The 256559-nt window shown below is 45.2% G+C and overlaps 1 protein-coding gene across 1 annotated transcript; it reads right to left on the bottom strand.

Annotated features, from left to right (window-relative positions):
• Positions 1 to 83107: 83107 nt before the first annotated feature.
• Positions 83108 to 206619, bottom strand: CCDC85C (coiled-coil domain containing 85C). Its single transcript, XM_069735411.1, has 6 exons — positions 205604 to 206619; positions 113437 to 113513; positions 102032 to 102136; positions 95282 to 95377; positions 87912 to 88010; positions 83108 to 83833 (listed from the first exon to the last, which is right to left on the bottom strand). Exons 1-6 carry the CDS (start codon positions 206310 to 206312, stop codon positions 83744 to 83746), a joined length of 1176 nt encoding a protein of 391 aa, XP_069591512.1. The 5' UTR covers positions 206313 to 206619; the 3' UTR covers positions 83108 to 83743.
• Positions 206620 to 256559: the final 49940 nt, after the last annotated feature.

Genomic DNA, 256559 nt, shown 5'->3' with positions numbered 1-256559 from the left:
TCACGAAACCCGACCCCTGTGTGGGGTCGGCCATGCGGTACGCGACTTTCGCGCCAAAGTCGCGTTTCAATGACGCTAAAAGCGCCATTTCTCAGCCAATGAAGGTGGACGCAGAGTGTGGGCAGCGTGATGACATAGGTCCTGGTCCCCACCATCTTAGAGAAGGGCATTGCAGTGATTGGCTTGCTGTCTGCGGCGTCACAGGGGCTATAAAGAGGCGTTCCCGCCGACCGCCATCTTACTGCTGCTGATCTCAGCCTAGGGAGAGGTTTCCTGCCGCTTCGTCAGAAGCAGGGATAGCATTAGGCAGGGTCCATTAACCACCAAACCGCTTGTGCTGTAGCGATTTCCACTGTCCAACACCACCTTTTGTTTGCAGGGACAGTGGAAGCTACATTTTTTTTTTTCCTCAGCGCTGTAGCTCATTGGGCTGCCCTAGAAGGCTCCCTGATAGCTGCATTGCTGTGTGTACGCCGCTGTGCAAACCAACTGCTTTTTTCAAAGCACAAATCCTGTTGTTCCTTCCTTTCTGCACAGCTATCTTTTTTGTTTGTCCACACTTTTGATGTAATTTGTGCAGCAGTCCACTCCTTCTTATTGCTGCCTGCCATACCTGGCTGAGATTACTGCAGGGAGATAGTAATTGTAGGACAGTCCCTTTTTTTTTTTTTTTTTTTTTTAATTCTCCCTAAAAAAAAAAAATAGTGGGAGATTAAGATTGGCATGTCTGCTAGAGTGCCAGTCCTGTGTGTGCCATCTCTCTTGAATAGTGTGCCAGAGAAAGCCTAGTGTTTTTTTTTTTTAAAATTTGGTATCTAAATTCTCCCTGAAAAAAAAAAAAAAAAAACAGTGGGAGATTAATATTGGCCTTTCTGCTTGTCTGCCAGTCCTGAGTGTGCCATCTCTCTTAAATAGTGGGCCATAGAAAACCCTTTTTTTTTTTTTTTCTTTTTTTTTTTAAATTTGGTATCTAAATTCTCCCTGAAAAAATAAAAAAAAAGTGGGAGATTAATATTGGCCTTTCTGTTATGAACTGGTGATTCAGAACCACAATGGACCTGGTGGTTAAGAGCACACAAAGTGACCAGATCGTTACTAATAACATAGGACGAGCTCTGAGACGTGGGAACTCTGCTGACTGCAATCCCTAATCCTATCACACCACACTAGAGGTAGCCGTGGAGCGCTCCTGACCAGACCTAGGCGCCTCGGGCACAGCCTGAGAAACTAGCTAGCCCTGAAGATAGAAAAATAAGCCTACCTTGCCTCAGAGAAATTCCCCAAAGGAAAAGGCAGCCCCCCACATATAATGACTGTGAGTAAAGATGAAAATACAAACAGAGATGAAATAGATTTCGGCAAAGTGAGGCCCGACTTACTGAATAGACCGAGGATAGTAAAGATAGCTTTGCGGTCAGCACAAAAACCTACAAACAACCACGCAGAGGGCGCAAAAAGACCCTCCGCACCGACTAACGGTACGGAGGTGCTTCCTCTGCATCCCAGAGCTTCCAGCAAGCAAGACAAACCAAAATAGCAAGCTGGACAGAGAAAATAGCAAACCAAGAAACACAAGCAGAACTTAGCTTATGCAGGCCACAAGGACGATCCAGGAGAGAGCAAGACCAATGCTGGAACATTGACTGGAGGCCAGGAACAAAGAACTAGGTGGAGTTAAATAGAGCAGCACCTAACGACTTAACCTCGTCACCTGAGGAAGGAAACTCAGAAGCCGCAGCCCCACTCACATCCACCAGAGGAAGCTTATGGACAGAACCAGCCGAAGTACCACTCATGACCACAGGAGGGAGCTTGACCACAGAATTCACAACAGTACCCCCCCTTGAGGAGGGGTCACCGAACCCTCACCAGAGCCCCCAGGCCGACCAGGATGAGCCAAATGAAAGGCACGAACCAGATCGGCAGCATGAACATCAGGCAAAGACCCAGGAATTATCTTCCTGACCATAACCCTTCCACTTAACCAGATACTGGAGTTTCCGTCTCGAAATACGAGAATCCAAAATCTTCTCCACTATATACTCCAACTCCCCCTCAACCAAAACCGGGGCAGGAGGATCAACGGATGGAACCACAGGTGCCACGTATCTCCTCAACAATGACCTATGGAATACATTATGGATGGAAAAAGAAGCTGGAAGGGTCAAACGAAAAGACACAGGATTAAGAACCTCAGAAATCCTATACGGACCAATGAAACGAGGCTTAAACTTAGGAGAGGAAACTTTCATAGGAATATAACGAGACGACAACCAAACCAAATCCCCAACACGAAGTCGGGGACCCACACAGCGCCTGCGGTTAGCGAAACGTTGAGCCTTCTCCTGGGACAATGTCAAATTGTCCACTACATGAGTCCAAATCTGCTGCAACCTATCCACCTCGGTATCCACACCAGGACAGTCCGAAGACTCAACCTACCCTGAAGAGAAACGAGGATGGAAACCAGAATTGCAGAAAAACGGCGAAACCAAAGTAGCCGAGCTGGCCCGATTATTAAGGGCGAACTCAGCCAAAGGCAAAAAGGACACCCAATCATCCTGATCAGCAGAAACAAAACATCTCAGATATGTTTCCAAGGTCAGATTGGTTCGTTCAGTTTGGCCATTTGTCTGAGGATGGAAAGCCGAGGAAAAAGACAAATCAATGCCCATCCTAGCACAAAAGGCTCGCCAAAACCTCGAAACAAACTGGGAACCTCTGTCAGAAACGATGTTCTCTGGAATGCCATGTAAACGAACCACATGTTGGAAAAACAATGGCACCAAATCAGAGGAGGAAGGCAATTTAGACAAGGGTACCAAATGGACCATCTTAGAGAAGCGATCACAAACCACCCAAATGACCGACATCTTTTGAGAGACGGGGAGATCCGAAATAAAATCCATAGAGATGTATCCAGGGCCTCTTCGGGACCGGCAAGGGCAAAAGCAACCCACTGGCACGAGAACAGCAGGGCTTAGCCCGAGCACAAATCCCACAGGACTGCACAAACGAACGCACATCCCGCGACAGAGACGGCCACCAAAAGGATCTAGCCACCAAATCTCTGGTACCAAAGATTCCAGGATGACCAGCCAACACCGAACAATGAACCTCAGAGATAACTCTACTCGTCCATTTATCAGGGACAAACAGCCTTTCTGCTGGGCAACGGTCAGGTCTATTAGCCTGAAATTTTTGCAGCACCCGCCGCAAATCAGGGGAGATGGCAGACAAAATTACCCCCTCTTTGAGAATACCCGCCGGCTCAGGCAAACCCGGAGAGTCGGGCACAAAACTCCTAGAAAGGGCATCCGCCTTCACATTCTTAGAGCCCGGAAGGTACGAAATCACAAAGTCAAAACGGGAGAAAAACAGCGACCAACGAGCCTGTCTAGGATTCAATTGTTTGGCATACTCGAGATAAGTCAAGTTCTTGTGATCAGTCAAGACCACCCCGCGATGCTTAGCTCCTTCAAGCCAATGACGCCACTCCTCGAATGCCCACTTCATGGCCAGCAACTCTCGATTGCCAACATCATAATTACGCTCAGCAGGCGAAAACTTCCTGGAAAAGAAGGCACATGGTTTCATCACCGAGCCATCAGAACTTCTTTGCGACAAAACAGCCCCTGCTCCAATCTCAGAAGCATCAACCTCGACCTGGAACGGGAGCGAAACATCTGGCTGGCACAACACAGGGGCAGAAGAAAAACGACGCTTCAACTCCTGAAAAGCTTCCACAGCAGCAGAAGACCAATTGACCACATCAGCACCCTTCTTGGTTAAATCAGTCAATGGTTTAGCAATACTAGAAAAATTATTGATGAAGCGACGATGAAAATTAGCAAAGCCCAGGAACTTTTGCAGACTCTTCAGAGATGTTGACTGAGTCCACTCATAAATGGCCTGAACTTTTAACAGGATCCATCTCGATAGTAGAAGGGGAAAAGATGAAACCCAAAAATGAAACCTTCTGAACACCAAAGAGACACTTTGACCCCTTCACAAACAAAGAATTAGCATGCAGGACCTGGAACACCATTCTAACCTGCTTCACATGAGACTCCCAATCATCCGAGAAGACCAAAATATCATCCAAGTATACAATCAGGAATTTATCCAGGTACTCTCGGAAGGTGTCATGCATAAAGGACTGAAATACTGATGGAGCATTGGAAAGCCTGAATGGCATAACCAGGTACTCAAAATGGCCCTCGGGAGTATTAAATGCTGTTTTCCATTCATCGCCCTGTTTAATACGCACAAGATTATACGCACCACGAAGATCTATCTTGGTGAACCAACTAGCCCCCTTAATCCGAGCAAACAAATCAGACAGCAGCGGCAAGGGGTACTGAAATTTGAATGTGATTTTATTTAGAAGGCGGTAATCAATACAAGGTCTCAACGAACCATCCTTCTTGGCCACAAAAAAGAACCCTGCTCCCAATGGCGACGACGACGGGCGAATATGACCCTTCTCCAAGGATTCCTTTACGTAACTCCGCATAGCGGCGTGCTCAGGCACAGACAAATTAAATAGTCGACCTTTAGGAAACTTACTACCAGGAATCAAATCGATAGCATAATCGCAATCCCTATGCGGAGGTAGGGCACTGGACTTGGGCTCATCAAATACATCCCAGTAATCCGACAAGAACTCTGGGACCTCAGAAGGGGTGGATGACGAAATAGACAGAAATGGAACATCACCATGTACCCCCTGACAACCCCAGCTGGACACAGACATAGATTTCCAATCCAATACTGGGTTATGGACTTGTAGCCATGGCAACCCCAACACGACCACATCATGCAGATTATGCAACACCAAAAAGCGAATAACCTCCTGATGTGCAGGAGCCATGCACATGGTCAGTTGGGTCCAGTACTGAGGCTTATTCTTGGCCAAAGGCGTAGCATCAATTCCTCTCAGTGGAATAGGATACTGCAAGGGCTCCAAGAAAAAGCCACAGCGCCTAGCATACTCCAAGTCCATCAAACTCAGGGCAGCGCCTGAATCCACAAATGCCATGACAGAATAGGATGACAAAGAGCAGATCAAAGTAACAGACAAAAGAAATTTCGACTGTACCGTACCAATGGTGGCAGACCCAGCGAAACGCCCGGTGCGCTTAGGACAATCGGAGATAGCATGAGTGGAATCACCACAGTAAAAACACAGCCCATTCCGACGTCTGTGTTCAGCTCTGGTCAAAGTCCTATCACATTGCATAGGCTCAGGTCTATGCTCAGATAATACCGCCAAATGGTGCACAGTTTTACGCTCACGTAAGCGTCGATCGATCTGAATGGCCAAAGACATAGACTCATTCAGACCAGCAGGCATAGGAAATCCCACCATGACATCCTTAAGGGCTTCAGAGAGACCCTTTCTGAAAATTGCTGCCAGCGCACATTCATTCCATTGAGTGAGCACAGACCACTTCCTAAACTTCTGACAATATATCTCTACCTCATCCTGACCCTGACACAGAGCCAGCAAATTTTTCTCTGCCTGATCCACTGAATTAGGTTCATCATAAAGCAATCCGAGCGCCAGAAAAAACGCATCAATATCACATAATGCAGGATCTCCTGGCGCAAGGGAAAATGCCCAGTCTTGAGGGTCGCCACGTAATAAAGAAATAATGATCTTAACTTGTTGAACTGGGTCACCAGAGGAGCTGGGTTTCAAAGCCAGAAATAGTTTACAATTATTTTTAAAATTCAGAAACTTAGCTCTATCTCCAGAAAATAACTCAGGAATAGGAATTTTAGGTTCTAACATAGGATTCTGAACCACTAAATCTTGAATGTTCTGTACACTTATAGTGAGATTATCCATCAAAGAGGACAGACCTTGAATGCCCATGTCCACACCCGTGTTCTGAACCACCCAGATGTAAAGGGGAAAAGAAAGACAAAACACAGTGCAAAGAATAAAAAATGGTCTCAGAGCTTCTCTTTTCCCTCTATTGAGAAGCATTAGTACTTTGGGCCTCCAGTACTGTTATGAACTGGTGATTCAGAACCACAATGGACCTGGTGGTTAAGAGCACGCAAAGTGACCAGATAGTTACTAATAACATAGGACGAGCTCTGAGACGTGGGAACTCTGCTGACCGCAATCCCTAATCCTATCACACCACACTAGAGGTAGCCGTGGAGCGTTCCTGACCAGACCTAGGCGCCTCGGGCACAGCCTGAGAAACTAGCTAGCCCTGAAGAAAGAAAAATAAGCCTACCTTGCCTCAGAGAAATTCCCCAAAGGAAAAGGCAGCCCCCCACATATAATGACTGTGAGTAAAGATGAAAATACAAACACAGAGATTAAATAGATTTCAGCAAAGTGAGGCCCGACTTACTGAATAGACCGAGGATGGTAAAGATAGCTTTGCGGTCAGCACAAAAACCTACAAACAACCACGCAGAGGGCGCAAAAAGACCCTCCGCACCGACTAACGGTACGGAGGTGCTTCCTCTGCGTCCCAGAGCTTCCAGCAAGCAAGACAAACCAAAATAGCAGGCTGGACAGAAAAAATGGCAAACCAAGAAACACAAGCAGAACTTAGCTTATGCAGGCCACAAGGACGATCCAGGAGAGAGCAAGACCAATACTGGAACATTGACTGGAGGCCAGGAACAAAGAACTAGGTGGAGTTAGGTGCTGCTCTATTTAACGACTTAACCTCGTCACCTGAGGAAGGAAACTCAGAAGCCGCAGCCCCACTCACATCCACCAGAGGAAGCTTATGGACAGAACCAGCCGAAGTACCACTCATGACCACAGGAGGGAGCTTGACCACAGAATTCACAACACCTTTCTGCTTGTCTGCCAGTCCTGAGTGTGCCATCTCTCTTAAATAGTGGGCCATAGAAAGCCTAGTGTTTTTGTTTTTTTTTAAATTTGGTATCTAAATTCTCCCTGAAAAAAAAAAAAAAACAGTGGGAGATTAATATTGGCCTTTCTGCTTGTCTGCCAGTCCTGAATGTGCCATCTCTCTTAAATAGTGGGCCATTGAAAGCCTAGTGTTTTTTTTTTTTTTAAATTTGGTATCTAAATTCTCCCTGAAAAAAAAAAAAAAGTGGGAGATTAATATTGGCCTTTGTGCTTAAGTGACAGTCCTGCGTGTGTGGCATCTCTCTCATTTGGTGCCACAGAAAACAGAGTGTGTCACATCGTGGCTGATTTTCCTTGCGGTCTCACCCACCTATAAAGGGATATCTAAATCATACACAAGTTAGAGTTCACCTTGTAAGTTGTTTGACAGTAACAAATACCGTTAGTTTGATGACGTTTTTAAAACAATGAGGAAGTCTGGTGGAAGAGGTCGTGGCCGTGGGCGTTCATTGCCAGCTGGTAATGATGGTAGTGGTAGTGGAGCATCGGGTGGTCGTGGGAAAAACAATATAGCACGTAAGTCTCGAGCTGTGGAGCCAGGTTCGTCGTCTGGCTACACAAGGCCTCGATTGCTCCCTTTTCTGGGAGTAGGAAAACCGCTTTTAAAGCCGGAGCAGCAAGAGCAAGTTTTGGCTTACCTTGCTGACTCTTCGGAAACTGGTAAATGTAAAAGCAACGCGTCGTTAGTGGATGTTCACGGTCAGGGACAAGTCGCTTCCTTGTCCTCTTCAGCAAAAACAGCAACAGAGAAGGATGCAGCAGGTGACACAACGGGTTACTCCATGGAGCTCTTTACACATACCGTCCCTGGCTTAGAAAGTGAAACAGTTAACAGGCCATGGCCATTACAAGTTGAATCTGACATGGAGTGCACTGATGGACAGCCACAGCCAGACTACTATGCTGGTCCTTTGACTCAGACCAGAACATTGCCCTCGCAGGGTACTGATCCAGAATCGGACCCTGATGAGACTATGTTGCCCCGTCACGAACGCTATACCACCGACTTACACGGTGACACAGACGAAGTTGCACACGAGCTAGAAGAGGAGGTTATAGATGACCCAGTTGTTGACCCCGATTGGCAGCCATTGGGGGAACAGGGTGCAGGCGGCAGTAGTTCTGAAGCGGAGGAGGAAGGGCCGCAGCAGGCATCAACATCGCAACAGGTTCCATCTGCCGGGCCCGTAGATGGCCCAAAACGCGTGGCAAAGCCAAAACCTGTTGGAGGACAGCGTGGCCATCCGGTTAAAGCTCAGTCTGCAATGCCTGAAAAGGGATCCGATGCTAAAAAGAGTGCAGTCTGGCATTTTTTTAAACAACATCCAATTGATCAGCGCAAAGTCATCTGTCAAAAATGTTCAACTACCTTAAGCAGAGGTCAGAATCTGAAAAGTCTAAATACAAGTTGCATGCATAGACATTTAACCACCATGCATTTGCAAGCCTGGACTAACTACCAAACATCCCTTAATGTTGTAGCACCTTCGGCCAATGAAGATAGTCAGCAACGCTACATCCCTTCCGTCAGTGTAAGGCCACCATTTTCCGCACCACCTGCAGTATCTGTGCAGGTTTCTTTGCCAGGCCAAAGCAGTCAGGGTCAGGGAATCACCAGTTTCGTAGTAGGAAACACTGCATCTAGGGCACCGGCGGCAACAATACCGTCTCCAACCGTCTCTCAGTCTGCCATGTCCACCGGCACCCTCGCTAGTTCCACGATCTCCAGCTCTCCAGTCCAGCTCACCCTACATGAGACTCTGGTTAGAAAAAGGAAGTACTTAGCCTCGCATCCGCGTACACAGGGTTTGAACGCCCACATAGCTAGACTAATCTCGTTAGAGATGATGCCCTACCGGTTAGTTGAAAGCGAAGCTTTCAAAGCCCTGATGGACCACGCTGTACCACGCTACGAGCTACCCAGTCGACACTTTTTTTCGCGAAAAGCCATCCCAGCGCATCGTCCATGCACTCAGGCAATCTGTGAGTACAAAGGTGCACCTGACAACAGATGCATGGACCACTAGGCATGGCCAGGGACGTTACGTGTCCATCACGGCACACTGGGTGAATGTGGTGGATGCAGGGTCCACAGGGGACAGCAATTTTGGGATAGTTCTGCCTAGCCCATGGTCTAGGAAACAGTTGGCTGTAGCCGTTCGCACACCCTCCTCGTCCTCCTGCAGAAGCGAGAGCTCGTCCACAGACCGCAGTCGCCCAACCACTCCATCCGCAGCTGTCACTGTTGCACACCAGTTGTCCCATTATGGGGCAGCTACTGGCAAGCGTCAGCAGGCTGTATTGGCTATGAAGTGTTTGGGCGACAACAGACACACCGCGGAAGTTCTGTCCGAGTTCTTGCAGAAAGAAACGCAGTCGTGGCTTGGCACTGTAGATCTTGAGGCAGGCAAGGTAGTGAGTGATAACGGAAGGAATTTCATGGCTGCCATCTCCCTTTCCCAACTGAAACACATTCCTTGCCTGGCTCACACCTTAAACCTGGTGGTGCAGTGCTTCCTGAAAAGTTATCCGGGGTTATCCGACCTGCTCCTCCAAGTGCGCGGACTTTGCTCGCATATCCGCCGTTCGCCCGTACACTCCAGCCGTATGCAGACCTATCAGCGGTCTTCGATCCTTCCCCAGCATCGCCTAATCATAGACGTTGCAACAAGGTGGAACTCAACACTGCACATGCTTCAGAGACTGTGTGAACAGAGGCAGTGCTGTTATGTATTTGTGGGAGGATACACATACACGGGCAGGCAGTAGGATGGCAGACATGGAGTTGTCAGGTGTGCAGTGGTCGAAGATACAAGACGTGTCAAGTCCTTCAGTGTTTTGAGGAATGCACACGGCTGGTTAGTGCAGACAACGCCATAAGCATGAGCATCCCCCTAATGCGTCTGCTGATGCAAAGTTTGACGCACATAAAGGAGCAGGCGTCTGCAGCAGAGGAAGAGGAAAGCCTTGATGACAGTCAGCCATTGTCTGGTCAGGACAGTGTACAGGACGCGGTAGCGGGCGAACAGGAGGAGGATGATGGGGATGAGTATTTTTTTAATGAGGAAGCTTTTCCGGGGCCACTGGAAATTGGTGGCGTGGCAAGGCCGGGTTCTGGTTTTTTGAGGGACACAAGTGACGTAGATTTGCCTGAAACAGCCCCTCAACCCAGCACAACCGCAGATTTGACAACTGGAACTTTGGCCCACATGGCGGATTATGCCTTACGTATCCTCAAAAGGGACACACGCATTACAAAAATGATGAACGATAACGATTACTGGTTGGCCTGCCTCCTTGATCCTCGCTAACAAGGCAAATTGCAAAATATTATGCCACATGAGAACTTGGAACTAATATTAGCAACCAAACAATCAACTCTTGTTGACCGTTTGCTTCAGGCATTCCCAGCACACAGCGCCCGTGATCGTTCTCACACGAGCTGCAGGGGGCAGCAGACCAGAGGTGTTAGAGGTGCAGAAATCAGAAGTGGCATTGGACATAGGGGTTTTCTGACCAGGTTGTGGAGTGATTTTGCTATGACCGCAGACAGGACAGGTACTGCAGCATCAATTCAAAGTGACAGGAGACAACATTTGTCCAGTATGGTTACTAACTATTTTTCATCCCTTATCGATGTTCTCCCTCAACCGTCATTCCCATTTGATTACTGGGCATCCAAATTAGACACCTGGCCAGAATTGGCAGAATATGCATTGCAGGAGCTTGCTTGCCCGGCAGCTAGTGTCCTAACAGAAAGAGTATTCAGTGCTGCAGGTTCAATATTAACCGAAAAAAGGACTTGTCTGGCTACGCAAAATGTGGATGATCTAACCTTCATTAAAATGAACCACAACTGGATTTCGAATTCTTTTGCCCCACCTTGCCCGGCTGACACCTAGCTTTCCTATGAAAAGGTCTTGCTTGTGGACTACTCTGACTGACTTTTCCAATCGCGTAATTTGCAGTAGCTGATTGTCCAGCATACGACATGTTTACACCTCCCTAAATGGCCAAACTCCCCCCACGGGGCCGTGGTCTCACCACTTGGCGCAAGCACCCGTGAGAGTGCCGTTTGTCTGAAGAGGTGGGTGTGCCCCCTTTTGGTCGACGGCACTGCCACTGGGTCCCTCATAGTACAATAAAGTGTCTCTGGCGGTGGTGGTGCGCACCCAACGTCAGACACACTGTTGTAACATGAGGGTCCCTGGGCCTGTACCGCCGGCCACAAGAGAGTCCCCCCCCCCTGCTCAAACATTGCTCTACCACTTGCACAATTATCTCTCACAGTTCCACCAATGTTTAGTCTATGCGCTGACATCATTCAATGCCTGGCACTGACAATACCATTGTGTTGGCATGTATGATGGTACTTAACATAGTCAGGGGCAGTGTCCTATATTTACACCAGTAATTAGCGCCAAATTACTAGGTGTAAAACTCAGTAGAGGAGCCCACCCCTGTTCCTAAGTATTCCACCCTTTTGTGTTTTGGTTTTGTTGTAATGCGAGACATTAACATCTATTTATTTTTTTGGAGTACTAACTGGCAGACACTCATTACAATCGGCCTCCGCTGACAACACCAATGCTGCCTGCGTACCCCTGCAAGGGAATTGCAAGTGCCTACAGCCAAATTTTGTTATGTTAGGCCTACTACGCCTGTCTGCGGTCCCTCCTTCCACTAGTCCTCCAGTGACCTGTCCACTGCTGCCCGTGTACCCCTGGAACCAATGTAAAAGTGCCTACAGACAAATTTTGTTATGTTAGGCCTACTACGCCTGTCTGCGGTCCCTCCTTCCACTAGTCCTCCACTGACCAGACCACTGCTGCCCGTGTACCCCTGGAACCAATTTAAAAGTGCCTACAGACAAATTTTGCTATGTTAGGCCTACTACGCCTGTCTGCGGTCCCTCCTTCCACTAGTCCTCCACTGACCAGACCGCTGCTGCCCGTGTACCACTGGAACCAATTTAAAAGTGCCTACAGCCAAATTTTGTTATGTTAGGCCTACTACGCCTGTCTGCGGTCCCTCCTTCCACTAGTCCTCCAGTGACCTGTCCACTGCTGCCCGTGTACCCCTGGAACCAATGTAAAAGTGCCTACAGACAAATTTTGTTATGTTAGGCCTACTACGCCTGTCTGCGGTCCCTCCTTCCACTAGTCCTCCAGTGACCTGTCTACTGCTGCCCGTGTACCCCTGGAACCAATTTTAAAGTGCCTACAGCCAAATTTTGTTATGTTAGGCCTACTACGCCTGTCTGCGGTTCCTCCTTCCACTAGTCCTCCAGTGACCTGTCCACTGCTGCCCGTGTACCCCTGGAACCATTGTAAAAGTGCCTACAGCCAAATTTTATTATGTTAGGCCTACTACGCCTGTCTGCGGTCCCTCCTTCCACTAGTCCTCCAGTGACCTGTCCACTGCTGCCCGTGTACCCCTGGAACCTATTTTAAATTGCATAGAGCATCCTTTTTTTAATAGTAGGCATACAAACTCTGTCTGTGGTCCATAATTGAAATTGTCCTCCACTGAACAGATCAATGCTGCCTGTGTACCCCTGTAACCTTTTTTAAACTGCATTGAGCCAAATGTTGTGTTTAAGGCCTACTACCTGTGTCTGTCTGCGCCACTCAATACATCTGTCCTTTTAAAAAAGCTGAGCGTCAATAGTCTGGTTTTCAGCCTATAGGAATTTGAAAACTGCATTGGGGCTACTACTACTACTTCGCTAGGGCCTACTAACGGTGTCTGCCGCTCCAAGGTGTTCCCCAGGTTTCCTCTCCATAGCTTAGAGCTTCTAGCTCTCGTTTAGTAGTTGTTGAAAACAACACTGCATTCGGCCTACAAGTTGGGTCTGGGGTGTAGAGACGGTGTCTTCCGCTCCAAGGTGTTCCCCAGGTTGCCTCTCCATTGCTTCAATCTTAAAGCTCTTGTTTAGTAGTTGTTGAAAACAACACTGCATTCGGCCTACAAGTTGGGTCTGGGGTGTAGAGACGGTGTGTTCCACTCCAAGGTGTTCCCCAGGTTGCCTCTCCATTGCTTCGATCTTCTGGCTCTTCTTAAGTAGTTGTTGAAAACTACACTGCATTCGGCCTACAAGTTGGGTCTGGGGTGTAGAGACGGTGTCTTCCGCTACAAGGTGTTCCCCAAGTTGCCTCTCCATTGCTTCAATCTTAAAGCTCTTGTTTAGTAGTTGTTGAAAACAACACTGCATTCGGCCTACAAGTTGGGTCTGGGGTGTAGAGACGGTGTGTTCCACTCCAAGGTGTTCCCCAGGTTGCCTCTCCATTGCTTCGATCTTCTGGCTCTTCTTAAGAAGTAGTTGAAAACAACACTGCATTCGGCCTACAAGTTGGGTCTGGGGTGTAGAGACGGCGTGTTCCACTCCAAGGTGTTCCCCAGGTTGCCTCTCCATTGCTTCAATCTTAAAGCTCTTGTTTAGTAGTTGTTGAAAACAACACTGCATTTGGCCTACAAGTTGGGTCTGGGGTGTAGAGACGGTGTCTTCCGCTCCAAGGTGTTCCCCAGGTTGCCTCTCCATTGCTTCAATCTTAAAGCTCTTGTTTAGTAGTTGTTGAAAACAACACTGCATTCGGCCTACAAGTTGGGTCTGGATTGTAGAAACGGTGTCTTCCGCTCCAAGGTGTTCTCCAGGTTTCCTCTCCATTGCTTCAATCTTAAAGCTCTTGTTTAGTAGTTGTTGAAAACAACACTGCTTTCGGCCTACAAGTTGGGTCTGGGGTGTAGAGACGGTGTCTTCCACTCCAAGGTGTTCCCCAGGTTGCCTCTCCATTGCTTCGATCTTCTGGCTCTTCATAAAGGGACACTGTCACCTGAATTTGGAGGGAACAATCTTCAGCCATGGAGGCGGGGTTTTGGGGTTTTTGATTCACCCTTTCCTTACCCACTGGCTGCATGCTGGCTGCAATATTGGATTGAAGTTCATTCTCTGTCCTCCGTAGTACATGCCTGCACAAGGTAATCTTGCCTTGCGCAGGCGTGTACTATGGAGGACAGAGAATGAACTTCAATCCAATATTGCAGCCAGCATGCAGCCAGCGGGTAAGGAAAGGGTAAATCAAACACCTGAAAACCCCGCCTCCATGGCTGAAGATTGTTCCCTCCAAATTCAGGTGACAGTGTCCCTTTAAGTAGTTGTTAAAAACAACACTGCATTCGGCCTACAAGTTGGGTCTGGATTGTAGAAACGGTGTCTTCCGCTCCAAGGTGTTCTCCAGGTTTCCTCTCCATTGCTTCAATCTTAAAGCTCTTTTTTAGTAGTTGTTGAAAACAACACTGCATTCGGCCTACAAGTTGGGTCTGGGGTGTAGAGACGGTGTCTTCCGCTCCAAGGTGTTCCCCAGGTTGCCTCTCCATTGCTTCAATCTTAAAGCTCTTGTTTAGTAGTTGTTGAAAACAACACTGCATCCGGCCTACAAGTTGGGTCTGGGGTGTAGAGACGGTGTCTTCCACTCCAAGGTGTTCCCCAGGTTTCCTCTCCATTGCTTCGATCTTCTGGCTCTCGTTTAGTAGTTGTTGAAAACAACACTGCATTAGGCCTACTAGTTGGGTTGGGGCCTTCTATCTGTGTCTGCCGCTCCTTGCTGTTCTCCTACATTGAACAAAGCTTTGCCGCCGGTTTACTACTGTTGCCAATTTTGAACTGCATGTAGAATACTTACTGATTTGGGCCTACTCTCTGTGTCAGCCTCTCATTCCAGTTGTCCTCCACTGAACAAAACAATGCCCCCTGGTTAGTCCTGTTACCAATTTTTAACTGCATTTAGCCCACTTTATTCTTTGGGCCCATATCTGTTTCCCCCTCATCCTGCCCATTGCCCAGCCAGTGATAGATGAGTCTGCTGGTACATTGACCCATAATGCAACATTCCCCGTGCACGCTACACTGCAAGATTGTGACCTTGCTGAAAGTCAGGTCCCCCTTCCCGCATACCATACCACCTTACACGGGGACAAAGAGGAAGGTGCAGATGAAGGTGCAGGTTCCTTCATCAGGTGGGGGGAGGAATACTCGTTGGCGACGTCACTGGCACAGGGCCCCTCATAGTACGCAAAAGTGTTGCTGCCGGTGGGAGGCGCCCCAGCCGTGCAAACACACCGCTGTACTTTGAGGGGCCCTGTGCCAGTGCCAACGAGTGGGCCCCCCCTGCTTGCTCAGGATCACAGCACTTGCAAAGTTGAAATACTTGCCTCTCCCTGCTCCACTGCCGTGACGTGGTCCAGATTTACTGGGCCCACTAATTACTTGAACCAGCCCTACCCCCCCACAACTTTAGCCAAATGACCCCCAATTTCAAATGCCTTACAATTATTATAAGCTAAATTAAGATTGACAAGCTTCAGTAACAAGAATGGATGTATTTGCCATTAAAATGGGCTCTGTACATGTTTTCCTGGCCTCTACTCACTGCCGACTATGCTCCCCCATTGACTTGCATTGGGTTTCGTGTTTCGGTCGATCCCCGACTTTTCGCGATAATCGGCCGATTCCACTCGACTCGACTTTTGAGATAGTCGGGTTTCGCGAAACCCGACTCGACTCTAATAAGGTCAAGGTCGCTCAACCCTAGTCGGCGGCAGTGTCTGGTATTGAGTTGCGAGACTTGTGCGAGTTTCTTACAAGTGTGATCCTGGTCTTAAAGTCAGTATTTGCAGGACTTGCAGTTCCCTAAAATTTTCTAATTAGGACTTATGTGGACTCCAAAGCCCCGACGTTGCTCATCCAAACTGCCAATTAAATATATGTGTGGATTCAACACGTAGCAGATTTGCCCTGGTTTTTTTGAGATTGGCACTAGAGTTAACACTTGTTAATGAAAAGGATGAATCCCATGCTAAATAAGAAATAAAATTACATGCTTCTGGGTGTAAAGGGAACCTGACACCTTGGAAAATATTTAAAGGGACTCTGTCACCTGAATTTGGAGGGAACAATTTTCAGCCATAGGGGCGAGGTTTTCGGGTGTTTGATTCACCCTTTCCTTACCCGCTGGCTGCATGCTGGCTGCAATATTGGATTGAAGTTCATTCTCTGTCCTCCATAGTACATGCCTGCGCAAGGCAAGATTGCCTTGTGCAGGCATGTACTACGGAGGACAGAGAATGAACTTCAATCCAATATTGCAGCCAGCAGGTAAGGAAAGGGTGAATCAAACACCTGAAAACCCCGCCCCTATGGCTGAAAATTGTTCCCTCCAAATTCAGGTGACAGAGTCCCTTTAACCTGCAGGTAAATGGCGATACAATGCTGCCCTCCATCTTTACTGAAAGTGCAGCTACTGGGAGAAAATGAATTTATTTCCTCCCTGGAGCCACCAGCTTTTAATTGTAGGAACGTAGATTATATATTGGACGCAGCAATAGATGTATATCACTAAAGGTCTAAAGTGAATTAAAGGGAACCTGTCACCCCGTTTTTTGAGATTGAGCTATAAATACTGTTAAATAGGGCCTGCGCTGTGTGTTCCTATAGTGTATGTAGTGTACCCCGATTCCCCACCTATGCTGAGAAATAACTTACCAAAGTCGCCGTTTTCGCCTGTCAATCAGGCTGGTCAGGTGGGGAGGGCGTGGTGACATCGCTGGTTCTTCCTCAGCTTTACGTTGGTGGCGTAGTGGCGTAGTGGTGAACAAGCAGCGCGCGATCTGCGCTGTCATCCCTTTCGTCGGTGGGGGCGGCCATCTTCCTGGGGCCGCGCGTGCGCAGATCGAGTGCTCTGCTGCACGGGGCTTCAGGAAAATGGCCGCGGGATGCCGCGCGTGCGCATTAGAGATCGCGGCGGCCATTTTCCCAAAGCCGAGATGCAAACTCTCTAATGCGCACGCGCGGCATCCCGCGGCCATTTTCCTGAAGCCCCGTGCAGCAGAGCACTCGATCTGCGCACGCGCGGCCCCAGGAAGATGGCCGCCCCCACCGACGAAAGGGATGACAGCGCAGATCGCGCGCTGCTTGTTCACCACTACGCCACTACGCCACCAACGTAAAGCTGAGGAAGAACCAGCGATGTCACCACGCCCTCCCGACCTGACCAGCCTGATTGACAGGCGAAAACGGCGACTTTGGTAAGTTATTTCTCAGCATAGGTGGGGAATCGGGGTACACTACATACACTATAGGAACACACAGCGCAGGCCCTATTTAACAGTATTTATAGCTCAATCTCAAAAAACGGGGTGACAGGTTCCCTTTAAATAGTCAAAGGTGATATATATCTGCTGTATCAAAGGGAATGGCAGACCCATTCGGAAATGGTGCAAACCCAAAAGAGGAGAACATCGAACAAGGGTCAAGAAATAGTAGGACAAGAAATTATGGCTAAAATACCTTTATTAGCGAGGGTAAAAATGTAGCACTGCAAATAAAACGAGGTGTCGATACGGACAAAAAAAATATAGCAATTGATAATAATATAGATTACAATTATTACAAAAAATGATAAAAAATTAGTCAATATTGAAACCAAATACCCCAGGTACTATCTACAAAAAGATAGATATATCGCGCATAAGAAAAAAAAAAGAGGGAAGGACCAATCTTGTACTGTCAGTGTAACAGAAAAGAATATATATATATATATATATATATATATATATATATATATATATATGAAGGGAACACTTAAACAACTGAATATAACTCCAAGTAAGTCAAACTTCTGTGAAATGAAACTGTCCACTTAGGAAGCAACACTGTTTGACAATCAATTTCACATGCTGTTGTGCAAATGGAATAGACAACAGATGGAATGTATTGGCAATTATCAAGACACACTCAATAAAGGAGTGGTTCTGCAGGTGGGGACCACAGACCACATCTCAGTACCAATTCTTTCTGGATAATATTTTGGTCACTTTTGAATGTTGGTTGTGCTTTCGCACTAGTGGTAGCATGAGACGGAGTCTACAACCCACACCAGTGGCTCAGGTAGTACTGCTCATCCAAGATGGCACATCAATGCGAGCTGTGGCAAGGTGGTTTGCTGTGTCTATCAGCGTAGTGTCCAGAGGCTGGAGGTGCTACCAGGAGACAGGCCAGTACACCGGGAGATGAGGGGGCCGTAGAAGGACAACAACCCAGCAACAGGACCGCTACCTCAGCCTTTGTGCAAGGAGGAGCACTTCCAGAGCCCTGCAAAATTACCTCCAGCAGGCCATAAATCTTCATGCGTCTGCACAAACTGTTAGAAACCGACTCTATGAAGATGGTCTGAGTGCCCAATGTCCACAGATTGGGGTTGTGCTCACAGCCCAACACCATGCAGGACAATTGGCATTTGCCACAGAACACCAGAATTGGCAAATTCGCCACTGACGCCCTGTACTCTTCACAGATGAAAGCAGGCTCACACTGAGCACATGTGACAGACGTGACAGAGTCTGGAGACGCCGTTGAGCGCAATCTGCTGCCTGCAACATCCTTCAGCATGACCAGTTTGGCAGTGGGTCAGTAATGGTGGGGGGTGGCATTTCTTTGGTGGGCCGCACAGCCCTCCATGTGCTCGCCAGAGGTAGCCTGACTGCCATTAGGTACCGAGATGAAATCCTCAGACCCCTTGTGACACCATATGCTGGTGCGGTTGGCCCTGGGTTCCTCCTAATGCAGGGCAATGCCAGACCTCACTGGAATGTGTCAGCAGTTCCTGCAAGATGAAGGCATTGAAGCTATGGACTGGCCCGTCCGTTCCCCAGACCTGAATCCGATTGAACACATCTGGGACATAATGTCTCGCACCATCCACCAACGTTTCATTGCACCACAGACTGTCCAGGAGTTGGCGGATTCTTTAGTCCAGGTCTGGGAGGAGATCTCTTGGTAGACCATCTGCCGCCTCATCATGAGCATGCCCAGGCGTTGTAGGGAGGTCATACAGGCACGTGGAGGCCACACACACAACTGCACATCATTTCCTTGTCTTGAGGCATTTCCACTGAAGTTGGATATGCCTTTAATTTGATTTTCCACTTTGATTTTGAGTATCATTCCAAAGCCAGACCTCCATGGTATATTAGTTGTGATTTACGTTGATCATTTTTATGTTTTATTGTTCTCAACACATTCCACTATTATATGTAATGAATAAAGATTTGCAACTGAATTACTTCATACAGCAATATTTAGGATGTGGTATTTGTGTTCCCTTTATTTTTTTGAGCTATATATATATATATATATATACATATATATATATATATATATACAGTGGGGCAAAAAAGTATTTAGTCAGTCAGCAATAGTGCAAGTTCCACCACTTAAAAAGATGAGAGGCGTCTGTAATTTACATCATAGGTAGACCTCAACTATGGGAGACAAACTGAGAAAAAAAAATCCAGAAAATCACATTGTCTGTTTTTTTAACATTTTATTTGCATATTATGGTGGAAAATAAGTATTTGGTCAGAAACAAAATTTCATCTCAATGCTTTGTAATATATCCTTTGTTGGCAATGACAGAGGTCAAACGTTTTCTGTAAGTCTTCACAAGGTTGCCACACACTGTTGTTGGTATGTTGGCCCATTCCTCCATGCAGATCTCCTCTAGAGCAGTGATGTTTTGGGCTTTTCACTTGGCAACACGGACTTTCAACTCCCTCCAAAGGTTTTCTATAGGGTTGAGATCTGGAGACTGGCTAGGCCACTCCAGGACCTTGAAATGCTTCTTACGAAGCCACTCCTTCGTTGCCCTGGCGGTGTGCTTTGGATCATTGTCATGTTGAAAGACACAGCCACGTTTCATCTTCAATGCCCTTGCTGATGGAAGGAGGTTTGCACTCAAAATCTCACGCTACATGGCCCCATTCATTCTTTCATGTACCCCGATCAGTCGTCCTGGCCCCTTTGCAGAGAAACAGCCCCAAAGCATGATGTTTCCACCACCATGCTTTACAATAGGTATGGTGTTTGATGTATGCAACTCAGTATTCTTTTTCCTCCAAACACGACAAGTTGTGTTTCTACCAAACAGTTCCAGTTTGGTTTCATCAGACCATAGGACATTCTCCCAAAACTCCTCTGGATCATCCAAATGCCCTCTAGCAAACTTCAGACGGGCCCGGACATGTACTGGCTTAAGCAGTGGGACACGTCTGGCACTGTAGGATCTGAGTCCATGGTGGTGTAGTGTGTTACTTATGGTAGGCCTTGTTACATTGGTCCCAGCTCTCTGCAGTTCATTCACTAGGTCCCCCCGCGTGGTTCTGGGATTTTTGCTCTCCGTTCTTGTGATCATTCTGACCCCATGGGGTGGGATTTTGCGTGGAGCCCCAGATCGAGGGAGATTATCAGTGGTCTTGTATGTCTTCCATTTTCTAATTATTGCTCCCACTGTTGATTTCTTCACTCCAAGCTGGTTGGCTATTGCAGATTCAGTCTTCCCAGCCTGGTGCAGGGCTACAATTTTGTTTCTGGTGTCCTTTGACAGCTCTTTGGTCTTCACCATAGTGGAGTTTGGAGTCAGACTGTTTGAGGGTGTGCACAGGTGTCTTTTTATACTGATAACAAGTTTAAACAGGTGCCATTACTACAGGTAATGAGTGGAGGAAAGAGGAGACTCTTAAAGAAGAAGTTACAGGTCTGTGAGAGCCAGAAATCTTGATTGTTTGTTTCTGACCAAATACTTATTTTCCACCATAATATGCAAATAAAATGTTAAAAAAACAGACAATGTGATTTTCTGGATTTTTTTATCTCAGTTTGTCTCCCATAGTTGAGGTCTACCTATGATGTAAATTACAGACGCCTCTCATCTTTTTAAGTGGTGGAACTTGCACTATTGCTGACTGACTAAATACTTTTTTGCCCCACTGTATATATATATATATATATATATATATTGTAGGGATTTCACTCACTCAGGTGCGATGGCTGACACTCAGGAGGCACGTTCTTTTAAAGTTCACTGGGTTTATTGCTTCATAAACCATATGGCAAAACAACAGAAAACAAATAGCCTTTGGTTCAGGAAAAGAAAAACAAGTGTCCAGTTCATCCGGCTCAGTCCTGAAGCCTCAACACACTCAGGAGGGATTCACCTCCACACATATCTGCTGTGTAAAGTATTAGCCAGTCTTATATAGAGCTAACCACACCCAGTATCCCATCACATGATTAGCCATGTGGTCGGACATCACCACAGGTCCTGAAACACATATATATACATGGTTATGTGCAACAAAGAAATACTCCGGGCTACATCACAGCGACAAGCCACCTATGTGACACATACCTCCCGTCGACTACACACCCTTTAGCCATGCTACATACCTCCCCCCTCTGCCTAAAGCCGTGGGGCTTGGCACTTTCCCCCACTAAACAAGGGATTCTTGATAGGGCATCCGCATTACCGTGCAGCTTTCCGGCCCTATGTTCCACATGGAAACAAGTCCTGCAGGGCTAAGAACCAACGGGTGACCCTAGCATTTCTACGCTTTGTTTCCCTCATCCATCTAAGTGGGGCATTGTCAGATATTAGTCTGAATTTACGACCCAGCAGATAGTACCGTAACGTGTCAACCGCCCACTATATGGCCAAACACTCCTCTACGACTGAGTAATTCCTTTCAGACGAGGACAGCTTCCTACTCAGAGAATAGGATGCTCCTCCCCATGTAGCTCCTGGGAAAGGACTGCTCCTACCCCAACATCTGAGGCATCTGTCTGAAGATAAATTCTTTCTTGAAATCTGGGGCCATCAGAACAGGTTGCTTACATAGAGCCACCTTCAATTCTTGGAAGGCTGACTCTGCCTCTTCGGACCATTTAGCCATCACTGATTTTGTCCCCTTTAGCAAATCAGTCAGAGGCGCAGCCACTGTGGCGAAGTTCGGGATGAACCTCCTGTAGTATCCCACGATTTCCAGAAAGGCTTTAACTTGCTTTTTGGAGAGTGGCTTTGGCCATTTTTGGATTGCCTCCACTTTCCTGATTTGGGGCTTTATTTCTCCACGACCCACTATATAGGCTAGGTATTTAGCTTCTTCCTTACCCAAGGCACACTTCTTCGGGTTTATTGTAAACCCCGCCTCTCTTAGAGCATCAAACACCGCTTGGACTTTTTCCAGATGACTCTCCCAGTCCGGGCTAAAGATGACGATATCATCCAGGTACGCAGCAGCGTATGGCTTATGGGGTGCAAGGACTCTATCCATAGCTCTCTGGAATGTCACCGGAGCTCCCTGTAGGCCAAACGGCATCCGGACACACTGGAAGCATCCATCTGGTGTAGAAATCGCCATCTTCTCCTTGGCTTCCTGTGCCATGGGGATCTGCCAATACCCCTTCATCAAATCCAAGGTGGTTATATATCCGGTGTGCCCAAGCCTTTCGATGAGCTCATCAACGCGGGGCATGGGATAAGCATTGAACTTGGAGACCTCATTCAGCTTCCGATAGTCGTTGCAAAACCTCCACTCTCCATCAGGTTTTGGGACCAGGACGATTGGGCTCGACCAACCGCTCTTGGATTCCTCAATTACTCCAAGCTTCAACATACGCTCCACCTCCTTGGAGATTACTTCTCGACGAGCCTCAGGAATACGATAGGGCTTCACGTTCACCCGCACATGTGGCTCTGTTAGAACCTCGTGTTCCATGACCTTCGTGTATCCTGGCAACTCTGAAAACAGGTCCCTGTTTTTCTGGAGTAACTCCCGACACTGCTGTTTCTGGGTCTTTGATAGCATCTCCGCTATAGTAACCGCTCCAACCTCACCTTCTAGGTTGCTTAACAATGATGGAGTTAGTCGGCTCTCTATCTTGCCATGGCTTGATGAGGTTGACAGGGTAAACTTGGAATGGTTTCCGTCTTCCCGGTTGGTGAATTTTATAATTTACCTCACCAAGTTTCTGGACGACCTCATATGGCCCTTGCCATTTGGCCAAGAACTTGCTTTCCACCGTCGGAACTAACACAAGAACTCGGTCTCCCGTATTGAACTGCCTCACTCTTGCAGACCGGTTGTAGACCCTGGCCTGAGCTTCTTGTGCCTGGAGGAGGTGTTCTTTCACAATAGACATCACCTTTGCAATCCTCTGCTGCATCAGGACCACATGCTCAATGACGCTTCTGTGGGGCGTGACTTCGGCTTCCCAGGTTTCCTTGGCTATATCCAGGAGTCCTCGCGGATGTCGGCCATATAGAAGCTCAAACGGTGAGAACCCTGTGGAGGCATGTGGAACTTCACGAATGGAAAACATCAGATAGGGCAAGAGACAATCCCAGTCTCTACCATCTTTCTCTATAGCTTTTCTCAGCATGCTCTTCAGTGTCTTGTTAAATCTCTCAACAAGGCCATCTGACTGGGGATGGTATACCGAGGTCCTCAACTGGGAGATTTTCAGGGCTTTGCATAACTCTCTCATCACCTTTTTCATGAAAGGTGTCCCCTGGTCAGTCAGGATCTCCTTCGGCAGACCTGTCCGGGAAAAGACATGGACCAACTCGCGGGCTATACTCTTCGAGGAAGAATTTCTCAAGGGAATTGCCTCAAGATAGCGTGTGGCATAGTCCAGGATGACTAGTATATACTGATGGCCCCGGGCTGATTTAACTAAGGGACTGACCAAGTCCATGGCAATTCTCTCGAACGGCACCTCAATAATGGGCAGTGGCACAATGGGGTTCCGGAAATGAGGAATGGGAGCAGTTAGCTGACATGTAGGGCAGGCCCTTCAATAGTTCACTATTTCCCAGTGACACCCAGGCCAATAGAACCTCTGCACAACCCGTTCCTGCATTTTTTCCACCCCTAGGTGTCCACCCAAGATGTGTGAATGGGCCATGTCCAACAACTTCCGTCTATATGGACCCGGCACTACCAACTGCTCTACCAACTCCTCCCTTATTTTCGTGACCCGGTACAACAACTCCCCACTCATCAGAAAATGGGGAAAACTTGTGTCTGCCCCGACTCCTGTACCACCCCGTTAATAACTGTGACATTATTAAAGGCTTCCCTCAGAGTGGGGTCCCTATGTTGGGCAGTCCCAACATTTTCACCAGTTACCCCTAACTCCAGAATGTCAGATGTAGGGGACACTTCCTCCTCATCCCCAACCAGAACACAAAAAGGAAACCTGTCTGCCTCTGGGCGTGGCGACACCCTTCCAGGGTTCACTGGTTCCCTACTATTGCTAGGGAGCTCAGAACCTTTTCCCCACAAATCCCAAAACAAACAGAAATCCCGGCCAATAATTATAGGGTGCAACAAGTCCTGAACGACGCCGACTATGTGGGACTCAGTGCCACATGCCGTTTCAATGTCCACCCTGGCCATAGGGTAGTCCTTTGCATCACCATGTATGCACTGCACTCCGACCTTCTTTCCCAGGAGCAGGTGGAGAGGAAAAATGGCCCTCACCAGGGTCACTAGGCTCCCCGAGTCTAACAGTGCCGTTACTGCTCGACCGTTCACCTTTACGGGACACGCTTGAGGTCCCTCTTTGGGCAGAGTTCACACTGCAGGCTGGATACGCATAGTATGAACAACGGCGTCCCATGCTGCAGTCCATCTGCTCAGTGGTCTGGGAACAACGGGCAGCTATATGTCCTGGCCTGTGGCACCTCCAACAAATAATATCACCCGTAGGGACCTTGGGCACCACCTCCCCCGCCCTTTGTGACCTTGGATGCGCCACCCCTTTTTGGGACTCAGCTCCCTTCTGAGACCCCCAGTACGGCATGGGCTGCCTCCCGAAGGAGCCTCTCAACCAGTCCGATCACCTCGTCGGCATTCTGGGGATCACCCTGGGCAACCCAAGACTGTATAGGCCTCGGGAGGGAATGGACAAACCGATCCATCATCACCCGTTCTACCATCTGTGCAGGTGTAGATGACTCTGGCTGCAGCCATTTCTGGACCAGGTGCAACAGATCAAACATTTGAGAACGAGGTGGTTTGTCCCGGTGATAGGCCCAGCAGTGAACTCGCTGTGCCCTGACAGTCAGTGTCACCCCCAAACGTGCGAGAATCTCGGCTTTCAATTTGTGATACTCTTTGGCATCCTGCAAGGTCAAGTCATAGTACGCCTTCTGGGGTTCTCCCGTCAGGTATGGCGCCAATACCTCTGCCCACTGCTCTGGCGGAAGTTTTTCCCTCTCAGCGACCCTCTCAAACACCGTCAGGAAGGCCTCAACATCATCCCTGGGGGTCATTTTCTGCAATGCGCGTCTTACCGTCTTCCGGACGTAAGTGTCATCAGCCAGACCTGGGGTTGGGGCGCTCGTCTTGCCCTGGATGGCGGTTGCCAAAAGCTGCATCTGCTGCTGGCTCTGTTGTATCAGCTGCCATTGCTCCTGCTGGCTCTGCCGTTGCTCCTGCTGGCTCTGTTGTATCTGCTGCATCAACAGCCTGTTGGTCTCTTGCTGCCTTTGCTCCTGCTGGCTCTGCAACTGGACCAAGTGTTTCAGCAGGACCTCCATTTTCCCCGGCAAGGCTTGCTGGCTTGCAACAGACTTCACCCAGGACATTAAACAATAGACTTACGTCTCTGCTGGGAACACTGCCCGCACATCTACCACCAATTGTAGGGATTTCACTCACTCAGGTGCGACGGCTGACACTCTGGAGGCACGTTCCTTTAACCCCTTAGTGACAGAGCCAATTTGGTACTTAATGACCGAGCCAATTTTTGCAATTCTGACCACTGTCACTTTATGAGGTTATAACTCTGGAACGCTTCAACGGATCCCGCTGATTCTGAGATTATTTTTTCATGACATATTGTACTTCATGTTAGTGGTAACATTTCTTTGATATTACTTGCGATTATTTATGAAAAAAACGGAAATATGGCGAAAATTTTAAAAATTTTGAAATTTTCAAACTTTGTATTTTTATGCCCTTAAATCAGAGAGAAATGTCACAAAAAAATAGTTAATAAATAACATTTTCCACATGTCTACTTTACATCAGTACAATTTTGCAAACAAAATTTTTTTTGGTTAGGGAGTTATAAGGGTTAAAAGTTGACCAACAATTTCTCATTTTTACAACACCTTTTTTTTTAGGGACCACATCACATTTGAAGTCATTTTGAGGGGTCTATATGATAGAAAATAATGAAGTGTGACACCATTCTAAAAACTACACCCCTCAAGGTTCTCAAAACCACATTCAAGAAGTTTATTAACCCTTTACGTGCTTCACAGGAACTGAAACAATGTGGAAGGAAAAAATGAACATTTAACTTTTTTTTGCAAACATTTTAATTCAGAACCATTTTTTTTATTTTCACAAGTGTAAAAACAGAAATGTAACCATAAATTTTGTTATGCAATTTCTCCTGAATACGCCAATACCCCATATGTGGGGGTAATCCACTGTTTGGGCGCACCGCAGAACTTGGAAGTGAAGGAGCGCCGTTTGACTTTTTCAATGCAGAATTGGCTGGAATTGAGATCGGACGCCATGTCACGTTTAGAGAGCCCCTGATGTGCCTAAACAGTGGAAACCCCCCACAAGTGACACCATTTTGGAAACTAGACCCCTTAAGAAACTTATCTGGATGTGTGGTGAGCACTTTGAACCCCCATGTGCTTCACAGAAGTTTATAACGTTGAGCCGTGAAAATAAAAAATCGCATTTTTTCTACAAAAATGATCTTTTTGCCCTCAAATTTTTATTTTCACAAGGGTAACAGGAGAAATTAGACCACAAAAGTTGTAGTGCAATTTCTCCTGAGTACGTCGATACCCAATATGTGGGGGTAAACCACTGTTTGGGCGCACCGCAGAGCTTGGAAGAGAAGGAGTGCCGTTTTACTTTTTCAATGTAGAATTGGCAGGAATTGAGATTGGACGCCATGTCGCGTTTGGAGAGCCCCTGATGTGCCTAAACAGTGGAAACCCCCCACAAGTGACACCATTTTGGAAACTAGACCCCTTAAGGAACTTATCTAGATGTGTAGTGAGCACTTTGAACCCCCATGTGCTTCACAGAAGTTTATAACGTTGATCCGTGAAAATAAAAAAATTGCATTTTTTCTACAAAAATGATCTTTTTGCCCCCAAGTTTTTATTTTCACAAGAGTAACAGGAGAAATTGGACCCCAAAAGTTGTTGTCCAATTTATCCCGAGTATGTTGATGCTCCATATGTGGGGGTAAACCACTGTTTGGGTGCACGGCAGAGCTCGGAAGGGAAGGAGCGCTGTTTTCGAATGCAGACATAGATAGAATGGTCTGTGGGCGTTATGTTGCGTTTGCAGAGCCCCTGATGTACCTAAACAGTAGTAACCCCCACAAGTGACCCCATTTTGGAAACTAGACCCCCCAAGGAACTTATCTAGATGTGTGGTGAGAACTTTGAATGCCCAGGTGCTTCACAGAAGTTTAGAATGAAGAGTCGTGAAAATAAAAAAATATTTTTTTTTCGACAAAAGTTTTTTCCCCCAAGTTTTTATTTTCACAAGGGTAACAAGAGAAATTGGACCCCAAAAGTTGTTGTCCAATTTATCCCAAGTACGCTGATGCCCCATATGTGGGGGTAACCCACTGTTTGGGCGCACGGCAGAGCTCAGAAGGGAGGGAGCACCATTTGACTTTTTGAGCGCAAAATTGGCTGTCGTGTTTGGAGACCCCCTGATGTACCTAAACAGTGGAAACCCCTCAATTCTAGCTCCAACCCTAACCCCAACACACCCCTAACCCTAATCCCAACCCGATCCATAATCCTAATCACTAACCCTAACGATAATCACAACCGTTACCCCAAAACAACGCTAATGTCAACCCTAACCTTAACCCTAATCAAAACCCTAAATCCAACACACCCCTAATCCAAATCTCAACCCTAACCTCAAACCTAACCCTAATCCCAATACACCCCTAATCACAACCCTAACCTTAACCCTAATCCCAAACCTAACCCTAATCCCAAGCGTAACCCTAATGCCAACCCTAACCCTAATACCAACTCTAATCCAAACCCTAACCCCAAATCTAACCCTAACTTTAGCCCCAACCTTAGCCCTAACTTTAGCCCTAACCCTAGCCCTAAGCTACTTTCACACTTGCGTCGTTTGGCATCCGTTGCAATCCGTCGTTTTGGACAAAAAACGGATCCTCCAAATGTGCCCACAGGATGCGTTTTTTTGCCCATAAACTTGTATTGCCGACGGATCGTGACGGATGGCCACACGTCGCGTCCGTCGTGCACTGGATCAGTTGTGTTTTGGCGGACCGTCGGCACAAAAAACGTTCAATGTAACGTTTTTTTGTACGTCGCGTCCGCCATTTCTGACCGTGCATGCGTGGCCGTAACTCCGCCCCCTCCTCCCCAGGACATAGATTGGGCAGCGGATGCGTTGAAAAACTACATCCGCTGCCCACGTTGTGCACAATTTTCACAACGTGCGTCGGTATGTCGGGCCGACACATTGAGACGGCCCCATACCGACGTAAGTGGGAAAGAACCCTAACCCTGAATTTAGCCCCAACCCTAACCCTAAATTTAGCCCCAACCCTAACTCTAGCCCTAACCCTAACCCTAACCTTAGCCCTAACTAGTGTTGAGTATTCCGATACCGCAAGTATCGGGTATCGGCCGATACTTGCGGTATCGGAATTCCGATACCGAGATCCGATACTTTTGTGGTATCGGGTATCGGTATCGGTTCCATAGGTGTTATGAAAGGTAATTCAGTACCACAATGGACATAGAGGTCAGCGCACATACAGTGACCTGGCAATAACCCAAAAAACAAGAACGAGCTCTGAGACGTGGGAACTCTATTGACCGCAATCCCTAATCCTCTCCAACCACACTAAAGGCAGCCGTGGATTGCGCCTAACGCTCCCTATGCAACTCGGCACGGCCTGAGAAACTAGCTAGCCTGAAGATAGAAAATAAGCCTACCTTGCCTCAGAGAAATACCCCAAAGGAAAAGGCAGCCCCCACATATAATGACTGTGAGTTAAGATGAAAAGACACGTAGAGATGAAATAGATTTAGCAAAGTGAGGCCCAACTTTCTGAACAGAGCGAGGATAGGAAAGGTAACTTTGCGGTCAACACAAAACCCTACAAAAACCACGCAAAGGGGGCAAAAAGACCCTCCGTACCGAACTAACGGCACGGAGGTACACCCTCTGCGTCCCAGAGCTTCCAGCAAGCAGAAAAAAACAAATTGACAAGCTGGACAGAAAAAAACAGCAAACAAATAGCAAAGAGGAACTTAGCTATGCAGAGCAGCAGGCCACAGGAACAATCCAGGAGGAAACAGGTCCAATACTAGAACATTGACTGGAGGCCAGGATCAAAGCACTAGGTGGAGTTAAATAGAGCAGCACCTAACGACTTCACCACATCACCTGAGGAAGGAAACTCAGAAGCCGCAGTACCACTTTCCTCCACCAACGGAAGCTCACAGAGAGAACCAGCCGAAGTACCACTTGTGACCACAGGAGGGAGCTCTGCCACAGAATTCACAACAGTACCCCCCCCTTGAGGAGGGGTCACCGAACCCTCACCAGAGCCCCCAGGATGACCAGGATGAGGCACGAACAAGATCGGGAGCATGGACATCAGAGGCAAAGACCCAGGAATTATCTTCCTCAGCATAACCCTTCCACTTAACCAGATACTGGAGTTTCCGCCTTGAAACACGAGAATCCAAAATCTTCTCCACAATATACTCCAACTCCCCCTCCACCAAAACCGGGGCAGGAGGATCAACAGATGGAACCATAGGTGCCACGTATCTCCGCAACAATGACCTATGGAATACGTTATGTATGGAAAAAGAATCTGGAAGGGTCAGCCGAAAAGACACAGGATTAAGAACCTCAGAAATCCTATACGGACCAATAAAACGAGGTTTAAACTTAGGAGAGGAAACCTTCATAGGAATATGACGAGAAGATAACCAAACCAAGTCCCCAACCCGAAGTCGGGGACCCACACAGCGTCTGCGATTAGCGAAACGTTGAGCCTTCTCCTGGGACAAAGTCAAATTGTCCACTACATGAGTCCAAATCTGCTGCAACCTGTCCACCACAGTATCCACACCAGGACAGTCCGAAGACTCAACCTGCCCTGAAGAGAAACGAGGATGGAACCCAGAGTTGCAGAAAAACGGTGAAACCAAGGTAGCCGAGCTGGCCCGATTATTAAGGGCGAACTCAGCCAAAGGCAAAAAGGACACCCAGTCATCCTGATCAGCAGAAACAAAGCATCTCAGATATGTTTCCAAGGTCTGATTGGTTCGTTCAGTCTGGCCATTAGTCTGAGGATGGAAAGCCGAGGAAAAAGACAAGTCAATGCCCATCCTACCACAAAAGGCTCGCCAAAACCTCGAAACAAACTGGGAACCTCTGTCAGAAACGATATTCTCTGGAATGCCATGTAAACGAACCACATGCTGGAAAAACAATGGCACCAAATCAAAGGAGGAAGGCAATTTAGACAAGGGTACCAAATGGACCATCTTAGAGAAGCGATCACAGACCACCCAAATGACTGACATCTTTTGAGAGACGGGAAGATCTGAAATAAAATCCATAGAGATATGTGTCCAAGGCCTCTTCGGGACCGGCAAGGGCAAAAGCAACCCACTGGCACGAGAACAGCAGGGCTTAGCCCGAGCACAAATCCCACAGGATTGCACAAAAGTACGCACATCCCGCGACAGAGATGGCCACCAAAAGGATCTAGCCACTAACTCTCTGGTACCAAAGATTCCAGGATGACCAGCCAACACCGAACAATGAACCTCAGAGATAACTTTATTCGTCCACCTATCAGGGACAAACAGTTTCTCCGCTGGGCAACGATCAGGTTTATTAGCCTGAAATTTTTGCAGCACCCGCCGCAAATCAGGGGAGATGGCAGACACAATTACTCCCTCTTTGAGGATACCCGCCGGCTCAGATACACCCGGAGAGTCGGGCACAAAACTCCTAGACAGAGCATCCGCCTTCACATTTTTAGAGCCCGGAAGGTATGAAATCACAAAGTCAAAACGGGCAAAAAACAACGACCAACGAGCTTGTCTAGGATTCAACCGCTTGGCGGACTCGAGATAAGTCAAGTTCTTATGATCAGTCAAGACCACCACGCGATGCTTAGCTCCTTCAAGCCAATGACGCCACTCCTCGAATGCCCACTTCATGGCCAGCAACTCTCGATTGCCAACATCATAATTTCGCTCAGCAGGCGAAAACTTCCTGGAAAAGAAGGCGCATGGTTTCATCACCGAGCAATCAGAACTTCTCTGCGACAAAACAGCCCCTGCTCCAATCTCAGAAGCATCAACCTCGACCTGGAACGGAAGCGAAACATCTGGTTGACACAACACAGGGGCAGAAGAAAAACGACGCTTCAACTCTTGAAAAGCTTCCACCGCAGCAGAAGACCAATTGACCAAATCAACACCTTTCTTGGTCAAATCGGTCAATGGTTTAGCAATACTAGAAAAATTGCAGATGAAGCGACGATAAAAATTAGCAAAGCCCAGGAACTTTTGCAGACTTTTCAGAGATGTCGGCTGAGTCCAATTATGGATGGCTTGGACCTTAACAGGGTCCATCTCGATAGTAGAAGGGGAAAAGATGAACCCCAAAAATGAAACCTTCTGAACACCAAAGAGACACTTTGATCCCTTCACAAACAAAGAATTAGCACGCAGGACCTGAAACACCGTTCTGACCTGCTTCACATGAGACTCCCAATCATCCGAGAAGATCAAAATGTCATCTAAGTACACAATCAGGAATTTATCCAGGTACTCTCGGAAGATGTCATGCATAAAGGACTGAAACACTGATGGAGCATTGGCAAGTCCGAATGGCATTACTAGATACTCAAAATGGCCCTCGGGCGTATTAAATGCAGTTTTCCACTCATCGCCTCGCTTAATACGCACAAGATTATAGATTATACGCACCACGAAGATCTATCTTGGTGAACCAACTAGCCCCCTTAATCCGAGCAAACAAATCAGATAACAATGGCAAGGGGTACTGAAATTTAACCGTGATCTTATTTAGAAGGCGGTAATCTATACAAGGTCTCAGTGAACCATCCTTCTTGGCTACAAAAAAGAACCCTGCTCCTAATGGCGACGATGACAGGCGAATATGCCCCTTCTCCAAAGACTCCTTCACATAACTGCGCATAGCGGCGTGCTCAGGCACAGATAAATTAAACAGTCGACCTTTTGGGAATTTACTACCAGGAATCAAATCGATAGCACAATCACAATCCCTATGCGGAGGTAGGGTATCGGACTTGGGCTCATCAAATAAATCCCGGTAATCAGACAAGAACTCAGGAACCTCAGAAGGGGTGGATGACGAAATAGTCAGAAATGGGACATCACCATGTACCCCCTGACAACCCCAGCTGGACACAGACATGGATTTCCAATCTAATACTGGATTATGGACTTGTAGCCATGGCAACCCCAACACGACCACATCATGCAGATTATGCAACACCAGAAAGCGAATAACCTCCTGATGTGCAGGAGCCATGCACATGGTCAGCTGGGTCCAGTACTGAGGCTTATTCTTGGCCAAAGGCGTAGCATCAATTCCTCTCAATGGAATAGGACACTGCAAGGGCTCCAAGAAAAACCCACAACGCCTAGCATACTCCAAGTCCATCAAATTCAGAGCAGCGCCTGAGTCCACAAATGCCATGACAGAATACGATGACAAAGAGCAGATCAAGGTAACGGACAGAAGAAATTTTGACTGTACCGTACCAATGGTGGCAGACCTAGCAAACCGCTTAGTGCGCTTAGGACAATCAGAGATAGCATGAGTGGAATCACCACAGTAGAAACACAGCCCATTCAGATGTCTGTGTTCTTTCTGTTCAACTCTGGTCAAAGTCCTATCGCACTGCATAGGCTCAGGTTTAAGCTCAGGTAATACCGCCAAATGTTGCACAGATTTACGCTCGCGCAAGCGTCGACCGAACTGAATGGCCAAAGACATAGACTCATTCAGACCAGCAGGCATAGGAAATCCCACCATGACATCCTTAAGGGCTTCAGAGAGACCTTTTCTGAAAATAGCTGCGAGCGCACCTTCATTCCACTGAGTGAGTACGGACCACTTTCTAAATTTCTGACAATATACCTCTATTTCATCCTTACCCTGACACAGAGCCAGCAAATTCTTCTCTGCCTGATCCACAGAATTAGGCTCATCATACAGCAATCCGAGCGCCAGGAAAAATGCATCGATATTACTTAATGCAGGATCTCCTGACGCAAGAGAAAATGCCCAGTCCTGAGGGTCGCCACGCAAAAAAGAAATAACGATCCTAACTTGTTGAACTGGGTCACCAGAGGAGCGAGGTTTCAAAGCCAGAAATAGTTTACAGTTATTTTTGAAACTCAGAAATTTAGTTCTATCTCCAAAAAACAAATCAGGAATAGGAATTCTCGGTTCTAACATAGAATTCTGAACCACAAAGTCTTGAATACTTTGTACTGTTGCCGTGAGCTGATCCACACATGAAGACAGACCTTTAATGTCCATTGCTACACCTGTGTCCTGAACCACCCAAATGTCTAGGGGAAAAAAAAGGCAAAACACAGTGCAAAGAAAAAAAAATGGTCTCAGAACTTCTTTTTTCCCTCTATTGGGAATCATTAGTACTTTTGGCCTCCAGTACTGTTATGAAAGGTAATTCAGTACCACAATGGACATAGAGGTCAGCGCACATACAGTGACCTGGCAATAACCCAAAAAACAAGAACGAGCTCTGAGACGTGGGAACTCTGTTGACCGCAATCCCTAATCCTCTCCAACACACTAAAGGCAGCCGTGGATTGCGCCTAACGCTCCCTATGCAACTCGGCACGGCCTGAGAAACTAGCTAGCCTGAAGATAGAAAATAAGCCTACCTTGCCTCAGAGAAATACCCCAAAGGAAAAGGAAGCCCCCACATATAATGACTGTGAGTTAAGATGAAAAGACAAACGTAGAGATGAAATAGATTTAGCAAAGTGAGGCCCAACTTTCTGAACAGAGCGAGGATAGGAAAGGTAACTTTGCGGTCAACACAAAACCCTACAAAAACCACGCAAAGGGGGCAAAAAGACCCTCCGTACCGAACTAACGGCACATAGGTACACGCTCTGCGTCCCAGAGCTTCCAGCAAGCAGAAAAAAACAAATTGACAAGCTGGACAGAAAAAAACAGCAAACAAATAGCGAAGAGGAACTTAGCTATGCAGAGCAGCAGGCCACAGGAACGATCCAGGAGGAAACAGGTCCAATACTAGAACATTGACTGGAGGCCAGGATCAAAGCACTAGGTGGAGTTAAATAGAGCAGCACCTAACGACTTCACCACATCACCTGAGGAAGGAAACTCAGAAGCCGCAGTACCACTTTCCTCCACCAACGGAAGCTCACAGAGAGAACTAGCCGAAGTACCACTTGTGACCACAGGAGGGAGCTCTGCCACAGAATTCACAACACATAGGGATGTGTAAAATAAAGAATTAAAATAAAAAATATTGATATATTCACCTCTCCGGCGGCCCCTGGACATCACGCTGGTAACCGGCAGGCTTCTGTGTTTAAAATGAGCGCCTTTAGGACCTGCGAATGACGTAGCGGCTTCTGATTGGTCGCGTGCCGCTCATGTGACCGCCACGCGACCAATCAGAAGCCGCGACGTCATTCTCATTCACTAAACTCCTAATTCTAAGAATTAAGGACCTGCGAATGACGTCGCGGCTTCTGATTGGTCGCGTGGCGGTCACATTTTTTATTTTAATTCTTTATTTTACACATCCCTATGGATCCCAGGGCCTGAAGGAGAGTTTCCTCTCCTACAGACCCTGGGAACCATCAGAATACCTTCCGATACTTGGTGTCCCATTGACTTGTATTGGTATCGGATATCGGTATCGGCGATATCCGATATTTTTCAGGTATCGGCCGATACTATCCGATACCGATACTTTCAAGTATCTGACGGTATCGCTCAACACTAGCCCTAACCCTAGCCTTAACCCTAATTTTAGCCCCAACTGCTCTTCTCCTGTTCGGCCGGCAGATGGCGATAGATGGCGGGCGCACTGCGCATGCGCCCGCCATTTTCTTTTCCCCGGCAGCCAGGAGGAGCAGCAGGAGGATCCAGGGACACCGGTAAGTATAATAGGGTCCCCGAATCCCCCTATTTCTCTGTCCTCTGATGTGCGATCACATCAGAGGACAGAGAATTACACTTTGATTTTTTTTTTTTTGCGGTCGCCGGTAAACAGTTAATTACCGGCGATCGCAAAACAGGGGTCGGTAAAACCGACCCCGATCATGTTCTTTGGGGCCTCGGCTACCCCCGGTAGCCGAGACCCCAAAGATTCTCCCGGTGCCGGCCGGCGGGCGCACTGCGCATGCGCCCACCATTTTGAAGATGGCGGCGCCCACCGGGAGCCACGAGGAGCACCGGGGGAGATACGTGAGTATCGGGGGGCTATCTGGGACCCCTTTTCTCTGTCCTCTGATGTGCGATCACATCGGAGGACAGAGAAATTAAAAAGAGATCGCGGTTTTTTTTTTTCGGTCGTCGGTAAACGGTTAATTACCGGCGATCGCAAATGCGGGGTCGGTAAAAAAAAAACCACGAATCATGTTCTCTGGGGTCTCGGCTACCCCCGGCAGCCGAGACCCCGGAGAAAATCCGACTCTGGGGGGCGCTATTTACTTTTTCCACAGCGCCGTTAAAAGGCGTATCGGCGGTCGCTAAGGGGTTAAAGTTCACTGGGTTTATTGTTTCATATGACAAAACAACAGAAAACAAATAGCCTTTGGTTCAGGAAAAGAAAAACAAGTGTCCAGTTCATCCAGCTCAGTCCTGAAGCCTCAACACACTCAGGAGGGATTCACCTCCACACATATCTGCTGTGTAAAGCTTTAGCCTGTCTTATATAGAGCTAACCACACCCAGTATCCCATCACATGATTAGCCATGTGGTTTGACATCACCACAGGTCCTGAAACACACATCTATACATGGCTATGTGTAATAAAGAAACACTCCGGGCTATATCACAGCGACAAGCCACCTATGTGACACATACCTCCCGTCGACTACACACCATTTAGCCATGCTACAATATATATATATATATATATATATATATATATATATATATATATATATATATATATATACACACACACATAGTAAAAAGTGCAAGAAGTGTGAGTGTGAACACAGCAAAAAATTGATTAATTAAAAAATTATATACATATATTAAAAATTTGTCGCACAGTAAAGTGCATGTGCGAAGTGACAACAGGAAACAACTGTGATATATCATTTAAGACCAAGTGCAATCAAATCATGAAAAATTGATTATAAATAAAGCTACACATAATGTATATAAAATAATGTGCATGTGCAGAAAATAGAAAAATTGGGGAGGAAAGGAGGGGGTAGGAAGGAGAATATTGTCTGGTCACAGAATGACGATCTAAATATGTGCAAAGAAGTGATAGAACACATGTGCCATAGAGACTCCTAAATATATATAATATAAAGGAAATATAGCTGTATATGGGAAGAATTAAGACATAAAATGGCGAATGAACAAGTGGTATTAAGCTAGATGCATAGGCAAAAAACAATAGAATACCAGGGTGCATTAGAATCACCGTGTATGGCACACCCTGACGCACGTTTCGGAAGCATGTCCTTCGTCATGAAGTGTAAAATCAAAGTGTAATAACGTGCACAGAGCGGGTGAAGATCACTATCCACACTCCCCAACACTTTGATCAACAGCTTGTGTTTCAATGCATCCGTGCAGAGCGAGCTGTCAACTAAAGTGCCCGGGCGTACTGTGATTAGAGCCGCCGCTCGCTGTACGGAGCAGTGACTGTAGCCACTCGGGGAACGTTCCAGTGACTGAAAGCCACAGACTTCCGGGAAGGAAAAAGTGAATTTCTATGCCTGGCACATGGTTTACTTGCAGATTAACCCCATATCTGCAAGTCAATATAATATTCCAAGGTCACAGGTTCCTTTAAATCCACAGCACATGTCAAACCTTCCTCAAAACATGAGATTTATGGAAATCTCATCTTCTTAATACAGTACTGCAATGCAGATTTTCTGCATGCACCTCCTTGCAGAAAGTCTGCAGCAAATATCCAAAAGTGCCAGCATATCCTTCCAGTCCTAAAAATTCTGGCAACCAGAACATCAATGATACCAGTTACCATATTACAATTTTATTTATTTATTTTTACCGTCCCTCGACAGCTTTTTTCAGGGTGAACATATAAGAAGATAAGACTCTTACTTTTTCATGTTCTTCTTGCTCTTACTACATTTTAAGTGTCTAGCATACAAGTGTGAAGATCAGAATTAATTCCAGAATTGAACCAGAAGGGAACTGAAGGTAACAGGATACAGTCACTGTTTCTGTTTGTGCTCACTCTCACCCCTATAGTCCTTCACTTTCTGCTAACCCCCCTAATACCTACACCAAGTAAGGAACTGTTCATCTCTTCAATCCTCCCTATCCATTTCACCTCCTCCTCAGAACTGTTCCTCAACATAAAATCCTCTGTCTCCAAACACAGACTCTCTCCTCCCATCTGCTAACACTTTCTCTGCTCCTCACTGCCGGTGATATTGCTCCAAATCCTGGTCCTCCCCGACACATTCCCACAGTCATTTCTACCTCCCATCCACGCCCTATCACAAATTTCCGTAACCTCTCTAACCTTATACCCATTCACCTAGCCCCCGCTTCCCCAGTCCCACTAAGGGGAGCCCTATGTAATGCTCGCTCTGTCTGCAACAATCTTTCCTACATCCATGATCTTTTCATTACTAACAAACTTTCCTTCCTCGCCATCACCAAAACTTGGCTCACCCCCTCTGACACAGCCTCTCCTGCTGCACTCTCGTATGGTGGATTCCACCTTTCCTAGACTCCCCGCCCCAGCAGCAAGCATGGTGGAGGGGTTGGTTTTCACCTGTCAGATAACTGCTCCTAAACTCCAGTCACCACTTGGCTACTTGATTTCCTCTCCGCTAACATCCCAACTATCATCTTGGGCGACTTCAAAATCCCTGTTGACACTTCCCTCTCAGCTGCCACTAAACTTCTTCTGCAGCTACTCACAAAGATGGCCACTCTCTGGACCTCATCTTCACCCGCCTCTGCTCCCTATCTAACCTCTTTAACTCACCTCTTCCTCTTTATGAACACAACCTATTTACATTCTCTTCTCTGTAGGTTGATAATCCCCCACCCCACAAACTGGCACACCCTTGCAGAAATCTTAAACACCTCAATCTACACTCTTTGATTCCCTTCTCCCTCTTACAGACATAAGTTCCCTACACAAAATGGATGCCGCTCTATATAACACCGCAATAGCTGTAGCTCTGGAATCGGTTGCCCCTCTCACAGATACCAAAGCTCACAAAATCAACAGACAGCCCTGGCACACCAGCCTGACCAAAGAACTAAGACGGGCTTCCAGGGTTGCTCAGCGGGGATGGAAAAGATCCCACTCCAACGAGGACTTCATCGCATTCAAGCAGTCCCTCACTACTTTCAAGGACCCACTCGCTGTAGCAAAACAAACCTACTTCTCATCTCTCTCATATCCTCCCTGTTATGGCTGGCAATCAGGCAACACAGCGTGCAGTAATCAGCGCACATACAGAGATCTGGCAATAACCAAAAACAATAGGACGAGCTCTGAGACGTGGAATCTCTGTAGACTGCAGTACCTGATCTATCCTCACACAACTATAAGCAGCAGTGGATTGCGCCTATCACTACCTATGCAACTCGGCACTGCCTGAGGAGCTGACTAGCCTGAAGATAGAAATACAAGCCTGACTTACCTCAGAGAAATACCCCAAAGGAATAGGCAGCCCCCCACATATAATGACTGTTAGCAAGATGAAAAGACAAACGCAGGAATGAAATAGATTCAGCAAAGTGAGGCCCGATATTCTAGACAGAGCGAGGATAGCAAAGAGAACTATGCAGTCTACAAAAAACCCTAAAACGAAAACCACGCAAAGGGGCAAAAAGACCCACCGTGCCGAACTAACAGCACGGCGGAGCACCCCTTTGCTTCTCAGAGCTTCCAGCAAAAGAAAATAGCAAGCTGGACAGAAAAAACAGAAAACAAACTAGAAGCACTTATCTAGCAGAGCAGCAGGCCCAAGGAAAGATGCAGTAGCTCAGATCCAACACTGGAACATTGACAAGGAGCAAGGAAGACAGACTCAGGTGGAGCTAAATAGCAAGGCAGCCAACGAGCTCACCAAAACACCTGAGGGAGGAAGCCCAGAGACTGCAATACCACTTGTGACCACAGAAGTGAACTCAGCCACAGAATTCACAACAGTACCCCCCCCTTGAGGAGGGGTCACCGAACCCTCACCAGAACCCCCAGGCCGACCAGGATGAGCCACATGAAAGGCACGAACAAGATCTGGGGCATGGACATCAGAGGCAAAAACCCAGGAATTATCTTCCTGAGCATAACCCTTCCATTTGACCAGATACTGGAGTTTCCGTCTAGAGACACGAGAATCCAAAATCTTCTCCACAATATACTCCAATTCCCCCTCCACCAAAACAGGGGCAGGAGGCTCCACAGATGGAACCATAGGTGCCACGTATCTCCTCAACAACGACCTATGGAATACATTATGTATGGAAAAGGAGTCTGGGAGGGTCAGACGAAAAGACACCAGATTGAGAATCTCAGAAATCCTATACGGACCAATAAAACGAGGTTTAAATTTAGGAGAGGAAACCTTCATAGGAATATGACGAGAAGATAACCAAACCAGATCCCCAACACGAAGTCGGGGTCCCACACGGCGTCTGCGATTAGCGAAAAGCTGAGCCTTCTCCTGGGACAAGGTCAAATTGTCCACTACCTGAGTCCAGATCTGCTGCAACCTGTCCACCACAGAATCCACACCAGGACAGTCCGAAGACTCAACCTGTCCTGAAGAGAAACGAGGATGGAACCCAGAATTGCAGAAAAATGGAGAGACCAAGGTAGCCGAGCTGGCCCGATTATTAAGGGCGAACTCAGCCAACGGCAAAAATGACACCCAATCATCCTGGTCAGCGGAAACAAAACATCTCAGATATGTTTCCAAGGTCTGATTGGTTCGTTCGGTCTGGCCATTAGTCTGAGGATGGAAGGCCGAGGAAAAAGATAGGTCAATGCCCATCCTACCACAAAAGGCTCGCCAGAACCTCGAGACAAACTGGGAACCTCTGTCAGAAACAATATTCTCAGGAATGCCATGTAAACGAACCACATGCTGGAAGAACAAAGGCACCAAATCAGAGGAGGAAGGCAATTTAACCAAGGGCACCAGATGGACCATTTTAGAAAAGCGATCACAGACCACCCAAATGACCGACATTTTTTGAGAAACGGGAAGGTCAGAAATGAAATCCATCGAAATATGTGTCCAAGGCCTCTTCGGGACCGGCAAGGGCAAAAGCAACCCACTGGCACGTGAACAGCAGGGCTTAGCCCTAGCACAAATTCCACAGGACTGCACAAAAGCACGCACATCCCGTGACAGAGATGGCCACCAGAAGGATCTAGCAACCAACTCCCTGGTACCAAAGATTCCTGGATGACCGGCCAGCACCGAACAATGAAGTTCAGAGATAACTTTACTAGTCCACCTATCAGGGACGAACAGTTTCTCGGCCGGACAACGATCAGGTTTATTAGCCTGAAATTTCTGCAACACTCTCCGCAAATCAGGGGAGATGGCAGACACAATGACTCCTTCCTTGAGGATACTCGCCGGCTCAGATAACCCCGGAGAGTCGGGCACAAAACGCCTAGACAGAGCATCCGCCTTCACATTTTTAGAGCCCGGAAGGTATGAAATCACAAAATCAAAACGAGCAAAAAATAACGACCAACGGGCCTGTCTAGGATTCAAGCGCTTGGCAGACTCAAGATAAGTAAGGTTCTTATGATCAGTCAAAACCACCACGCGATGCCTAGCACCCTCAAGCCAATGACGCCACTCCTCGAATGCCCACTTCATGGCCAGCAACTCTCGGTTGCCCACATCATAATTACGCTCAGCAGCAGAAAATTTCCTGGAAAAGAAAGCACATGGTTTGAACACTGAGCAACCAGAACCTCTCTGTGACAAAACCGCCTCTGCACCAATCTCAGAAGCATCAACCTCGACCTGGAACGGAAGAGAAACATCAGGTTGACACAACACAGGGGCACAGCAAAAACGACGCTTCAACTCCTGAAAAGCTTCCACGGCAGCAGAAGACCAATTAACCAAATCAGCACCCTTCTTGGTCAAATCGGTCAATGGTCTGGCAATGCTAGAAAAATTACAGATGAAGCGACGATAAAAATTAGCAAAGCCCAGGAATTTCTGCAGACTTTTTAGAGATGTCGGCTGAGTCCAATCCTGGATGGCCTGAACCTTAACCGGATCCATCTCGATAGTAGAAGGGGAAAAGATGAACCCCAAAAATGAAACTTTCTGCACACCGAAGAGACACTTTGATCCCTTCACGAACAAGGAATTAGCACGCAGTACCTGGAAAACCATTCTGACTTGCTTCACATGAGACTCCCAATCATCTGAGAAGATCAAAATGTCATCCAAGTAAACAATCAAGAATTTATCCAGATACTCACGGAAAATGTCATGCATAAAAGACTGAAAAACAGATGGAGCATTGGCAAGTCCGAACGGCATCACCAGATACTCAAAATGACCCTCGGGCGTATTAAATGCCGTTTTCCATTCATCTCCCTGCCTGATTCTCACCAGATTATACGCACCACGAAGATCAATCTTAGTAAACCAACTAGCCCCCTTAATCCGAGCAAACAAGTCAGAAATCAATAGCAAGGGATACTGAAACTTAACAGTGATCTTATTAAGAAGGCGGTAATCAATACACGGTCTTAGCGAACCATCCTTCTTGGCTACAAAAAAGAACCCTGCTCCCAATGGTGACGACGATGGGCGAATATGTCCCTTCTCCAGGGACTCCTTCACATAACTGCGCATAGCGGTGTGTTCAGGTACGGACAAATTAAATAAACGACCCTTAGGGAATTTACTACCAGGAATCAAATTGATAGCACAATCACAATTCCTATGCGGAGGTAGGGCATCAGACTTGGACTCTTCAAATACATCCTGAAAGTCCGACAAGAACTCTGGGATGTCAGAAGGAATGGATGACGAAATAGACAAAAATGGAACATCACCATGTACTCCCTGACAACCCCAGCTGGTTACCGACATAGAGTTCCAATCCAATACTGGATTATGGGTTTGTAGCCATGGCAACCCCAACACGACCACATCATGCAAATTATGCAGTACCAGAAAGCGAATAACTTCCTGATGTGCAGGAGCCATGCACATGGTCAGCTGGGCCCAGTACTGAGGCTTATTCTTGGCCAAAGGTGTAGCATCAATTCCTCTCAACGGAATAGGACACCGCAAAGGCTCCAAGAAAAATCCACAACGTTTAGCATAATCCAAATCCATCAGATTCAGGGCAGCGCCTGAATCCACAAACGCCATGACAGAATATGATGACAAAGAGCATATTAAGGTAATGGACAAAAGGAATTTGGACTGTACAGTACCAATAACGGCAGAGCTATCGAACCGCCTAGTGCGTTTAGAACAATTAGAAATAGCATGAGTAGAATCACCACAATAGAAACACAGTCTGTTCAGACGTCTGTGTTCGTGCCGTTCTACTTTAGTCATAGTCCTGTCGCACTGCATAGGCTCAGGCTTACTCTCAGACAATACCGCCAGATGGTGCACAGATTTACGCTCGCGCAAGCGACGACCGATCTGAATGGCCAAGGACATAGACTCATTCAAACCAGCAGGCATAGGAAATCCCACCATTACATCCTTAAGAGCTTCAGAGAGACCCTTTCTGAACAAAGCCGCTAGTGCAGATTCATTCCACAGAGTGAGTACTGACCATTTCCTAAATTTCTGACAATATACTTCTACATCATCCTGACCCTGGCATAAAGCCAGCAGATTTTTCTCAGCTTGATCCACTGAATTAGGCTCATCGTAAAGCAATCCCAGCGCCTGGAAAAATGCATCAACATTACTCAATGCAGAATCTCCTGGTGCAAGAGAAAACGCCCAGTCCTGTGGGTCGCCGCGCAAAAAAGAAATAATAATCAAAACCTGTTGAATAGGATTACCAGAAGAATGAGGTTTCAAGGCCAAAAATAGCTTACAATTATTTCTGAAGCTCAGGAACTTAGTTCTGTCACCAAAAAACAAATCAGGAATCGGAATTCTTGGTTCTAGCATCGATTTCTGATCAATAGTATCTTGAATCTTTTGTATATTTACAACGAGATTATCCATTGAGGAGCACAGAGCCTGAATATCCATGTCCACAGCTGTGTCCTGAAGCACTCTAATGTCTAGGGGAAAAAAAAGACTGAAGACAGAGCTAAGAAAAAAAAATGATGTCAGGATTTCTTTTTTCCCTCTATTGGGAATCATTGGTCTGGCTCCTTGTACTGTTATGGCTGGCAATCAGGCAACACAGCGTGCAGTAATCAGCGCACATACAGAGATCTGGCAATAACCAAAAACAATAGGACGAGCTCTGAGACGTGGAATCTCTGTAGACTGCAGTACCTGATCTATCCTCACACAACTATAAGCAGCAGTGGATTGCGCCTATCACTACCTATGCAACTCGGCACTGCCTGAGGAGCTGACTAGCCTGAAGATAGAAATACAAGCCTGACTTACCTCAGAGAAATACCCCAAAGGAATAGGCAGCCCCCCACATATAATGACTGTTAGCAAGATGAAAAGACAAACGCAGGAATGAAATAGATTCAGCAAAGTGAGGCCCGATATTCTAGACAGAGCGAGGATAGCAAAGAGAACTATGCAGTCTACAAAAAACCCTAAAACGAAAACCACGCAAAGGGGCAAAAAGACCCACCGTGCCGAACTAACAGCACGGCGGAGCACCCCTTTGCTTCTCAGAGCTTCCAGCAAAAGAAAATAGCAAGCTGGACAGAAAAAACAGAAAACAAACTAGAAGCACTTATCTAGCAGAGCAGCAGGCCCAAGGAAAGATGCAGTAGCTCAGATCCAACACTGGAACATTGACAAGGAGCAAGGAAGACAGACTCAGGTGGAGCTAAATAGCAAGGCAGCCAACGAGCTCACCAAAACACCTGAGGGAGGAAGCCCAGAGACTGCAATACCACTTGTGACCACAGAAGTGAACTCAGCCACAGAATTCACAACACCTCCCTGTCTCACAACCCTAAACAGTTAAGCTATGTGCAAACGTTGCGGATTCTCTGCGGATTCGCAGCATTTTTTGGGGTGCAGAAACGCTGCACATCCGCAATTGATTTACAGTACAATGTAAATCAATGAGAAAAATAAAAGCTGTGCACACGTTGCGGAAAATCCGCTGCGGAAACGCTGCTGTTTAAAAGAAGTAGCATGTCACTTCTTTTTTGCAAATCTGCAGCGTACTTTGTACCCGTTACATTATAGAAATCTGCAAGGGTAAAAAACGCAGCAAATCCACAAAAAAACCGCAGAAAAAACGCTGCGGATCCGCACAAAAAATGCAACAAATCCGCAGCTGCGTTTTCTGCCAGGAGAGGCAGAATCCGCACCAGAAATTCCTAAGACTAATCCGCAACGTGTGCTCATAGCCTTATTCAACACTTTTAATTCTCTCTGTCCCCCAGCACCTCCTCCATCTCCGCTGAAGACTTTGCCTCATTTTTCAAGCAGAAGATTGATAACATCAGAGACGGTTTTTGTTCGACAACCCCCAGGGCCTTTCCTCCTAACTACTCGGCCCTCCTCCAAAACCAACTTCACCATTACAGAACATCGACTCTCCACTCTACTCTCAAGATCACATCTCACCACCTGTGCGCTTGACCCGATCCCCAACCCACTTAATCCCAAACCTCACCACAGTCTTCATCCTAACCCATCTCTTCAAACTATCACTAACAACTGGTGCTTTCCTGTTATGATAAGGTAATTCAGTACCACAATGGACATAGAAGTTAGAGCACATACAGTGACCTGACAATAACCCAAAAACATAGAACGAGCTCTGAGACGTGGGAACTCTGCTGACCGCAATCCCTAATCCTCTCCAACCACACTAGAGGCAGCCGTGGATTGCGCCTAACGCTCCCTATGCAACTCGGCACAGCCTGAGAAACTAGCTAGCCTGAAGATAGAAAATAAGCCTACCTTGCCTCAGAGAAATACCCCAAAGGAAACGGCAGCCCCCACATATAATGACTGTGAGTTAAGATGAAAAGACAAACATAGAGATTAAATAGATTTAGCAAAGTGAGGCCCGACTTTCTGAACAGAGCGAGGATAGGAAAGGTAACTTTGCGGTCAACACAAAACCCTACAAACAACCACGCAAAGGGGCAAAAAGACCCTCCGTACCGAACTAACGGCACAGAGGTACACCCTCTGCGTCCCAGAGCTTCCAGCAAGCGAGAAAAAACAAATAAGCAAGCTGGACAGAAAAAAACAGCAAACAAAATAGCAAAGCGGAACTTAGCTATGCAGAGCAGCAGGCCACAGGAACGATCCAGGAGGAAACAGGTCCAATACTAGAACATTGACTGGAGGCCAGGATCAAAGCACTAGGTGGAGTTAAATAGAGCAGCACCTAACGACTTCACCACATCACCTGAGGAAGGAAACTCAGAAGCCGCAGTACCACTCTCCTCCACCAACGGAAGCTCACAGAGAGAATCAGCCGAAGTACCACTTGTGACCACAGGAGGGAGCTCTGCCACAGAATTCACAACAGTACCCCCCCCTTGAGGAGGGGTCACCGAACCCTCACCAGAGCCCACAGGATGACCAGGATGAGCCATATGAAAGGCACGAACAAGATCGGGAGCATGGACATCAGAGGCAAAGACCCAGGAATTATCTTCCTGAGCATAACCCTTCCACTTAACCAGATACTGGAGTTTCCGTCTTGAAACACGAGAATCCAAAATCTTCTCCACAATATACTCCAACTACCCCTCCACCAAAACCGGGGCAGGAGGATCAACAGATGGAACCATAGGTGCCACGTATCTCCGCAACAATGACCTATGGAATACGTTATGAATGGAAAAAGAATCTGGAAGGGTCAGACGAAAAGACACAGGATTAAGAACCTCAGAAATCCTATACGGACCAATGAAACGAGGTTTAAACTTAGGAGAGGAAACCTTCATAGGAATATGACGAGAAGATAACCAAACCAAATCCCCAACACGAAGTCGGGTACCCACACAGCGTCTGCGATTAGCGAAACGTTGAGCCTTCTCCTGGGACAAGGTCAAATTGTCCACTACATGAGTCCAAATCTGCTGCAACCTGTCCACCACAGTATCCACACCAGGACAGTCCGAAGACTCAACCTGCCCTGAAGAGAAACGAGGATGGAACCCAGAGTTGCAGAAAAACGGCGAAACCAAGGTAGCCGAGCTGGCCCGATTATTAAGGGCGAACTCAGCCAAAGGCAAAAAGGACATCCAGTCATCCTGATCAGCAGAAACAAAGCATCTCAGATATGTTTCCAAGGTCTGATTGGTTCGTTCGGTCTGGCCATTAGTCTGAGGATGGAAAGCTGAGGAAAAAGACAAGTCAATGCCCATCCTAGCACAAAAGGCTCGCCAAAACCTCGAAACAAACTGGGAACCTCTGTCAGAAACAATATTCTCTGGAATGCCATGTAAATGAACCACATGCTGGAAGAACAATGGCACCAAATCAGAGGAGGAAGGTAATTTAGACAAGGGTACCAAATGGACCATCTTAGAGAAGCGATCACAAACCACCCAAATGACTGACATTTTTTGAGAGACGGGAAGATCTGAAATAAAATCCATAGAGATATGTGTCCAAGGCCTCTTCGGGACTGGCAAGGGCAAAAGCAACCCACTGGCATGAGAACAGCAGGGCTTAGCCCGAGCACAAATCCCACAGGACTGCACAAAAGAACGCACATCCCGCGACAGAGATGGCCACCAAAAGGATCTAGCCACTAACTCTCTGGTACCAAAGATTCCAGGATGACCAGCCAACACCGAACAATGAACCTCAGAGATAACTTTATTCGTCCACCTATCAGGGAGAAACAGTTTCTCCGCTGGGCAACAATCAAGTTTATTAGCCTGAAATTTTTGCAGCACCCGCCGCAAATCAGGGGAGATGGCAGACACAATTACTCCCTCTTTGAGAATACCCGCCGGCTCAGATAAACCCGGAGAGTCGGGCACAAAACTCCTAGACAGAGCATCCGCCTTCACATTTTTAGAGCCCGGAAGGTACGAAATCACAAAGTCAGAACGGGCAAAAAACAGCGACCAACGAGCCTGTCTAGGATTCAACCGCTTGGCAGACTCGAGATAAGTCAAGTTCTTATGGTCAGTCAAGACCACCACGCGATGCTTAGCTCCTTCAAGCCAATGACGCCACTCCTCGAATGCCCACTTCATGGCCAGCAACTCTCGATTGCCAACATCATAATTTCGCTCAGCAGGCGAAAACTTCCTGGAAAAGAAGGCGCATGGTTTCATCACCGAGCAATCAGAACTTCTCTGCAACAAAACAGCCCCTGCTCCAATCTCAGAAGCATCAACCTCGACCTGGAATGGAAGCGAAACATCTGGTTGACACAACACAGGGGCAGAAGAAAAACGACGCTTCAACTCTTGAAAAGCTTCCACAGCAGCAGAAGACCAATTGACCACATCAGCACCCTTCTTGGTCAAATCGGTCAATGGTTTAGCAATACTAGAAAAATTGCAGATGAAGTGACGATAAAAATTAGCAAAGCCCAGGAACTTTTGCAGACTTTTCAGAGATGTCGGCTGGGTCCAATCATGGATGGCTTGGACCTTAACAGGGTCCATCTCGATAGTAGAAGGGGAAAAGATGAACCCCAAAAATGAAACCTTCTGAACACCAAAGAGACACTTTGATCCCTTCACAAACAAAGAATTAGCACGCAGGACCTGAAACACCGTTCTGACCTGCTTCACATGAGACTCCCAATCATCCGAGAAGATCAAAATGTCATCCAAGTACACAATCAGGAATTTATCCAGGTACTCTCGGAAGATGTCATGCATAAAGGACTGAAACACTGATGGAGCATTGGCAAGTCCGAATGGCATTACTAGATACTCAAAATGGCCCTCGGGCATATTAAATGCAGTTTTCCATTCATCGCCTCGCTTAATACGCACAAGATTATACGCACCACGAAGATCTATCTTGGTGAACCAACTAGCCCCCTTAATCCGAGCAAACAAATCAGATAACAACGGCAAGGGGTACTGAAATTTAACCGTGATCTTATTTAGAAGGCGGTAATCTATACAAGGTCTCAGCGAACCATCCTTCTTGGCCACAAAAAAGAACCCTGCTCCTAATGGCGACGATGACGGGCAAATATGCCCCTTCTCCAAGGACTCCTTCACGTAACTCCGCATAGCGGCGTGCTCAGGCACAGATAAATTAAACAGTCGACCCTTTGGGAATTTACTACCAGGAATCAAATCGATAGCACAATCACAATCCCTATGCGGAGGTAGGGTATCGGACTTGGGCTCATCAAATACATCCCGGTAATCAGACAAAAACTCTGGAACCTCAGAAGGGGTGGATGACGAAATAGACAGAAATGGGACATTACCATGTACCCCCTGACAACCCCAGCTGGACACAGACATGGATTTCCAATCTAATACTGGATTATGGACTTGTAGCCATGGCAACCCCAACACGACCACATCATGCAGATTATGCAACACCAGAAAGCGAATAACCTCCTGATGTGCAGGAGCCATGCACATGGTCAGCTGGGTCCAGTACTGAGGCTTATTCTTGGCCAGAGGTGTAGCATCAATTCCTCTCAATGGAATAGGACACTGCAAGGGCTCCAAGAAAAACCCACAACGCCTAGCATACTCCAAGTCCATCAAATTCAGGGCAGCACCTGAATCCACAAATGCCATGACAGAATAAGATGACAAAGAGCAGATCAAGGTAACGGACAAAAGAAATTTTGACTGTACCGTACCAATGGTGGCAGACCTAGCGAACCGCTTAGTGCGCTTAGGACAATCAGAGATAGCATGAGTGGAATCACCACAGTAGAAACACAGCCCATTCAGACGTCTGTGTTCTTTCTGTTCAACTCTGGTCAAAGTCCTATCGCACTGCATAGGCTCAGGTTAATGCTCAGATAATACCGCCAAATGGTGCACAGATTTACGCTCACGCAAGCGTCGACCGATCTGAATGGCCAAACACATAGACTCATTCAGACCAGCAGGTATAGGAAATCCCACCATGACATCCTTAAGGGCTTCAGAGAGACCCTTTCTGAAAATAGCTGCGAGCGCACCTTCATTCCATTGAGTACGGACCACTTTCTAAATTTCTGACAATATACCTCTATCTCATCCTGACCCTGACACAGAGCCAGCAAATTTTTCTCTGCCTGATCCACTGAATTAGGTTCATCGTACAGCAATCCGAGCGCCAGGAAAAACGCATCGATATTACTTAATGCAGGATCTCCTGACGCAAGAGAAAATGCCCAGTCCTGAGGGTCGCCACGTAAAAAAGAAATAATGATCCTAACTTGTTGAACTGGGTCACCAGAGGAGCGAGGTTTCAAAGCCAGAAATAGTTTACAATTATTTTTGAAACTCAGAAATTTAGTTCTCCAAAAAACAAATCAGGAATAGGAGTTCTTGGTTCTAACATAGAATTCTGAACCACAAAGTCTTGAATATTTTGTACTCTTGCCGTGAGCTGATCCACACATGAAGACAGACCTTTAATGTCCATCGCTACACCTGTGTCCTGAACCACCCAAATATCTAGGGGGAAAAAAAAGGCAAAACACAGTGCAGAGAAAAAAAAATGGTCTCAGAACTTCTTTTTTCCCTCTATTGAGAATCATTAGTACTTTGGGCCTCCAGTACTGTTATGATAAGGTAATTCAGTACCACAATGGGCATAGAAGTCAGAGCACATACAGTGACCTGACAATAACCCAAAAACATAGAATGAGCTCTGAGACGTGGGAACTCTGCTGACCGCAATCCCTAATCCTCTCCAACCACACTAGAGGCAGCCGTGGATTGCGCCTAACGCTCCCTATGCAACTCGGCACAGCCTGAGAACTAGCTAGCCTGAAGATAGAAAATAAGCCTACCTTGCCTCAGAGAAATACCCCAAAGGAAAAGGCAGCCCCCACATATAATGACTGTGAGTTAAGATGAAAAGACAAACGTAGAGATTAAATAGATTTAGCAAAGTGAGGCCCGACTTTCTGAACAGAGCGAGGATAGGAAAGGTAACTTTGCAGTCAACACAAAACCCTACAAACAACCACGCAAAGGGGCAAAAAGACCCTCCGTACCGAACTAACGGCACGGAGGTACACCCTCTGCGTCCCAGAGCTTCCAGCAAGCAAGAAAAAACAAATAAGCAAGCTGGACAGAAAAAAACAGCAAACAAAATAGCAAAGCGGAACTTAGCTATGTAGAGCAACAGGCCACAGGAACGATCCAGGAGGAAACAGGTCCAATACTAGAACATTGACTGGAGGCCAGGATCAAAGCACTAGGTGGAGTTAAATAGAGCAGCACCTAACGACTTCACCACATCACCTGAGGAAGGAAACTCAGAAGCCGCAGTACCACTCTCCACCAACGGAAGTTCACAGAGAGAATCAGCCGAAGTACCACTTGTGACCACAGGAGGGAGCTCTGCCACAGAATTCACAACACTTTCCCCTGTATCTTTAAACATGCCTCGATCACCCCTATCCTCAAAAAGCCCTCTCTTGACCCATCCTCTGTGTCTAACTATTGCTCTATATCACTTCTCCCCTATGCCTCAAAACTACTGGAACAATACATCCATCTGGAACTGTCTGCCCACCTCTCTTCTTGCTCCCTCTTCGACCGCTTACAATCTGGCTTCTGGGCACATGACTCCACTGAAACTGGCCTAACTAAGGTCACCAATGACCTATTAAGCGCCAAGTGTCACTACTCTGTCCTCCTCCTCCTGGACCTGTCCTCTGCCTTTGGCCAGTCTCACACATCCAGATAATTCCGGTACTGGAGTTATCCGTGTCCGTGTGCTCACGTGGCACATGTGCGGCAGCCGTGTGCCGCCTGAGGACCACACGGACCGTGCAGGAGAGACTGCGCTGTCCCTTGCGTGTGGTGCTGAAGTCGGCATTCATCCCTTCTGTCCTGCCCAGCTGAAAGCAGCGCTCGCAGGAGAAAAGGGATGAAAAATCAAGTTTTTTTTGTTAAAAATAAAGTTTGGGGTCACCTCCTGCCTCTCACCCCCCTTGCGCCCGTCCGCTTGCAGAGAAATACTCACCCAGCTCCTGCGATGTCTGCTCTCAGCGCCGGCAGCTTGTCCTGTGTGAGCGGTCACGTGGTACCGTTCATTACAGTGATGAATACGCATATTCATCACTGCAATGAGCGGTACCACGTGACCGCTCACACAGGACGAGCTGTCGGCTCTGAGAGAAGGCATCGTGGGAGCTGGGTGAGTATTTCTCTGCAAGCAGGCGGGCGCACGGGGGGTGGGGAGGGGTGGGAGGTGAGAGGTGACCCCAAACTTTAATTTAAACAAAAAAAACTTGATCTTTCATCCCTTTTCTCCTGCGAGCGCTGATTTCAGCCGAGCAGGACAGAAGGGATGAATGGCGGCTTCAGCACCACACACAGGGGACGGCACTTATTGTAGCGCTGTTCCGTGTGGTCCTCAGTCGGCCCACGGATAGCATCCGTGTGCGGTACGTGTTTACACGGACCCATTAACTTTAATGGGCCCGTGTGATCCGTGCGCTCCCACAAACACTGACATGTCTCCGTGTTTTGCAAACGGACACATGGTCCGTGTAAAAACGCTGACATGTGTAGAGACACATTTATTTTAATGTGTCTACGTGAGTCAGTGTCTCCGGCACGTGAGGAAACTGTCACCACACGTACCGGAGCCACTGATGTGTGAAACCGGCCTTTGACACAGTGGACAATTCCCTATTACTACAGACCCTCTCTTGGCATCACAGACTTGGCCCTATCTTGGATCTCGTAATACCTAACAGACTGGACATTTATCGTCTCCCACTCACACACCACCTCCTCACCTTGCCCCCTATCTGTCGGATTCCTGCAAGGTTCAGTCTTAGGGCCCCTGCTCTTCTGCATTTACTCCTTCGGCCTCGGACAGCTCATAGAATCTTACGGCTTTCAGTATTACCTCTATGCTGATGACACATAGATCTACATCTCTGGACCAGATATCATCTCCCTACTAACCAGTATCCCACAATGTCTGTCTGCTATTTCATCCTCCGCTAGATTTCTAAAACTTAATATGGACAAAGCAGAATTCATCATCTTTCCCCCATCTGACTCGACCCCCCAACGGACCTATCCATTAAAGTAAATGGCTACCCACCCTCCCCAGTGTCACAAGCTTGCTGCCTCACTGGGGTAATCCTTGACACTTATCTCTCCTTCAAACCACATATCCAAGCCATTTCCACTACCTACTGACTAGAACTCAAAAATATTTCTCGGATCCGTTCATTCTTCAACCAAGAATCTGCAAAAACCCTAGTACATGCCCTCATCATCTCCCGCCTTGACTACTGCAACCTCCTGCTCTGTGGCCTCCCCTCTAACACTCTCATACCATTCCAATCTATTCTAAACTGCTGCCCTACTAATCCATCTGTCCCCCCCAGCTATTCCCCGGCCTCTCCCCCCTCTGTCAATCCCTGCACTGGCTCCCCATTACCCAGAGACTACAGAACAAAAGCCTAACCATGGCATACAAAGCCATCCACAACCTGTCTCCTCCATACATCTGTGACTTTCTAATCCGGTACTTACCTACATGCAACCTCCGATCCTCACAAGATCTCCTTCTCTACTCCCCTCTTATCTTCTCTTCCCACAATTGCATACAAGATTTCTCCCGCGCATCACCCCACTCTGGAACTCTCTACCACAACATATTAGACTCTCGCCTACCATCGAAACCTTCAAAAAGAACCTGAAGACCTACCTCTTCCAACAAGCCTACAACCTGTAGTAATCACCGGTCGACTAAGCCACTGCACAATCACCTCTACCCTCGCCTACTGTATCCTCACCCATCTCTTGTAGATTGTGAACCCTCACGGGCAGGGTCCTCTCTCATCCTGTACCATTGTGACTTGTTTAAGATTCCTGTACTTATTTTTATTATGTATACCCCTCCTCACATGTAAAGGGCCATGGAATAAATGGTGCTATAATAATAAATAATAATAATGTTCTGGGCTAAGCTCTACCCTTTGGGGGTCTGATGATTCCTGCAGATAAGTGGGCACTAATTCATTCTAGGCCTTTTTTGAGATGCACTTTCCCAATGCTTTCATGTGTTTTCTATGGGTAGAGAGGAGTAAGATGCTGCCAAACTCATCTGGCAGTGGCTTATCTGCCGGCAGAATTGAATTAGTAAACCTCGGCACCCCCCTATCCGTATTTTCCCCCATATCACACTGAAAGAGCATTGTAAAACACCACATAGCTTGCGCAATCTTCTGAAATCAGGTTCTGAAGATATTAATGTGTATGGAGGGCCACATTACAAGTCTTGGTGTGCGGGGTCCACTTTTAAGACTTCCATTTTTAGAGGGGAATCTCAGTGCCAGGGAAATACAGCCATAGTTGCCCAATCCATTTTAGTTCTAATTCCAAATCAATTTTTTTATGATTAGACTGTCAACTCCTTATATCACCAGACAAGGAGGGACCAAATCCAAATTCTCGCTGGTCTGTTGCCCATCATCTTCTAGATATTACAGTCCTCAACCCTGTTCTTCTGCGTGGCTAGAACTATGTAGGTGCTGTCACTCCATGAGTCGATGAAAATGGGTTCTGAACCAGGAAGTCTTCAGCGAGATTTCTCTACAATGATGAAAACAATTTATAGATCTGTTTGCTAATGGAGTTAATGGAAAATGCAAGCCAGGCTTTCATGGAGCACACCGGAACCATGGGCGAAGTCTACTAAGGCTAAGAGCATCTTTTTTAAAAAAGAGTCGCTCCTTCCCAGCCAGCTACATATCTGGCCTACCGCAGCTTAGTTAACTCATCAGTAATTGGATGGCAAAAATTATCAGTACAGATAAAGCACCCCAGACAAGGGTAACAACCAACTCTAATTTTTCTTGTAAGAGAAATTTATATACTCGATTCTTTTCTTTTCTCAGTAAAAAATATTCACAAGGCGATAATCCTCAGCATCTCTATTCCATTTCTTTCTTTAAATGTACTCAAGTTCATCCCTAGTTTTTTCAAAACATAAATCAATCATATCTTTTGTTTCCAAAGATCTTCACTGAGATGATTTTTAAGTTCAACTTCAATGCAAGAAATGTCCTTTACAAGATCCTGAATTTCCATTTGTAAAAATTCCATGTTCAGAAGCAAAGTCATTAGTAAACTTGTTAGATAAGGGGAAAAAAAAGTCACAAAAGATTTGGGCACACATTGGATCTTGAACCTCTTGGAATACATTTTTGTTTGTTTATAATGTTCCTTTAAAATAATTACATGTAACCTCTATACTTCCCAGGGTCCTCTCTTCATCTCTGCCAACTTGTTCCTTCCACGCCTAGAAGACTTGGTGATGTCCTTAAAAATCATGGAGGTCACACAAAATACTAGGTGTAGTAGTTTTTGATGTGGGGTGTACTCATTTCTCCATCAACTCATTTGAGTAAAACTGAAGATTTTGTAATGAAAGTTACATTATTAACCTTAGTTTCATGTTATGGGTTAAAAAAAAGTTCTATGACACTCAGTATTATGAAAAGTTTGGAATTTGTTCTTATAGTCAGTGAGATATTGATTAAAATCTTACTTTTCAAATGGGGTGTTGTGACAACACAGAATTTTATCTTAGTTAAACAGATATCTATTTTCACTAAGCCAGGAGGAATAGACTGTTATCTATATATTGACTTTTGAATTTGTGTTTCTTTCTGTTAGTCAAGATAATAGACTTTTGTTTGGAAAAGCCTGTAGTATTGACTTGTAAGTTGACATTTTATGTAATATATTGTGCTGTTATCCTGGATGACTAGATACACAGGTTAATTGAACAATGATGTTTGCTGATATGTTGATTACACATTGTCCAGGCCAGCTAGCGTGTTGACTTGCAAACATTGAAGGATAAACTATAAATAATCAAATAATGTGAGTTAACCTCATCACATCTTCCCCTTTACCTCTGGATGCTGGCTTGAAGGACAGTTGTTAACTATAAAAAAGAGTGTCAGGAAATAAGACATAATGTCTTATTGTTCGATCACACACTGAGCTCTGCTACATCGTTTGGTTTTGCAGACACATGTTGCAGCTTTGATCCCCCTCACCAACCCTCCTCTCTCTCTGCCTGCGTGTGTAATCCTATACTCCTTTCCTCCCTCAAGAATGCGTTAATTAGCAGAACCCAGCTCTTTGTCTGCATCCATGTGCTCCATGTGTGTACGAGAAAGTTATTCAAGATTAAATAACTCGACCCCAAGTAGCGATATAGGTGTGAAAATTACATGTTTGAGATGCGCAATAATAGCGCTACACACCAGTGCTTTTTCTAAGCTCAGCGCCTGGCAGAATTTGAGAAACACATTACTGATTAACCGAGGCACATAGCCAAGTCATGTTTGGACTTAAATGAATGCCAATGTCATGTAGTAGCTTTTTGCCCAGGAGGTTAGCTAACAGAAACTCTGCAATCTGCCTGATGCATTGGGACATATGCTCCTCCTCCCTGCTGCATGGCTTACCATGGAATGAAATAAAACAAATGTAAGTTTATTTTCATCTTTAATCCCTTTCATTTTGTAATCGTTCTGTACATGCTGTAATTGTCTCATCTTTTAATATCGTTTTTTTACCTTTTGTAAACACTGCCTATTTCTTTTTGGAGTAAAAGTTATAATATTTACTAGCTTCGTTTTTCTTGCTCTGAAACATACCTCCAACGTCCTCTGAAGTAAATTACGCTACTGATTGGGTTGGCTCCTGACCCGCTATTAATTATAGGAATAGGAGCTGGTGGCAGCAGAGCTTACTGAGCTTGTTTGGTATAGCTGGCAGTGACAGAACGGGGTTTATAAGAGTATTGCCCGACTGCGGCTGGGAATAGATATCACCCTCACTGCAGCATGCCCAATAGCCAGTTCACAACCGGGCACCCTTTCTTGCGATTAATTATCCTAGGTGCAGTTCCCTGACTGACCTAAGTGTAAGCGGGGCACCAGAGAGCTGCAAGTTTGAAACCGGAACTGGGAAGTGGGATATAAATAAATGCCTGAAGAACTGGGGCAACCAAACACCTCCGGTTCATGACAAAGAGGATATGTGCTTCTGTAACATCAGACAGATGTACATCTAGACAGCCAAGCGATTCAGAGAACCAGGACTCTTAACAAGACAGCAGTCAAGACATCATTGCTCCATCATGAGGGGCAAGAAATTTACATTCTACAGGATGCCAGCTTAGGGGATCACGGACCCAGCTGAAAGAATACAGATCAGCTCCAATGGCCATCACTGAACAATGGATACGTTTGTAGTAGTCAGGATTTGGACCCACCAATCACCTAAGCCCTATGGATACATTTTAGAAAGCTAGAAATGGGACCGACTGGTCACCTGGCTCCATGGAGATGTTCGGAGAAGCCAGGTTGTGACCCTCCGGTCACCTGGCCTGGTACCTTAATGAACTGACATCTTTCTAAGCTTGATGTTACCTCCTCTCTATGCGTGCCACATGTGGGGAAAAGTCAGCCCTGGAAGCTCTGAAGTCACAGCTGCTCTTATCCTGGCGGGTCAGTGAAAAGATGAGACTGTAATTTTGCATCATCTTGTTTTTTTTGCTGGGACTGTTCTAGGTGTTATTTGCCTGTTTTGTGGTACAATAAAGTATTGTTACAGTGTTTTACACTCACTCTGTTGTCTGAGTATTTCTACGCCAATGGTAAAAGGAGAGCGAGCTTTCGATGGTATGATCCCCGTGTGTCCGCAAGTGTACTCATTTCTGCTGAGCACTGTTTATTTTATGCATACAAATACATACACACACTGTATATACATGGTATATATCTATTGATAAAAAAAATGGTAAATTGTAAAAAACGAAAAAAATTGTAATATATAAGTACAGTATATAGAGTGGGATCTGTTATGTTTGCTAATGACAGGTGTTATGAAGGCAATCCAGAAACACAGTGTGCTTAGCGATCAGAGCGCACACAGAGATCTGACAAATACCCAAAAATACAAGAACGAGCTCTGAGACGTGGAAACTCTGTAGACTGCACACCTGATCCTATCCTAAACACAACTAAAAGCGGCTGTGGATTGCGCCTAACAACTACCTAGGCAACTCGGCACAGCCTAAGAAACTAGCTAGCCTGAAGATAGAAAAATAGGCCTGACTTGCCCCAGAGAAATTCCCCAAAGGAAAAGGCAGCCCCCCACATATAATGACTGTGAGTAAGATGAAAAGACAAAACGTAGGGATGAAATAGATTCAGCAAAGTGGGGCCCGATATTCTAGGACAGAGCGAGGACAGTAAAGCGAACTTTGCAGTCTACAAAAAACCCTAAAGCAAAACCACGCAAAGGGGGCAAAAAAACCCACCGTGCCGAACTAACGGCACGGCGGTACACCCTTTGCGTCTCAGAGCTTCCAGCAAAACAAAAGACAAGCTGGACAGAAAAAAAGCAAAAAAAAAGCAAAAAGCACTTAGCTATACAGAGCAGCAGGTCACAGGAACAATCAGGAGAAGCTCAGATCCAACACTGAAACATTGACAAGGAGCAAGGATAGCAGCATCAGGTGGAGTTAAGTAATGAAGCAGTTAACGAGCTCACCAGAACACCTGAGGGAGGAAGCTCAGAAGCTGCAGTACCACTTGTGACCACAGGAGTGAATTCAGCCACAGAATTCACAACAGTACCCCCCCCTTGAGGAGGGGTCACCGAACCCTCACCAGAGCCCCCAGGCCGACCAGGATGAGCCGCATGAAAGGCACGAACAAGATCGGAAGCATGAACATCAGAGGCAAAAACCCAGGAATTATCTTCCTGAGCATAACCCTTCCATTTAACCAGATACTGGAGTTTCCGTCTAGAAACACGAGAATCCAAAATCTTCTCCACAATATACTCCAATTCCCCCTCCACCAAAACCGGGGCAGGAGGCTCAACAGATGGAACCATAGGTGCCACGTATCTCCGCAACAACGACCTATGGAATACATTATGTATGGAAAAGGAGTCTGGGAGGGTCAAACGAAAAGACACAGGATTGAGAACCTCAGAAATCCTATACGGACCAATAAAATGAGGTTTAAATTTAGGAGAGGAAACCTTCATAGGAATATGACGAGAAGATAACCAAACCAGATCCCCAACACGAAGTCGGGGACCCACACGGCGTCTGCGATTAGCGAAAAGTTGAGCTTTCTCCTGGGACAAGATCAAATTGTCCACTACCTGAGTCCAGATCTGCTGCAACCTATCCACCACAGAAACCACACCAGGACAGTCCGAATACTCAACCTGTCCTGAAGAGAAACGAGGATGGAACCCAGAATTGCAAAAAAATGGAGAAACCAAGGTAGCCGAGCTGGCCCGATTATTAAGGGCGAACTCAGCCAACGGCAAAAAGGACACCCAATCATCCTGGTCTGCAGAAACAAAACATCTCAGATATGTTTCCAAGGTCTGATTGGTTCGTTCGGTCTGGCCATTAGTCTGAGGATGGAAAGCCGAGGAAAAGGATAGGTCAATGCCCATCCTACCACAAAAGGCTCGCCAAAACCTTGAAACAAACTGGGAACCTCTGTCAGAAACAATATTCTCAGGAATGCAATGCAACCGAACCACATGCTGAAAGAACAAAGGTACCAAATCAGAGGAGGAAGGCAATTTAGCCAAGGGCACCAGATGGACCATTTTAGAAAAGCGATCACAGACCACCCAAATGACTGACATCTTTTGAGAAACGGGAAGGTCAGAAATGAAATCCATCGAAATATGTGTCCAAGGCCTCTTTGGGACCGGCAAGGGCAAAAGCAACCCACTGGCACGAGAACAGCAGGGCTTAGCCCTAGCACAAATCCCACAGGACTGCACAAAAGTACGTACATCCCGTGACAGAGATGGCCACCAGAAGGATCTAGCCACTAACTCTCTGGTACCAAAGATTCCAGGATGACCAGCCAACACCGAACAATGAAGTTCAGAGATAAGTTTATTAGTCCACCTATCAGGGACGAACAGTTTCTCTGCTGGACAACGATCAGGTTTATTCGCCTGAAATTTTTGCAGCACCCGCCGCAAATCAGGGGAGATGGCAGACACAATGACTCCTTCCTTGAGGATACCCGCCGGCTCAGATAAACCCGGAGAGTCGGGCACAAAACTCCTAGACAGAGCATCCGCCTTCACATTTTTAGAGCCCGGAAGGTACGAAATCACAAAGTCGAAGCGGGCAAAAAATAACGACCAACGGGCCTGTCTAGGATTCAAGCGCTTGGCAGACTCGAGATAAGTCAAGTTCTTATGATCAGTCAATACCACCACGCGATGCTTAGCTCCTTCAAGCCAATGACGCCACTCCTCGAATGCCCACTTCATGGCCAGCAACTCTCGATTGCCCACATCATAATTATGCTCAGCGGGCGAAAACTTCCTGGAAAAGAAAGCACATGGTTTCATCACTGAGCAATCAGAACCTCTCTGTGACAAAACCGCCCCTGCTCCAATCTCAGAAGCATCAACCTCGACCTGGAACGGAAGAGAAACATCTGGCTGACACAACACAGGGGCAGAACAAAAACGACGCTTCAACTCCTGAAAAGCTTCCACAGCAGCAGAAGACCAATTAACCAAATCAGCACCCTTCTTGGTCAAATCGGTCAATGGTTTGGCAATGCTAGAAAAATTACAGATGAAGCGACGATAAAAATTAGCAAAGCCCAGGAACTTTTGCAGACTTTTCAGAGATGTCGGCTGAATCCAATCCTGGATGGCTTGGACCTTAACTGGATCCATCTCGATAGTAGAAGGGGTAAAGATGAACCCCAAAAATGAAACTTTCTGCACACCGAAGAGACACTTTGATCCCTTCACAAACAAAGAGTTAGCACGCAGGACCTGAAAAACCATTCTGACCTGCTTCACATGAGACTCCCAATCATCTGAGAAGATCAAAATGTCATCCAAGTAAACAATCAGGAATTTATCCAGATACTCACGGAAGATGTCATGCATAAAAGACTGAAATACAGATGGGGCATTGGCAAGTCTGAACGGCATCACTAGATACTCAAAATGACCCTCGGGCGTATTGAATGCAGTTTTCCATTCATCTCCTTGCCTGATTCTCACCAGATTATACGCACCACGAAGATCTATCTTAGTGAACCAACTAGCCCCCTTAATCCGAGCAAACAAGTCAGATAACAATGGCAAGGGATACTGAAATTTAACAGTGATCTTATTAAGAAGGCGGTAATCAATACACGGTCTCAGCGAACCATCCTTCTTGGCTACAAAGAAGAACCCTGCTCCCAGTGGTGATGACGATGGGCGAATATGTCCCTTCTCCAGGGATTCCTTCACATAACTGCGCATAGCGGCGTGTTCGGGCACGGATAAATTAAATAATCGACCTTTAGGGAATTTACTACCAGGAATCAAATTGATAGCACAATCACAATCCCTATGCGGAGGTAGAGCATCGGACTTGGGCTCTTCAAATACATCCTGATAATCAGACAAGAACTCTGGGACCTCAGAAGGGGTGGATGACGAAATCGACAAAAATGGAACATCACCATGTACCCCCTGACAACCCCAGCTGGATACCGACATGGAATTCCAATCCAATACTGGATTATGGGTTTGTAGCCATGGCAACCCCAACACGACCACATCATGCAGATTATGCAACACCAGAAAGCGAATAACTTCCTGATGTGCAGGAGCCATGCACATGGTCAGCTGGGCCCAGTATTGAGGTTTACTCTTGGCCAAAGGTGTAGCATCAATTCCTCTCAATGGAATAGGACACCGCAAAGGCTCCAAGAAAAACCCACAACGTTTAGCATAATCCAAATCCATCAGATTCAGGGCAGCGCCCGAATCCACAAACGCCATGACAGAAAACGACGACAAAGAGCATATCAAGGTAATGGACAGAAGGAATTTGGACTGTACAGTACCAATGACGGCAGACCTAGCGGACCGCTTAGTGCGCTTAGGACAATCAGAAATAGCATGAGTGGAATCACCACAGTAGAAACACAGACCATTCAGACGTCTGTATTCCTGCCGTTCAACTCTAGTCATAGTCCTATCGCACTGCATAGGCTCAGGTTTAACCTCAGGCAGTACCGCCAAATGGTGCACAGAATTACGCTCGCGCAAGCGTCGACCGATCTGAATGGCCAAAGACAAAGACTCATTCAAACCAGCAGGCATAGGAAATCCCACCATGACATCCTTAAGAGCCTCAGAGAGACCCTTTCTGAACAAAGCTGCCAGCGCAGATTCATTCCACTGAGTGAGTACTGACCATTTCCTAAATTTCTGACAATATACTTCTATATCATCCTGACCCTGGCACAAAGCCAGCAAATTTTTCTCAGCCTGATCCACTGAATTAGGCTCATCGTACAGCAATCCGAGCGCCAGGAAAAACGCATCGACACTACTCAATGCAGGGTCTCCTGGCGCTAGAGAAAATGCCCAGTCTTGAGGGTTGCCGCGCAAAAAAGAAATAATAATCAAAACCTGTTGAATAGGATTACCAGAAGAATGAGGTTTCAAGGCCAGAAATAGCTTACAATTATTTTTGAAACTTAGAAACTTAGTTCTATCTCCAAAAAACAAATCAGGAATAGGAATTCTTGGTTCTAACATAGATTTCTGATCAATAGTATCTTGAATTTTTTGTACATTTATAACAAGATTATCCATTGAAGAGCACAGACCCTGAATATCCATGTCCACACCTGTGTCCAGAATCACCCAAATGTCTAGGGGGAAAAAAAAAAAAGTGAACACAGAGCAGAAAAAAAAAAAAAAATGATGTCAGAACTTTTTCTTTCCCTCTATTGAGAATCATTAGTTTGGCTCCTTGTACTGTTATGTTTGCTAATGACAGGTGTTATGAAGGCAATCCAGAAACACAGTGTGCTTAGCGATCAGAGCGCACACAGAGATCTGACAAATACCCAAAAATACAAGAACGAGCTCTGAGACGTGGAAACTCTGTAGACTGCACACCTGATCCTATCCTAAACACAACTAAAAGCGGCTGTGGATTGCGCCTAACAACTACCTAGGCAACTCGGCACAGCCTAAGAAACTAGCTAGCCTGAAGATAGAAAAATAGGCCTGACTTGCCCCAGAGAAATTCCCCAAAGGAAAAGGCAGCCCCCCACATATAATGACTGTGAGTAAGATGAAAAGACAAAACGTAGGGATGAAATAGATTCAGCAAAGTGGGGCCCGATATTCTAGGACAGAGCGAGGACAGTAAAGCGAACTTTGCAGTCTACAAAAAACCCTAAAGCAAAACCACGCAAAGGGGGCAAAAAAACCCACCGTGCCGAACTAACGGCACGGCGGTACACCCTTTGCGTCTCAGAGCTTCCAGCAAAACAAAAGACAAGCTGGACAGAAAAAAAGCAAAAAAAAAGCAAAAAGCACTTAGCTATACAGAGCAGCAGGTCACAGGAACAATCAGGAGAAGCTCAGATCCAACACTGAAACATTGACAAGGAGCAAGGATAGCAGCATCAGGCGGAGTTAAGTAATGAAGCAGTTAACGAGCTCACCAGAACACCTGAGGGAGGAAGCTCAGAAGCTGCAGTACCACTTGTGACCACAGGAGTGAATTCAGCCACAGAATTCACAACAGGGATCTCTATAAGCCAGACCTGAGCAAAGTGCGGCCCGTGAGCCACATTCACATTCTGGCTGTTCCAGCCTGGCTGTCGGACCAAGACAGCCGAGGAGCTGAAAACTGGCCCATGGTCCGCACTGTGGCCGCCCACTCACCGCTATCCTTATCCACGCTGACTGCATTGGTGGAAGAGGGACCTCTGGCCACTTCTTCCACCAATCAGCGTGTCATTTCATCGTGTAAGCTGTGTACTGCAGCTGGTTAGCGCACCGGAGACACCGAGGCAGGAGACACTTACTGTGAACATGGGGAGACTATGGGGGGGTCTTACTGCAAACATGGGGAGGCTATAGGGTACCTACTGTGGATATGGGGAGGTAATGGAGGTCTTACTGTGGACATGAGGAGACTATGGGGGTCTTAATGTGGACATGGGGAGTGTTGTGAATTCTGTGGCAGAGCTCCCTCCTGTGGTCACAAGTGGTACTTCGGCTGATTCTCTCTGTGAGCTTCTGTTGGTGGAGGGAAGTGGTACTGCGGCTTCTGAGTTTCCTCCCTCAGGTGATCTGGTGAGGTCGTTAGGTGCTTCTCTACTTAACTCCACCTAATGCTTTGATCCTGGCTTCCTGTCAATGTTCCAGTGTTGGACCTGCTTTTCCCTGGATCATTCCTGTGGCCTGCTGCTCTGCATAGCTAAGTTCTTCTTTGCTATTTGTTTGCTATTTTTTCTGTGCAGCTTGTCTAATTTGTTGCTGGTAGCTCTGGACGCAAAGGGTGTACCTCCGTGCCGTTAGTTCGGTACGGAGGGTCTTTTTGCCCCCTTTGCGTGGTTTTCTTTAGGGTTTTGTGTAGACCGCAAAGTTACCTTTTCTATCCTCGCTCTGTTAAGAAAGTCGGGCCTCACTTTGCTGAATCTATTTCATCTCTACGTTTGTCTTTTCATCTTAACTCACAGTCATTATATGTGGGGGAATAAATGATAATTCTTGCTACAGGGCATATATATATATAATTATAAAATGGTAATAGAACAACTCAAAAGCAGTCCAACTATGCCCAAATCAAAAGAAAAAACGTAGTTCTACGCAAAGAATCAGTTTAAGCTAATAGAAGAAACGCGTATTTATGAACAAAGAACAAACTTTATTTATTGGTAAAAAACAGACAATTAAAAATAGCCAACAGTGCTACAAGTGAGCCAAGAAAACAAAAAAGGCATCACCAATGGATGGGCAAAATAGATCACTACAAGTATATAAGCTACAAATAGATTCCTCAATGCATAAATAACAAGTGCCAGGGAATAGGAACACAGGCTAAGGGTTAGGTAAATAAGGGTCAAGTGAATAAGTAAGTACAAATGAATAATAAACTATAGGCATATAATAACGCCAAGCGATAGGATCACAAAGGATCCATAATCTCAAGAACCCCAAGACCTTTAGTGTAAACCTAAGGAGGAATCATCTAAAAGTAGTAACATAGTATGGTACGCTACTCACCAGCATCCAAATGGTGATGCCACAAGGTCTTGGGGTTCTTGAGATTATGGATCCTTTGTGATCCTATCGCTTTTTCTATCCTCGCTCTGTTAAGAAAGTCGGGCCTCACTTTGCTGAATCTATTTCATCTCTACGTTTGTCTTTTCATCTTAACTCACAGTCATTATATGTGGGGGGCTGCCTTTTCCTTTGGGGTATTTCTCTGAGGCAAGGTAGGCTTATTTTCTATCTTCAGGCTAGTTAGTTTCTCAGGCTGTGCCGAGTTGCATAGGCAGAGTTAGGCGCAATCCATGGCTGCCTCTAGTGTTGTTTGGAGAGGATTAGGGATTGCGGTCTGCAGAGTTCCCACGTCTCAGAGCTCGTTCTATGATTTTGGGTTATTGTCAGATCACTGTATGTGCTCTGACCGCTATGTCCATTGTGGTACTGAATTGCCTTTCATAACAGGGGAGGCTATGGGGGTCTTACTGTGGATATGGGGAGGCTATGGGGGGTCTTACTGTGGACATGAGGAGACTATGGGGCTCTTACTGAGGACATGGGGAGGCTATGGGAGCCTTACTGTGGACATGGGAAGCTATAGGGTCTTACTGTGAACATGAGGTTATGGGGGTCTTAATGTGGACATGAGGAGGCTATGGACATCTTACTGTGAACACGGGGAGGCTATGGGGGTCTTACTGTGAACATGGAGTGGCTATGGAGGTCTTATTGTGAGCATGGGGAGGCTATGGAGGTTTTACTGTGGACATTGACAGGCTTTGGGGGTCTTACTGTGGACAGAGGGAGGCTGTGTTGGCCTCATATGTGACATGGGGAGACTGTGTAGGCCTCATATGCTGGACATGGGAAGGATGTGTGGGCCTCATATGCTGGACATGGGGAGGCTGTGTGGGGCTCATATGCTGGACATGGGGAGGATGTATGGGCCTCATATGCTGGACATGGGGAGGCTGTGTGTTGCTCATATGCTGGACTCAACTGGGGTTCCTGCCAGTCCATCACAGCTTGTAGCTTGGCAGGATCCATAGCCTATTCCTGGGCAGAGATGATATAGCCCAGGAAAGGCAAGGACTCCTGCTCAAACACACACTTCTCCAACTTTGCATAGAGTGAGCTTGCCCGTAGGTGGTCGAAAACTTTGCAAACATCTCTCCAATGGGAGTCTATATCTGGAGAGTAGATGAGAATATCATCCAGATAGACTACGACCGAGGTGGTGAGTGATGGAAATTGGCAGGGGCATTACAGAGCCCGAAGGGCATCATCCGATACTCGTAGTGGCCGTCCCTGGAGTTAAATGCTGTCTTCCATTCGTCCCCCTCATGGATGTGAATTAGGTTGTAAGAAGCCCGCAGATAAAGCTTAGTAAAAACCCTCGCTCCCCGTAACCTATCGAATAGCTCAGATATCAGGGGCAAAGGGTACTTGTTCTTAACGGTGATGGAGTTAAGACCCCTGTAATCTATGCATGGACGCAGTTCTTCATTCTTCTGCACGAAGAATGTCGCCCCTGCAGGAGACACTGACTTCCTAATGAATCCTCTTGCCAGATTCTCCTGGATGTACTGAGTCATTGCCTCTGTCTCTGGGAGAGATAGTGGATGGACTTGACCCCGGGAAGGCTCAGCACCAGCCAAGAGGTCAATAGAACAGTCATAGGGGCAGTGAGGTGGAAGGGTCTCCGCAGCCTTCTTGGAGAACACGTCAGCATAGGGCCAATAGTGTTTGGGGAGTGAGGAAAGCTCTGCGGGTACCTCTCTAATAGCAACCTGAGCGCGCTCCCTCAGACATCTGCCCTCACAGGATTCACTCCATCACCAAATTTTCCCTGTGGACCACTCTATATGAGGGGAGTGGTAACGTAACCAGGGTATCCCTAACAGGACCTCAACAATTCCCTCGGGAATGACAAGCAGGAAGATTATTTCCTGATGGGGTGGTGACATAGAAAGAGTAAATGGGATGGTTTAATGTGTTATCTGTGAGGGCAGTGTCTACCCGTTTACCACTCGTACGGTCACTGGTTTGGTGAACATCACCAGGGGTATTGCGTGCCGTTGGATGAAGGCAGACGACATGAAGTTGCCCTCCACCCCGGAATCCAGGCAAAGCTCTACCGTATGAGTCGATGGGCCTATGGTCATTGTCCCCTTGAATGACAGTTTGGAGGAAAACGCTGCTGTGTCTAGTGAACCACCTCCTACGGTCACTAAACGGGGATGTTTTCCTGACCGCTGAGGAGGCAAGATGTCTTGACTGATGGCAGACATGAAAAACCTTGAGTACACAAGCGGTCCAGGACTTAGATCCCACTCGTGACATGTGGCCTCATGTGGCTCATGCGCCTGGACCGGAGATTCCAGAGGTTTGGTGAAGGTGGGAGCCAGCCGAAACCTATGCCTACACTGAGCTCGCTCCAACCTTCCCTCGTTAACCCCTTAATCCCATATGACGTACTATCCCGTCCAGGTACCCTGGGACTTAATTCCCAGTGACGGGATAGTACGTCATATGCGATCGGCCGCGCTCACAGGGGAAGCGCGGCCGATCGCGGCCGGGTGTCAGCTGACTATCGCAGCTGACATCCGGCACTATGTGCCAGGAGCGGTCACGGACCGCTCCCGACACATTAACCCCCGGCACACCGCGATCAAACATGATCGCGATGTGCCGGCGGTATAGGGAAGCATCACGCAGGGAGGGGGCTCCCTGCGGGCTTCCCTGAGACGATCGGTACACGGTGATGTACTCACCGTGTACCGAGCGTCTTCTCCCTGCAGTCCCCGGATCCAAAATGGCCGCGGGGCTGCATCCGGGTCCTGCAGGGAGCACTTCCGGGTCGCCTGCAGGCACTTGGTAATGCTGCAGCGATGAATGAGATCGCGGATCTTACAGAGTGCTGTGCAAATTGTAAGATCGGCGATCTGTGATGTCCCCCCCTGGGACAAACTAAAAAAGTTTAAAAAAAAATTTCCACATGTGTAAAAAAAAATAAATAAATAAATTACTAAATAAATAAATAAATAAAAAAAATATTATTCCCATAAATACATTTCTTTATCAAAAACAAAAAAACAATAAATGTACACATATTTAGTATCGCCGCATCCGTAACGACCCGACCTATAAGACTGTCCCACTAGTTAACCCCTTCAGTGAACACCATAAGAAAAAAAAAAAAAAAACGAGCCAAAAAACAACGCTTTATTATCATACCGCCGAACAAAAAGTGGAATAACACGCGATCAAAAAGACGGATATAAATAACCATTGTACCGCTGAAAACGTCATCTTGTTCCACAAAAAACGAGCCGCCACAAAGCATAATAAGCAAAAAAATAAAAAAGTTATAGTCCTGAGAATAAAGCGATGCCAAAATAATTATTTTTTCTATAAAATAGCTTTTATCGCATAAAAGCGCCAAAACATAAAAAAATGATATAAATGAGGTATCGCTGTAATCGTACTGACCCGACGAATAAAACTGCTTCATCCACTTTACCAAACGCGGAACGGTATAAACGCCTCCCCCAAAAGAAATTCATGAATAGCTGGTTTTTGGTCATTCTGCCTCACAAAAATCGGAATAAAAAGTGATCAAAAACTGTCACGTGTCCAAAAATGTTACCAATAAAAACGTCAACTTGTCCCGCAAAAAACAAGACCTCACATGACTCTGTGGACCAAAATATGGAAAAATTATAGGTCTCAAAATGTGGAGACGCAAAAACTTTTTTGCTATAAAACAAGCGTATTTTAGTGTGTGACGGCTGCCAATCATAAAAATCCGATATAAAAAATGCTATAAAAGTAAATCAAACCCCCCTTCATCACCCCCTTAGTTAGGGAAAAATAATAAAATTAAAAAAATGTATTTATTTCCATTTTCCCATCAGGGCTAGGGTTAGGGCTAGGGTTAGGGTTAGGGCTAGGGTTAGGGCTAGGGTTAGGGCTAGGGTTGGGGCTAGGGTTAGGGCTAGGGTTAGGGCTAGGGTTGGAGCTAGGGTTAGGGCTAGGGTTAGGGCTAGGGTTGGGGCTAGGGTTGGGGCTAGGGTTGGGGCTAGGGTTGGGGCTAGGGTTAGGGCTAGGGCTAGGGTTAGGGTTGGGGCTAGGGTTAGGATTGGGGTTAGGGTTGGAGCTAAAGTTAGGGGTGGGGCTAAAGTTAGGGTTAGGGTTGGGGCTAAAGTTAGGGTTAGGGTTGGGGCTAAAGTTAGGGTTAGGGTTTGGATTATATTTACGGTTGGGATTAGGGTTGGGATTAGAATTAGGGGTGTGTCAGGGTTAGGGGTGTGATTAGGGTTACCGTTGGGATTAGGGTTAGGGGTGTGTTAGGGTTAGGGTTTCAGGTAGAATTGGGGAGTTTCCACTGTTCAGGCACATCAGGGGCTCTCCAAACGCGACATGGCGTCCGATCTCAATTCCAGCCAATTCTGCGTTGAAAAAGTAAAACAGTGCTCCTTCCCTTCCGAGCTCTCCGATGCGCCCAAACAGGGGTTTACCCCAACAAATGGGGTATCAGCGTACTCAGGACAAATTGGACAACAACTTTTGGGGTCCAAGTTCTCTTGTTATCCTTGGGAAAATAAAAATGTGGGGGGCTAAAAATCATTTTTGTGGGAAAAATAAGATTTGTTTTATTTTTGCGGCTCTGCGTTGTAAACTGCAGTGAAACACTTGGGGGTTCAAAGTTCTCACAACACATCTAGATAGGTTCCTTGGGAGGTCTAGTTTCCAATATGGGGTCACTTGTGGGGGGTTTGTACTGTTTGGGTACATCAGGGGCTCTGCAAATGCAACGTGACGCCTGCAGACCAATCCATCTAAGTCTGTATTCCAAATGGCGCTCTTTCTCTTCCGAGCTCTGCCATGCGCCCAAACAGTGCTTCCCCCCCACATATGGGGTATCAGCGTACTCAGGACAAATTGGAAAACAACTTTTGGGGTCCAATTTATCCTGTTACCCTTGTGAAAATACAAAACTGGGGACTAAAAATTATTTTTGTGAAAAAAAAAAGAATTTTTATTTTCACGGCTCTGCGTTATAAACTGTAGTGAAAAACTTGGGGGTTCAAAGTTCTCACAACACATCTAGATAAGTTCCTTGGGGGGGTCTAGTTTCCAATATGGGGTCACTTGTGGGGGGTTTCTACTGTTTGGGTACAGTACATCAGGGGCTCTGCAAATGCAACGTGATGCCTGAAGACCAATCCATCTAAGTCTGTATTCCAAATGGCACTCCTTCCCTTCCGAGCTCTGCCATACGCCCAAACAGTGCTTCCCCCCCACATATGGGGTATCAGCGTACTCAGGACAAATTGGACAACAACTTTTGGGGTCCAATTTATCCTGTTACCCTTGTGAAAATACAAAACTGGGGACTAAAAAATCATTTTTGCGGAAAAAAAAAAAAGAATTTTTATTTTCACAGCTCTGCGTTATAAACTGTAGTGAAAAACTTGGGGGTTCAAAGCTCTCAAAACACATCTAGATAAGTTCCTTAGGGGGTCTACTTTCCAAAATGGTGTCACTTTTGGGTGGTTTCAATGTTTAGGCACATCAGGGGCTCTCCAAACGCAACATGGCGTCCCATCTCAATTCCAGTCAATTTTGCATTGAAAAGTCAAATGGCGCTCCTTCCCTTCCGAGCTCTGCCATGCGCCCAAACAATGGTTTACACCCACATATGGGGTATCAGCGTACTCAGGACAAATTGCACAACAACTTTTGGGTCTAATTTCTTCTCTTACCCTTGGGAAAATAAAAAATTGGGGGCAAAAAATCATTTTTGTGAAAAAATATGATTTTTTTATTTTTACGGCTCTGCATTATAAACTTCTATGAAGCACTTGGTGGGTCAAAGTGCTCACCACACATCAAGATAAGTTCCTTAAGGGGCCTACTTTCCAAAATGGTGTCACTTGTGGGGGGTTTCAATGTTTAGGCACATCAGGGGCTCTCCAAACGCAACATGGCGTCCCATCTCAATTCCAGTAAATTTTGCATTGAAAAGTCAAATGGCGCTCCTTTCCTTCCGAGCTCTGCCATGCGCCCAAACAGTGGTTTATCCCCACATATGGGGTATCAACGTACTCAGGACAAATTGTACAACAACTTTTGGGATCCATTTTCTCCTGTTACCCTTGGTAAAATAAAACAAATTGGAGCTGAAATAAATTTTGTGTGACAAAAAGTTAAATGTTTATTTTTATTTAAACATTCCAAAAATTCCTGTAAAACACCTGAAGGGTTAATAAACTTCTTGAATGTGGTTTTGAGCACCTTGAGGGGTGCAGTTTTTAGAATGGTGTCACACTTGGGTATTTTCTATCATATAGACCCCTCAAAATGACTTCAAATGAGATGTGGTCCCTAAAAAAAAAATGGTGTTGCAAAAATGAGAAATTGCTGGTCAACTTTTAACCCTTATAACTCCCTAACAAAAAAAATGTTGGTTCCAAAATTGTGCTGATGTAAAGTAGACATGTGGGAAATGTTACTTATTAAGTATTTTGCATGACATATCTCTGTGATTTAAGGGTATAAAAATTCAAAGTTGGAAAATTGCGAAATTTTCAAAATTTTCGCCAAATTTCTGTTTTTTTTCACAAATAAACGCAAGTTATATCGAATAAATTTTACCACTAACATGAAGTACAATACGTCACGAGAAAACAATGTCAGAATCGCCAAGATCCGTTGAAGCGTTCCAGAGTTATAACCTCATAAAGGGACAGTGGTCAGAATTGTAAAAATTGGCCCGGTCATTAACGTGCAAACCACCCTCGGGGCTTAAGGGGTTAAAATGAAGGTCGATAAGAGTTGATACCGCTATTAGCTCCTCCAGCGTGGCAGAAATCTCCCAAGTGGCCAAAGTGTCCTTCACATGGTCAGCCAGTGCCCTCCAAAATACAGGGATGAGGACTTTATCCGGGCCACTCCAGCTCAGATGCTAAAGTCCGGAAGTGGACGGCAAAATGGCTGACCATGGATAAGCCCTGTGTCAGTACCAGCAGTTGGAGCGCTGTATCATGGGTGCCTCAAGGTCCCAAAAACACCTGTTTCAGGGTGCTCAGAATCCGCGGAGCACTCTGCACCACATGATCGTCGCACTCCCACAGCGGCGTGGCTCACTCCAACGCCCTGTCCGTCAGGAGGGATATTATGAATCTCACCTTGGCCCGCTCTGAGGGAAAACGTGCAGCCAGGAGCTCAAGGTGTATACCACACTGGCTCACGAATCCCCTACATAACTTGCCAGACCCTGGCGCTGGTGTTATGTTAGGGCTGGCGGAACGCACCAAATAATATTAAGGAAGATATAATGTGCGTTCGCAGCCTGGGGTCCACCGTGCAGAGATGACACCTGCTGCTCGGTAATGGCGGACAGTATATGGCAGTATAATGTGAACACACAGGTTAGTTTCACCAGGTATGTAAGGAGGCGTACCCTGTTGCATCACAGGGCCGCAATACCGCAGATTGAACGATAGTGTTTGATCACATGACTCTACCCCAAGGACACAGGGTTAGAGTTCCTCTAGACCCACTAGCGCTCAGCGCCGCAACTGCGGTGCCAGGGGAAAACTGAATGCTAATATATTTAGCGCACTAGGTGCACGCAGCACTGCTCTGGCGGACGCCACTAACCATCCTAACTATGGCCTGGAAAGCACACTAGTTGCATACAGCGCCGCATTGGCAAACGCTGCTGAAGTGACGCAGTATTTAGTGCTCTTGTGCTGGATTGCACTTTCTGGCACTAGTCAGCTCCAAACACCCAACCGCATACAACAACACTAGTGAAGGGGATAAAATAGGAACTTTCACCAGATAAGATACACACATCCAAACACACACGATATTAGGTTTATACTAACGCATGGCCGAGCGGCCATGCGAACCATTTATAGATGCAGCCTTCCCGGGACCCTCCCAGTGGTCCAATCAGAGCCGCTACAGCACCTGAGCATGTGACCTCCAGCCTCCAATGAAAGGTCGTCCCACAGGCATGCTCAGTAGAGGAAAAGCAGGACTTAGTCCCTGGAGCATCTGCTCGCCACTGATCAATTCTGGTTACAATGGCTGAACCTGGGACAGTAGTTGTAACCAGACGCACAGTCTGAGCTTGAGCCAGATGCTGGGACTGACGTCTCTGCTGAGCAGACTCCACCGTGGCTGGGGAAGAATTGGAGACTGCAGAGGACATGGTTCGAGATTCCCCCTATGCAGCGGTGGGAACTCGACACATAACACTGGTGCTTTGCATCATGGGAGTCCTGTGTTCAAAACCCTCATGGGAGACATCTGCAAGTAGTTTGTATGTTCTCCCTGTGCTTTAGGGGGTCTCCTCTTTGCTCCTAGGACACATTCGTCTACTATTTCTAGACTGTCCCATAGGTGCTGAGAGTCATATTAATGGCTTAGCCAGAGACTGGCTCTTGAGCGGCACAGTAGCTCAGCCGAAAGCATTGGTGCTTTGCAGCAATTGAGTTATGGGTTCGATTCTGGTCTGAGATTCCATCTCTCAGGTATACTTGAGAAACTGCCACAGAAACCTTTGCTTCTTTGTCTAGACCTTCCAAAAGGTTGTGAAAGTTATATTGATGACTAAATAAGGCCTCTTTCACACTTACGTCTTTCATCTCCCGTCACAATCCGTCGAGTTTAGAGAAAAAAGGATCCTGCAAATTTTTCTACAGGATCCTGTTTTTCTCATAGACTTGTATTAGGCTACTTTCACACTAGCGTTTTTTTTAATACGTCGCAATGCGTTTAGGGGAAAAAACGCATCCTGCAAAGTTGTTTGCAGGATGCGTTTTTTCCCCATAGAGTAACATTACCGACGCATTGACACACGTCGCAACCGTCATGCGACATGTAACGTTTTTTGCTGCCGACGGACCGCTTTTTCCGACTGTGCATGCGCGGCCGGAACTCCACCCCCACCTCCCCGCACCTTACATTGGGGCAGCGGATGCGCAGGAAAAATGCATCCGCTGCCTCCGTTGTGTGGCGCATTCACCGCTAGCGTTGGAATCTCGGCCCGACGCACTGCGACGGGCCAAATCCGACGCTAGTGTGAAAGTAGCCTTAGCGACGGACTGTGACAGATGGCCATCCGTTTCATCCGTCGTGCACTGGATCCATCGTGAAAAAACGGTCCGTCGGGCAGAGAAAACATTCAGAGAAACGTTTTTTCTGCACGTCAGAAAATCGGTCAGCGACGCATCCTGCGCTGCCCGTTGTAGGCTATAATGGAAGCCTATGGGCGCAGGATCCATAGCTGACTCTGAAAAGCAGGAATCCAGCGACGTATCACGTCTTTCTGTTCTAAGCATATCTCTCTTTCTCGAATCTTATACCTGAAAATGCAGGCAGGAACTCCTTCGACGCATCCGTCGATACGTCGCTTCACTGCATTATGACACACCCACAGCGACGAAAGTGTGAAAGAGGCCTTAGCCGGAGGTCAGCTCTTGTGCACCACAGTAGCTGGTGCTTTGCAGTATTGGAGTCCTGGGTACAAATCCCTTTTGGAAGACATCTGTCAAGAGTTTGTATGTTCTCCCGCTGTCTAAGCGAGCTTCCCCCTTGTTCTAAGGACTCGTATATTTTGTTTTTCTAGACCTTCCCATAGGTGCTGGGAGTCCTATTGATGATTAGTTGGAGGATGACCCTCAGGCAGCGCTGTGTCTCACGGCTATCTCCATGGCACTGGGGTCCTTAATTCAACTCTGACAGAGGACAATGAGATTCCACCTCTCAGGCTTATGTTAGAATTTGCAAACAGTAAAAATTTCAATAAAAAGTTTGGAAAAAGAAATTGCAATCAGTAACTGCTCATGACCTGTCTGAGGGTGCTGGGAGTCATATTAATGACCTGGACACCATGTAACGGTAGCTCAGTGATTAGCTCTGCTGCTCTGCTAATGTTGGGCTCCTTAGTTCAGTGCTGACTAACATTCAGGAGCCTTTACCTCTCTGGGATCCTGCTCTTCCTTTCCATGACAGTCTCATAGGTGCTGGTGGCATAGTTAGAACTCATCCTGAAAGTAGCTTTCAAACAGCACAATAGTTCAGTGGTTTTCTCCACGGCTTCAGAGTGCTGCGGTTCTTAGGCCGACTTTGACTAAGGCCAATGTGTTGCCACTAGTGATGAGCGAATATACTCGTGGCTCGGGTTTTCCGGAGCACGCTCGGATGATCTCCGAGTATTTTTTAGTGCTCAGAGATTTAGTTTTCATCGCCCCAGCTGAATGATTTACAGCTACTAGCCAGCCTGAGTACATGTGGGGGTTGCCTGGCTGCTAGGGAATCCCCACATGTAATCAAGATGTCTAGCAGCTGTTAATCATTCAGCTGCGGCGACAAAAACTAAATCTCCGAACACTTGTTTATTTGCAATGTTGTGATTTAAAAAATGTATTTTGTTGGTTTTATACCACCTGATTTTTGTTTTTTCTTTTGGTGGTTGTGGTTTATTCACCATTGTATAAATTGTTGGTCAGTTGTGTGTATTGCAGCTTTGACAAAGAACACAGGCCGTGTTGGAAACGCGTAGCTGCGCATTTGGGTGCCATGTAACCATTTTTATGAATTTGGAATAAAGACAAGCCTTTTTTATCACCTGGACTCATCCAGAAAGGCCGTACTGGGGGCCCACGGCACGTAAAGGGAGGCCGCCATGACGGGGTTACGTGGGACCTGGGGAGCTGGAGCAGTTAGAAGGGATACGGTTGTAAGGGGTTAACTGGGAACTCGAGGGGTGGCTTTAGGGGCATTTTTTGAAAATAAGGGGTGGAACTAGGGGACTGCGGGGAGGGGGCACATAAAAAGGGGCACGCTCCTCACGCAGGCATCCATTTTAGGTGCCTGCGTGACAAGTGAGGAATCTCTGTCACACTTACCAGAATGGACGTTGAAGCGATCCTCCAGCGTCTCCGGACGGCAGCCAGCTCCCAGGGGACAGATTGGCTGAATGCATCCGTTAACAGCCTTCTCCAGGGGACAACGGGAGCACCATCGCAGGCACCGCAGGACGGGCGCCGGCCGCGGAGGACTAGGCCTCCGGCGCGCCTAAGCCCGGACATCATCCCCAGGGCCCGGCGCCGAAATAGGAGCCCCTCTGCGGACCCTCCGGTAAGCAGCGCTGTTCCCTCCACCTCACAGCGCGGCGCCGGGAGGAATCCTCCAGTGCGGCGGGGCCTACAACGGGGGGCGGATCCTTCCTCCCCTCCTTCAGTGTCCGGGCGACATGGGGCGGCAGGAGCAGGAGCCGGTACGGCGGCCGCCAGCATGCCCGCTGGCGCCGCTCAGCGTGGGAGGCAGCGACAGCCGAGGAGACGGGGGTCAGGTGCGGTGGCCCCTCAGCGCCGAGGATTATGCGGGTGGCAGTCGGCTGGCCCTGGCATCAGCGTGCGGCCTTCTGCAGCGCACAGCTCTGGAGTCTTCAACGCAGCAGCGCCCTCTGCTGGTGGTGGCCTGGATATTACAGCTTCAGCGCCCTCTGCTGGTGTTGGCCGGGATTTTCCTGCAGCTGCGCCCTCTGCTGGTGATGGCCGGGATTTTCCTGGATCTGCGCCCTCTGCTGGTGATGGCCGGAACTTTCCTGGATCTGCGTCCTCTGCTGGTGGTGGCGGAAATTTTCCGGATTCCGGCAGGCGACATTCCGTCGCTTCGGTACGCAGTGCCGGGGACGTATCCGTGGCAAGGAGCCGCACATCTTCCATCGGGCGGCAGGATGCTGGCTCGGCCTTTTCCCTTTCCGCAGCACCAGGGCAGTCGACGGCATCACCGAGTCGCCAGGACACGGATACGGCCGCCAGGAGTTCGGCGGGCAACATCGCGGATCAAGCAGGTCGGGATGCAGGACACCTTCGGCTGGGAGCTGGATCTTCGGCTGCTGGGCTCACAGCACCCAGGCAGCTAGGTGAGAACATTTTCCCTATCTTTAATTTGCCAGGCATAGTTTCCCCTGAAGCTAGGAATAGTGACATTACTTCGGGAGTTGCTAGCGGGGGTATGGGTTTAATCCTTAGAGGTTTAGGGGAGCTAGCGGGCTTGTGGGGGTCCGGTCTTAGCAGGGGGTCTTTGCCGTCAGCTGCTTGGTTGGGAAATACGGGGTCGTTTGAGGGGTCTAGACAGTTGTCTGAAGTTACGGGTACATCCAGCAGTGCGGGTCCTGCGGCAGACACGGGGAGCTCATCAAGGGAGAAGGACGGAACAGCACCAGGGCCTGGGTCAGGAATTGATGCACCAGGTGAGGGAGCTTTGCAGGATAAGGAAAAGGAGGATGTACCGCAACTAGACGATGCTGCTAGGGGGGAGGTCTATGTCTGCTTCGAGGGCCCGTTAGGGGCACATTTAAAACAGGAGGTTAGGGAAAAAATCTGGAAAGGGGAGTACATAGAAATATTTTCTCTTTTACCCCTAGAGAGATTTAATTTGGATAGACCTAGAAGGGAGGACTCTAAAAAAGAAGATGAGGAGAAACGGAGATATAGGCTGATTCCCAGATCATTTTCAAATTGGCTGCAAGCTTTCGCTATTATGGCTAGCGTAATCGGGGAGAAGGCCCCGGAAAATTGCTCGGCATTATTTTGTTACTTAGATGCCATAGGGGAGGCTTACAGGACCTATGGGGGACAGGGTTGGTTACGTTATGACGAGCAGTTTCGTCAGCGTAAGGCTTTTAGGCCAAGTATCAGGTGGGATCACAAGGACATAGCGTTGTGGATGAGAGTTATGGTCCCGTCTCGTTTAGGTCAGACCAGCCAGCCTTTTCACGGGGGCGCCGGGAGTTCAGGGCAGTCAGGACACTCGGCAGCTTTGCAGAAGGGACTGTGTTTCGCATTCAATGATGGCGTATGCAGATTCGGGAGCAAGTGTAAATATAGGCACGAGTGTTCAACCTGCGGGGGGGTGCATAGCGCTTCAAAATGTTTCAGGGGTAACAGGCAAAAAGTCGGAGATTCAGCTGACAAAAGGGGTGACTCCGGTGCAGTGGGTCGTGATGGAGGCCTTTCTAAGTAGATACCCTGATAGGTCAGCTGCAGTTTTATTGCGTGACGGTTTTAAGGAGGGTTTCAAAATCCCTTATGTTGAGCAGGATGTTAGTTTAAAAAGAAAAAATTTGAAATCGGCGTTACAATTCCCGGAGGTCGTGTCGGAGAAGTTGAATAAGGAAGTTGCTCTGGGAAGAATGGCAGGCCCGTTTGTCGCCCCTCCGATTGCAAATCTGAGGGTGTCACCTCTTGGCGTGGTCCCTAAGAAAGAACCTAATAAATTTAGGTTAATCCATCACCTGTCGTTTCCGAAGGGATCTTCGGTTAATGATCGTATTGATCCCGAGTTGAGTTCGGTGTCGTACTTATCATTCGATTCAGCGATGGAGTGGGTTCGAGCATGTGGAAAGGGGGCTAAGTTGGCGAAAACCGACATCGAAGCGGCCTTTCGTTTGTTGCCAGTTCATCCTGACAGTTTGCATTTATTGGGTTGTTTTTGGGATGGCGGCTTCTTTGTTGATCGTTGTCTTCCCATGGGTTGCTCGATTTCATGTGCTTATTTTGAGGCCTTCAGCACGTTCCTAGAATGGGTGGTGAAAGATGTGTCTGGGATACGCTCATGTTCGCACTATCTGGATGACTTTCTGTTTATAGGGCCAGCGGAATCAGCAGATTGTTCGATTTTGTTGCATACAATGGAGAGTGTGACAAAAAACTTCGGGGTGCCTTTGGCGGAGGATAAAACAGTTGGTCCGGTGACAGTGTTGAGCTTCCTAGGCATTGAAATCGACACGGTAGCAATGGAATGTAGGCTACCTGCAGACAAGGTTACCGCGTTGCGCCAAGATGTGGTTAATACGATTGGTTTGAAGAAGATAAATTTGCGCAGTTTGCAATCGTTGTTAGGGAAATTGAACTTTGCATGTAGGATCATGCCGATGGGTCGAGCGTTCTGCCGCCGCCTATCCTTGGCAACAGTAGGGGTAAAGTCCCCTTTGCATTTCATCAGGATAAAGAAAGAGTTTCGGGACGATTTGAAGATGTGGGCGGATTTTCTTGACGAGTACAATGGCAGATCTCTGTGGATTCAGCCGGTGGCAGATGCTACCTCCTTGGGCATTTTGGTGCATGTCGTTGAAATGAGTGGCTTTGGTCTTTTCTTTCATGGTAGCTGGTCAGCAGCGGCTTGGCCAGAAGAATGGAAGGAGGAGGGGTTAACAAACAACCGGCTACTGTTGCATTTGTTCCCCAGGGTAGTTGCGTTGGCCCTGTGGGGTGACAAATTGAGGAATTTGAAGATTTCTTTTCATTGTGAGCATGTTGGAACGGTGACGGCGGTAAACTCGTTGTCAGCGGCTACGCCTGCAGTAGTGAAGGTCTTGCAGCACTTGGTTTTCCTGGGTCTTAAGTTTAACTTATGGATTGTATCTGAAGTTAGCTTGTCAGCGCCTGATCCAATAGTTGTTGCTCTTTCTCAATTTCAGTGGCAGCTTTTCCGGGATTTGGCACCACAGGCGGAGAGCGCGGGCCGGGATTGTCCAGTGGAGTTGTGGAACCTGCCGCGAGGGCCGTAACAGAGTTATTTACCAAATCGCTCGCGGATTCATCTTGGTCTCATTATAATCAGGCTTGGAGCTTGTGGGAATCCTGGATGTCAAGTATGGACCTGGATATGGAGGAGGAGTATGGTTTGTTGTTGTTCTTAGGTCATCATTGGGAGGCAGGTTGGTCTGTGACACGTTTGAATAAGTTTCTGGCGGGGCTAGCCTTCAACCTTAAATGGAGGAGGGATAAGGATATAACGAAATCCTTCTTGGTTCGGCAAGTTGTTCGGGGTTGGAAGAAAGGCTGGAAGGCTTCGGACGGTCGCCGACCCGTATCTTATGAGGTGCTCTCAGCCATTGAGCGGAAGTTGCAAGAGGTGTGTTTTTCCGAATGGGAAGTGGTTCTGTTCCGTGCAGCCTTTTCTTTGGCCTTCTTTGGGGCATTTCGGTTAGGTGAGTTGGTTAGCCCGTCCGTTAGTAAAAAAGGTATTTTGTTAAGAGAAAACGTGGATGTCGAAGGGAATAAGGTGGTAGTGTTTATTAAGGCTTCAAAAACGGACGTGTATGGGAAAGGGTGCAAAGTGGTGTTGTTCAATGTTGAAGGATCCCCGGTGTGCCCGGTGGCATCCGTGAAGAAGTACATGGCAAAGGGCGGGGTGTTAGACGAGCCATTCCTGGTGCACAAAAATGGGTCTTTCTTGTCCCGTTTTCAGTTTATTTCTGTTTTTAGGAAATGTTTGGCGGCAGCGGGCTTACCTGCAACACAATATAGTGGTCACTCCTTCAGGATCGGGGCAGCGACTGAGGCCGCTAGGTGGGGCCTTGGTGAGGATGTGGTTCGGAGAATTGGGAGGTGGGAATCTTCAAGATTCCAGTCGTATGTTCGCCCAAACCTATTGTGAGTTAGAAGCTGTGTTAAGTTAATTGTTTGTTGCCTTTCTTTCTGTGTTGCAGGGCCTGATCCGATGCTCGTCTGGATCATGGGGCATTCGTATGTTGTATGGGCTGCGTTGCGTGCTGCGGTTCGTCCGGACGGTCGTCAGTTGGGTCTTTCTCGAGAGACAGTGACTTTACGATGGATCGGTAAAAGGGGGATGGTGTGGAAGGAATGGTTACCTGAAATTCATCGTTTTGTTAGACTGGATAGAGTGCCAGAGATCGTGGTGATACATTTAGGGGGGAATGATTTGGCTAAACGGTCTTGTAGGGAGCTGATTAAGGATATTAAATTCGATATCCTGAGGTTCTGGGTCATGTTTCCAAAAGTGTTGTTGGTGTGGTCTGACATCATTCCCCGTAAAAGATGGAGAGGTGCTAGATCACACGAGGGGGTGAACAGGGCCCGGATTAAAATAAACAGGGCCATATCTCGGTTTATGGTGAGGAATGGCGCGTTGGCCGTGAGACATGTGGACTTGGAATCGGGTCAAGGAGCTTACTGGAGAGCTGATGGCGTGCACCTGAACGCGGTGGGAAATGATATGTGGTGTTTGGCTATCCGTAGTGGCATTGAATTAAGCTTGAAGGTGTGGAGGGACATGAATGGCTAAGGTGTCAGGCCATTCGTGTTCGTGGCGGGGGTGGAGGTCCTCGAAGTCGGTGGAAATGGTAAATCGTGGTTCAATGGGGTGGGGATCTTGAGAGGTCCTGGACACCCCATGATAGAATTGAACAAGGCGCGGTACGGTTATCCCGCGTGAGGTGGATTTATGGGCCCCTGGCATGGGGGTGGGTTCGGTGGACCAGGATTGGTTGTTATCTATCCCTGAGCTGGTGCTTTACGGCTGGGGGTAAGACTCATCCTGGGCTGAACATTGTGGAGTTTTTGGGATACTGAGTTTTTTATAACTTTGGGGCTTCGAGGACCGCCCCTCCTATTCTGGGTTGTCATAAAAGTTCTGTTATCTTTTATTTAATAAAATGGCTGCTGTGGCCAATTAAATCCAACATATGTCTCCGTCTGCTGTTTTGAGTACGTTAGAAGTTTATTCTTTAGATTGTTAAGAGGTCTGTTTAAGGGGATTGGGGTAATTTTTTCCAGGTCACGGAACTCACGTATACCCTATGTCAAGAAAGGCCGTACTGGGGGCCCACGGCACGTAAAGGGAGGCCGCCATGACGGGGTTACGTGGGACCTGGGGAGCTGGAGCAGTTAGAAGGGATACGGTTGTAAGGGGTTAACTGGGAACTCGAGGGGTGGCTTTAGGGGCATTTTTTGAAAATAAGGGGTGGAACTAGGGGACTGCGGGGAGGGGGCACATAAAAAGGGGCACGCTCCTCACGCAGGCATCCATTTTAGGTGCCTGCGTGACAAGTGAGGAATCTCCCGCCCACCCTCCCTTTTTTGGTTAGGGTAATTGGGGGGGTGAAGTCGGCATATGTGGGCTTTTGGAGTATTGTTTTAAGAGGCGTCTAAATGTAATTAATTTGTTATGTGAATGCTGTCAGGGTATTGTCACGGCAGTTGGCGGGGGTGGAGGTCCTCGAAGTCGGTGGAAATGGTAAATCGTGGTTCAATGGGGTGGGGATCTTGAGAGGTCCTGGACACCCCATGATAGAATTGAACAAGGCGCGGTACGGTTATCCCGCGTGAGGTGGATTTATGGGCCCCTGGCATGGGGGTGGGTTCGGTGGACCAGGATTGGTTGTTATCTATCCCTGAGCTGGTGCTTTACGGCTGGGGGTAAGACTCATCCTGGGCTGAACATTGTGGAGTTTTTGGGATACTGAGTTTTTTATAACTTTGGGGCTTCGAGGACCGCCCCTCCTATTCTGGGTTGTCATAAAAGTTCTGTTATCTTTTATTTAATAAAATGGCTGCTGTGGCCAATTAAATCCAACATATGTCTCCGTCTGCTGTTTTGAGTACGTTAGAAGTTTATTCTTTAGATTGTTAAGAGGTCTGTTTAAGGGGATTGGGGTAATTTTTTCCAGGTCACGGAACTCACGTATACCCTATGTCATGCTTTTTTCATGTTTATAGAATCCTGGTTGAGACAATCAGGTCATCCGGCCTCGTACATCCATGGACTGTCATCTTCCTAAGCTTGATGTTACCTCCTCACTGTGGGGGTCCGCCAAAAGTGGGGTGCCACTGCTGGGGGGGTAGCCGGCACTGGAATCCCCAAAGGTGCAGCTACTCTAATCCTGGGGAGTAAGCGGAAGAGTAAGACTGCAATTTGCACCATCTTGGGTATTTGCTGGGACTGTTCTATATGTTATTGTTTGATGGTGTTCCAATATAATATTGCCTCCCTGTTTTACCCCCACCCTGTGTTGCCTGAGTAGTATTATGCGCACAGTAAAAGGAGAGCAGGCGTTCAGTGAGATGATCCCTGGTCCATGTGGTCTCGAGCCAGCGAATGAGAGCACCCACTGACACCCCCCATGTCTTCAAGAATACAAACAATAATATTACCTCCTGTGACATTACACACAGGAGCGCTGTAGCGAATAACGTAAATGTTCAGGTAACTCACTGATGACATCTCCAATTGAAGAAATTCATTTTCTTCATCTAGTGCAAACGGCAATGAATTCCTGCAGCCAGGACTCGTCTCTGCAAAATGGAAGATGGCATCTGTGGCTGATCACTTGTTGAGTGCCCTCCACGCTTTCCCCTACTTTTAGACTATGCTGGATGAAAAAGAAAATTGCAATAGTGCCACCCTGGTCCCCTGGACAGTCAGTGTCCCCAGACATAAAACGCATTACAGGAGTGATGTCCCTCTTTGTGACCACCTAACAAGAAAAATGTCATCCCTTGTGGCCCCAACAAAAGTAATGCTCCTTCCCCTGTGTCCCCCATACAGTAGACACATTTCTGCCCTGAAATAATAACATCCATCTTTTATGCCCTGATAGTTGTACCACTCCCATATTGGCCCCAATGGATGATGTTACTAATGCTCCCTTTGTCATTCCATACATTAGTATCCCCTCCATGCATTATACTTGTAATGTCCCCCATTGTGCTCCTCTTCACTTTTTCTATGCTGTCCAGATGTCAGCCGCTGGTATATGAAGTGGTGAAGAAACGACACTTGACAATTCACATATACACAGGTTTTTATATGCCGACATAAAATGAATATATTCTCTACATAATCTAGAACAGCATCGTAACAAAATAGAGATCCGTCCACTTTATATACAGAAATTTAGGAGGAAAAAAACAAACTTATTTTGGTCTTTACATGGATAGAAATCTACAAGTTCCTGAATAGTTTTACAGTTGTTTTTGTTCTTTTTTTTTTTTCTCCTAATACAAATATTGATCAGAATAAAAAGCAATGAAGCAGCTACAATGATGGAAAGTTCATAAAACGTGGGGAGAGGAGCCTCATCTTCTATACAAAAATATCCTGATTTGTTCTCATCCCATTAAATAAAAATCCTCGTTACAAAATTAGAATCCAGTGTGTAATACTAATGGGGTCTAGATTATGGAGCCAATCCTATGGACCCCGCTGAGAAACCCACCGATCTGAGCTCAAGGATAGTGGTCTATTGCAGGAGGTATCGGAGACGCCTCCACACCAACTATGTATCTACTGTACACAAATCCGCCGTACATCTATATACATCGTATTGCGTCTCCAGCTTATGGACGACCTGGAGTCTCCATATATACATCAGTCTTTTATTTCAAGTGCTTCCGAGGCCTTTAGCTCCGCTCGCGTCTTTTTACAAGGGTCCTTTAAACTGGTTTCCAGAAAGGTGCTGCCTGATTGAAGGCTTAGAATTCGCTGCGTCTCCAAGTTTCCTCCAAACGACCTGTAGAAGAATGATATTAGAATTATATCTATTTTTTTTTCCACAATTGTTAATTTGGCACAAAAAAATGCATGAGAACAAATGACAACTTCTCCCTTATTCCAGCTCTTATAGGGTTGTCTGGAGGAAGAAGAGGGAGAATGAGAGCACAAGTTTTTCGCAAACACCCCAAACTCATTCACTAATTTTCCCCTCCAGTTATGAGGGGTCTATACTGCAAAGAAGAGATATATATATATATATATACTTCATGATCATTTCTTATTTGAGGACCTTTCACCAAAGTTTTAATGTTGAACTGGACACACAATGTAAAAGCGGAAAAAAAATTGTTTCTTTTTTTTCTTTTTAATTTTGCAACTCTGGTGCGGAGATATTTGCAATCAAAGTATTTAGCACCTAATAAGATAACTTTCGTTATGTCCAAGTTGTCGTTATCAGAGTTTTCACTGTGGACGTTGTACTTTTCCCTGTAGGAGTTGCCCAATCATAAACAGGCTGCAACAGAGGAGAAAAATAACACCCCCCACCAAAGCTTATAGCAGGCTTCTCAGTGTGTGAGATCCAATGACACAGCTCTGATGTCCTGGTCTCACCTCCTGCAGGATTAGAACTTATATTAGCCTTATATCTCACACACTGAGAAACTCAAGCTATGGTGGGGGGCGTGTTCTTTTTCTGCCTGCTTATGATTGGGCAACTTCTACAGGGAGAAGAAGTGCACGCCCCTAGGGAAAACTTAGATAACACCCACTTAAATGTCACAAGAGTTAACTCATTAGGTGCCGAATACTTTGATTGCTAATATCCCCGCAACAGAGAGTAAAAAAAAAATATGTATATTCCGCTCTACAGCAACATATACATCGAGTTTAGTTCAACATGAAAACTTTGGTTAAAGGTCTTCTTCAATGCCAGATTAGACCTCTTTATTAGATGTCCATTTTTATTATTTTTTATTTTATTTTGCATTTGAGAAAAATGAATTGATCATTATTGTCATCTCATAGATTGTAAGCTTGTGAGCAGCACGCCCCGCACTTCTCGTGGTATTATGTGTTTGCTAATGTCTTTATTGTCTGCACAAGTCCAATCTGAATTGTAAAGTGCTGCGGAATATGTTGGTGCTTCAGAAATAAAAAATGATTGCTGATCTTTTTTTTAATGTTTTTACCATCAGGGTAAGATGCTTTTCTCGTATGAAATGAAATAAAAATGCTTCCAAGATTCTACTACTCAATAAACAGTGAAAAAATGAAGTCTGAATTAGGCATTAAAGTAAGGTACAGCTGCACAGGTTGGATTTGCACTGCATTGTGTGGATTTACTGCTGTGAAATTGTTAAAAAAAAAAAGTCAACAAATTTGAAACCCATAGTTGTGGATATTTGCAGATAATCAATACCAGTTCAAACTTTTTCTACATAGAAATTGACAAATTAATATAGATTTTAAAACTTGCACCGCAAATCACATTCTGTGCAAAAAACTTCTGCATCCACTTTGTGCTGCATTTCCTAACAGTGGAAATTTAGCTTTTCTGAACTGCCACCCAAATTTCATCAATGAATGTTTGTGACTATGCTAAGAATCTTTTTATAAATTTACTTTATAAGTCATTACCTTACTTTCACCACTATGTGTCGCTCTTGCTATTGAATTGGTTGGTAATTCTGTAAATAGTGCAGATGAAGCAATTCTTAAAGGGAACCTGTCACCCCGAAAATCGCGGGTGAGGTAAGCCCACCGGCATCAGGGGCTTATCTACAGCATTCCGTAATGCCGTAGATAAGCCCCCGTTGTTACCTGAAAGAGGAGAAAAAGACGTTAGATTATACTCACCCAGGGGCGGTCTCGCTGCTGGTCCGGTCGGATGGGTGTCTCTGGTCCGCTCCGGCGCCTCCCATCTTCATTCCAAGACGTCCTCTTCTGATCTTCAGCCACGGCTCCGGCGCAGGCGTACTTTGTCTGCCCTGTTGAGGGCAGAACAAAGTACTGCAGTGCGCAGGCGCAGGAAAGGTCAGAGAGGCCCGGCGCCTGCGCACTGCAGTACTTTGTTCTGCCCTCAGTAGGGCAGACAAATTACGCCTGCGCCGGAGCCGTGGCTGAAGATCAGAAGAGGACGTCTTGGAATGAAGATGGGAGGCGCCGCAGCGGACCAGAGACACCCATCCGACCGGACCAGCAGCGGGACCGCCCCTGGGTGAGTATAATCTAACGTCTTTTTGTCCTCTTTCAGGTAACATCGGGGGCTTATCTACGGCATTACGGAATGCTGTAGATAAGCCCCTGATGCCGGTGGGCTTACCTCACCCGCGATTTTCGGGGTGACAGGTTCCCTTTAAATCCAGAAACTTTATTTACATGCGGATTATTGAGGCAACCTCCAGGTAAATAGTGTTTACATCCTGTGCCGCACTGTAGAGTGATCAATAACTGGAAAACAAGAGGCTGCAGGGAAGATATATCTTATTTTATTCCCTGTAGCCGCTGCTTCCCTAACCTACACATTGTTTTAATGCTATTCACCTGCAGATTACTCCTATATCTGCAGGTAAATAGAGTTTCTGGATGGGCCAGGCTCCTTTTAAAGGAGTATTCCAGTACAACGTTATAATCTATGCACTGGACAGGTGATCACTTCCGAGGTGGTCTAAGCACTGAGACCCCCACTGATCGCCAGAAGGGGCACATTTGTCCAATGTACAAATACTTGACCTCTACTCTATTCAGGCGGGTACCAAGTGTCCTGCTCTTGCGGTCAGTGGGGGAATTAAAATCCACCTGAACTGGATGATGCCCCTTTAAGATACTTCTTATGCCTGGAAAATCCCTTTAAGATACATATGGAATAATAATTTGCACATTTTTATGGGCACTGTGATAAATGTGAACCAGGAGGGGAAATCTACTGGTTCTCCATAGAAGAGTTACAAAATTATCTTCAGGTGGAAACGTTACTTTTTTCAGACCCATAATTAATGGACAATTAGTGACAATTCTCTAGGAATTTATAATGCTATCCTCTGATAGGCCAGGAACATGGTGGGGTCCGAGTGCTCAAAGACCCCCGCTCTGCCCCTCCAGGTGAGCCGTAGACTAATATACTAATAGAATTTGCAAATATAGTCATCATTGAGCAGAGTACCAAATATTAGGATGGTAATGTCACCGATTATCCTGGTGGCACAAAGTTCTCCCCAAAGATATGAACATTGTCAGATATGATTCATCCACAAAATGCGGAAACATCAAGGCTTCGTCTGCTGCAGAAGTTTCCTGCGGAGCGGCGTCTTCCCAGCAGGACTAATAGATGACAATTGTACAATGTTACCGAGTCTGTGAGCGGCAACAGTCCCGGTGAGATTAAAGGAATTTGCGCCAAAAAGTGGCCTCCTACGTTATTCTCAGCATTAACCCTTTATCTGCTACTCAAACCCTAATGACGTTATCTGTGTGCTCCACAATTATCTCATTATTATAGACACGTACTGCAAATATCAGGACGATTTTACTACTGATATTAATGGCGTGGCTGTCTAGGTGAGCGTACAACAATAAAAACGACACCAGTCTCGTGGTAATCCGATGTGCCAGTGCTGAGAAATGAAGCTTTGAAGACATATGCAAATTGGAAGAACATTGTGGGAGTATTTATAAATTCACAATACATGGACACACCCACACTGCACTTCCAGGGTAATTTGCATGTGGTTTCATAGCTCGATTTTTCAGCCCTGGTTCATCAGATCATTACAAGACAGGTATCATTTTTATCAGTGTACTAAGACCTATACAGCCATATTATTAACATCAATAGTACAATTGTCCGGACAGGTTCCCTTTAAGGGTAAAAATGTATTCAGAGTAGTGATAACATGCAGAACGTTTTAAAATTGGAGGGGTGAAACAAAGGTAAAAAAATAAATAAATGTAGAAAATATGTCTCATAGAAAATATCATATCCCTCTTATGTAGACAAAAAGTTTTTGAATTAGATCACACTATGACTGTCCCATTCTTAGAAATGTCCCATCAGTTCCCCAAAGTAGATCCCAACCCAGAAAAGTCATTCTTACGTTGCACATTTCTCGCACAATTGCCTTTTCCTTCTCACTCAGATCTTCCTCAAAGCTGTCGGGAGTTTGTCTGTCCAGGTTTTCATGCACCTCCAGAACCTACCCAAGAGAAAATCTGCTGGTTAGACTAATCTACAGCGAAGGGTAAAGTACGACTGCGAGGAAAAATGGCAAATCCATGGACCGAGGCAGCAAACCTCGACTCCTTGGACAGGGGCAGCAAACCTCGACTCCTTGGACATGGGCAGCAAACCTCGACTCCATGGACCAGGGCATCAAACCTCGACTCCATGGACCAGGGAAGCAAACCTCGACTCCATGGACCAGGGAAGCAAACCTCGACTCCATGGACCAGGGAAGCAAACCTCGACTCCATGGACCAGGGAAGCAAACCTCGACTCCATGACCAGGGCAGCAAACCTAGACTCCATGGACCAGGGCAGCAAACCTCGACTCCATGGACTAGGGCAGCAAACCTAGACTCCATGGGTCGGTGCAGTAAACCTCGACTCTATGGACCAGGGCAGCAAACCTCGACTCCATGTACCAGGGCAGCAAACCTCAACTCCATGGGCCGGTGCAGCAAACCTCGACTCCATGAACAGGTAAGCAAACCTCGACTCCATGAACCAGGGAAGCAAACCTCGACTCCATGAACCAGGGAAGCAAACCTCGACTCCATGGACCAGGGCAGCAAACCTCGACTCCATGGACCAGGGCAGCAAACCTCAACTCCATAGACCAGGGCAGCAAACCTCGACTCCATGGACCAGGGCAGCAAACCTCGACTCCATGGACCGGGGCAGCAAACCTCGACTCCATGAACCAGGGAAGCAAACCTAGACTCCATGGGTCGGTGCAGTAAACCTCGACTCTATGGACCAGGGCAGTGGATCGCCCCCAGACACAGGGCCATTAGTTTCGGTACCGGGCCTCTCTGGTTCGGTTCCGAGGCTGTCACGGTGGCTAGACCTGGTCCGCGACCCTGCTAAGGGGCCAGAGGCGTATCTAGGGTTTCTGGCACCCGGGGCAAGAATTCATTTTGGCGCCCCCCCCTCTCCTTCCCCCCCCCAGCACATATGCGATTTGCGCACTTAGTCATGTACCCACAAGCTCCTCTCCCTAATGCTCTCAATGTTCAGTGAAAAACTGAGAAGCAGAAGAAAAGCTCGTTGTCACCAGACCATAAGTGTGAAAGTCACATATGAGTGAGGTGTCCATGTGACGACTACTGGAACCTGCTGACCTGAATCCTGACATCGCAGACTTCTGAATTCTCACAACGAATGCACTGGACACTTTTAGGATTCTCCCTTGCTGGTGGACGGTCATGTCAGCACAAGCATGTGATTTGTATAATTCTGAACACATTCCGACTAGACGTGCCCGGCCTCGCTCAGTTCATTTTCATTGACGGAGGCCACACATGTCTAGTCAGCACGTGACCACATGTATGTAAATTGCCAGCACGAGAGAATCCTGACAGCGTGCAATGAGCACTGTGAGAACTCAGAAGTCTGCAGTCACGAAGAATGACTGCAGACTCATTACAAACCTGGACATCCCCTTTAATGCTCCTAACATAAATAAAAACATGAGAGTTAGTCAGTATCACAATTAACATTTACATCCAGGTACCTTATAGATGATGTTGTCTCTGGAGTCGTTCTTCTTTTCTTCATCTTCACGATGCCCTCAAAGATACAAGTGTCATTATAATGCTCCTGAATGAAAAATTGCCCCTCACTATATTGTCTTCACAAAATATGACCCCCACACTGTCCCTCTTATGGTACATGCTCTTCACACTGACCTCTCCTTTCCATACCGGTCCCCTCTTCACACTGTCCTCTCACACTGTGTCCCCCATATAGGGCCCAGTATTTATACTGTACTCTCTCATCACACTCCCCCTCCTTGGTATACTGTCCCCTCCTGGCTGTGCCCTTACACTGCCCCCATGCTACGAACCCACTACTCAGTTTCTATTCTGTGCCCCATCACCACCTTTGCTGTCCATTTTGTGTCCTCAAATCTCCCATCTCCACTCCAATTCAACCCCACACAATAAATCCCCCCATTACCCACACAGCCCCTCATCACCCCCATCTCCTGATCCCCCACACAGCCCCTCATCAACCCCATCTCCCCCTCATCACCCCTACATAGTCCCTCATCATCCTCCCATTCCCCACAGGCCCTCATCATTCCCCAAAAAGGCCCTCATCACCCCGCTTCTCCACAGAGCCCCTCATCATCCCCCCATTCCCCACAGGCCCTCATTATCACCCACACAGCCTCTCATCCCCCATTCCCCACACAGCCCATCACCCCCATACAGCCCCTCATCACCCCCTTCTCCCCCAAAGCCCCTCATCACCCCCCTTCTCCCACACAGCCCCTCATCATTCCTTCTTTTTCCACACTGCCCCTCATCATGCTCCATTCCCCACACAGCCTCTCATCATCCACTACACAGCCCCTCATCATTATCCCTCCAATCCCCACAGCTTCTCATCATCCACTACACAGCCCCTCATCATTATCCCTCCATTCCCCACAGCCTCTCATCATCCACTACACAGCCCCTCATCATTATCCCTCCAATCCCCACAGCTTCTCATCATCCACTACACAGCCCCTCATCATTATCCCTCCAATCCCCACAGCGTCTCATCATCCACTACACAGCCCCTCATCATTATCCCTCCAATCCCCACAGCGTCTCATCATCCACTACACAGCCCCTCATCATTATCCCTCCATTCCCCACAGCCTCTCATCATCCACTACACAGCCCCTCATCATTATCCCTCCAATCCCCACAGCTTCTCATCATCCACTACACAGCCCCTCATCATTATCCCTCCAATCCCCACAGCTTCTCATCATCCACTACACAGCCCCTCATCATTATCCCTCCAATCCCCACAGCTTCTCATCATCCACTACACAGCCCCTCATCATTATCCCTCCATTCCCCACAGCCTCTCATCATCCACTACACAGCCCCTCATCATTATCCCTCCAATCCCCACAGCTTCTCATCATCCACTACACAGCCCCTCATCATTATCCCTCCATTCCCCACAGCGTCTCATCATCCACTACACAGCCCCTCATCATTATCCCTCCAATCCCCACAGCTTCTCATCATCCACTACACAGCCCCTCATCATTATCCCTCCAATCCCCACAGCTTCTCATCATCCACTACACAGCCCCTCATCATTATCCCTCCAATCCCCACAGCTTCTCATCATCCACTACACAGCCCCTCATCATTATCCCTCCAATCCCCACAGCTTCTCATCATCCACTACACAGCCCCTCATCATTATCCCTCCATTCCCCACAGCCTCTCATCATCCACTACACAGCCCCTCATCATTATCCCTCCAATCCCCACAGCTTATCATCCACTACACAGCCCCTCATCATTATCCCTCCATTCCCCACAGCCTCTCATCATCCACTACACAGCCCCTCATCATTATCCCTCCAATCCCCACAGCTTCTCATCATCCACTACACAGCCCCTCATCATTATCCCTCCAATCCCCACAGCTTCTCATCATCCACTACACAGCCCCTCATCATTATCCCTCCAATCCCCACAGCTTCTCATCATCCACTACACAGCCCCTCATCATTATCCCTCCATTCCCCACAGCCTCTCATCATCCACTACACAGCCCCTCATCATTATCCCTCCAATCCCCACAGCTTCTCATCATCCACTACACAGCCCCTCATCATTATCCCTCCATTCCCCACAGCCTCTCATCATCCACTACACAGCCCCTCATCATTATCCCTCCAATCCCCACAGCTTCTCATCATCCACTACACAGCCCCTCATCATTATCCCTCCATTCCCCACAGCCTCTCATCATCCACTACACAGCCCCTCATCATTATCCCTCCAATCCCCACACACCTCGGTAATCTCCTCACATGGCTGCATGCTGCAGACCCTCAGTCCTCCTCACACGACTCCAGCAGCTTCCTGCTATCTGTCTTCACTGGACTGAAGGAGGCCCCGCCCCTTCCGGTGACATCTTACCTCAACTCCATTCTAGACAGGCACTGCAGTCAGATGTTCAATTGTACTCATGTCCGTAAGATACGAGTACAATTGAACACTGGGAGCCGCGCGCTGCAGCGTCTCTGTGCCGGATGTCAGCTTGACAGTCCGACACAGAGAACAGCTGACTCCGAGTGCAGGGGCGGCAGAATGCAGCTGCCAGGGGAGACATTTGGTGGCCCAACTGCGCCCCCCTGCCAGCTGCGCCCGGGGCACATGCCCCGGCTGCCCCCCCTTAGATACGCCACTGTAAGGGGCGTCCAATGAAAGTAGTATTGTAGTCTGTCAGGGGTTCGTGACGCCACCTGTGGTATTCGGTCAGGGTGACCAACGCTGCTATAGGGTCCACTGGGGTGATGGAACGGCAGCTGGATGGTATACCTTCCCACAGGTGAAGTATGTCCCCAGGGCTTCCCAGTAAGGTGGATGGTGATGGTGTGAGGTACGGTCAATAATGAGGACACAAGGTTGCAGTCTCTTTACCTCTTTACTGAAGGCTTCAGGATCCTCAATCCAGAGTACGTTTAACAGGGCTTTCAGAGACCGGCCGGTCCGATGGGCACATCCAGAGTTTCCTTCACAGATGGAAATCGTTGCCTACCACTAGCGCCTGTGTGTTGTAGTCCTATCCTGCTGAGCATTCGGAATAGTCCTCACAACTGCTGTTCTCGTTCGTTCGTTCTCTACAGCTCTTTCTCGTTCTTTGGTTCCAGATGCTACTAGTTTCTAACGTCCCCCAGGTATGTTATGTCTAGGACGCCACCTGTATGACGGGAAGGCTTGGAGGTCTTCCGGGACCCTAGAGACGCCCCTCTCCCAATGTTGCCCCCTATGTCTTCGTAGGTCTAGAAGGTAGACAGCCAACCTATGACTGACTGTCCAGCGGAGTTTGAAGTAAGGCCTGAAGTCAGTTACTCCTACGGTGTTCCGGCCACCGACTACGCGCCTCAGTAAGATGTTGCCTTTCTCTCTCTCGGCACGACTCTTACTGGCTCTCCTTTGTGCTTGATCTCGTTTACACGGTTCCACAATATCCTTCCCTTCGTGTCTCTTTCTTAGGATACCGCCGCAGGGTGTGCAGGCGCGGTTCCGTCACGTTCTGTTCTGTTCGCTAGGTAACTGCCAGGTTCCCACGCCTGACAGGGACCCCCCTGTGCCTTCTCCCTGCAACACCCCCTGCCACGGGATGTTGCCTGGTTCCAATCCAGTCAGCTTCTGACTAACTTCCTCCCCAGCCCCTAGTTTTACCAGTGTGAGGAGTGGCCCAATAAATAAAGCCTTTTTCTCCCTATAGTGGCCGGAGTGTGAAGTGTAATGTGTTCTGGTGATACCTGGTCAGGAGAACTCCTTAGTGCCATCAGACGTACCGCTGCTCCCCTTAGCGGTAGAGCGCCATACTGCAACGACCAGGTCTCTGGGGCGCTGCAGCAGCAAACCTCGACTCCATGGACCAGGGAAGCAAACCTCGACTCCATGGACCAGGGTAGCAAACCTCAACTCCATGGAGCAGGGCAGCAAACCTCAACTCCATGGGCCGGTGCAGCAAACCTCGACTCCATGAACAGGGAAGCAAACCTCGACTCCATGAACCAGGGAAGCAAACCTCGACTCCATGGACCAGGGTAGCAAACCTCGACTCCATGGACCAGGGCAGCAAACCTCGACTCCATGGACCAGGGCAGCAAACCTCAACTCCATGGACCAGGGCAGCAAACCTCAACTCCATGGGCCGGTGCAGCAAACCTCGACTCCATGAACAGGGAAGCAAACCTCGACTCCATGAACAGGGAAGCAAACCTCGACTCCATGAACCAGGGAAGCAAACCTCGACTCCATGAACCAGGGAAGCAAACCTCGACTCCATGGACCAGGGCAGCAAACTTCAACTCCATGGACCAGGGCAGCAAACCTCGACTCCATGGACCAGGGCAGCAAACCTCGACTCCATGGACCAGGGCAGCAAACCTAGACTCCATGGGTCAGTGCAGTAAACCTCGACTCTATGGACCAGGGCAGCAAACCTCGACTCCATGGACCAGGGCAGCAAACCTCAACTCCATGGACCAGGGCAGCAAACCTCAACTCCATGGACCAGGGCAGCAAACCTCGACTCCATGGACCGGCGCAGCAAACCTCGACTCCATGAACCAGGGAAGCAAACCTAGACTCCATGGGTCGGTGCAGTAAACCTCAACTCCACGGACCAGGGCAGCAAACCTCAACTCCATGGACCAGGGCAGCAAACCTCGACTCCATGGACCAGGGCAGCAAACCTCGACTCCATGGACCAGGGCAGCAAACCTCGACTCCATGGACCAGGGCAGCAAACCTCGACTCCATGGACCAGGGCAGCAAACCTCGACTCCATGAACAGGGAAGCAAACCTCGACTCCATGAACCAGGGAAGCAAACCTCGACTCCATGGACCAGGGCAGCAAACCTCAACTCCATGGGCCGGTGCAGCAAACCTCGACTCCATGAACAGGGAAGCAAACCTCGACTCCATGAACCAGGGAAGCAAACCTCGACTCCATGGACCAGGGCAGCAAACCTTGACTCCATGGACCAGGGCAGCAAACCTCGACTCCATGGACCAGGGCAGCAAACCTCGACTCCATGGACCAGGGCAGCAAACCTCAACTCCATGGACCAGGGCAGCAAACCTCGACTCCATGGACCAGGGCAGCAAACCTCGACTCCATGGACCAGGGCAGCAAACCTCCACTCCATGGACCAGGGCAGCAAACCTCGACTCCATGGACCAGGGCAGCAAACCTCGACTCCATGGGCCGGTGCAGCAAACTTCGACTCCATGGACCAGGGCAGCAAACCTCGACTCCATGGACCGGGGCAGTAAACCTCGACTCCATGGACCGGGGCAGCAAATCTAAAACTAGATGGATGGGAGCAACAAATGATTGCAATTCATAGACCCAAGTTTCTGGTCACCTTACATTGCTCGGTGGAAACATTTTTTCTCCTTTGCTGTGTGGCACAAATAACCTCTTTATTATTAGATGAGTCTAGTTACACATCTAGTGTAGGGGTTAGTAACATTCTGGCTGCAAGAGTTACATTTTTTTTTTAAATTAGTTATTTACAAAGACAGCAACATAAAGAAAACAAGATGCTTATAAATATTGTTACTTGTAACATTAACATAAGAAACAATTAACTCTTTTCGGCCAGGATTTTAGTATGTTCACATCCTCCACTCCGATTTCTGGATTGGATATTTATTGTTATTAAAAAAAAAAAAAGTTTTCATAACTTGTAAGCTTACCTTCATAGCATGTACCACAGCTTCCGGCTTCTGCACTACTGGGATGTATCCTGCGGGCGCAGTGGGTGATGGATCAGATATTATCCGCCCCGTGCCCTAAAATATAAATCGTGAAAACTGATGTGGTGGGAGATGTAATGGCGGCCATTTGCGCTCCCATTTTCCTATTAAGAAACAGATGAACATTTTGGATTTATACTCTGACATTGTCCCCAAATCCCTTTTGTGGGGTTATTGTAGCCATATATTTGAGGCGCTGAGTCCTTGGTAACATTTGTGTAGAATTTGCCCTTTTGTATCTTTCAGATTCCAAAACATCCTTGGGTTAATAGAGATGGAAAAACGTGTTTGTGTGTAATGAGGACTCCTTGTAGTGGATGGGAATGAGGTCTAACGCCAGTATAATACAGTTTTTGAGAAGATTTTTTTTTTTTTTTTTACTATTCTAGAAGCAAACGCTTAATCCGGAAAAGGAAATATCTGCAATTTCTGCTGTAGAACACGATTAGCGTCTTGGAGGAATCCTGGCACGGAGGGAAGCAAGATTTGTAGTTGGAATATCCACAGGTTGTGCTTTCCTTTATAAATGGATGGATCGCTGCAGCCGTCACCTATAAGAAGGGGCGAGTACAGGCAGCAGATGTACCCAGTATATAAGGAACCGGGGCAGCTGACATTAGCCCCAGAGAAGAGTGAACCCCATATGCGGAGTTGACGGTCCCCTACTAAAGAGAAAGCATCAGAAAATTATATTCGTTAAATCAAGTTTGTCTTTTATTTGTGTTGTAAAAACTAAAAATACAATGACAAATACAGCAATTTTCACACTGACCACTGGGGCTGTATCAGACTTGTGCTTCCTACTCTTTACAGAAAGGTTTTCAGAAGTCTTAATAACATCACAGACAGGATAACAGGAAGATCTCAGTATATAGTAGATTACACAGGATCCACCCTTCACAATAGGTGATGTCACAGCTCACCTCCTCCTCCTGTACAATGACTGAAAACACCTCTATATACAGTAGATAACACAGGATCCATCATTCACAATAGATGATGTCACAGCTCATCTCCTCCTCCTGTACAATGACTGATAACACCTCTATATACAGTAGATAACACAGGATCTACAATTCACAATAGGTGATGTCACAGCTCACCTCCTCCTCCTGTACAATGACTGATAACACCTCTATATACAGTAGATACCACAGGATCTACCATTCACAATAGGTGATGTCACAGCTCACCTCCTCCTCCTGTACAATGACTGATAACACCTCTATATACAGTAGATAACACAGGATCCATCATTCACAATAGATGATGTCACAGCTCATCTCCTCCTCCTGTACAATGACTGATAACACCTCTATATACAGTAGATAACACAGGATCCACCATTCACAATAAGTGACATCACAGCTCACCTCCTCCTCCTGTACAATGACTGATAACACCTCTATATACAGTAGATAACACAGGATCCACCATTCACAATAGGTGATGTCACAGCTCACCTCCTCCTCCTGTACAATGACTGATAACACCTCTATATACAGTAGAGAACACAGGATCCACCATTCACAATAGGTGATATCACAGCTCACCTCCTCCTCCTGTACAATGACTGATAACACCTCTATATACAGTAGATTACACAGGATACACCATTCACAATAGGTGATGTCACAGCTCACCTCCTCCTCCTGTACAATGACTGATACCACCTCTATATACAGTAGATAACACAGGAGCCACCATTCTCAATAGATGATGTCACAGTTCACCTTCTCCTGTACAATGACTGATAACACCTCTATATACAGCAGATAACACAGGATCCACCATTCACAATAGGTGACGTCACAGCTCACCTCCTCCTCCTCCTGTACAATGACTGATAACACCTCAATATACAGTAAATAACACAGGATCCACCATACACAATAGGTGATATCACAGCTCACCTCCTCCTCCTGTACAATAACTGATACCACCTCTATATACAGTAGATAACACAGGATCCACCATTCACAATAGGTGATGTCATAGCTCACCTCCTCCTCCCCCTGTACAATAACTGATACCACCTCTATATACAGTAGATAACACAGGATCCACCATTCACAATAGGTGATGTCACAGCTCACCTCCTCCTCCTCCTGTACAATAACTGATACCACCTCTATATACAGTAGATAACACAGGATCCACCATTCACAATAGGTGATGTCACAGCTCACCTCCTCCTCCTCCTGTACAATAACTGATACCACCTCTATATACAGTAGTTAACACAGGATCCACCATTCACAACAGGTGATGTCAAAGCTCACCTCCTCCTCCTGCTGTAAAATGACCTTCAACACAATGTGCTTTAATACAAAAGATAGTATCAGGGTCTGTTCATTGCTGCTAATGTGCATGTGAATTTCCAGAAACAGCTGGAAGTATGAATCTATAAAAGCACTAGTGGCCAGTGTAAGGATTGCAACATTTTGGTTGTTGGTTTTCTTTCTAAACAGATCGCTCGCTATATGAATAATTAAGTTACCAAAATTGTTTTTACAACATACATGTAATATAAAAACCTGACTTAAAGGGATTGGCCAGGCTTGGGGTACAAGTCTGCAGTCACTCTATGACTATGTGCACTGTCAGGATTCTCCGGCATCGGGAGAGTGCAGAAATGTGGCCACAATTATGTGATTTGCCTACTTCCAACCACATTCTGACTAGATGTGTCCGGCCTCACTTGTACTGAGCGAGACCACCTCTCATGTATAGTTGGAATGTGACCTCATGTATGAACATCACATATTTGCGGTCATGTGACAACCCGCTACCATCACAGGAAAATCCTGACAGCGTGCACACTGCGCGCTATTAGGATCAACAAGTCTGCAGTCACAAAAAATGTTTAACAGATGTGATTCACATCTCCGTGGGCCCCTCAATGTCCGCGCACCATGCCCTGATTCTTGCTCAGCTCATGTTGGGCTTGTGTTTGTGTACAGTAGCCAACCTAAGGGAGCAGAGCTGCAGTGTAAAGCTGCTATATAACGCTGACCGTCATACCAAGGGCCCCCATTGTTGTCCTACATGGAGCAGTGCTTAAGCAGCAAGGAATGGGGTATCCTAACACCAAGCACCCGCATCAATGATGTCATGAGCCAAGATGCAGCCCCGGACATGGGCAAGAGTCGCGAAAGTAACATTCAAGACATTTCTGCCGCATCTACGAGAATTTCCATCAATGTGGGATATAAATAGCGGCGGGTCTGCAGCATTTTCCAGAATATTGCTTCACCCTGTGCATGTTATTAGATCGGATGAGCGGAGGTAACCGGATGCAGCCTCTGCCATTTGCTTTGATTATTCCGCTTTATAGCAGATAGATGTAGTATACAAGCCTAGAAGATGTAAGCAGCTGAACAACAGCCAAAGCCATGTGCCAATTTTTCACATATTTTCTTTATTAACATATAAAATTCTGTTTGACAAATGATCCTCTTTAATAAAACTACAAGAACACTAAAATCTTATTATGAGATGTTCTACAAATGCTTCTCATCAAAATTAGAATATGATCAAAAAGTTCATTTATTTCAGTTCTTCAATACAAAAAGTGAAACTCATATTATATAGAGTCATTACAGAGTGATCTATTTCACGTGTTTATTTCTGTTAATGTTGATGATTATGGCCTACAGCCAATGAAAACCCAAAAGTCATTATCTCAGTAAATTAGAATAATTAACAAAAAACATCTGCAAAGGCTTCCTAAGTGTTTAAAAAGGTCCCTTAGTCTGTTTCAGCAGCGCCATAATCATGGGGAAGACTGCTGACTTGACAGATATCCAGAAGGCAGTTATTGACACACTCCACAAAGGAGGGGAAGCCACAAAAGGTCTTTGCTAAAGAAACTGGCTGTTCACAGAGTCCTGTATCCAAGCATATTAATGGAGAGTTGAGTGGAAGGAAAAAGTGCGGTAGAAAAAGGTGCACAAGCAACTGGGATAACCAAAGCCTTGAAAGGATTGTTAAGAAAAGGCCATTCAAAAATTTGGGGGATATTCACAAGGAGTGGACTGCTGCTGGAGTCATTGCTTCAAGAACCACCACACACAGACGTATCCAGCACATGGGCTACAAGTGTCACATTCCTTGTATCAAGCCGCTCATGACCAATAGACAACGCCAGAAGCGTCTTACCTGGGCCAAGGAGAAAAAGAACTGGACTGTTGCTCAATGGTCCAAGGTGTCGTTTTTGAGATGAAGGTATCACTGTGCTTGATTTGATGCAAAAGGACCCCTGACCAAGTATTGAGTGCATTTCCTGAACATACATTCAGTAGGCCAACAATTCGGATTTTACAATCATTTTTCAAGCTGGTGTTATAAAGTATTCTAATTTACTGAGATAATGACTTTTGGGTTTTCATTGGCTGTAAGCCATAATCATCAACATTAACAGAAATAAACACTTGAAATCCATCACTCCATGTGTAATGACTCTATATAATATGAGTTTCACTTTTTGCATTGACAAACTGAAATAAATTAACTTTTTGATGATATTCTAATTTTGTGAGAAGCACTTGTATATTACAGTAAGAATTGGCCACTAGGGGCAGATTTGCTTTATTCATCGCATCCCTTTAAGCTACAATATTTATCCGCTCTCCTGTGCACTAAGCATACTGAGCTTTTATTTCATCAAACCATTACAAGAAGGTATCTAAAGTGCTATTTGTACATCCCAGAGAAGTACTTTCCAGCAGCGGATATGTAGAGTATCACAGCTGATGGCCTCCTGGAGCCGCTGTAAAGATTGTTATAATCTTGGATTTGTGCAGAGTAGATGAGACGATCAAATTAAAACCTCCATGATAAAGTGTTCATCTTTTAGTGTTTTACTGAATATTAAAAATTGAGAGCTGAAATTTGAAAGGTTCGTACAAGCAACAATGGCAATTTTACTCGGGTAAAGCTTTGATGTATAAGGCTCATGGGCCCCATGTACAAGAATATAACAATTATAATACTGCCCCTATATACAAGAATATAACTATAATAATACTACCCCTATGTACAATAATATAACTACTATAATACTGCCCCCATGTACAAGAAAATACGGTAACTAATATAATACTGCTCCCTATGTACAAGAATATAACCTCTATAATACTGCCCCTATATACAAGAATATAACTATAATACTACTACCCCTATGTACAATAATATAACTACTATAATACTGCCCCCATGTACAAGAAAATACGGTAACTAATATAATACTGCTCCCTATGTACAAGAATATAACTACTATAATACTGCCTCTATGTACATGAATATAACTACTATAATACTGCCCTTATGTACAAGAATATAACTACTGTAATATTGCCACTATGTACAAGAATATAACTGCTATAATACTGCTCCTATGTACAAGAATATAACTACTATAATACTGCTCCTATGTACAAGAATATAAGTACTATAATACTGCTCCTATGTACAAGAATATAACTACTCTAATACTGCCCCTATGTACAGGAATATAACTACTGTAATATTGCCACTATGTACAAGAATATAACTGCTATAATACTGCCCCTATGTACAAGAATATAACTGCTATAATACTGCCCCTATATACAAGAATATAACTACTGTAATACTGCTCCTATGTACAAGAAAATAACTGCTATAATACTGCCCATATGTACAAGAATATAACTACTGTAATATTGCCACTATGTACAAGAATATAACTGCTCTAATACTGCTCCTATGTACAAGAATATAACTACTATAATACTGCTCCTATGTACAAGAATATAACTACTGTAATATTGCCACTATGTACAAGAATATAACTACTATAATACTGCTCCTATGTACAAGAAAATAACTGCTATAATACTGCCCCTATGTACAGGAATATAACTACTGTAATATTGCCACTATGTACAAGAATATAACTGCTATAATACTGCCCCTATGTACAATAATATAACTACTATAATACTGCTCCTATGTACAAGAATATAACTACTATAATACTGCGCCTATGTGCAAGAATATAACTACTATAATACTGCTCCTATGTACAAGAATATAACTACTATAATACTGCCCTATGTACAAGAATATATCTACTATAATACTGCCCCCCTATGTATAAGAATATAACTACTATGATACTGCCTCTATGGACAAGAATATAACTACTATAATACTGCTCCTATGTACAAAAATATAACTACTATAATACTGCCCCTATGTAAGAGACTATAACTATTATAATACTGCTCCTATGTACAAGAATATAACTACTGTAATACTACTGCTCCTATGTACAAGAATATAACTATGATAATACTGCCCCCTCTGTAATATTACTATAATATAACTAATATAACACCCCCAATAATTAGATCACCTTTACCAGAATATCTTACAGAACATGGGAACCTTCTATGAACCCAGCCAAACAATAAACCAAATGATATCATATACATTCTCAAGCTGCAAATTAGGTAGGCCTTTGGGGATGAAGTGTTATAAATATTCATGCCCTTTCTCTATTTAGGGGCATAAATCCGTCTCTATTGTATCTACTTATAAATATTCATCTCGATACAGGAGAATGGAGATCCGTCTTTTCCATCTACACACATGCATTTAGGTCTTGTCACCAATAAATGAGAGTGAGTTGAGGGGGTTACTCACATTCTGCAGGGGCTCCTGGTACGGAGACAGTGTTGACAGCTGGGATTCTGAGTGGTACGGAGATAAGCCTTTCCGTAATGTCCTTAACTCGCTATGGCTGGAATGCTGAAAATCAGAAGAAAAGTCTGAGCAGAAGCAGAAGTTCTACACTCAGTAGGCCAATATTTTATCAAAACATATTTAAGAAATGTTTGTATCACGAAACACAATGTTTATGTATAGGTAATTGCATACTGCTGGATCGATAACAATATTGTGGACGTTAAGAGCCAGTACCATCCAAGAAGTAACTTGGCACTCAAAAATTTTCAAACAAATTACTCTTAAAATTCTAGAAAACTAGAGTGAAATTAATTTTTTGACTAGTTGGCCCGATGTAATGTGTTAGTACATGATATTCATATCACATGCGTAGGATCTCTCAGCTGCATAGTTATGGTGGAGGACTTGGTTGGCTTGAAGCTTATCAAAAAGTTAATCATCATCTTCCATGTACGTGGCCACACAAATGACACTAAAAATACAACCATTAGTGGTCATGTTCAGGTCTACGGTACCAAGGCATGTGGCTATAAAAAAGAAAACACTGAATGGATGGAAGCTAAAAATAACAATATTAGGAAATCTTATGGTGGAATATCTGTCCATCTAATCCTGGCATAGTTACAGACTTTGGTGTAACCTACTCACAGACTGGGGGAATCACCAGAGCTAAAGAAGCAATTTTGAGGCCCCCATGGAGCTGTCAATCTTAATATTTGTGGTCCCAGAACAGGGAAAAGTGTTACACATCAACCATGACAGATAAGCGATGACCAACTGGAAGGTCCCTCCACAACACATCAATGTTTTACAATATACTTAGATTTTAGTTTTCAGATATTTTTGAGTCAATATCTTCCTGAGGGATCTCTACTACAAGTAATATTCACCTACTTCTCTAGATCCACCTGGTAATCCATAGTTATTCTGATAATCTTTTGCCTGTCAGGTCCCATTGATAATGGATTAAGGGAATATTTATACATATAGATATATATTTCAGAAGCAAGGTAACCGTATTGTGGTATATGGGTGTAGTTTCGCCTCCTCACACAGCTATACATTGACCCCCTTATTGTAACAGACATGTCCTTTGTGCACTTTTAATCCTTTTTATTTGGCAGGTTGAGTCCAAGTAATCACCAACATGTATAGAGGATGCCCGATCTAATTATGACACCTGTCAGATGGGGAAGGATTAAAGAAGATCACAGGACAGGGTGGATTTTCTATAACTTTATTAAGCCCTTTGACTCTTTTGAAAACCAGTCCTAAAACTGGAAGAAGCACCTGTCCAAGGGGGCGTATAAACATCACCTAACCACGCATAACCTAACCCACCTCTCATAAACTTCTCAGATCTTCTGCATTATATTACATCACATACTACAGAATGTCCAGAACACCTTCAAATACTAATCCTCATATAATAGATAAGATCTGTGTGTCTGAAGGTGACACATACTGAACCCGCACGGAGGAAATATTATATGAAGCCTCTTCAATGTAGGAACAAGTATGAAGGATGATGCAAGTTGTCTCCTAGACCCTGCCTTATGGTCATCATACACGCATCCAAGGACATGGGACCACTTCCCTCATGATACAAAGTCATACCTTCATAGATACATCCCAGGACATGGGACTACTTCCCTCCTGATACAAGGTCATGTCTCCATAGAAAGATCCCAAAACATGGGACCACTTCCCTCCTGATACAAGGTCATGCCTCCACATACAAATCCCAAGAAATGGGATAATCACCCAAAAGTGAAAAGACCATGCCACCATACCTGATAGGGCTACTTCCCTCCTCATATCTATTCTTGCCATTTTAAACCAATCCTAGGCCATGAGGATCACTTCCCACCTAAAACCAGTTCATGGCACCATACACCCATCCTAGTACATGGGACTATTTCCCTCGTGATACAAGGTCATGACTCCACAAGAAACATCTCAGGACATGGGACCACTTTCCTTCTGATACAATGTCATACATCTATATAAACATCCAAGGACATGGGACCTGTTCCCTCCTGATACAAAGTCATGACTCCAGAGAAACATCCCATGACATAGCATCACTTCCCTACAAGTATAAGGTCATGGCTCCACATACAAATCCTAAGAAATGGGATAATCACCCAAAAGTGAGAAGACCATGCCTCCATACCTGATGGGGCTACTTCCCTCCTCATATCTATTCATGCTATTTTACACCCATCCTAGGCCATGAGGATCACTTCCTACCTAAAGCCAGTTCATGGCACTATACCCCCATCCCAGTACATGGGACTATTTCCCTCGTAATACAAGGTCATGACTCCATTGAAACATCGCAGGACATAGCATCACTTTGGTTCAGATACAAGGTCATGCCTCCACATACACATCCCAAGAAATAGAACAACTACCCTAAAGACAAAAGATTATGTCACCGTACATGATGGGACGACATCCCTCCTGATATCTATTCATGCCATTTTACCTTCATTTTAGGCCATGAGGCTCACTTCAAACCTAAAACCAGTTCATGCCACCATACACCTGTCTGTTGATATGCAGCTATTCCCTAATGATAGCAGATCATAGCATCTTGCATCCCAAAACATGGGTCCACTTCCCTGCTGATGCCACCACACTCATCAAAGGAAATTGAGTCCACTTCCCTCTTTGTAATCCTCATTTTTTTATTCACTAATAGCAGAACATGGGACCCACTTCCATCCCGGATTCTATTTTATCTCACCACTCCTATCCCACTTTCCCACTCCTTGTGAGATAGATAGAGAGCACAGTCTAATGCTTGGCCCAATTGACTTGGGACGAAACCAGCAGAAGAAGCTAGAACCCCTGTCCTCTAAGTGTTTTTCAGCATATAGGAGTCTACATTTCACAACAAACCAGTAGCGTAACAATCCTTGGGGTACCCAATTTCCAACAGGTCCCCTGAAATATCACAGGTCTTTAATTTTATTGGTCTTCTCATATGGGCCAAAGGGACGTTTTGGTTCCCAATAGGCTCCAGGACATGGGGGTAACTTCAACCTCTGCACCTATTATACTTTATGCCCCTGCAACCAATCCAGAAACCAGGCATCAAAGTGTCCTGCAACCGATTGGCCTTCACTTAGCATTGTGGTGCTTGCACACTCAGCATCTATGATTAAGGGAGATAGGGACAACCCTAGCTGTGGCCCCCAATACGTGAGCCCAATATAAGCCCCAGAATGCCTCTGTAGTACTTCTAACCTTACAAATATGGCTTCAGCATGAGAAGATAATGAAAAGCAATGCCATAAATCCATGAAAACATATAGTATAGACACTCTGCTGATATTTAATAGATTCAGTCTGATATTCTGCCAACATACACATTTTCTTCCTTTTAGAGGAAATTAAGTTATTAGTGCTAATTGGAAGAAGCGAGAAAACGTTCTGCAGTTGATGAGAACATTGATTCTTTGTCTGCATTTATTAATTAGCAGTTATATAAGATTCTTACATAAAGGTAGAACTCCGCATCATCTCAGGGGGATGGAAAATGTGATTTTTTTTCTTATTTTAGTAGCTGTATGATGAGTTCTATAATACAGTTAGTTGTACGTAAAACTATGCTCAGAAATGGTTATATTTGAACAACCCTTGCACTGCTTTATTATTATTGTAGGCTTGCAAAAAACAATATTCCATGTATAGGTGCACAGTTATTAAAGTAGTAAAATAGGTTTTTGTTTTTTTTTGCTTGCTCATTTAGTCTTAATATGGCGCCACTATTAACCCGCCCTGGCCAACCACAGGATTTATCTACATCAGCATGACTTCTAAGCCCAGTGATTGGCTGCCAAGGTCACATGCTGTAGTCATGACTATCTCTGTACCGCTGTTAACAAAGACCGCGGATAGCAACGAAAAGGCGACACTGGATCAGCAGGGGGGTAAGTAAGACTCATTTTGCTATTTTTACACACACTAAGCCTAAGGACTAAAAAAAGTCAATGGAGGAACAGCCTGTTAAACCAAAAACTGGTGCAAACACGCTGATTATTTTTCATCACATATCAGGAGGAAAGTGGAACCAAGTTCATGCCACCATACACTCATTCAAGACTTGGAGCCCATTCCAGGTCATGCCACCATGCACCCAACCCAAGACATGGAGCCCGTTACCTTCTGATACAAGTTCAAACCACCATGCACTTATCCCAAGACTTGAAGGCCACTCCCTCCTGATCGCAGTTCATGCCACCATTCACCCATCCCAAGACAAGACATGGAGCACATTCCCTCAAGACACCAGTTCATGCCATCATACACCCATCAAAAGAATTAGAGCCTATTCCCTCTTGATCTCAGTTTATACCACCATACATCCACCCAAACACTTGGAGCCCAGATCCTTCTGATACAAGTTCATGTCACCATACACCCATCCCAAGAAATGGAGTCCATTCCCTCCTAATACCAGGTCATGCCACCATGCACCCAACCCAAGACATGGAGCCCATTTCCTCCTGATACAAGTTCATATCTCCATACACCCATCCCAAGAGTTGGAGCCCATTCCTTCCTGATCTCAGTTTATGGCACAATACACCTATCCCAAGACTTGGAGCCCATTCCTTTAAGATCCCAGTTCATATCATTATTTGCGCACTTCCATTATTTTACTGGTGGCCACCATCACATACCATTTGCTACTCACTAAACCCAGAAGTTTGAAACTGTATAATACTGAAAAACTCCAAGATAAAAAAAACAAAGAGAGAGGACACTTTCCTGCCAATACATAAAAGTCCTAATGAGCGTTTAGAAAAAAACAACCACTTATGACTGCTGAGTACATCTTTGCATGTAAGCCGAATCCACCTGCTTTCGAGACAGAGAAAACAGATTGTTGGGTCTTGTGCATTTGCTAATCCCTTACATATAGGTTACACAGAAGACAAGAGGCCCACTCTTAAGTCAGGAGCAGCTGTCATCTTCAGCATCTCTGGTCACAATCCCAGGATGCTGGAATCAATGCGTCGAGCCTCAACCAACACAGCGAGCCATTGTCTGTCACCTGTACACTGGGGCAGATGGGGGCTGCAGGGTTTCAACACGTTCTCCTGACCTAGAGGAGATGTTGGGTACGTGACTGGTATGGTCACAGGTCTCTAGACATTGACAAGAAGAATTCTGATTCCTATTCTTGGAAATGAAAACAATAGAAAAATCTGCAAGGTCCAACAATAGGGTTGAGAATGTTTCCCAGATCTGAGCACCCACCACATACCCAAAAGGCCATAATTCTAGTCCGAACTCATTTAATTAATAAATAAAATCCATTATCCTTCTATGTAAATTAACTACATAGTTCTTAGAAATTTGGATTATGGTATATGTTCAGGGTGCGTGTAGGAAAAGCCGTGGCCATTAGATTCTTCTCCTCTGTAAACACATAACGCAGATAGAAAGAGACAAGTCCGGACTTTGCAGGATGAATGTGCTCTATTTTCAGTCATCGGAGGTTGACCCAATAATAAGTGTTTGAAGCAGAAGTAATGTGCTGCTATGGTAATAGTCCTCTCTGCCTACTGCCAAACTTCACGTGCAATCAAATCACTTTTCTCTCTCCTTGCCAGGCAAAGCGGAAGATTCTTCAATCCGCTCGTCCTAACTAAAATGAGGAAGAGGCAGAAACTCGAGATACAATGGGATTCTGTGCTACAGATTCTATAGACCCCGTAGACCCAGAGCTTCAGTCAGACTATAGCACACAGGATGCCAGAAGACTAAGTGACATCTCAAAAGACCTAAAGTACACAATATATAGTTGAACCCTAGCTTCAGTGGATCATTAGGACTCTTTATACCGTAGAGGTGAACCATAGTTTCATTGAGCATACAGGGGCGCAATATATCATAGAACTGATCCCCCGGTCTCACACGTTTTACCAGTCAACAATACGGTATAATGTGAAAGACTAGGGGTATTAACCCCTAGGTTCACTGGAATTATAGGACACAGATCATAGAGTTGACCCCTAGTTTCACTGGACCTGTAGGACACTTTATACCATAAAAGTGACCCCTAGGTTCAGTGAATAGGACACTGTAGACCATACACCTTACCTGATCCATTGTTTCTATGGTCCTGTAGGATACTACACACTATAGGGTAGGCTCATAGCTTAAGTGGACCTACAAGAAACAGTAAGATATAGTGCTGACCCACAGTTTCTGTGGGCCTAAGGAATACAATATTCAATGGGTTCACTTATTGTAGGCTCACTGAAACTATGACTGTCCCATAGGTCTGGAGAAGCTATGGGTATGCCCTATGGTAGTGCAGCTGTGGGTGAGCCGTATGGTAGGGAGTTTCCTATAGACGCACAAACTATGGCTAACCTGTTATATATTGTGTATACTGTAGGTTCTCAGAAACTATGAATGAATCCTATGGCACAGAGCATCCTATAGGTCCACTATGGATGTTCCTATAGGGCTACGGTAACTGTACAGGGTGGGCCATTTATATGGATACACCTAAATAAAATGGGAATGGTTGGTGATATCAACTTCCTGTTTCTGGCACATTAGTATATGTGAGGGGGAAAACTTTTCAAGATGGTTGGTGACCATGGTGGCCATTTTGAAGTCGGCCATTTTGGATCCAACTTTATTTTTTCCAATAGGAAGGTCATGTGACACATTATTATTATTTATTATAGTACCATTTATTCTATGGCACTTTACATGTGAGGAGGGGTATACATAATAAAAACAAGTACAATAATCTTGAACAATACAAGTCACAACTGGTACAGGAGGAGAGAGGACCCTGCCCGCGAGGGCTCACAATCTACAAGGGATGGATGAGGATACAGTAGGTGAGGGTTGAGCTGGTTGTTCAGCGGTGTGGTCGAGCGGTGGTTACTGCAGGTTGTAGGATTGTTGGAAGAGATGGGTCTTCAGGTTCTTTTTGAAGGTTTCGATGGTAGGTGCGAGTCTGATATGTTGTGGTAGAGAGTTCCAGAGTAGGAGGGATGCGCGGGAGAAATTTTGTATGCGACTGTGGGAAGAGGAGATAAGAGGGGAATATATAAGAAGATCTTGTGAGGATCAGAGGTTGCGTGCAGGTACTGTAAGTACCGGGAGACGAGGTCACAGATGTATGGTAGAGACATGTTGTGGATGGCTTTGTACGTCATGGTTAGTGTTTTGAACTGGAGTCTCTGGGTAATGGGGAGCCAGTGAAAGTATTTACAGAGGGGAGAGGCCGGGGAATAGTGGGGGGGACAGGTGGATTAGTCGGACAGCAGAGTTTAGAATAGATTGGAGGGGTGCGAGAGTGTTAGAGGGGAGGCCACAGAGCAGGAGGTTGAGAATTTCACAAGAAAAACAATGGTGTGCTTAGTTTTAATGTAACTTTATTCTTTCATGAGTTATTTACAAGTTTATGACCACTTATAAAATGTGTTCAAAGTGCTGCCCATTGTGTTGGATTGTGGTGGTAACCATCTTGGGTGTCAGGTCCGAGCATTCCTACATGAACAATTTCCTGGAAAGTGGATTGGTCATCGTGGGCCAGTTGAATGGCCACCAAGTTCTCCCGATCTGACCCCCTCAGACTTTTATCTTTTGGGTAATCTGAAGGCAATTGTCTATGCTGTGAAGATACCAGACGTGCAGCATCTGAAACAACGGATACTGGAAGCCTGTGCTAGCATTTCTTCTGTGGTGTTGCTATCAGTGTGTCAGGAGTGGGAGAAGAGGGTTGCATTAACAATCCAACACAATGGGCAGCACTTTCAACACATTTTATAAGTGGTCATAAACTTGTAAATAACAAGCATAAAGTTACGTTAAAACCAAGCACACCATTGTTTTTCTTGTGAAATTCTCAATAAGTTTGATGTGTCACATGACCCTCTTCCCATTGAAAAAAATAAAGTTGGATCCAAAATGGCTGACTTCAAAATGGCTGCCATGGTTACCACCCATCTTGAAAAGTTTCCCACTCCCATATAATACAAACAGGAATTTGATATCACCAACCATTCCCATTTTATTTAGGTGTATCCATATAAATGGCCCACCCTGTAGATGAACCCTATGGTATAGTGTGTCTCATAAGTCCGCTGTAAATATGCATGGCACATTGCTAATGACCCAAATTGTCAGGGGACCTATAGGATGCAGTCATTGAGTTGACCTACAAGACCGTTTTGATGGACCTATATTACACTATATGACATAGGGCTGAGCTATCAGACATTGCATGATATATTGTGGGCCCACACAGTAGAGATGTTCGTATCTCGGGAGGCCATGGGGTGCTACTTGCAGTGGGTGTCCCCTGGGCACTACTTACAGACACATCAGGAACCTGCAGTTGTAGCGCCGGCATCCTTATGCCCCATTACCCAATGTCGCTGATCTGTGAGTGTCTGCCCTTCGGCTATGTGCAGCCCTTGCTGCAACGATATAACCGTATCCTGAATTATCACTGGTGAGTCTAGCATCCCCAGACACCGGTATGAGCGGACATGATGGATGGATTATTAGGATGGCGCCACAAGACATGACACAAGTCGGTTAATGTAAAACACTAAGAACCGCTCCGTGGGTCATTTATGTTTTAATTACCCTATTTCTGCAAAGGAGGGGCACAAACCTTTCCCAGCCACATGTAATCCCCCCCCTGGAGGCAGATGGGACCACTGGTTAATTATCTATACACCTCGATGACCTTCCTACAGTCCATAAAGAGAGACATCAATAATCACAGATCCGTTCCTGATAACCGCATGAAATATGGCAGGAGCCCCCCCCCCGTGTCTCACGCCATCGTCCTAATGAACCACAACATCATGCGGATCATTACGGAGCACCGCCATTTATCCAATTACGAAGTCAATAATGCCGCCGGCTGCAAAACAAACCAGACAAAAAAGAAATCATAATTAACCCCTTTATAAGGGGTAAATCACAAAATTGAGTTCTTTCTGTTCAGTGAGAACCTCTATTAAGGGCTTTTTTGTTGTTGTTATAAACGCATGTATGTGGGACCAAGAATTATTTTTATATTTAGGTTTCATTACAAATTTTACACCGTTTTCCTTTTATAGGATTTGTGTTGCACCATGTATTGCTGACTGTAGAATGAATTAACTGAGAAACAGTCAGCGAGTTCTTACTGACAGGAGTGTGTACGCATTTTATCTGTCTTTTTCCAAGCTTCTCTGAGGATTTATGACCACAGACCACAAACAAGTTGTTTTTTATGGGTTTCTTGTTTCCTGAATATTGAAACTGTGCAAAAAAATGGATTCCATACACTGACAGCAAGCAGTGATCATGAAAGTAACGAGACAAAGTATTGCAGAAACTTGCAAATTTTCATTATACTGTTGTGGCCAAAAGTATTGACACCCCTGCAATTCTGTCAGATAATACTAAGCTTCTTCCTGAAAATGATTGCAAACACAAATTCTTTGTTATTATTATCTTCATTTAATTTGTCTTAAATGAAAAAACACAAAAAGAATTGTCCTAAAGCCAAATTGGATATAATGCCACACCAAACATAAAAAAGGGGGTGGACAAAAGTATTGGCACTGTTCGAAAAATCATGTGATGCTTCTCTAATTTGTGTAATTAACAGCACCTGTAACTTACCTGTGGCACCTAACAGGTGTTGGCAATAACTAAATCACACTTGCAGCCAGTTGACATGGATTAAAGTTGACTCTACCTCTGTCCTGTGTCCTTGTGTGTACCATATTGAGCATAGAGAAAAGAAAGAAGACCAAAGAACTGTCTGAGGACTTGAGAAACCAAATTGTGAGGAAGCATGATCAATCTCAAGGCTACAAGTCCATCTCCAAAGACCTGAATGTTCCTGTGTCTACCGTGCGCAGTGTCATCAAGAAGTTTAAAGCCCATGGCACTGTGGCTAACCTCCCTAGATGTGGACGGAAAAGACAAATTGACAAGAGATTTCAACACAATATTGTGCGAATGTTGGATAAAGAACCTCAACTAACATCCAAACAAGTTCAAGCTGCCCTGCAGTCCGAGGGTACAACATTGTCAACCTGTACTATCCGTCGGCGTCTGAATGAAAAGGGACTGTATGGTAGGAGACCCAGGAAGACCCCACTTCTTACCCCGAGACATAAAAAAGCCAGGCTAGAGTTTGCCAAAACTTACCTGAAAAAGCCTAAAACGTTTTGGAAGAATGTTTTCTGGTCAGATGAGACAAAAGTAGAGCTTTTTGGGCAAAGGCATCAACATAGAGTTTACAGGAGAAAAAAAGAGGCATTCAAAGAAAAGAACACGGTCCCTACAGCCAAACATGGCGAAGGTTCCCTGATATTTTGGGGTTGCTTTGCTGCTTCTGGCACTGGACTGCTTGACCGTGTGCATGGCATTATGAAGTCTGAAGACTAACAACAAATTTTGCAGCATAATGTAGGGCCCAGTGTGAGAAAGTTGGGTCTCCCTCAGAGGTCATGGGTCTTCCAGCAGGACAATGACCCAAAACACACTTCAAAAAGCACTAGAAAATGGTTTGAGAGAAAGCACTGGAGACTTCTAAGGTGGCCAGCAATGAGTCCAGACCTGAATCCCATAGAACACCTGTGGAGAGATCTAAAAATGGCAGTTTGGAGAAGGCACCCTTCAAATATCAGGGACCTGGAGCAGTTTGCCAAAGAAGAATGGTCTAAAATTCCAGCAGAGCATTGTAAGAAACTTATTGATGGTTACCGGAAGCAGTTGGTCGCAGTTATTTTGGCTGAAGGTTGTGCAACCAAGTGTTAGGCTGAGGGTGCCAATACTTTTGTCTGGCCCATTTTTGGAGTTTGTGTGAAATGATCAATGTTTTGATTTTTGCTTCATTCTCTTTTGTGTTTTTTCATTTAAGACAAATTAAATGAAGATAATAATACCAAAGAATTTGTGATTGCAATCATTTTCAGGAAGAAACTGAGTATTATCTGACAGAATTGAAAGGGTGTCAATACTTTTGGCCACAACTGTAGATGATCTATGCAACAGAAGGAAAGTTCCGCTCGGCTGACAGATGCCTTTTGTGACGCAGAAGAAGCAGGGACATGTCTTGAGACCTTTCAACATCCGTAAGAAAATCTTCTGCACTGAGTCGCCATTTAAAAGCAATTATTCTAACAATTACAAGGGCTCTTAGGACGAAATTATCTAAAAGAAATTAGATGAGATGGAAAGAAAAAAAAAATCAATTTTCATCGGTTTAATTAAAGTAATCCCTATAAGCGATCACACGCAGATTAATGCGTCGGACGCATCGTTATCAAGTCCTAATGTGAATATTATATTTATTTTTTTCATACCTGCGTCAGAAGTTTATTGTCATCTTCGAGGAGCTTCACTTTGGTCTCTAGTTGTCGGATGTAGTTGGAGGATGTATCTATGACAAAAAAAGAAAAGAAAATTAGATTGTAGTATTTATGGCCTGGGAGTCTTCATGACAAAAAGGGGCATCTAAGTTGGGGATGGTAATTGCATCCAAGTTCTAGTTGCATCCAAACCTACTGAGCACTGATAACAGCTTTATTATTAACCCAGAGAACCAGTCACTTGCCATAAATTTCCATTCCTTTTAAACTGGAGTAATTGCTGCTGTTCTCCTGATTCCGACATTGTTTTTCTTTTGTCCCTGCGCCTCTCTGTTCCTGAGATATGGCCCTTTCTTCCTTTTATATAAATCTAGCCTTAGCCAAGTAGGCGTTGTCCTCATGAATATGCCCAGAAATCAGAGTTGAGGACCATGCCCACTTGCCAACAAGACTAGGATTTATATACAGGGAAGTATCTCAGGAACGGAGAGGCGCAGGAACAAAAGAAACACATCATCGGATTCAGGAGAACAGCGGGAGCTAAGACATATAAAGACAATGACATTAATTGAAAGTGACAGGTCCTCTTTACAATAGCCTATTAGAAGCTTCAAAATGCCAGACTCCAAAGCTTTTACACATGGTAGCCCCTGACTGCAGAGTCTAACAAAGTGATTTCTGGTCCGGGCTCATGTTACTACAAGGTTAACAGCCATTGGCAATGGTCCTACGTCATCTTAGACAGACTAAGGGAGGTCGTCCTTTTTTGGATCACCTCACCAGGTTGAAAAATTTTATCTCAGAAAGATCAACTTACATATCTTCAAAATCCTGATTACAAAACTTCAGAACATTGTGAGGCTGCATTTTTACAGTAGATCTTTCCACCATCAAGTTCTTGATGGTCTCTGCTGAAGTTTCGGTACAACGCCACTGTAACACTTATCCCAGTCTCGAAATTACTGAGCTTAAAGGGCTATACCCAGTCAAAATAATCTTCTGATAGGTGATAGATACATGTGAGAAGCTCTCATGGCTTATAAAGTTGGGTAGTGAAAACCCTTTGTACTGAGAATCAAATGTTGGCCCTAAAATCACATAATTAATCATAACATCAGAACTTTGAAAGGAATATGTCAGTAGGATCTCCCCTCCTAAGCCACCTATGTGGGCATGTAGGTCATAGGAAACGGAATAAAATGATACCTTGATATCTGTGATCTGATGTTTTGTTTCAGAGTAATCCTCATTTTTCTTAATATGTAAATGAGCTGTTCAGATCTATGGGCCGGACATAGATCTACGTGAGAATCTGCCTCCAGAGCTTATTTTAAATAAAAGGGAGGGTTACCAGTGTGAGACATGAAATAACTGACACTCTTCTCTCCTAATCTACATGTCTCACACTGGTAATGCCTCTTTTCATTTGGAGGCAAATTCACAGGGAGATCTATGTCCGGCCCAAAGATATTAACCACTCAATTACATATTGACAAAAATGTGGATTTCTCTGGAATAAAACATCGGATCGCAGATATCAAGGTATCATGCTATTCAGCTTCCTATGACTTGCATGCTCATATAGACGGCTTAGGAGGGTTCAGATTTAATGAAATACTTCTGCTCCACGGTAACATCTTACAACCTCATACACAACATTGTTATAAAGATCTGGATGTGAGTATAACTAGGAAGAAATCTTACCCAAAAAATGTTAAAGGGGTTCAACTGGACTACAATCCTTTAACTTGGCCATCAATAACGGATTAGTTGATTCCTGACACCACCATTGAACAGACGACTTACAGATCTGCAGCGATCGCTAAGGTTGTGTCTGATGGTGGCTTGTACCTTTACTAAACTGATGCCAAGAATCAGACCATCACTAGTCAAATATTGATGGCTCATTCTAGGGGTAAGCCTTGGATACAGCCCAGATAAATGTCTTTAGGATCAACCTTTGCAGATCTGGGGGACTCTATCCTGAGGGTAGTGCCTTCAGGGTCATTGATAAGAGAACTACAAGAAGTGAGGTTGTCAGGGGCCTGGGCAAATTAAACAAAAAAAAGTGCACGTCTTCTTCTACTAAGTGCCCAAAATGGTCCCGCATCAACTCTATGGTACCAAAGGTTACTCCAGCATGCTGAGGGATAGAAGAATTTCTCACCTCGGTCAAGTGCCACCTAAGACACTTTCGTAGAGTAGATAAACAATAAAAATTATGAATGTCCTCCACAATCCAATCAGGATAGGTGCAATGCACCCGGGCCACTCACAGATCCTTAAAGGGCAATTCCACCCATTCAATATTTTTACATGGATACAATCAGGATCCTATAACACATAGAGCACCAAAGGCGATTCTTTAAAATTAGCCCTCTAAATACTTTTATGGTCTCCAAAATCAGCACCATGATGCTTTGTGCAGGTTACTTTTCCCCTGTGGACTTGGCTGACTGTGGCCACATTATTCCTGGGAGGGAATAAAGTCCTGGGAATATTCCAGCTAATATTCTCCAACCCCATCCTTGCATCCTTATTGCAGGATAGGCAGAGAAGGGTCAATATTTATTTTAAAGGGAGGAATGGATTCTGAAATATACGGAAATGAAACAGTCCAAACTTCTGTATAATCACGACATGAAACTACAACGCTGCACCCTTATAATGTGAACTTAGTAGCAAAGCCACAAAAGAGGACTGAAAATCCTCCAAAAACACGGCTGGAAAGGGGCAGCACGGCTTACCTGCCCAGGTCTCAGAACAAGTGCATTACAGGACGCGGCCAGCCTAAGTAGCAAGATGTCGGCAACACAGGTGCAAAATACTAAATAGACAACCACTCACAGCCTACCCATTCATGGAGGGGGTGACTGCTTAGTATATATTTGCACAATAGAAGCAGTCCAAACTCCGGTATATTCACGACATAAAACTACGACGCTGCACCCTTATAATATGGCTGCCGTAATGTGCTGGAGGTGCATGCAGCCAAGGGGGCCGAGTGCTGAGGAGCAGACAGCATTACGCTACTAGCGCTCTGCTGACTCCAATACTCCTCTGGTAGAACATCAGCACAAACAATGCGCCCCCACCGGGAGCTTCATGGCCGAGCAGCCGTACATCACCAAGCACAATGCCGAGCGTCGGATGGAGTGGTGTAAAGACTCCACCACTGGACTCTGGAGGAGACGTGTCCTGTGCAGTGATGGATGACACTTCTCTGATGGAGGAGTCTGGGTTTGATGATTCCAGGAGGACGTCACCCCCTGACTGCATTGTGCCCACTGTACAGTTTAATAATCCTTCACTAATATCTATATCGATGCGTCATAATCTCGACTTGTCAAGAGTCCGGTCCCTTTGAAGGCGTTGGCAATTATAGGCTACGTATGTCTTGGGGTGGTATTACTGCTGGAGTCATGGGGACAGCTCTGATGATGTATGAGTTGTTGGTGACATCACAGTACCAAAAGCCAAAAGGGACAGTAAATCTCTTCAACCAGAAAGCAGCCAGGTCCACAGTGGCAGGACAATAGCAAGGCTGGAAATCCCACAGGAAATACTGTGCGGTGGTCTTCATGTTTTATATCGACCCTGACATTTAATGGAGAAATAATTATGCACCATCTTGGTGTCTGAAGAGCTTGTGACGCGTCACTATCATTGTCTGAAGTGCCAAGACCTCTCCCATCTAATTTTTATTCCTATAATTTTGAATAACATCATTCACCTTCCAATATAAGCTACTGAAAAGCCAAAAAGAAAAATTCCAAGTGGGCTAAAAAGGTGTAAATAACAATTTTACCCCAATTATTATTTTTTTCCTATGACGCTCATTGTGCGGTAAAAATGACCCATCAGCATGATGAAATTAATACAAAATTTGTACAATTTTTTTTATTTTTCATTATTATTATTATTATTTTCGGCTTTTAAAAAAACATTGTGAACTTTGTAAAAAAAATAGAAAGTTTGGCTTGTGTCCTTATTTTCCGAGACCAAGAACTTTTTCCAGTGATGGAACTACATTAAGGCTTGCTTTTTTCTTTTGAGAGTTGAAGTTTTTACTGGTACCACTTTGGAGCATATACGTTTTGATTCTGCTGTTTTAATTTTTTTTCTACATTATTTACAGTACAGGTTAATTAATGTGATATTTTCTTAGTTCTAACTTTTACATACTTGGCGATAAAAAAGGAATTTTTTTCTCTTGGTTTGGAAAAAATGGAGCAATGTAAACCTATATATATATATATATATATATATATATGTATATATATATATATATATATATATATATATATATATATATATATACACACTAGCTATTGAACCCATTCTACGCCCGGGTGGCTAGCATCTATTTTGGTATATGGTCTCCATCCTGGTATGTGCTGCTCCATCCTGCGTCCTCATCCTGTCATGAGCTGCTCCATCCTGCGTCCCCATCCTGACATGTGCTGCACCCATCCTGCACCCCCATTCTGACATGTGCTGCTCCCTTCCTGCCCCCCCATTCTGACATGTGCTGCTCCCATCCTGCACCCCCATTCTGACATGTGCTGCTCCATCCTGCGTCCCCATCCTGCCATGTGCTGCACCCATCCTGCGCCCCCATCCTGCCATGTGTTGCACCCATCTTGCGCCCCCATACAGTCATGTGTTGCACCCATCCTGCGCCCCCATTCTGTCATGTGCTGCTTCCATCCTGCGCCCCCATTGTGACATGTGCTGCTCCCATCCTGCGCCCCCATTCTGACATGTTCTGCACCCATCCTGCGCCTCCATTCTGACATGTTCTGCACCCATCTTGCGCCCCCATTCTGTCATGTGTTGCACCCATCCTGCGCCCCCATTCTGTCATGTGCTGCTCCCATCCTGCGCTCCCATTGTGACATGTGCTGCACCCATCCTGCGCCCCCATTCTGACATGTTCTGCACCCATCCTGCGCCTCCATTCTGACATGTTCTGCACCCATCTTGCACCCCAATCTGTCATGTGTTGCACCCATCCTGCGCCCCCATTCTGTCATGTGCTGCTCCCATCCTGCGCTCCCATTGTGACATGTGCTGCACCCATCCTGCGTCTCCATTCTGACATGTTCTGCTCCCATCCTGCGCCTCCATTCTGTCATTTGCTGCTCCCATCCTGTCATGTGCTGCTCCCATCCTGTGCCCCCGTTCTGTCATGTGCTGCTCCCATCCTGTGCCCCCGTTCTTTCATGTGCTGCTCCCATCCTGCGCCCCTGTTCTGTCATGTGCTGCTCCCATCTTGCGCCCGTTCTGTCATGTGCTGCGCCATCCTGCGCCCCCGTTCTGTCATGTGCTGCTCCCATCCTGCGCCCCTGTTCTGTCATGTGCTGCTCCCATCCTGCTCCCGTTCTGTCATGTGTGTGCTGCTGCCATCCTGCACCCCCGTTCTGTCATGTGCTGCTTCTGTCATGTGATGCTCCCATCTTGCGCCCCCATTCTGTCATGTGCTGCTCCCATCCTGCGCCCCTGTTCTGTCATGTGCTGCTCCCATCCGGCGCCCCTGTTCTGTCATGTGCTGCTCCCATCCTGCGCCCGTCCTGTCATGTGCTGCTGCCATCCTGCGCCCCCGTTCTGTCATGTGCTGCTGCCATCCTGTGCCCCCGTTCTGTCATGTGCTGCTGCCATCCTGCGCCCCCGTTCTGCCATGTGCTGCTCCCACCCTGCGCCCCCATTCTGTCATGTGCTGCTCCCATCCTGCGCCCGTTCTGTCATGTGCTGCTGCCATCCTGTGCCCCCGTTCTGTCATGTGCTGCTCCCATCTTGCGCCCCCATTCTGTCATGTGCTGCTCCCATCCTGCGCCCCTGTCCTGTCATGTGCTGCTCCCATCTTGCGCCCCCATTCTGTCATGTGCTGCTGCCATCCTGCGCCCCCGTTCTGTCATGTGCTGCTACCATCCTGCGCCCGTTCTGTCATGTGCTGCTGCCATCCTGCGCCCGTTCTGTCATGTGCTGCTCCCATCCTGCGCCCCCGTTCTGTCATGTGCTGCTACCATCCTGTGCCCGTTCTGTCATGTGCTGCTGCCATCCTGCGCCCGTTCTGTCATGTGCTGCTCCCATCCTGCGCCCCCGTTCTGTCATGTGCTGCTCCCATCCTGCGCCACCATTGTATTATATGCCCCCCATAAGATGCTCCATTATATATGCCCCGTATGCTGCTACCATATATATAAAAAAAAAAAAAACATACTCACCTATCGTCGCTGGGCGCCGAGTGCTGGGGGCCTGAGCAGGCGGGGACACCGGTGCGCTGTGGGGGTCAGGTGCCGGAGTCACCGCTAGCTCAGGCCCCCAGCACTTGCTATACTCACCTGTCTGTCCCGTTCCAGCGCTGCGCGCCGCCATCTTCCGGCTCCTCTGGCTGTGACTGTTCAGTCAGAGGGTGGCGCCGGCGCGCATTAAGCGCGTCATCGCGCCCTCTGAACTGGGAACATCACAGCAGAGGACCCAGGAGACGGAGCCGCACGCAGCGCTGGAACGGGGGACAGGTGAATATACTTACCATCCTGGCGGTCCCTGACTCTCCGGTGGAGATCGCGGTGTGCGTTCAGTGTTTACGCATACCGCGATCTCCTGGGAGCGTCACTCTGTGAAGTCCAGACTGCGCCGACGCTTGCGCTTGCGCAGTCTATAAAGGCTTCGGACAGAGTGACGCTCCCAGCGTTATATTATAGAGACACACACACCGATATTTTTTTTTTCTCTAAACTTTTAACTTACTTTTAACCTTTTTTTCTTTGCCTTACAGGCATCTTGACCAGTGACCGTTTGATACATCATGCAGTATGTAGCAAAAACATAACGACTGCCTAGGACTGGGATTCAATGGAGTGCCAATATGGTAGCGAGTCCCCATAATTGAGTTGCAGAGGGGCCGATGGGTGCATAAACTGATACCCACAGCTTTTCAAAATATTGAAAATGGCACTGTTCAAGATTGACCAATAGGTAAACAGCAGTGATCAAAATTAGCTCTGGTCGCTGCTGTTAAGAGGCTGAAGCAAGCTGTATAATACAACAAGCACCTGCCTTGTATGAAGGCACCCGCTCCAAACACCCGCTGCCAACCTGGGCCATATATACCCAACACGACCCCCTTGGCGTAATTAATAGGACCTGCTAACACATGTTATGGCATTAGCATTCGTTAAATGTAGCTTTCATGCAATTACAAAAATGTAAAAAAAAAAAAAATCAATAGCCATCTCATAGCCACTAATGACATGAGGCCTCATCCATCCTGCAATGACACTTTAATATCAGTAGGGAACCTTCCATGATTCTGGTTGAAGGCTGGGAGATGTCAAGGAAATTTAGACAACTCTCCATAAAATAGAGTTGATTCCTGGCCATCTAGGTGGAGACAGAGGAGGATTAGTGCCCTCATGGGAATCTAATCTTGACCTCTATGTTATTTATGATTCTATTCCCATCTCTTCTGATCATGAAGACCACCCATTCGGAAAGCAAAACTAATCTTGTTGATTTATGGTCTGAGGGGTTCTGAATCTACAATGGAGATAATGGAGAGTAAGGTCTAGGTTTGGCTAATTTGGTCCTTGAGTTATGCTTGATGGCTCAGTCCTAAGATTAATAGAGGGACAAGCCCTAACTCACATAGAACAAGAAACCCCAGGTACCTCTGATGTCCACACCCCTACAGAGACCTCCAGAGGCACCCTTGATGCCCCAATGCTTCACACCCCTCACCTAAGAGACTGTCTATCTCAATTAGAAATAGACTTTGTTCAATTTAAGGAAGAACATCTAAGAAGCCTTAATGACAGAAATGCAAATGATCAAGAAATTAAAGAGACAAACTAACTGAAAATGTGAATACAGGTCAGCTCAGCAGGAAATAGGTTCAATATGTGAACTGAACTCTGCTCCTTTCACATGTAAAGCGCCATGGAATAATGGCGCTAAAAATGTATAATAATAATAATAAACTGAAGCAAGAAAATGCCAGACTAAGGCTAGGTTCACATTTGTGTTCAGGAGGGCTGCGGATGGCTGCGTACTTCCTCCCTTCTTCCTCCCTGAAGCTCCGCCTACTTCTGTATGTGTCCTGCATTTCCCTGCGTACCTATCTTTAACATTGGGTACACAGGGACATGCACTGTATGCGGATGCGTCGGCATGCAGCGATTTGACGTGTGCAGTGACCGCACAAAAACGCAAAATTTTAAATACAAGTCGTCTTTTCCCAGATAAAAGGGTCAATAAAATCCGCTCTGGAACTATTGAACAGGTGGCAGGGGTCATCAATAATCCACAGTTTACCAACCCAAACCATATTATTATACACACAGGTACAAACAATCTACCAGAGCAACACCAGCAGATCTCAGGACAACTGACCCAACTAGCAAGGACGGAAAACCTAAAATTCCCAGACAGCAAAATCATTCTGTCATCTCTGCTCCGAAGAAAGGATGTATCCAGTAAAACCACCCAGAGCATCAACATGGACCTCACAGCAAGAATAGTTGGGGCCAGACGTTACCCTGGCACAACACCCCTCCATAAATCACCATCACCTGTATGGCAGCAAGCATCTGAACAAACAAGGGGTAAGCCTAAATTCTGGCCAAAGAGCTGAAGGACATCGTACAAAACAGAAACCTCCGGCCTCCATCCAACAGCAACCAAAATCCCATAGAAATACCCCCAACAATGAAAAGGCAGGAAACCCAAATTTATCACAGGAAGCTAGAAACAAAGCCCTTCACCCAAAATGGGGACATCAGATGGGGAGGCCACAATGGAGGAGACCACAGACCTCACATGCAGAGATATGCAGAGCAGAGATTTGGAGGAGATAAAGACCCTGCTCAGCACATTGTGCAGGAAACTAAAATGACTGGATGGAACCAACGTCAGAAATCCGGTATGTCCTACACAGCCACACTCATTACAAGGTATATACACAAAGTATATAGAAGAAAAAAAAATGACTTCACTTACAATCAGCAGCTGGAACATCCAAGGCCTGAACAACTCGGCCTTTGGTTGTAAAACAAATGACCCTGACTTTATGTAAAGACTGAAAAATATAGACATTCAGATCCTCCTGGAAACGTAGACAAGAAACAAATCCCTGGTACCCATCGGATACAGGGAAATCTAAATAAAACAGGGCCGCTGCTCAGGAGGAATATTGATCTGGTATAAAGAAAAGCTCCATCAGTACATCAAAACCGGTGAAGAGAGGAGACAGCCACTTATGGATCAGATTCAGCAGCTCCATCCTTACCTCTCAGTCTGATGTCTACTTCTGCGCCACCTACATATCATATCACCACCAGAGTCACCCTACGTCAATCCAGACAACTTTGAGATCTTACAAGGAGAAGCCATCCATTATCAGGCCCTGGGCAATGTTCTCATCTTTGAAGAACTCAATGCAAAAACAGAGAAAGAAAAAGACTTTTTGACCACGGATGGAAACATCTACATATTTGGAGCAGAGACTGACGGCCACGATGAATCAGTACACACGGAGAGAAACAGCTATGACAGTACAGTCAACAAAAACGGCAAAAAGCTCCTGAACTTATGTAGAAGTTTAGGAATTTATATTTAGCGGCCACACCAAGGGCCAAGGTAGACTACCTAGGAAGGTGTACACTAAACTCCCATATAGGAAGGAGTGTAGTAGATTATGCCATTACAGATATGGACCTTGTAAGTATCGGCACCTCTATAGTCACCCCACAAACGCACCTGTTAGATCACATCCAATTTCTTCTGTACAGTAAGAAACCATCCAAACAAAACCTCAGCCGTGCGGCCTCTTCAACCTACCTCCATGCTATGAATGGTCGAAGGAGTCGGCATTAAAATATAAAGCGGTTCCAAGCAGACCCGAAATACAGGAGATGCTCCACCACTTCTACAACTACGAGTACAAGAGTAACTTAGAAGGAGTTGGGTCAAGCTGTAGAAGACTTCAATGATATATTCTACACCATGGCCAGATCGTTAGACCTTACAAAAGTCAACTACACGAGGACAAAAGAAAAACACATCAATGGTTGGTTTGACAGAAAATACAAAGCTGTACGGAAGATCCAGAGAACAGCCTCAGACAAGAAACACAGAGACCCCAACGACCCAGGTCTGAGGGAGGCCTATGACACCATATAAAAGTAGTATAAGGGTATGTGCGCACGTTGAGTATTTGCTTGCAGAAAGTTCTGCATCTCTTGGCAGCAAAAATGCCGCGGTTTTGTATGCTGTTCTTTTTTTAGCTAAATAAAGATATTTAAAAAAATGTTTTGTGATGTAATTTCTTGGATCAACACCTTCTTTTTCATTCTAAAAACAATAATTTAGGAATGAAGAGGTGAGTAAGTACTTTCCTCCAAATAAAGGCGGCGAGGCCAGCAAAATATAAATGATCAATGGAGTCACATTCCTCACTTAGTGATTCAGTTGATGCATGGACATGGCCAATGTCTACGAAAAAAAAAATGGCTGCCGTGACGGTTTATACAGCTATACACTATAGGACCCCAAACGTATTATGAATTTTGCTACTTTAAACAGCCAATCAGATGATTGGAAAGTTGCTCATAACAGATGCTCCTCCCCATATGAGATCTCTCAGCCACTCAGCAGAGCTAATAACAAGTCACATGATGTCCCGCTACAGACCTGATTCCCAGCCCAAAGAGAAAGCTTCTCTTTATCTGTCCTACTGGGACAAAATAAGCCTATGGGGGTGTACTTTATAGGGGGCTAAGGTCTTCTAGTTTAGTATTTAAGTGATGCCATCATTTTACACTATTTTGTCCTGGTGAAATTTCCCCCTTTAAATTATAATTTGCATACCACAGGCAAAAAAACAAAATGGAGGAGCAAGCTCGTCTACACCATAGGACACAGACATTGGGGTGAAGTATCGACATGTATGTGTGACAGAAATAGGGGGCGACACAACCCCCTTTTGCCAGAAGGCATGAAGCAACATGTGGGAGTCAAAAGACACTTGGATAAAGATGAAAGATCCTGGGAATTTCACAAAACAGGTAAAACAGGAAAAACATGGAACCCGCAGCCCGGACAACAAACAGATTGTGTGTCTAGGCGAGAAATGCGTCACAAGAACACAAACTGTAAAACAGAAAGACGACAACACAGACGACGGCGCCATCTGCACAAACAACGCACATGGCTGCCAAGCGAGCAGCAAACCAGAGCCGAGACCTCTCCTCCTACACAACTCCAGGAATAAAATGAGACACTGCTTCCTCATACAACCAAAAAAGCTAAAATATGATGGAAGGGTTACAAAAATAAATAAAGGAACGTGTTAACGACCAATCCGGATATAAAGTGAAAAGAATCTGACTGGTTAATGTGGCAACAACGCAGCACTTCCTACGCACCAGTCTCCATGTAAATGATCCTTCTTCTCATAAGTAACGCAAGATATTAAAGGGGTATTCCCATCTCCAAGATACTATCACAGCATGTAGTAGGTGCAATAATAATAATAACAAAAAATACCTCCAATTAGAAATGTAATATAGCTCTTCTGATTAGCTATGTCGCGTCCCCCATGTGCAGGGCATTGCAGTAGCTTGGGTATCCATAGTTGTAAAACTGTCAGCTTGTGTCTTTTGAGGTCGTCTATTGAGGATTTTGCTGTGTGTTTAGGATCATTATGTATTTGTAGAAGTCATCCTCTTTTCAACTTCTGCTTTTTCACAGGTGTTGTTATGTTTGTTGAAATGTCATTGAATCCATTCTTCCCTCTACCTGTGAATTGTTCCCTGTGCCATTGGCTACAGCACAACCCCAAAGCATGATTGATGCAACCCCATGCTTAATGGTTAGCGACACGTTCTTTTCCTGAAATTCTGTGCCCTTTTATCTCCACACATACCCTTGATCATTATGGCCAAAGACTTTTAATTTAACCTTATCGATCCACAGGACTTGTTTCCGAAATGCATCAGGCTTGTTTAGATGTTCTTTTGCATACTTCTGACGTTGAATTTTATGGTGAGGACGCAGGAGAGGTTTTCTTATGATGACTCTTCCATGAAGGACATGTTTGTGCAGGTGTCTCTGAACAGTAGAGCAATGTACCACAACTCCAGACTTTGCTGAATCTTTCTGAAGGTCTTTTACAGTCAAGCTGGTTTTCTGATTTGCCTCTCTAGCAATTCTACGATAAGCTCTGCAGAAATTTTGCTTGCTCTTCCAAACCTCATCTTGACTTCCACTGTTCCCGTTATCTGCCATTTCTTAATTACATTTCAAACTAGGAAAGTGCAACTTGAAAACGCTTTGCTATCTTCTTACAGCCTTTGTGGGCCTCCACCATTTCCATTTTCAGAGTGCTAGGCAGCTGCTTAGAAGAACCCATGGCTGCGGTTTTTGGCACAGAGGAGATTGGGTTTTTATAAAGCTGTAAAATTTGCATGACCTGGCCTTTCCTAACAATGATAGTGAACAAACCATAACCCTAACCGGCTAATTAAGGTCTGAAACCTTGGTCCAAGTTATCTGAGCACACAAATCTCCAAGAGTGCACAAACTTTTGCATAGGCCCATTTTCCTTTTTGCAATTTTAAAATGTAAAACAAGTCAATATTTTTCTTTTTTGCCTAAAATACAAAGGAAATTTGTGCTCTTTAACTTTAGCCCTTTTAGAGATAATTTCATCTCCAACTTGCTTAACTGTTCATAATAACAGTAATTTTGACCAGTGGTGCCCAAACTTTTACATGACACTGTACTACATATTGGGAAAGGATATTTTTAGATGAGAATACCCCTTTAATGTTGCTGAGCCAGAAAGGAAGGGGTCTCAACGTGGCCACTATGACTGATAGGAAGCCAAATGGGACTAGAGGGGCATTTACACCGGTCTGAGGTCCGAGGCTCCGGGTGCCTCCGCTAATGCGATTGTAATCATATGACTCATCTGGAAAATATTAGAACACTCGCACTTCTCTTATGTTCAAGGCCAATCAAAGGAGACACCCAGGCAAGAAGATTCCTATTAGAAATGTGGGAAAATAAGAATGTGACATTCTTAAAGATTAGAGTGGAGGATTCTGGGTAATCCGGAGTTCTGAATTATCCCCCACCTACCTCCCCAAATAATGTTCTCTATTGTAAAACTAATGGCAATCTTAATCAGACTATTATCAGAACAATTAACTGTTTGTAGTCAGTGATGTAATGTTATAATGGAAGATTTGTGGATTATGTCCGCGCTGCTAGCCAATTCGAAGCCAGACGTAGTGAAGGAATTAATGGTGGTTTATTCAACGTGTTTCAGAGTCTATATGACTCTTTCTTCAGGAAATACAACATCAACATCAACATTTTTATTACTAGTCAGTGATGTAGAGATGGATAGGTAGATAGATAGACAGATAATAGATAGAGAGATAATATATAGATGATAGATAGATAGATAAATAGAGAGATAGATAGATAATAGAGAGATAATATATAGATCATAGATAGATAGATAGATAGATAGATAGATAGATAGATAGATAGATAGATAATAGATAGAGAGATAATATATAGATGATAGATAGATAGATAAATAGATAGATAGACAGATAATAGAGAGATAATATATAGATCATAGATAGATAGATAATAGATAGATGATAGATAAATATATAGATGATAGATGATTCCATATATAGATAGATAATGGATAATAGATAGATATAGATAAATAATAGATAGATAGATGGATAAATATATAGATGAGATAGATAGATAGATAATAGATATATAGATATATAATAGAGAGATTATATATAGATCATAGATAGATATCAAATAGATAATAGATGAATAGATAATAGATAGATATATCAATGATAGATAATAGATCTATATATCTTTTTTTTATTTTTATTTTATATATATATATATATATATATATATATATAGATAGATAGATAGATAGATAGATACTAGATAGATAATAAAGATAGATAATAGATAGATAATAAAGATAGATAATAGATAGATGATAGATAAATATATATATACTAGATTGTGGCCCGATTCTAACGCATCGGGTATTCTAGAATATGCATGTCCCCGTAGTATATGGACAATGATGATTCCAGAATTCGTGGCAGACTGTGCCCTTCGCTGATTGGTCGAGGCAACCTTTATGACATCATCGTCGCCATGGCAACCATTATGACATCTACGTCGATACTGTGCCTGTCGCTGAATCAGAAACGTGAGATGTCTACGTCCTTTATGACATCATCGTCGCTGTGCCCGTTGCTGATTGGTCGAGGCCTGGCGGCCTCGACCAATCAGACGCAGGATTTCTACGTCCTTTATGACATCATCGTCGCTGTGCCCGTTGCTGATTGGTCGAGGCCTGGCGGCCTCGACCAATCAGAGACGCGGGATTTCTACGTCGATGCTGTGCCGGTCTCTGATTGGTCGAGGCCTGGTGGCCTCGACCAATCAGAGAGCCGGGATTTCCAGGACAGACAGACGGAAAAACCCTTAGACAATTATATATATAGACTAGATTGTGGCCCGATTCTAACGCATCGGGTATTCTAGAATATGCATGTCCCCGTAGTATATGGACAATGATGATTCCAGAATTCGCGGCAGACTGTGCCCGTCGCTGATTGGTCGAGGCAACCTTTATGACATCATCGTCGCCATGGCAACCATTATGACATCATCGTCGCTGTGCCCGTCGCTGGCGGCCTCGACCAATCAGAGACGCGGGATTTCCAGGACAGACAGACAGACAGAAAGACAGACAGACAGAAAGACAGACAGACAGACTGAAAAACCCTTAGGCAATTATATATATAGATAGATTCCGTATATAGATAGATAATAGATAATAAATAGATAGATGATAGATAGATAGATAGATAGATAGATAGATAGATAATAGATAGATATAGATAATAGATAGATAAATAATAGATAGATAATAGATAGACAATAGATAGATGATGGATAAATATATAGATGATAGATAGATAATAGATAGATGATAAATATATAGATGATAGATAATAGATAGATAAATATATAGATGATAGATAATCCTACTATATAATTGTCTAAGGGTCACTTCCGTCTGTCTTTCTGTCACAGATATTCATTGGTCGTGGCTCCTGTCTGCCATGGAATCCAAGTCGCTGATTGGTCGTGGGAAAACGCCCACGGCCATTCCCACGACCAATCAGCGACGGCCACAGTCCGGCGGCAATATGGCCACTCTTTCCTCCCCGCAGTCAGTGCCCGCTCCATACTCCCCTCCAGTCATCCAGTCAGCCCCCACACAGGGTTAATGCCAGCGTTACCGGAGTGCGGTGTAACGCACTCCGGTTACGCAGCTATTAACCCTGTGTAACCAAGTATTTACTATTGATGCTGCATATGCAGCATCAATAGTAAAATGATCTAATGTTAGAAATAATAATAATTAAAAAAAAACGTTATTCTCACCCTCTGACGTCGCGTCCTGTCCGCCGGCAGGTTCCGGTACTAAGGATGCTATGGGACAAGGACCTGCCATGACTCTCACGGTCATGTGACCGCGGCGTCATCAGAGGTCCTGCGCGCCTGCGCGAGAAGGACCTGCCATGACATCACGGTCATGTGACCGTGATGTCATCACAGGTCCTGCGCGCCTGCGCGAGAAGGACCTGCCATGACGTCACGGTCATGTGACCGCGACGTCATCACAGGTCCTGCACTCATAGTCATACCAACCCTGGGACCGGAAGCTGCCGCGTGCACCGTACACAGGAGCCAGGTCTAAGGTGAGTATATGTTTATTTTATGTCACTGGTCATACTACATTACTGGGCAATATACTACGCGGCTGACCAATATACTACATACTACGTGGCTGAGCAATATACTATGTTGCCGGCAAATATACTACGTGGCTGGGCAATATACTACGTGGGCTGTGCAATATACTACGTGACTGGGCAATATACTACGTGACTGGGCAATATACTACGTGACTGGGCAATATACTACGTGGCTGGGCAATATACTACGTGGCTGGGCAATATACTACGTGACTGGGCAATATACTACGTGACTGGGCAATATACTACGTGACTGGGAAATATACTACGTGATTGGGCAATATACTATGTTGCTGGGCAATATACTACGTGACTGGCCAATATACTACGTGGCTGGGCAATATACTATGTGGCTGGGCAATATACTATGTTGCTGGGCAATATACTATGTGACTAGGCAATATACTACGTGGCTGGCCAATATACTACGTGGCTGGGCAATATACTACGTGGCTGGGCAATATTTACGTGGCTGGGCAATATACTACGTGGCTGGGCAATATACTACGTGGCTGGGCAATATACTACGTGGCTGGGCAATATATTACGTGACTGGGCAATATACTACGTGACTGGGTAATATACTACGTGACTGGGCAATATACTAAGTTTCTGGGCAATATACTATGTGACTAGGCAATATACTACGTGGCTGGGCAATATACTACGTTGCTGGGCAATATACTACATGACTGGGCAATATACTACGTTGCTGGGCAATATACTACGTGACTGGCCAATATACTACGTGGCTGGGCAATATACTATGTAGCTGGGCAATATACTACGTGGCTGGGCAATATACTACATGGCTGGGCAATATACTACGTGGCTGGGCAATATACTACGTGGCTGGGCAATATACTATGTGACTGGGCAATATACTACATGGTTGGGCAATATACAACGTGACTGGGCAATATACTACATGGCTGGGCAATATACTACATAGCTGGGCAATATACTACGTGACTGGCCAATATACTACGTAGCTGGGCAATATACTATGTGACTGGGCAATATACTACGTGACTGGGCAATATACTACGTGACTGGGCAATATAGTACGTGGCTGGGCAATATACTACGTAGCTGGGCAACATACTATGTGACTGGGCAATATACTACGTGACTGGGCAATATACTACGTGGCTGGCCAATATACTACGTAGCTGGGCAATATACTATGTGACTGGGCAATATACTACGTGACTGGGCAATATACTACGTGGACATGCATATTCTAGAATACCCGATGCGTTAGAATCGGGCCACCATCTAGTAGATAGATAAATATATAGATGATAGATAGATAGATCTAACATTGACAAACTCAGCTCTACTTCATCGTTCACTAGATCCAGACCCCCACTGCTGTGCTACTGTTTGCATATCACTTTCAGTTGTGCCATATAATAAACTCAACTCTGCCACACCTGCTAAAATAAAATACAGTGACCCCACCTACCGATTCATCATTCATAACTTTTATTTTTTCCTTGATTTTTTTGTTTGATGAAAAGAGGCAAAATCAAAGATTTTATTTGACTCTCGCTTCTATGCGGCCTTTTAGAAAAAAAAAAAAGTTATGCGATTATTTAAAATGTCGCATATTTGCTTTTGACTATGCAAAAAAAAATGAATACAGATTTTGCTCTCCACTAGAATACTGGAGAATTGTGCTGAAAGTTTAGAAAAGATGCAAAAGTGGTGAATTGGGGAAAAACATCTGGATATTTAAAATCAAACCCATAATATGAACATAGAAAAAAAAGATAATAATACAATAGCAAGTGACATTAAAGGCACAAATGAAATAATGAATAAGTTCAAAATAAAAAAAATAACTATTGGAACCATTTTTGAGCTAGATAAAAAGAGCAAAAACAACAATGAATGATGAGCTATAGCCGAGAACAAAGGGTTAACAGAACGCCCGGTCGGCTCATACTGGCACCATTAAGCCTCTTTGTGTCTCTCGTGCTACTTTAATCCAGTCAACATGTGGCGGCCCCAAGTCACATGACCCAGCGGCTCAGCCAAGCCGATTACTGGCTCCTGGTAGTCAAGTCTAGGGTACTGTGCTCTATACCATGGCGCGGCCTCATTGTCTGCCCGCGTGCCCTCACCACCTGTAACTGCTAATACACTGGTGGGGGATAAGCTCTGGCTTGGTGAAGCACAAACTCATTAAGCGCGTCCGGCTGCATGAGCTCCTGGGACAAAAAAAATAATATTATGTTAGCTCAATTATAACCATAAAATTCAGAGCCTGGTGGAAATTATCCTGTGCGCCCGCCTGAGCGTGTACCCCAGGAAATCACATGGCTGGCTCAGATTTGCTTAAACCTTGTGTTGATTTTTTCATCAGTAACTTCAACTGGAAATTTATGAATTGACAACTGGGCGTGATCACTCCCATTGTCAATGGGGTGTGACTACACAGTCTGCACTGATTGAACAGTCAGCATGTGTAAACGGACCCTTACTGATGAGAGGAGGAGTAATGCAGACTGTTTTATGTACTATATAATTGTCTAAGGGTCACTTCCGTCTGTCCTTCTGTCTGTCTGTCATGGATATTCTTGGGTCGCGGCCTCTGTCTGTCATGGAAATCCAAGTCGCTGATTGGTCGTGGCAAAACGCCCACGACCATTGCCACGACCAATCAGCGACAGGCACAGTCCGGCAGCAAAATGGCCGCTCCTTACTCCCCGCAGTCAGTGCCCGCTCCATACTCCCTTCCAGTCAGCCCTCACACAGGGTTAATGGCAGCGTTAATGGACCGTGTTATGCCGCAGTGTAACGCACTCTATTAACGCAGCTATTAACCCTGTGTGACCAACTTTTTACTATTGATGCTGCATATGCAGCATCAATAGTAAAAAGATCTAATGTTACAAATAATAATAATAATAAAAAAAAAAAGGTTATTCTCACCCTCCGACGAGGCGCAGTGTCCTCAGCAGTGCAAGCGGCAGGTTCCGGTGCCAAGGATGCTATGCGAGAAGGACCTTCCATGACGTCACGGTCATGTGACCGCGATGTCATAACAGGTCCTGCGCTCATCCAACCCTGGGACCGGAAGCTGCCGTGTGCACCGCACACAGGCGCCAGGACTACAAGGGGCCTTCGGAAGGTGAGTATATGTTTATTTTTTATTTTAAGTCTTTTTTAACCACGCATATAGTGCCCACATTGCTATATACTACGTGGGCTGTGTTACATACTGCGTGGGCTGCGTTATATACTACATGGCTGCTATGTACTACGTGGGCAGTGTTATATACTATGTGGGCAATGTTATATACTGCGTGGGCTGCGTTATATACTACATGGCTGCTATATACTACGTGGGCAGTGTTATATACTATGTGGGCAATGTTACATACTGCGTGGCCTGCGTTATATACTACATGGCTGCTATATACTATGTGGGCAGTGTTATATACTATGTGGGCAATGTTATATACTGCGTGGGCTGTGTTATATACTACATGGCTGCTATATACTACATGGGCAGTGTTATATACTATGTGAGCAGTGTTATATACTGTGTGGGCTGCGTTATATACTGCATTGCTGCTATATACTACATGGTCAGTGTTATATACTATGTGGGCAATGTTATATACTGCGTGGGCTGTGTTATATACTGTTTGGCCTGTGTTATATACTGCGTGGCCACTAGGGTTGAGCGACTTTTACTTTTATAGGATCGGGTTGGGTTTCACGAAACCCGACTTTTTCAAAAGTCGGGTCGAGTGAAATCGGCCGATCCTATAAAAAAGTCGGGATCGGGGTCGGCCAAAACTCGAAACCCAATGCAGTGCATTGGGTTTCCAATGGTTCCCAGGGTCTGAAGGAGAGGAAACTCTCCTTCAGGCCCTGCGATCCATATTTAAGTGTAAAATAAAGAATTAAAATAAAAAATATCGCTATACTCACCCTCGGACGCGCCCTGGTACTAACCGGGAACCTTCCTTCCTTCGAATCAGCGCTTGCAGGACCTTGCGGTGACATCGCGGCTTGTGATTGGTCGCGCGACCGCCCATGTGACCGCTCGCGCGACCAATCACAAGCCGCGACTTCACCGCAAGGTCCTGCAAGCGCTGATTCTTAGGAAGGAAGGCTGCCGGAAAGAAGCAGGGCGCGTCCGAGGGTGAGTATATTCCTATTAGGTATATACTCACCCTCGGACGCGCCCTGCTTCTTTCCGGCAGCCTTCCTTCCTAAAAATCAGCGCTTGCAGGACCTTGCGGTGACGTCGCGGCTTGTGATTGGTCGCGCGAGCGGTCACATGGGCGGTCGCGTGACCAATCACAAGCCGCGACGTCACCGCAAGGTCCTGCAAGCGCTGATTCGAAGGAAGAAAGACTGCCGGTTAGTACCAGGGCGCGTCAGAGGGTGAGTATAGCGATATTTTTTATTTTAATTCTTTATTTTACACTTAAATATGGATTCCGATACCGATTTCCGATATTGCAAACATATCGGAGCTCGGGATCGGAATTCCGATACCAGATTCAGAAGATCGCCGACTTCATGGCCGACCCCACACAGGGGTCGGGTCGGGTTTCATGGAACCCGACTTTGCCAAAAGTCGGCGACTTCTGAAAATGGCCGACCCGTTTCGCTCAACCCTAGTGGCCACTGTTATATACTGCGTGGCCACTGTTATATACTGCATGGCCTGTATTAACGCATCGGGTATTCAAGAATATGTCGTGGCCTGTGCTATATACTATGTGGCTGCTATATACATACATATTCTAGAATACCCGATGCGTTAGAATCGGGCCACCATCTAGTTTATTCATATATTTCCAGGAAGAATTACTGAGGAATGGCACCCTGCAGATTTCTATAAGGGCCATTAATTATTAGTTTCTATTTATTAAACCATACTTCCAACTTTGTAAAAGTGGCATCTGGTGGAAGAGCGCTGTGCATGCTGCGTGAGGTTTATTAGCCTGAGACAATATCCATCTTAAAGGCCATGACCATCATGCCTGTAATCCGCCCACCACATACCCAAACTCTGCCCCTTGCATGCTTCTGGACCAACTTTTTTAAGGCGATGGTCCAGAAGAATCCTTTCATAAGTTCAGGTTTTCATCTATCTATACATCTATCCAAAATAGCTATCCATCTACCTATGCTTTCCATCCATCTATCAGACCCATACAACCATCTATCCAACCATTCATTCATCAATCAATCAATCAATCAATCCGTCTATTAATCCTTTCAATCCCCATCCATCAACCCATCGATCTGTCCATTCATTCATCTATCTTTCTACCCATCCATCCACCCGTTCATTCAACCATCTATCCACCCACCTACCCATCCATACATTTAACTGTTCATCCACCTTTCTGCTCATCCATCCATCCATCCATGCATCATCTATCTGCTCATCCATCCACCTAACCATTCATCTATCCATCTACCTGCTTAACCATTCATCTATCAACCCATTCATTCAACCATAAAAGAGCCTGGAGTACATCTATTTGCCCATCTATCCAGTAGTGCATCCATCCATATATCCGCCCGCCAATCCATTCATTTACCCACCCATCCATCTATCTATCCGTCCACCCTTCCATCTTTCTGTCCATTCATCTATCTTCCCATCCTTCCATCTATCTGCCCATCCTTCCATCTATCGACCCATCATCCATCCATTCGTCCATCCACTCATCTATCGGCCCATCCAACTGCTCATGCATCCATCCGCCCATCTATCTACCAAGGTCTCCACTTTTCCCGTGACTCTCCTGACCACTCTGGTTGGGTTGACCTGTATGGAGTAAATCAGACAGATCCTCTACTTGAAGCTAATGTAACCACGGCCTTTCTGCCATTTTGAGCTTGGCTCCAATTTTTATGGCAATGCTATAGGTGACATCTTTAATTCTTCTATCTTCTATGATTTTAATGACCCTCCAATATGGCCGCCACTATCCAGTTTTCGTGAATGGTCTCCAATGGCAACGATCAGGATGGTGAAGGCTTCTGACTAAATGTGGAGAATTTCTTGCACGTCATTAGATATCAGACGAGTTCTCTGAAGAATTAATATTAGTCATCTCTCAATTTATTCGTTTTAAAGGAAATCTCAGAAACATGTAATTTATGAGGTAAATATTGTGTTCCCGCCACTTACTGCATGCAGAAAGGCAACGGGTAATTACACGTGGCGTCGATTAATGAGACCTCATTGTACAATGCGGCTAATTACTGCTTGTGCTGACGACACCAGGCCTCTGTGCCAACGAACGATTCTTACTGCTCAGAGAGCGGAGAGACAACATGGCAGCCGCAGGAGTGAGAGGGAAACAGGCAGATCGCCAGAAAGGACAAGGTACCTAGAGCTCAGGCCTGTCATTCAGGCCACATCAGATTAAAGGGACACTGTCACCTGAATTTGGAGGGAACAATCTTCAGCCATGGAGGCGGGGTTTTTGGGTGTTTGATTCACCCTTTCCTTACCCGCTGGCTGCATGCTGGCTGCAATATTGGATTGAAGTTCATTCTCTGTCCTCCGTAGTACATGCCTGCATAAGGTGCAATCTTGCCTTGCGCAGGCGTGTACTATGGAGGACCGAGAATGAACTTCAATCCAATATTGCAGCCAGCATGCAGCCAGTGGGTAAGGAAAGGGTGAATCAAACACCCAAAAACCCCGCCTCCATGGCTAAAGATTGTTCCCTCCAAATTCAGGTGACAGTGTCCCTTTAAAGGCCGATCAACTGCAGGAAAACCTATGTACACTCATCACATCTTATTTATCTATCTATGTAGGTACCAATATCTATCTATCTACATAATAATATCTAGCGATAGACATAGAAGGTTTATATATATATAATATAGGTACATAACCATCCATCTATAGGTATATAACTGCATCTATCTCTGTCTATGTTATCGACTGTCTAATTATCTACACGACTATAGAGGAATGGATCGATAAGTCTATCTATGTGCCCATCTAATTATCTATGAGTCCATCGATACACTGATACATGACTATCCATGTATCCATACATCATTTCTCTCTATGGAAAGACAGAGATGGACACACACTACCGTTCAAAAGTTTAGGGGAACTTAGAAATTTACATATTTTTTTAAAGAAAAGCACAGTTTTTTCTCAATGAAGCTAACATGAAATGATTCAGAATTACACTCTATACATTGTTAAGATGGTGACTATTCTAGCTGCAAACGTCTGGTTTGTAATGCAATATTTTCATAGGTGTATAGAGGCCCATTTCCAACAACCATCACTCCAGTGTTCTTATGGTACTTTGTGTTTGCTAACTGTGTGAAAAAGGCTATTGGATGGTTAGAATACCCTTGAAAACCCTTGTGCAAGTACCGTATATACTCGAGTATAAGCCGACCCAAATATAAGCCGACCCCCTAATTTTGCCACAAAGAACTGGGAAAACTTATTGACTCGAGTATAAGCCTAGGGTAGGAAATGCAGCAGCTACCGGTGAATTTCAAAAATAAAAATAGATGCTCCATACCGTTCATTATTGCCCCATAAGATGCTCCATATAAAGCTGTGCCACATATAATTCTCCATATCATTCATTGTTGCCCCATAGATGCTCCATATAAAGCTGTGCCACATTTAATGCTCTGCACCGTTGATTATGGCCCCATAGATGCTCCATATAAAGCTGTGCCCTACATATAATGTTCTGCACTGTTCATTATAGCCCCATAGATGCTCCATAGAAAGCTGTGCCCCATATAGAATGCTCTGCACCGTTCATTATGGCCCCATAGATGCTCCATAGAAAGCTGTGCCATATAGAATGCTCTGCACCGTTCATTATGGCCCCATAGATGCTCCACATAAAGCTGTGCCATATAGAATGCTCTGCACCGTTCATTATGGCCCCATAGATGCTCCACATAAAGCTGTGCCATATGGAATGCTCTGCACCGTTCATTATGGCCCCATAGAAAGCTGTGCCATATATAATGCTCTGCACTGTTGATTATGGCCCCATAGATGCTCCATAGAAAGCTGCCCCATATATAATGCTCTGCACCGTTAATTATGGCCCCATAGATGCTCCATAGAAAGCTGTGCCATATAGAATGCTCTGCACCGTTCATTATTGCCCCATAGATGCTCCATATAAAGCTGTGCCATATATAATGCTGCTGCTGCAATAAAAAAAAAAAAAAAAAATCACATACTCACCTCTCTTCACTCAAGACGCCGGCGCTTTCCATATTTACCTGCTCCTCGTGCGACTCCGTCTCCAGCACTGACGTTCAGCAGAGGGCGCGCACTGACTACGTCACCGCGCCCTCTAACCTGAGCGTCACTGCTAGAGGACGCTGCAGACGGAGCCGCACCGGAGCGAGGAGCAGGTAAATATCGCGCAGCGCTGCGCTCCCCGTATACTTACCTGCTCCTGGCACGGTCCCTGCAGTCCCTGGCTTCCCCGGCGCTGCATCTTCTTCCTGTATTGAGCAGTCACAGTTACCGCTCATTTACAGCAATGAATATGCGGCTCCACCCCTATGGGAGGTGGAGCCGCATATTTATTTCTGTAATGAGCGGTGCCATGTGACCACTCAGTACAGGAAGAATCTGCAGCGACGGGGAAGCCAGGGGCTGCAGGGACCGCGCCGGGAGTAGGTAAGTATAATTACACAGCCCCCGCAACCCCTCCCCTGCCGACCTCCCGGTATATGACTCGAGTATAAGCCAAGAGGGGGACTTTAAGCCCCAAAAAATGGGCTGAAAATCTCGGCTTATACTCGAGTATATACGGTATGTTAGCACAGCTGAAAACAGTTTGGCTGATTAGAGAACCTATAAACCTGACCTTCCTTTTAGCTAGTTGAGAATCTGGAGCATTACATTTGTTGGTTCCTTTAAACTCTCAAAATGGCCAGAAAAAAAGAACTTTCATGTGAAACTCGACAGTCTATTCTTGTTCTTAGAAATGAAAGCTGTTCCATGCGAGAAGTTGCCAAGAAACTGAAGACTTCCTACAACGGTGTGTACTACTCCCTTCAGAGGAGAGCACAAACAGGCTCTAACCAGTGTAGAAAGAGAAATGGGAGGCCCTGTTGCACAACTGAGCAACAAGACAAGTACATTAGAGTCTGTAGTTTGATAAATCGATGCCTCACAGGTCCTCAATTGGCAGCTTCATTAAATAGTACATGCAAAACACCAGTGTCAACGTCTACAGTGAAGAGGCAACTCTGGGATGCTGGCCTTCATGGCAGAGGGGCAAAGAAAAAGCCATATCTGAGACAGGCTAATAAAAGTAAAAGATTAATATGGGCAAAAAAACACAGACATTGCACAGATGAAGATTGGAAAAAAGTGTTATGGACGGACGAATCCAAGTTTGAGGTGTTAGGATCACACAGAAGAACATTTGTGAGACGCAGAACAACTGAAAAGATGCTGGAAGAGTGCGTGACGCCATCTGTCAAGCATGGTGGAGGTAATGTGAGGGTCTGGGGTTCCTTGGTGCTGATAAAGTGGGAGATTTGTACAATGTAAAAAGGATTTTGAATAAGGAAGGCTATCACTCTATTTTGCAACGCCATGCCATACCCTGTGGACAGCGCTTGATTGGAGCCAATTTCATCCTACAACAGGGCAATGACCCAAAGCACACCTCCAAATTCTGCAAGAACTATTTAGGGAAGAAGCAGCCAGCTGGTATCTGTAATGGAATGGCCAGCGCAGTCACCAGATCTCAACCCCATTGTGCTGTTGTGGGAGCAGCTTGACCGTATGGTGCGCAAAAAGTGCCCATCAAGCCAAACCAACTTGTGGGAGGGCTTTCTGGAAGCATGGGGTGAAATTTCCCCAGATTACCTCAGCAAATTAACTGCTAGAATGCCAAAGGTCTGCAAAGATGTAAATTATTATTTCAAATAAAAATTATTTTTTTTTTCGAACCTTGTCAGTGTCTGGACTAGATTTTCAATTCATTTGGCAACTCATTTGATTACTAAAAGTATGAGTTTACATGGAAAATACAAAAATGTCTGGGTGACCCTAGTCTAAGGGGTATCGTTTCTCCTTATGGAGAGTGACATACCATTTCTGGCTTGTCAAGGTAAGGAGGCTTATTTGCCGTACAATGCTTCTCTGGGAAATATAATATGCAAATTGCCTCTTCCCCTAAAGTTTTGAACGTTCGTGTAGATAATTAGACAGCGGCAACCTGTCGACAACGTAGACAGTTAAATAAACATACAGACAGACAGTGTTCTATTCATTTATCCGTCCACGTTGTCGACTAATTATCTATGTGTCCATCTTTATGTTTATCCATAGATATTGTTTTGTACACAGTTATACACAGACAGATATCTATCTCTCCCCCTATCTATGTGTATGCCTATCTAATTATCTCTGCAGCTGTGTAATAATATCTATAGATGTGACGAAACGAGAGCTGGGTGGATACAGATATACCCCAGCCATCACCAATCGGTGACGAAGCTTACACAGTCACAGCTCTCTGGCGCCCCCCTTACCCTCAGGTCAGTCAGGGTACTGCACCTAGGATAAGTAGTCGCCGGAGAGGCTGCCCTGTCACCTACTAGTTATCGGAGAACTCTGCAGTGAGGGCGGTATATATATCACCAGTTCCAGGCCTGGAATATATATATATATATATGTATGTATGTGTGTATGTGTGTATGTATGTATGTATGTGCTATATATATATATATATATATATATATATATATATATATATATATATATATATATATATATATATATATATATGTATATATATATGTATATATATATATACCTTCAGTCCGTCACTGCCAGGATCCCCCAATAACACCAGTTCCTCGTTAGATATAAGCTCGGTCCATTAACAAGCTTATATGGAGTCAGAAACCAACCCCAGGTAGCGTAGGAGTACTAGCTGGACTCACAGATGTGGGAAATCGGGATCTCAGATAAAAGAGCCTGGAGTACATCTGAGTACAAATGTTGTCTTTTAAAAAAAAAAATAATAATAATTAATACGCATTTAATGCTTGTGTCCAAAATATCTGGAAATGCTACATTGCCGTAAAAATCAGAAAACTAACAAAACAAAAAAAAGACAACTTTAAAAAAGGTGCAAATTGTTTGAAGAATTTGACGCAAATCAATAAGGCAGTAATTGAGAGGTTATCAAAAAAACTGTTGGAAATGCAATGATTAATAAAGACGCATAATGACGGACAGTGATCTGTCCATCTACTGACACATTTATGCATCTATCTATATCATATCGATCTATCTATGGATAGACATATAGATGGACACACAGATAATTGGTGTACACATATAGATAAAGGATAACCAACCATCTGTATAATGATCTATGGATCTGTCTGTCCATCATCTATCCATGTACCGTACATTGTGCCCCCGGTCGCCCTCTCCTGTCTCTGTGGCATCACTGGCAGCAGCCTGTGGAGAAGTCACTTTCCTCGGCTGTCAGTCACGCCTGACTTATCGCTGGTGCATGGATTAAGACTGCAGTCAAGGGCAGGTTGGCTGACTTGGCATCTCCCCAACTGTGCCGTGGGCAAGGAGGAGTTTTCACTTTTATGTCACAATGAGGAGCTATCCGTCTGTCAGAAGCGGCACAGACAAGAGTAGACACCGTGCTGACATGGCTTCTTAGAAAGTGGCACAGGAGCCCACAAGGTGCCCTATAGCTGTGCCCACTGTACCCATCTCCAAGTCCGTCTGTAGAGGAGCCTGCGCTCGGTTACATGCCATGAACCACAATAAAATATTACATACCGCACCTAATAAAATAAGGTATAATGTTACATTATAAAATAATGAGGCAACTCAACACAATCCCTCCACGTAAACCCAGATCATTCAGATCTGTCTGGATCCTGTGGGATCGGTCACAGCTGATCACCTCAATCTCAATTATCATTATTTTTTACTTGGCTTGTTTTTTTAATATGTCCCTAAATATTATTTACATACAAATATTACTACCATATGATAGCTAAACCAAAATAAAAAAGTGCTCAAATAAGACTGCCATATAGTGAACAAGGAATACTATACTACCAAGTAGTGCTCAAATAACACTGCCATATAGTGAACAAGGAACAATACCACGTAGTGCTCAAATAACAATCCATATAGTGAACAAGGAATACTACCACGTAGTGCTCAAATAACACTACCATCCATATGGTGCTCAAATCACACGGCCATATAGTGCTCAAAACACACCGTCATATAGTGCTCAAAGAACACCGTCATATAGTACTCAAAGAACACTGCCATATGGTGCTCAAATAACAGCGCTATACAGTGCTCAAATAACACCGCCACATAATGCTCAAAGAACACTGCCATAGAGTGCTCAAATAACACTGCCATTTAGTGCTAACATAACACTGCCATATATTGGTAAAATAACACTCCCATAGAGGGCTGAAATAATACAGCCACATAATACTAATAACACTGCCACACAGTGCTCAAATAATATTGCCATGATTTAAGTGATTTAAAAACACTGCCATCTAGTGTTCAAAAACACCGACATGTATAATCAAATACTGACATATCGTGCTGAGACAACATAGCAGTGTTGTCTCAGCACGATATGTCAGTATTTGACAACACTGCTATTTATGGTAGGTACGATGTATCAGTTATATGAGCACTATAGGTCAGTGTCATTTAATCATTCTAAGCAGTATTAGCTGAGAGCTAAATGTCAGTGTATGAGCAGAATATACCAGCACCATAAAAGTGCCTAAATACTACCGCCATATAGTGCTCAATAATTATGTTATTATAGCCGCTGTTGTACCTATACAATAAGTACTGATCTATAACAGAGAAAGCAGCAATCCTGAGGTTACAGAGATCCAGATTCTAGACTGTGGATTTGGATTATTCGGAGAATTTCTGGCTCAGTCAGTCGCATCCTGAATAATACAAGGTTTTGTCTGCACAAGAATCCGCTGGCAGTCACCGGAGCCGGTCTCCCCGAGCCGCATCGCTCTGTAAGTGATACCTGCAATGGATCTGGTGAGACACAAACCAACCTGCACGTCCATCAACTGCAGCAACCGCAGCATTATAGCAGCACAGGCTCATTTACGTGCAGCTTTACAACCCTCCAACCCATCAGTTACTGGGGGCCTCCAAGCAGGCAGGGGCTCCCTCCTGGTGCGAGTTACTCGCCCTGTCCACCTTGCAGAAGGAAGGGTCACTCAGGTCCACTTTCCTCTCCTCCTGTGGAGTCTAGGATTGATTTGTGCCCTCTTTCTTTATGTCTGTAATCCGCCATTGTATGTATGCCCCTTACTCCAGCAATTGCTAGCAGACAGTAAGTGACATTGACGGAAGCCTGTCTGCTGCAATTAGGCAGAATACAGGCTGCACCAGGAGGGCATTACAGAAAAACGAAAATTCCTGCTCAAGAATTGGGCAACTCAGGTATCAGGTTACAATTTATAACACGGATTTTATGTCCCAGGGTGGAGTTTTGCATTGATGCTTCTCCATCGCAAAACAATCAAGTCATCCCTTATCCTAGGGGACACCTAGCTGATCGCTGGAGGTCTAACTGCTGCCTCAGATCCAGAGAAATGGTCCTGAAGAAAGTGGAGGTGCACAAGGGCTGCAATTCATGGTCTATGGGACTGTTTAGCACTCTGCTATTTCCGGCAGTCCCAAAGACAATGAATGGCGCGAAGGTCAAACATGCTCACCATTCCGGATGCCCCATTCTTTAGGGTTCCACAGCTCCGTTTTCCGGATTGCTGGGTGTCCCAGTAGTCACATTTCCAGCGATCAACAAGTTATTCCCGATCCAATGGCAATGGGAGAAGCTGATTTTTGTGGGAATAACCCTTTAAGTATTTATATAATAATAAGAAGGGTCCTGAAACTGTATGGGAATAGGGAACCTATTCGCTGTAACAAGCAGAGATGTGGGGAAATGGAAATCAATCACAATGTATCAGTCTGGGTAATCCTCCTTGATCTACAAACAGCAGCTGCTACATTTAAAGGGGTATCCTAACTAAAGAGGGGCTGGCATTTTGCCATCAGGTTTCTGACACCTTCGCTGATCCTAAAAATGGGGAAGATGCAGTGATGGATGGGGCAGGCCGCAGTTCCCTGCACAAAGTCTGAGATATCTGGAAGCTGGCGCAGTGACACTGACTTTGTTCGCGGTTCAGCTCCACGAAGCTGCTGGGTAGAGATAGCGAGAACAGAGGTTATTACATTCAGCCCCTTAGACAGGGGGACGCTCCTCAGAGACTCATGTGACATATTACACCGCCAGTACTCTACATCACCGTCAAATAACAAGTCCCAGGACAATGGATGACACGTATGGCGGCGTTATCTCCTTGTTATGGCCGCAGGAGCGTATATTGAGGAGCCGTGCTGTGACCTGATAGATCTCTGCTTTCTGCAACTGGAAAAACAAGCTGAGAACAGGCTGACCCAATGATTGCACCTCAAGGGATCAATTTCCCTACAGCACCCCCACAGGAGAAATGAAGCATTACATAATTCCTACTGAAATTAATGGGTTATTTGTGCTAGGCTGGGTCCTCCAGAGCATTCATCATTGCAAATATTCTTTGTTTCAGCTTTTGTTGACAGGGTCCTCCATATTTGACTCACGTTAATGCAGAATTAATATGGCTTTTAAAAATACATTTTCTAAATCAAACATATCTCATAGGCAAGTAAATCCAGGGCGAACTTGTAGGGTAATATTGTTTTCCTTCCAAAGAAGCCCTCTGTAAAAAGGATTTTCCATGTGATGATCAACTGCAAGCAATTACTTTCCCTACAGCACCCCCACAGGAGAAGTGAAGTATTACATAATTTCTATTGTAATCAATGGCTTGTCTGTGTAATGCTGGGTCCTCCAGACCATTCATCTTTGTATAGATTTTTCATTCCAGCTAATACTGATGGGGTACTCTATATTTGACACTCGTTAACGCAGAATTAATAGGGTTTTTAAAGGTACATTTTCTAAACCAGACATCCCTTATAAGAAAGTAAATCCAGGTCTAACTTATCGGGTAATATTAGTTTCTTTCCAAAGATGCCCTTTGTAAAAAAGGATTTCCCATCTGAAAATCAGCTGCAAGTAATCAATTTCCCTACAGTGCCTCCAGAGGAGAAGTGAAGTATTACACAGGTCACATGAGTTGTCTGTGTAATGCATGGACATGCTGGGTCCTCCAGCAAGAGACACATTTATGTAGCTTCACTCCATTGGAGAATTACTATTTTTTTTGTTTAAATTAAACTAAAAAAAAAATCCTTATAAAAAGGAATTAAACCCGTGGCTAGCTTGTAGGAGAATATTGTTTTTTTTCCCTTCCCACTTACGTTGCCTGTGCATTTCCCACCTTCAGCTTTTATTACATTGATTTGTTTTTTTTTTTCTCTCCTTTTGTTTAGTGTCGTCTGGCTCAGTTTATTTTTTCCGGCCCTTGGATATGACACAGGCCTGCTATGCTTTATTCTTTTACTATAAGGGGGCTGCGACAGGGTCAACACAAATAAACAGCTCTCACAATACAAACTTATAATAAGCAAATAATGAAACGTGTTGTTTTTAAAGTTGCAAAAGGCGACAAAAAATAAAGTGATCTGGAACGGATTATCCCTTTAATTAAGCCCTATAATAGCTGCGCACAAACGGCACAGAAACAGCACTGTGTGATTTGTGCGATCTTACTGCTCCGGATTATTTAAGGTATCTCTGCTCTCCGCCTGCCACCTCATTGAAGTAATGGCCCCTGATTTACCTCCTAATGAGTTCTTTGGCATCATTTTGCTTTGCTCCTCGCCTGATAAATCTGCGGCGGCTCAGACGAACCATCCAGGAAAGTAGGACGACCCATAAATTAAGAATTTTATGGGCTAATTAGCGGAACATCTGCATTTCCATCGTTGTGCCGCTTCCAGATCTAAATAAGAGACATTTCTTGAACATTTCAGATCAAATCCTAGAAAGACCCGTCTGAAGCCGTCAGCCATCTAAATCTGACAAGGCTCGAAGGCGGCCCCCAAGATGGCGGATTTGGTATTCCAAAGAAACAATGCCATAATTGGCCCTAAACACAGAAATAAAAGACAAACAAAACAATGATGGCAACCCAATGGCAAAAAGGTGTCAGGTTGTCAGGGACTATTATCTCATAGGTAGGATAGGTCGTCAATATCAGGTGGGGGGCTGACACCCGGCACCCCCAACAATCTGCTATTACTGTACTAGGTATACACAATATACCGAAATCGGAGAGCATAGCGCTGCATGGTGGTAGTTCTCAGGTACTGCAGTTCAGGCCACATTCAGTTTAAGAGGAGACGAGCTGCAGTACCTTGGTTGGCCACTGCACAGTGTACGGAGCAGGGATGAAAAGTTCCACTTTCAGACAATGGCCAACCAAAGCCACAACCTTTCTTTGAAGATCAGGCAGAAGGGAGAGGCTCCTGCTGCAGCAAGATTAGGAGGAGAGCGGACATGGCTCTATCTATCTATCTATCTATCTATCTATCTATATTATGTTTGAGATATTTTTCATGTAAACAATGGGTCCTTCAATTCTCCCAAGATTTAAGCTGCCAGTGGGATCTTGAGCGTCTTAAGCCCCCAAACACATTAGTCAAATGTCGGCTACACCCACGGATATTGATGGGTTCGGCCAACACTTTAATATTCATGGAGGTGCTGGTAACTGATTGTCGGGAAAGATGTTGATCCGGCACATCCAATTTCAGACTGGCAATCACTTTGTTCTCCCGGAGATAAGCCACCGGCTGAAGTGCCTGTTGGAGGCTTTTGCATAGAGACACAGGATCACTCGATCGAACAAGCTTTCCGGTGCATGGGAGAGACGGCTATTGGCCAAATGATCATCCGGCAGCCATCTAATATGTATGGCCGCCATACTACCCCCTAATGAATGTGAATGATTATGTCTGGGCACGTTGAGAAAGAAATATTGGAGTTATAAAAAAAAAAAGTTTTAATCCTGGATGAGACTTGTTATCATGGAGTCATGTAGTTCTGCATAGGAGCTGTGGACACAAAACGGCAGGAAATATATAATAAACGCTATTGTTATTATTAGTTGTAAAGTTATTTTTCTATTTCAAAGCAACTGAGAAATAAAAAGGACTTTGTTGAGAAGATTCCATTAGATATATTGTATCTGACAATCAGGTGATAGCCCCCCACTGATGGAGGCATCGGGAGAACACAATTAGCGGCCATCCATTATGGGCAGCACACAGCCCACTGTTCACCATCCACCCCAAATCTACAGGCGTGAATACTTATCAGCTCTCATTCACAAATTCCTCCATTCCCAAACATTACACCCCTCACTCCAAGGGTAAAATATATCTGAGGAAGGAGAGAATGAACCGATGTCTGCATATTAGGCAAATATCCTAGGAGATGATAGAAGAGATGACCCTCCGAGTGGGGCTTCTATCTATTCACAGATATAGTCAACAACGTCCATGCTGGTATAATAGCCCATGGACAAAAAGTGCAAAGGCGAAAAGTAAAATTAAAAATTATTATCTTTATTACAAATCAAAAACAAGAATAAAATAGAGACCAAAAACAGTGACAGGGCTAAAGACAACCTCCGTAGGGAAGGACAAATGATCTAGCGGACGCGACAAATACACTGTTAAATTTTTTGCAGTATATAATGATAATGAGGTAGATATAAATATGCTAATGCATCTAAATAAGTAACAACTGCAAGTAATTCAAGAACAAAATGTATAGCCAAGCGGATGCTCAGTCTCCTCAGTCTAATTACCAGTATTAGACCATAATAACCATACATATATACCCAATGTGGCACAATATCATACTAGTAGGCCGTGTAAGGACCATACCGAAAAGCCATATATATATAGGATGTTCATATATAGATACTGGAGTATGCCCGATGGTAACCAGAGCAGGTAACAATAAATGCCGAAATATGGCCACACAAAGGAGTACAAACGCCGTACCAAAGATTATAGGGCAGACTGCAGATATCGTAATGCAAGGTGACCCAGGTGACCCGTAGTGTAAGGTGACCCAGTGGCAGCATATATGCACACAGGGGCTAAACTACAATCAATACCGGCAGGTAGATGAAGGTATGGGAGAGCTTACTGCTAAAGTAAATAGCGTCCGGTGTCCTTCCCGCCCGCCCGACGGGCGCCGTTTCGCTGCTCGCTTCTTCCGGGGGCACCTTCTTCACAGATATGTAGTGGAGGCTTCTAGATAATCTGGAAACTCATTATCCGGATCACAGAAAGATGTGAGACCCCACAGTGGACGAGAGAGAGCCCCCACATCCACTACATATCTATCTCCGGTATCACTTTTCTATCCATCGCTCTCTCATGTCACAGGTCTCTCTAATTCCTATACATCAATTACAGATCAATTACAGGTCTCCCGAGCGCAGTCACATTTATCTTCCAATCCCTTATCACTCCATCCATTTATTCCAGATCTCGCTCATTTCTAATTCTTAGGCTTCTTTCACACTAGCGTCAGAATCTCCCCGTCGCAATGCGTCGGGGAGAGATTCCGACGCTAGCGTTTGCTGCATTGCACAATGGAGGCAGCGGATGCATTTTTCCGGCGCATCCGCTGCCCCATTGTAAGGTGCGGGGAGGTGGGGGCGGAGTTCCGACCGCGCATGCGCGGTCGGAAAAAGCGGTCCGTCGGGAGAAAAAAACGTTACATGTAGGGTTTTTTTCTCCCGACGGTCCGCCAAAGCACGACGCATTCGTCGCAAGACGGATGCGAAGTGTGCAAATCCGTCGCAAATACGTCGTCAATAGAAGTGTATGGGGAAAAAACGCATCCTGCAAGCACTTTTGCAGGATGCGTTTTTTCTGCAAAACGACGCATTGTGACGGATTTAAAAAAACGCTAGTGTGAAAGTACCCTTACTCTCATATCCAAGAATGGCACATCTGTGTGATATCTATCTCATATCTATCGTTCCATGTCCTATTTGTCTACACATGTTCTGTCTACCCATCCGTCTGACATTTTGCTCATTTCTATCCATCTATGACATATCTCTCTCCTATCCATCCATCTTCCCATGTCCTATTTATCTATTAATATATCCATCTATCTACCTATCGCTCTATCCGTCCATGTGTCCATGCCTAATCTATCCATCTTTTATTGTTGATCTATCAATCTGACATATCGCTCATATCTATCTAGATCTATCTACCTGTCCATGACCTATGATCTATCTATCTTTATCTATTATCCATCATCTATCTATCTATCTATCTATCTATTATCTATCTATCTATTATCTATCTATCTATCTATTATCTAGCTATCATATACTGTATCTATCATTATTATCTATCTATCTAATATCTCTCTATTATCTATCTATTATCTATCATCTATCTATCTATCATATATTTATTATCTATTACACTGGTCTACAAAAAAAAATAATTTCTGGCATGGACTTTAAGAACAGTTTTAGACTAATTTGAGGGTGCTGAATTCAAATATGATCTTATAATTTCTCTATCACATCACGTTTATGCGTTATAGGTATATAGCCCATTTTCATGAATTCCATGATAAATATAAGTAGTGTATGAAAAGTGCCGGTTTATACAGTTCACTAAGGTAAATTTAGTATTCATTTAGTCTCCCAATAAATGTGAGAATATCTTTGTTTTCTTTGAACATGCATAATTCCCATTTGTTATGATAACACCCTTGTTTTCTGTGCTACTGGGACAGTAGAGCTACAGCAGAGCATTGGGTGAAAACTGAATGGCCTCAGCGACAGAGTTTGGCATCTGGCGATAAGAATGTCATCCATGATCCTCTAGTGCAGGGGTCCCCAACTCTAGTCCTCAAGGCCCACCAACATGTCATGTTTTCAGGATTTCCTTAGTCTTGCCCAGGTAATAATTGCATCACCTGTGCAATGCAAAGGAAATCCTGAAAACATGACCTGTTGGTGGGCCTTGAGGACTGGAGTTGGGGACCTCTGCTCTAGTGGATAGGAAGAACATTGTCTTTCCTCCCTTACACATAAAACGTGGATTGATGAAGCAGTTCGTCAAAGCTCTCAATCACAGTGGAGAATGCTTTAACTATAGATGTTCAACTTTTCCTGGTCTTAGTGAAGAGAAGAAAAAGGCTGGAATATTTGATGGACCTCAAAAAAGAACACTTATGAGACACCCAAATTTTATCACATCGATGAATGAGACAGAAGAAAGAGCTTGGAATGCATTGTGTAATGTGGTGCAGAATTCTCTAGGGAATAAGAAAGCAAACAACTATGAAGAGATTGTGGAAGAGCTACTAATAAGTCTGCGAAATCTTGGATCAAGATTCACTATTTACACAACCATTTGGACTTTTTTCCAGAGAACCTTGGGGATGTGAGCGAGGAACAAGGCGAGCGTTTTCATCAGGACATTAAAACAATGGAAGAACGGTATCAAGGTCGGTGGGACTCACATATGATGGCTGACCATTGCTGGAGCTTGATGAGAGACAACCCAGAAGCTGTACATTACAGATCAGCCAAGAAAAGACAGTTCACATAACTGCCATTTGCCATTCATCTGTGTGCCATATACTGTATATGTGTTTTTATATTTTGTAGTTTAGTTCTGTAAGTATATTTGATTTGCTGTACATAGACTTTGTAATCTTTGCTATTCCTTGATTAAAAATATACAAAATGTAGTACCGAAAATCATGTGTTTTTATCATAAAACATTAGGAGTAACTTTCATCAAAAATTGAAAATATCTCGAAATCCTGATATGATAGCCAAAAACGGAGTTCATATTCATAATTAGCAGCCAAAATTGACTTAAAATATGTTTTAAAACCTTTTGTCAGAAAAATTGCGTTGACCAGTGTTATCTGTCAATGATCTATCTATTATCTATCATATACAGTTATATGAAAAAGTTTGGGCACCCCAATTAATTTTAAGCTTAATGTTTTATAAAAATTGGTTTTTTTGCAACAGCTATTTCAGTTTCATATATCTAATAATTGTTGGACACAGTAATGTTTCTGCCTTGAAATGAGGTTTATTGTACTAACAGAAAATGTGCAATCTGCATTCAAACAAAATTTGACAGGTGCATAAGTATGGGCACCCCACCAGAAAAGTGACATTAATATTTAGTAGATCCTCCTTTTGCAAAAATAACAGCCTCTAGTCGCTTCCTGTAGCTTTTAATGAGTTCCTGGATCCTGGATGAAGGTATTTTTGACCATTCCTCTTTACAACACAATTCCAGTTCAGTTAAGTTTGATGGTCCCTCTTCAAATGATCCCACAGATGTTCAATGATATTCAGGTCTGGGGACTGGGATGGCCATTCCAGAGCAGTGTAATTGTTCCTCTGCATGAATGCCTGAGTAGATTTGGAGTGGTGTTTTGGATCATTGTCTTGCTGAAAGATCCATCCCCTGCGTAACTTCAACTTTGTCACTGATTCATGAACATTATTGTCAAGAATCTGCTGATACTGAGAGGAATCCATACGTCCCTCAACTTTAACAAGATTCCCGATGCCGGCATTAGCCACACAGCCCCAAAGCATGATGGAACCTCCACCAAATTTTACTGTGGGTAGCAAGTATTTTTCTTGGAATGCTGTGTTATTTGGCCGCCATGCATAACGCCTTTTTGTATGACCAAACAACTCAATCTTGGTTTCATCAGTCCACAGGACCTTCTTCCAAAAAGAAATTGGCTTCTCTAATTGTGCTTGCAGAAACGGCTTCTTTCACATCACTCTCCCATACAGCTTCTCCTTGTGCAAAGTGCGTTGTATAGTTGACCGATGCACAGTGACACCATCTGCAGCAAGTTGATGCTGCAGTTCTCTGGAGGTGGTCTGAGGATTGTCCTTGACTGATCTCACCATTCTTCTTCGCTGCCTTTCTGATGTTTTTCTTGGCCTGCCACTTCTGGCCTTAACAAGAACTGTACCTGTGTTCTTCCATTTCCTTACTATGTTCCTCACAGTGGAAATTGACAGGTTAAATCTCTGAGACAGCTTTTTGTATCCTTCCCCTGAACAACTATGTTGAATAATCTTTGTTTTCAGATCATTAGACAGTTGTTTTGAGGAGCCCATGATGCCACTTTTCAGAGGAGATTCAAACAGGAGAACAACTTGCAAGTGGCCACTTTAAGTAGCTTTTCTCATGATTGCATACACCTGGCTATGAAGTTCAAAGCTCAATGAGGTTAGAAAACCAAATAAAGTGCTTTAGTAAGTCAGTAAAAAGTAGGTAGGAGTATTTAAAACAAGAAAATGATAAGGGTGCCCATACTTATGCACCTGTCAAATTTTGTTTGAATGCAGATTGCACATTTTCTGTTAGTACAATAAACCTCATTTCAAGGCAGAAACATTACTGCGTCCAACAGTTATTAGATATATGAAACTGAAATAGCTGTTGCAAAAAACCCAATTTTTATAAAACATTAAGCTTAAGATTAATAGGGGTGCCCAAACTTTTTCATATAACTGTATCTATCAATCTAAGATGGTGCTGGTATTAGCTGTGGTCCTGCAGATCCCCACACAGGGCGATGGATGTATCATCCCCAGCTAATCCCTGTCTCTCGGAGAGTGCAGGCCGTCATTCTCAGGTCTCTTTGTCCGCCACACAATGGCACGGCACAGATGGCACGGATGTGTGAATCGCATGCCTTGCACTAATTGTTCATCTTCGCCAGAGACAGCGGGAATCTTGGAAACACTCAGACAAGACTGTGCGTCCACAAATGATCCAGAGATGGCGGCATCTGCTTCCATCCAGGCCCTTGACCGAGCTTGGCTCAGAGTGGGCACTAAATTACGCCCGCCATGTCACATCGCCTCTGCTTCCTATTCAGCACCTTATCAAAGACTTCGGTGGGAAACCATCAGCGGTTTGTTCACAAGACACACTCACAAAAACACAAAAGATGACTTTGGGTGATGCTGGCCGATGTGCACTGACTCATGTCCCTCCACCCCATGTAGTTGGCTTTAGTATTTGTGAGGGGCCATTAGCCAGGGCAGCGCTTATTTAATGAACTTTCCTGCTCCACCAGTGAAATTGGCAGCGTAAAAACTGCAAAGGCCAAAAGGGGCGACAGCTTTCACATGGAGGATCGCCTGGGGGCGGCTGAAGCCCAGAAGGAAGAACGTAAAAGTGACCAGGAAAATTAGTGTTTTTGGTAAATGGACATTTTTCTTACTACTTTTTAAATCAAGATTGTTCTCTATAATAAAAAAAGTAGCAAATCATTCTTACATTCGCCCCTTATGTCCTGTTTGTCAAATGGGAAATGTCAGAAATAGTTTGATTCGGACCCTTTGAAAGCAGCATAAGCTGGGCATGCTCTAATCAAATCAAAGGTCATTGTGAAGGGAAGAGGAGGTGAGCTGTGACATCGCCTATTGTGAATGGTGGATCCTGTGTTATCTACTGTATATAGAGGTGTTATCAGTCATTGTACAGGAGGAGGAGGTGAGCTGTGATATCACCTATTGTGGATGGTGGATCCTGTGTTATCTACTTTATATAGAGGCGTTATCAGTCATTGTACGGAAGGAGGAGGAGGTGAGCTGTGATATCACCTATTGTGGATGGTGGATCCTGTGTTATCTATTGTATATAGAGGTGTTATCAGTCATTGTACAGGAGGAGGAGGTGAGCTGTGACACCACCTATTGTGAATGGCGGATCCTGTGTTATCTACTGTATATAGAGGTATTATCAGTCATTGTACAGGAGGAGGAGGTGAGCTGTGACATCGCCTATTGTGGATGGTGGATCCTGTGTTATCTACTGTATATAGTAACTCTCTACTAATCGGCCTCCCTCTTACCAAACTCTCCCCGCTCCAATCTGTGCTGAATGCTGCAGCCAGGATTATATTCCTCACCAACCGTTACACCGATGCCTCTACCTTGTGACAGTCATTACACTGGTTACCCATCCACTCCAGAATCCAGTACAAAACTACTACCCTCATCCACAAAGCACTCCATGGCTCAGCACCACCCTACATCTCCTCTCTGGTGTCAGTCTACCACCCTACCCATGCCCTCCGCTCCGCTAAGGACCTCAGGTTAGCATCCTCAATAATCAGAACCTCCCACTCCCGTCTCCAAGACTTTACACGTGCTGCGCCGATTCTTTGGAATGCACTACTTAGATTAATACGATTAATCCCCAATCCCCACAGTTTTATGCGTGCCCTAAAAACTCATTTGTTCAGATTGGCCTATCGCCTCAACACATTAACCTAACGATCCCTGTGTGGCCTATCATAAAAAAAAAAACAAAAAAAAACAAAACAAAAAACAAACAAAAAAAAATCATAATCAGGTTCCTCCTATCATGTTCTCATACACTTTATGCAGTTAATAGCCCTCTGTGTCTGTACTGCTACATACTTAGGCAGTTAACTGGTTCATGCAGCTTTACATGAACACCCGAGCCTTACACTATGGCTGGTCCGAATAACTAAAGCAATTGTTACCATCCACCTCTCGTGTCTCCCCTTTTCCTCATAGTTTGTAAGCTTGCGAGCAGGGCCCTCACTCCTCCTGGTATCTGTTTTGAACTGTGATTTCTGTTATGCTGTAATGTCTATTGTCTGTACAAGTCCCCTCTATAATTTGTAAAGCGCTGCGGAATATGTTGGTGCTATATAAATAAAATTATTATTATTATTATTATTATTATATAGAGGTGTTACCAGTCATTGTACAGGAGGAGGAGGTGAGCTGTGACTTCACCTATTGTGGATGGTGGATCCTGTGTTATCTACTGTATATAGAGGTATTACCAGTCATTGTACAGGAGGAGGAGGTGAGCTGTGACATCACAGGATCCACCATGCACAATAGGTGATGTCACAGCTCACCTCCTCCTCCTCCTGTACAATGACTGGTAATACCTCTATATACAGTAGATATCACAGGATCCACCATGCACAATAGGTGATATCTACTGTATATAGAGGTGTTATCACTTATCAGTCATTGTACAGGAGGAGGAGGTGAGCTGTGACCACCTATTGTGAATGGTGGATCCTGTGATATCTACTGTATATAGAGGTGTTCTCAATCATTGTACAGGAGGAGGTGAGCTGTGATATCACCTTTTGTGAATGGTGGATCCTGTGATATCTACTGTATATAGAGGTGTTATCAATCATTGTACAGGAGGAGGTGAGCTGTGACATCACCTATTGTGAATGGTGGATCCTGCGTTATCTACTGTATATAGAGATTTTATCAGTCATTGCACAGGAGGAGGAGTAGGAGGTGAGCTGTGACGTCACCTATTGTGAATGGTGGATCCTGTGTTCTCTACTGTGTATAGAGGTGTTATCAGTCATTGAACAGGAGGAGTAGGTGAGCTGTGACTTCACCTATTGTGAATGGTGGATCCTGTGTTATCTACTTTATATAGAGGTGTTATCAGTCATTGAACAGGAGGGGGATGTGAGCTGTGACATCTATTGTAAATGGTGGATCCTGTGTTATCTACTGTATATAGAGGTTTTATCAGTCATTGTACAGAAGGAGGAAGGGGTGAGCTTTGACATAACACAACACAGGATCCATTAATAACAATAGGTTATGTGAATGGTGTATCCTGTGTTATCTAATGTATATAGAGGTCTTATTGTAATCTTGTCAGTGATGATTATGAGACTGCTGAAAATTCATCTGTACAGAACAAGAAGTGTCTAGTATTAGGTATAGTGGCTACAGTGAAAATTATGACATTTCTCTTTTGTTTAATATAGATTATGATAAAGGGAATGATAAATTATTTTTTAAACTTCTTTAAGTGCTTCGGTGTACCAAAAGGCTCCCGTTGGAAGTTGTTTTTTGCATAGTCCCTGGTATGCAGTGGCTATGTGCTGCAGCTCTAGAGTCCAGTAGTTTCTAACCATAGAGATTAAGAGTCCAGCAATGTGGTGGCCTTATTCACGTGTTCAGTGCCCCAATCCCTGCAGTCCTGTGGCTTATTTCCCCAATTCATAGTGTTCGGTTTTTCAATGTCACAGTTCCAGAAGTCATATCTTTGGTGCCACAATCCTGCCTACTTTTGAGCAATTTTCCATGACAGAGAAAGTTCAAAGATCCCATTTCAAAATCTGTAATGGGCCCTCACTTAACCTGTGCCATTTATATTAGTGGTAGTCTTCTAAGTGGCAGAGTGTCTTTTGGACTCTTCTTACCCGAGTTGGGGTGTGACTTCTGCTCCTGCTGTGGCCATGTCTGGCATGTGACACAGATGGTTAAATATGATGATAAAACCCTTAATCCCTTTCCATCTCAGCCGGTTTATTACCCAAATCGCCCCATCAGCAACAGACTATAGATTTACCCATCGATTCCAGGAGGAATCTGAAGAAATCTCATTATAGCCAACTGTCTCCGACCCTTGCCCTTGAGTCAGTCACGAGGTTGCAACCAGTGAGTCAAAACTTCATTAAGAAGCAATTTTTACAATTTGTGCAAAAGTTGAAGCTGCAAACTTTTAGAGGTTGCCGTGTCTTTGAGCGCGGGAAGGTATCAAGGAAAATTAACAGTGGGATCCAACTTCACAGTCTGCGCGGAGCCTTAGAAGGATTAGGCTTCTCGAGTGACTGGAATGAGAAAACAGTGTGAGGGCGGCTTTCAAGCCGCGCCTTCTATTCACAACCCAAATTCATTTTTGTATCAAGGGTGACCCGCCGCAGCCTTGACTCCCCTCCTCCCACCCCAACAAGTCAACTTTTCTTTTTCAATTACAAAAAGCTACAAAATTCTCATTAAAAAGGAAGACCCTGGTGAAGTTACGCGTGCGGTTGAAGACTTCGGTGGTAAGGAAACAGTGTAAAAAGAATAATGAACGTCGAGAAATAAATGGAAAGCGAGAGGTTACGGGAAAGAGCTTTATACTGAATTGGTACCGCTAATGGTGCAGGTTGAGTAAAAGGTCATCAGAAGCCATAACAGTCCACCAATCTCCGTGTACCGTGCCGTTGTGCATGGCCAGTTTCTGACACCTCGGATAAAGGAAACGCTGACTCAGCCGGTGCTCTGCCGTAGAAGACTTTCATTAATTTCACATAAAGAATTGAACAAAATAAAAAAAATTCCTTCGCTTCCAGATTATTCTTGGGAGTTCCGTGGAATGTTACATGTGAGAGTTAATGATTTCCATTCCCGAGTCACTCGGACCTTTGTGTTACCCATATGGTCGTCATTACTCTGGTCTGAACACTCGGCTAAAAACTCTACAAGTGCATACAGAATTTATTTCGGCCTCATGCACTTGGCATATTTGTGGCTCCTCTGCAAAATCGATGGCACCGTTTTATATCTCCAAGGGCCGATATAGTTCCATTGGATGTCATTGCCCGGTACCAGGTGCTCCGCCTTTGTCAATTACTTTCCAAAAGTCCAAATTTTGGCAAGACATTCTTGTTTATGGAACAAATAAGTGGAAAGGGTGGTGCAAATGCCCACCCAAAAGTGAGCAGTCCAAAAAAACAATTTGGGCACATGAAATGTTGGCAAGTATCATATAGGCAACACGGGGTTCATAACACACAGAAGTCGGTATCCTATAGACTAGAAAGTTTATTTGGCACAAAAATGTAAAAATTTGAGAAAAGGAAGTCTGAAGGTTCTTTTATCTTTATCCCTACGCTGTGACATCCGATAATCCAGAATATTTGATAATCCGGCGCCTATGAGCATGCGCCTGGCCACAAAAGGACTCCAAGGCTCCACCACAAAAGAGCAACTAGAACCAGAAAGGGCGACTGACAAGATCAAAAAGCGGCAGAAAAAAAAAAAAAGAGATAAGCGGCAGGGGGATATGCAGGAGCGACGGTTCTCTGAAACATTGACATGACAGCTCCTTTACTTGCTGAATCTCTATTTTCTTTTTTTTTTATGCAGTTCCCATTAAATCTTTGCTCTCAGATCTGCAGCTCCCTGGAATTTCAATTTGAAATTGGATTTTCAAATCTTTCCACTTTGCAAAGAGTAAAAGCAAAAGCACAGAAAGTCAGCACCCAACTGTGATCACTTCAGCTCTACTCACTGCAAGGAGCGCAGACTTAACCCTTTCTGCAGCCTCAAATTATTTGCTCTAACCTTAATACTCCTTGTGTATGTATTATTTTAAGATTTTGACTTTATTTAATATCAACCTCTATTCTTTACTTTCGGGGGATTAAAGTCTGTTCTAGTCAAATGATAGACTCACAGGTGCAAGAGTTGTACTATAATAGGATCACACTAGTGATCCTTTAATAGGACAAGAAAATTGCAGGTCTGTGCTAGGACTTTATTTACATTACACTACTTATCCTGTATTATCCTCACTATTCTGCTGGTGCAGTCACTGTGTACATACATTACTGATCCTGAGTTAAGGTACTGTCACACTAGACGATATCGCTAGCGATCCGTGACGTTGCAGCGTCCTCGCTAGCGATATCGTCCAGTGTGACAGGCAGCAGCGATCAGGCCCCTGCTGGGAGATCGCTGGTCGGGGAAGAAAGTCCAGAACTTTATTTCGTCGCTGGACTCCCCGTAGACATCGCTGAATCGGCGTGTGTGACACCGATTCAGCGATGTCTTCGCTGGTAACCAGGGTAAACATCGGGTAACTAAGCGCAGGGCCGCGCTTAGTAACCCGATGTTTACCCTGGTTACCATCCTAAAAGTAAAAAAACAAACACTACATACTTACCTACAGCCGTCTGTCCTCCAGCGCTGTGCTCTGCACTCCTCCTGCTCTGGCTGTGAGCGTCGGTCAGCCGGAAAGCAGAGCGGTGACGTCACCGCTCTGCTTTCTGGCTGCCCGGCGCTCATAGCCAGACCAGAGAAGCAGAGCGCCGAGGACAGACGGCTGTAGGTAAGTATGTAGCGTTTGTTTTTTTACTTTTTAGGATGGTAACCAGGGTAAACATCGGGTTACTAAGCGCGGCCCTGCGCTTAGTTACCCGATGTTTACCCTGGTTACCGGGGACCTCGGGATCGTTGGTCGCTGAAGAGCTGTCTGTGTGACAGCTCTCCAGCGACCAAACAGCGATGCTGCAGCGATCCGGATCGTTGTCGGTATCGCTGCAGCGTCGCTATGTGTGACGGTACCTTTACATCCTGTATTATACTCCAGAGCTGCACTCACTATTCTGCTGGTGCAGTCACTGTGTACATACATTACTGATCCTAAGTTACATCCTCTATTATACTCCAGAGCTGCACTCACTATTCTGCTGGTGCAGTCACTGTGTACATACATTACATTACTGTTCCTGAGTTACATCCTGTATTATACTCCAGAGCTGCACTCACTATTCTGCTGGTGCAGTCACTGTGTACATACATTACATTACTGATCCTGTACTGATCCTGAGTTACATCCTGTATTATACTCCAGAGCTGCACTCACTATTCTGCTGGTGCAGTCACTGTGTACATACATTACATTACTGATCCTGAGTTACATCCTGTATTATTCTCCAGAGCTGCACTCACTATTCTGCTGGTACAGTCACTGTGTACATACATTACATTACTGATCCTGAGTTACATCCTGTATTATACACCAGAGCTGCACTCACTATTCTGCTGGTGCAGTCACTGTGTACATACATTACATTACTGATCCTGAGTTCCATCCTGTATTATACCCCAGAGCTGCACTCACTATTCTGCTGGTGCAGTCACTGTGTACATACATTACTGATCCTGTACTGATCCTGAGTTACATCCTGTATTATTCTCCAGAGCTGCACTCACTATTCTGCTGGTGCAGTCACTGTGTACATACATTACATTACTGATCCTGAGTTACATCCTGTATTATACACCAGAGCTGCACTCACTATTCTGCTGGTGCAGTCAATATGTACATACATTACATTACTGATCCTGAGTTCCATCCTGTATTATACCCCAGAGCTGCACTCACTATTCTGCTGGTGCAGTCACTGTGTACATACATTACTGATCCTGTACTGATCCTGAGTTACATCCTGTATTATACACCAGAGCTGCACTCACTATTCTGCTGGTGCAGTCACTGTGTACATACATTACATTACTGATCCTGTACTGATCCTGAGTTACATCCTGTATTATACTCCAGAGCTGCACTCACTATTCTGCTGGTGCAGTCACTGTGTACATACATTACATTACTGATCCTGAGTTACATCCTGTATTATTCTCCAGAGCTGCACTCACTATTCTGCTGGTGCAGTCACTGTGTACATACATTACATTACTGATCCTGAGTTACATCCTGTATTATACACCAGAGCTGCACTCACTATTCTGCTGGTGCAGTCACTGTGTACATACATTACTGATCCTGAGTTCCATCCTGTATTATACCCCAGAGCTGCACTCACTATTCTGCTGGTGCAGTCACTGTGTACATACATTACATTACTGATCCTGTACTGATCCTGAGTTACATCCTGTTTTATACACCAGAGGTGCACTCACCATTCTGCTGGTGCAGTCACTGTGTACATACATTACATTACTGATCCTGTACTGATCCTGAGTTCCATCCTGTATTATACCCCAGAGCTGCACTCACTATTCTGCTGGTGCAGTCACTGTGTACATACATTACATTACTGATCCTGTACTGATCCTGAGTTACATCCTGTATTATACACCAGAGCTGCACTCACTATTCTGCTGGTGCAGGCACTGTGTACATACATTACTGATCCTGAGTTACATCCTGTAATATACCCCAGAGCTGCACTCACTATTCTGCTGGTGCAGGCACTGTGTACATACATTACTGATCCTGAGTTCCATCCTATATTATACCCCAGAGCTGCACTCACTATTCTGCTGGTGCAGTCACTGTGTACATACATTACTGATCCTGTACTGATCCTGAGTTACATCCCGTATTATACACCAGAGCTGCACTCACTATTCTGCTGGTGCAGTCACTGTGTACATACATTACATTACTGATCCTGAGTTCCATCCTGTATTATACCCCAGAGCTGCATTCACTATTCTGATGGTGCAGTCACTATGTACATACATTACATTACTGATCCTGTACTGATCCTGAGTTACATCCTGTATTATACACCAGAACTGCACTCACCATTCTGCTGGTGCAGTCACTGTGTACATACATTACATTACTGATCCTGTACTGATCCTGAGTTACATCCTGTATTATACTCCAGAGCTGCACTCACTATTCTGCTGGTGCAGTCACTGTGTACATACATTACATTACTGATCCTGAGTTACATCCTGTATTATTCTCCAGAGCTGCACTCACTATTCTGCTGGTGCAGTCACTGTGTACATACATTACATTACTGATCCTGAGTTACATCCTGTATTATACACCAGAGCTGCACTCACCATTCTGCTGGTGCAGTCACAGTGTACATACATTACATTACTGATCTGTTGTGAATTCTGTGGCAGAGCTCCCTCCTGTGGTCACAAGTGGTACTTCGGCTGATTCTCTCTGTGAGCTTCTGTTGGTGGAGGGAAGTGGTACTGCGGCTTCTGAGTTTCCTCCCTCAGGTGATCTGGTGAGGTCGTTAGGTGCTTCTCTACTTAACTCCACCTAATGCTTTGATCCTGGCTTCCTGTCAATGTTCCAGTGTTGGACTTGCTCTTCCCTGGATCATTCCTGTGGCCTGCTGCTCTGCATAGCTAAGTTCTTCTTTGCTATTTGTTTGCTATTTTTTCTGTCCAGCTTGTCTATTTTGTAGCTGGAAGCTCTGGGACGCAAAGGGTGTACCTCCGTGCCGTTAGTTTGGTACGGAGGGTCTTTTTGCCCCCTTTGCGTGGTTTTCTTTAGGGTTTTGTATAGACCGCAAAGTTACCTTTTCTATCCTCGATCTGTTAAGAAAGTCGGGCCTCACTTTGCTGAATCTATTTCATCTCTACGTTTGTCTTTTCATCTTAACTCACAGTCATTATATGTGGGGGGCTGCCTTTTCCTTTGGGGTATTTCTCTGAGGCAAGGTAGGCTTATTTTCTATCTTCAGGCTAGTTAGTTTCTCAGGCTGTGCCGAGTTGCATAGGCAGAGTTAGGCGCAATCCACGGCTGCCTCTAGTGTTGTTTGGAGAGGATTAGGGATTGCGGTCTGCAGAGTTCCCACGTCTCAGAGCTCGTTCTATGATTTTGGGTTATTGTCAGATCACTGTATGTGCTCTGACCGCTATGTCCATTGTAGTACTGAATTGCCTTTCATAACACTGATCCTGAGTTCCATCCTGTATTATACCCCAGAGCTGCACTCACTATTCTGCTGGTGCAGGCACTGTGTACATACATTACATTACTGATCCTGAGTTCCATCCTGTATTATACCCCAGAGCTGCACTCACTATTCTGCTGGTGCAGGCACTGTGTAACATAGTAACATAGTAACATAGTTAGTAAGGCCGAAAAAAGACATTTGTCCATCCAGTTCAGCCTATATTCCATCATAATAAATCCCCAAATCTACGTCCTTCTACAGAACCTAATTGTATGATACAATATTGTTCTGCTCCAGGAAGACATCCAGGCCTCTTTTGAACCCCTCGACTGAGTTCGCCATCACCACCTCCTCAGGCAAGCAATTCCAGATTCTCACTGCCCTAACAGTAAAGAATCCTCTTCTATGTTGGTGGAAAAACCTTCTCTCCTCCAGACGCAAAGAATGCCCCCTTGTGCCCGTCACCTTCCTTGGTATAAACAGATCCTCAGCGAGATATTTGTATTGTCCCCTTATATACTTATACATGGTTATTAGATCGCCCCTCAGTCGTCTTTTTTCTAGACTAAATAATCCTAATTTCGCTAATCTATCTGGGTATTGTAATTCTCCCATCCCCTTTATTAATTTTGTTGCCCTCCTTTGTACTCTCTCTAGTTCCATTATATCCTTCCTGAGCACCGGTGCCCAAAACTGGACACAGTACTCCATGTGCGGTCTAACTAGGGATTTGTACAGAGGCAGTATAATGCTCTCATCATGTGTATCCAGACCTCTTTTAATGCACCCCATGATCCTGTTTGCCTTGGCAGCTGCTGCCTGGCACTGGCTGCTCCAGGTAAGTTTATCATTAACTAGGATCCCCAAGTCCTTCTCCCTGTCAGATTTACCCAGTGGTTTCCCGTTCAGTGTGTAATGATGACATTGATTCCTTCTTCCCATGTGTATAACCTTACATTTATCATTGTTAAACCTCATCTGCCAACTTTCAGCCCAAGTTTCCAACTTATCCAGATCCATCTGTAGCAGAATACTATCTTCTCTTGTATTAACTGCTTTACATAGTTTTGTATCATCTGCAAATATCGATATTTTACTGTGTAAACCTTCTACCAGATCATTAATGAATATGTTGAAGAGAACAGGTCCCAATACTGACCCCTGCGGTACCCCACTGGTCACAGCGACCCAGTTAGAGACTATACCATTTATAACCACCCTCTGCTTTCTATCACTAAGCCAGTTACTAACCCATTTACACACATTTTCCCCCAGACCAAGCATTCTCATTTTGTGTACCAACCTCTTGTGCGGCACGGTATCAAACGCTTTGGAAAAATCGAGATATACCACGTCCAATGACTCACCGTGGTCCAGTCTATAGCTTACCTCTTCATAAAAACTGATTAGATTGGTTTGACAGGAGCGATTTCTCATAAACCCATGCTGATATGGAGTTAAACAGTTATTCTCATTGACATAATCCAGAATAACATCCCTCAGAAACCCTTCAAATATTTTACCAACAATAGAGGTTAGACTTACTGGCCTATAATTTCCAGGTTCACTTTTAGAGCCCTTTTTGAATATTGGCACCACATTTGCTATGCGCCAATCCTGCGGAACAGACCCTGTCGCTATAGAGTCCCTAAAAATAAGAAATAATGGTTTATCTATTACATTACTTAGTTCTCTTAGTACTCGTGGGTGTATGCCATCCGGACCCGGAGATTTATCTATTTTAATCTTATTTAGCCGGTTTCGCACCTCTTCTTGGGTTAGATTGGTGACCCTTAATATAGGGTTTTCATTGTTTCTTGGGATTTCACCTAGCATTACATTACTGATCCTGAGTTACATCCTGTATTATACCCCAGAGCTGCACTCACTATTCTGCTGGTGCAGGCACTGTGTACATACATTACATTACTGATCCTGTACTGATCCTGAGTTACATCCTGTATTATACCCCAGAGCTGCACTCACTATTCTGCTGGTGCAGTCACTGTGTACATACATAACATTACTGATCCTGTACTGATCCTGAGTTACATCCTGTATTATCCTCCAGAGCTGCGCTCACTATTCTGCTGGTGCAGTCACTGTGTACATACATTACATTACTGATCCTGATTTACATCCTGTTTTATACTCCAGAGCTGCACTCACTATTCTGCTGGTGCAGTTACTGTGTACATACATTACTAATCCTGAGTTACATCCTGTATTATCCTCCAGAGCTGCGCTCACTATTCTGCTGGTGCAGTCACTGTGTACATACATTACATTACTGATCCTGATTTACATCCTGTTTTATACTCCAGAGCTGCACTCACTATTCTGCTGGTGCAGTCACTGTGTACATACATTACTGATCCTGAGTTACATCCTGTATTATCCTCCAGAGCTGCGCTCACTATTCTGCTGGTGCAGTCACTGTGTACATACATTACATTACTGATCCTGATTTACATCCTGTTTTATACTCCAGAGCTGCACTCACTATTCTGCTGGTGCAGTCACTGTGTACATACATTACATTACTGATCCGGAGTTACATCCTGTATTATACTCCAGAGCTGCCCTCACTATTCTGCTGGTGCAGTCACTGTGTACATACATTACTGATCCTGATTTACATCCTGTTTTATACTCCAGAGCTGCACTCACTATTCTGCTGGTGCAGTCACTGTGTACATACATTACTGATCCTGAGTTACATCCTGTATTATACCCCAGAGCTGCACTCACTATTCTGCTGGTGCAGTCACTGTGTACATACATTACATTACTGATCCTGAGTTACATCCTGTATTATACTCCAGAGCTGCACTCACTATTCTGCTGGTGCAGTCACTGTGTACATACATTACTGATCCTGAGTTACATCCTGTATTATACCCCAGAGCTGCACTCACTATTCTGCTGGTGCAGTCACTGTGTACATACATTACATTACTGATCCTGAGTTACACCCTGTATTATACTCCAGAGCTGCACTCACTATTCTGCTGGTGCAGTCACTGTGTACATACATTACATTACTGATCCTGAGTTACATCCTGTATTATACTCCAGAGCTGCACTCACTATTCTGCTGGTGCAGTCACTGTGTACATACATTACTGATCCTGATTTACATCCTGTTTTATACTCCAGAGCTGCACTCACTATTCTGCTGGTGCAGTCACTGTGTACATACATTACTGATCCTGAGTTACATCCTGTATTATACCCCAGAGCTGCACTCACTATTCTGCTGGTGCAGTCACTGTGTACATACATTACATTACTGATCCTGAGTTACACCCTGTACTATACTCCAGAGCTGCACTCACTATTCTGCTGGTGCAGTCACTGTGTACATACATTACATTACTGATCCTGAGTTACACCCTGTATTATACTCCAGAGCTGCACTCACTATTCTGCTGGTGCAGTCACTGTGTACATACATTACTGATCCTGAGTTACATCCTGTATTATACCCCAGAGCTGCACTCACTATTCTGCTGGTGCAGTCACTGTGTACATACATTACATTACTGATCCGGAGTTACACCCTGTATTATACTCCAGAGCTGCACTCACTATTCTGCTGGTGCAGTCACTGTGTACATACATTACTGATCCTGCACTCTCTCTGCGATATGAATGCACATAGTTTGAGGCGATGTCTGATGACTAAGTGCTCGGCTGTCTGCTGTGTGAGGAGTGATGATGTAACACTCACAAATATTTATGTAAACATTTCCGTACAGGAATGTGTGAATTGTGTGTCCCCGGGGGACAATATTCACCTTTGCTCTCTGTACTTCCTCCTCCACCATCCTACTTAGGAAGTGCATTGATTATAGTTATCACATGTCAAACTTTCATGCTTTAAAGTCAGAAGAACCCCATTTATCCCATCTTTACCCTTTTCCTTCACAGACTTTTCTGCTTCCCAATATTCGTACACTTGACTCAGGCATATGTAGCTGTTCCTTCAGATATTATTTATTTCTAGGGTGCAGATAGCATTTTAAAGGGGGTGAATTTTATTTATTTTTTTTACATTTTTAGGGGTCCCCTTAGATTGGCTTCTGTTCTTGCTTACACACATTGTTTGCTACACAGGGATTCATCATGGCAGACATGTAATACCACAGTTCACCAGTAGAGGCGCTGCAGGATAAATGCTTGTCTGTTTCTGACTTAGCCAAGCAAGAATTTGCCAGGAGAAGGACTCACTGTGATTGGGTGATTGAGGTTGTCTTAAAGGGATATTCCAGTATGCAAAATGATGGCCTTGCTGGGCTCAGCTATCTCCGCGAGGGGTATTGGTATTCAATAGGAGGGCATGACACTTTCAGTATGTCCCTTTAAGATTAACTAAAGGTTAAAACTAACCAATCTGTAGCTGTGGTTTCGCTTCCTGAATATAAATTTTAGAAAGATCCCTTTAACCCACCTTGGCTGCATGCTCCCGCCCCGCTGGCGCATTTCCCAGCTTCCCCTCCATCATCCATCTTTTATACTGGTCTATATTGTATATAGGAAAATCAATAATAAAGTATAATCTGCCAGGAATACCGGGCGCCAGTACAATAGCAAACACCTCGTGAGGGTGGATAAATATTCAGCGTCAATGAAACCCTGGAGAAAGTGATTACTGCAAGGCATTTACCATAACACTACCCAGCCCCACGAGAGCAGAACAAGATGGATGGGACCAATCCTAGATCTTTAAAGGTTATTAGCGGTAAGTAAAACGCTAGAGAGAGCGCCAAGCATCTGTCATGCCGGCTGCGGTGAGTAAAAGATCTAATCAGCATAGAGTCGGCGGCAGATGTAAGGGCAGCCTTCTACAACATAGTAGTACAAGCTTATACCAAGAATGATACCAAGACTGTCTCAAAATGGCCCCAAAACATTAATATGTGCCAATTTCCTAAAATATCTTTTTTCTCCTTTGGTTTAGTCGTGAACTACCTAAGTTATGTGGAGGTTAGAAGATGAGCTTATATTACTAGGAATGATACAGACAACACATCCTGCCTATCTTACTGAGAGTTACAGACATAACATCCAGCCTATATTACTGGAAGTGACAGAGAGATCACATCCAGCCTATATTACTGGAAGTGACCAGACATCACATCCAGCCTATATTGCTGGGAGTGACCAGATATCACATCCAGCCTATATTACTGGAAGTGACAGATCACATCCAGCCTATATTACTGGAAGTGACCAGACATCACATCCAGCCTATATTACTGGAAGTGACCAGACATCACATCCAGCCTATATTACTGGAAGTGACCAGACATCACATCCAGCCTATATTGCTGGGAGTGACCAGATATCACATCCAGCCTATATTACTGGAAGTGACCAGACATCACATCCAGCCTATATTACTGGAAGTGACAGATCACATCCAGCCTATATTACTGGAAGTGACCAGACATCACATCCAGCCTATATTACTGGAAGTGACCAGACATCACATCCAGCCTATATTGCTGGGAGTGACCAGATATCACATCCAGCCTATATTACTGGAAGTAACAGATCACATCCAGCCTATATTACTGGAAGTGACCAGACATCACATCCTGCCTATATTACTGGAAGTGACCAGACATCACATCCTGCCTATATTACTGGAAGTGACCAGACATCACATCCAGCCTATATTACTGGAAGTGACCAGACATCACATCCAGCCTATATTACTGGAAGTGACCAGACATCACATCCAGCCTATATTACTGGAAGTGACCAGACATCACATCCAGCCTATATTGCTGGGAGTGACCAGATATCACATCCAGCCTATATTACTGGAAGTGACCAGATATCACATCCAGCCTATATTACTGGAAGTGACAGATCACATCCAGCCTATATTACTGGAAGTGACCAGACATCACATCCAGCCTATATTACTGGAAGTGACCAGACATCACATCCAGCCTATATTGCTGGGAGTGACCAGATATCACATCCAGCCTATATTACTGGAAGTGACAGATCACATCCAGCCTATATTACTGGAAGTGACCAGACATCACATCCTGCCTATATTACTGGAAGTGACCAGACATCACATCCTGCCTATATTACTGGAAGTGACCAGACATCACATCCAGCCTATATTACTGGGAGTGACCAGATATCACATCCAGCCTATATTACTGGAAGTGACAGATCACATCCAGCCTATATTACTGGAAGTGACCAGACATCACATCCTGCCTATATTACTGGGAGTGACACAGACATCACATCCTGCCTATATTACTGGCAGTGACAGAGACATCACATCCAGCCTATATTACTGGAAGTGACCAGACATCACATCCTGCCTATATTACTGGCAGTGACACAGACATCACATCCTGCCTATATTACTGGCAGTGACAGAGACATCACATCCAGCCTATATTACTGGAAGTGACCAGACATCACATCCTGCCTATATTACTGGCAGTGACAGAGACATCACATCCAGCCTATATTACTTAGAGCTACACAAACATCACATCCTGCCTATATTACTGGGAGTGACACAGACATCACATACAGCCTATTTTACTGGGAGTGACCAGATATCACATCCAGCCTATATTACTGGAAGTGACAGATCACATCCAGCCTATATTACTGGAAGTGACCAGACATCACATCCAGCCTATATTACTGGAAGTGACCAGACATCACATCCAGCCTATATTGCTGGGAGTGACCAGATATCACATCCAGCCTATATTACTGGAAGTGACAGATCACATCCAGCCTATATTACTGGAAGTGACCAGACATCACATCCTGCCTATATTACTGGAAGTGACCAGACATCACATCCTGCCTATATTACTGGAAGTGACCAGACATCACATCCAGCCTATATTACTGGGAGTGACCAGATATCACATCCAGCCTATATTACTGGAAGTGACAGATCACATCCAGCCTATATTACTGGAAGTGACCAGACATCACATCCTGCCTATATTACTGGGAGTGACACAGACATCACATCCTGCCTATATTACTGGCAGTGACAGAGACATCACATCCAGCCTATATTACTCAGAGCTACACAAACATCACATCCTGCCTATATTACTGGGAGTGACACAGACATCACATACAGCCTATTTTACTGGGAGTGACACAGACATCACATCCATCCTATATTACTGGGAGAGACACTCTCCCAATAAGAAAAATCTGACACTAAAATCAAGATACAATATGTGTATCATAGGATACAAGGTTGAGCTATTTTCTAAATAGTCTTGATTAAAAAAATCTAACATTTTGCTGCTGCAGAGAATCTACAAGTCCTTTATGACAGTAGCAATGAGCCTATACATAGCAGCAACGCCCCGATACATGGCAGCAGCAACGCCCCGATACAAGGCAGCAGCATTGTCTCTATACATGGGATCAGCAATGCCCCTATACATGGCATCAGCAATGCCCCTATACATGGCATCAGCAATGCCCCTATACATGGCAGCAGCAATGCCCCTATACATGGCATCAGCAATGCCCTTATACATGGCAGCAGCAATGCCCCTATACCTGGCAGCAGCAATGCCCCTATACATGGCAGCAGCAATGCCCCTATACCTGACAGCAGCAATGCCCCTATACATGGCAGCAGCAATGCCCCTATACATGGCAGCAGCAATGCGCCTATACCTGACAGCAGCAATGCCCCTATACATGGCAGCAGCAATGCCAAAAATTTACATTTGGTATCTTTATGTTTGAAGCATGATATGTGGGAAAAGGTTGAAAGGTTCCAGGGGGACAAATACTTTTGCAAGGTACTGTATGTAATTTCTGGCATATCTGTGTAATATTACATATCTAAGGCTTTAGAATATAGATCATTTAATGACCTATTCCCAGAGATTTTTGTATTGTGAATAACACAGTTATCAAGAAGCCATACTGTGACTATCTGCCTATAGATTACAGCAGCACTGCCCCTAGAGGCAAAGCTATGTAATTTCTGAAAGGCTTTAGTAATATACCGAAGATAATTACAATGATTTCTTTCCAGATATTTTAGTATAGTAATTATGACAGAGTGACAAAGTGACCATTGCCTCTAGCAGCCTAACGTCATTTCAGGTACATACAGTGGGTACGGAAAGTATTCAGACCCCTTTAAATTTTTCACTCTTTGTTTCAGTGCTGTCATTTGGTACATTCAAACACGTTATTTTTTTTCTCATTAATGAACACTCTGCATCCCATCTTGGCTGAAAAAAAACAGAAATGTAGTAATTGTTGCAAATGTAATAAATAAGAAAAACTGAAATATCACATGGTCATAAGTATTCAGAACCTTTTGCTCAGACACTCATATGTAAGTCACATGCTGTCCATTTCCTTGTGATCCTTCTTGAGATGATTCTACTCCTTCATTGGAGTCCAGCTGTTTTTAATTAAACTGATAGGACTTGATTTGGAAAGGCACACATCTGTCTTCTATATAAGACCTCACAGCTCACAGTGCATGTCAGACCAAATGAGAATCATGAGATCAAAGGAACTGGCCAAGGAGCTCAGAGACAAAATTGTGACAAGGCACAGATCTGGACAAGGTTATAAAAGAATTTCTGCACTACTCAAGGTTCCTAAGAGCACAGTGGCCTCCATAATCCTTAAATAGAAGAAGTTTGGGACCACCAGAAGTCTTCCTAGACCTGTCTGTAAAGCCAAACTGAGCAATCGTGGGAGAAGAGCCTTGGTGAGAGAGGTAAAGAGGAACCTCAAGATCATTGTGGCTGAGCTCCAGAGATGAAGTAGGGAGATGGGAGAAAGTTCCACAAAGTCAACTATCACAGCAGCCCTCCATCAGACAGGTCTTTATGGCAGAGTGGCCGACAGAAGCCTCTCCTCAGGGCAAAAAAAAGAAAGCCCGCATAGAGTTTGCTAAAAAAAAAACATGAAGGACTCCCATACTATGAGAAATAAGATTCTCTGGTCTGATGAGACGAAGATAGACCTTTTTGGTGATAATTCTAAGCGGTATGTATGGAGAAAACCTGGCACTGCTCATCACCTGCCCAACAGTGAAACATGGTGGTGGCAGCATCATGCTATGGGGGTGTTTTTTAGCTGCTGGGACAGGATGACTGGTTGCCACTGAAGGAAACATGAATGCTGCCAAGTACAGAAATATCCTGGATGAAAACCTCTTCCAGAGTGCTCTGGACCTCAGACTTGGCTGAAGGTTCACCTTCCAACAAGACAATGACCCTAAGCACACAGCTAAAATAACAAAGGAGAGGCTTCAGAACAACTCTATGACCATTCTTGACTGGCCCAGCCAGAGCCCTGACCTAAACCATATTGAGCATCTCTGGAGAGATCTGAAAATGGCTGTCCACCAAAGTTCACCATCCAACCTGATGGAGTTGGAGAGGATTTGCAAGGAAGAATGGCCGAGGATCCCCAAATCCAGGTGTGAAAAACTTGTTGCATCATTCCCAGGTAGACTCATGGCTGTATTAGCTCAAAGGGTGCTTCTACTCAATACTGAGCAAAGGGTCTGAATACTTATGACCATGTGATACTTCAGTTTTCCTTTTTTAATAAATTTGAAAAAAATTACTACATTTGTTTTTTTTTCAGTCACGATCGGGTGCAGAGTGTACATTAATGAGAAAAAAATGAACCTTTTTGAATTTACCAAATGGCTGCAATGAAACAAAGAGTGAAAAATGTAAAGGGGCCTGAATACTTTCCATACCCACTGTATATGTAATGTACATAATCATTTTTGGTATTTTTGCAATGTTCAACAAACACTACAGATCTGAGGCTTTAGTAATATGGATAATTACTGTGATATGTTCCCAGGGCTTTAAGTTTCATTGTGTATTAAGTGATTGGCTTCTGTCGGCACACAGCACTAAAATCCAGTGCCTTTACCAAAGACTGCCTGACCTCTCTGTCCTCCCGGCCGTGATGGATGTGTGATGCCTCCTTCCATAGGGGCTCTGTGTCTTCTCACTTTATGTTTATATAACCTCTCCTCCGCATTGTCCCAAGTCTCCACCTAAGATCAGACTGAAGAGATTTTACGCCTGAGAGTTTTACAATCCATGAAAGGTCAAAGGCCCAAGTCCAAATGTGGGCTGACGCCACCCAGAGCCTGGCTCATGGCTTATGTCAGGGCCAGTAAAACCTTTTGATGATCTCCTATGTAACTGTTATCTCACTCAATGGAGTGTCAGGAAGGACTTCCAGGTCTTACAAGGATAATTATTCTAATAGGGAGAATTATTCTCTAAAATAAAAAAAATAAAATAAGTTCCTATCCTGAACCTCTTTTTTTTTTTTTTCGGGGATTCCATTTTGCAATTTATCTCTATATCTTTTCATGAATAAAGTTGGGTGTAGTTATAAGATTCCATAGGAAATCTAGCACCCGGCTTTCTCAGGTTCTTGAGTGGCAAATATGGCCAATTATACCTGGATACTGATATTAAATAAGACCTCATTCTCAAAGCAAAATGGGCATTAGAACACACAGCTTGCCCCCAAAATACCTTTTTTTGAATCAGTGAAAGGGGTATTCCCTTTTCAGTCATATATGAGATATTCAATTCAGGCCATTTTTTTAAAATTTCGGACAACCCCGTTAAACAAACAAAAGTTGCAATTCAGGAGTTCGCTGTAATGACGGCCATATTAGTGCTTATCAAAACAACGATTGGATTGAACTGGATCCATTCCTGAGTTGTCCCCATTGTATAGCGGGTGACCTCCTCCCCCGGGGATTCTGGATGACGGGATTATGTCGGCCTTTACTTTCTGCTTTATCATCATTTTAGGTCGCTTTTCACATTGTGAGAGCTTCCCATCCGGCCTGACCTCAAAACTCCTGGTCCAAAATCGCTTGGATCACTCAAAACCCAAAATCCAATTAATGTCATAAAAGGCTTTGGGGCTCCCAGGAGCTGGCGACCTGCACCAGCCAAAAATCCCACACAAATGCGGCCTTTGTCTTACGCAGCTATTGTTGTGCATTCTCCCACATCCCAGCATAAAGCGCTCACGGAGAGGAATTTATGAATGGAGCCTGATTGCTGCCGAGGCTGATCTTCAGCATCCGTCCTAATCCGCACTGACAAGAGGAATTAGAATGTATATAATTATGCAGCAATATGAAAGTATCACTATATTCAGTACTCGAGGAAAGAGTCTCAGCTTAAAAGGGAGCTGTGATAATGGCCAAATGAGGCTTCATCGAGCTTTTCCCGATACTGATGCAACTAAAAAAAGCCTCAAAGTCATAATCATAGAGAATGATAAAGAGTCCTGCCCTGAATGTTGTTATAATGTATCGTTATAGCAAACAAATGTGAATGATGCAATTTTATCTTCCCCATTGTCACCACTAGGGGGAGCGCAGGAGCTTATGTATATCATTGAATTCAATATCAGCTCCCCCTAGTGGGGACTGCACGCAGACAGAAATGTTATCATGTGTTTTAACCATGTGATTCCATGCAATTGAAGAGGATGTAGAGTTAAAATCAAGCTCTGATCTTTATGATACATTAAATCATCAGTGTTGTTTATACAAACTTTGCAATCAATAGAACAAAAAAATATAAAAACAATTGTAATATATGTTGTCAGAGCTATATCCTTCTTTTTCCACCTATGAGCATCTTCATTTCCTCCCCCTGTCACATGAAGTCATTAGTCACTCTGAAAAAAATCTGTTTTGGTCAGTGAGGGATCAGATTACAGTTGCCTATTGAAATATGTGGGAGAGATGTAAGATCCACAATACATTTCTATTAAGTGTTTATGTGAACCCAGCGCTGGATTGATAGTTACACTGTTCAGTAATGCTGTATAATGACATCGATGGAGTTGAATTTCAGTGTTTATCTTATCCCAGAGCTGTATGCGCAGCTACACTGTTCAGTACTGCTATATCATGTCGTCCATGTGACTGCTTTCTATTAAATGTTTACCTCACTCCCAAAACAGGACTTACAGCTACACTGCTCAGTAATGCTATATAATTCTATCCATGTAGCCGCATTCTAGTGTTTATCTTACCCCAGAGCTGTAGTCACAGCTACACTCTTTAGTACTGCTGTATAATAACACTCACCTGGCTGCTTTGTCTATAGCTTACCCCAGAGCTGAACTCACAGCTACACTACTCAGTAGTGCTGCTGTACAATGCTGCCCATGTAGCTGCTTTCTAATAAGTGTTTATCTTACCCCAGAGCTGGACTCACAGCTACACTGTTCAGCCTCTCATTTTGCTGCTGCCTATGAACATGTAATACATATAGACAGGAGAGCAGGAATCCCCATATCTGTGTGTGCTGTGCATGCGAGACATCTCCACCCACTAGCTTAGAGACATCAGAAAATTAGATATAGAGCCTGTGGATGGGAAAACTGCTGAAAAATGTAGAATGCAAGTCATCACTTAGCCTAAACAGTCACCTGAAAGGGCAGGTACACGCTAAGAAACTCTTCAGCACAGGGCATCAGCTTAAAATAAAATGGGCAGACATTAAATCTTCCCTGAACTCGATCTGTATTTCATTCTTCTCTCATTTTGTCTCAATCTCTCCCCACATTATTTGTGCTTCACATTTCCATTGAGCAGCGGAGGAATGTGCGCATCTGGTTACAATGTTTGCTCACAGTCGGTTCTGTCATTTTTCCCATAATGTAAATGCTGTGGGATAGGTTGGGGCTATAACACTGGTGCCACCTTGCCATCCTGTGCGCCGCAGCTTCCTCCCACGCTGCGGATAGATTTACCTTTAGCATGATATCAAATGGAGTTATCGTTTTTTTTTGGGATGGACAGTTGTGCAGCATACTTGCGGATGGTTTCCAGATCCTGCTTGTTGACGCCATTCATTAGGTAACTGTCAAAGGAAAACCCTTTCTTATCAGGATTGGTGAGGGTTCTAAAGGTCATACCACCCATACCCCCATAAGGCTTGGCCTCTCCTTGGGATATGCAGTCATTCACTCAGATAGAAAACCCCTTTAATATATAAATCTAACCACATTCTGGAAACTCATGGCTAACTCCTATAAGAAGTGGGCCATAAAGTTTGCATGTATGTTAGTAGGGGTCATGGGACTGTCATGGGTCACCACGCTTAGTACGGTAGATAACTTCAAAGAACTACATAAGTTATTGGGAAGAGTCAGAGAAAGCAATTAAACCATTGTAGGCAATAACAATGTGGGAAAGCGCTTCCTGTGGGCGACCATAGCTTGTAAATGGCTGAGTGATCTGGGTGTGTGTTTATGTAGGGGAACAGCCAGGTGTATCCAGTATTTCAATATATAGGTGTATGAAAGCTCCATTGTTTGGCACCTCCATCAATCAACTGGAGAGGAGGGTCTACAAACCACATCTCTATGTCTGGAGGAGCCAACTTATCCATTCATTGTAGGACATCCTAGGACTTGTAATGCTCTGTCTCCCTTGAGGGGGCGCTGCAAGCAAACAGAACTCTGCTGGAACCTTGGTGCACAAATTTCATCTGCTTGCATTTTGCAAAAGAGTATTGGAAGAAGTAAAACAACCACTTTCTTATTCTGAGGGGCTAAACAATACAAGCATCAACATGACAATGATAGGAGATGACATAAGACTCTGGGACCATCATTCCTTTCCCATCTATAAGCCACTGTGCAGAGACAACATAAAATCTGCTACAACTCCGCCATTCCAGCTCTGCAATATCTGTCATCTAGTACAATAATTTGTTTGTTCAAGCGGGTCAAGTACCACTACTCTGTTGCTCCAGCTCTGCTGCATCAACTCCGCCGTTCCGGATCGGCAGTATCTGGCTTCTAGTACTATAATTTGTCTGTTCCAGCAGGTCAAGTACCACCACTCTCCTGCATATGATCTCCACTGGAACAACGTTAATGATCCAGCTCCAACATCAGGGCTCTTCTGCATCAACTCCGCCGTTCTGGATCTGCAGTATCTGGCTTCTAGTACTATAATTTGTCTGTTCCAGCAGGTCAAGTGCCACCACTCTCCTGCATATGGTCTCCACTAGAACAATGTTAATGATCCAGCTCCAACATCAGGGCTCTTCTGCATCAACTCCGCCTTTCTGGATCTGCAGTATCTGGCATCTAGTACTATAATTTGGCTGTTCCAGCACGTCAAGTACCACCACTCTCCTGCATATGGTCTCCACTAGAACAACGTTAATGATCCAGCTCCAACATCATGGCTCTTGAACATCAACTTCGCCATTTCAGATCTACAGTATCTGGCATCTAGTACAATAATTTGCCTATTCTAGCAAGTCAAATACCACCAATCTGCTGTTCCAGCTCTTCTGCATCTGGTCTACACTACAACACCTTTAATGATCCAGTTTCAACATCAGGGCTCTCCTACATCAACTCCACAATTCCAGATCTACAGTATCTGGCATGTAGTACAAAAATTTGGCTGTTCTGGCCAGTCAAATACCACCACTCTGTTGTTTCAGCTCTGGTGCATCTGGTCTCCACTACAACACCTTTAATGATCCAGCTCCAACATCAGGGCTCTACTACAACAACTCCGCTGTTCCAGCTCTGAAACAACAGTTCAGTTTCTCTAGCGCAGCTCACAACATCTTTGACACCGCTGAGTAGTCGATCATCCGGTCCTGCTTCACCAACTCCACCTGTCCGTGCTGAAGATTATCTTCTAATCTGGACCAGAGGCTTCAAGGATCCACCACACCAGGTGAGACATTAAAAGGTAATTCTACAAGCACCTGATCCCATGCAGCAGAACTCCTGCTCATTCAGTTGTGGCTCTCCATTGGAAATCATAGGTTTACAAAAGATTGCCTATATCTGTAACGATCAGATCTTTGTGCACAGGAGGCAGAATTACGTTTTTTGAGATGTCGCTTATTTGTTTGACACATTTTGATCTAGGAACGTCCTAGACTAGGGCTCCAGTGCGTGACGGGAGCGGCCATGCACGTCATGGTAAAATTGCTGCACTGCTGCGACTCATGGACAAGACACAACGGCCAAGTTCCAGCAACTGTCGCAAGTCTTGCTTATTTGGAGACCTCATATAAATGTAAATTTCCACGCACAGTGGAATTATACCGGCAATTTAAGCTAAAAAACATCTCGCTTCATGACTACAATGAGCGCACTGTCACCGCGTCCCATCCACAAACAAATGACGATTGTCCGACACGTATCTACGAGCCAAAGAGTATTCATCTCGCTTCAATGAGATTTACAGGACTACCGGTGGATAGAAATGAAGAACTGTCACTCCTTTGTTACATCCGTTATTGGGAAAGTTTCCACTATGCCCCTGAATGGCACACAGACCCCCAATTCCCATATTGCTGCACCCCTAATATTGCTGCACCCCTACACAGATATGGCATGGGAAAAATGCTCAGTGGTCAAGATCTTAGCACCTGGACTGTGGATAGTATCATATATGCTCCTCTGTAGCCAGTAGGTGAAGATGGCACCAATGCCGGGCATCGGGAGCAGTTTCCCAGCGTGCCATGTGCTGCAGACAGGTAACTTGCACTCTCTTTGCTCCTGTATAATTTAGTGGCCAGCTACTCTGCTCAGTCATTTGGAAACCTATTCTGTCTGGTGCAGTTATTTAACAAGTGACCTCTCTCTCACCCCCAATGCCTCAGGTTCCAGCTCTGCAGCCATCACATAGTGCTGACCACAACACACTGCTCCGCCTGAGAGCTTCGCTACAATGGACAGGTCTGTAATGTGGAAATATATCCTTTTATAAAAGAAAATACTAGATTTAGGGGCTTTAGTGGCCGCCCAGACTGACTATGGGCCACTCTTTATATGGCATACCAAACACCCTCTGGTTCAAGGGACAACCTTTTGAAATATGGAAGGCATGCAATCCTACTTGTAGATCTTAAAGAAGACTTGTCACTTGCCAATATGTAATATTTGTATCTGGTGTAAAAGCCGCTGTTCTCCTGAATCCGGCGCTGTTTTTCTTTTGTTCCTGCGCCTCTCCGTTCCTGAGATATGGCCCTTTCTTTTCTGTAGCTAACTATAGTCTTGTTAGCCAAGTGGGTGTTGTCTTCAGGAACACACCCACAGAAGAGCTGATGGCCACGCCCACTTAAGTAACAAGACTAGACTTATATTCAGAGAAGATGGGGTCATATCTCAGGAATGCAGAGTTGCAGAAACAAAAGAAAAACAGCGCCGGATTCAGGAGAAAGGCGGCTTTTACACTATGTAAAACAAACATATTATAAGCAAGTGACAGGTCTTCTTTAAAGGGTTGACCAGAATAAGAAAAACAAGGCTTTCTCCCGAAAACTGTGTTAGACAGTCCACAGGTTGTGTGCGCGAGATTGTAGCCCCATTTATGTCAGGGGCAGTGGTACCAGTATTTCTTTTTTTTAACTATATTGATAGTCCAAAAATATAGTTTTTTTAAAAAACTTTTCTGTTCCAAACCTCTCATCTATCATTTTTGTAGTACCCATCCGAATAATGTGGCATGCTGCAACTTTTATACAAGTTGTGATTCAAAAATCCACATAAGAGAAATAAAAAATTGCAAATGCATTAAAATGGATATATACTGCCCAAAAAGTAATCACCCTTGGGGTCAAAGAACCAGGGTGGTCCATCATTCCATGCTCTTCCCTACATCCTCAGGGAGGTCTGTATCTCACACCATGTCTTGCAGTAAAGGGAGATAAGAGAACGGTGATCCAAGATGGCATCTGAGCACTGAGGAGAGATCAGGCGGAAAAACATGAAGTCACCAATCTTAACCATTATTATATTTGCCAACTCTCCAGAAAACTAGAGACTTCCAACATTCCAGGAAGAGTCAGCAAATATTCGAGACCCTGTCAAAAATGCCGAAATCTGAAGGTTTTTTTAATACCCCTACAAGGACATAAGGACTGACTCGTGGGTTGCAGAAAATGGACAGTGAGCAGCGTGGTTTGCGGCAAAAATGTTTGCGCTCCCCATTTTTGGCTTCTATTCTCACCACTTACCAGAAAGACTCTTCTTCAGTAAGAGTGTTCATTGCAGTTACTGTCATGGCGTCTAGGGGTTAGGAGCGGAGCAGCTCCTGAATCCGGCTTTTGTTCTTAATTTCCGAATAGGAAGTTATTAAAGCGAGTCAAAATGTAAAAACAGCTAAAGCCAAAGTCGTAGCGTACGTGAATGTGGAGGACAATGAGCCGCCCCTGTCAGTAAGAGGAGGAAACCGCTCTCCTGAATATGGCCATACAACACAGTTTGTTCTCCTCCTAGCCATTACTCCCAATCCCCCACATACACACTCATCTCCGCTGAGCATTCTCCTCCCAGCCATTACTCCCAATCCCCCACATACACACTCATCTCCGCTGAGCATTCTCCTCCCAGCCATTACTCCCAATCCCCCACATACACACTCATCTCCGCTGAGCATTCTCCTCCCAGCCATTACTCCCAATCCCCCACATACACACTCATCTCCGCTGAGCATTCTCCTCCCAGCCATTACTCCCAATCCCCCACATACACACTCATCTCCGCGGAGCATTCTCCTCCCAGCCATTACTCCCAATGCCCCACATACACACTCATCTCTGCTGAGCATTCTCCTGCCAGCCATTACTCCCAATCCCCCACATACACTCATCTCTGCTGAGCATTCTCCTCCCAGCCATTACTCCCAATCCCCCACACACACACATGCACGCTCATCTCTGCTGAGCATTCTCCTGCCAGCCATTACTCCCAATCCCCCACACACACACATGCACGCTCATCTCTGCTGAGCATTCTCCTGCCAGCCATTACTCCCAATCCCCCACACACACACATGCACGCTCATCTCTGCTGAGCATTCTCCTGCCAGCCATTACTCCCAATCCCCCACACACACATGCACGCTCATCTCCGCTGAGCATTCTCCTCCCAGCCATTACTCCCAATCCCCCACATACACACTCATCTCTGCTGAGCATTCTCCTCCCAGCCATTACTCCCAATCCCCCACACACACACATGCACGATCATCTCTGCTGAGCATTCTCCTCCCAGCCATTACTCCCAATCCCCCACATACACATGCACGCTCATCTCCACTGAGCATTCTCCCGCCAGCCATTACTCCCAATCCCCCACATACACATGCACGCTCATCTCCGCTGAGCATTCTCCTCCCAGCCATTACTCCCAATCCCCCACATACACATGCACGCTCATCTCCACTGAGCATTCTCCCGCCAGCCATTACTCCCAATCCCCCACATACACACTCATCTCTGCTGAGCATTCTCCTCTCAGCCATTACTCCCAATCCCCCACACACACACACATGCACGCTCATCTCCGCTGAGCATTCTCCTCCCAGCCATTACTCCCAATCCCCCACATACACACTCATCTCTGCTGAGCATTCTCCTCCCAGCCATTTCTCCCAATCCCCCACATACACATGCACGCTCATCTCCGCTGAGCATTCTCCTCCCAGCCATTACTCCCAATCCCCCACATACACACTCATCTCTGCTGAGCATTCTCCTCCCAACCATTACTCCCAATCCCCCACATACACATGCACGCTCATCTCCACTGAGCATTCTCCCGCCAGCCATTACTCCCAATCCCCCACATACACATGCACGCTCATCTCCGCTGAGCATTCTCCTCCCAGCCATTACTCCCAATCCCCCACATACACATGAACGCTCATCTCCACTGAGCATTCTCCCGCCAGCCATTACTCCCAATCCCCCACATACACACTCATCTCTGCTGAGCATTCTCCTCTCAGCCATTACTCCCAATCCCCCACACACACATGCACGCTCATCTCCGCTGAGCATTCTCCTCCAGCCATTACTCCCAATCCCCCACATACACATGCACGCTCATCTCCGCTGAGCATTCTCCTCCCAGCCATTACTCCCAATCCCCCACATACACACTCATCTCTGCTGAGCATTCTCCTCCCAGCCATTACTCCCAATCCCCCACATACACATGCACGCTCATCTCCGCTGAGCATTCTCCTCCCAGCCATTACTCCCAATCCCCCACATACACACTCATCTCTGCTGAGCATTCTCCTCCCAGCCATTACTCCCAATCCCCCACATACACACTCATCTCCGCTGAGCATTCTCCTCTCAGCCATTACTCCCAATCCCCCACATACACATGCACGTTCATCTCTGCTGAGCATTCTCCCGCCAGCCATTACTCCCAATCCCCCACACACACATGCACACTCATCTCCGCTGAGCATTCTCCTGCCAGCCATTACTCCCAATCCACCACATACACATGCACACTCATCTCTGCTGAGCATTCTCCTCCCAGCCATTACTCACAATCCCCCCCACACACATGCACGCTCATCTCCGCTGAGCATTCTCCTCCCAGCCATTACTCCCAATCCCCCACATACACTCATCTCTGCTGAGCATTCTCCTCCCAGCCATTACTCACAATCCCCCACATACACATGCATCTCATCTCCGCTGAGCATTCTCCTCCCAGCCATTACTCCCAATCCCCCACATACACACTCATCTCTGCTGAGCATTGTCCTCCCAGCCATTACTCCCAATCCCCCACATACACATGCACGCTCATCTCTGCTGAGCATTCTCTCGCCAGCCATTACTCCCAATCCCCCACATACACATGCACACTCATCTCTGCTGAGCATTCTCTCGCCAGCCATTACTCCCAATCCCCCACATACACATACACACTCATCTCTGCTGAGCATTCTCCCGCCAGCCATTACTCCCAATCCCCCACATACACATGCACGCTCATCTCCGCTGAGCATTCTCCCGCCAGCCATTACTCCCATTCCCCCACATACACACTCATCTCTGCTGAGCATTCTCTCGCCAGCCATTACTCCCAATCCCCCACATGCACGCTCCTCTCCGCTGAGCATTCTCTCGCCAGCCATTACTCCCAATCCCCCACATACACATACACACTCATCTCTACTGAGCATTCTCCCGCCAGCCACTACTCCCAATCCCACACATACACATGCACACTCATCTCCGCTGAGCATTCTCCCGCCAGCCACTACTCCCAATCCCACACATACACATGCACGCTCATCTCCGCTGAGCATTCTCCGCCAGCCATTACTCCCAATCCCCCATATACACATGCACGCTCATCTCTGCTGAGCATTCTTCTGCCAGCCATTACTCCCAATCCCCCACATGCACACTCATCTCCGCTGAGCATTCTCCCGCCAGCCATTACTCCCAATCCCCCACATACACATGCACGCTCCTCTCCGCTGAGCATTCTCCCGCCAGCCATTACTCCCAATCCCACACATACACATGCACGCTCATCTCCGCTGAGCATTCTCCTGCCAGCCATTACTCCCAATCTTCCACATACACATGCACACTCATCTCCGCTGAGCATTCTCCTGCCAGCCATTACTCCCAATCCTCCACATACACATGCACACTCATCTCCGCTGAGCATTCTCCTGCCAGCCATTACTCCCAATCCCACACATACACATGCACACTCATCTCTGCTGAGCATTCTCCCGCCAGCCATTACTCCCAATCCCCCACATACACACGCACGCTCATCTCTGCTGAGCGTTCTCCCGCCAGCCATTACTCCCAATCCCCCACATACACACGCACGCTCATCTCTGCTGAGCATTCTCTCGCCAGCCATTACTCCCAATCCCCCACATACACATGCACACTCATCTCTGCTGAGCATTCTCCCGCCAGCCATTACTCCCAATCCCCCACATACACATGCACGCTCATCTCTGCTGAGCATTCTCTCGCCAGCCATTACTCCCAATCCCCCACATACACATGCACACTCATCTCTGCTGAGCATTCTCTCGCCAGCCATTACTCCCAATCCCCCACATACACATGCACACTCATCTCCGCTGAACATTCTCCCGCCAGCCATTACTCCCATTCCCCCACATACACACTCATCTCTGCTGAGCATTCTCTCGCCAGCCATTACTCCCAATCCCCCACATGCACGCTCCTCTCCGCTGAGCATTCTCTCGCCAGCCATTACTCCCAATCCCCCACATACACATACACACTCATCTCTGCTGAGCATTCTCCCGCCAGCCATTACTCCCAATCCCCCACATACACATACACACTCATCTCTGCTGAGCATTCTCTCGCCAGCCATTACTCCCAATCCCCCACATACACATGCACGCTCCTCTCCGCTGAGCATTCTCCCGCCAGCCACTACTCCCAATCCCACACATACACATGCACACTCATCTCCGCTGAGCATTCTCCCGCCAGCCACTACTCCCAATCCCACACATACACATGCACGCTCATCTCCGCTGAGCATGCATATACTGGAGTGGAATAAACCATTCTTTGGAGGAGGTTGATTTCATGTGAGAACGGAGGATCCAGTACCAATGAGTCCATCCACAGCCTCATCAGAGTGTTTGGCCCACACTTATTTGATATTTTCTTGTTCCGTTACTGCTCTTCTGCTAAAGTGGGTAACACTATAAAGTGTACAAATTAATAATGGGGCAAAGTCATTCCCAAAATACTGCCATACAGTGCGAAATACCAACATACCATGACCTTATAGCAGCTACACGCAAAATCATACATGCCGACTTTCCGAAATTTTCCTGCGGGAGTGTGGAAGCAAAGTGTGCCATTGAAAATTTTCTTTGCCTTAACATGCCTCCTTGCACATACTCTTCCCTTTTACTAAGCCCCTTAACCCTATAAACATACACTCCTATCCCCCCTCTGAAGGGAGTCATCAAGCTTAGACTAAAGGGGAGGCATCCCAGCTCCACCATGTAGCGGGAAGTCTCTGCAGAGCCCCTCTTACCCTTACTGGGACGTTCCAGGAGGCTTCTGTGATGCCAGCTTATCCAGGAGCCTCCCGGACATTGCAGAAGAGTCCGTTATATATATATATATATATATATATATATATATATATATATATATATATATATATATATACAGTGGGGCAAAAAAGTATTTAGTCAGTCAGTAATAGTGCAAGTTCCACCACTTAAAAAGATGAGAGGCGTCTGTAATTTACATCATAGGTAGACCTCAACTAAGGGAGACAAACTGAGAAAAAAAAAATCCAGAAAATCACATTGTCTGTTTTTTTAACATTTTATTTGCATATTATGGTGGAAAATAAGTATTTGGTCAGAAACAAAATTTCATCTCAATACTTTGTAATATATCCTTTGTTGGCAATGACAGAGGTCAAACGTTTTCTGTAAGTCTTCACAAGGTTGCCACACACTGTTGTTGGTATGTTGGCCCATTCCTCCATGCAGATCTCCTCTAGAGCAGTGATGTTTTTGGCTTTTCACTTGGCAACACGGACTTTCAACTCCCTCCAAAGGTTTTCTATAGGGTTGAGATCTGGAGACTGGCTAGGCCACTCCAGGACCTTGAAATGCTTCTTACGAAGCCACTCCTTCGTTGCCCTGGCGGTGTGCTTTGGATCATTGTCATGTTGAAAGACCCAGCCACGTTTCATCTTCAATGCCCCTGCTGATGGAAGGAGGTTTGCACTCAAAATCTCACGATACATGGCCCCATTCATTCTTTCATGTACCCGGATCAGTCATCCTGGCCCCTTTGCAGAGAAACAGCCCCAAAGCATGATGTTTCCACCACCATGCTTTACAGTAGGTATGGTGTTTGATGGATGCAACTCAGTATTCTTTTTCCTCCAAACACGACAAGTTGTGTTTCTACCAAACAGTTCCAGTTTGGTTTCATCAGACCATAGGACATTCTCCCAAAACTCCTCTGGATCATCCAAATGCTCTCTAGCAAACTTCAGACGGGCCCGGACATGTACTGGCTTAAGCAGTGGGACACGTCTGGCACTGCAGGATCTGAGTCCATGGTGGCGTAGTGTGTTACTTATGGTAGGCCTTGTTACATTGGTCCCAGCTCTCTGCAGTTCATTCACTAGGTCCCCCCGCATGGTTCTGGGATTTTTGCTCACCGTTCTTGTGATCATTCTGACCCCACGGGGTGGGATTTTGCGTGGAGCCCCGGATCGAGGGAGATTATCAGTGGTCTTGTATGTCTTCCATTTTCTAATTATTGCTCCCACTGTTGATTTCTTCACTCCAAGCTGGTTGGCTATTGCAGATTCAGTCTTCCCAGCCTGGTGCAGGGCTACAATTTTGTTTCTGGTGTCCTTTGACAGCTCTTTGGTCTTCACCATAGTGGAGTTTGGAGTCAGACTGTTTGAGGGTGTGCACAGGTGTCTTTTTATACTGATAACAAGTCTAAACAGGTGCCATTACTACAGGTAATGAGTGGAGGAAAGAGGAGACTCTTAAAGAAGAAGTTACAGGTCTGTGAGAGCCAGAAATCTTGATTGTTTGTTTCTGACCAAATACTTATTTTCCACCATAAAATGCAAATAAAATGTTAAAAAAACAGACAATGTGATTTTCTGGATTTTTTTTTCTCAGTTTGTCTCCCATAGTTGAGGTCTACCTATGATGTAAATTACAGACGCCTCTCATCTTTTTAAGTGGTGGAACTTGCACTATTGCTGACTGACTAAATACTTTTTTGCCCCACTGTATATATATATATATATATATATATATATATATATATATATATATATATATATATATATATATATATATAGAGGGTTTCGATGTTGAATCAATATCATTTCTTCCAATGTAAGCAGCGGAGGACGGAGCAGACTGTTTATCCAGTAACAATGACGATTTCCTGCCAAATGCAGCAAAAATAACACAGGAGACCGAGACAGAAAATTAGAACCGACTCCAACACACAAATTGGAAGCTTTTATCTGTTATCTTACATATTGGAGCTCTTTATTTTTATTTTTTTGCAGATCTAAAAAACACTGAAATAATACAAGTTTCTACCATACAACCCTTTGACTCAGATGTTGGGCTCACTAGTAGTTACTCTTCCTCTCCGATAAACTGATATAACTAGTCCATAAACCAAAAATTGGAGCAACTTATAAAAAATTGCAATGATAAAATTGAAACTTTGATAATTCTGCCATAAAACCATTTAACTCCGATGGTGGGCTCACTAGTAGCTTCCCTTCCCCTCTTATTAAGCAATACAAGTTAGCCTGTAAGACAAAAATTGAAGCCGCAAGTAAATCAATGATTACGTTCTAACTTTGATACCGTAATTTTGCCATAAAACCGCTCAATTCAAATCGTGGGCTCACTAGTAGTTTCCCTTCCCCTCTTATTAATCAATATAATTATTCCGAAGGCCAAAAATTGGAGTCGTTAGTAAATTGTTGTAATTGCAATAATAACATTTAAACTTTCATTATGCAATTCTATAAAATTAAAACTCGCCTAAAGGTGGAGTGTAACTTCAAATTACACCAAAGTGAATAATTCAGAAGGCTATTTACAAATCAGATATTACGAGGGTGCAGAAACCAACAGATCAATGGGAAGAAGTAACTAATGAGAAGGCGGCATTAATTTTTTACCGTCTTCTTGATCCATTCCCTTTTCAAAGTCAGGCGTGAAAAGAAATGACTCATTAGTTTTCAGCTGAAATGAAAACGATGTGAGAAGTTCAACAGTGAACGAAAATAGAAGCGTTTGACGAGGATTTTGGAATCAGTCCTGCAGGGGATGCGAATGATGTGAGCAGGACGTGCGGGTGGAGAAAAGTCCTACAGAGGTGACACTTCTTAGTACCAGTATGAGAAGAGGGTGGGGAGCATAAAAATGGCTGGAGAATGGGGAGAATGGCCAGGACTGGGATAAAGGAAAGGATAAATGTGCAGAGCTGCCCAGTGCACAGCATAAGCATTCAATAGGGAAGATCAGGGATAAGCAGACAGCACAGGGCACTGACGAACAGGGTGCAATTGATTTGCAGGGATGGATGAAAGGGCATAGAATTAGGAAGATGGTGGGTTTCACGTAGGAAGGAAGGTGTCGAAGACTAGGGAGGACAGAGAGAGGGGTGCATCGGCAAGGAGGCAGGACGATATCACACATTTGAGAAGATTTGAGGGTGGATGAGGATTGGGAGAAGAGTAATGCACAGGGTTCTGGAAGGTAATGATGATAGTTCTTTTCAATAGACTCCGGATTTACACCAAGGCAGACGGGGAGTTCATTGGTTCTGGGAGATTGTGGGAGCGCAATACTGGGAAAAGGGGATTGCATGAATTGAAGGAAAAGGTACACAAACCAGAGAAGTTGTGGAGTGCACAGGACCGAGGAGGTGTGTGGAGCAGGCACAGGACCGGCAAGGTGGTTGGGGAGGTACATGACGGCAAGGTGGTTGGGGAGGTACAGGACTGGCAAGGTGGTTGGCGAGGCACAGGACAAGCAAGGTGGCTCAGGGAGGCACAGGACCAGCAAGGTGGATATGGAGGCACAGGACCAGCAAGGTGCATGGAGAGACACAGGACAAGCAAGGTGGTTCAGGGAGGCACAGGACCGAGAAGGTAGTTAAGGGAGAAACAGTACTGAGAAGGTAGTTAGGGGAGGCACAGGACAGAGGTGATGTGTAAGGAGGCATAGGACCAAGAAGATGGGTGGGGAAGTACAAAACCAAGAAGGTGTTTAGAGGAGGCACAGGACAGAGGTGATGTGTAGGGAGGCACAGGCCCGAGAAGATGGTTAGGGAAGGAACAAAACCAGAAAAGTGTGTGGGGAGGCACAGAATAGATGTGCTGGGTGTGGAGGCCAAGGACAGATGTGCTGTGTGGGGAGGCCCAGGACAGATGTGCTGTGTGGGGAAGCCCAGGACAGATGTGCTGTGTGAGGAGGCCCGGGACAGATGTGCTGTGTGGGGAGGCCCATGACAGATGTGCTGTGTGGGGAGGCTCAGGACAGATGTAGTAAGTGGGGAGGCACAGGACAAATGTGGTGTGTGGGGAGGCCCAGGACCGAGGTGCTGTGTGTGGAAGCACACGACAGATGTGCTGTGAGGGGAGGCACAGGACAGATGTGCTGTGTGGGGAGACCCAGGACAGATGTGCTCTGTGTGGGGCACAGGACAGAGGTAGTATGTAGGGAGGAACAGGACAGATGTGGTGTGTGGGAAGGAACAGGACAGATGTGGTGTGTGGGGAGGCACAGAACAGATTTGCTTTGTGGGGAGGCCCGGGACAGATGTGCTGTGTGTGGAGGTATAGGACAGATGTGGTGTGTATGGAGGCACAGGACAGATGTGGTGTGTGGGGAGGCACAAGACAAATGTGCTGTGTGTGGGAAAGCATGGGACAGATGTTCTGTGTGTAGGGAGGCAAGGGACAGATGTGCGGTGTGTGTGTGGGGAGGCATGGGACAGACGTGCTGTGTGTGGGAAGGCATGGGACAGATGTTCTGTGTGTAGGGAGGCAAGGGACAGATGTGCGGTGTGTGTGTGTGGGGAGGCATGGGACAGACGTGCTGTGTGTGGGAAGGCATGGGACAGATGTTCTGTGTGTAGGGAGGCAAGGGACAGATGTGCAGTGTGTGTGTGTGGGGAGGCATGGGACAGATGTGCTGTGTGTGGGGAGGCACGGGACAGACATGCTATGTGTTAAGGCCCAGGACACATGTGCTGTGCGTGGAGGCACAGTGCTGTGGTTTTTCAGTATAATATTCAGTTGGGATGTAAAAATCTCTCCACATAACTCCTGACATCATTCCGCCATCCAGTGCACCATTATACAGGTGTATACAGAGCAGCAGGACGAGTCACTTCACACCTCGATGCATTACACAACACTGTTGTGTTAACATCAGACCCATTGTCATGCTTTCCGTTAACCCTTCATAGCCGGGTCAATAATAATTTCACATTAAGAGACATTACGTCCTATAGTGAGATGTGTAGCAGCACGGTGGCTCAGTGGTCACGGCAGCCTTGCAGCGCTGGAGTCCTGGGTTCTAATCCCACCTTGGACAACATCAGCAAGGAGTTTGTATGTTCTCCCCGTGTTTGCGTGGGTTTCCTCCGAGTTCTCCGGTTTCCTTCCACATTCCAAAGACATACTGATAGGGAATTTAGATTGTGAGCCCCATTGGGGACAGTGATGATAATGTGTGCAAATAGAGCGCTGCGGAATATGTTAGCGCTATATAAAAATAAAGATTATTAAAATAAAGATTATTAGATGTGTATATTCTCCATGACCAGGAGGTCAGTCTCAGGTTGTTCTGACAGCTCTGCAATCCATTATCTTATCTGCTCAGCAGGGGAGGAGGGAAACACTAGGAAATGGGAATAGTTTACAGTGCCATAAAGGGCTTACATAGCAGTGCCCTAAACATTACACTGCCACAGTGTGCACCAGTGCCATACAGAAAGCACATTACACTCCCATCGTATAAAAGCCCATTTCAACGGGACGATTTCTACCAATAAAGCGGCACCGGTCGTTTTGTCCTAAAACAGAGTGTAATTTGTCAGCAGCACATTTCGTGTTCACACAGGACAATGTTATACCACCAACCAACTGCTTCTAATAGATATGGACACCTTAACGGCAATGCTATTTTCTACTTAAATCAATGTATTTTTGCCCAAACGTACACTTTCAAAATAGGTTTCATTAAGAAATTTCCACCACCTTCCTTCTATAGTCTCTGTATTGTACTTCAGATTGAGATAACTGAAAATCCATCAGTGAGCTCATTCCGGTGGAATAATAATAATAATAATAGTTTATAACTCTTATTTTCCATCTTCTGAGCTCCATTCTGCCGAATTATGACCATATGAAAGTTGAGCTGAGCTTGGTAATCATAAATCAGCCGAGAGGCGCTCAGAAGATCAGAGAGTTATAAACTCTACCATCAGAACCAGCTCACGGATGGACTGTCAGTTCTCTCATTTTGCAGTCAGCAATAGACAATTCTTCACAGAAGATAAAGAAAGCAAATTGAAATATTTTTTTCTTTATTAAACCCATTTGCAAAAATAATTTTTAGCCAAAAAATAAATGCATGTAACATAAAAAGGACAGAGAGAATGAGAGAGAGAAAAAGAGAGAAAGGAGAGGAAGCGAGAACAAGACAGAGGGGAAGAGAGAGAGAAAAAAAAGAGAGGAAGAGAGAGAGAAATAGAGAAAGAGAGAGGAAGAGAAAAAGATAGAGAGGAAGGAGAAAGAGATAGAGAAAGAGAGAGGAACAGAAAGAGAGAAGTAGAAATATAGATAGACAAAGGAAGAGGGAAAGAAAAAAAGAAAGAAAGAAAAGAAAGAGAGAAAGAGAGAAAGAGAAAAAATAGAGTGGAAGAGAGAGAAAGAGAGATAAAGAAAAAAATAGAGCGGAAGAGAGAGAAAGAGAGATAAAGAAAAAAATAGAGCGGAAGAGAGAGAAAGAGAGAAAGAGAGATAAAGAAAAAAATAGAGCGGAAGAGAGAGAAAGAGAGAAAGAAACAGAAAAAAGAGAAAGAAAGAAACTCAAAAGGTCAATATGGCTGAGTGTCCAACGTAATGAACAGTTTATGTAGATGTGTTTTGCTTTTGTTTTGAATGATAATTGGGAAGGAACTTTTCTTTTATGGCACCCCAGGAGTTTGGGTACCACAGTGGTGCTGCCTTCCTCTCGGGGAGGGTAATGCCATGCCTGGAGACAGGAGGGATCCCTTCGGCAGGTAAAATGTACACACAACACATTCTGAATCCAGGCCAGCAGGGGGAGCTCTAAACCCGTTTTAGGGGGAGCTTCCCGGAATTTACATTCTGGCTTGGAGGGAAAGTTAGACAGTTAGTGCCAGATAGCAAACTGGAACAGTCTGAGGCAGAGAGATGTGTTTGGGGCCGTGCAGCCAAAGTTGCTGCAGCTCCAGGATTGAGATACCGAATGAAGAACAGTGTTAGTGAGCGTGCAGGAGAGCAAAGCACAGAAGAGTGAAATTTGGGGAGGATAGCTGTGACTGGGCTATCTCCTTGGCCGAGCGCAGATTCCAGTAGCCGGAAGACCTAGGTTGTGTCGGAATCTAAGAGGTACATCAGAAACCGGCAGGACAGCTGTCTGCCCTAACACCCAGAAGGTACAGTGGTACATAGAGCCCGGGTCGTGATAGAGACCCTATAAAAAGGCTCGAGCCACCTGTCATACGGATTTGTGTACTAACCTTCATGGAGAACAGAGAGAATTGTGAGGACCTTGCCAGAAGCCAAAGGCAGTAAGGGACTACAACATCACCGCGCTAATAGGAAGGCTTCTAACTACACCTGGTCAAGGGGACTCTGAACTCGCTTCCAAGCCGGCCGGACCCTGCCTGTACCTGTGATCTGGTGCCCTGGACGGTGGCTACCTGAAGTCTTCAGTAAACCAGGTAAAGAGACTGCAAACCCGTGCCCTCCATTCTTTACTGCACTACTCACCATCCTCATCTACACACCGGGAGCCCTGGGGACCTACTTCACCTGTGGGATGTTATACCATCTAGCTGCCATAACATCACCCCAGCGGACCCATTTAAGCAGCGTCGGTTCCCGCTGACCAAATACCACAGGTGGCGTCACGAACACAAACTTTATTAAACCCTTAAAAGACCTTTCCCTTTTGTTGGGCACCCAGGGCCATGGACCGGGTTGCAGCCACTGTGACATCCCCTTTAAGTACCCGACCCGTTACAGAGTACCCCATGGCCCTGGAGGGTGACTCACTTCTGAAGGGATATTTGCAGATTATCAGACTGTGGCTGGCAGCACCACAAGTGGCACATGTAATGCCACAGACTGCCCCAGTGAACTACCAAAAAAGAGAAGTAGCACATGGTGAGGATGCATTGGCGGACGCCTCTAAATGGTTGCTGCCCAAGGACAATGCTTGAGCTTTATCCTTTTAGAGTGCACAAGGGCAACTCAATGAAAGTCATTTCTTACAATAGTCATTTATCCCCTATCTATTCTGAATGGTGCAAGAGCCGAACAACAGAGGTTCCGCTCAAAGGGACTAATGGAGGCTGAGCTGACTGAGGCGAGGCACCAACCCCTATGTGGGATGTATGGCAGGAAATGCCACAAGCCTGTGATCGTCCCCGCTGTACCCCACCAGTCTACACAATCAAGGCTTTATACAGGTAGATGAAAGTGGAGGCCATAGTTCCTTCTCTGGCCAAGAAGCCATCATCAGGGCAATTAGGGCGGTGAAAGATAACTCAAAATTTAGCCTCATTTCGATGCAAATACTGGAAAGCTGTGACTCGGGGCGCCAGGGGACAAAGGCCTGGATACAATAGACAATGGCCGACGTGGCATCGTGTAGGACCCGCTCCTCACAGCTAGCCGCTCTGTGGAGTGACAAGGTTGTAAGATTACGCCGGCTTTCTGTTTCATCCCCAGTCCAAGATATGGGAGCGAGCAAAGAAAGCCGAAGACAATGGCCGCCATTCTCTGCATCTGAAATGATACCTGTGAAACAAGCGAGCAATGATAGCGATCCAGTGGCGAAGGGGATCTATCACTGCCGCAGACGGGTGACCTGCCCTCCGCTTTCCTAGAAGTTCCCTCTGTCCATCCATCGCAGGAACAATTAGACGATTCACGTCGGAGGGGTTAGAGGCTTTGAATAAACCTGCCCGATGAATTGAAGGACAAGAAAGGGTCTTGTTTCCCCGAGAGGAGATATCGGGTAAAACTATTCGCCATGGTAAAAGATACGATGGTAAGGACGAAGATTGGGGGTAATAAGTCAATCATTCCAAAGCAAAAAGTTCTGTACCTTTATCATATACTTTGTGTTTCAATGTCTCACCACCTGTAAGATTTCTGCCAGTGAACGGAAACACTCCCTTGCATGCAGAGGACATTTGCAAAGGAAAACTATCCATCTCCAAGCGGATTTTCTATCCACTGGCTAACACGGTACCAAGATATATTTCTTCCCATCTCCAAGCGGGAGATTTATGACGATGGCCTGAATACAATTGTTACAAAACTTCAGCTGTGAGAAACAGAAAGGGTTGAGTTTCATCTAACCAGATGACAACCTGGACTGTCATATATATTTTTTGGGTTTATTTTTCTGTCCGCACTAAATAATGCCACAGGAACCTGATCATTGCTCTTTTGCTGCATTTTATTCATTCTTTTTCTCCTTCTTTAGATTTTTCTTTCACGATTTCTTATGCACTTTCCAGCTTCCCTGTAAAGGAACGAAGAAATTGCACACGGTAAAATATTGAAGCTTTTTTTTTTTAAATTCACGGTGGGCAAAAGATTGCAGGAGCCCTACTGCAATATGGCGATTTTCCACACCCACACCCTGAGGGTATCACCCCGAAAAACTGCAAAAATCACCGTGATATCCGCAGCTGAAATTACTGCGGCAGATCTCTCTCCCGAAAAATAAGCCCTGGCAATCTGCTGATTATTGTGGGGGGGTTTTTGCTACATTTCCCCACTTTTTTATTGATTTTAGATGATTTTTTTTTATCTGTGCTTAAAAACACAATGGGAGGGAGGGGGGTGAGAGCACCTGACTTTAGAATAAGCGAAAATGTCCATGTTTTTAGGGGCTTAGGTTGGAGTTACACATTTGTGTGTTGCAATCTAAGCATGGGGTGCAAGGTAAAGACCGGAGGTGGGTCTCAATACCCAAAATCAACAGCCTTATAGGCACATACGAGGTCTTGTATCTATACAGAATAATGGGTGCAGCTATTAGCAGATTTGCAAATCAGGGTTCTAAACAAAGTTTGGTGAGCACCCGAGAAGATGGGGGCAATATCCAAAATGCACAATAGTCACTTATTATATAACTATATTTACTGAATATTCTACATTTACCAAGAACGCCCCATTTCCCCGGAGGGCATCAAATTTAGGTCAAAGACTTTTGGCTGCAGCTCGGCAGCACGATCCAGCGCACAGCGACGGGGAGGAGATGGGATCACGCTATACTTAGTACATTATGGGGTTTTTACAGCAGTACAACATGAAAACAGTAATGAAAGGAGACGTGTCTGGGTGCATAGTGTGGGGATGGAGCCTAGACCGCTTCACGAGACCATTTCAATTGCTATGGAAGAAGACGGCACATTAGGAAATATTCTCCATAATTGAAATTCCCTTAGATAAGGGATCGCTAGATCCTCGGAGCAGGTGCAGGAAAGAGCCCGTGACATGTGGCAAACCGCCTTACTAAGGAAAATGAGATTTACAGATACAGAGCTCCAAATCCCCAGCAGAAGTCCGTTATTAAGTAAACCTCCAGCTGCATGAAGCCTCCACTAGAGGGAGCTCTCGAGCTGATCGTAGACTCAGTCTCTAAGACATGGCTGCATGTGGCTTCAGTCCAAATGTAGGTCCCAGGAACCTAATCATCTCTAGAAGGAAGGTGCAGCAATGCGGGATTTCAGCTCATAACTTTTACACTTCCAGATCTGGCAAAACCAAACTTTTGGGGATTTCAGAAAAAAAGCAGCCAATCAGATCTAATACTTTTCACAGCAGCACGTTAAAAGGGTGTTCCCCCACTAGGATAGGCCATCGCTTTCTGATTAGTAAGGGTCTGACATCCTGAGAATGAAGGAGTTTAACCTGGGAATGCAGGGATAGGTAGAGCTGCCCCCCATTTACCAGGACTCCATACCCTTTAGACTCCGGTTCAATATGGGTCTCAGAAGTCAGACCCCAACCAATCATCAATGAGAATGGGAATACCCCCTATTAATCTAAACAAGCCTCGAAGGGCTAAGCCAACTGTTACACTGTACCAAACCCTCAGATCAGGAGACAGATTTGTGTTCCCGATGTACCTAACACACAAATGATTGTCAGGACTGGATATAACTAGCAAACCCAATGCAAATAAAAACAGTCCTATTCAAAGTCAGCAAGGACAGGTCCTGAAAATGGAGAGAAATCGCCTCTGGGTGTAAAAAAGGTAGATGGAGAAAAGTTTAATAATAAAACTGTGAAGAATTATACATTTATTTAAAACCACAAGGCGTTTCGCCTGCGAACATCCTTCCTCAGGTGTCTTGCATGGCCAAATCCTGTTGCATACAAAAAGCAACTAACGATTATTTTCAAAATCTAATAATAATAATAATAATAATAATCTTTATTTTTATATAGCGCTAACATATTCCGCAGCGGTTTACAGTTTGCACACATTATCATTATCATCACTGTCCCCGATTGGGCTCACAATCTAGAATTCCTATCAGTATGTCTTTGGAATGTGGGAGGAAACCGGAGTGCCCGGAGAAAACCCACGCAAACACGGAGAGAACATACAAACTCTTTGCAGATGTTGTCCTGGGTGGGATTAGAACCCAAAAATCTCAGCTTGCTGTCACTGAAAGGAACCATTCTTACATTCAGAGGCAATTTATGGACACTTTTCGGATATCCGATTGTTGACTGCAAATGGGATTTTTTTCTTTAATTTTACATCTTTTTATCGTTTTAAAGATGTCCGATTGCTGTCAGTAATAGAGCACATTCACTTTTCATAACCAGAGGAAACATTTCACCACTTTTTAAGGTCTGACATTGCCGTCAGGTAATGCGGACATTGTGTTAACATGAGTACATCTATCACCTTTAGTGAGAGCTTAAATAAAAAGGTGGCAAATCCAAATAGAAAAAATGGCCCAAAATTTGCACAAACTTTTGAATTTATGTCAGTTGTAGTCTGAGTGTGTCTGAGCGTCAAACGTCCACATAGATTGGGAAATGGATACGTCTTGTCACTGCAGCTACTCTTTAAGAAGAATATCAAGAAGAAGGGGATATTCACGCACTGCACCTACTGCGGTATGAATGCAGCTCTGAAGTATCTGGGATTTGCAGTGTTTCTGGGAGGATTACTAATACGCACAATACACTTTCTTTTTCCTTATTTGACCATAAGAGAAGCGGCTGTCATGTTCTATGATACATTCAAGGTTACTTCTCGCTAATGCTAACCCCGTCCTGTAACTCATCTACCATTCAGCTATTTTTCTTCTCTGAGTTCCAAAGGTCGATATAGTAATGCTTCCAATGGGAGCGGTAGGCAGGGAGGGTGTGGGCGAAGGGTGACCTAAGCCGTACAGTATATCGGGCTGTCCCAGCAACAACACAGCAAAGCGCAAGAAAATGTGACCACACAGAATGTCTGGATTTCAATGATTATTAATGATTATGTGGCTGTATTACAGTAGTTATAGTCTTGTACATAGGGACAGTATTATAGTACTTATATTCTTGTACATAGGGGGCAGTATTATAGTAGTTATATTCTTGTACATAGGGGGCAGTATTATAGTACTTATATTCTTGTACATAGGAGCAGTATTATAGTAGTTATATTCTTGTACATAGGAGCAGTATTATAGTAGTTATATTCTTGTACATAGGAGCAGTATTATAGTAGTTATATTCTTGTACATAGGAGCAGTATTATAGTAGTTATATTCTTGTACATAGGAGGCAGTATTATAGTAGTTATATTCTTGTACATAGGAGCAGTATTACAGTAGTTATATTCTTGTACATAGGGGGCAGTATTACAGTAGTTATATTCTTGTACATAGGGGGCAGTATTATAGTAGTTATATTCTTGTACATAGGGGGCAGTATTACAGTAGTTATATTCTTGTACATAGGGGCAGTATTATAGTAGTTATATTCTTGTACATGGGGCAGTATTATAGTAGTTGTAATCTTGTACATAGGAGCAGTATTACAGCAGTTATATTCTTGTACATAGGGGGCAGTATTATAGTAGTTGTATTCTTGTACATAGGGGCAGTATTATAGTAGTTGTATTCTTGTACATAGGGGGCAGTATTATAGTAGTTATATTCTTGTACATAGGGGCAGTATTATAGTAGTTATATTCTTGTACATAGGGGGCAGTATTAGGCTATGTGCACACGTTGCGGATTTTGCTGCATATCCGCAGCGGATTGGCCGCTGCAGATTCTTAGCAGCTTTCCATGCGTTTACAGTGCAATGTAAACCTTTGGAAAACAAAAACCGCTGTGCCCATGCTGCGGAAAAAACAGCGCGGAAACGCTGCATTGTTTATTCCGCAACATGTCAATTCTTTGTGCGGATTCCGCAGCGGTTTACACCTGCTCCTCTATAGGAATCCGCAGGTGTAAAACCGCAGGTGGAATCCGCACAAAATCCAAAGAAAACGCGGTAAATCCATGGTAATTCAGCAGGTAATCCGCAGTGCGGTTGGTATATTGGTATAATTTTGTACATAGGGGCAGTATTAGAGTAGTTATATTCTTGTACATAGGGAGTAGTATTATAGTAGTTATATTCTTGCACATAGGAGCAGTATTATAGTAGTTATATTCTTGTACATAGGGGGCAGTATTATAGTAGTTATATTCTTGTACATAGGGGGCAGTATTATAGTAGCTATATTCTTGTACATAGGGGCCAGTATTATAGTAGTTATATTCTTGTACATAGGAGCAGTATTATAGTAGTTATATTCTTGTATATAGGGGCAGTATTATAGTAGTTATATTCTTGTCCATAGGAGGCAGTATTATAGTAGTTATATTCTTGTACATAGGAGGCAGTATTATAGTAGTTATATTCTTGTACATAGGGGGCAGTATTATAGTACCGTAATTATATTCTTGTACATAAGGGGCAGTATTATAGTAGTTATATTCTTGTACATAGGGGGCAGTATTATAGTACCGTAATTATATTCTTGTACATAAGGGGCAGTATTATAGTAGTTATATTCTTGTACATAGGAGGCAGTATTATAGTAGTTATATTCTTGTACATAGGAGCAGTATTATAGTAGTTATATTCTTGTACATAAGGGGCAGTATTATAGTAGTTATATTCTTGTACATAGGAGCAGTATTATAGTAGTTATATTCTTGTACATAAGGGGCAGTATTATAGTAGTTATATTCTTGTTAGTGGACCTTATTGCCATTTTATAAAGCAGGTGATATTTATACTCTATAGACAGAAAGAAAGAGGGAGTACCAAACCAGCCGTAAATAAAATCTAATATTTATTAATAATAAATCTAAAAAATATAACATACACTAAAATACAAAATAGTATAAAAGATTATATATATCTTCTGGACAACAATCTACAAATTGTGAAGGACACAAACAAGAACCAACCACAAAAGTAATATACACAGGACCCTATATATCTGGTGTTACATATAGCAGCAACTAGCAACTAGCAACATCATTCACTAGTCAAAAAGGAAAGATCCAGGGGGAACCCACATAGATCACCACAAATGTGGCCCAAAATTAAGTGACCCAGACTCCGTGAAATGTGTGCCAGTCAAGTGTAAAAATATCTCACCTAGATGGGTCCGTGTGTGTGGTCAGACGTAGCCCCAACGCACGTTTCGCGTGGGCTTCCTCAGGGGGCCGTCACGGGGGCCGTCTGGGTCACTTAATTTTGGGCCACATTTGTGGTGATCTATGTGGGTTCCCCCTGGATCTTTCCTTTTTGACTAGTGAATGATGTTGCTAGTTGCTAGTTGCTGCTATATGTAACACCAGATATATAGGGTCCTGTGTATATTACTTTTGTGGTTGGTTCTTGTTTGTGTCCTTCACAATTTGTAGATTGTTGTCCAGAAGATATATATAATCTTTTATACTATTTTGTATTTTAGTGTATGTTATATTTTTTAGATTTATTATTAATAAATATTAGATTTTATTTACGGCTGGTTTGGTACTCCCTCTTTCTTTCTGTCTATATCCTTATTGGAGTATGTGTTGTGCCTGTTTTTGACAGTGCTGTTTTATTAGTATTTCTGGGTATTTTTTATCCGATATTTATACTCTAGTATAATATAAAAGGTGAAGGAAGTGGCCCTCAGAAAATAGCAAAGCAAAAACAGCGAAACTCCATTATCCTATCAACACAGAGTCCCACATGCGATATACACTACACTATTAAACCACAAGTACCAGCAACAACAACAAGATCTGGAACGAAGAAGTGTAACGTACACATAGGTCCTGGCCTTAGGGTAACCTGTAATTACAGGCCGTAGTAGATGCCGGCTCAGTAGTAAGATGTCAGCAGGTTATGGCTGTCACACATATAGAAGTGCTATTGTTATGTTTACTTATAAAAAAATACTTCCGTCAGGAACACAATGCGAGCGGTGAAACAATGCTGGAAACTTGACTTTCTGGATTCCAGGAATGAGACCCGCAGAGCTCAGTGCACAGAGTGGCGACACTCTACTGTCCGGGGAAACCTCATGTCGGACAAAGTACAGATACCATCAGCTTCACCTGGACGCTGATCTGCAACCACCATTACAGGAACCTAAAAGATTTTCTTTTTTTTTTTTAACCTCATTTGCATTTCTTAAAAGATATAATAAAGTAAATTAAGAATTTCTGCTTTAAAAACTGTGTGCACATACCCTTGGGCTATGTTCACAAAGAGGTTTTGGGGAGGAAAAATGCTCTAAAATCCTCCTAAAAAATAAAGTGCAAAAGTGAGACATTGACTTTACTATTACGTATCAGGAGTTTTTTTTTTTTTTTTCTGTTTCTTGATGAAGTTTAAAAAAAGAAAAAAAAAAGTGCATATCACTACTGTGAAACTAATCCAGAAGGAAACATCCAATCAATCGGCTGCGAAGAACACTACAAGAACCTGTCGAGTTTTTCAAGGCAAAGATGCTTCGGGAGTCTTACTTCTGAAGCATCTTTTGAATTGTTTTTTTCCAGTCGTTTCCACTGTGTTTTTCCTACGTTTTTGGCTGCTGACTTTTTTGGGGGAAGGTTTTATTTTGGAGTTTGTGAATTCTTTTTTACTGTCGTGTTTTGCTCCACTGTTTTCACTCTATCAAATAGTGGTTAAACCGCTAGCCATTTTTTAAGCAAAAATAATGGCAAAAAGGTAAAAATAATAGTCTGAAAACAGTTCAAAGATGCTCGAAACCTGAACATATGAGCAGCATAGAAAGGCAAATGCTCATTACTTTTTTTTTAATCTTTTTCTGATAGCTTTTTCACTAGGTTTCCTTGAAGGAATCCGCCTGACGAAGACATTGGGCCGGCGTTGGAGGTGTCCTGGAGTCAGACGCTCCTGATTCGTGAAGAGGAATACACCTCTCATGTGCCTCGCCATAAATCCTACTTCTGGATTAAAATTTGTGGCATAGCGAGTGCTGCTCGTCATGAATTTGATGAATGGTGGGCACCATGACACCTTTCTGCCCAAGTTTTGCCCATTTTGTCAGATCTCGAAGCCAAAGCCAAAAGCCAGAATTCTGATGTGAACATTTTGATGCCCTGGACCCATTGTGTGCTCATCATAGTCTAAAACAGAGGTGTCAAACTGCATTCCTCGAGGGCCGCCAACAGGTCATGTTTTCAGGATTTCCTTAGCATTCCACAAGGTGCTGGAATAATTCTGTGCAGGTGATTAAATTATCACCTGTGCAATACAAGGAAATCCTGAAAACATGACCCCTGTTGGCGGCCCTCGAGGAATGCAGTTTGACACCTCTGGTCTAAAAAAACTAAATCTCATCCCCAAAAAAAGAGCGTTTCCGGAATCAGTTTCCCTTTTAAAAAAAATTTTAATGCCTGAAAAAAAAATTACATGTGAACATTGCCTTAAGGAACACAACAGAATGAAATTTGCGCCAAGGTTCAATCCTTCTCAATCACCAATATAGTAGGAAAGACAGACGGACTACTAGTAGACCCCAGTAAGTTGGTGCTTTGGGGAGTTTTCTGAAAAATTAACTTTCAAACATAACAAGGCAGTTCCTCCGACACACCTCCGACAAGACGTATTCCAGCTTCGCTCACTTCAGCATTGGGAGAGGAGCAGGAATGGTGACAACAAGGTTATGGATATCTTCTGGGTTGCCGGCACGATTGGCAGGTTTCGGTAGATGCGCCGTCACTGGTCCTACTCATCTCCTGATGCGAAAAAAGACGGAATACCTCTTCAATGCCAACATTATGGAAAGCAGCTAACCAAACTTCCAGCCAGCACTTCCATCAGATTTATGCATGGCCTACAGCGGGGAAGATAATTTGCCTCCTCTGCATTTTTAATATTTTTCCAAACTATCCTCCCATTCTATGGGCACTGACTCCAGAGGTCCGAGGGCCACATTTGTGGGACGTGTCTTTGCAGACTGGATTGTTACCAGTGGTAAGCATCCTGATGATGATGGTACCTCTACAGATAGTCATTGACATTCAGGATGTATTTTACAGCTACAAGTTAAAAAAAAAACAAGCCTGCGGAGATGGAACATGACCGGGCAGGTAAATTCAGTCTCTTTTGTGAAAGGTTTTATTTGACATGTACTGAAATATAGAAAGGAGAGCGGAAGATACAATGGACTTCCAAGTGCAACATGGGACAAAGACGATGCCAGGGTTTGAATAAAAACTATTATAACGATAAGAAGTCCGAGCTAACTGTTTTTCTTTTTGTTGAATCCAAAGATGGGCAGCGCATTTGCTTAAAGGGAATCTGTCACCAGTTTTTTGGGCCACCAGGTAAAAATACCATTCAATTCAGTGCCCCATTACACAATAATGATACCCCTGGCTCCCCACATATATGATCCATAAATACCTTTTTTATTCCTCCAGCGTTGTATGTTAATATGGTCGGTCCGGTCCTTGGGCGGGGCTTAGCGTCCGTCTCTCCCCCCTCCTCGCTTGCTTCTACGCATTCCTTGCGGTGAATTTCGGCAATTGCGTAGTTTTCGCACGTGCGCATTCCAAAGGCATCTCACGCGTGGGCAGTATGCTTTGCCCAACAGTGGGCAAAGCAGAAAAGCTGTATTGTGCATGCGCCGGCTACGCGATCATAGATGCCGTTACAGTTGAAAGCAATAATGGCGGAGAGGGCGTCAGATGACGCTACCTCTCCCATCATTCCTCTCTGCCTCTGACACAGCAGGTGCGCAATGGCGTCACTTCATCGCGTACCGGCTGTGTATCGGGCAGACTGCAGTGCATGCAACTGCTCTTACCTGAGCATAGCCGGAATCAGCGGGGGAACGAGGAGGAGAGGTATTATGTTTGTTATATATGAGTGAGTCCTGGTTGCATCATACTATATGAGGGGGGCTGCATTATAGCCTATGAGGCGGGGCACAGCGTTATACCCTATGAGGGGGCAGCATTATACCCTATGAGGGGGGCAGCATTATACCCTATGAGGAGGGCAGCATTATACCCTATGAGGGGGGCTGCATTATACCCTATGAGGGGGGGCAGCATTATACCCTATGAGGGGGGCTGCATTATACCCTATGAGGGGGCTACGTTATATTCTATGGGGGGCTGCATTATACTCTGAGGGAGGCTACATTATATTCTATGGGGCAGCATTATACCCTATGAGGGGGCTGCATTTTACTTTATGAGGGGGATAAATTATATTCTATGGGGGCTGAATTATATTCTATGAGGGGGCTACATTATAATCTATCAAGGGGCTACTTTATATTCTATGAGGGGGCTATTTTGTACTCTGTGAGGGGCTACTTTATGTTTTATGAGGGGGCTACTTTATATTCTATGAGAGGGCTAAATTATACTATATGAGGGCTGCTTTATATTCTATGGGGGGGCTACATTACATTCTATGAGGGGGCTGCATTATACTATATGAGGGCTGCATTATATTCTATGAGGGGGCTACAATACATTCTATGAGGGGGCTGCATTATACTATATGAGGGCTGCATTATATTCTATGAGGGGGCTACCTTATATTCTATGAGGGGGATACTTTATATTCTATGAGAGGGCTACCCCAACCCCGGCTATATCATTAAGACGTGCATTACCTTATATTATGCCCTGATATTAGCGCGTTTTACCACACAATCGGTGGTCTTGTATTTATTTCTATGTAGCTACATAGTGGGCCCCAAGAATGATTTTCTCTGGTGGGCCCAAGGTGCTCCAGTCCGATGCTGTGTCCGCTGTGTCCAAAGCGCTGCCGTCTATTGAACGCAGGTGAATCCACTTGTGTTCATTGAACCGTACGGATTCACCACGTCTAATACATTGTAAGGGTCAAATTTATCTTGTGGAGACTCGAGTCTCTGCAAGAGACATTGACATGCTGTGGTCTGGGAAGATGTGCTGCATGTCCATCTCCGTGGGTGAGCCGCAGGCATCTGTGGACGCATAGTGGGAATGAATGAGGTTTCTTGAACTCCCATCCACTATGCTGTAACATCTGAATGCTGCGCAAGTACGCAGCATCCAACCCGTAGCGTTTACTGACCGTGTGCACATACCCTTACAGATACTTGCTGCAGTTCAAAGCCACTATTAAAAGTGCACAAACTAGTTAGTTAAAACAGGACATTCATCATGGAGTTTGAGAGACAAAAAGCAAAATAAGTTAATAGAGTTCATTACAAAGATTATTAACTTTGCAAAAGCTAGACAAAAAATATGCAAAAAAAAAAGTTTTGTAAGAATGCAATCTTTACGGCCAATACACACAGCCAAGGATTCAGTTCCATATCATACCGCCATATGGTGCCTCTTTGAAGCTCAGTATTGTGCATAAAAGAATCCGATGGAACAAATTAGGGGTGCATAGAGTATAACATGGGTCTGTAGTCACTAGAATTTAATTTCAAGATTCCAAAAAATATATTTTTCTCCAACTGCTGTGTACTCAAGTGCAGCCTTAAGAATGCAGCAATCACAAAAGCTTCTCGGCTTCCTCATGTGGTATGTACATTGCACACTACTTATCTTCTGTATTGACACCAAGCAAATATCAACAGACTCTTGGAAAGGAAATTCACAGAACAACTCGGTCATCCCACAAGATCTACAGTCACAAAAAAAAGGCCGCATTATGTCACTGGTAACAACTTCAGAAAATATGGCTACGGGAGTTTTTGACAGTTGTCCTCAATAATGCATGTCGGAGCCCAGACCTAAAACATCAGGTGTGATTATAGGTGACTTATAGTCCATGAAGCGGACACCTGAGGAGCTGTTAGGTACAGCCGGCAGATCTGACACGGCAGGGCCATGGCAGTCACTGGTGAATTGCTTTGTAGGATAGCTGGTCATTGCGTGCGGACAGCCCAACAGATGGACCAAATTTATTAAGGAGTCATGATCCTCTTAATAAAGTTAGCAAATCTTATCCTGTTTTTTTTTTAACTGGTCAAAAAGTATTTGGAAGCGGTAAATCATCCATTACCTAAATCACCGGTGACCACCGATGTACCCGCCAGCAACAGCTGAGGTTACTCTACATTTTCAGGTACCCCCAGCAGCTATAGTTTTTCTTCGACATGTGCCCCATAAGGGGATGAGCACCACTGGTTCCCTAGAATGAATGAGTCACTTCACCTGTAGGCCACTTTACTGAAGCTATTGCTAAGTGCAATCAAGGCACTGCAATTTACGCTAAGTGAAGCCTAAAGGACCATGACACTCTGGAGATAACTGAGGTTCCTTCATTCTAACAATTATTGGGCAGTCTGGGCTCATGAGTCTCCACCACTAATATCTTCAGTTATGACTCTGATTGTGAACCCCCCAACAACCGCAAGAACAAAAGATCCTTCATGCCCCTTTGGTTCTCGTTGGCCTCTCTCGGGACTCTGGAGAAACAAAGAAAAGCCCAAGGATATTGTCCTTCTCGCGAGAAAACATGTCTTCCTTCCACCATAGAGCAACCCTATGGTCAAAAAATTAGTCGAAGACAACACTGGAGACAACCCATCCAAGAAAAATCATTGTCAGCTTTGGAAATCATCTCTGTGGACATCAACGGATGCAAAACGTCCTGCTGTGGGTGGATTATGCTGTGAACTCATCTTCTACATAAATCCCATTGTCATCACAGAAGTGGAACTTTAATTATACATGAGTTGTGTCATAGGTGTAATATCGGGTGTAATATCAGTCTTATATGACTGATTTATGGTTCATTCTCATAAATCCACTCATTATTTTACATCACTCTTCCGACATATTATCCAGTCTTTACGACAAGACAATGGACAACTATGATGACCACAGCTGTCAGACGCTTGCTTTACTGCCACATCCTATTAACAAGTTACTCCCAAAAGTTTCTGATCGAATTAAATGCAATGTAACATTTCTACATTGCCCAACCTATTTTAGTTCAAGGTCCATCAATGTCAAGCTCTTTGGAGGTAGATGGGATCAACCCTAGGAGAACCTAAAGAAAAATTCTTCGTGGTCCTACAACCTTCACAGCTTACTCAATAAATTGGAAAATCCTGACTACAGAAGCAGAATTAACATATGAGGATCCTCAATACAGTCAACGAGGTTTTGGACAGTCCAGGTCCCATATTGTCTACATTGTACTTTCCATTTAAGAATTATTGATGCATTAGAAGTTGTGTGTTTTTGACATTTTCTGAAATATTAAAACCCAGGTCATTACAAAGATCAAATAGGAGACGGAAAATCAGAAATACATAAGTGAGAAATCTAAAGACCTCAAAATAGGATGTTCTGGAGAAACATCGTGTACATAAAGACCAGTTTTCAGAAAGCCTAAGGGGAATCTTACATGGCCCTCAAGTCTGATGAGGGTTTATTACATGAAGGTTAGGAAAAATGTCTTAAGACAAGAATCTAGAATAAGTCCATTTTACCCCTCATTTTTTCCCGACGGTACCTAGAAAGCGGCCAATATCCTTCTCCTACTAGTAGAACACATGTCCAGATACATATAGATACAATGTATTTGCTTCCTGGATAATTTTTCCTCCCCCTTTAGCTCTGCTGCTTCTGATTAAATTACATATTATTATTATCTGAACACTTCACACACAAATCACCAGATAGGAAGCCAAGGACTTACCATTCAAACCATTAGGAATACTTCTGTGATGGGGAAGGGTGGAAAGGTCATCTGCGGATCTCCTGATGGTCCCAGTTTTATTCTCCACTGGCTTGGGGTGATGAGGATGATGGTGATGGTCAGGACTGCCTGCGCTGCCAGTACTTGATGTGCTGCTGCCATCCCCTACATCCCTTGCCCCAGAGCTTCCATTCAAATTGGTCAGACTGTTTTGGCTATCAATGGAGCTCCTAGACCCTGCTCCATTCCTCTCCTCATCCAGCATGACGACTATCTCCTTCAGCTCCAAGTTATCTCTAATGAGAGCCTCCTGCTTGGCTTCCAGCTCCTTTAGCTTTTGCTGATATGACCCTACCTCCTTCCACATCACACTGGCAGTGTGTCTCCCAAACCTCTGCCATTCCCTGGAAAGCTTTTTCCCCTTTTGCCTATCATCATCCAGAAAGCAACACAGCTCCCTGAGCTCCTGGTTGTCATCTTGAAGTTTCTGGTTGACTTCCTTCAACCCCCTGATCTCATGGAGATGGACCTGCAGCCTCCTGTTTACATCCTTCATTAAATTGCCATGTTCCACCATCAGATTCATCTTCTCAATCTCCACTTTCCTCAGCCTCTTGACAAGGTCCTCCTTGCTCCACCTGAGGAGCTGCTCATCTGAGATCGTGTTCAGGTCTTCTGCTGACCCTGTTCCTTGGGGAAGCTTTGCCATGACAAGTCTTCAGGGATGCAAAAAAAGAGGGAATTAGAATTCAATCAAACTCCCCTTAATGTGCAAAACTAGCATTCCTGAGCTGCTGCTATACAGCAGATTCCTGCCTCAGCCATGGTGCAGAGGTCTCATGCATGGCAGAAGAAGGTGTCATCCAACAGTGTCCAGCCTCAGGCTCCCTCTGGAGAGGCGCTGCAGACAGTCATTTGGAGCTGAGCCTCCTGCACAGTCCGGGCTCGGTCTCGCAGCTCTGCTGTCTCCGGCTCCTCTGCCTCCTCCTCCCCTCCTGCTGCTGCCTGTCCTCCTCCACTCACTGAGCATTTTTTTCTTCTCTGAATCAAACAAGCTTTATTGACAAATGCATTGCCTGACAACACGATTCAAACTGGGTCAACGTTAGGCTACTTTCACACATCAGGTTTTCGCTGTCAGGCTCAATCCGGATAAATAAAAAAAAAACGGATCCAGCGAATGTTGTTGCCAGATCCGTTTTTTTTCCCCATAAACTTGTCTTAGTGCCGGATTGCGCCGGATGACATTGCGTTTCGTCCGTTTTTTGCCGGATCCGGAAAATCTGCCGTTTCCGTTTCTGGAAAAAATGTCCATAGCAACGCTTTTTGTCTCCGCTTTTTGCTAGAATGGAAGCCTATGGGAGCCAGAAGGTGCCGGATCCAGAAAATGACGGATTTCGGCGCCAAATTCCGTTTTTTTAAACTGAGCATGCTCCAAATTTTTTTTTTTATCCAATAATCTGGATATGCTAGCCGGATCCGTCACATCAGTTTTTCCAACATTCGCCGGATTGTTCCTGATGCAAAAAACCTGATGTGTGAAAGTAGCAAACAGAGTAACAATAGCAAGTGGAGGGGGCAAGAAGCAGAGGAGAGGGGTGCGCGGTGCCGACCGAAAATAGGTGCCGGCCACACAGGAGAGGGGGTCTGGCCGAAGAGGGGTAACGGCCACAGAGGAGAGGGGTCCGGCCGAAGAGGGGTGTCGGCTACAGAGGAAAGTGGGTCCGGCCAAAGAGGGGTGCCAGCCACAGTGAAGAGTCGGTCCGGCCAAAGAGGGGTGGTGGCCACAGAGGAGAGTGGGTCTGGCCAAAGAGGGGTGGCGGCCACAGAGGAGAGTGGGTCCGGCCGAAGAGGGGTGCCGGCTACAGAGGAGAGTGGGTCCGGGCAAAGAGGGGTGCCGGCCACAGAGGAGAGTGGGTCTGGCCAAAGAGGGGTGGCGGCCACAGAGAGTGGGTCCGGCCGAAGAGGGGTGCCGGCTACAGAGGAGAGTGGGTCCGGGCAAAGAGGGGTGGCGGACACAGAGAGTGGGTCCGGCCGAAGAGGGGTGCCGGCTACAGAGGAGAGTGGGTCCGGGCAAAGAGGGGTGGCGGACACAGAGGAGAGTGGGTCCGGCCGAAGAGGGGTACCGGCTACAGAGGAGAGTGGGTCCGGCCAAAGAGGGGTGCCGGCTACAGAAGAGAGTGGGTCTGGCCAAAGAGGGGTGCCATCTACAGAGAAGAGGGGGTCTGGCCGAAAAGGGGTGCCGGCTACAGAAGAGAAGGTCTGGCTGAAGAGAAGTGCTGGCCACAGAGAAGAGTGGGTCTGGGCAAAGAGGGGTGCTGGCCACAGAGAAGAGTAGGTTTGGCCAAAGAGGGGTGTTTGCTGCAAGGGAGAGGGGGTTTGGCAGAAGAGTGGTGCTGGCTACAAGGAGAGGGGTGCCGGCGGCAGAGGAGAGGGGTGCCGGCCGCAAATAAGAGGAATGCTGGCTGCAAAGGAGGAGGGGTGCTGGCCACAGAAGAGAGGGGTGCCGGCAGCAGAGGAGAGGGGTGTCATCCACAAAAGAGAGGGGTGCTGTCCGCATTCCGCAAAGGAGTGGGGTGCTGGTGAAAGAGGAGAGGGGTGACGGCCACAAGGAGAGGGTTGTTGACTACAAGGAGAAGGATGTCGGCCACATAGGAGAGGGGTGCTCACCACAGAGAGGAGTGCCGGCTGAAGACGGGTGCCAGCTACAAAGAAAGGGATGGTGACTGCAAGGGAGAGGGGGTCCGGCCGAAGAGGGGTGCTGGCCACAATGAGAGGGGTGCTGACCACAAATAGAGGGGTGTCAGCCGCAGAGGAGAAGGGTGCCAGCCACAAGGAGAGAGGTGCCGGCCACAAGGAGAGGGGTGTCAGCGGCAGAGAAGAGGGATGCCGGGGTAATATTAGAGGGGTTCCGGCCACAGAGGAGAGGTGTGCCGGTGGCAGAGGAGAGGCGTGCCGGTCGCAGAGGAGAGGGGTGCTGGCCCAAGGAGGGTGCAGTCTGCAAAGGAGAGGGGTGCCGGCCGCAAAGGAGAGGGGTGACGGGCGCATGTGTGGGGGACCTGTCACAAAGAAGTGGGGCCGGATCTAAATCCCATTGAACACCTGTGGAGAGATCTTAAAATTGCTGTTGGGAGAAGGTGCCTTCAAATATGAGAGGCCTGGGGCAGTTTGCAAAAGAAGAAAGCTCCAAAATTCTAGTTGAGCAGTACGAAGCTCATTGATGGTTATAGGAATCGAGTGATTGCAGTTATTTATTCTAAATTTTGTCCGGTCCATCTTTGTTTTTTGTGTGAAATTATGTCCAATTTGACTTTTTTCTCTATTTTTTTGTGTTGTTCCAATACACACAAGGGAAATAAATGTGTATAATAAAAGACTTGTAATTGCAATGATGTTCTGGGATCAATATGTCATTTTCTGGAACAATTTCAATGGTGCGAACACTTTTGGCGATGACTGTAAAATAAGAAATAACAATGAATAATAATAAAGCCATGGAGTTTAGAGACACAAGTAGGTAGATATATGCAAGAGTTTTGATAGCTAATAGATGATACAGTAGATATATACATAGATAATGTATCCACCTGTATCACGTCGATACCGAAAAATAATAGGCATAGTACAGATGGATGATAGATGTATAGCCATAACGATCACACTGTAGACAAGGGGTCTCAAACACGCGGCCCCCGGGCCGCATGCAGCCCCTGAGGCAGGCATCTGCGGCCCACGGTGCATGCTAGAAGAGAGGAGGCGGCACAGAGCTCTGGGAGTTTCGCAGCTGCTGGAGATCCGCCACAATGCAGGACGCGTCGCCATGGATAGACAGAGCGACTTCCAACTGTCTAGTGCACGGAGAACGAGCCGCGCGTCGCCAAGCAGGAAGACGAGCAGCAGTGTGCAGCACCTGTGACGTTGAAAGTGAATGAGTCTTCCTTCCTGGAGACTGGAGCAAAGCATTGCGGGGGGATGCAGAGCCTGGATGGGAGGACAATGTATGGGCTGTTATATACTACGTGGGCTATTATATACTACGTGGGCTGTATTATATACTACATGGGCTGTTATATACGACCAGCTCTACCCTCACCTACTGTATCCTCAACCATCCCTTGTAGATTGTGAGCCCTCGCGGGCAGGGTCCTCTCTCCTCCTGTACCAGTTGTGACTTGTCTTGTTCAAGATTATTGTACCTGTTTTTATTATGTATACCCCTCCTCACATGTAAAGCGCCATGGAATAAATGGCGCTATAATAATAAATGATAATAATATACTATGTGGGCTGTTATATACTACGTGGGCTGTGTTATATACTACGTGGGCTGTTATATACTACGTGGGCTGTGTTATATACTACATGTGCTGTTATATTCTACGTGGCTGTGTTATATACTACGTGGGCTATGCTATATTCTACATGGCTGTTATATACTGCGTGGGCTGTTATATACTACGTGGCTGTGCTATATACTATGCGTGGCTGTGCTATATACTACGTGGTCTGTGTTATATACTACGTGGCTGTGTTATATACTATGTGTGTTTTTATATTCTACGTGGCTGTGTTATATACTATGTGGGCTGTTATATAGTACGAGGGCTATTATATAATACGTGGGCTGTTTTATATACTACGTGGCTGTGTTATATACTACGTGGGCTGTTATATACTACGTGGCTGTGTTATATACTACGTGGGCTGTTATATACTACGTGGGCTGTGTTATATACTATGTGGGCTGTGTTATATACTACATGGGCTGTGATATATACTACGTGTGCTGTTATATTCTACGTGGCTGTGTTATATACTACGTGGGCTGTTTTATATACTACGTGGCTGTGTTATATACTACGTGGGCTGTTATATACTACGTGGCTGAGTTATATACTACGTGGGCTGTGTTATATACTACGAGGGCTGTTATATACTATGTGGGCTGTTATATACTACGTGGCTGTGCAATATACTACGTGGGTTGTTATATACTACGTGGGCTGTGTTATATACTACTGCGGCCCGCCAGCTTAAATTTTTTTTATGTGCGGCCCATTTACTCTGCCGAGTTTGAGACCCCTGCTGTAGACAGATACATAGATATGACAATGGTACTGCAGATTTATAGACTTGGGTTTGTATCCTAGAGGTTTTGGTGATACCCTCGGAGGCTTTGCACCCATCTTTGGATGAATGTTGCTTTTATTCTTCTATTCAACAGATATGCAGTAGATACATATATACATATATATATGAGAGTCATTCAAATATTCACAAAACATATAACCTTAATCCCAGCTAGAGAGCTATCAATATCCGTCTCCCATTAACACTTAGAAAATTATATGCAGTGGATTACTCCATATAGCAACCTACATATGAATACAGAGTATTCAATAAACCACTCACAGGGAGTATCCCTTGAGAAAGTATCAGAGCGAAACGCATATATACACTGTTACTTGGCAGCCATTTTCCTTTTAGCACTGCATATATTTGAAACTATACCTTAGGTTAGGCCTGATTTACCACCACCTTTTCCTTTACTTGATTTATCCTTTTTTTTTAATCCTCATACGTGTCATTTTTGTATGGTTCATGTTTTTAAAATATGTTTAATAAAACAATATTGATGTTATATATCTCTGTGAGTCATTTTTGCGATATAAGAAATGTAAATACATAGACTGATAGAGACAGAGATAGATAATAGATGGATATAAAATAGATAATAGATGGATATAAGATAGATAGATAGATAGATAGATAGATAGATAGATAGATAGATAGATAGATAGATAGATAGATAGATAGATAAATACACCCTTTGTTTCATTGCAGCCGTTTGGTAAATTCAAAAAAGTTCATTTTTTTCTCATTTTGACTGAAAACCCCCCCCCCCCAGAAATGTAGAAATTTTTGCAAATTTATTAAAAAAGAAAAACTGAAATATCACATGGTCATAAGTATTCAGACCCTTTGCTCAGTATTGAGTAGAAGCACCCTTTTGAGCTAGTTCAGCCATGAGTCTTCTTGGGAATGATACAAGTTTTTCACACCTGGATTTGGGGATCCTCTGCCATTCTTCCTTGCAGATCCTCTCCAGTTCCGTCAGGTTGGATGGTGAACGTTGGTGGACAGCCATTTTCTGGTCTCTCCAGAGATGCTCAATTGGGTTTAGGTCAGGGCTCTGGCTGGGCCAGTCAAGAATGGTCACAGAGTTGTTCTGAAGCCACTCCTTTGTTATTTTAGCTGTGTGCTTAGGGTCATTGTCTTGTTGGAAGGTGAACCTTCGGCCAAGTCTGATGTCCAGAGCACTGTGGAAGAGGTTTTCATCCAGGATATCTCTGTACTTCTGCATTTATGTTTCTTTCAATGACAACCAGTCATCCTGTCCCTGCAAGTGAAAAACACCCCCATAGCATGATGCTGCCACCACCATGTTTCACTGTTGGGATTGTATTGGACAGGTTATGGGCAGTGCCTGGTTTTCTCCACACATTCGCTTAGAATTATCACCAAAAAGGTCTATCTTCGTCTCATCAGACCAGAAAATCTTATTTCTCATAGTCTGGGAGTCCTTCATGTGTTTTTTAGCTTTCACATGTCTTGCACTGAGGAGAGGCTTCCGTCAGGCCACTCTTCCATAAAGACCTGACTGGTGGAGGGCTGCAATGATAGCTGACTTTGTGGAACTTTCTCCCATCTCCCTACTGCATCTCTTGATCTCAGCCATAGTGATTTGGGGTTCTTCTTTACCTCTTTCACCAAGGCTCTTTTCCCACGATTGCTCAGTTTGGCTGGACGGGTCTAGGAAGATTTCTGGTGGTCCCAAACTTCTTCCATTCAAGGATTATGGAGGCCACTGTGCTCTTAGGAACCTCGAGTACTGCAGAAATTCTGTTGTAACCTTGACCAGTTCTGTGCCTTGCCACAATTCTGTCTCTGAGCTCCTTGGCCAGTTCCTTTGACCTCATGATTCTCATTTAGTCTGACATGCACTGTGAGGTCTTATATAGACAGGTGTGTGCCTTTCCAAATCAAGTCCTATCAGTTTAATTAAACACAGCTGGACTCCAATGAAGGAGTAGAACCATCTCAAGGAGGATCACAAGGAAATGGACAGCATGTGACTTAAATATGAGTGTCTGAGCAAAGGGTCGGAATACTTATGACCATGTGATATTTAAGTTTTTCATATTTATTAAATTTGCAAAAAGTTCTACATTTCTGTTTTTCTTTCAGTCAAGATGGGGTGCAGAGTGTACATTAATGTGAAAAAATGAATTTTGAATTTTTTGAATTTACCAAATGGCTGCAATGAAACCATGAGTGAAAAATGTAAAGGGGTCTGAATACTTTCCGTACCCACTGTATATAGATAGATAATAGATACTTAATAGATAGATAATAAATATATAGATAATAGATACTTAATAGATAGATAATAAATATATAGATAATAGATTGATAGATAATAGGGGTGCCAGCCGCAAAGGAGAGATAGCGAGATAAACAGATAGATAGATAGCTAGACAATAGATTTATAGATAGGTAATAGGTAGATATATAATAGATGATAGCTAGATAGATATTGGATAGATAGATGATACATGTAGAAGCACAATCTATAAGTGAACAAACACTTGACATAGAAGTAGTTTATACAATCAATGGTCTCTCAACCATCAGCGATCATTATGCAGACCTGCACATTTTTGCCCTTATTGGCGGTTAAGCCCCCCATACACATTAGATGGATGTCTATTAGACAGCCTTCTCAGCTGGCTCCCCCATACACAGGAGCTCTCGTGTTCTCTATGAGAAAGCAGCTGAAAGACATTGTTGATGGCATGTGACAATCCGAAACTGAACTCATCAATATCGGCAGCTGCAGCCAACATTAGTCTAGTGTGTATGGGGGCTTAACAGGCAATCAATCTGATCATAAAGAAAGCTGAAAACAATGGTCAGGGGTTACCAGGCGTGATTAGGATTGAGTCCTGGTAACCTCGAGTGCCAGATCAAACTGGTGATCAACAGCAAAACTGCAGGAAGAAATCACGTGTCCGCCATCGAACACACATTTTATTTGATTAAAAATATGAATTTAAATTACCGGTATCCATTACAAAAACTAAATAACACATGATGAGGAGACGAACTGACACATTTCTGGTGTGTTAAATGCTCATAGTCACACGTTTATCTGATGTTCTGTCACTACAAGCATTTAATGAGCCAAAAATGTGGTATTTTGTCTAATGGATGAAGAAAATAAAGTAAAATCATATTTTTAACCAAGCGGACGCTCGGCGGACCCTTGTTTTCTCCCAGTCTGGTCATACACGTTCATCAACGTTTGTCTTATCTGATCTCTGGGTTCTGACTTTAAACAAAGTGGAATATGATGCTTGAATTTAACGATCCGGGACATTTTCTACGGACATGATGATAGCTGTGGTTATAGTATTCTGGCCATGTTGAGACCTCGGAAACCAAATTACTGGATTGGAAAAAAAAAATGATAACAGGGTTAGGGAATGCTGCTGAATATTTTGTTATTATTTTGTATCAAATTATTTTGTTTTTTAATATTTTTACTATTAATAGTTAACAAGGTTTTCAATTTTTTTTTACATTATTGTTCTTTTTATTACATTTTCATTACATTTTTAATATAGCAAAATAACAAAGTTTCACCACATTTAGAAGTTTTTTTTTCTTTTTTCACTCTTGTGAGAGTTGGTTGGAGAGTGCAAATTCCATGAGTTTCCTAGTGAATGAGAATTGTGCCTTCATGTGAGCTCTTTGTGAAGTCTGAATTCTTGTTCAGAGGGGGTGGTCTTCTCTCATCATCCCCCCAGTGGGAAAGATAACATGAAGTCCCCTTTATTTCCGCAGCTCTTCTCCTGCCACCTGGGCTTTCTCCTCTGAAGCTAAAATCTATTACAAATAGCGATTACTTCCTACACAATGGTATCAGCTTTCGAAGGATTTGTTACAATTATTATAAAATTTGATATTTGCTAGGAATGAGCTTTCTTTGAATATTTCCTCCACCCTAAAAAAAAATAATTATCTATTAGTTATATAAGTAACACATAGGTTTGTATTGTTTTGTGACAGCCTTCACTGACTGTATAGCATGATGGAATATCCGCACAATCCACTATTTCCCATAGATACAGTATATCATCACGCCAAAGAAATACTGCCACCTAGTGGTGACATCTAATATGTCTTCATTTGTGGGGTCATTTTCTGGTGAAAAGTGCATTGTAAAAAGTGTAAAGGTCCCACAGCCCCAGAATTTAACATTACAGGGGTAATGCACAACATGACATCACAGCACAGGTAGAATGATGTCACCGTGCAGGTGACACAGTACAGGACTAAAGCAAAAGTAATGCAGAAGGGGATTTGAAAAAAAAAGTGGATGATAAATGAATGTATACACTATGTTAGAAACTTGCAAGTATCCCCAGATTTCAGCACCCCACCATTTTGCCATTGTAACAACTCTGCTGGCATCACGGTATGCCCTCTCATCTCTCACACACCATCTTACCCACTGCTCCAGGTCATGTTGTGGTCTCTGTCTGCTGCCAGCTGCATGTTCTGTGTCTCTTGCTTTCTGCCTGCTCTCTGCATGCTTCCTGGCTCTGTATATAGGCAGCACCAGAATTCTCTGGTTCTTACAGAATTAGGGCGCACCTGTCTAATGTGTTCCTGACCAATTACCAAAAGGCCTCCAGTATTTAGGGCAGCTCCACCCTGTGGACTGGGCCTGTGCAATGTGTTAACTCAGTTAGTGTTTTGCTTCTGAGCTGCCAGGCCTTGCTCTGTGTTCCTACTTCTCTGGAAGCTTTTCTCCTTGTCTTGCCTTGATCTTGTTTGTCTGCCCTCCAGGAGGCTGTACATCCTGGTCTCAGTGTCTGTGTCCTTGCTTTGCCTTGTTTTGGTTTGTCCACCCTCCAGGAGGCAGAATATCCTGGTCCCTGTCTCTCTGTTCTTGTGCCTTGTCTCGTTCCATTACCTTGTCTGAACTTTGTCCTACCTCTTTCTCCTTGTCTGTTTGCTTATGCTCCGCACTCTTGCGGCTCTGCCTGCTCTGTACCTTTGTGACTTTGCCTGTGCTCCGCTCTCTTGCAGCTTTACCTCTGCTCCGCACTCCTGCGGTTCTGCTCTGCTCTACTCTGCTCCTCTCCTGCTGCAGAAATCGATTGCTGCAGCTCCTCTCTGCGTTCCTTGCGGTTTCGCTCTACTTAGCTTCTGTTGCTGCGCTATCTCTTGCTGCTATACCGTGCCTATCTGCAGCCTTGCTGTTCTCTTCCTGTGTGAACAGGTCCCAACCTGTTCCTTCATACTTCTTTCCTTCCTGCTTGTATCTGTACCTGCACCTCCTGTGTGAACAGGTCCCTACCTGTTCCTTCATACACTACACCAATCTGCCCTGTGTCTCTGCCGTGCCTGCCAGCCCTGTGTCTCTGCCGTGCCTGTCAGCCCTGTGTCTCTGCCGTGCCTGTCAGCCCTGTGTCTCTGCCGTGCCTGGCAGCTCTGTGTCTCTGTCGTGAAACCAAAAAGAAACTACTTGAAATAAATATTCAAAACAAAATTCACCATTAAAAAACAATTATTTTATTATTATTAGACACTAAACAAGGACATAACACAAAATTCTATTAAAATTAGGGGAAGCACACAACATGACTCTAACTCAATATATTTCTGGTTTCACAAAATGCAATACCAGGAATAAAGAGAAGCAATTCACAAATGAGATCAGTCAATATCCAATATATTGGATTCCATAAGCAATAATCATAAACATGCTTCTTTACTTTTACAATAGGTCAACAATATGTGCATGAGCAACCAAAAAGAAAAAAAAAGGGGCATAATAAATACCAATAGTTCATCCCAAAAATAAATAACCAGTGGTAAAAGAGGATATCTGATTAATAAATATATTATAGGCAAACACCTAAAGGTATCCCAAAAAGTACAAAGTGCATAGTGCGTTTATAATACTAACCGGTGCTCATGCTGAACGTGCTTGTGCCTCAACCCCACACTCCAACGCACATTTCACATGTTGCTTCATCAGGGAGTGATACATAGGGGGGGTCACACCTGCTGTTTATATACAATCTGTGTTGGAGCTTAGGCCAATCATATCGCGTGCATTCTAATCGGCGCATCGCGCGCTGCCGCGACGATAGTCTCCGGCGCATGTCTCGCGGCAACGTCACAAGAAGGCGCAGCGGCGCCGTCCGTGATGTCACAGGCAAGGCACGGGACGGAGCACACACACACACAGTGGACCAGCACCGTTTCGGCCATTTTAAATTAGGGCAAATATATGGGCAAGTAAAAACCCATATAGTCAGAACCATAAATGATTCAATCATAAAGAAGTGGGCACATACTGTATATAGGAGGAACCCTGGACATAATATACAAAATATGTGATATACTAAAGTAAGTCAAAGTTATGCAAAAAAAAGTGCACCAAAGTGAATTATGGTGACAACAAAAAAATGAAAGAAAAAAATTTGTTTATATATAAGTGAAATATAACAACACTATGGAATACATGATATACAGTTGCATATGTGAAAATTGGTATACAAATTAATAATATATATTAAATACAAAACAGATATCCTCTTTTACCACTGGTAATGTTTTGGTGTTTGTCCTTTTGAGTATTGCATAGTGGGAGGTCCAAGGGGATCAAAATTCTACTAATGGGATTATATCTGATCCCTTTCTCATATATGCTGCCAGATGAACTCGTCCTGATTGTAGTGAACAGGGCGTACACCAGCCGTTGAACGTTCAGAGCGTCTCAAATCAGCAGGGGCGGTGCTGTCAACTGCTGTGGGAGGAGTTGAGGTTTCCTCCGATACGTTGGTAGTTTCAGGCGCCAGCCCTGTTTCTGGGTTCCCTGGGAGAGATTGGGAGTCTTCCACATCTTCCACATCTACATTGATCACTGGCACAGCCGGTGGGGGCGCTGGAGCCAATTGGACTGATTCAGGATCTCGACACAGACATGGACGCAACATATTCCTGTGCAGTGTGCAGGTGGAAGTCCCCTCTTCCGTTTCGGGCTGGACCTCATAAACGGGACCCCCGTTGCCGAGCCAACGCTTCACTAGGTACGGCCTTTTCTATCACCAGTACTCTAGTTTGTTGTGTGGGCACTTTTCCCTCACTAAGACTGAGTCTCCAGGCCGCAGGGCTGTCCCCTTTTGAGGAGCTACCTGGGGGTGCCCCAGTTCTTGCAGCCGGTTCTGCACTAGACATTGAATTGTCCGCAGCCGACGACGATGTTCTTGAACCCAGGAGTACACCTCCGTTCGTGGGTAGTCCTCCTCGGGTTCCAGCTCCAGCTCTACCAGCCCCTTCCTGGGTCGGCCAAAGAACAAAGAGTAGGGGGTGAATCCGGTGGTGCTGTGTTTCCGATTGTTATAAGCCCACACCAATTCAGGGACGGACTCGGTCCACTTCGCCTTCTGGTCCTCTTCCAGGGTCCTCAGCATTTGAATCAGAGTGCGGTTAAATCTTTCACAAGCCCCATTCTCCTGTGGATGATAAGGGGTGGTCCGGGACTTATTGATTTTGTACAGCTGGCGCAGCTCCTTCATCACTCTTCCGAGGAAGCAGGCCCCTTGATCAGAATGGATGCGCTTGGGACACCCGTACACCTGTATGAAGTGTTTGCAAATTGCGTGAGCAGCAGACTCGGCAGTCTGGTCCCGCTGTGGGCGTCACTACGGCCAATTTAGTAAAGTGGTCTATCATCACTAAACAATGCTCATAGCCTTGGTGTGGTGGTCCAATTGTCAAGTAATCTATTGCCAGTAGGTCGATGGGGCCAGAAGACCTCAACGTCTCTGTGGGGGCCCGTTGTTCTGGTGGTTTGACCAGCTCACAATTTCTGCATTGCTGACATACTTTCTCCACAAAGTTCCTTAAGTTGGGATGATAAAATAGGCGCTGTAACCACTGGAAAGAATTTTCTGGCCCAAAGTGTGCTCCTTTCTCATGTGCTTCCTTAGCCACCTGATCTATCAAGGTTGAGGGAATCACCGTCTGCCATACAAGACTGAGTTCTGTTTGCAGGAATACCTTCCAGTAAAGGATACCACCCCCGCAACTGGAGCCTCTCCCACTGGCGTAGCATCTTCAGTACTTCAGGTGACATGGACCTCCTCTCGTGCCAATTGGGCATTTGTTCAGACACGACCCACCTTCTCAACTGAGCTAGCTCCGGATCCTCCTGCTGCACTCGGACCCACTCATCGCGGGGTTGCTCCAGCAAATTCACACAGGCCTCTTCCTGTTCAATTTCCGGCATCGCTGCCACCGTCCTGGCAGTCTCTCCAAAACCTGGAACCTCCACATCTTCCAATTCTTCATCCTGGCTGGATGCTGGTTTGTGATAGTTTACTCGGGAGAGGGCATCCGCATGAACATTCTCAGCTCCTCTTTTATACGAATTCTGTATCGGAACTTGGCCATTCAGGCTACCCAACGTGGTTCTAGGGCCCCTAACTTGGCATTCTCGAGATGTGCCAACGAATTGTTATCGGTGCGTACATGAACCTCTGAGCCAGCCAGATATTCAGCGAACTCCTCAGTCATTGCCCACACCAGCACCAACGAACTGTAGTTTTCTGGATTCTTTTCTGAGTCATGCAAAGACCAACTGACGTATGCGATGACACACTCTTTCCCGTCATGCATCTGCGATAGTACGGCCCCGAGGCCCTGCAGGCTCCCATCAGTGCGCAAGATGAACGGTTGTGTGAAGTCAGCGTAGGCCAGCACGGGGGCCTCCATCAAAGCCTTCTTCAAAGCCAAGAATGCCTTCTCCTAACGCTTCCCCCACTGTATGTTCCTGGTTTCGGCGTAAGAGGGCACTCCCCTCAACAACTCCTGGAGTGGATTAGCAAGGTGGGAAAAGTCTTTTACGAAGCGTCTGAAGTATCCTGTGAGTCCCAGGAACGCACGCACATCTTTCACAGTTTTTGGAGTTGGCCACTCATGTACTGCAGCGATCTTCTCCTGGGAAGGCCTCACCCCCTCAGCGGAGACAACGTGTCCCAAGTATTCAATCTCGGTACGGAAGAGGTGACATTTCTGGGGTTTCACTTTCAAGCCATACTTCTGTAGCCGACTCTAGTCTCTGCAGATGCTCCTCAAAGGTGAGGGCAAAGATGATGATATCATTCAAGTAAATCAAAGTGGCTTCAAAGTTCAGGTCTCCCAGACATCTCTCCATGAGTCACTGAAATGTTCCTGGGGCATTTGCTAGGCCGAAGGGCATCCGGTCGAACTCATACAGTCCCATTGGAAGGATGAAAGCCATCTTGGCTCGGTCTTGCTCCGACATGGGCACATGCCAGTAGCCGCTGGCCAAGTCTAACGTGGAGAAATATCTGGCATTCCCTAGTGCCGTCAGGGACTCCTCTATCCTGGGCAGTGGGTACGAGTCCCGCACCATGCAGGCATTGAGCCGGCGATAGTCCACACAGAACTGCAAGGACCCGTCTTTCTTTCTCACCAAGACTATAGGGGCAGCCCACGGGCTCTGACTCTCGCGTATAACTCCCTTCTTCAGCATGTGTGACAGCATTCCCTTCACCTCCTGGTACATCTGTGGGGGTATTTGGCGGTACCGTTCCCGGATTGGTGCCGTATCCCCGGTGGGTATCTCGTGGGTGATGGCCGTGGTACTTCCAAAGTCATCTTCATCTTTGGCGAACGCCTCCTGAAATTTCCCCAACACGGCTTCCACCTGAGGTACCTGCTGCGGAGTAAGTTCTAGGAGCTCCGCCCTCATGCATTCCAGTATCTGGCGCCCTTCTTGCAGTAATCTGGGGTCTGGAGCTGCCTCCACTTTGACGGTCACCAGCCACGGATCTTCTGGCCTTGCGGTCAGCTGTACCGCCTCAGTTGGGACCAACTCGTCTGGGAGGCCCAGGACTTGGGCGACTTCGCTTATACGGGGCAAAGTTGTATCTGTCTCCCCCAAATTTATGCAGCGCACAAGGATAGTTCCATCCCGCACGGTAGCCAGGGACCGCGTGACCAATATTCCTGACGGCAGCTGGTCGGCTCTGCTGGGCTCAATTTGGACTTCGACCCCTTCCAGCGGGATGCCGGCTCGTATAGGCAGGGGAAGCACTGTCTACCCAGGGGCAACACTCGATTGACTGAGGCGGGGGCGACGACTTTGCCGAGTTCCTTTCCATCGATGTATGCTTCCCGGACCTGGGCGGTCTGTATCAGTTGTTGAAAGACCCTTCTCTGGGGGGTTTGGTTGCTCCATTGTTTCAGGAACTGTTCCGGGGACTCGTTGAAAATTAGACTTCCGAGGTCTTTTAACACATTCATGCCCAGGGTCACGGTATGGTCTTTAGCTACATCTCCATCCACCAGTACCACTCCTCTTCTCCCGAGGTCTTTTCCGCAGACCTCTATGTTCATCCATACCACCCCTGCGATCGGGATGGGCACGTGATTGGCCATCATAAGTTTGATCAGAGGGCCCCATTCAGGCCGTAGCACCTCTGTGAAGTGACGGTGGAAATATCTCTCAGGCATGGTGGTCACTTGTAAGCCAGTGTCAAGCACCGCACTGCTCTTTCATTGATTTCTGCCCAGAGCAGAGGGCACGTGGAAATAAGGCTGTGGGGACTTTTACTCCTCCTCCTCTGTTCTTCAAGCTCCGAGCGGTGCCCCTCGAGCTCAGAGCCACCTAGTTTAAAGGAGGGCGCGGGGATGGTCGGCTCCGCCGAGGACACCCTCGAGCAATGTGGCCGGATTCTCCACAAGTGTAGCATGTAAGAGGGCTTCTCCTCCTGGTAGTTTCACCCTCCCTACGGGGGGCAGATTCTCTGTCTCACACCAGAGGGCCAGGCCCTTCTGCCAGAGTTCTTCTGGAGGCCGCCATTTCTTCACAGATCTGTCTAGTCTCCATTCTGAGGTCCTCCACCCACTGTGGGATATTGTCTGCGGTGGTGGTTACCTCCCTGCAGCCCCGTCACTCCCTGTTCTTGTTCTCGCACACACGCCTCACTGCCAACCTCAGAGAAAGTCATGTCTGGCTTTACTCGCATTTGCTCTCGCAGTGCCTGTTTCATCATTGCGTCACGTAGTGCCGTCACCAGCTGATCTCTGAGCACCACATCAATTGACCCAACCCCTACACCGTTCTTTCATCTGATAGCAGTGTGAAGCTCTTGTAGGGCGTTCATGAATTGGGTCACGGTCTCCCCCTCCCGCTGTACCCGGTGAAACAGTTGCATGCGAAGTTCCCCTACGTCAGTGGGGTCCCCACGCGTCTCCTCAAGTATGCGCAGCACTTTGTCCAGGGTATCTCTCTCCCGGGGGAACCTATGCATGACAGAATCCCACGCCTCCCCCTCCAGGGCCATCAATGCAATTTCTGCCTCTAGGGTTAGTGTCATGGGATGCATCCGCATCATTTCCCGGATACACTCCGTCCAACTCCACAGCAATACATTGTTCCCAGTAAACCATGGCAAATTATTCAACATGGCTCCCAGGGAAATGCTGACCTGGGAACTTCCCCAGCTGCTTGGTCTGCCCTTTCCGTGCTACCGTGTGACATCCTGCCGACTACGCGAAATGTAATAGTATGCAGGTACTGAGTATGTCACCACGAAACAGACAGACCAACAGTTGAGGGGTTTAATAACAGGAATCAGGTTCTCCTCTCAGGGAGGAATCAACAGCATATAACTAGCAATAAAACAGTGCAAAAATATGGGAGTCATACAGTGTAACAGAAGTAAGCAGGATTTCTTGAGAAAAGAACACTTATCAGTCTGATGAGGACTTGCTTGAAGGGTCGTCTTCTCCAACGTAGGCGCCGGGAAACAGCGGCATTTGTCATCCCTCTGTTGTCCGTGGGCTGAGTAGTCTCTAGGAGCTCGCTGCCTGGGGTTCTGGGAGTTAATGTGATATGCACAGGCTCTGAGTCTTTAGCTTTTACAGCACAGCCTTATCCCGGGAAAACGATGGTCAGTCTATTATTAAGTCTCTCACCAAGATTCAGGGGCTCTGCACTGATACTGTGGGTACCAGGGGTCACAGTCTCTGTCCTGATACCGCGGGTACCAGGGGGTCGCAGTCTCTACACGGGCCAATGTCTCTACACGGGTCTCAAAGCACCCCTCTCCAGTCACAGCAGAGCCCGCTTTCATGTACTCACAAGATGCAGTCTTTCTGGGCAATCTCCCTGTATTTGTCCTCTGACCGGGAGCTCTCTCTCTCTCCCGGAGCGCAGCTGCACCCTGCTCTGACCGCTGCTCCCGCTGCTCTGTTCCTTGCGCGCGTGCCTTTCCCGCTCTCTGCCTGGCTTCCTTCCTGTCCCAGTCTCTAAGTCTGCCCTCTGGGGAACCTGTAGCACAGATCAATGGTTCCAGGCATAGAGCCGAGAAGGTAACCTCCCCCGGACTCTTCTTTTGCTTCTCCTTACACGTACAATAGGTGAACATTCAGCCAGTGTCAGCGTTTACTATATCTCCCTGATTTTATCACTGAAAATGTCAACTCGACCCACAAAAAACTGACCTCCATACTGCACGGTCTCTAGAAAAATATAAAAGATGGTATAGACAGAGGAATTCTTTGAGGGATTAGTTTCCAAAACAGTGACATTTGAGGCGTGGGGTTCTACATTTCATAACAAATTTTGGGGTCCATTTAATCCTATGAACCCTTGAAAAATGAAATAATTGGGCTAAAGCACCAGTGAAACGCTTAAATGGTTACCTAATTTCTTGACAGGAATTTTAAATACTTTGAGGACAAAGGTTTTTGGGTTTTTTTAAGGGGGGGGGGGGTTATTTCCAAAACATAGGTCCCTCAAAGTCACTTCAAAACTGCATAGATCCAAGGCTTCAGGTCCTAGGCAGGGAGCTCCCCCTAGTGGTGGCTTCAGACAGTATGTTATCATGTATCTCTGTATACAAGGAGCTCCCCCTGGTGGTGGCTGCAGACTGGTAGAATAAAAAATTGTAACTTATATAATGACAACGCTTTATTTAGACAAAACAGTCAAATAATTCAGATCATCTGATAATCCGGCTCCTGTCAGGGTCCACACTTTCCAGATGATTAGAAAGGAGGAAAACAAGGAGCATACCATAAGATAATATATAAACAGATCTTTATTGATATACATACAAAAATTAAAATTTTAATCAGTAGTGCGTCATATTACATAGGTTCCAATACAAAACAGAAGAGGAACTGCCACTCCAATGTACCCCAATAGTACTGCAAAAAAGACCCCAAGGAGAGGAGAAAAAACACAATGTACTCCCCATATAAGATGTAAGAACAGGTAAGCCCAGAGTAAAGAAATAAATCCAGTATGCCTGTCACATATCTGAGCCCATGAGTAAAGTGCACATCTATCTAGGGCATTATCTCCATAATAAAAAGTGGGCTTACCAGCAGAGGGGTGCAGAGGAGGGGCACAGCCGGAGAGAGGACCCCCGACGCGCGTTTCGCGGCTCTGCCACGCCGCTTTCTCAAGGGGATATGAGTACAGATCAACCAGGACCTTCTAATAACCCCCAGTGAACCCAGTAACATTTGTATAATCGTCCAATAGCGGTGGCGCAAGCGGCACATGCGCAATGCAACGGCCGGGTCAGAGAGTGGAGGCAGGGCATCAGACCAGGTGCGCGCGCGCCGGGAGGAGGTCCCGGAGCGAGCACACCGAGCAACTGAGACGCCCGCCCACACACCCGAGCCAGCCATACACAGCGCGATGCGCACTGCCACCAATGGGAACGTACTGTCACAGATGTAATGCCCACAGACAAAGAGGACATGTCCCATAATGCGCAATTTTTGGCTCTGCAAGAGAGCACAGTGCACAACTAATATAGGTGGTTACATAGATACACAGAAGTCTATTCACACATATGGATATATACATGGAGGCAGCACATTCTTGATACATGATGTAAGTCCATATTTGCAGGTAGCATAAGTGCAAGTCCACAAGGAGGGCAAAAGGCGGCCCATAGGGAACAATACCGATAATGAAAGCAACAACCAATTAAAAACATTTAAAAACAAAACAATAAATCCGGACAGAAATGGTGGTATACAACAGATTGGAGGAACGTGAGAACAGGAGAACAGACCAAAGGGTTAATAGGACAATCAAATTATAAGTACGAGGCAAAACTCAGAGATTCATTAAGACCTTGAGGGGTCAGAGTGTCCAACAGGACGATCCACTTGGTTTCAATCTGGGCCAGGCGTTTTTTATTATCGCCCCCTCTAATGCCCAAATGGATCTTATCATGTATCTTTGTATACAGGGAGCTCCCCCTATTGGTGGCTGCAGACAAAATTTTACGTATCTCTGTATTCAGGGAGCTCCCCCTAGTGGTGGCTGCAGACAGGATCTTTTCATGTATCTCTGTATACAGGGAGCTCCCCCTAGTGGTGACTGCAGACAGGATCTTATCATGTATCTCTGTATACAGGGAGCTCCCCCTAGTGGTGACTGCAGACAGGATCTTATCATGTATCTCTGTATACAGGGAGCTCCCCCTAGTGGTGACTGCAGACAGGATCTTATCATGTATCTCTGAATACAGGGAGCTCCCCCTAGTGGTGACTGCAGACAGGATCTTATCATGTATCTCTGTATACAGGGAGCTCCCCCTAGTGGTGACTGCAGACAGGATCTTATCATGTATCTCTGAATACAGGGAGCTCCCCCTAGTGGTGACTGCAGACAGGATCTTATCATGTATCTCTGTATACAGGGAGCTCCCCCTAGTGGTGACTGCAGACAGGATCTTATCATGTATCTCTGTATACAGGGAGCTCTCCCTAGTGGTGACTGCAGACAGAATCTTATCATGTATCTCTGTATACAAGGAGCTCCCCCTGGTGGTGGCTGCAGACAGGCTCTTATCATGTATCTTTGTATACAGGGAGCTCCCCCTAGTGGTGACTGCAGACAGGATCTTATCATGTATCTCTCTATGCAGGGGGCGCTCCCTAGTGGTGACTGCAGACAGGATCTTATCATGTATCTCTGAATACAGGGAGCTCCCCCTAGTGGTGACTGCAGACAGGATCTTATCATGTATCTCTGTATACAGGGAGCTCCCCCTAGTGGTGACTGCAGACAGGATCTTATCATGTATCTCTGAATACAGGGAGCTCCCCCTAGTGGTGACTGCAGACAGGATCTTATCATGTATCTCTGTATACAGGGAGCTCCCCCTAGTGGTGACTGCAGACAGGATCTTATCATGTATCTCTGTATACAGGGAGCTCTCCCTAGTGGTGACTGCAGACAGAATCTTATCATGTATCTCTGTATACAAGGAGCTTCCCCTGGTGGTGGCTGCAGACAGGCTCTTATCATGTATCTTTGTATACAGGGAGCTCCCCCTAGTGGTGGCTGCAGACAAAATCTTATGTATCTCTGTATACAAGGAGCTCCCCCTGGTGGTGGCTGCAGACAGGCTCTTATCATGCATCTTTGTATACAGGGAGCTCCCCCTGGTGGTGGCTGCAGACAAAATCTTATGTATCGCTGTATTCAGGGAGCTCCCCCTAGTGGTGGCTGCAGACAGGATCTTTTCATGTATCTCTGTATTCAAGGAGCTCCCCCTAGTGGTGGCTGCAGACAGGATCTTATCATGTATCTCTGTATACAGAGAGCTCCCCCTAGTGGTGACTGCAGACAGGATCTTATCATGCATCTCTGTTTACAGTGATCTCCCCCTAGTGGTGGCTGCAGACAGGATCTTTTCATGTATCTCTGTATACAGGGAGCTCCCCCTAGTGGAGGATGCAGACAGGATTTTATCATGTATCTCTGTTTACAGTGATCTCCCCCTAGTGGTGACTGTAGACAGGATATTATCTATTTCTGTATACAGGGAGCTCCCCCTAGTGGTGGCTGCAGACAGAATCTTATCATGTATTTCTGTATACAGGGAGCTCCCCCTAGTGGTGGCTGCAGACAGACACAATCTTATCCTGTATCTCTGTAGACATTGAGCTTCCCCTAGTGGTGACTGTAGACAGGATATTATCTATTTCTGTATACAGGGAGCTCCCCCTAGTGGTGGCTGCAGACAGAATCTTATCATGTATCTCTGTTTACAGTGATCTACCCCTAGTGGTGGCTGTAGCCAAGATGTTATGTATCTATGTATACAGGGAGCTCCTCCTAGTGGTGGCTGCAGACAGGATCTTATCATCTATCTCTGTTTACAGTGATCTCCCCCTAGTGGTGGCTGCAGACAGGATCATATTATGTATCTCTGTATACAGAGAGCTTCCCCTAGTGGTGGCTGCAGACAGGATCTTATGCATCTCTGTATACAGTGAGCTCTCCCTAGTGGTTGCTGCAGACAGGATCTTATCATGTATCTCTGTATACAGGGAGCTCCCCCTAGTGGTGACTGTAGACAGGATCTTATCATGTATCTCTGTATACAGGGAGCTCCCCCTAGTGGTGGCTGTAGACAGGATATCATGTATCTCTGTATACAGGGAGCTCTCCCTAGTGGTAGTTGCAGACAGAATTGTATTATGTATCTCTGTATACAGGGAGCTCCCCATAGTGGTGGCTGCAGACAGAATCCTGTTATGCATCTCTGTATATAGGGAGCTTCCCCTAGTGGTGGCTGCAAAAAAACAGAACCTGATCATGTATCCCTGTATAAAGGGAGCTCCCCCTAGTGGTGGCTGCAGACAGAATCCTATCATGCATCTCTGTATATAGGGAGCTCCCCCTAGTGGTGGCTACAGAAAGACTCAATATTATCATGTATCTCTATAGTCAGGAGTCCTTTAGATGATCATTCCGCCGGAATTGTCAGGTTGGGCTGACTTATCTACTGTGTGTGGCTGTCCTTAATTACAAATTGTGATCTGTAACCTAAATGCACCATCACCTAGAAAGGTGCAGCTGCTGGAGCTGAGGAGCACTGCAGGGGGTGCCGGAGGGGAATCCATAATGCTGGTCTTCTCTTCTAGATAGGACAGTCAGATAAGGTAAATACCAGCACTTAGCAGGATATTGTCTCCATACAAAGACTAAAGCTTCCCCATAGAAAGCAATCTGTAAAGTGAGATTTAAAGAAATGGGACAGTAACGTGAGGATGAACGTGAAGATAAGGAGTGAAAGAGGTGACATAATGGAAAGGCAAAGAAAGGGGAATTGCTGACATCCTTCCCATTCAGCCTTCTGGTTTGCCTACTTATCTCCATTTATAGACCTCAAGCTTTGGAGAACAAACATGGAAACACTAAACCACAAGGGAAGATCCTCAAGATACTCCACTGTATGAGGGAGAAGCATGCTGAGGAGGGGTAGTCCATGGAGATAGTCCAACAAGGCTCAATAAGGGAAGACCTCACCCGAGGTCATTAGAATATGAGGTGCATATCTCTATTGCCTTGGAGTGCATGTTTTGTAGGAATCAATCCCTCGTAAGGTCTCCTTCTGATAAGATGATTACAGGGTGTCTTGCTGCTTGGACCCCCATACACACTAGACTAGAATGTCGACTGACCCCCATCGATATCAGCAGGTACAGTTGACATTAATGTCTATGGGGGACCCAGACAAACAATTGCCGGGGAGGTTAACTATATGACTTTGCTCGATTTCAGACTGATGATCCTTTTCTTCTCATAGAGGTAGGCCACCAGGGCAGCTCCAGGTTTTCGTGGGCCCCGGGCGAAAGTTTCAGTGGCCCCTTTAACACATACCACAATTCATGATGCACAGATACAGCAGAGAAATATAGGTATAGTACAATTTCAAATATTTCACTTACTTTTTACATTACATGAGTGATATCAATAGTGCTCCATACAGAATAATGAGCCTCATATATTGCTCCATACAGTATTATGGACACCACATAGCGCTCCATACAGTATTATGGACACCACATAGTGCTCCATACAGTATTATGGACACCACATAGTGCTCCATACAGTATTATGGCCACCACATAGTGCTCCATACAGTATTATGGACACCACATAGCACTCCATACAGAATATGTGTATGGGGTAGCCGGCCAATAAGGCTTTTGCCTGAACAATCAGCTGAAGCATCGGTTGATAGTTACCTTATGTGGATGGCAGGCTTAAGTACAGTTGTACAAATAGATTTCCCTGCAGCACACCCACAGGTGAACTGAAGCATTGCACAGTGAAATTAATCAATCCCAGAGCAGAAGATGTGGGTCCTGTGGGTTCACGAGAGATGGTGCTTTCTCTTTCAATCAAAGTCTTCCAACAGAGGCTGGACAGACATCTGGCTGAGATGGTTTAGTGAGTCCTGCATTGAGCAGGCGGTTGGACACGATGACACTGGAGGTCTCTTCCAACATCGTATATCCCCAGGATTCCCTTATAGAGTATGTTAAAATTTTCTCAACCAGACCAAGTGGTTATAACTTTATGCAACAGATTTATAGCTTCTTGTAGGATAACTTGGCAACAAGAAAAAATGGTCATCACCTGGTTTACCCATAAGCTTTCCTAGATGCACGTGGGGCATGTATACCTACATTTTATATCATTCTATTCACTACAATGGATAAAGGCCAAAATGACATCAAAGTTTAAATTGTGAAGGTATCACTGGTACATCATGAGGCAGCAGAGGTCACCATTTAACCCCTTCATGACCCAGCCTATTTTGACCTTAAAGACCTTGCCGTTTTTTGCAATTCTGACCAGTGTCCCTTTATGAGGTAATAACTCAGGAACGCTTCAATGGATCCTAGCGGTTCTGAGATTGTTTTTTCGTGACATATTGGGCTTCATGTTAGTGGTAAATTTAGGTCAATAAATTCTGTGTTTATTTGTGATAAAAACGGAAATTTGGCGAAAATTTTGAAAATTTCGCAATTTTCACATTTTGAATTTTTATTCTGTTAAACCAGAGAGGTATGTGACACAAAATAGTTAATAAATAACATTTCCCACACGTCTACTTTACATCAGCACAATTTTGGAAACAAAATTTTTTTTTGCTAGGAAGTTATAAGGGTTAAAATTTGACCAGCGATTTCTCATTTTTACAACAAAATTTACAAAACCATTTTTTTTAGGGACCACTTCACATTTGAAGTCAGTTTGAGGGGTCTATATGGCTGAAAATACCCAAAAGTGACACCATTCTAAAAACTGCACTCCTCAAGGTGCACAAAACCACATTCCAGAAGTTTATTAACCCTTCAGGTGCTTCACAGCAGCAGAAGCAACATGGAAGGAAAAAATGAACATTTAACTTTTTAGTCACAAAAATGATTTTTCAGCAACAATTTTTGTATTTTCCCAATGGTAAAAGGAGAAACTGAACAACGAAAGTTGTTGTCCAATTTGTCTTGAGTACGCTGATACCTCATATGTGGGGGTAAACCACTGTTTGGGCGCACGGCAGGGCTTGGAAGGGAAGGAGCGCCATTTGACTTTTTGAATGAAAAATTGGCTGCACTCTTTAGCGGACACCATGTCAAGTTTGGAGAGATCCCGTGTGCCTAAAAATTGAAGCTCCCCCACAAGTGACCCCATTTTGGAAACTAGACGCCCCAAGGAACTTATCTAGATGCATAGTGAGCCCTTTAAACCCCCAGGTGCTTCACAAATTGATCCGTAAAAATGAAAAAGTACTATTTTTTCACACAAAAAATTATTTTAGCCTCAATTTTTTCATTTTCACATGGACAACAGGATAAAATGGATCCTAAAATTTGTTTGGCAATTTCTCCTGAGCACACCGATACCTCACATGTGGGGGTAAACCACTGTTTGGGCACATGGTAAGGCTCGGAAGGGAAGGAGCGCCATTTGACTTTTTGAATGAAAAATTATCTCCATCGTTAGCGGACACCATGTCGCATTTGGAGAGACCCTGTGTGCTTAAACATTGGAGCTCCCCCACAAGTGACCCCATTTTGGAAACTGGACCCCCCAAGGAACTTATCTAGATGCCTAGTGAGCACTTTAAACCCTCAGGTGCTTCACAAATTGATCCGTAAAAATGAAAAAGTACTTTTTTTTCACAAAAAATTTCTTTTCGCCTCAATTTTTTCATTTTCACATGGGCAATAGGATAAAATGGATCCTAAAATTTGTTGAGCAATTTCTCCCGAGTACGCCGATACCTCATATGTGGGGGTAAACCACTGTTTGGGCACACGGCAGGGCTCGGAAGGGAAGGCGCGCCTTTTGACTTTTTGAATGGAAAATTAGCTCCAATTGTTAGCGGACACCATGTCGCATTTGGAGAGCCCCTGTGTGCCTATGCAATGGAGCTCCCCCACAAGTGACCCCATTTTGGAAACTAGACCCCCCAAGGAACTTATCTAGATGCATACTGAGCACTTTAAACCCCCAGGTGCTTCACAGAAGTTTATAATGCAGGGCCATGAAAATAAAAAATAATTTTTCATTTCTCAAAAATGATATTTTAGCCTGGAATTTCCTATTTTGCCAATGGTAATAGGAGAAATTGGACAATAAATGTTGTTGTCCAGTTTGTTCTGAGTACGCAGATACCCCATATGTGGGGGTAAACCACTGTTTGGGCGCACGGCAGGGCTCAGAAGGGAAGGCACGCCATTTGGCTTTTTAAATGGAAAATTAGCTCCAATCATTAGCGGACACCATGTCGCGTTTGGAGAGCCCCTGTGTGCCTAAACATTGGAGATCCCCCACAAATGACCCCATTTTGGAAACTAGACCCCCAAAGGAACTAATCTAGATGTGTGTTGAGCACTTTGAACCCTCAAGTGCTTCACAGAAGTTTATAACGCAGAGCCATGAAAATAAAAATAAAAAATTCTTTTCTCAAAAATGATTTTTTAGCCCGCAATTTTTTATTTTCCCAAGGGTAACAGGAGAAATTTGACCCCAAAAGTTGTTTTCCAGTTTCTCCTGAGTATGCTGATACCCAATATGTGGGGGTAAACCACTGTTTAGGCACATGCTGGGGCTCGGAAGTGAAGTAGTGACGTTTTGAAATGCAGACTTTGATGGAATGCTCTGCGGGCGTCACGTTGCGTTTGCAGAGCCCCTGATGTGGCTAAACAGTAGAAACCCCCCACAAGTGACCCCATTTTGGAAACTAGACCCCGAAAGGAACTTATCTAGATGTGAGGTGAGCACTTTGAACCCCCAAGTGCTTCACAGAAGTTCATAACACAGAGCAGTGAAAATAATAAATACGTTTTCTTTCCTCAAAAATAATATTTTAGCCCAGAATTTTTTATTTTCCCAAGGGTTATGGGAGAAATTGGACCACAAAAGTTGTTGTCCAGTTTCTCCTGAGTAAGCTGATACCCCATGTGTGGGGGTAAACCACTGTTTGGGCACATGTCGGGGCTCAGAAGGGAAGTAGTGACTTTTGAAATGCAGACTTTGATGGAATGGTCTGCGGGCGTCACATTGCGTTTGCAGAGCCCCTGGTGTGCCTAAACAGTAGAAACCCCACACAAGTGACCCCATTTTGGAAACTAGACCCCCAAAGGAACTTATCTAGATATGTGGTGAGCACTTTCAACCCCCAAGTGCTTTACAGAAGTTTATAACGCAGAGCCGTGAAAATAATAAATACGTTTTCTTTCCTCAAAAATAATTTTTTAGCCCAGAATTTTTTATTTTCCCAAGGGTTACAGGAGAAATTGGACCCCAAAAGTTGTTGTCCAGTTTCTCCTGAGTACGCTGATACCCCATGTGTGGGGGTAAACCACTGTTTGGGCACATGTCGGGGCTCAGAAGGGAAGTAGTGACTTTTGAAATGCAGACTTTGATGGAATGGTCTGCGGACGTCATGTTGCGTTTGCAGAGCCCCTGGTGTGCCTAAACAGTAGAAACCCCCCACAAGTGACCCCATTTTGGAAACTAGACCCCCCAAGGAACTTATCTAGATATGTGGTGAGCACTTTGAACCCCCAAGTGCTTCACAGACGTTTACAACGCAGAGCCGTGAAAATAAAAAATCATTTTTCTTTCCTCAAAAATGATGTTTTAGCAAGCAATTTTTTATTTTCTCAAGGGTAACAGGAGAAATTGGACCCCAGTACTTGTTGCGCAGTTTGTCCTGAGTATGCTGGTACCCCATATGTGGGGGTAAACCACTGTTTGGGCACACGTCGGGGCTCGGAAGTGAGGGAGCACCATTTGACTTTTTGAATACAAGATTGGCTGGAATCAATGGTGGCGCCATGTTGCGTTTGGAGACCCCCTGATGTGCCTAAACAGTGGAAACCCCTCAATTCTAACTCCAACAGACCCCTAAACCTTATCCCAACTGTAGCCGTAACCCTAATCACAACCCTAACCCCAACACACCCGTAACCCCAACACACCCCTAACCCTAACCACAACCCTAATTCCAACCCTAACCCTAAGGCTATGTGCCCACATTGCGGATTCGTGTGAGATTTTTCAGCATCATTTTTGAAAAATCCGCGGGTAAAAGGCACTGCGTTTTACCTGCGGATTTACCGCGGATTTCCAGTGTTTTTTGTCCGGATTTCACCTGCGGATTCCTATTGAGGAACAGGTGTAAAACACTGCGGAATCCGCACAAAGAATTGACATGCTGCGGAAAATACAACGCAGCGTTCCCACGCGGTATTTTCCGCACCATGGGCACAGCGGATTTGGCTTTCCATATGTTTACATGGTACTGTAAACCTGATGGAACTCTGCTGCGGATCCGCAGTGGCCAATCCGCACCGTGTGCACATGGCCTAATTCTAAAGGTATGTGCACACGCTGCGGAAAACGCTGCGGATCCGCAGCAGTTTCCCATGAGCTTACAGTTCAATGTAAACCTATGGGAAACAAAAATCGCTGTACACATGCTGCGGAAAAACTGCACGGAAACGCAGCGGTTTACATTCCGCAGCATGGCACTTCTTTCTGCGGATTCCGCAGCGGTTTTACAACTGCTCAAATAGAAAATCGCAGTTGTAAAACCGCATTGAAATGCGCAGAAAAAACATGGTAAATCCGCCATAAATCCGCAGCGGTTTAGCACTGCGGATTTATCAAATCCTCTGCGGAAAAATCCGCATAGGACCAGAATACGTGTGCACATCCCGAACCCTAACCCTACCCCTAGCCCTAACCCTACCCCTAACCCTACCCCTAACCCTAACCCTACCCCTAACCCTAACCCTACCCCTAACCCTAGTTCTTACCCCAACCTTAGTGGAAAAAAAAAAATATTTATTTTTTTTATTGTCCCTACCTATGGGGGTGACAAAGGGGGGGGGGTCATTTACTTTTTTTTTATTTTGATCACTGAGATATAACCTATCTCAGTGATCAAAATTCACTCTGGAACGAATCTGCCGGCCGGCAGATTCGGCGGGCGCACTGCACATGCGCCCGCCATTTTGGAAGATGGCGGCGCCCAGGAAAGAAGACGGACGGTCCCCGGGAGGCCAGGTAAGTATAAGGGGGGGAGATCAGGGCACGGGGGGGGGGGGAGGTTGGAGCACGGGGGGGTGGATCGGAACACGGGGGGGTGGATTGGAGCACGGAGTGGGGGATCGCTGTGTGGGCGGGTGGATCGGAGCATGGGGGGGGCTCGCTGTGCGGGGGGGAGATCGCTGTGCGGGTGGGGGTGATCGGAGTGCGGGGGGGTTTGATTGGAGCACGGGGGGTGTGATTGGAGCACGTGGGGAGCGGACAGGAGGACGGGGGAGCGGAGCACAGGACCGAGGGGAGCGGACCACAGATCGGGGGGCTGGGGGGGCGATCGGAGGGGTGGGGTGGGTGCACATTAGTGTTTCCAGCCATGGCCGATGATATTGCAGCATCGGCCATGGCTGGATTGTAATATTTCACCATTTTTTTAGGTGAAATATTACAAATCGCTCTGATTGGCAGTTTCACTTTCAACAGCCAATCAGAGCGATCGTAGCCACGGGGGGGGGGGGGGGGGTGAAGCCACCCCCCCTGGGCTAAACTACCACTCCCCCTGTCCCTGCAGATCGGGTGAAATGGGAGTTAACCCTTTCACCCGATCTGCAGGGACGCGATCTTTCCATGACGCATATGCTGCGTCATGGGTCGGAATGGCACCGACTTTCATGACGCAGCGTATGCGTCAAAGGTCGGGAAGGGGTTAATTTCACAAGGTGGACCACAAAACACAATGCTGTTACTTATACATAGAACTGCTGGAATACGTCCATTGATAAGACTGTTCACATGAATATTGGTTCCCCAATCCATTTTTGGATCATGCAGCGGCCATTGGTGTAGCTCCTGTGAATTTGTGTGTACTGGTACCTGTTGTTCTGTGGATTACCACAGCAGTTATATGAGACAGCTCCTCATTGGACACAATGGTACTGTAGCAGATCTATGTGGCGGTCTACCATCATGTTCAGTAGCCAATCACAATACAGCACCACAGTTCAGGTTATCCCTCTCCTTTAACCCTTTTACTGCAGACACTCGGAGGATTCAGGTGAAATGGATTTCGTATCAACAGATTGTTCTCCTTGCTGGAATCCTTGGCACATCACAATCCTGTCTTGGACGTAAGAAGTACCGGTGTCTGGCACGTGATGCCTGAGTCATTATCGCACTGGTCTACTGTTTGGTGTTTTTAGCCTTTTTCATTTGTGCCCTTTTGTCCATGTGTTCACCTGTTTGTCTGCTTTTTTTTTTTTTATGTTCGCCATTATGCACACGGTTTGGAGTTTCCAGATGTTTTCCAACAGATTCCTCAATAGTGATTTATTTTTCTAAGTTAAAAATTTTGGGTGCCGATGTCCTCCAGCTTCCCCAATGATGTTATGCAAATCTGATATTTTTTCAACTTTTTAGCTGATTGTGCTAAATTTCGGGTAATAGTTATTGACCACTTTGAAGAATTTGCAGCATGCTATTTCTGGTGACAGCCAGGTTCTCTTTAAGTGCAGATTAAATTCCCCAAAAATAAAACCTCATCATATTGCACATGGCATGGCAGTGTACAAACCGGAAAGCTGAAAGCCCCGGGCCATGGTATGACCTTGAATATAAAAATAAAGAAAGATGGAAAAAAAAATGACTAAATAAGCACACAGGTAAATTGTTATTACTGGGTCAAAAACATTGTTTCCATGGAAACCCAGCGAGTTACATTGTCACTTTCCACAATAATATCCTGAGTGATTCAGACACCACAGGCTGCGATATTTGGAAATGTCTTTATATAGATACAAAAAAAAGAATTCTATTCTTACATACAAAATGAAAAAGCTTCAGAGGAAGCACAAATGTCAACATTTTCCACCCACGAGAAGAAGGAACAAGAGCAGACATAGTGACAAGAATTGGAAAGGTGAGAAGGATACTTGTGTGAGAGAGAAGAATATTGTACACACAGCTGTATTATGTATGGAGCCAAAAACAGTAACCAGGTGTGACCTCCATACATATATTCAGCCGAGAGGGTAAAATGAGAAACTTTGCCCTTCAATTTACCTTCTTTGGTATTGTGTACAGTAAAAAAAGATTGATATCGCCAAACTGAACACAAAAAAAACGAAAAATTATATTTGGAGAGAAACCTGACAGCATGTCAACCGAGAGCGTAACATGATGTAATATGTGCCCATTCTTCCCTTCTCTCTTCCACCCATTCTACCTTCCACCAATAGATCCTTCCTCCCTTCCACAATCCATCCTGCCTCCCTCCCTTCCTCCAATAAATCCATCCTTCCTCCCTTCCACCTATCCACCCATCCTTCCTCCCTTCCACCCATCGTTCCTCCCTTCCACCAATCCATCCATCCTGCCTCCCTTCCACCAATCCATCCTGCCTCACTCCCTTTCACCAATCCGCTCCCTTCCACCAATCCATTCATCCTTCCTCCCTTTCACCAATCCAGCCATCCTTCCTAACTTCCTCCAATGCATCCATCCTTCCTAGCTTCCACCAATCCATGCATCCTTCCTCCCTTCCACAAATCCATCCTGCATTCCTCCCTTCCACCAATCCATCCTTCCTCCCACAAATTCTCTCCCTTCCACCAATCCATCCATCATTCCTCAATTCCACCAATCCATCCATCATTCCTCCCTTCCACCAATCCATCCTGCATCCCTCCCTTCCACCAATCCATCCTGCATCCCTCCCTTCCACCAATCCATCCATCCTCCCTTCCACAAATCCTCACTTCCACCAATCCATCCATCCTTCCTCCCTTCCACCAATCCATCCATCCATCCTTCCTCCCTTCGACCAATCCATCCATCCTTCCTCCCTTCTACCAATCCATCCATCCTCCCTTTCACCAGTCCATCCATCCTTCCTCGCAGCCATCCTTCCTCCCTTCCACCAATCCATCCTGCCTCACTCCCTTCCACCAATCCTTCCATCCATCCTCCCTTCCACCAATCCATCCATCCTTCCTCCCTTCCACCAATCCATCCATCCATCCTTCCTCCCTCCCTTCGACCAATCCATCCATCCTTCCTCCCTTCTACCAATCCATCCATCCTCCCTTTCACCAATCCATCCATCCTTCCTCCCAGCCATCCTTCCTCCCTTCCACCAATCCATCCTGCCTCACTCCCTTCCACCAAACCTTCCATCCTCCCTTCCACCAATCCATCCATCCTTCCTCACTTCCACCAATCCATCCATACTAGCTTCTACCAATCCATCCATCCTTCCTCCCTTCCACCAATCCATCCTACCTCACTCCCTTCCACCAATCCTCTCCCTTCTATCAATCCATCCATCCTCCCTTCCACCAATCCATCCATGCTTCCTCCCTTCCATCAATGCATCCAAATTTCCTACCTTCCACCAATGAATCCATCTTTCCTAGCTTCCATCAATCCATCCATCCTCTCTTCCACCAATCCATCCATCCTTCCACCAATCCATCGAGCCTCACTTTCTTCCACCAATCTTCTCCCACCAATCCATCCTCCCCTCCACCAATCCATCCTTCTTCTCTTCCACCAATCCATCCATCCATGCTCCCTCCCTTCCAACAATCCATCCATCCTCCCTCCCTTCCACCTATCCATCCATCCTCCCACCTATCCATCCTCCCTTCCACCTATCCATCCTCCCTTCCACCTATCCATCCATCCTTCCTCCCTTCCACCAACCAATCCATCCTCCCTTCCACTAATCCATCCATCCTTCCTCCCTTCCACCAATCCATCCATCCTCCCTTTCATCAATCCATCCTGCCTCCTCTCTTCCCCTAATCCATCCTGCCTCCCTCCCTTCCTTCCTCTTTCTTCCACCAATCTGTCCATCCTTCCCTTCCACCTATCCATCCTTCCTCCCTTCCACCAATCCATCCATCCTTACTGCCTTCCACCAATCCATTCAATCAATACAGAGGAGGACAATTTTATATTACAGGATGATTTATGTAAACTAGAAGCTTGGGCTGATAAATGGCAAATGAGCTTTAATGGGGATAAATGTAAGGTCATGCACTTGGGTAGAAGTAATAAGATGTATAACTATGCGCTTAATTCTAAAACTCTGGGCAAAACCGTCAATGAAAAAGACCTGGGTGTATGGGTGGACGACAAACTCACATTTAGTGGCCAGTGTCAGGCAGCTGCTACAAAGGCAAATAAAATAATGGGATGCATTAAAAGAAGCATAGATGCTCATGAGGAGAACATAATTTTACCTCTATACAAGTCACTAGTTCGACCACACTTAGGGTACCGTCACACTATAACATTTCGATCGCTACGACGGTACGATTCGTGACGTTCCAGCGATATCGTTACGATATCGCTGTGTCTGACACGCAGCAGCGATCAGGGATCCTGCTGAGAATCGTACGTCGTAGCAGATCGTATGGAACTTTCTTTCATCGCTGGATCTCCCGCTGTCATCGCTAGATCGGTGTGTGTGACACCGATCTAGCGATCTAGCGATGCGATCCAGCGATGCGTTCGCTTGTAACCAGGGTAAACATCGGGTAACTAAGCGCAGGACCGCGCTTAGTTACCCGATGTTTACCCTGGTTACAAGCGTTAAACTAAAAAAAAAACAAACAGCACATACTTACATTCTGGTGTCCGTCAGGTCCCTTGCCGTCTGCTTCCCGCACTGTGACTGCCGGCCGTAAAGTGAAAGCAGAGCACAGCGGCTGTGCTTTCACTTTCACTTTACGGCCGGCAGTCACTGAGTGCGGGAAGCAGACTGCAAGGGACCTGACGGACACCAGAATGTAAGTATGTGCTGTTTGTTTTTTTTTAGTTTAACGCTTGTAACCAGGGTAAACATCGGGTAACTAAGCGCGGTCCTGCGCTTAGTTACCCGATGTTTACCCTGGTTACCCAGGGACCTCGGCATCGTTGGTCGCTGGAGAGCTGTCTGTGTGACAGCTCCCCAGCGACCACACTACGATTTACCTACGATCACGGCCAGGTCATATCGCTGGTCGTGATCGTAGGTAAATCGTATAGTGTGACGGTACCCTTAGAATACTGTGCACAGCTCTGGTCTCCGGTGTATAAGAAAGACATAGCTGAACTAGAGCGGGTGCAGAGAAGAGCGACCAAGGTTATTTGAGGACTGGGGGGTCTGCAATACCAAGATAGGCTATTACACTTGAGGCTATTTAGTTTGGAAAAACAAAGGCTAAGGGGTGATCTTATTTTAATGTATAAATATATGAGGGGACAGTACAAAGACCTTTCTGATGATCTTTTCAATCATAGACCTGAGACAGGGACAAGGGAGCATCCTCTACGTCTGGAGGAAAGAAGGTTTAGGCATAATAACAGATGCGGATTCTTTACTGTAAGAGCAGTAAGACTATGGAACTCTCTGCCGTATGATGTTGTAATGAGTGATTCATTACTTAAATTTAAGAGGGGACTGGATGCCTTTCTCGAAAAGTATAATGTTACAGGGTATATATACTAGATTCCTTGTTAGGGTGTTGATCCAGAGAATTAGTCTGATTGCCGTATGTGGAGTCGGGAAGGAATTTTTTTCCCCAATGTGGGGCTTACTCTGCCACATGGGTTTTTTTGCCTTCCTCTGGATCAACATGATAGGGCATGTTAGGTTAGGCTATGGGTTGAACTAGATGGACTTAAAGTCTTCCTTCAACCTTAATAACTATGTTACTATTCTTCCCCATCCCTTCCACCTATCCATCCTCCCTCCCTTCCACCAATCCATCCTTCCTCCCTTCCACCAATCCATCCTGCCTCACTTTCTTCCACCAATCTCCTCCCATCCACCAATCCATCCATCCTTCCTCCCATCCACCTATCCATCCTCCCTCCCTTCCACCTATCCATCCTTCCACCTATCAATACATCCTATCTTCCACCAATCCATCCTGCATCCCTTCCACCTATCCATCTATCCTCCCTCCCTTTCACCAATCCATCCTGCCTCCCTTCCACCTATCCATCCATCCTTCCTACCTTCCATCCAACCTTACTCCTTTCCACAATCCATCCTGCCTCCCTCCCTTCCACCCACCAATCCTTTCTTCCACCAATCTATTAATCCTTCCTCCTTTCCACCAATCCATTCATCCTTCCTCCTTTCCACCAATCCATCCATCGTTACTACCTGCCTTCCACCATTCCATCTTAGCTCCATCCCTTCCATCAATCCCTCCTGCCTCCCTCCCTCCCTTCCACCAATCCATCCATGCTTACTCCCTTCCACCAATCCATCATGTCTCCCTCCAATTAAACCATCCTGCCTCCCTCCCTCCCATTAATCTATCCTGCCTCCCTCCCTTCCACCAATCCATCCCGCTTCCCTCCCTTCCACTAATCCATCCTGCCTCCCTCTTTTAAACATATCTATCCAGCCTCCAGTCCACCTATTCATCCTTCCACCCCTATCCATCATTCTTCATTTCTTTCTTCCACCTATCCATCATCCCTTCCTTTCATCAGTTCATCCTTCTTCTCTTTCACCTATCAATAATTATTCTCTTCCACCTATCCAGCCTTGCTTTCACCTATTCATCCTTCCATCTATTCATCCCAGGTCTGTTTTCTTAATTTACAGTGGATATGGAAAGTATTCAGACCCCTTTAATTTTTTACTCTGTTTCATTGCAGCCATTTGGTAAATTCAAAAAAGTTCATTTTTTTCACATCAATGTACACTCTGCGCCCATCTTGACCGAAAAAACAGAAATGTAGACATTTTTGCATATTTATTAAAATAGAAAAACGGAAATATCACATGGTCATAAGTATTCAGACCCTTTGCTCAGACACTCATATTTAAGTCATATGCTGTCCATTTCCTTGTGATTCTCTTTGAGATGGTTCTACTCCTTCATTGGAGTCCAGTTGTGTTTAATTAAACTGATAGGACTTGATTTGGAAAGGCGCACACCTGTCTATATAAGACCTCACAGCTCACAGTGCATGTCAGACCAAATGAGAATCATGAGGTCACAGGAACTGGCCAAGGAGCTCAGAGACAGAATTGTGGCAAGGCACAGATCTGGCCAAGGTTACAACAGAATTTCTGCAGTAATCAAGGTTCCTAGGAGCACAGTGGCCTCCATAATCCTTAAATGGAAGAAGTTTGGGACCAGCAGAAGTCTTCCTAGACCTGGCCATCCAGCCAAACTGAGCAATAGTGGGAGAAGAGCCTTGGTGAGAGAGGTAAAGAGGAACCCCAAGATCACTGTGGCTGAGCTCCAGAGATGCAGTAGGGAGATGGGAGAAAGTTCCACAAAGTCAACTATCACTGCAGCCCTCCACCAATCAGGCCTTTATGGCAAAGTGGCCAGACGGAAGCCTCTCCTCAGTGCAAGACATATGAAAGCCCGCATAGAGTTTGCTAAAAAACACATCAAGGACTCACAGACTATGAGAAATCAGATTCTCTGGTCTGATGAGATGAAGATAGACCTTTTTGGTGATAGTTCTACGTGGTATATGTGGAGAAAGCCAGGCACTGCTCATCACCTGCCCAATACAATCTCAACAGTGAAACACGGTGGTGGCAGCATCATGCTATGGGGGTGTTTTTCAGCTGCAGGGACAGGACGACTGGTTGTCATTAAAGGAAACATGAATGCAGAAGTACAGAGATATCCTGGATGAAAACCTCTTCCAGAGTGCTCTGGACCTCAGATTTGGCTGAAGGTTCACCTTCCAACAAGACAATGACCCTAAGCACACAGCTAAAATAACAAAGGAGTGGCTTCAGAACAACTCTGTGACCATTCTTGACTGGCCCAGCCAGAGCCCTGACCTAAACCCTATTGAGAATCTCTGGAGACACCTGAAAATCGCTGTCAACCAACATTCACCGTCCAACCTGATGGAACTAGAGAGGATCTGCAAGGAAGAATGGCAGAGGATCCCCAAATCCAGGTGTGGAAAACTTGTTGTATCATTCCCAAGAAGACTCATGGTTGTACTAGCTGAAAAGGGGGCTTCTACTCAATACTGAGCAAAGGGTCTGAATACTTATGACCATGTGATATTTCAGTTTTTCCTTTTTAATAAATTTGCAAAAATTTCTACATTTCTGTTTTTTTCAGTCAAGATGGGGTGCAGAGTGTACATTAATGAGAAAAAAAATGAACTTTTTTTTATCTTACCAAATGGCTGCAATGAAACAAAGAGAACAATTTAACTGTTAAAGGGGTCTGAATACTATCCGTACCCACTATATATTTATGATAATGGAGAATGAAAAAATGAAAAAGAATCCTTCCTTCCACCAATCCATCCTGCCTCCCTCCCTTCCACCAATCCTCTTTCTTCCACCAATTTATAGTCTTTATTTTTATATAGCGCTAACATATTCCGCAGCGCTTTACAGTTTGCACACAGTGTCATCGCTGACCCCGATGGGGCTCACAATCTAAATTCCCTATCAGTATGTATTTGGAATCAATCTATCTATCTATCTATCTATCTATCTATCCTTCCTCCCTTCCACTTATCCATCCATCCTTCCTCCCTTCTAGATATACAGATTCTGTGTAAACCTATGTTTTGAGATATGGAATTTATGTAGAAATCAGGTCCGTTACGGAACAGATGCAAACAATCGGAAGGGTCCCATTGACTGTAATAAAGTCTTCCTGATTTTCATTTTGTGCCTTTTTTTGTAAACATAGTAACATAGTAACATAGTTAGTAAGGCCGAAAAAAGACATTTGTCCATCCAGTTCAGCCTATATTCCATCATAATAAATCCCCAGATCTACGTCCTTCTACAGAACCTAATAATTGTATGATACAATATTGTTCTGCTCCAGGAAGACATCCAGGCCTCTCTTGAACCCCTCGACTGAGTTCGCCATCACCACCTCCTCAGGCAAGCAATTCCAGATTCTCACTGCCCTAACAGTAAAGAATCCTCTTCTATGTTGGTGGAAAAACCTTCTCTCCTCCAGACGCAAAGAATGCCCCCTTGTGCCCGTCACCTTCCTTGGTATAAACAGATCCTCAGCGAGATATTTGTATTGTCCCCTTATATACTTATACATGGTTATTAGATCGCCCCTCATAATGACGTGTTTTGTTCTGTTCAAAAAATGGTAACAATATGGAAATCAGCCAGATCCCATTATATCCACTGAGACAGGCAAGTTAATGTGCTAGTTAGCATGTGACTTCAACAAATCAAATCGCTTACTTGAGGCAACATAAACACTGTAAGGATTCAGCCATCTTTGTTTTAGCCTTGGAAATTCCCTTCAGTTTTATTATAGTTTCCAATTTGTTACATTTTAGTTCTTATTTTGATAAACAAATAGATGGAGTTTCTGTTTTTTTTTTCTTTTTCACTTTCTTAGGCTGGGTTCACACTGCGCTAGTGTGACCCGTTTATCGGACTACGTTACACCGCGGCATAACATAGTCCGTTAACGCTGCCATTACTGTCAATAGTGGGCGTGCGCTAGCGATGTGCCGTCATTGAGTGACGGACCGAGACGCGGGCTGCAACGTTTCCCCGTCCGTCACTGCTAGCGCAGATGGAGCTAGCAGATGCTCCATCTGCGCTAGCGCTGTGCAAGCGCCGGCACTTGCGTTAGTGCAGTCCGTTTAATGGATATGTTGAACAGACTGCACTAATGCAGTGTGAACTTAGCCTTACTGTGGTCTTGAAATAATTGCATTTATAAGGCTAGGTTCATATTTGCAGTTGAGTACACAGCATTTCGTACGTGACCGCAAACGCATGATAACGCTGCGTTTTTTTATCCGCATTAACTTACGCATGATGGATAAAAAAAAGCAACGTTTGCACCCGTTTGCCTGCATGCGTTCGCGTTTTTATGAGCATGCGTTTGATAGGAAAGATTTTCTAGGAGAATTTCCTAGACTCAAGCCATGCCAAATGGGTGTGGCTCTTGGGATTTCTGTATATAGACCCTTGTGCAAACGCAAGCGAACGCATGTCCTTGCGTTCCTATGTGTTCCCATAGACTGTAATGTAACTGTTGTTTTGACGCACTCCTTCTGCAAGCGTCTGCATGCATATGGCGGCGTAAATTTGACGCCACAAAACCTCTAACATGGTGCGTCAGCTGTGCCCAGCCACACACCGCGAAAATATGCATGCGTGGGCGAATGCATGCAAACGCATGGACCTGCGTCTATAATGTAAAAGATATGAAATCAAGATGCATTTGGATGTATGCGTCAGAAACGCTGCGGACACAATCACAAATGTGAAACCAGCGTAAGACAAAAACCCAAATACTTACATAATATAGATACAGATTTGTACCCTTTTTATTGGCTGCCATATTTTATATTACTGCAGAACCTCACTTTTTCGGTCTCCCATGACAGCACCACGGAGAGAGGGGATCCACCCTTCAGGGACAGGAAACTACATATAAAAAGGGCGATACCTCTCCCTCGCATCAGTTGGTTTCCTGTCCCTTACCGGGAACCTTTTTCGGTGCGGTACCTGTAAAGGAGATGCCGTATCCAAAGGACCGGGGCCGGCCAGCCGGGTTCTGGCAGCGAGGAGGCTCCTGTCGCGGCTGGTCCGGTACCCGAAGCCGCCATCACTGGAACCGAGGGGTTCTTCAGGGTGTGCGGGGGAAGAATCGTAACCACTCTGATGGAGGTAGGGGCGCTGAGACACCCGGAGCTCCCGTGCCGACAAGCGCACACTCCGGGTGCACAATGATGGCCGCCGCTCCGGAAATGCGGTAGACTTCCGGGTCATCGCCGCACGCATGCCACCTCTCCATTATTAACCTGGCTTAATGTTACCTTACAATAGCAAGGTGACATTAACCCTTTATTACCCCATATTCCACCGCTACACAGGAGTGGGAAGAGAGAGGCTAAGTGCCAGAATAGGCGCATCTTACAGATGTGCCTTTTCTGGGGTGGCTGGGGGCAGATGTTTTTAGCCAGGGGGGGTCCTATAACCATGGTCCCTCTCCAGGCTATTAATATCTGCCCTCAGTCACTGGCTTTCCCACTCTGGCGGAGAAAATTGCGCGGGAGCCCACGCCAATTTTTCTGGGATTTAACCCTTTAATTTAATAGCTAGAGACCCCAAATTTGACACAAAGACACTTCTTACATTGCTAAAGAGGAATATGTAATAAAAGAAGGGATATGAGATGGTTTACTGTATGTAAACCATGTCTCATATCCTGTCGGGTTTGTGAAGGAGATAGGAAAAGCCGGCAATTGAATTACCGGCTTTTCTGCTATCTAGCACTGAATTAAATATAAATATATGTATATATATATATATATATATATATATATATATATATATATATATATATATATATATGTGTGTGTGTGTGTGTGTGTGTGTGTGTGTGTGTGTGTGTGTGTGTGTCTCACTGACATATATATATACCTATTCTATGTGTACGCATTTATTCTTTTATTCTACCTATTCTATTCTGTCAGTGTGATTTTACTGTACACCACGCTGAATTGCCGGCTTTTCTATAGAACACCAGGGCGTATTTCTCGCAAGTCACACGCATGGTCGGTGTGTAATCCGTAATTTTCTCGCCCCCATAGACTTTCATTGGCGTATTTTTTGCGCAATATGCTGACAAACGCAGCATGCTGCGATTTTCTATGCCCGTATCATACCGTATATTACGGATGCGTAATATACGGCAGATAGGAGCTGCCACATAGAGAATCATTGGGCCGTGTGCAATTCGTATTTTCTGGACGTATTTTCTGCGCTCATACGTCTGTAAAACTCGCTAGTGTGACGTCGGCCTAATAAGCAATGTTATAATATGTTTTTTTCTGTTGTAACTAACTTGGAGGTCCTCCGATGCTCTGTAAACCAACTGATGCGAGGGAGAGGTACCACCCTTTTATCTGTAGGTTTCCTGTCCCTGAAGGGCGGATCCCCTCTCTGCGTGGTGCTGTCATGGGCTCCGAGAAACACCGTTATCGGTGAGTAACTATGACTTTTTGCTCCATCTTGGCAGAGAAAATCTATTTAGTACTGCTCCTTTAAAGGGACTCTGTCACCTGAATTTGGAGGGAACAATCTTCAGCCATAGGGCGGGGTTTTCGGGTGTTTGATTCACCCTTTCCTTACCCGCTGGCTGCATGCTGGCTGCAATATTGGATTGAAGTTCATTCTTTGTCCTCCGTAGTACATGCCTGCACAAGGTGCAATCTTGCCTTGCGCAGGCGTGTACTATGGAGGACAGAGAACGAACTTCAACCCAATATTGCAGCCAGCATGCAGCCAGCGGGTAAGGAAAGCGTGAATCAAACACCCAAAAACCCCGCCCCTATAGCTGAAGATTGTTCCTTCCAAATTCAGATGACAGAGTCCCTTTAAGGATGATCCTGATGACACATTTAGAATGACAGTGCTGACCCCGGCCATAAAGGACTTTGGATCCTATTCTCAAATACCAGAGTAAAGGTAATTGGCCTCCAGGTGTTTGTGAGAACACTTCTCCCTGTTCTAGAACATCCAGTTTTCAGAGTTACACACAAAGGGATCATCTATTAATTGGTTGCAAATTATCTCTTCTGGTCTCAGAACAAAAGAAACGGTTTTGCCAATACTCCATACTCCCAGAAGTTGCTAATTACTGAAAAACTGACTTTTTGGGACTCTCAGTGATTACGATAATGAGGGTCTGGGTCCTGACAATTGAGTGCGCCTGCTCAAACTCTGCTACATTCATTGGCTATGAGATGGCCATAGAAAGAAAGAGTACAGTGCTACGATATTTCTACCAGTCCACTAGAGAATGAAGAGCTGCATTCACTATTCTGCCGCTGCAGTCATTGTGTACATTCATTTCATTACTGATCCTGAGTTATTTCCTGTATTACACCCCAGAGCTGCACTCACTATTCTGCTTGTGTAGTCACTGTGTACATACATTCCACACCAAACATAAAAAAGGGGGTGGACAAAAGTATTGGCACTGTTCGAAAAATCATGTGATGCTTCTCTAATTTGTGTAATTAACAGCACCTGTAACTTATCTGTGGCACCTTGTGTGTACCACATTGAGCATGGAGAAAAGAAAGAAGACCAAAGAACTGTCTGAGGACTTGAGAAACCAAATTGTGAGGAAGCATGAGCAATCTCAAGGCTACAAGTCCATCTCCAAAGACCTGAATGTTTCTGTGTCTACCGTGCGCAGTGTCATCAAGAAGTTTAAAGCCCATGGCACCGTGGCTAACATCCCTAGATGTGGACGGAAAAGAAAAATTGACAAGAGATTTCAACGCAAGATTGTGCGGATGTTGGATAAAGAACCTCGACTAACATCCAAACAAGTTCAAGCTGCCCTGCAGTCCGAGGGTGCAACAGTGTCAACCCGTACTATCCGTCGGCATCTGAATGAAAAGGGACTGTATGGTAGGAGACCCAGGAAGACCCCACTTCTAACCCCGAGATAAAAAAAAAAGCCAGGCTGGAGTTTGCCAAAACTTACCTGAAAAAGCCTAAAATGATTTGGAAGAATGTTCTCTGGTCAGATGAGACAAAAGTATAGCTTTTTGGGCAACAGGTTCAACATAGAGTTTACAGGAGAGAAAAAGAGGTATTCAAAGAAAACAACACGGTCCCTACAGTCAAACATGGTGGAGGTTCCCTGATGTTTTTGGGTTGCTTTGCTGCCTCTGGCACTGGACTGCTTGACCGTGTGCATGGCATTATGAAGTCTGAAGAATAGCAACAAATTTTGCAGCATAATATAGGGCCCAGTGTGAGAAAGCTGGGTCTCCTGTTATGATCAGGTGACCTTGGAGTAGGTGGTAACTATACAGACCGCAAACCCTGATCTTAACACCGCAACTAGAAGTAGCCGTGGGGTGTGCTTAACAAAACCTAGACACCTCGACACAGCCGGAGGACTAAATACCCCTATAGATGGAAATAGGAATACTATCTTGCCTCAGAGCAGAACCCCAAAGAATAGGCAGCCCCCCACAAATAATGACTGTGAGTAGTAGAGGAAAAGACACACGCAGGCAGGAAACAGGATTTAGCAAATGAGGCCACACTAGCTAAATAGGAAAGAATAGGACAGGATACTAAGCAGTCAGTATTAAAAATCCTTCCAAAAAATCCACAGCAGAAAATACAAAAACTCCACCATCTAACTAAAGATGTGGAGTGTATATCTGCAACTCCGGAGAATCCAACAAGACTGAGAAAACACTGACACAGTCTAAGCTGGGCAAGAGAAAACAAATGAATAGCACAGAATACAAGCACACCGCATGTGTGCCACAGAAACAAAAACCAGACACTTATCTTTTGCTGAATTGGCAGCTAAGCAGGAGAGCCAGAAAGTGATCCAACACTTCACAAGAAACATTGACAACTGGCAAGGACTAATGAGTCCTGCAAACCTAAATACCCCAGTCAGATTTGCAATCAGCAGATACACCTGTCCAGAACTGCAGGCCAGGGACAACTGCATTACCACCTACAGCCACCGGAGGGAGCCCAAAAGCAGAATTCACAACAGTACCCCCCCTTGAGGAGGGGTCACCAAACCCTCACCAGAGCCCCCAGGCCGATCAGGATGAGCCAGATGAAAGGCACGAACCAAATCAGCGGCATGGACATCAGAGGCAAAAACCCAAGAATTATCCTCCTGGCCATAACCCTTCCATTTGACAAGGTATTGAAGCTTCCGCCTAGAAAAACAGGAATCCAAAATCTTCTCAACAACATATTCCAACTCCCCATCAACCAACACAGGGGCCGGAGGATCAACAGAGGGAACAACGGGCTCCACATATTTCCGCAATAAAGATCTATGGAAGACATTATGGATAGCAAAAGAGGCCGGAAGCGCCAATCGAAAAGACACCGGATTGATAATATCAGAAATCTTATAAGGACCAATAAACCGAGGCTTAAACTTAGGGGAAGAAACCTTCATAGGAACATGACGGGAAGACAACCAGACCAGATCCCCAACCCGAAGCCGCGAACCAACACACCGACGACGGTTAGCAAAACGTTGAGCCTCCTCCTGAGACAACACCAAATTGTCCACCACATGAGCCCAAATCTGCTGCAACCTGTCAACCACAGAATCCACACCAGGACAGTCAGAAGGCTCAACCTGCCCAGAAGAAAAACGAGGATGAAAACCAAAATTACAAAAGAAAGGCAAAACCAAAGTAGCCAAACTAGCCCGATTATTAAGGGCAAAGTCGGCCAATGGCAAGAAGGCCACCCAATCATCCTGATCAGCAGACACAAAGCATCTCAAATAAGTCTCCAAAGTCTGATTAGTTCGCTCGGTCTGGCCATTTGTCTGAGGATGAAATGCAGAAGAAAAAGACAAATCAATGCCCAGCTTAGCACAAAAGGCCCGCCAAAACCTAGAAACAAACTGGGAACCTCTGACGGACACAATATTTTCCGGAATACCATGCAAACGAAGCACATGCTGAAAAAGCAACGGAACCAAATCAGAAGAGGAAGGCAATTTAGGCAAAGGCACCAAATGAACCATCTTAGAGAACCGGTCACAAACAACCCAGATAACAGACATCTTCTGGGAGACCGGAAGATCAGAAATAAAATCCTTTGAAATATGCGTCCAGGGCCTCTCAGGGACTGGCAATGGCAAAAGCAACCCACTAGCACGGGAACAACAAGGCTTGGCCCACGCACAAGTCCCACAGGACTGCACAAAAGAACGCACATCACGCGACAAAGAAGGCCACCAAAAGGACCTACCAACCAAGTCTCTGGTACCAAAAATGCCAGGATGACCAGCCAACACGGAACAGTGAACCTCAGAAATCACTCTACTAGCCCATCTGTCAGGAACAAACAGTTTCCCCACAGGACAGCGGTCAGGTTTGTCAGCCTGAAACTCCTGAAGAAACCATCGTAAATCAGGGGAAATGGCAGAAAGGACCACCCCTTCTTTCAGAATACCGACCAGTTCTAAGACCTCAGGAGAATCAGGCAAAAAACTCCTAAAGAGGGCATCAGCCTTAATATTCTTAGAACCCGGAAGGTACGAGACCACAAAATCAAAACGGGAAAAAAACAAGGCCCATCGAGCCTGTCTAGGATTCAGCCGTTTGGCAGACTCGAGGTAAATCAGATTCTTATGATCGGTCAAGACCACAATACGGTGCTTAGCTCCCTCAAGCCAATGTCGCCACTCCTCAAACGCTCACTTCATAGCCAACAACTCCCGATTGCCGACATCATAATTGCGTTCAGCAGGCGAAAACTTACGGGAAAAGAAGGCACACGGTTTCATTAAGGAACCAACAGGATCCCTTTGAGACAAAACGGCCCCTGCCCCAATCTCAGAAGCGTCAACCTCAACCTGAAACGGAAGGGAAACATCCGGTTGGCGCAACACCGGAGCAGAAGTAAATCGACGTTTAAGCTCCTGAAAGGCAGAGACAGCCGCAGAGGACCAATTCGCCACATCAGTGCCTTTCTTCGTCAAATCGGTCAAGGGTTTAACCACGCTGGAAAAATTAGCAATGAAATGGCGATAAAAATTTGCAAAACCCAAAAATTTCTGAAGACTCTTCACGGATGTGGGCTGAATCCAATCATGAATGGCCTGAACCTTAACCGGATCCATCTCTATAGACGAGGGAGAAAAAATGAAGCCCAAAAATAAACCTTCTGCACCCAAAAGAGACACTTAGACCCTTTCACAAACAAAGCATTGTCACGAAGGATCTGAAATACCATCCTGACCTGCTGCACATGAGACTCCCAATCATCGGAAAAAATCAAAATATCGTCCAAATATACAATCAAGAATTTATCAAGATAAGTCCGGAAGATATCATGCATGAAGGAGTGAAAAACAGATGGAGCATTACAGAGTCCGAATGGCATCACAAGGTATTCAAAATGGCCTTCGGGCGTGTTAAACGCAGTTTTCCATTCATCACCCTGCTTAATACGAACAAGATTATATGACCCCCCGAAGAATAATCTTCGTAAACCAACTAGCTCCCTTAATCCTAGCAAACAAATCGGAAAGCAAAGGTAAAGGGTATTGAAACTTGACCATGATCTTATTCAAGAGGCGATAATCAATACAGGGTCTCAAGGAACCATTTTTTTTAGCAACAAAAAAGAACCCCGCTCCCAACGGTGAAGAAGATGGTCGAATATGCCCTTTCTCCAAAGACTCCTTAATATAGCTCCGCATGGCGGTATGTTCAGGCACAGACAGGTTGAAAAGTCGACCCTTAGGAAACTTACAGCTTGGAATTAAGTCAATAGCACAATCGCAGTCCCTGTGCGGTGGAAGGAAACTGGACTTGGGCTCATCGAATACATCCTGAAAATCAGACAAAAACTCTGGAATTTCAAAAGAGGAAGAAGAGGAGATTTACATCAAAGGAACATCATTATGAACCCCCTGACAACCCCAACTAGTCACAGACATGGACTTCCAATCCAACACAGGATTATGTACCTGCAACCACGGAAAACCCAGCACGATAGCATCATGCAAATTATGCAACACCAGAAATCGACAATCTTCCTGATGGGCTGGCGCCATGCGCATGGTCACCTGTGTCCAAAACTGGGGCTTATTTTTAGCCAAGGGTGTAGCATCAATGCCCCTTAAAGGAATAGGGTTCTGCAAAGGCTGCGAGGGAAAACCACAACGCTTGGCAAACTCAAAGTCCATTAAGTTCAAGGCGGCGCCTGAATCCACAAACGCCATGACAGAAAATGATGACAATGAGCAGATCAGGGACACAGACAACAAAAATTTAGGTTGTACAGTACTGATAGTAATTGAACTGGCGATCCTCTTTGTCCGCTTAGGGCAGACAGAAATGACATGAGAAGCGTCGCCACAATAATAACACAACCTATTCTGATGTCTGAAACCTTGTCGTTCCGTTCTAGACAGAATTCAATCACACTGCATTGGCTCAGGAATTTGCTCTGAGGATAACGCCACAGCGCGCACAGTTCTGTGCTCCCGCAAGCGCCGGTCAATCTGAATGGCCAGAGACATAGAATCACTCAGACCGGAAGGCGTGGGAAACCCCACCATAACATCTTTAACGGATTCAGAAAGACCCTTTCTGAAAATTGCCGCCAAAGCATCATTATTCCATTTAGTCAACACCGACCATTTTCTGAATTTCTGACAATACAATTCTGCCGCCTCTTGACCCTGAGACAGGGCCAACAAGGTCTTCTCAGCTTGATCCACAGAATTAGGTTCATCATATAACAATCCCAAAGCCTGAAAAAAGGAGTCTACATCAAGCAAAGCCGGATTCCCAGATTCCAGGGAAAATGCCCAATCCTGCGGGTCGCCACGCAGCAGAGAGATGACGATTTTCACCTGCTGAATGGAATCACCGGAGGATCGAGGTCTCAAAGCAGAAAACAGTTTACAGTTGTTTTTAAAACTCACAAATTTGGACCTGTCACCAAAAAACAAATCAGGAGTAGGAATCTTCGGTTCTAAAACAGGAGTTTGAATAATATAATCAGAAATACCCTGTACCCTAGCAGCAAGCTGGTCTACACGAGAAGCTAATTCCTGAACATTCATGATAGCACAAGTCTCTTCAGCCACCCAGAGATAAAGAGGGAGGAGAAGACAAAGTAGACTGAAGAAAAAAAAATGGCTCAAGACCTTTCTTCCCTTCTTCTGAGATGCATTTAACTCATTATTGGCCACTTGTACTGTTATGATCAGGTAACCTTGGAGCAGCATGAAAACTTTCCCTGGAGTAGGTGGTAGCTATACAGACCGCAAACCCTGATCTTAACAGAAGTAGCCGTGGGGTGTGCCTAACAAAACCTAGACACCTCGACACAGCCGGAGGACTAAATACCCCTATAGATGGAAATAGGAATACTATCTTGCCTCAGAGCAGAACCCCAAAGAATAGGCAGCCCCCCACAAATAATGACTGTGACTAGTAGAGGAAAAGACACATGCAGGCAGGAAACAGGATTTAGCAAATGAGGCCACACTAGCTAAATAGGAAAGAATAGGACAGGATACTAAGCGGTCAGTATTAAAAATCCTTCCAAAAAATCCACAGCAGAAAATACAAAAACTCCACCATTTAATTAAAGATGTGGAGTGTATATCTGCAACTCCAGAGAATCCAACAAGACTGAGAAAACACTGACACAGTCTAAGCTGGACAAAAGAAAAACAAATGAATAGCACAGAATACAAGCACACTGCATGTGTGCCACAGAAACAAAAACCAGACATTTATCTTTTGCTGAATTGGCAGCTAAGCAGGAGAGCCAGAAAGTGATCCAACACTTCACAAGAAACATTGACAACTGGAAAGGACTAATGAGTCCTGCAAACCTAAATACCCCAGTCAGATTTGCAATCAGCAGATACATCTGTCCAGAACTGCAGGCCAGGGACAACTGCATTACCACCTACAGCCACCGGAGGGAGCCCAAAAGCAGAATTCACAACAGTCTCCCTCAGAGGTCATGGGTCTTTCAGCAGGACAATGACCCAAAACACACTTCAAAAAGCACTAGAAAATGAGAGAAAGCACTGGAGGCTTCTAAGGTGGCCAGCAATGAGTTCAGACCTGAATCCCATAGAATACCTGTGGAGAGATCTAAAAATGGCAGTTTGGAGAAGGCAGCCTTCAAATATCAGGGACCTGGAGCAGTCTGCCAAAGAAGAATGGTCTAAAATTCCAGCATAGCATTGTAAGAAACTCATTGATGGTTGGTCGCAGTTATTTTGGCTAAAAGTTGTGCAACCAAGTATTAGGCTGAGGGTGCCAATACTTTTGTCTGGCCCATTTTTGGAGTTTTGTGTGAAATGATCAATGTTTTGCTTTTTGCTTCATTCGCTTTTGTGTTTTTTCATTTAAGACAAATTAAATGAAGATAATAATACCAAAGAATTTGTGATTGCAATCATTTTCAGGAAGAAATGAGTATTATCTGACAGAATTGCAGGGGTGTCAATACTTTTGGCCACAACTGTACATCCTGTATTATACCCCAGAGCTGCACTCACTATTCTGCTGGTGCAGTCACTGTGTACATACATTACTGATCCTGTACTGATCCTGAGTTACATCCTGTATTATACCCCAGAGCTGCACTCACTATTCTGCTGGTGCAGTCACTGTGTACATACATTACATTCCTGATCCTGTACTGATCCAGGGTTACATCCTGTATATACTCCAGAGCTGCACTCACTATTCTGATGGTGTAGTCACTGTGTACATACATTACATTACAGAGCTGCACTCACTATTCTGCAGGAGCAGTCACTGTGTACATACATTACATTACTGATCCTGTACTGATCCGGAGTTACATCCTATATATACTCCAGAGCTGCACTCACTATTCTGCGGGTGCAGTCGCTGAGTACATACATTACATAGCTGATCCTGAGTTACATCCTGTATTATACTCCAGAGCTGCACTCACTATTCTACTGGTGCAGTCACTGTGTACATACATTACATTACTGATCCTGAGTTACATCCTGTATTATACCCCAGAGCTGCACTCACTATTCTGCGGGTGCAGTCACTGTGTACATACATTACTGATCCTATACTGATCCTGAATTACATCCTGTATTATACTCCAGAGCTGCACTCACTATTCTACTGGTGCAGTCACTGTGTACATACATTACATTACTGATCCTGAGTTACATCCTGTATTATACCCCAGAGCTGCACTTACTATTCTGCGGGTGCAGTCACTGTGTACATACATTACTGATCCTATACTGATCCTGAATTACAGCCTGTATTTTACTCCAGAGCTGCACTCACTTTTCTACTGGTGCAGTCACTGTGTACATACAGTACATTGCTGATCCTGAGTTACATCTTGTATTAAACCCCAGAGCTGCATCACTATTCTGCTGCAGTCACTGTGTGCATACATTACTGATCCTGAGTTACATCCTGTATTATACTCCAGAGCTGCCCTCACTATTCTGCTGGTGCAGTCACTGTGTACATACAGTACATTGCTGATCCTGAGTTACATACTGTATTATACCCCAGAGCTGCACTCACTATTCTGCTGGTGCCGTCACTGTGTACATACATTACATTACTGATCCTGAGTTACATCCTGTATCATACTCCAGAGCTGCACTCACTATTCTGCTGGTGCAGTCACTGTGTGCATACAGTACATTGCTGATCCTGAGTTACCTCCTGTATTATACCCCAGAGCTGCACTCACTATTCAGCTGGTGCAGTCACTGTGTACATACATTACATTACAGATCCTGAGTTACCTCCTGTATTATAATCCAGAGCTGCAATCACTATTCTGCTGGTGCAGTCACTGTGTACATACATTACTGATCCTGAGTTACATCCTGTATTATACTCCAGAGCTGCACTCACTATTCTGCTGGTGCAGTCACTGTGTACATACATTACATTACTGATACTGAGTTACATCCTGTATTATACTCCAGAGCTGCACTCACTATTCTGCGGGTGCAGTCACTGTGTACATACATTACATTACTGATCCTGAGTTACATCCTGTATTACACTCCAGAGCTGCACTCACTATTCTGCGGGTGCAGTCACTGTGTACATACATTACATTACTGATCCGGAGTTACATCCTGTATTATACTCCAGAGCTGCACTCACTATTCTGCTGGTGCAGTCACTGTGTACATACATTACATTACTGATCCTGAGTTACATCCTGTATTATACTCCAGAGCTGCAATCACTATTCTGCTGGTGCAGTCACTGTGTACATACATTACATTACTGATACTGAGTTACATCCTGTATTATACTCCAGAGCTGCACTCACTATTCTGCTGGTGCACTCACTGTGTACATACATTACATTACTGATCCTGTACTGATCCTGTATTATACTCCAGAGCTGCACTCACTATTCTGCTGGTGCACTCACTGTGTACATACATTACTTATCTTGTCTGTTGTAGTAGCAATATATGGCAGCATACAAACTTTCAGTCTGTAGTCTGTCATACATAGGGGTCCACGTGTGCAGTAATGCTTTGTACAGACCCTATGGGAGGATCAGGTTATATAAAGCATCAGTGCGAACACAGTCGGAGGCAATAAACCTACATGACCGATGATGAGATCACAGCGGTGAAAAGACATCACAAGCGCTCAGTAACTCAGCTATAAAATGGCCTATTGACTAACGCAGTGACATTATCTCCGGCCATTAACCTGACCGGGCAGTAAAGTACCGCACTACTCTGCCAATAAAGGCCACTACTGCCATTATAGGGGCAGTTCACACCCCAGTGCCACCCCCTATTTCCACAGAACGTCCCGGCTGCGCTCTGATTTCAGCCGTAGCTGCATCTTTATAACAAATGCTGCATTATAGTGAATTACAACCAGATGTTCCCCTCGGTCAGGACAGCCGCGTATTTACAGCCG

Source organism: Ranitomeya imitator, chromosome 1 (genome assembly GCF_032444005.1).
Source record: "Ranitomeya imitator isolate aRanImi1 chromosome 1, aRanImi1.pri, whole genome shotgun sequence".
NCBI lineage: Eukaryota > Metazoa > Chordata > Amphibia > Anura > Dendrobatidae > Ranitomeya > Ranitomeya imitator.
Note: the sequence above shows the minus strand (reverse complement) of the source record. Positions and strands in the feature narration are given on the sequence as shown.

Coding starts and splice junctions, on each gene's coding strand:
- CCDC85C (XM_069735411.1), bottom strand. CDS start 206,312: ATGGCAAAGCTTCCCCAAGGAACAGGGTCAGCAGAAGACCTGAACACG. Junction 88,011..95,281: donor CTGTGGTACATGCTATGAAG/GTAAGCTTACAA, acceptor TCTCTTGGGTAG/GTTCTGGAGGTGCATGAAAA. Junction 83,834..87,911: donor TTGTGCGAGAAATGTGCAAC/GTAAGAATGACT, acceptor ATTCTTCTACAG/GTCGTTTGGAGGAAACTTGG.